The sequence below is a fragment of the Colias philodice genome, chromosome 29 (genome assembly GCF_061535455.1).
Source record: "Colias philodice isolate Cphi_HAF_F1 chromosome 29, ilColPhil1 Martin Lab GWU primary, whole genome shotgun sequence".
Taxonomy (NCBI): Eukaryota; Metazoa; Arthropoda; class Insecta; order Lepidoptera; family Pieridae; genus Colias; species Colias philodice.
This window is the reverse complement of record NC_143114.1, coordinates 4,874,490-5,088,672: the sequence shown is the minus strand read 5'-3', so window position 1 is coordinate 5,088,672 and position 214,183 is coordinate 4,874,490. Positions and strand designations below refer to the sequence as shown.

Here is a 214,183-nt window from a genome sequence, read left to right as displayed (position 1 = left end):
TATCATAGAAAAATACACATAAATATTGCCATTTAGCGTTCTAGATAATTATAACGCATTATCATTCAGAATCAGCCGATAAATTCCGTAAATGTGATGCAACATGCAGATTAAAACCCGCCACAGATTATATTATTACAATATAATATCTTATACATACTCTGCACCGCATAGCCACTTTTTTTTTGCGTGAAAGTAACTGGCCACTACATTTTCTTTTTATAAACGTTCTGAATCGTACGATCATACGATATGAAGTATGGACACGTTGGCAGCGACGAGGCATTTTTTTTATTCAGTGCATGTATGAGCGTCGTACGGGGAGGTTGTGTCGCTCGTCCGCGCTGCTCCCGCGGAAACTATATACGAAATTTTGAAAGTTAAGTTCGTATTGGTAAAACATATAAAGTGTTGTTTATGCTAATTGTGCTGTGGAATAAGTGATAGTTTCAGTGATTGTGATTGTGTAAGCTGAATTCTGGACAGGTAATTCTTTTTACCGGCTTTTAGCATAACTGGGATACTTACCTATGTAAGTCTCGCGATAGTTGGCGCTACACTGATTTTCGTATGTAATAAATACAAATTTTGTATTGTAGGTAAATTTTATAATTATTAATTAATAAATTTATTGTTTATTCAATGTAATGAATATATTACATTAACTTAAGTGCGTTGGTTCTTTGAGTGTTTAACTTTGGAATTATCAAATTTGAAATTCTTTTCGCGAATACAATAAAAATATGTACAATAAAATAATACTACAAATACAATATACAATACAATAAATTATATACATTTTTTATTTGTTTATAGGACATTAACCTCAGAAGTTACTGAACCATTTTTAATAATAATAGATTTCTAGTAAAAGCCAACTTGACTTACATATCACCTATAAATACATATTATATAGGTACCTATCAGGTACCTATATATGTATTTGAATTAGGTAAGTATAATAATATAATAATTAAAAAAACCTACATCAAAGTTCAGTGAAGCGAATTTAGTTATTGCCATTTATCTGACTTTACCTAAAAGAAGGTATATTTTAATAAATTCTGCAATCAGATAGAGACAAAAATATAAACTTTTATTTGGCCCCACAAGAAATAAATAAAATAAGACAACATTGGAATACTACAAAAACTAGCTGAAAGTCTAGCTTAAAAAAAAATCTGGCCAAGTGCGAGTCGGACTCGCGCACGAAGGTTCCGTACTATCTTCTATAATATAAAATCACGTTTGTTGTAGTATACATATTAGGTATACTAGGTATGGGGACCCCCCTTAATATTTTTAATTTTTATATACATAGGTATGTATTTGTTGTTATAGCGGGAAATTTTCACAAAACATGATGTAGGTATCATTTGTGAAAATTTCAGCTTTCTATCTATCACGGTTTATGAGATAAGTACAGCCTTTTATCCTTTGGGTACGGAACCCTAAAAACACAATTAAAATCGATTACTCATTTCCTTCTCATTTCAGACATGACAATCAAAAGAGACATTCACAAACTTTCACAATTTATATTATTATAACTAGCTGTGGCGCTGTGCCCCGCGGTTTTACCCGCAATTCTCCGCTCCTGTTGGTCTTAGCGTGATGATATATTATAGCCTATAGCTTTCCTCGATAAATATGTGCTATCTAACACCGAAAGAATTTTTCAAATCGGACCAGTAGTTCTTGAAATTAGCGCGTTCAAACAAACAAACAAACTCTTCAGCTCTATAATATGAGTACCTATAGATTAATTTTTTTGTTTAAATACGATTTGAGCCCCGCGGACAACAGTCAAAACCGCAGGCAAATACTTTCATCGCGTATTATGAAGCTTTGGGGTTGATTTTTGAAAAAAAAAAACGTACCTACCTTGGGTATACGTTACATAAATTGACCCGTCTTCAACTATAGGTATTAATTCAAAATCTTATCCAAATCGGTGCTCTACTTAAACCGTTTAAGCGTAAAAAGTTAAAACTATACTTAATACCCCGACTTTGCTCATGGTACATATACCATATACAGCCTATAGCACTCAGGGTCAGGGATCACGTACCAACATAATATTATCCAACGGTGAAAGAATTTCTGAAATCATTTCATTCGTTCTTGAGATCACAAGTACTTGCCGTTACAGACAGACATTCGTATTTGTAACAATAGAAGTAATTATTTAATATGTGTACATAATAATTAATAAGTCTGAAGTAATTATGTAAATTTAACATTTAGCTAAGTATCCCTAATTATAATATGTACTTTGTACCTACTCTATTTCGTACTATGAGTCTTCAAAGAAGGTACATTTAATGAAATAAATAATACAGAAATAGTTTTAAATGTTTTGGTTAATTTCAAAATAGTAATACTGTTGTTATCTATGTAAGTTGTTATTGCTGTCATGGAGGTGGTATAATCTGTACAGGTTAAACCCCCTAAATAAATAAAGATAATTTGGAAAATCCAAAAGTGCACGCCTCATAATTTTTTTTAATAAATATTTATTAATTATTATTTTTGTTTATTTAATAACAATTAAACCACATCGAATCAGACCCTGAAAAATGAAAGGGTTCTATTCCTGAGCATACTCAAGCGTAAGAGAAAAAAAAAGACTCGATTAGTAAAGTATTTCGGTCGCTATCGTGTTAACAAGAAAAAGGATCCGCACATACAGACACACGGACGTCCAAGACAGAACTTTTTTAAACTGTTTTTTAACTAGTTTAAATAACAAAAATGACATCAAAAATATCAAGAACGTTAAAAATAGTGTTTTTTCTTAATATGTGTGTGTATGTATTATCTTACAAGTGCAATGTATGATACATAAAGACATTTTAAGTTTGAAAAATCAAATGTTTTGCGCGAAGTGACAGTAGTACCCACCTCAACGCTTCGCTTATGAGGCGTGCAAAATAGATTTTATTTTTTTCATAATAAACTTACCTTATAATAAACAATATAAAACTCAAATGTGACTGACTGTGGTGACTGATATAGAGATCTATCAACGCACAGCCCAAACCACTGGACGTTTCGGGCTGAAATTTGGCATGCAGGTAGATGTTAGGACGTAGGCATCCGCTAAGAAAGGATTTCCCGAAATTCTTGCGGGAACGGGGAAAAACTGGGATGCACGTACAAAGTCGTGGGCGGAAGCTAGTAATAAATAATTGTTGTTAAATATTAATTTTAGAAATGCAAACGTATACCTATGTGAAGTTGTTCGTTTAATTTCTATTCTCATTTAAAACCGGACATTTAAAACAACTCGATAGTTTTTTAAGAATGTATCACCCATTTTCATTTTTATTATCAAAAAGTATGATTAATTTATCTTTATTAAAGTATTATAAAAAAGACCTCACGCTCCGCTTCCGTCGGGGTGTACTCGGAACAAAAACTAAAAAGCTTGAGTTATTCGAGTAAACGAAAAGTAAGTTTTTATTTAATACAATAAAAATACTTATGAAAAAAACAATCGTACATTAAATAACTAATTAGGTTGTGTCTAATGCAGATATTTAAAAGAAAAGAAAAAAAAATCAAATCTAAGCTTTTTATCCAAGATTCGAACCTGCATCCTCTTTAAACAACCACCGGTCCACACAAATAAGTAGGATAATTATAAAATTTGTCCGGCCATAATTTAATTATGTCAAAAACACGCACGCATTCATGTGTCGAGTGACAACCCTCCTGTGAATCTCTGTTTATTACTAGCTGGTTGCCCTGGCTTTGCTTGGCTTTACCCGGGAAAACAATACAATATAGCCTATCTATACTAATACATATTATAAAGCTGAAGAGTTTGTTTGTTTGAACGCGCTAATCCCAGGAACTTCGGGTCCGATTTGAAAAAATATTTCTGTGTTAGATTGCCCATTTATCGAGGAAGGTTATAGGATGGCTATAGGCTAATATATCATCACAGACCAACAGGAGCGGAACAATAAGTGTTTGTGTAAGATTAGAAATGGCACAAAATAAATTATATAACGTGAATCGCGATCCGGGGCCAAAAGTTGAAAGTAGTATAGATAATATAAAAACTTAGCGGTAATTAATTTTGATAAGCCAGTGTAAACAAATCCGTGAGTCTACTGACCTTATTCTTGCATGTTTTGACTGGATTTTTATATACTAGCCACTTGCCCCGGCTTTCCCGGGTTATTCATTAAAAGTAATATTAAATATAATTTGGAAAATCCAAAAGTGCACGCCTCATAATTTTTTTTTAATAAATATTTATTAATTATTATTTTTGTTTATTTAATAACAATTAAACCACATCGAATCAGACCCTGAAAAATGAAAGGGTTCTATTCCTGAGCATACTCAAGCGTAAGAGAAAAAAAAAGACTCGATTAGTAAAGTATTTCGGTCGCTATCGTGTTAACAAGAAAAAGGATCCGCACATACAGACACACGGACGTCCAAGACAGAACTTTTTTAAACTGTTTTTTAACTAGTTTAAATAACAAAAATGACATCAAAAATATCATGAACGTTAAAAATAGTGTTTTTTCTTAATATGTGTGTGTATGTATTATCTTACAAGTGCAATGTATGATACATAAAGACATTTTAAGTTTGAAAAATCAGATGTTTTGCGTGAAGTGACAGTAGTACCCACCTCAACGCTTCGCTTATGAGGCGTGCAAAAAAATTAGTTAGCGCGAGTCGAACTCGCGACACAAGGTTCCGTATTTCCGTACAAATAATCTGTTTTTTTTTCTTTAAATGACCCTTTTGCATCACAATATTGTTATATGTATCCACCCTTTTGCATCACAATATTGTTATATGTATTACCACAGACTAATAATAATATACTACGGTATTACTTATATTTAAAAATACTTCTTGTTGTGATATGTATTTTTATATGAACTTGAAAATAAGTTGCCACCATTTTGAAATATGATTAAATAACAAATCATAATTATAAAATCACGTTTATTAATCACAAATATTTGTTTTATTTCAATTCAGTTTTTTTCCTTATAATAAAAGAAAAATTATAAAAGGTTATGCGAAAATTTAAAATAAAATGTATTTATTTGCTCGTATATGGTCATGGGTGTTGTACTGTCTACAATATTTTTTCTCACATTTTTAAGTAATGGCGTGCAATTTTTTTTACAAATTAAAACATGCATTTTGATGCTCCCTCGCTTTTTAAGAATGTCTTTCATGTCCTTTATTTTTATGGTTGCCTGACGGAGATTGCTTTTAAGCAATAAGGCCGCCTATTGTACACTTTTTATGTTAAAATTTTTATGTATTCATTTATTTTAATTTCCTGATAAATGTACAATGAAGTGTCATAAATAAATAAATAACATTCAATCAAGTGCCTACTTGCAAATATCAACCACAAAAGTTTTTTTAAAATCAAATTAAGTCCAAAAATATTTCGAAAAACGCAATTTAATTAAAATGGCAACTACTTATAGCACAAGGCTGACGGTTACTTTCATTTACCAAGGATATGTTATATGCCATCATTCTTATAATGTTTCCCATTACAATTAAAAAAGTGTAGTTAAGAATTAAACGTACATTAAATTAATTTATAATCTATACTAATATTATAAAGAGGAAAGGTTTGTATGTATATTATATGGCTTTCACGCATAAACTACTGCACCGATTTTAATGAAATTTGGCACAGATAATCTTTAGAGTTTAGACCCTGAGAAAGAACATAGGCTACACAGATAGGCTACCTTTTATTGCGAAAAATGTACCACGAGCGAAGCCGGGGCGGACCGCTAGTATTGAATAATTTAAAATTTCTTCTAAGACCTGACTCCTGATTAAAGTGATAAACATTGAGTGCAAAGGAAGAAGAAAAAAAAGGAAAGATCAACCTTCAACTATCCCCATTAATAATAGACAGAATATTTTTTATCTACGACGTGCTGAGCATACGTGTCAGAAGTGAAATTTCATTGGCAAGATTCAAAGATACCAAAGTAATCGCCTTACCCCATGACGTGTCACGTGACGGTATTGCCATGACGTGACCTTGAAATTTTACTCTCAACAAGTTTTTAAAGTTTGACTTTAAAAACTGTCAGTAAATACCTAATTAATTAAAACATTGCATTACTCCGTCTAATAGACAAATTGTAAATGGATTGCCCAATCTTTTGTTTTGTTATTTCATTCATTGTTAATTAGGTAAGGGTTAAGTTAAACTCCGTTATATATAGGTCAGTAATGTACTTTGAGGTACTATCTACGCAGAATAGTAAGACGATTTTGATGCCTCCCTTTATATAGCAAACACTTGTCCTTTGCCTAAAGGGTCGCCTGGTAGAGATCACTCTGAAGTGATAAGGCCGCCCCGTTTCACATATTAAAGCTGTAACTATGAGATTTAGTATTTACTTTTAAATTTTATGAAAATAATATATTGTGTAATAAAGTGTTAAATAAAAAAAGACGTGTGGCACTCGGGGACTGCCGCGGTAAAGCTATTTAGGTATTGCATGTTATGCCTTCAAGCCACACCTCCGTGCCCGTCGGAGTGGGGAGCGTGAGGATTTTTCGTTACGGAATTTCTGGATTCGGTCTCCGCGCTCAAGGCCCGCTATAGAAGCTATGCAATAGCTTAAAAATAAATATAAAATAATGAAATAATAATTCATACCAAAGAGTAAAATGAACCCCTGTTACTGAGACTTTGCTGTTCGTCTGTCTGTCTGTTTCCCCGACCATCTGTCGTCAGGCTGTATCTCTATGAACTGTAATAGGCAGATTAAATTCCATTGATGTTACATACTACAGCCACAGATAATATAATACTATACTAGTACAGTTAATCATCAATTTTAATATAAGTCATTAACATCACATTATTTGGCTTGAGCTGCTGGCAGATCTATTCGTGATAAATTGAAGTACATCTATACATGATCTATACTAATATTATAAACAGGAAAACTTTCTATTTTTGTATATTTGTATTGAATAGGCTCAAAAACTACTGGACCGATTTTAAAAATTTCTTTTACCATTACTTAGAGGGATTCTTCCGGATCCGTATAGGCTATATTTTATCCCGGAAAACGTAAATATGTACCACGAGCGAAGCCGGGGCAGACCACTAGTATATATTCATATAATTACTCAGTATTGCAATATATGTCTAAGTATTAAAGTTATGATAATCACTTTTTAATTTATTACCTTCATATAAGGAATGTACTTTTAAGGGTCAATATTAGGTACATACATAGTTAATTAGTACCTATGTCTTAATCTATACTCAATATGAAGTAGTAGAGTTTGTTTGTTTGTTTTAACATGCTTATCTCAGGAACTATGCGTCCGATTTCAAAAGTTCTTTCAGTGTTAGATAGCCCAATTATTGAGGAAGGATATATGCTATATAGTTATCATCACGCTAAGACCAATAGGAGCGGAGCAATGGGTAAAACCGCGCGGCACTGGTAAATAATGGCTGTAAAATTAAACATAATTAAAAATTACTAAGTATTAATTATAGAAATGTGAAAAAGAAGGTGAAAATTTGTAAATTTGATGACTGAAATATTTGCTTAATACATATACTAATATTATAATTGCGAAAGTTTATTTGTTTTTTGTCTTTCTTTCACATCACAGCGGAGCGATTTTATAATATGATTTTTGTGCCTGGAGATATTATGGAGGCTAGAGAGTGACATAGGCATAGACATGGGCTACTTTTTACCGACGTGTAACATCTCAATCGGAAAGCTAGTAAAATAATATACATACATGTAATAATTATTACCGCATACTAACCACTTAACTACCATATTTATTGAACAATTGGTAACTAATAAACTACTGAAAACCGGTATGGTCATGAGATCGGATTGAACTGCCGACCCTAGGTCAAAGGCCATATATAGCCCGTTAGGCGTTACTAGTAGTTTTGTACCTACTTCTATACACAATTATTATTTACTGGCTGCTCTTGGCGGTTTCACCCGCGTGGCTCCGCTCCTGTTATAGCCTATATAAGCCTTCCTCGATGTAGAGGCTATCTAACACCGAAAGAATTTTTCAAATCAGAGCAGTAGTTCCTGATATTAGCTCGTTCAAACAAACAAACTCTTCAGCTTTATAATATTAATTAATAATAGTATAGATTATTATAACTAGTAAGTATAACTAGCTTTCCGCCCGCGGCTTCGCCCACGTTTTCGAATAAAAACCCGCATAGTTCCCGTTCCCGTGGGATTTCCGGGATATAACCTATCCTAATTGTTAATCCAAGTTACTCTCTATATGTGTGCTAAATTTAATTATAATCGGTTCAGTAGTATTTACGTGAAAGAGAACTCACACATCCTCACAAACTTTCGCATTTATAATATTAGTATGATTATTTAAAGTTTAAACCAACCTTCCTGTTTTTCATTCATCCTAATTCCTAATCTAAATTAAAATATTACGTACGGAGTTCTATTATTTCTGCTTACATTACTGAATCATTAGTTTTTCTCATTATTTCTTATAAAAAGACTTCGACGTTGAGTTTTTACTAAGAAAATGTGTTTTGTATCATTATCCTTAATGTAGGTACTTGTTTATAAATGTATATATATATTTTAAATTTTTAACCAACTGCGCGAAAGAAGGATCGCGTTCAAACTAACTCTTCCGTTTTATATTTTACTAGCTTTCCGCCTGCGGCTTCGCCCGCGTTTTCAAAGAAAAACCCGCATAGTTCCCGTTCCCGTGGGATTTCCGGGATAAAACCTAGCCTATGTTACTCGTGGATTAAATGTAGCTTTCGAATGGTGAAAGAATTTTTAAAATCGGTTCAGTAGTTTATGAGCCTATTCATTACAATCAAACAAACAAACAAACAAAGTTTTCCTCTTTATAATATTAGTGTAGAAGTACATAGTTAAAGATGTCTGATTAAAATTTAAATCCTCCTTTTCTCAAGTCGGTTAAAAATGTATTTGTATACCAGTACCATGAAGTGTTATAAATCACTACATTGTTTATAACAAAGTGGTTTTCTCTGTTTCAATCTTTTGATTTTGAAGAAAGTTTTAATGTTTTTTAATACATCGAGTGATTCAAGAGCAAAGTTTAAATTGTAGTTTTAGCGGGTAAAGCCGCGGGCGGAAAGCTAGTAAATAAATAAAATCAATAAATATATTAAAATCAATTTTGATTGACAATTTTCAGTTAATTTTAACGAAATGCCCGTATCATTCTTCCGAGTCGAAAGTCAAGGTCGATGGCCGTGATTTGCAATTTATTTACTTACCGTGATAATCTGTATTGATTAACGTTGATAATCTAGTAAAATTTATAAACTACTAGCGGTCCGCCCCGGCTTCGCACGTGGTACATATGAAAAATAGATGTTGGCCGATTCTCAGACTTACCCGATATGCACAGAAAATTTCATGAGAATCGGTCCAGCCGTTTCGGAGGAGTATGCAGACTAACATTGTGACACGAGAATTTTATAGGTATACTAGCGGCCCGCCCCGGCTTCGCCCGTGGTACATATGAAAAATAGATGTTGGCCGATTCTCAGACTTACCCGATATGCACAGAAAATTTCATGAGAATCGGTCCACCCGTTTCGGAGGAGTATGCAGACTAACATTGTGACACGAGAATTTTATATATAAGATAAGATAAAAACTTAATAAGGGAAATACTTTAGTTGTCAATTTACTAGTTCTGCCCCGCGGTATTACCCGCATTGCTCCGCTCCTATTGGTTTTAGCGTGATGATAGCCTTCCTCGATAAATGGGCTATCTATAATAAGTCGGAAAGAATTTTTCAAATCGGACGACCGCCTGAGCTCACAAAGTATACATACTGGTTCCAAAAACATTATAAGATAGATATCTGAACGCAGTCCGATAAATTATGTTCTAACTAGCTTTCCGCCCGCGGCTACGCCCGCGTTTTCAAAGAAAAACCCGTATAGTTCCCGTTCCCTTGGGATTTCCGGGATAACCTATCCTATGTGTTAATCCAAGTTACTCTCTATATGTGTTCTAAATTTCATTGTAATCGGTTCAGTAGTATTTGCGTGAAAGAGTAACAAACACACATCCTCACAAACTTTCGTATTTATAATATTAGTAGGATTCCGTTAAAAACTATAAATCTCTATAGGTACCTACGAAAAAACAATTTCTTCGTATTTTAACTCAAGAATCCCTCCGTGTACAATGTGATAAAAATTAAAAATATCCTGATTTAAATCCGTTAAAAATTCACAATTTTCCATGGGACATCAACAAGAAAGTAATCAACTAAACTAAATAATGACGCCAATCTTCACCGTTACGTGGAATATTATCAATTATGACGCGCGCGTCATATTGTAGGTATTTACGCAGTCGATAACTAACGCGTAAGTATTACGTCATTTTAGTCGTGATTCTCAAGTTACGCTTAATTTACTTAGTCGTAACTTGATGTAAATTGTAACTGTATTACGGTTATACAAAAATACTTGACTAACTTCGGACTCCGGTTTTGATTGTGTAGCAGGTAGCCGTAGCTCATGATACGAGTAAGCTATCTGTGGGTTTGTACTTAGTGTATGTCGTGCATGTGTCACGCCGTTTAATAAAGAGCCTAGGCGTATAATTTTAGAATAGGTTTTATCCCTGAAATCCCATAGGAACGGCGACTATGTGGGTTTTCTTTGAGAACGCGGGTGAAGCCGCGGGAGGAAATCTAGTTCCATTATATTTAAAACATGTAAAAATCAAATTTTTTAGCGGAGTCGGGGCGTACAGTTTGTATTATCTACACTAATATTATAAAGAGGAAAACTTTGTTTGTTTGTTTGATTGTAATGAATGTTTGTTTGATTGTAATGAATAGGCTCATAAACTACTGGACCGATTTTGATGAAATTTGGCACAGACAATCTTTAGACCCTGAGAAAGAACATAGGCTACCTTTTATTGCGAAATATGTACCACGGGCGAAGCCGGGGCGGACCGCTAGTTATAGATATACTTGTATGTGCATGAACTATTGTTTACACAAGCCTATATAATCTATATCACATTTCATTATTTACATACCACACAGCGGTTTTTTATTTCGTTTACGTCGTCAAAATATATCTACGCAAGCATACAATAATTGTAGGCTGGGAATGAACTATGCCAATTTTTTTTTTCACGATTTTGAGTCTGTTTGTGAGTTTGTTCATGGCATTATGAGAAACGGCTCTATCTATTGAGTGGTTGTCACTTATGTTTAAATTCATGTCTATTACAATCTCGTCTCTGTGATACGACCTAGGTGCAGTTGAAAAAGTTGCTGCATTATCTATGCTATTCAAATTTCTCTTTTGGTAATAATTTTAATTTAAAGCAAATATGTATATTGAATATTTATTTTATTTACCTGTTATTTAACAGAATTATAGGTATAGTTTTCTTAATAAACAAAACTTGAAAATATATTATTTGTAAAAAAGTATTTTTATATTAAGTAAGTATTTAATTAAAATTCACGTTATTTTTTGTGATTTGATCCAGTGTCTAGATTTGCGTGTTACGATTATGCAAAATGCAGTTTTTAAAACCTTTGGACTTGATGCTGTTTTGTTGACGATATAATATGACAAAAATAAACGTAAACATTAACCGTCTTATATTTTGCAAAATTAATTTTATTTAATTTAAGCTTCTAAGTTGTTTAATTCGTATTAACAAAAATAAATAAGCTATGGTTTCCCAAAAACAAAAACCACAGACAAAAACCAAAAATAATAAATTAGGCGAGACAGATTAGAAGATTAGAGATATAATAGTTATAACAGATTAGAGATATAATTGAAGTTCACACTTCACATAACCCACATTCTAAATGCCTATTTTTTATAAGCATTATTGAATAATCCACACTAACAAATAACATTAATTACAGATCAGCGATGGAGTTAAAATCGCCGAAAGCGAAGAAAAAGTCAAGCGTCTCCCGCTTTGTCTCTTGGAAGAAGTTGTTCAGCACGCCCATACTGATCCTGCTACTACTCGGCTCCACGAGCTGTGACACTGACAGTGACAGTTCTGACGTTGACAGCGGTGACATTGACAGCCGTCAAAGTGACATTGACATGAGCGCGGGTGTTCTAATTTCGAATTTCACGCACAAACACAGGCACGGAATAGACAACAGAGATCGAAAGACACTGAGCGATATAAAATATTTGAGGCGGCATTTGAACAAGGAGATACTAAACTTTGTGATGACGGATGTGCTAGTTGATGGGGAGGTGGAGAACAGGATACATTATAATGGTGTTACTGCGAAGGAGACGTTTGTTGGAAGTGATGGGTAAGTTTTGTATTTACTATTTATTATGAGAGGATATTTTTGAAGGAAAAATTTAATAAAGGTCCAGAGAAAATAGTATCAGTAGTAATAAAAAAAATGTTATACATACCATAATATGAACCTCTATACCAGTAACCAGTACCAGTAATATTACCAGTACCAGTAATATAATACCAGTAATTTCGTAGATTGTATGGTACAAACAAAAAACCTTCAATTTTTTTTTGTTAAATTTACGAAGCACAGTGAAATGCGGTTCGAGATTCGCATTTTTTGTATTATTTAAAATTAATTTTGATTAAATTGAATAAAAAGATAACACATCCAAAATTAATTCTTATTTTAACCTTTAACGTGAGATAAAGTGATATTTTATCGCTGTTGCAATAAAAAAACATGTCTCATATAATGAATAAAATATTAAAAAAACCAACATTTTCTGTATAATGATAATTTATTCGTGATGATATATAGCCTATAGCCTTCCTCGATGAATGGGCTTTTACACCGAAATAATTTTTCAAATCGGTCCAGTAGTTCCTGAGATACACATAGCAAACATACGTAAATAATGGTGAACATGTTTATTGGCAAGTTAGTGAGAAAATTAATGAATCAGACAATTTAGTTGTTTCTTAGAAGACTTGGTTTCGTTTACAACAGGAAAAATATATCTTAACCTATATCGAAAGTATTCTGATAATAAGGAAGATTTTTTTGTTTGTTTATTAAGAATTAACTCCAAAACTGATCAGCCGATTTACACAATTCTTTAGGTGTTAAATCTTCAAAGCTTTTCTTAAGTATTCAGTATTTTGTATTTTATAAGAATCTTTATAACTTAAATGTTGTTTCTATGCTACTAAATTCTACATAGGCATTTTTTAATCCCGGATCAACCAAATCGAAGTCGGGTCAAAAGTTTAGTACATTTTTTAATAAACAGTCATCTTTTCGTACGTCTATATTAGAATGTTCCCTCCAAGATCGCACAAGATATTTGTAACACCACTTATTAGTTAAGAACGGCTGAACTGATTTTGATGACTTTTGCCTCTTGGATTACAACAATAACTGTTCAAAAAATTTTTCAAAAATAAAAAATCTCACTAAAAAAATTCATTTTGAAAAAAAAAAATTATAAACGTAAAAAAGTAACAGAAAAAGACTGATTGTCCTACAGCTATCCCTGAACCAATTAACTGGAACATCTAAATTCGGCTCAGCTGTTTAGACACTCCCGAGCGCGCGGTGACAGACACACACCGGTACACTAATTAGCCGGTTATTTAATAGATTCTCTTTTGAACTGAGTTTTTTGTTATAAAATATAGTGTTATTACAAGAAAATAAACGCCTCTTGAGTGTTGCAACATAAGCTAAAAGTGTATTTCACAAAATAAATAAAAAAATATTATCGAAGAACGTGAATTTTATTTTTGTTGTGTGAAGTGTCTTTGAATGACCTATAAATAATTGAATCGAGTTCGAATTGAATAATATTTTTTGTTGGATTGTCCATGCTTACAACCAATAGGATTGGACCCCGGATTATCATTGAAAAATTGTAAAAAATATAAATATAAAGCAAAACTCGAGAACAGCTGAACCGATTTCGTAAATTTTTTATAATATTCCTTGAAGTACGAGGATGGTTCTTATGGAGAGTAAACGTCAACATGTAGGTACCACGGGCGAAGCCGGGGCCGACCACTAGTTTAAGATAAATATAGTTTTTTTTTCGGTTTAGACCGTATAGCATTTACATTACTGAACAATTAAAAATAAATCATGCTAGTTGGCATCGGTTTGCGGAACGATGTTATTTTTAACCGTATAACATGTACCAATTGTGATGGCGGTATAATCGTGTCAATAAATAAAGAAATCTATACTAATATTATAAAGCTGAAACGTTTGTTTGTTTGAACGCGCTAATCTCAGGAACTACTGGTCCGATTTGAAAAATTCTTTCGGTGTTAGATAGTTAGCCCATTTATCGAGGAAGGCTGTAGGCTATATATCATCACGCTAAGACCAACGGGAGCAGAGCAATGCGGGTAAAACCGCGAAGAGCAGCTAGTAATAAATATTTCAGGACATTTTCACACACGGCACGATCTGATCCCATAGGTACTAAGCTGAAACCAGATGGCTGATAAACATACATATATAATGTTAAATATAACTTAAATAGACTATTAACACCCAGACACAGAGCAAACATCGATGTTTGGGTGGGAATCGAACCCACGACCTCTGGCTTGGAAGGCAGGGTTACTACTTACTACCAACCAATACACTACAATAAATATTGCAATTCATCATCATCAGCCCATATACGTTCCCACTGCTGGGAGACGGGACCTGTGAGGTTACAGGCCACGATCCACCACGCTGGCCGAGTGCGGACAGATGTCACATGTCGTCGAACTTTTGATTCACTATGTTTTCCTTCACCGTTCTAGCAGTCGTGATTTTATAATATGCGCAGATAAATTAAAAAAAAAGCGTGTATGCCGAGCACACGTGTAAGAAGTGGAACTTCTTTGGTAAGTTTCAAAGATAGCAAAATCGTCGCCTTATTCCATAACGTGACGGTACTGGCATGACGCTTCCTTTTAATTTTACTCTCAACGCGCCTATTATACCCATACATATATGTATATTTAAACATAATCCGACATATCCTGTTAAATGAACTAAATATAAATATCTTTGATGTGAATTCACTTTATTACGTGATAAATGCACGGTGGCAGTTAATCTTGTGAAGATATAGGAATGTATAGACTGGGCCTAATTAAATTATTATTTTAGATTGATTAGGAACTAATGTTGTTATGTTTGATAAATGACTTTTAATTAGATGAGATTGGGTGGTCTTATTGATACATTTTGATTATTCGATTGTTATATTGAGAATTAGAATTCTTATAAAAGCACTTTTGAATCGTCATAACATTTTTAGCATTTAACACCGATAATAATCATTAATTGATTCTCAATAATTACGTTGTTGAAATAAATTAAGCCAAAAATTATACTTAATAATATAGCCACAGGGTGGTTATTTTATTAAACCATAACGTTATTTTTTATTACAAAGGGGTATAATTATAGAGTGTAATTGAGTTGTAGCGACACCTCGCTCTGAATCGCGCAAGCGAAATGTTTTCGCTACAGAGCTATATATACAACTTTCCGACATCATCCATCGGGGCCTTAACGGCCGGCCAGTCAAGTTGACTGGTCGAGGATCCTCCCTTTTTCGATGGAGGAATTCCACCTTCCTTCCTCCACAGAGTTACAAAAACAAAAATAAATGCAAGTATCTTACCTACATATAGTACGTTTGAACAATCTCCACATTACGTTCTATTTTTGAATTTTTGTCATAGTGTCTCGTCTATACATTAATAGCTCTACTACAAGCTCCACCCGCCACGCCGTCTGCGCAAATATCCCCGTTTCCGAACACATGTATTTTATAAACTTTTTGCTATGTTTATTGTTTATGACTAGTGTGTGCACGTGGTTGTGTGCTTTTTTAGTAAGACTATACAAAAATGTATATTAAAGTAAGAATTTGTATTTAATACATACATAATACATATAACTACATATTTAATTAATTTTGCGTTTTTTATTTGATCTTTATACAATTTAGTATTTACCATATATAAAAAGTTAAAGGTTTAGTAGATTTTATTTGTTAACTTAAAAGCATGTTTTAAAACTATATAAAGTAATATTTATAATATTGACCGTTTAACAACTTTTTAAATCGACATTTTTAATTGTGAATTAGACCTTTATTACCATTAAACCATAGACCATAACATTATTAAATTATGTATTTCTAAAAAAAAACTTCTCATATCCAGTCCTATACTTCTAGAGTAGCACGAAAAGACAGATAAAAAAGATTCACAAGTTCCGTTAGTTAGAATTTATCAAAAATTCAACAAAATTCGTGATGAAAATTTAAATACTTATACATGTACTGCAAACGACATTTGTACGATCCTTGAATTTTTTAAAGCAGTTGTTATTACAGTAATGCAAAAATCTTTTTAAATTGTGAAGAAAGTTTTAAAACATGTTTTAAACCCATAAAGCATTACAATAAAAGAGTATTTTTGTTTCTTTTTGTGGAATGTAAAGGCTAAATTGTGAGATTATTTTATATTTTTATTAAACCAACAAAGAGCCAAGAGGATTAGGTTTCTCTTAATTATATAACATGCCGAATCCTTCGTACTCATATTATAAATGCGAAAGTTTGTGAGGATGTGTGTGTGTTTGTTACTCTTTCACGCAAATACTACTGAACCGATTACAAGGAAATTTTGCACACATATAGAGGGTAACTTGGATTAACACATAGGATAGGTTTTATACCGGAAATCCCACGGGAACAGGAACTATGCGGGTTTTTCTTTGAAAACGCGGGCGAAGCCGCGGGCGGAAAGCTAGTTCATAATATTTTTTGGAGAAAACGTATTCTGCGTATTTAAATATAGGTAAGTATTTTTCTAACTCAATATTTTATTCGTGAATACTTTATACTTAAAAAAAATACGTTACGCGCCATTCTGAACAGTCTTGACAGCTGTCAAACTTTGACATATTCCGAGAAAGAAGAAGAATAGTTAGTTGTCTATGATTTTGCGGAGACATTAAAAAGACGATTATAGCCCATCCGTAAAATTAGCGTGCGTCTATTTTGAGTTACAGCTGTTGCGGTTCATCTTAATTCATAGATTAACTTATTATTATGGATTGTGTGAATATTTTTTATCTGTGTGCTATTTGTATATATTTTTTTACCTATATATATCTTATATATAAAATTCTCGTGTCACAAATCACAATGTTAGTCTGCATACCTACTCCTCCGAAACGGGTGGACCGATTCTCATGAAATTTTCTGTGCATATCGGGTAAGTCTGAGAATCGGCCAACATCTATTTTTCATATGTACCACGGGCGAAGCCGGGGCGGACCGTTAGTCTTATATATAAAATTCTCGTGTCACAATGTTAGTCTGCGTACTCCTCCGAAACGGGTGGACCGATTCTCATGAAATTTTCTGTGCATATCGGGTAAGTCGGAGAATCAGCCAACATATATTTTTCATATCCGGGGCGGACCGCTAGTTAAATTATATTATTTTTGAAGTGAAACTTCTTTATAGGGGTTGGAAAAAAATTTAGTGTAACATTTTTTCGTTACGCGTGACATTTTTCCGTTACGCGCCATCTTTTTCTTATCCCTACCACGCGTGAGCCGTGATTCGACGTATTTCTGTAAATTTTCACTTCTTACGTGTGTACACTGTACACTAGTACAGGCACACATTTTTTTGTTAGTTATTCACTGTCATTAATCATTATTGCCTATTGGTCATATTTTACAAGTATTCCAGGAAAGACTTGGATAAAAAAATTGTATAGAATCTATTTGTCGATCTTTCTATTTTTTACTAGCGGTCCGCCCCGGCTTCGCCCGTGGTACATAATATTTACGTTTTCTCTACATAAGAACCATCCTCGTACTTCAAGGAATATAATAAAAAAAGAATTATCGAAATCGGTTCAGCCGTTCTCGAGTTATGCGCTTACCAACACATTTTGCGATTCATTTTTATATATAAGAAGAAGATTAGTACATAATATTTCAAAACCAAGGAAACTATCAAAGCTATTTCTTACACAAAAATTGAATACAAACTCACCATTACTTGTTGAATGATTCATAGCATTGACCGTGAATTATGTAAGGTTATAAATATGCATTGATAATTGATATCTACATAATGTTATATAACGGTTACCGTTGCCAAAATAAATATATTGTGTAGTTATATTCTGTATTTATGTATTTATTCCTCTATTGTACCAAAGGTTGTCTGGAAGAAATCGCTCTAAGCGATAAGATCGTCAATTGTACCGTAGCTAACTACGCGTAGTTTAAGCTATATTTAAGTGCAATCCATACTAATATTATGAATGCGAAAGTAACTCTGTCTGTCTGTCTGTTACTCAATCACGCCTTAACTACTGAACCAATTTGCATGAAATTTGGTATAGAGATATTTTGATACCCGAGAAAGGACATAGGCTACTTTTTACCCCGGGACATAGGACAGGTTTTATTCCGGAAATCCCACGGGAACGGGAACTATGCGGGTTTTTCTTTGACTGCGCGGGCGATGCCGCGGGTGGAAAGCTAGTAAAGTATATATGTCTTTTCATTGTTGAATAGTTTATTTTATATTATTTTTATTGTTTTAAATTATCTTAAAAGTTTATCGTATAAACGTTCGTTAGTGATTCTAAATAGGGTCTAAATCGAAATAAATTAATCTTTTTGACTAAGCGGTTCGATTCCACATTCTTTATCCGAACCGCAAGGGACTGGAACATGCTTCCTGAATCTGTGTTCCCCGACGAGTACAATATGGGGGTTTTGAAGCGTAGAGTGAACAGGTACCTTCTAGGGAAGCGCATACCATCTTAGACCACATCTCAGCTTAACATCAGGCAAGATTGTGGTCAAGCTCGTCAAAAAAAAATCTTTGACTTTGTGAACTTCAACTTAAATGGTCCTATTACCGATTTAGATCATTTTTTACAAATACTTGTTTTTTAAAGTCGGTTATGGTAGACGGAACCCTAAAAATACGTAATGTTTGTTGTAAAGGTGAATTGAGGTGTGATTAACAGACTCGACCGGTTTCTTCGCAACTCGCAAGGTGCATTACGAGCGCTAGGGTTGGCAACTAGCAGAATTATAACTGGTTTATTTGTTTTTTCATGCGTTGATATAATTACACTTGAATTTGATATTTAGATAGCATTCAAATGTGAGAAATTTTTTCAAGAATAGAAAAAATTCGATCACGAAACAGCATACATATATCACCCGCATACATAATAATACCACAGTTGTAGTACTATTTGTATTATATCTACTATACAGACAGCATATTTTCAGTTCTTGAGATGATTATTTCAAATAAACAATCAAATAGACTCCTGAGCATTGTAATTTACTAGGTGTAGCCCGTGGTTTTACCCGCATTGCTCCGCTCCTATTGGTCTAAGCGTGATGATGAATGTCTTTAACCTTTGTAGATAAGTGGTCTATCTAACAGTGAAACAATTTTTCAAATCGGTTTCGTTGTTTCTAAAATTAGCACGTTCAAGCAAACAAACGAGCAAACTACAATAAAGTATAAATAAATAAAAATAAAAATATTTTCGAGTAGGATTTATGTGACAACCCTAGTTAAGTAGAGAATTGTTTCAATGAAAAGCCTGCACCGGCACACATCGCCATTACTGAGAGAGAAGTAATAGTGTGGATATGACCTTATTTTACTTTTTAATAGCCGCTAATTGCATACTTCGTTTTCTTTCATATGTAACCTTAACATTTACGCACGATCCTATGAAAGAAATGCACAAACTTCTTATTAAACAAGGAACATGTTACAATATGATAACAAAGGCAACTTAAAGACAATAACTTGTACTTGTAGTTGGATTTTTCTTTGTTGTTTTACGTTACGTTGATAAAGTACATTATTAACTCAAAATCAAACATTTATTCATTCAACTCTAGGCTTCTTTGAGAAGCATTTTTGAATCTTCAAATTCAGAAATAAGACTATATATAAAAAAATGAAACCCGTTTTCCTTGGTCACGGCTTCACGCGTGAACGGGTGGACCGATTTCGATAATTCTTTTTTTTTAATATTCCTTGAAGTACGAGGACGGTTCTTATGGAGAGAAAACGTAAACATGTACCACGGGCGAAGCAGGGGAGGACCGCTGGTTATTAATAAATGAACAAACTTTAATTAACGTTGTAGGTACTCATCAACGTTGTACGCCTTAATCCTTATACTTATCAGAATTAAAACATAAAATTAACTGTTAGATGTGGTCCATACATTTGTAAATAGAAAACGTGTCAAAGTCTATTCAATTTTAAAAATTAAAACCAATAGAAAATGTTCGAATTATTAAACGAATTAACTTTAAAAGTTAAAATAAATAAAGTTACAATTTGTCTAGGCGTATCCATACTATCCTTCTGTAACAATACGCTAAACACCAGTGACTAGCGCCAGAGAAAGGCCTAGACAGTCGTCAACTGACCTGACTCTTTCTCTTCTTTAAATGGTACACATGGCTAGTTAGAATTATACTAGTTGAACCCGCGGCTGCGCTTGCTTTAATTTTAAATTTTTAAGTTGTGCCCCGCTGTTTTACCCGCAGTGCCCCGCTCCTGTTGTTCTTAGCGTGATGATATATTGCCTATAGCATTCCTCGATAAATGGGCTAACACCGAAATAATTTTTTAATCCAACCAGTAGTTCCTGAGATTAGCGCGTTCAAACAAACAAACTCTTCAGCTTTATAAAATTAGTAGATGTATTTTTTTATCACACTCAAGTTTTGTATTTCCGTCCTATTTCACTGTTTTTGACGTTTATTGTCTAGTTGAAAGTATATTCGTTTCCAAAGAACAATCTATCTTTATGTTGAAATTCATTAAAATCGGTTCATCTATCATCTATAGTGGTGCTAACACTTTTATTGTATTAAATTACAAAACTAATTCTGATTGGTTTGTGTTTTCACATTTATGACACGGTCAATAAAATTACCGTCATAGAGCGGGGGCACACGATACGTTGCGGCGGCGGTGCGGCGCCGGAGCGGTGTCGCTGCGTCGTCTTACATAGAAATATCTGTGGCATGTCACACGATGCGCTCCGGCGCCGCACCGGACTTGTAACCACCAAGACGAGGCGGGGAGGGGTGAATGCGGTGCGACGTCGGAGCGACGTCGGAGCGGCACCGCTCAGTTGTTTTGCATCACAAGGAAGGACACGCTGTGCAACGCTGCTACGACGCCGCTGCGACAGAACAACGTTACGGCGCCGCACCACTCGTGTGCCCGCTGACACGGTGAAATCTTTGCGGTGCGGCGCCGCAACGCATCGTGTGCCCGCGCCCATATAGCTAGCCAAAAAATGTAGTTAGTTATCATTGAGGTATTATTACTATGTATAGAGAGGACACCACGGACAAAATCTGTGCGACAAGCGCGGCCGTGCGGGGCGCGCTTGGGGCGGCTAGTGAGTCATAGATATAAGCGATGTTTGCGACGCTTGGCTCTAACTCATGTTACAAATAGTGTAGTAGCGATGCCCTCTAGTACGTATAGTACATAGTAACTCAATGGTAGTTATGTATCATTTGGTAATACTTTAAAGTTTAAACCTGGTCACCATGTAGCAAAATTAACAATTATGGCATTGAAACTTTCACAAAAATATAATTTCTTTTAAATCACCTTTTTAACGTACATACTTCCTATATATCCAAAATCCATCATTTTGAATCATATCCGACTACAAAAAATAATTTTGTTCCAAGATTCGTAGATTTTCATATTTTTTGGTAACTCTCAATTTTGACGATATCTCTGAAGGTAAAATCTATCAAGCAGCTACCAAATATACCGAACTTGAAGTTCGATAAAAACCCTTTTTTTTTAATCTTTTTTTATTAAGGGATTTTTGTCCTAAAGGACGATGACAATCCCATAGTACCTTGTATACAAATATTTAACACTTAATAAACTATATTAACTATATTTTAAACTAGCGGTCCGCCCCGGCTTCGCCCGTGGTACATAATATTTACGTTTTCTCTACATAAGAACCATCCTCGTACTTCAAGGAATATAATAAAAAAAGAATTATCGAAATCGGTTCAGCCGTTCTCGAGTTATGCGCTTACCAACACATTTTGCGATTCATTTTTATATATAAGATTTAAAGTTGAATAGCATTCTAGCTGCATCAGAGTGTGGTGCAGCTAGAATGCTATGATATGCACCAACATTCATAAAGTTTATTTTAAAATTTGTCAACAAGTCTTTTCTTTTAACATCGTTCCGAACACATTCCATGAGGAAGTGTATCGTCATATTTATGACAGAATTCGAGTCGGGCGAGTCAACTTTTTTCAAGAGATAAGCAAAACTTCCGCATGGTATGTGTCCGGAACGAAGTCGAAAAGCGGTTACAGTTTCACGTCTATTAAACTTGTTGTTATAAAACCATGGTATGTGAAGAGGCTCACATTGTATACTCTTGTACCAAATGCCTTTTAGCCTTGACCTTTCATTAAAATACTCTTTAAACCGATTAACACTTAAATTTGAATTCTGTTAGAACTTCCGAATAATTTGGTAAGTAATCAATTTCTTCTCCATCTAAAATAGCCGTTTTTGCTAGCCTGTCAGCCTCTTCGTTACCACTCAGCCCGATATGGGAAGGAATCCATTGCAGTGCCAAAGTAACATTTGAGTTATTAAAGTTATTAATTTGTTCTATTATTTTATACTAGGTTTCCGCCCGCGGCTTCGCCCGCGCAGTCAAAGAAAAACCCGCATAGTTCCCGTTCCCGTGGGATTTCCGGGATTACATCATTTTCCCGGGATAAAAAGTAGCCTATGTCCTTTCTCGGGTATCAAAATATCTCCATACCAAATTTCATGAAAATTGGTTCAGTAATTTAGGCGTGATTGAGTAACAGACAGACAGACAGAGTTACTTTCGCATTTATAATATTAGTATGGATGCTATCGGGAAACCTACCTTACCAGACACACAACGTTTAAGATGATGAAGGGCACTTTGACTGTCTGTGAGAATAACTATTCTTTGGGCATTGATATCAGCAGCATAAATTAAAGCCGACACTGCAAGTAATTCCGCTGACATTATGGAAATGTATCTATTATTAATTTTATATTTATAGGAGTATTTTCTATTGGGGTCCCAAAAAGCAAAACCAAGGCCATTTATAGTTTTAGATCCATCAGAATAAATGAAATTGTGATCGATAAATTTATTGCGAAGTTCATTCAAAATATCTAGTTTTATCTGTTGATCAAGATATTGAGATTTTGGACCATTTATGCAATCTAAGTTAGTAAAAATGTTATTTTGTAAATTAATATTGGATACCCATGTGTCTAGAGTAAACGTATGGAGTAAATCAGCCCCCCTAGTCAAGTGGCTTTCTGTTAGCGTAGCGTTCAATAGAAAAGACTACGAATGTATGAGATTGACGTAGGCACTAGGCTGTAGATAAACGTATCTACAGCTTACGTCAATCTCATACATTCGTAGTCTATTCTATTGAACGCTACGCTAACAGAAAGCCACTTGACTAGGGGGGCAGATGTAGAGACCGGGTTTTCACGAGTATCCTTATAGCAGGTTGCAAGCAATGGTTTCTTTTTATGGCTCCAATAGCTTCTATCACATAGATTATACAGTTCACTAAATAGTGCATTATTAATATTGCTGTCTTGTATTGTGTGCATATTATTAATATCTGAAAGCATTTTTTGACAAAATGCTTTCAGATATAAATTTGTTTGTTTTGTTTAAAATATTTGTATAAAATAATTCACTAAAGCCTTGTATCCACTTGAGCATGCTCAGGCGAATGAGCGGCTCATTTGGCCGAGCCGCTCAAGTGGAGACGCCTGAGCACGCGCGGCCCGAACATGCTCAGGCGTCTCCACTTGAGCGGCTCGGCCAAATGAGCCGCTCATTCGCCTGAGCATGCTCAAGTGGATATAAGGCTTTATCTAAAACCTACCGAATCACAAATGTACAATTCAATTAAACACATGAAAATCGGTCAAGCCGTTTTGGCACAGATTTTTAACAAACACACGTCAATTAAATATTGATTAGGTGTATGAATGTACAAACATTTTATATATATATACAGTTTAATTATGACCGTTAGTTTTTAATTGGCCTACATCAAGTACTCAGAAGAGATTGAAAGTTTTAAAAATATTGGTTGAATAATTCTGTACTCATAATAACGCCAACACAGGCCTGCCTGTTTACAGCTAAACGCACCGACTTAAATTTAACACCTAGTTTTCAGGATGTGTCCTTGGAATTGTCCAATAAACTGGAGCTTCTAGGCCTAAAGCTCTCCTCTAACCTCAACTTCAAAACCTTCATTGAGTCCAAGGTGCAAGTTGCCGCCAAGAAGCTGGGAATTCTCTCCAAAGTGGCGGAATTCTTCACACCGGAACAGCTCCTAAACCTTTATAAAGCTCAAGTTCGGTCGGGTGTGGAGTATTGTTCTCACCTTTGGGCTGGTGCAGCAAAATACCAACTTAGCGTCTTGGACTCGATTGAAAAACGAGCGATAAAGCTTATCGGGAATGAGGCCCTCACCACCTCGAAATTACACAGCTTGGAACATCGTCGAAAAGTGGCTAGTTTGGCAGTCTTCTACAGGATCTATCATGGTGAATGTGCTGAAGAACTGCACAACCTGATACCTGCTTCTCCTTTTTACCACCGGTCGAGTCGACACGGTGCTGGTCTCCACCCCTATGTTATCGACATTCCACCTATACGCACTAAGCGTTACGCTTCTTCCTTTCTCGTGCGTACCAGTAGGGAATGGAACAATCTTCCGGCCTGCGTGTTTCCTGATAATTATAATCTGGACTTATTCAAAAGAAAAGTGAATAGGCATCTATTAGGTCAGCATGCTCCATCCTAGACCATGCTTATCGCTTTCCATCAGGCGAAGCGATGGACAAATGCTTGCCTAATCTTGAAAAAAAAAAATCAATTCTAATAATGTAATAATAATTATACACACAAACTTCACAAAATACAACGTATCGATAGCGTCATACATTTTAAGTTTACGCGTGTCATCACTAGATGTCGTTGACTCGTTGAACACTTTTTAGATCGCGCTATTGAAGTGTTTTTCTCGATACGTATATAGAATTTTGTGATTGTATGCGGCAAGTCAATGTTGAGACATTTATGAAATATGAGTATTTTTGCATGCACTGTTCTAGTTTCTACTTTCTTAGAGACTATGACAGTGTAACAATTAAGAAAGACGTGAGTACTACACATGGCTAGTTAGAATTATACTAGTTGATCCCGCAGCTGCACTTGCTTTAATTTTAAATTGAAATGTCCTTTTAATACACTTTTATTAGCTTCTGTATGTTTGTATGTAGCCGAACCATTTCCACTAGATTTTGACCAACAGACAGATTTAGTTAAAACTTTGAACACGTGTTTTTTTTTAGTTCTTTACTCAAATGTTTAATTTCCAATTTCACCATATTTGGTGTTTATATAAAACTAGCTTTTACCCGCGGCTTCGCTCGCGTGAAGAAGTATTAATATTAATTATTTTTTGCGGCTTTGGTACTTTTGTTTAGCGCATGTAAAAACTTAGGGCCTACAAAACTACAAAACTTTCATCACATATTTTATCCCCTTAGAGGTGGAATTTATCAAAATCCTTACATAAGGAATGCCTACGTCATAGTAGCTTTATGCATGCAAAGTCTAAGCCCGATCGGTATAAAATTGACATAGTTTCATACAAACTTTCATCCCTTATTTAATCCCCTTGGGGATAGAATTGATCCAAATCCTTTCTTAGGGGATACCTACCTGCATGCCAAATTTCAGCCCGATCCGTCCAGTGGTTTGGGCTGTGCGTTGATAGATCACTATATCAGTCACCATTGAGTTTTATATACATATTAAGAAGATTTAAGGTATGAATTTTCGAAAATCTTTTCTTACCGGACGCCTACATGCCCAATTTCATGCAAATACATCAAAGGAATAAAAAGTTTCCTACAAATTTCTATTGCCTATTTTACACCTTTAGGGGATGAATTTAAAAAAAAAATTCTTAACAGAACGTCTACGTTATATGATCTATCTACATGCCCAATTTCATGCAAATACATCCAAGGAATAAAAAGTTTCATACAAACTTCTATCCCCTATTTTACCCCTTTAGGGGATGAATTTTCTAAAATCCTTTCTTAGGGGACGCCTACGTTATGACATCTACCTGCATGCCAAATTTCAGCCCGATACGTCCAGTGGTTTGGGCTGTGCGTTGATAGATCACTATATCAGTCACCTTTGAGTTTTATATATATAGATAGATATAGTTAAAAGTATTTCTGTTCCAAAGCAAATTCCAATCTATCTCTATGCTAAAATTTATTAAATTCGGTAAAGACGTTGCAGAGCCACAGCATTTTCATTTTATATGGTAAGAAATATTAAACTTTAAGACATAGTAAAATTAATTTTGTTACGGTCTGTGGTTGCACGGTCAATTATTAAATTCACGCCATATAATATCTAGCAACTTACCAAGTAAACGGGAGTATAATTATTACTAGGTATTATTTGGCCATATTCTTAAAACAATAATTTGGAAAATCCAAAAGTGCACGCCTCATAATTTTTTTTTAATAAATATTTATTAATTATTATTTTTGATTATTTAATAACAATTAAACCGTTAAAAATAGTGTTTTTTCTTAATATGTGTGTGTATGTATTATCTTACAAGTGCAATGTATGATACATAAAGACATTTTAAGTTTGAAAAATCAGATGTTTTGCGCGAAGTGACAGTAGTACCCACCTCAACGCTTCGCTTATGAGGCGTGCAAAAAAATATTTTTTTTCTTAAATACTTTGATGACATAAAACGTATGGCTAAGGTTATGGCTCTCCCCCAATAATTAAACGCCAACTTTCAAGCTAAAATCTACTAGTGATAGACCCTACAGGTTACAAATCTTACCAAACAAATATACAACACTCGAACTTCAAAAATAACCCTCCGCCGCATTCATACAAAAATACTAATAAACATCTCTATAATATAAAAATGAATCCCAAAATGTGTTGGTAAGCGCATAACTCGAGAACGGCTGAACCGATTTCGATAATTCTTTTTTTATTATATTCCTTGAAGTACGAGGATGGTTATTACGTAGAGAAAACGTAAATATGTACCACGGGCGAAGCCGGGGCGGACCGCTAGTCTATAATATAAAAATGAATCGCAAAATGTGTTGGTAAGCGCATAACTCGAGAACGGCTGAACCGATTTCGACAATTCTTTTTTTATTATATTCCTTGAAGTATGAGGATGGTTCTTATGTAGAGAAAACGTAAACATGTACCACGGGCGAAGCCGGGGCGGACAGCTAGTCTTATATATAAAAATGAATCGCAAAATGTGTTGGTAAGCGCATAACTTGAGAACGGCTGAACCGATTTCTATAATTCTTTTTTTATTGTATTCCTTGAAGTACTAGGATGGTTCTTATGTAGAGAAAACGTAAATATGTACCACGGGCGAAGCCGCGGCGGACCGCTAGTCTTATATATAAAAATGAATCGCAAAATGTGTTGGTAAGCGCATAACTCGAGAACGGCTGAACCGATTTCGATAATTCTTTTTTTATTATATTCCTTGAAGTACGAGGATGGTTCTTATGTAGAGAAAACGTAAACATGTACCACGGGCGAAGCCGGGGCGGACCGCTAGTGTAATATAAAAATGAATCCCAAAATGTGTTGGTAAGCGCATAACTATAGAACGGCTTAACCGATTTCGATAATTCTTTTTTTATTATATTCCTTGAAGTACGAGGATGGTTCTTATGTAGAGAAAACGTAAACATGTACCTACCACGGGCGAAGCCGGGGCGGACCGCTAGTTCCTTATAAAAATCAATCCTCAGTCAATTTCCGGCGCGAAATTAAGAAATCGAAATTCCGAAAAAAAAAAATTTTAAAGAAGAACGTTCACGTTTGACAGTTTTGTTTTCGTTCACCTGCCTGCTCTTAATCTAGGCGCCATTGTCTATGCTCGTCAGCTCGTGCGAACAAAACGTTTGACATCTGAGCGAACGTTTAGAAACGCGAATAATAAATTATCTGTGACGTTGACAGCGGGAAGGGGAAATGACTGTTTGATATTATGATGTTTTTGTCGAGAAAATGCTTGAAGTGATATTGATGGTGCTTTTTTGTGTACGTCTTGAGTTTAAAAGTTTAAATATATTGATATTAATATAAAAATAAATGCGGTGACTGTCTGTGACGCTTTCCTGCCTAAACTACTCGACCAATTTTTATGGTCCCAACAAATGATCGTCGATGTTTGTCGCCATTACGGCGATTATGAAAAAACATCTACAATGACGGCCGATCATTGTAGACTACAGTCTACACTATCGTGATCGCCCAACGTTGCCCATTGTGGAGAGGGTCCATGACAAAAAATGAACCTTGTTGGAGATAGTTTTCAATGGCCATTGACAGAATCCGTAACTATTTGAATCGGGAAGAAGACAAAAGAAGCAGAGGAAGAAGAAATAGAGGATGCGGTGATACTCCGCGATAACGTGAAGTATTTGCAAGTGAAGCCGCGGGTGGAAAGCTAATTTCTAAATAAAATCTCCCGCCAATAAATTATGTTTATTGCTACTAGACGCAATAGTGATAAGGCCGCCAAATACACAAAACTGCTCTTTGCTTTTATTTTTGTATATTTTAGTATGTAAGTCTGTTTAGTTGTATTAAAGAGTAAATAAATAAATAAATAGTATCTACGGAATAGTATCTAGTTACTAGTATATTTTATGGATAGAAAGAAGGAAGAATATAAATTAAAGAATAATATGTATGTATGTATTGTATATGTATACTAGCGGTCCGCCCCGGCTTCGCCCGTGGTACATATTTACGTTTTCTCTACGTAAAAACCATCCTCGTACTTCAAGGAATATAATAAAAAAAGAATTATCGAAATCGGTTCAGCCGTTCTCGAGTTATGCGCTTACCAACACATTTTGCGATTCATTTTTATATATGTATATTTATTTGCGAATTTGTGTAAGTTAAATTACGTTGGATAATGGAATGTTAAACATTTTAATTGCGTGTAACATTGTTCTTTACACAACCTTATTCTATAGAAAACAATCAACAATTTTAGTTAACAACACACAATGTTAATAGCAGGTACGTACCGACATTTTACCGCTCCAAGAATTAACAACACATTTTATAGAACATATTTTACCGTACTTAAAACAACGCGATCAAGCCAAGTGCACTAAAATCGGAAATTACTTGCGCCCACGCAGCACAATTAATCATTGCTTTCGTAACTACCGTTATCGAACGTTCGATTTTGGCGCCATCTTAGTTTATGTTCGAATTTGAATATTTAAAGAACGCATCTGTCAAATTTGACAGTTACCGCGCTCTTAAATTAATGGAATTGACACGGAATGTATGGGATTATAGAGGTGATATAACCATAGAGATATCTCTTATATATAAAATTCTCGTGTCACAATGTTAGTCTGCATATACTCCTCCGAAACGGGTGGACCGATTCTCATGAAATTTTCTGTGCATATCGGGTAAGTCTGAGAATCGGCCAACATCTATTTTTCATATGTACCACGGGCGAAGCCGGGGCGGGCCGCTAGTAGATATAGAAAATTATCTGTATTTGGTTATTTGTCACGTAAAAACATGACTGATATATATTTTTCGGGACCACTACTATTAATGACTAGCTTTCCACCCGCGGCTTTGTCCGCGCAGTCAAAGAAAAACCCGCATAGTTCCTGTTCCCGTGGGATTTCCGGGATAAAACCTATCCTATGTCCCGGGGTAAAAAGTAGCCTATGTCCTTTCTCGGGTATCAAAATATCTCTATACAAAATTCACTAGTTAAGGCGTGATTGAGTAACAGACAGACAGACAGACAGAGTTACTTTCGCATTTATAATATTAGAATGGATTGAAAATCTGTCAGTGGCCTCCACGTATGTTGAACTATTTATCTTAGGCAGATACAGCGTATCACTTTGAAATGAAGTTGTAATTTATTTATTAACAAAAAGTAACTATAGAATTTTTCCATTCTATAATAACATAATAACAGACTATGGTTTCTATGCATTCATATGTAAATGTTAGTCCTATTAATTATTTTAAATTAATCTTTTTAATTCGAGTTATCTGATGCATATTATATCGGAAATAATTTTTAAAAGTAAGCTTGAATGACTGTTCTTTTTCATATTTTCTTGTTTGAGTTAACTGGAGTACCTACAGATTTTTTTTTGATTCCATCAAAATCAGTACTTTAAGAGATACAGAGTCAAAATGTTATACAAAGGTCTATAATTTATATCTATGTAACTTGTTGTTCCTGTTTAATGTTTATTTGAACCCGAGGCCGCCTCTCCCACTGTTCACTACCAGAAAATTACAGTGGCTAAGCACGAGTTTGGCCTAAGAAAAGGGTTCCGTATAAATTGGAATTGGAAAAGCGCGGAAATGTTATAAAGAAGCGGGTACTGTATCTTTTACTTGACACTGGCAAATAGTTAAAAATAAATAATTTATAGGAATGCCAGTGGTGTAATCAACTTGTTGACAGTAACATTCATAAATTAATCTAGTCACTTTTACTTTGATCTTTGAAAATGCAACAAAATACTGATTTCATGATAACATAATTAAATGAACATTTATTTGTCTATTTAAAATCTTAGATAGTAACCAACTCCCTGAGTTACATAGTATAAAATATATTTTAGGCATATCGTTTCTGATTCTGACCACAAGTCCACCATCGCATTTTTTATTTGCTTATAAGTTATAACCAATTTCATTCTCAAAAGACAAATCTAACCAAATTTCTTATTAACACACCCAATAATATTAAGTGCTAAAACATTTAGCCTTCAAAACTCGCCTCGCCTCAAATAACAGAACCTAAAAAAATTCGATAGCTAAAAATAGTTCGAAATGTATCTAGCGGAACCCTAAAAAGAGATACATTAGTAGAATTCTATTTGTATTATTTGTAGATAGATTATCGAAATTAAAAGCAGAGGCATGGTGTTAATTAAAAAATAAGGGATAGCCGCCATTAGCTGAGGTGTCAATGTATTCGGTATAATGAATCGTGTATCGATTCAAGAGTAATCGGTTCGCTAGGGCTGTGCTACATCGTTTTTATTTAAATTGACATACATAATATATATTTATTTAAGTTTTACACAGTTTTGTTTTATGTTGTAGCAAGTGTTTTCAATTATAATGTGAAAATAAAGCATTAAAAACAACAGACACTCCTTTAAAAGTTGTTAAATAATGCAAATTTTGTGTTTTATTAATTTTATTAAAGACGTAGGTAGATAGAAAAACATTACCTTCACTTGAAAATGCACATCTTGGAAATTAAGCAGACATTGAACTGACATAAAAGATCTCTACAATATGGCACATTTTCTTAAACACATAATAATAAAATGATGCTCACTTGGCCTAGGCCCGTGAACACCATTAACCCCGGCGACAATTGGAGCCGAGATCTTTAAACAAAAATAATTTATAAATTAATATTTTAAAAGTGGTGGCAGCCCTACGTCTAGACAATCTCACACTAACACAAGTATAGGAGTGCATCGGAGCGAGAGTGATGACGCGGCATTACTTTTGCAATCAGTTATAACTAGCTGTGCCCCGCGGTTTTACCCGCATTGATCCGCTCCTATTGGTCTTACCGTGATGATATAATATAGCTTATAGCCCTCCTCGGTAAATAGGCTATCTAACACTATAGAATTATTAGAAACTCATTGGCCAATAATAAAAAAGTTACATAATTTGACAGAATCGAATTTTGATCCATTCGATATAAAAAAAAACACATCAGGCCATAGACACGTGTCGTTAATAAAAGAAAAAAACGTACGCGTGACCGCGAATTGTTGTAAATTGATGATAATTTGCATGTTCTATTGTACTGCGTTACTATGGGATTGATCATTGGTTAGCTAGCTAACTGTACTTACATATTATAGTACTAGCTTACCGCCCGCGGCTTCGCCCGCTTTGTCTAAAACCAAATAAATTATATACTAAAACCTTCCTCTTGAATCACTCGTTCTATTAAAAAAAACCGCATCAAAATCGTTGCGTAGTTTTAAAGATTTAAGCATACATAGGGACATAGGGACAGAGAAAGCGACTTTGTTTTATACTATGTAGTGATTTAGGTTTGATTACTGTACTGTAATGATACTTAACTCCAATTGGAATTTGATAATATTATCGACATTCCAGGTTCAATATAAATAAGTAGGATCTGTATTATTATTTTTAAATGGATGAAAAAAAAATCAGATACCTAACAAGAAATGCAGAGTGCATAATGGCACTCAGGAATAAGTTTGTTAAAAAAAGGAAATCTGTTAAGTTTAAAGTTTATCGAATACCCTCAAGTTTTTATTTATAGGTAACTAGCTTTCCGCCCGCGGCTTCGCCCGCGTTTTCAGAGAAAAATCCGTTCCCGTAGGATTTCCGGGATAAAACCTATCCTATGTCCTTTCTCGGGTATCAAAATATATCTATACCAAATTTCATGCAAATTGGTTCAGTAGTTCAGGCGTGATTGAGTAACAGACAGACAGACAGACAGAGTTACTTTCGCATTTATAATATTAGTATGGATGCATATTTTGAGTTTATACATTACAAAAAAATTGTGTACAAAATATTATTATCTCTTTATAGTGTGCGAAATGTCGGGATAATAATCTATACTAAATATTATAAAGCTGAAGAGTTTGTTTGTTTGTTCTTTTGACCGTGCTAATCTCAGGAACTACTGGTCCGATTTGAAAAATTCTTTCGTTGTTAGATAGCCCATTTATCGAGGAAGGCTATGTATCATCATGCTAGGACCAACAGGAGCGGAGCCAAGCGGGTGAAACCGCGGGGCGCAGCTATAGTAATGAATAAATCGCGTTTAAAATTCGTACTTGTTAACAAAATTCAAATGACCGGTCAACAACACTCTATCCTCTATTCTATATAGTCTATGCCCTATGGTATTTAACTATTTTGGCGGGAATCCATTTTGGAAGTTTGACGTTTCGGCGGCAGCGGACACCGCAATGGCGGGCTAATCTTGTTGGCCAGCTTGCGAAACTTTCAATTGTAGATAAACATAGATATAAAATGTATTTTTGTTTATTTATATCTATTTATTACTAGCTGTCCCGGCAAAAGTTGTTCTGCCTTACTCTTATCACTTTGGGGTATGAAATATACAGGGTGTCCCACTGTTGGTATACTAAGCTCAAGGGAGGTTATAGTTTTGCATACGCTGAGTTCGTAAATTCCAGACGAATTTTTTTTTTCAAATAGATGAATTCTTAAAACTCTATGTGTACACCCATAACAAGAAACCCGCCCAACTTTGCCACCAGCACGTGAGCTATCGTTTTAGATTATATTTCATAGACAAAATGCTCACATTAGAGAAGCGGTATATGCCGGCTGCGCGAAGCTAGAGATTTTGACGTAGGTAATTTTGTTGTTTAAGTATTTTTTACGTGATCAGTGTATGCAAAACTACAAGTCCCATCGCGCTTAGTATACCAATAGTGGCACACCCTTTTTTTTTTTTTTTTTTTTATAGTGGGGAAATCTTCTTAGATACCCCCGGCTCCCGGGGATGGAGCCGTGGTTATGTCGGATTTCTACCGACTAAAACCCCACTCTGTTCCATCGCGCTGCTTTGGACGGAACTGCGGGAACGGTTACGACTCTACCGCGTGTCCCGCCCAGCAGATGCCCGTTTCCAGGCCCACCACTAGAACCCCCTTCGCTGGTGGCTGCTGGAACGAAGGCTTACGCCACCAACGCGCAGACAATGGATCTTTCCCCGCTCCATCATCCGCGTTCCCCCGAACCCCCGACCCCAACACCGTCCGGCCGGAGGGTGCACGCCGGAAGGTCCTCCGATGTGTGAAATACACGTCGGGAGACCCTCCGGCGCACTTTTATAGAGATTACCTCGCAGCCCCCACCTCACCAGAGGTGGCGGCCCTCGGTCCGGCCCCACGGACCGGATTACGAGTTGGCAGACGGCCGTATTACAGCGGCCGCCGCCCCACACCTCTGCAGGAGTCTCCGCGCGTCATCACAATGACGCGTCGGGATCCCGCCCTCCGCTGCACGGCGTGACTTGCTAAACCAGCTAGCCCGCCGCGCCACGACCTCTGGCCGCCATCCACCGCCGCATAAAAGCCGGCTCCTCTGTGGCCCACAAATAGGACCTCTGCCGTCGGGTCAGTCAAGGCTTTCCAACCCCAACTGCCGTTCAGCGCCACCTTTGCCTAGCGGACACGGGGTCCGCCAAGCCACGACCTCTGGCCGCCATCCCACGCCGCACACAGCGGCCGCTGGGCCACACCTAGCCCTGGCCGTCGGGCCGGTTGAATCTCCCCGACTCTAAACCAGCCGTTCAGCCCCTCGCTGGTCCAATTTCGCTTCACTCAGAGGGCCATAACTCTGAGCTACTGAGCCCCTCCGCCGCGACAAGGCCTGGACCGTTGGGGGGATAGTGGCACACCCTGTAGATATCCGATTCTAGATCTACGGGCACAAAAAATTTCATGAGAATCGCTCAAGAGAAGAGTATTGTATGAACATTGTGATTTGTGACAAGAGAATTTTATATTGTAAGTATAGAGATTTTTTGCTAAGTAATGCAAAATATTTCAGCCTATAACGTATAGTTTTAAATTATCTGTGCTATAAATAAGAAAAACTATAACTGACCAACACAAAAAGAAAAGACGTGTGGCACTCGGGGACTGCCGCAGTAAAGCTATTGCATGCTATGCCTTCAAGCCACACCTCCGTGCCCGTCGGAGTGGGGAGCGTGAGGTTTTTTCGTTACGGAATTTCTGGATTCGGTCCCCGCGCTTAAGGCCCGCGATAGAAGGCTATGCAATAGCTTAAAAGAATTCTAATGGAACCAGTAATTTCTGAGATTCGCATTGAAACAAGCATACAAAAAATCAGCTTTGTAATGTTATATTTGGTCTAAATTATATACGCTGATGAGAACAGATTTTTTTGTTTAACTAATTAAAAAGTTACTTTTTTCCTAAAATCTTTATTTTATAGCCTAGGAAACCCAAACGAAGTATGGACTAATTTCTAGTATTCTATAAATAAATTAAAAAAAAACCTCACAATTCGATGCTGACCCAAAACTTGACAGACAAAAGCTCGGATCATTCACCTGATAGAAAAACTAACAAAAAATAAAAATCGGGCATTGGTCGCCTAAAATGGCGCTTCTAAGACGAATTTGTTTTGAAGTAAAACTTCTTTAGGCGCGACTAGGGAGTAACTCAGATTTTTTTTCTGACGGAAGTAACGCTGTGTAGTTTCCGCCATTTAAAAATAATAATTCTGATTGGTTGTAAGTATATGTCATATACTACACGCTTCTTGACTTATACGCCAGCTAGTGGCAAATATCATAATCAATTAGGATTATTTATTTTCAAATTTTCAAACGGATCAATTGTGAATAGCAAAGTGAATGAAAAATTCAACAGTTTTAAAAACATTATTTTAAATTGCAAAATTTTTTGAAAATCTCTAAATATACTTGTTTATTTATTACTTTTAAAATAAGTAAACTAAAAAGAAATTTTCTGACAATTGCGACATTTTATAATATTCAATAACAAGGTTATATTGACATGTGCGTTTTACTTCAATCGCGCGTAAAGGTTACACGCACACACTTTTTTTTTTGTTTTTTTATTGATTTATTTTTGGTTAGGTGTTGATTTTTTTGTGTTAGTTTAGTTGAGAACCTAATTTCAAGCTTATTATCATTGTAGGATTCTTTATAAACTGCATTTGTAGTCGTATTGCATAGAAACAAATATTTAAAGTGATTAAGAAAATCTATATAAATTAAATATTAATTTACGTTACACCTATTTACGATCATATTTTTGTTTATTATATTGTATTTCATTTGAAATTGATTTTATTGCGAATTTGCGAGCCATTCTCAAGCCCTGCTTTTGATAGTAAATAATAAATATTTTTCGTTCAAAAATAGAACAAAGATTAATATACATTGACTTAACATTAACTGTTTACACATTATTTGGCAAGCGATTATAAACTACGACGATTTAATTTAATTAAAATTGATTTTTTGTTCGTATTGTCTATCTTGTAATACTTTAAGCATTCAGTAAATTCAGAAATTAAGATCGGTGGAGATTTTAAGACTTTATTGGATTAATATAATGTAATAGAAATAAACATCAACTTGACTGATTAGACGAATTTCCAAGTACATATTATTCATATTTTTTATCACAGATTAGATGTTCAGTTATTACTGCTTACTGTCGTTTAGAATTGTTAAGTCGGTAACCGTATTTAAACGTTCTATTCAACCCACTTCGGGAACCAATTCAAATGCCGAAATTAATAAAACACAATATTAAACGACGGCATTTTAGCGCTCCAACCGTAACTGTGTTAATTTTTTGCCGCCATGATTCACAGCTGTATCTCACTGTAACTAATATCAATTGGATACAGGTAAAAATATATTTATACGTGGTTTGTGCTAAAAATCATAGAAAAATATGTCATGCTGTCTTATGCTCGGGAACGGATGAACCGGTTTTGATGAATTTTGTGGTAAGGATAGATTGATGGCGAGAGATAAGGGATTTAATGAGAAGATTATAGACATTTGTTTTAAAATATATATCTTGATGTTCTTATTCCTACAATATTAACATACCTCTCTTTTAAAGGTGGTTAAAATGTGACGTCACGACTCTTTCAAAATACATGTAGGTGTTAAAACTTAAGAGTATTTGAGATGAAAAAACTTAAGACCATTGTACACATTTAAGTGATTTTTAAGTTGGAATAAGTGTACTCAGCATATACTAGTATTTTACCCCGGCCCTGCTTGCTTATTTGGTTATAAAAAAAAACATGCTTTAACTCATGAAATTATTATAATTGAAATAGATTATAATAATTCTGACCGCCTCCTCGGTACAGTGGTTGACGCGTGAGCGTAGAACCGAGGGGTCCTGGGTTCGATTCCCGGTGGAGACGAAAAAAAAAAATGTCTCGGTCTGGCAGGACACAGAAGGCTGATCACCTACTTGTCCCTAAAGAAAAATCGATCAGTGAAACAGATGTATGAATTCTGCATCTGCCCCCTACCCCACTACGGGGACACGGGACTTCACTTTATAATAATTCTTGTACATGAAATTATGTCACTGATCCTTGATAGGTGTACAAAGTTTGAATAAAGTATATTTGTCCGTTTAAAGTGGGTCAAAATCGAGTAAAGGAGTCGGTTACATACAAACATACAGGTGAAACTAATTCAAACTTAAACCTGTTTAAAATAATAATTCACCTATCCAAATCCTTTCGAATATACAATTAAATTAAACACATCAAAATCGGTCAAGCCGTTTCGGCACAGATTTTTAACAAACACACGTCAATTTAATATTGATTAGATGTATGAATGTACAAACATTTTTTATATACAGTTCAATTATGACCGTTAGTTTTTAATTGGCCTACATCAAGTACCTCAGAACTCCGAAGAGAGTGAAAGTATTAAAAACTAGCGGTCCGCCCCGGCTTCGCCCGTGGCACATGTTTACGTTATCTCTACATAAGAACCATCCTCGTACTTCAAGGAATATAATAAAAAAAGAATTATCGAAATCGGTTCAGCCGTTCTCAAGTTGTGCGCTTACCAACACATTTTGCGATTCATTTTTATATATAAGAAGACTAGCGGTCCGCCCCGGCTTCGCCCGTGGTACATAATATTTACGTTTTCTCTACATAAGAACCATCCTCGTACTTCAAGGAATATAATAAAAAAAGAATTATCGAAACCGGTTCAGCCGTTCTCGAGTTATGCGCTTACCAACACATTTTGCGATTCATTTTTATATACATATATATATATACGTTTAACGATGTCGACTTTAAAGTGTTGTCATTGTAATATTGTGATTGACGAAATGCTTGCATTTATACAAAATAAGCTGTCCATAATGAGTGAGGACGGTTTAGTGCGAATTTGTTTGTCCGCATTTACGCGAGATCAAGTCGATACGTCCTGGACTTTATTATCACAATCAATTCCAGTGGAACATAAACCAAAAACGACTCGAAAAGGACAAGGAAAAGAAAATCGAATTCTTAACGATATAATTAATCTACTCAAGACCGTTGAGCCTGATGTCATTCCTGTGTTCGTGGCCAGGGACTTGGAAAAATTACCGCCCGTGACATTTGATCATGTTGATGTGACGAAATTACTTAAAGATATAACGTTAATGCAGTCGGAAATAAAAAACATTAAGTCTTCTTATGTAACGCTGGAGAAATTTCAACATATGGAAAATGAGATAAAAAGAGATAGAATTTCATCGCCTCCTACGAATAATATCAACTCTAAAAGGGGTGCAGGCTGTTCATATGGCTCCCCAATTACCCCAACTACAATAACCAAGGAATATTCCATGCATAAAAGTAATGAAAAAACGTTTTCTACGAGCATGTTATATAAAGAGGGTACATTAAAATTGACGCCACGGAAAAATAACGGCTCGCGGCTGCGTCAAAACGAGAGGTATGAGCGGTCGCCGTCTTCTCACTCCCTCGCAATGACGTCACATGAGCGACATGAAGTTTCTATTAAACAACCAATGAGAAGTCCGAACAAATCTGACATGACAAATGTCAATAACATTGAACGAAATGAAGGCTGGATAACGGTACAAAGGCGTAAACAATACAAGAAGAAACAATTATCAGGAAGGATTGGCACAGCAGATATACTTAATACGTTTAAAGCAGCGGAAAGAAAAATACCTATATTTATAACGAATGTGCATAAGGATACTTTAGAGGCCGATATATGTGAATATATTTATAAAAATACTAAAGAAAGTGTTGAATTGGAAAAAATTGACATTAAAAAATCGAGTGAATATTGTGCTTACAAATTTTTTGTATGCAGTCTAAAGAAACATTTATTTTTAGACGAAAAGCTATGGCCTAAAGGTATAATATTCAGGGAGTTTATACACTTTAAATATAAACGTCCTGAGCTTCGCTCCAACGGCAAGTCACATATAAACAATGTGTAATAAGAATAATGCTATGTGTAAATTTGTAAGCTTCAACTGTAAAAGTATAAAACGCTCGATCGATGGAATTCGCAAACTATGCGAATCAGCTGACGTTATTGCGCTTCAGGAAACATGGTTGCTGCCACATGACATATCATTCCTTAATAATGTACATAGCGATTTTCAATATACCGGGACTTCGGCGGTGGACACATCGGCGAGTATACTACAAGGGCGACCCTATGGCGGGGTCGCTTTGCTGTGGAGGCGTGATATGTTCCCCGTTGTGAAAGTGGTTCAGTGTCACAATCCGCGAATATGTGCAGTGCGTTTAGAAGTGAATAGAAAGCATATATTAGTGATAAGTGTTTATATGCCTACAGACTGCGTTATAAACCTTACGGAGTTTACGGACTGTCTCGCATCGGTGAGTTGTATAATAGACAATGAAAATACTGAATATGTTTATTTGTTAGGGGACTATAATGCCCATCCAAATGAATTGTTTTATAAAGAATTGATTGATTTTTGCAATGAACAAAAATGGCATTGTATTGACATTGAATTATTAGGATTAAATTCTGGTTCCTTTACTTTTATTAGTGATAGCCATGGTAGTAAGAGATGGCTAGACCATTGCTTGGTGACACAAGCAACTAAGCTTACAATAAGACATTGTTATATACAGTATGATAGTTTCTGGTCTGATCACTTTCCTTTGATTCTTGAATGTGACTTGGGGTCTGTAAATGTGAAGATATCAAGGACATTTCTTCCTTTTAATAAAATTGTATGGGGGGAACGGAATACTGAACAAATAAAAATGTATAGCAAAAATTGTAATGATAAATTGAAATTGTTATCTTTTCCTGATGTATTAAATTTGTGTTGTAATAAGCATTGTAATGACATGGAACATAGAAAATTATTAGATAATATGTATAACAAAATTATATCAATATTATGTGACTCCGCTATTAGTAGTAGTGGTGACCATAGGCATACCTGTAGGAGAAAAAGAGTTGTGGGGTGGAACCGACATGTGGCTCCAGCATATAGGAAGGCTAGGTCTGCCTTACAAATCTGGTTAGACATGGGTCAACCACAATTTGGTAGAATATATGATGAAATGCGTGAAACCAAACGCATATTTAAATCACGTTTAAGATGGTGTCAAAATAATGAAGAAAAAATCAAAATGGATATTTTAGCAACACATAATACTAACAAAGATTTTCATAGTTTTTGGAAGGCAACAAATAAGTTAAGTGCAAAGCCAAGCCTTCCTGCTTCTATTGAAGGTTGTAGTGATCCGCATGAAATTGCCCATATCTTTAAATGTCATTTTTCTGTAAAACCTTTGCAAGTGGCTTCATGTGAAGAGGTGCCGGATGCTGAGACCTCCGATGATATTACTATTCGGTTCACTGATAAAGATATTCAAAATAGAATAAACTGCATAACTCGAGGGAAATCACCTGGTCATGATGGTCTCAGCATCGAGCATCTGCGCTATGCTGGACCCCACATGTCGCGTGTACTTGCTTTACTGTTCAATTTATGTATCAGTCATTCTTACCTGCCTTATGACATGATGAAGACAGTAGTTGTACCAATTGTAAAAAATAAAACCGGCGATCTCACAGACAAGGGTAATTACCGACCCATTTCACTGGCTACGGTGATTGCCAAGGTCTTTGATGGGATGCTTGAACCGCTTTTAAAAACCTCTATAAATCTACATGATAACCAGTTCGGTTTTCGAGCCGGACTAGGCACTGAAAATGCTGTCCTGTGCTTAAAACATGTCATCAGGTACTATACATCAAAGCAAACCCCAATCTATGCCTGCTTTCTGGACCTGTCCAAGGCATTTGACCGGGTGTCATATGAGGTCTTATGGAGGAAGCTTAGAGATTACCGCTTGTCTCCTGAATTGATCAGGATTCTACAGTTTTGGTATGGTAACCAGGCCAATACAGTTCGTTGGGCTGGTGTTCATTCGGACACATTTAAACTTGAATGTGGGGTAAGACAAGGAGGGTTGACTTCTCCGACACTCTTTAACTTGTACATTAATGCACTTATTGTTGAACTTAGCAACACTCATATTGGGTGTCATATTGATGACACTTGTGTCAATAATATTAGCTATGCAGATGACATGGTCTTATTGAGCGCGTCAGCATGTGGGCTCCGTAAGTTGATTACTATATGTGAAAGGTATGCCGATGGTCATGGCTTGCTCTATAACGCATGTAAAAGTGAGGTTATGGTTTTCGAGGCAGGCCGGAAATCACCCCGGTCAATGCCTCCAATCACCCTGAATGGGCTTGTTTTAAAAAGAGTCAATGAATATAAATATCTTGGCCATATACTGACATCCGACTTGAAGGATAATGCTGACATAGAGAGGGAGCGTAGAGCGTTGTCGGTCCGTGCGAACATGGTGGCCAGGAGGTTTGCTCGTTGTTCCACTGAAGTGAAATTAACACTATTCAGAGCATATTGCTCTAATTTCTACACGTGCAGCCTCTGGTATAACTATGGTCGTCGGGCATACAATGCTCTGCGTATTCAATATAACAACGCATTCAGAGCACTGATGGGGCTGCCTCGCCACTGTAGCGCATCAGGGATGTTTGCTGAAGCTCGGGTAGATTGCTTTTATAGTATAATACGGAAGAGATGTACATCTCTGGTGCGCCGGGTGCGGGGCAGTACCAACACTGCTCTAAAAATGATCGCAGACAGATATGATTGTGTGTACTTGCACCATTGCGAGCAAGTACACACAACCTATATCAATAAAAATAAAATGACATTATATAAATGGTAAATTGTAAAATGATAATATTTAAATAATTAATGTAATGTACTAACATAGTAATTAAGAAATTACTAACAAATGGACCTATGATGTCTTATCAATAAATAAATTATTATTATTATATAAGAAGAAGAAGATATTGGTTGAATAGTTCTGTACTCATTATAAAGCTAATTATTTTCAACTAGCTGTGCCACGCGGTTGTACTCGCGTGGATCCGCTCCTGTTGGTCTTAGCGTGAATCGTGATGATATATTATAGCCACAGACATGTATCAAGATAGACTAAGCGAGTGTATGTACTTTCCGTGTCCAAACTAAGATTATGAAACTTACTTGACGCTGGCCTACACTCAGTCCGCGCTTGCAGTTCGCCAAGGAAAGACGTGAAGCTGAATAAAGTAAAATGCCGAATTACGCCGTTATAAACTGTAGAAACTCCACAGCTGTGAGTGGCCGAGTTAGCAGAGATGTTTCCTTCCACCGGTAAGTAATTTTCTAATCAGAATATGCACTATTTATTTTAAAATCAAATAAAGAATATCTGTGGAAAACGATCGTGACAAACACGGATACCAAATCATACGAAATGATTCGGAATACATTGCGGCTTTTACTTGGCACGGTAAAGATCGAGTCGTATGATAACAAGCAATGAATAGCGTCTTCTCATTTTTCTGTTCTCATTTTTCTGTCCAATTTTGTGGTTAGTGATGTTCATTTGATGCAACAGTTCTCGATTCTAATCGATTTTATAATCGAACAGAAACATGATAATTTGAAGGAGCAATTTTTCAGAAAAAAAGGCATAGATTTTTTTTGTCAAAACTCCTTATTGCTTAGACTATGTTTGTTTTTTCAGTTTTCCAAGTAACCCGAACATAAAAGAAAAATGGATTGATGCAACGGGACATAAAGATTGATTGATTGACAGTTTCATTACTTTCTTTCGATGGCCAGCTCTCTAGTACGTAGTACACGGTAACTCATATGTAAGAAAAAGCTAAAACACATTAGTTTACTTGTTAGAATATTAAAAGGTTTATAAATTTATTTTATCATTCCTCTGTCTATGGTAATTATCATTTTTCTGTCTTGAATCGATTTAGTAATCGATTACGATTCATTTATTTAATTACCTCTTAGACATAGATCTAGTTTGATCTGATTTCTTTCGATTTACTTCGATGGGATAGGACGATACTAGAATCGCCGCGCGAGTGGCGTCCTAATCGATTTAGCGTCAAATGAAATTACCATCACTAAAAAGCGCTCGTGACGTCATAACGCGTCAAGGTCAGTACAAAAAATATGACACGCTTGGTTTTCATACAGATCGCGGTACTTGCGTAGTCTATCTATGTCTGTGATTATAGCCTACTAGCACAGTATTACCATTATTTCCTAGGAAATAATGGTAATACTGTGCTACTAGATTTCCGCCCGCGGCTTCGCCCGTGTTTTCAAAGAAAAACCCGCATAGTTCCCGTTCCCGTGGAATTTCCGGGATAAAACCTATCCTATGTGTTAATCCAAGTTACCCTCTATATGTGTGCTAAATTTCGGCGGGTTTTCCTTTGAAAACGCGGGCGAAGACGCGGGCGAAAAGCTAGTTAGATATATTTTTATTATGTTACTTTTAACTCGTTCTTAATACTCCGCGGGTTTCTAATATATAATTTAAATTATAGAAACAGTCTAGGACCTAGGTAATAATACATTGTCTAGGTACTGCATTAGTGCTTTTACCGCTGGGAACTCGAAATCTCAACGCAGACGGACCCCAAAGCGATTGTGGTAGCATTGCTTATTGAGGACTCTCTCTAACACTTAGACTTTTAACGGATTTAAAACGCGGTTTATTTATACTTGTTTAATTCGTGTAATACATATATATTTGTAAGATTTATAAGTATTTTAAACGAGGTTAATTACAGTTATTTTATGGGAGTTTTTTAAAAGCTTCTTGTTTTTATATATCATTCATTTTTTTATATTTTTAACGCTGTTTATTTATAGTCCTTCTTAAATAATATAGAATTAAGAACCATTCGCTAATCGCTATATTATGGTGATAAGACTGCAAATTGTTTTATCTTAATACTTAATTAGGTTATGTTTCATTGTAACGTTTTAGAGAAAAGAAGTATAAACTAATAAGGTATGGCAAGACTGTTTAATATATGACATACTAGAGGTCCGCCCCGGCTTCGCCCGTGGTACATATTTACGTTTTCTCTACGTAAGAAACATCCTCGTACTTCAAGGAATATAATAAAAAAGAATTAACGAAATCGGTTCAGCCATTCTCAAGTTATGCGCTTACCAACACATTTTGGGATTCATTTTATATTATAGTTTCTATATCCATACTAATATTATATGTATTATAAATGCGAAAGTAACTCTGTCTGTCTGTCTGTTACTCAATCACGCCTAAACTACTGAACCAATTTGCATGAAATTTGGTATGGAGATATTTTGATACCCGAGAAAGGACATAGGCTACCTTTTATTTCGCAATAATATGTACCACGGGCGAAGCCGGGGCGGACCTCTAGTATTTTAATAAAACAGATTTATTGGAGTAAATTATCTTTTTAAAAAATAGTGTAAGGTAAATCAACTATGAGTTACTCAAGTTTTTAACCCCATATTTTCTCGTTGTTATTTGTTGTTTCAATGTAACATATAGAAAATAAGAAATTAGATTTTCAACAAATTACCACGTTTTAATATAAAAAATGAATAACCTTGGCCTTGCCTAGCGACTGAATGTTAGATTCTTATTTCTTCACAATACTGTAATTACTTACTTCTTAACCAAGATTTTCATTTAATACTGATATTTCTTTATTAAATTAAAAAAAATATCTATTCATTTTAACGTTTAATTCAATTCTAATTAATGTAATTATTATACACATATACTTCACAAAATACAACGTATCGATAAGCGTCTGCGTCATACATTTTAAGTTTACGCGTGTCATCACTAGATGTCGTTGAGCACTTTTTAGATCGCGCTATCGAAGTGTTTTTCTCGATACGTATATAGAATTTTGTGTTTGTATGCGGCAAATCGGTTCAGTAGTTTTTGAGTATTTTTGAATACACTGTCCTAGTTCTTGTGACTATGATAGTGTAATATAATAAGTGTTAAGCTATTATATAATATATAGTTGAGTTGATTGTTAAATTATTATTAATTTATTAATTAATGTATTCTATATTCTATATTATTCTATTCTATTAACAACTAGCGAGTAGCGGTCCGCCCCGGCTTCGCCCGTGGTACATGTTTACGTTTTCTCTACATAAGAACCATCCTCGTACTTCAAGGAATATAATAAAAAAAGAATTATCGAAATCGGTTCAGCCGTTCTCGAGTTATGCGCTTACAAACACATTTTGCGATTCATTTTTATATATAAGATTAATAAAACATATACATGCATATTGTATACTAGTATAGCCTGTATAGGTAATTGTGATCTTATATAGTTGAGTTGATTGTTATATTATTAATTTATTCTATATTCTATTCTATTAATAATTAATAAAACATTCATGCATATTGTATACTTGTATAGCCTGTATAGGTAATTGTGATCTTTGTTGATTTCACGATTAATATGAATTATGTTGAAATATATTATATTATGTATTATGTATGTATGTAATTTATATAATAATTCTTAGCATTCTTGTGACTATAATAGTGTAATATAACAAGTGTAAAGCTATAATAATATAGTTGATTATTAATTATTAATTTTAACTAATAATCATTAATAAAACATTCATGCATATTGTATACTTGTATAGCCTGTATAGGTAATTGTTTTGTTGATTTCACGATTAATATGAATTATGTTGAAATATATTATATTATGTATGTATGTAATTTATATAATAATTCTTAGCATCATAATATCATGTAATTATTTTTATATTATCCGTTATTATTTAGATTTGAAATTATTATACATACGAATTATATAGCTGTTTCCAATTGTGTATAAAACATATTCGTATAGTTCTTGAATTAAAGAAATTGATATAATACATACTTACTGTACTCTTCATGTTTCGATTTGATTTTATTGATATATTTTAACTGTACTGATTTTAATGAGAATTACAATAATCAATAAGTCATTGTATGATATTATACTACAGTTTACAAGCTAATTAAAATAGTCATAAAAATATTTAGCGGCTTCTTCTGTGGTACATATTTACGTTTTCTACATAAGAACCATCCTCGTACTTCAAGGAATATAATAAAATAATTATCGAAATCAGTCCACCCGTTCACGCGTGAACGTGATGCCGTGACCAAGGAAAACGGGTTTCATTTTTAGGTATATTATATAGATTTCTCCTACAAAACTAAATTTCGTCTTTTCCATTCGTTTTAACGTAATCGATTGACAAACACACACACACAAAGTGTACCAAATCAAAAATAATTAATTTTTATTAATTGTTACATTAAATCTAATGTCACTATACCATTTGTGCACAGATAATAAAATAATGGCTACCCCATGACAGATTATATAACAAATAATGTTATTTAGACATCAAAGACTGGGGGAGAATCGAGAGATAGTTATTTTAACCGACTACAAAAATGAGGATGGCAATTATGTTTTATGTTGCCTTTTGCTTTGAATTATGGATAACTACTCTGTTATTTTGAATAATTATTAATTACGAATCTCGTCTCAGTTAAAATCTATTGTTTTGAAATTTAAATTTATTTTTAATTTTTAGTGATGTCGCCTAAATTTATCCAAAAAAAAGGTATTCAATTGTTTTAATTATATCAATAGATATGTAATAAAATACACTATTTGCTTTTAGGTATTCAATGCATTATCATAGATGACAAATAAATAAATGTACTTAAAAAAAAGGATTCGCAAAATAAACTTTGGGAAAGTGAGAAAGCAAATTTTTTTTCTACCAGAAATAGTTTCCCTCTCCCTTTAGAATAAAACCAACTAACCAAACAGGGTCCGACCACTTAATATTCACACCTAATTAAATCATACTTTATTTCTTATTTATCAAACACTGGGGTTGAGTCGTATAGCCAATAAATTCCTTAGGGATGGGTTAATGGCAGTGATGAAAATATGATGCACTCTCGCATAATAGGATTATCAATACTACGGAAACTATTACTACTAATACACACATCAACAAAGTCTAGGGATATTTTTGTATTGTAAAATATTTTGTATTGTAAAATATCTAAAAATCTATGAAGAATTGTGTGATAGTGTAAATGGAAGAATTATAGTTTTCGTTTTGAGTTCTTTAAAAAAAATAAAAACATTTCATGATTTTTTTTTTATTTTCATTAAAAATTTTAATTTTTTCTCATCAAGGTGGAATCTTCTATGATGTTTATTTCTTGTTACAAATCTTTAAATTTTGACAAAAATTGCATAAATAATCAGAGTATTTACATTAATTTACCAACGTAACATTAATTTGACTGACCGGCTGGCTTGGTTGGTAGTGGCCCTGCCTTAGAGGTCGTGGGTTCGATTCCCACCCGGGGCAAATATTTGTGTGATGAACATAGATGTTTGCTCTGTGTCTGGGTGTTAATTATCTATATATACCTAAGTATTTATTTAAAAATTACATATGTATGTTTATCAGCCATCTGGTTTCCATAACACAATCGAAAGCTTATTTATTTATTCATTTATAACTCTTTATTGCACAAACTAAAATATGACAAAAATAACATTAATACATAAGAAAGGCATAGTTTGTACAAGAGGCGGCCTTATTGCTAAGCAGCAATCTCTACCACATAGCTTAGTATGGGATCAGATTGTGCCGTGTGTGAAAATTGTCCTGAAATATTTATTTATTTATTTATAAACGATATCGGTTGTCCTTACTTAAAATTGAACACCAATGCCTCATCACGGTATAAGGTCCTGTGTTCTTTGGAATTATTTGTAAAGTTGTTGATCGCGACGTAAATATAGCGACAGGATTGGTTCTTTAATAACTCATCCCTTGCAACGCATCCTCGTACATCTCTGGTGGAATCCCTAAACTCATAAAAATATTGTATTGTCACCGATCCTTGATAAGTGTACAAAAATTGAATTAAATCTTTCCGTTTAAAGTCAAAAACGAGTCTAAAGGTTGATATTACAGGTATCTAGTAATAAGCACGTGTTAAAAGGCAATACCTGTAACTTAATTAATAAGAGAGATTGAATTAAGTATAAAAGTTTAAAACCAAGGTCAATTGTTACAAGTTTCAATATAATTTTAAAAATTAATGATCATACATGATTTGGGCGTTCCTTAGTGATTATAGGCCTTTCTTTTGTTGAATAAATGTATCCGTTGTTACCTTAAAAAGTAATAAATAACATCATATTTGAAGAAACAATTTATTTCTTTAAATTTAATGTTAAACAATATAAGTTAATCGTGAAGAATATTGCTGTTTTTCTTTCGGATATTATAAATTAATATTTCTTGGTCATGATATCTGTAATGTTAACGTGCCTTCAAATTTAATTAAAATAACCAATATTTAACAGTTATTATGATTTTGTATGATTTAATAACCTCAGTGGTTTTTTAAGTCACAACTTACACTTATGTTTGTAAACCTTATTGTTTCTGATAATAAATATTAAAAAAAATGCAATAAAGGATTTCCAGCCTCGGAAATGTATAAATGCATAAAACATTATAAAAACAGTTATTGACACTATAAAATAATGAATTATTAAGTATTAATTGATCCTACAAATATTCTTTATATGATTTAAGAGTAATTAATATGTTATTTACATTTTAATTGATCAAACAAAAAGTCTATTTGATTTAAATAACGATTAATACCTAGGTACGTTATAGATATTTATATCCTAGGGAAGTAGTTGCGTGTGTTCATCTATTTTAATTCGTAATAATAAATTAAAATAACTATTACAATATGTAATTTGAATTCATTTTCTTTTTTGTTACAGTAACGGCCTGAAACTTCGACAGCTGACAGATGGCCGCCATCTTATCCAAATAATTTACACACCAAATGGCGCCATTCAAGATTGCGAATACATAACAGAAGGGAAATCTACCAGAAACTTCTTAAAAACATTAAGAAAAGAATTAAAACTAGCGTTAGACGAAGAAGCATTCAGAATAACGGAAAAAAGAAAAAACATTACAGAGGACGAAAGATTTTACCGCCATTTTGGCAATATGACGTTTCGACTTTTAACAGATGGCGAAATTTTGCCGCCAGAAGTCGCGTCATGGTTGGATTATGACAGATTAAAAATGGAATGCTTCGAACGTCACGAGGAGTTGAAATACATGATGGAAAGTAAAAATAAAGTGACAGCCACGTCTCTAGCGAGGTAACTATGACCACTAACTTCACATTTATCTGTATATTGCACTGACCTCTCGCACTCTACATTATCTGTGACTAAAACAATCTATGTTATCGCTTCATACGATCTGTGTACGGCCACCAGCTTTTATGTCAATCTATGTACATACACAATTCTCTACGCATTAGATTTACCATAGCCTATAAACTACAAAAAAAAATCAAACTGTCATTCTACTTTTAGGGCAATATATTTCCTTGCTTCTAGCATCGAGATTAACAAGATTCCAATATCTACCTAATAGAAATATCACGAACCGTTTATAGAAGACGGAAATGTAAGTCGAACAACTTTTTAATTGACAATTTCCAACTATAGATAAAAATTCTGACTGCTTGAAGAATCTATGGAATGCATAACGCATGCTCATGGGAAAATATAATCATTATCATTAAATCATCCATCACAATTAACACAAACCATTCGAAAATTCATGTCAAATCATTGTGTCATTTAGCCGCCATTTTAATCATAGACAACAATGACAGGTCGCGACGCTCGTTCAGAGAGAATTTCATAATGCCCGGTACGAAATGGTGTGGAGCCGGCCAGTTAGCTAAAACATATAACGAACTGGGCCAAGACAGGAACGAGGACAGATGCTGTAGGGCCCACGATAATTGCCGGGTCAGTATTGGCCCGTTTAGAAGAAGATTCGGTCTATTCAACTATAGGCCTTATACGATTTCACACTGCAAATGTGATAGGAGGTTAGTTTTTTTTTGTTTATCTGTGGTTTCGTTTTGGTGGGTTTTGGTTTGTGGTAATGTTGACGCTTGTCTATGCGCTTGGGCTATGGCAAGGGGCTATATACACTTTTAAATTAAATATTGGGACTACACATGTTTGTGGCTTTGTTTTATAGCGTCATTTCGTTTGGGACATATTTGATATTGTCTGATGACTTGATTGCAGAAAGGGCTTTCATTTTCATTCATGGTTTGTATAGCATACCTATACGACAATTTAAACTAACGATTAATTCGGGAAAATTTATCTGGCATAATACCAGTCATTTTCAAGTGGGATTATTCAGACGAATGACTTAGATCAGAATGAGGGAATCCAGATTCTAAGAATAATAATTTTAGGGCATTGAGTTACTATGTACTACGTACTAGAGAGGACATCGCTACTACACTATTTGTAACACGAGTTAGAGTCAATCGTCTCAAACCAATTTTTTTCTTACATTAAGTGAAGTCCCGTGTCCCCGTAGTGGGGTAAGGGGCAGATGCATTATTCATACATCTGTTTCACTGATCGATTTTCTTTAGGGACAAGTAGGTGATCAGCCTTCTGTGTCCTGCCAGACCGAGACATTTTTTTTTTCTTCGTCTCCACCGGGAATCGAACCCAGGACCCCTCGGTTCTACGCTCACGCGTCAACCACTGTACCAAGGAGGCGGTCAATTCGGTCGGTTGGTCGGTTTTCTTACATTGATTGGTTTTAATTGATAAGTTTATTCATATTTTTTTAATAAGATAAACAATATTTGTTTGTTACATTGATTGGTTTTAATTTATCTATACTAATATTTTAAAGAGGAAAGGTTTGTAAATATGTATGTATGTATGGTTTTCACGCATAAACTACTGGACCGATTTCAAAAATTCTTTCACCATTAGAAAGCTGCATCTTCACTGAGCAACATAGGCTAAGTTTTATCCAGGAAATCCCACGGGAACGGGAACTATGCGTGTTTTTCTTTGAAAACGCGGGCGAAGCCGCAGGCGGAAAGCTAGTAAGTAATAAGAGGCGGAATATCTACAAAGTGTATGACTCACTAGCGCGCCGCCGCGCCGCGCTTGTCGCACAGATTTTGTTCGTGGTGTCCTCTCTATACGTAGTAATAATACCTCAATGTTTTAGGTTTATAAAATACTAGCAATGCCCTGCGGTTTCACCCGCATAGATAGCGATATCGTTACAGTGAAAAGTCTACTATAGGTCGGACTATAGGTTTAATTTTTAATCACATGAAAATCACCTTTACCCCGTCCCGAACTACGGCCTTTTTTTTTGTTTTAGTGGGGAAATCTTTCATAGATACCCACGGCCTCCGGGGGAGGGGCCGTGGGTTATGTCGGATTCCTACCGAAAAAACCCCACTGTGTTCCGTCAAGACGCATATTGGTAGAATTCCTCCGTGACCCCCGCACTACGGCCTGCTCGAACAGTATACCTACTATTTTCTGTAGATTGACACTTTTAAAAATTCGTTATATCTTTTGAATGGAATATCCAATTCTTTTCATTTAAAAAGTATTTTGCTGGTATTGAAACAGTCTATAATAAAACATCATTTAATGGGATAAGGATTAATATATGTGTATGGATAACATGGTTTGATTACTGTCGGCACTTCTATTTACTTTGAAAACGTAAAAAAGTTGTTGTAGTAACATAACTACTGAAGATGGACATAATATGGTATCGCGGACTTTCTTGTAGATATTGATCCATTCTATAATACCGTAGAACATTTTTTTGTTCTATCTTCAATAGATTCCGCAGCGCACGCGATGACAGAAGTTTTATTGAGGATTTTTTTACACCTTGGGTTACATTATTGCATTTTTGGTAAGGATCTCTAATTTTTTTGAAAATGCAATATAGCCTATGTTGCTCAGTAAAGATGCAGCTTTCTAATGGTGAAAGAATTTTTGAAATCGGTCCAGTAGTTTATGCGTGAAAACCATACATACATACATACATACATACATACATACATACTTACAAACTTTTCCTCTTTATAATATTAGTATAGATAAAGTGTTGTAGATATCAGCGTAATTTTACGTGCTTTAGATTTGATTCTCGCCACAAGTTTCTGAGCGCAAAATATACGGGCACGGGGCAAGCCTATCGTTGTAAATAGTAAATACCATCATCATGTGATTGACTATCTACTGATGACCATAGTATATAATGTACACATAAATCATAATGTATGTCAACGAAAAAGTCTACTTTTGGACACTATTTTGAGGAGAGGTTTTATAGGGGAAGCGAAAATATGAAATACCTAAAAGCAGAAATAATACTATTATACAGAAATTTTCTTTCTTATGTCATTTATCAAATAATATAGCTTAATTTTCAAAATTGTTTAAGTAGTCTTTGAAGTGAAACTTCTTTAAGCGCGAGTAACATTTCAAGGTCACGTCATGGCAATACTGTCACGTCACGGAGTAAGGTGACGATTTTGGTATCTTCGAATCTTGCCAAAGAAGTTTCACTTCTGACACGTGTGCTCGGCTCACGCGCTCTTTTTTAACTTGGCTTCCAGTCTTTGCACCAAAAAGTCACAAATATACCCTTATTAATTTTCAAGTATAATATTAGTACGATACAAATTCTCACGAAGATAATTTTATATGCCATAAATTTAACTGCTACACTATCATTACAGGATGCGTAGTAAAGTAATAAAAACTAAATATATTACTTACAGTATTATCTATTTACAACCTTATCAGGAAGGCTTATACATCTTTTGATGGAATGAATAAATCTCTATAGATATAAATTTCGATTTCTCGTGATGCAATTAGCTAAGTAGGTATTTTAAGTTAAGTAAGTAGACGGTTCGACTAGAATATAATTGTATTACCTGTGTTTGAGATGACCTGGGATAAATAAAATATAGTATACCCTGATAAAAAAAAAATGTGTGCGTGTACTAGAGTACACACGTAAGAAGTGAAACTTCTTTATGTCCTTATTTTTCAAAAAATAATTTACTATATACAATATTAAAGAAAACGTTAGTCACACGCTCGTCGCTACCTACTTAAATATTTACACCGGCCGCTGCTGCAACTCGCTCGTTTCGCTCGCTCGGCTCGTGCGGTAGTTCAAAAGTTAACCTAAGATGCTCGTCGCTTCGCTCCTCGCTACCTATTTACATATTTACACCGGCTGCTGCTGCAACTCGCTCGCTTCGCTCGCTCGGCTCGTGCGGTAGTTCAAAAGTTAACCTAAGATGCTCGTCGCTTCGCTCCTCGCTACCTATTTGAATATTTACGCCGGCCACTGCCGTTTTCAGCTTATAAAGGATTTCGACTTAGGCGGATTTTGATTGGACAGAGAGTTTGAGGTTTATTCTTATAAATTTTGAATTCATAAAATTATAATTGAACACCTGACACCAATCAAGCAAACACGTGTTTACGTGAGTCATAGATTTATTATCGTATACTCCTAAAATGTTTTCTAAGAAACAATAGTGTACTTACATTGTCGGCACGTTCTTAAAGTCGGTAACTTATTTTTGTTCGAACAATAGAGGTAATAAATTCCTAATGATCAAGTTGTAAAGGTTGTAAAATAAAAAATATTCTATATTAAAACGTATATATAATATGTGCGTCATTAATTTCTGACTGTTTCGAAATTTGGTGCAAAATAAAAAAATTTGGAAAATCCAAAAGTGCACGCCTCATAATTTTTTTTTAATAAATATTTATTAATTATTATTTTTGTTTATTTAATAACAATTAAACCACATCGAATCAGACCCTGAAAAATGAAAGGGTTCTATTCCTGAGCATACTCAAGCGTAAGAGAAAAAAAAAGACTCGATTAGTAAAGTATTTCGGTCGCTATCGTGTTAACAAGAAAAAGGATCCGCACATACAGACACACGGACGTCCAAGACAGAACTTTTTTAAACTGTTTTTTAACTAGTTTAAATAACAAAAATGACATCAAAAATATCATGAACGTTAAAAATAGTGTTTTTTCTTAATATGTGTGTGTATGTATTATCTTACAAGTGCAATGTATGATACATAAAGATATTTTAAGTTTGAAAAATCAGATGTTTTGCGCGAAGTGACAGTAGTACCCACCTCAACGCTTCGCTTATGAGGCGTGCAATAGTGTGTAAATAAAATTTGTAAAAAATCAATAAAATAAAACAATTGAGTAAAGATCTATAGGCATATTATGTATGTATTTATACAAGATATGTATATTATATATTTATACAGGGAACTTCTCAACGTGTTATCTATGAAATTATACTTTTACTCAATTGTTTAATTTTATTTACACGCTGTTTTATTTTGCACCAAATCTCGAAATTAATGACGCACATAGTACATAATATATACATATTAAGACAGAGGTTAAGCTTAAATAACTTGAAAAATAAATAACATGATCACGCCCACGTGTTGGTGTTTTAAAAAATTCAATCAAAAACTGAGGTTAACTTTAAATACAATTTTAGAAAAATAAATACCACAATCAACATTCAAGTATTAGAAAAAATTGATACCATAATTCCACCCACGTGTTAGTGTATTCAAAAATACAATCAAAAAGTGAGGTTAATCATAAATAACTTAGAAAAATAAATACCATTATTACACCTAAGTATTAGAAAAATAGATTATATAATTACTTATTTACTTTTTTTAGAAATTCACTGGAATTAGAATTAAAACAAACCCTTTGATTTTGCTGATCACTTTAATATAACATGTATATAGTCACGAGTACGGCGTAACGCAAAAATGTCACGCGCGCGGCGTAACGGCAAAAATGTCTCACAAAATTTTTGTCCACCCCCGATAAAGAAGTTTCACTTCAATAATTTCTGAAACTCCGTAAAAATTTACCTTTGTAATGGTATACAAGATCGTAATAAAATTCTATGAATTATAATTAAGCGCAAATCGATCTCTTGTCTCTCCATTGTACGTACATCTCACGTGCAAACATACACTCGAAAATTATGGCGTATGCAGAAAGAAAACTGGAAACTTATAAGCGCTTACCGGCGCTTGTCAGCGCTGGTAACCCGCGCAGAAAAATATATATGAACACGCGCCGATAAGCGCTGAACGGTGCCGACAAGCTTCAACCCGCGCTGGTCAGCGCTAGGCGCTGCCATATAACATTTGTCTTGGTCTGCTTCAACCTGCTTCCTTTGTGTAGAATGAACCAGCTGCAGCGCTGACAAGCGCCGGTAAGCGCTTATAAGTTTCCAGCTTTCTTTCTGAATACGGCCTTTTAACCCACCTTTTAACAGTTCAAACTACATTCAAACACACATTAGATCTAGTTTTCTCAGTGAAGAAAAAAAACAAATTCAGCGCAAAAATTCTGCAGATTAAATTTGACAGATAAAAAATTCGCGCCATTTATTTGACAGCGTTTCAAATTAAGAACATGCACAGATAACACATGATCGTTGGTGGTCTGATAGAGGTCGGTGCAATTAAAAATTATAATATGTAAATACGTCCTAATGAGACAATTTGAATATTAAATTGGAAGATTTGTAAATATACTATTAATAAAAAAATATAAATATGACGTTGATCTAACGTTAATTATAAATAACAATTTCTAATCTTTAATTTTGTTATTTGTTAATGTACCTATCTACCTATAGAGTATTCTGGAATAAATTAATGATTTATATCAAAAAAACCAATATAGGTCAATCAAGGCGATAGGCTGTTGGCAGTTAATAAAACTGCCATAATACCAAACGTCTAGTTTTTCAGTAAAAAAAAAAAATTATAAAACTTGACAAAGGGCGTATTTACAATCACACCAAACGTCTCGACATTACATCAATTCTATTTATAACAACTAAGTATGTAAAACACAAAAACAGAAAAAAGCGAGACGCAATGGAGATCCTCCGGGTGCCAGGAACGAAGTGGTGTGGCAAGGGGTTCTCAGCGACCCACTATTCTCAACTCGGGGGTTACACACGAACGGATAGGTGTTGTAGGATCCACGATTTGAGGTGTCCCTTCTGGATCGGGGGGATGGAGAAAAAGTTTGGATTGTACAATTGGAGGATAAATACACTGATGCATTGTCGGTGTGATGAAAGGTTGGTTGTGATTCAATCTAGCTTAGATAGATTGAATATAACTACAGTGTTATATAATATTATGTAGTTAAGAATTTAATAAATTGGATGTAGTTTGGTGTCAATATGTAGTTATTTTTAAATTATTATTATGGACATTATACAAAATGTCCAATTCTTTCATTATGACGCTGACATTTTCAATTTGCTATATGTTTGCATGTGTGTATGTGTGTGTTTTAAGGTTTAGGTGGTGGTGGGTATAATTTTGTATTAATTAAAAAGTAAGTATGAATTTAGTGTTAAATATGTATGTAACATGTAGAGTGTAGACGTTTAGTTCGTGTATATGATGTTTAGTTTTAGTATTTAATATTGTTATTAACCTAGTAAAATTAGTATGTGTACGTGGAGGTAAGTTTTTGAAATGCTCATTATTTTAAATGGATTTTAAATTATAATTTTACTAGTTTTCCGCCCGCGGCTTCGCCCGCGTTTTCAAAGGAAAACCCGCATAGTTCCCGTTCCCGTGGGATTTCCGGGATAAAACCTATCCTATGTGTTAATCCAAGTTACCCTCTATATGTGTGCTAAATTTCATTGTAATCGGTTCAGTAGTTTTTACGTGAAAGAGTAACAAACATCCATACATCCATACATCCTTACAAACTTTCGCCTTTATAGTATTAAGATAAGGACAAATATCATAATAAAAGTGTCAGTGGTTCATTTGAAAATATAGAATTAGTCTATCCATTTTCAGTTCTGTGTAGATTATTTTATACTATTACTAGCGGTCCGCCCCGGCTTCGCCCGTGGTACCTACATGTTTAAACTATCCTATCTCTCAAGTTGGATCGAACTGCACATGGTGTGCGAATTTTATTAAAATCGGTTAAGTGGTTTAGGAGTCCATTGAGGACAAACATTGTGACACGAGATTTATATAGGTATACATATGTATATATATTAAGATATATACTACATTCAGCCCGCAGCTTCGCCCTCGTTTTCAAAGAAAAGCCCCCATAGTTCCCGTTCCCGTGTAATTGCCGGGATAAAACCTATCCTATGTGTTAATCCAAGTTACCCTCAATATGTGTGCTTAATTTCATTGTAATCGGTTCAGTAGTATTTGCGTGAAAGAGTAACAAACACACACATACTTTCGCATTTATAATATTAGTAGGATGAAAACTACGTAATTAATTTTCTTTATAAAATAAATAAATAAATAAAAATATTAAGTTTTAAATATCATACAATAATAAAATATTGATATCTTTTCAAAGCTTTAATATTATGATAGGAAAAATCTGATTAGAGCTTCACACTCGTTTATATCTTTAGTTACTGTTGCAACTTAGTTTGGTTTTATTTAGATAATTTTTATATTACTTATTTATCCGACTTAAATAATAGAGTATGTTGTCTCTATGATTTTAATGATGGATGATCTGAAGAGTTTGTTGAATGTGCTAATCTCAGGAACTACTGGTCCGATTTGAAAACTTATTTCTGTATTAGAAGGCTCTAGGCTATAATATATCATCACGCTAAGACCAATAGGAGCGGAGCAATGTGGGTAAAACCGCAGGGCATAGCTTGTTAGAACATAAAGTTATAAATTTAGTAACGTAAACAATATATTTTACTATATAAAAATAAGTCGGGTTTTCCTTCCTGACGCTATAACTCCAGAACGCACGAACCGATTTCCACGGTTTTGCATTCGTTGGAAAGGTCTCGGGCTCCGTGAGGTTTATAGCAAAGAAAAGGTGTCTCTGGTGGCGAAACGGAGTTCGCCCGGTTCTTCATAATCGTTGTACCTATATTTGAAAACGTAATAAAACCTCTTTTATATAAAGAAAACAATCTTATGAAAACAGATTCATTTAAAATAAAATTAATGTATCATACACAGTTTCACCAAAATCGCTTCAACCCTTCCAAAGCTACATGTCACTAACGTAACTAAAGTTTATATCTACTCCATGTGTTTTTTGTTCTTTATTTTTGTCCCCAAATAATCAGTGTGGCATATTAATAGAGTCATTACGGTGTGGTGGAGGTAAAAAGTAGATAGATGGTTTATATGTGGTATAAAATGGAGAAAGAGGATACCCGTCGACGGGTTAGCACAGGAAAAGTGTGGAGTAGCTTTTTTATTTATTTATTTTTATAAGGGAAATATATTAAAGTGGGAAGATAGGTTTGATAATTAACATGTTAAGTAGATATTTGTTTAAGCAATTTAAAGTATATAAATAATAATACTTAAATAAATAAATATTTCGGGACTATTTTCACACACGGCACGATCTGATCCCATATAAGCTTTCGCTTGTGTTATGGAAACCAAATGGCTGATAAACATACATATAATATTATGATATGGGAACAAGTTTATATAACAAGTGTATGGGAACAACAAGAACAACATAAATAGTTATGTTTTCAGCGTAAGTATTTAAAAATAGCACTTAGGTTTTGCTTGTGCTCTTTATCGTATGAATTTCGTCGGCATCATAATTCTCTAACTATTAAAAAGATCTGTAGATCTCGATATGAAGACTAATTTTTAGAATAATTTGTTTTCTGAGTTTCCTCTTTAAATCAGTTTATTTTTTCCAAGATATCTCAATAATTTATTTTTACTAACCGGTGTACGTTCAGCGTTATCACGTTTCTTTCATGCAATATCACTACATAGTACAAAACAAAGTCTTTTTCTCTGTCCCTATGTCCCTTTGTATGCTTAAATCTTTAAACTACGTAACGGATTTTGATGCGGTTTTTTTTAATAGATAGAGTGATTCGAGAGGAAGGTTTTGATATATAATTTATTATATTTCAGACAAAGCGGGCGAAGCCGCGGGCGGAACGCTAGTTTTGTAATAAAACTATATTTTCAAAGTTTCCTCTTCACTTAACCATATATTTATTTCTCACAATCTTTCTCTACTCCACAGCTTCCCTGTTCCCAGTGACAATTATAAAAGTCCCGATTTTATCTCACATACCGCCTAATTGGTGGTCATATATTCACTCTGTACACGGGAATGCGGTCTTGATTGACAATTATATTAAATTTTTATTAGGCCTTAGCCACACTAGACGGAAATTCCGTCGCCGGACTTCCGCTACAGTCAATCCGTTCTATACGGTACCAGCCACACTGAATATTCAGTGGCAGATCATCAATCTGCTGATGATCGGCTGCTTGCGCTTATATGGTGTTGTCGTCACTGCGAGTTATCCGCTGAATGTGGCGCGATGCATACAAATACCTGTAATGCAACGTTGCCGATCTTACGCTGACGGAAGATCGGTGCGCGGACGACCGATCAGACGCGAGCGAGTGACGGTCCGCTCGGAACGCGGGATCATCCGCGACGGAACGACCGATCTTCCGCGTAGTGTGCCCGTTATTTGTATTTTATATGCAATAACATGTATTGGCGTTCCGCCGCGGAAGTTCGGCGACGGAGTTTCCGTCTAGTGTGGCTAAGGCCTTAGCCACACTAGACGGAAATTCCGTCGCCGGACTTCCGCTACAGTCAATCCGTTCTATACGGTACCAGCCACACTGAATATTCAGTGGCAGATCATCAATCTGCTGATGATCGGCTGCTTGCGCTTATATGGTGTTGTCGTCACTGCGAGTTATCCGCTGAATGTGGCGCGATGCATACAAATACCTGTAATGCAACGTTGCCGATCTTACGCTGACGGAAGATCGGTGCGCGGACGACCGATCAGACGCGAGCGAGTGACGGTCCGCTCGGAACGCGGGATCATCCGCGACGGAACGACCGATCTTCCGCGTAGTGTGCCCGTTATTTGTATTTTATATGCAATAACATGTATTGGCGTTCCGCCGCGGAAGTTCGGCGACGGAGTTTCCGTCTAGTGTGGCAAAGGCCTTACGGTTTCGTCAAAATTATAAAATTTCTGTATAGTTTTATTTCTGTTTGTCTACTTAAGAGATTCAGTTTTGGTGATAAGTTTTTAATTAAAATTTAGGTTATTTAGTAGTTGTTTCTTGTTTGATTAGACTAAAACTTTTATTTATTCAATAAGACTTTCTCTAGAAGCACTATCTCGTCATATTTTTTTTTTTTTAACATTTACCACCGATTCGGAAAGCTGTACCTATCTATGGAGAAGTACGCCATGTTACTATATAGAGGTTAATGAATTAAGCAGAAACAGACTTATAATACATTTTTTTATTTCTTATTGATATAAAGAATACTAAATAATAGTCTTTAAATTAAATTTTTAATTCAGATCATCGAAATAAAACTTAAAATTGTTCAAGTAGCTGGATAATCAAACCATCAAACAATTTTATTAACGAATCTATTCTTCGATACAGATTTGTTTGTATGTTTGTCACGGATACACTCAAAACCACAGGACCGATTTATAAAGTATCTTCAGCGTCATAAAACTGTAAATTCAGAAAAACATCTTGGTATTATTGATATATTTTAGTTTATAGGCTTGCAGCCCATCTAGAATACCTTATTTTATGAAAATAAAATAAAAAAAATATATAGGTAATTCTCCTGTAGTTATAATTAAAAAGTTCATTTCGGTCACCAATTAATTTTAAGTAAAAACTCTTTAATAAGCTATAATGGAGTCATTGTATTGAAATAAAATTAAAAAAAAACTAGGATATCATAGACACGAAATCCATAGATAAGTATCTACAAAAGAAACGCTCTAACTAGGTGTTTAAAGCTTTTGATTGTTAGAAAAAATTATCTGTAGGTTAATCTTTATTTGTATTAAATAAAAAAGAACCTTAATATAAGGGAAAAAGGTCTGTTTTTGATCATTCGATGATGTTTACCTGGATTAAAGGGACTGACACTGTCATAGCCTATACGGTTGTAAATTAAAGAAAAAAATACCTGAGATATAGATAGGAAATGCTGCTAAAACTGAACATTCTATAAGAAGTCTTTCGTATAATATTGACCTAAATATTAGTGTCCGACCGAAACTGGTTTCCAGGCCGAAACCGAAACCGAAACCGAATGTTCGGCCGTGGCTTCAGTTTCGGCCGAAACCGAAACCGAAACCAAAACTCACGTGGTCAAGTATGAAATTTCTAAAAATACTGAACTTTGGTGCATTTTACCTATTATTTTGCCTTAATTAGGGCATGAAATGAAAACACAGTATATTAAATTTGTTGTAATCATTTATTTAATATAAAAAAAAATATTTTTAAAATATTAATAATAACAATTTTAATTTTTATTATTTTTTCAAATTAAGTTCTTAGTAAAATCAGTCATCTAAATCAAATCAGTAATTGTTACTGTTACTTTAAATACTAAGTTTTGGTATTTTGAGATCTTTCTCTTTATTAAAGAGTCTTTAATACTTTGGATTGGTATTTGTACTTAGAAGAATAATCAGTCTCTTTTAGGTACCTCTTATATAAAAATAATAATTATTAATTACTATTACACCCAGTTCCAATCTCAACATAGATAATCAAAAATTGTTTCCACCAGCGTGGGTCAACCAACGCTTTGGCAGCGTCCGTCAAAGCGTCGCCGAAGTTAGGCGAGCGTGAACGTGTGTGAACTAAGTTCACTGAACTTGCGAAATAAGTTTCGGTTTCGGCAAAAGTTTCGGCCGATTTTGGCCGAAACCGAAACTGCGGCCGAAACTTGATTTTTGGCCGAAACTCGGCCGAAACCGAAACCGAAACCGAAAGTTCGGTCGGACACTACTAAATATACAGTCCAAATCCGAGCTCCCAGCGCCCAGGAAAGACTTAAAAATCGGGCATTTTTATTTATTTCAAGGACATAATATCGAATGTTTACTAAGAATAGATAGTATAATTCAAGAGAAAAGTTTATATGTTTGTTATGTTCCGCTAAAACACCGAAAATGTGCGAAACAATAGCTCATAATGCGTCATGGTCACAGCATAGCATAAGAATTCCCGTCAAGGGGGGACGCCCTTGCGCATGTCGGTACCAGGGTGAACCTTCCGTTCACCCACGCGTCCGTGAAGATGTAGAAGCCCTTCTGGCTCACATCGAGAAACACCACACAGAAAAAAGCATAAGGCTTAAGAACCACATCGGGAATTTTGTATTTTGGCTTAAACTGAATAGAATAGATAGAGCGTTATGATACCTATATTTTGTGTATTTTTACCATTTAATGTAACGCAATAAAGAATTTTAACTAATCCGTTTCATAGTTTTAAAGATGTAAGCTTCGCAGTAAACATACCAAGTTACATAGGGAGAGACGGACAGACGGGAAGCGACTTTGTTTTATTGAAGTGAAACTTCTTTAAGAGTAAAATTTTCGCGTCTTGGCAATATCGTCACGTCATGGCGTAAGGCATAAAAATATAGTTTAATTATTAAAATTAAAAACGATGATTTTTGTCCTACGTTATGCGTACGAAATGATATAAAATTGTTAATAAAAAAATCTATTTATAGCGTGTATTCAAATTGACATGACCAAAATCAAAATTCAAAATTATTTTCCCGCCATTATATTTTTTTTTTTTTTTTTTTTTTTTTTTTCTGTTATGGCAAGAAGCTAAAACTATTTGCCAGTGTCAAGTAAAAGGTAGGGAATCCATACACGGGAAAATAGGATAGTACGATATTTTTCAAGGTGATCAGAAGAGTTAGGCCAAAATTAATACAAGGTACATTATAATATTACATATTATTTACATAAACTAAATAGATTAAATAGAAACTAAAAAACATTACAATTTGACGTTATTCTTAAAATATATAATATTTTTTAGGATACATAAATAGATATGACATACGAGTAGGAAGAGGAACATTTGAAGAAATTAATGAATTATAAAAGGAAGAATGATCGTATATAGAGCAAGAGAAAAATATGTGGTCTATATTTCCCTCATCCTCTCCACACTCGCAAACTTCACTATTTAATACGCCTATTCTGGCCTTATTCTGGCTAAATGACTAGGAATACACATATGTCCTATTCTCATGCGACTTATTGTAGATATAATTAATTTATTTGCTTCAACACCAACAAACCAAGGTTTTATGGGGATTACCGGTTGAATTCTATAGTAATTCCTTCCCTTATGCTGTATCTGTCCACCGTAGACCGTATTCCACGCTTCAAAGAGAAATCGTTTCGGTAATGTTAAGAGATCATGAGAGTAGTTAATGTATAACATATCATAATACATATTACATAATAACATATTACATATCTCTACACTGCACTGCATCCTTGGCCAAGCTATCAGCCCTATCATTTCCGTGGATATATAAATTGAAATGATTGAAATATTTTTAAAACTAATGCCAACACTATTTACATATTGATTATTGTGCGCTGGTAATATAAGACGTTTAAATTGTATTGACTTTTTAATAAGTATGGCAGCACCACCATACCCATCAATTCTGTCATGAGTCATCACAAATACAAACATAACCTGGAATTCGAAAGAAGAGATTTGGTTTTAACCAAGTCTCATTTACTATATTACTTGCTCTGTGGTCTCATTTAGAGCAATTAAAAAAGGATTTGCTTATTTATTATGTGAATTAGATCTGACTATTTAGGTATCACGCTTCTGCAGTTCCACTGTATTATTTTGGAATCCATGACTACTAAATAAACTATCAATTACTTTATGTAAAGTGGCAACGTTGGACGGTTTCAGGGTGTTATTTTCCAATAGAGTGTTGATAAGTAAAGTAATTATATCCATTATCTGGGAAGTTTCAGATTCATTAGGGGCTACTTGATAACCGCAGCCATTTTCAGGCGTAGGAATCTGAGCTGCCCTAATAATATCATTATGAGCTTTTTTATCAAAACCCTTATTAGTCTTAGGAGGCAATTTTGGTTTTAAAAAATAAGTCTTTTTGTAGGATGAATTTGGACTATTTACATTCAATCTATTTGTGGTTGAATAAGCAGATGAAGACATTAATACATCCCCATAAGACTTTGATACATTTGGGTAAAGTTTACTTGCTTCCCCGTAAGATATATTTTTTTCAGACATACTTATTTTAATATCCTTTTGGCGTTTAAATTCTGGACAGATTTTATTAGTTGCGAAATGGAAGCCTGAACATAACAAACATGATGCACAATCTTCTTCGACTGTACAAGTGTCGCCAGAATGATCTTGACCACACTTATAACATCTGGGTTTGGAACGACATATAATTTTAGTATGACCATATCTACAGCATTGAAAACATTGGATGGTAGGGAAAATGTAAAGATTAACTGGCAGAGAGTTATAACAGGCATACACACGTTCAGGAAGAACTTGACCGTCAAATGTAAGAACAACAGATTGTGTTGGTCTCCAAGATATGGAACCATCAATAATAACCTTATAATTGATCCTTCTAACTTTTATAATTTTTCCACAGCCAGCCGGAGTTGAAATATTTTCTATTATTTCCTCTTGGGACCATTCAGAAGGTATTCCTTTAACAATACCAATGCGACTTATGTTAAATGTTGGTATTTTTGCACTTAGCTTATTTAATTCTAAATTTTTATTTTTAATAAAATCATTAGCATCCTTTGGTGTTGAAAATGCTACAATACAACGATTTCTCCCTATTTTTTTAACACTACCAGATACTATATTTTTAATATTGTTATTTTTTAAAAATCGACCAAAAGTAATGGGATGCAATGTTGTTCCATCGCCAGGTGTTGACTCTGTACGCTGAACATGAACAATATAAGGGAAGGAGTCAGTAGATAGGTATTCTGAACGTAAATTTGGTAAAGCCGATTGTTCATTCATATTATTATTATCATTCTTATAGGATTCATTAAAAGTAACATCAGAATTGGACTTTTTATTAGGCTCAGTGCTATCACTGTCCTGTTTCCTTAGCCTGCGTTTTTTAGGAGTGCTTTCCACCCAACAATTTTTTAATGCAAAATCGTTTTCACATTCTATACTTGGAACCGTAATGTAACTAGCTACTTCAGGACCAAGTTGGAAACTTGGTCCTGAAGCTATAGGGTCGGGAGGATCGTTCATCGATCAGCCCGCCAAAATTTAAGTGCAAAAATTTTTTTACATACTATAAATCAGAATAAAATAGACTTACCAATAAAAAACTACTAACTACACTAATTTACAAGTTTATATATAGGAAACAAAAGATATATACAAAGCCAAACTCAATTGAACATTAATTTAAATTTTTTTTCAAATTAAATTTCAAAAATTACACCCGGCTCGTTCGAAGATTCCCGCGCTTTTTTCCGCCATTATATTTGTCAAATACGTCACTACTTTTTACGACAGATCATTAAAAATTAAAAAAAAAATCGAACTTCAAATTTAGAATGTTACCATACACAATGCATGTAATTTTAGCCAACAATCAAACGAAGCATATCAGAATTTTATTACATACAGCGGGCGGTCCCTTGCGAATAAGAGAAGTTGAAATTCGTAGAAAGAGTACCGAATATAAACGCAGTTGTTTATTTTTTAACGTACTTAGAACATTACCGCATCAGTTAAAAAGAATAAGTCTGTTAGAGTGAAAAGTAATAAATCTTGAAGTTATTATTGGGTATTGTAATATTTAAAAGTTAGTGTACGGAAAATTAAAAATAAATAAATATAGATCAGCGACAGATATAACTATAGATTTGAAATCGACTTTAAATAATTGTTATTCTGTTTTTAATAAATATGTAATAATACGTTTATTTATTTATCTATACTAAAATTATATAGCTGAAGAGGCGGCCTTATTGCTGAACAGCAATCTCTACCAGGCAACCTGGTAGGAAAGGAAATGTATGAAGGTCGAGGGATAGCAATATAAATTATTACAATTACAATTACATAACAATACGTTGTATTGTAGTTTCATTGAGACAAGACAAGAAAATTAATTGGGTCTTTAAACAAATTGAATATTATCAAGAAATTATTAAAAATAAGTCTCTTTTATATTCATTTTAAATTTAAAATCTGTCTCTTATCGGAATATCATTAAAGGGCTGTTCACACGAGACATCTTGTCATTTCGGTGAATGTTCGAATTCGGCTGCGCGGCTCAATGCGCGGGTAATGGCGCGGAAGCCATAGACTAAACAGGTGTTGTCTTTAGGGTTTCCCCTTTTTTATCTGTGCAAAAATATGTTGTATGTAGGTACTCTTGGTAGGTACTTTAAATGTTAAGTATGTACATATTTGAATTTACTAGATAAACAATTTTATAAGAAAATTATCAAGAAGATTTCAACAGTTTTTTGGCAGCGGGATTTCCTTGGAAAGAAAAATAGCGAAAATTGTTAAACAAATAAAATATAGTTTTAAAAATAGTTAAATAAAATGAGCGTGTGTGCCAAGCACACGCTCAGATCGTGTCAGATGTGAAACTTATTAGGCAAGATTCAAAGATACCGTCGCCCACAGCCGTCGCCTTACTCCATGACGTGACGGTATTGCTATGACGCGACCTTGAAATTCCACTCTCAATGCGCCTAAAAAAGTTTCACTTCAATATCAACATAAAAAAACATTGCGACAAATAAAAGGGATCTAAGAAACTGTAGCGTGAATGTGTACAGAAATAACGATAGTTTATTTAGTTTCTGATCAGTGTATTGTATTTTATTTAAGTAAAACGATACATAAAAATACCATCTTACACTACAAACTGACATTGTTTCTCAACTGAAAATTTTCCGCGCCAACAGCGCCATGAAAGCTGTCAAACCCGCCATTTCACATAACGTCACAGAGTATATAATATTACGAATAACGTTCTGTTATCTGCACGCTTCGCGGGATTTATAATCTGTGAATAATGCGCTTAAATATCGGCTGACAATACATAAATTATGAACGTCAAAGGGCGCAGGTTCTTTGTGGTTTATCTATAACTATTTTCTTGTTTAGCGGGGCGGAAATTTCTTTTTGTGCGCTGGCAACACTGGGGCTATTTGTATCTGTCGTAATCTGCACTATTGTGATTTGGCGGGGTCCAGACTCCAGTAATGGATTTTGTAATGTACTAGCGGTCCGCCCCGGCTTCGCCCGTGGTACATATTTCCCAATAAAAAGTAGCCTATGTCCTTTCTCGGGCATCAAACTATCTCCATACCAAATTTCATGCAAATTGGTTCAGTAGCTTAGGCGTGATTGAGTAACAGACAGACAGACAGAGTTACTTTCGCATTTATAATATTAGTATGGATTATCGAATGACACATGTGTGTGTTTGTTTGAACGCGCTAATCTCAAGAACTATACTGGTCCGATTTGAAAAATTCTTTCGTTGTCGGATAGCCCATTTATCGAAGAAGGTTATTATCTATATATCATCACGCTCGACCAACAGAAGCGGAGCCTCGCGGGTGAAACCGCAGAGCACAGCTAGTCATTATATAAAATACCAATGTAATTTAAAGTCTGCATCTCTAATGTTTTTTGCACGGTTTTTATTAAACGTATAGACTTCGCTTAACACATAGATTGATCTTAAACTACTTTTCCAATACTCCTTTTTATGAAAATCTAACTTTCAAATGTAACAAATTAATTAGGTTTACTCTAACTGCATTTTCATCATCTCAATAGTCGCCATCTTCAAAGCAAGCTAAAAATCAACTCGAACTCATCAGTTTAAAAGAAAATGTGTGCGTGTACTAGTGTACACACGTAAGAAGTGAAACTTCTTTATGACCTTATTTTTCAAAAAATAATTTACTACATAACAACTTTAACTTTGCAACTTTACAGAAATACGTCGAATCACGCGTGGTAGGGATAAGAAAAAGATGGCGCGTAACGGAAAAATGTCGCGCGTAACGGAAAAATGTCACGCGTAACGAAAAAATGTTATACTTAATTTTTTTCCAACCCCGACAAAGAAGTTTCACTTCAAAAATTATACTGATAAATTCCGTTATAAACAACGATGTCAAAGAGACCAATATTACACAGACAGATACGTTAAAACTATAAAACCCTCGTATAAGTTAAGTATAACAAATATATACTTACTGTTTAACCTAAGCCCTACATTTTCCTTCGACCCACTAACCAACTAAAACGTAAATCTAAATCTCGTTTATATAATTAACGTTTTCACCAATTGCACAAAGCCATGAATAAACAGCTTACAGTCAGAGACGCAGTCAGAAAAACCCAGTTTACTTAAAAAGCACTCAAAATTTTCGCAAAGCACTTCGCCTAACAAAACATTAACTACAGACCAAAAAGGTTATACGGGCGAAATAAAATTCGCTGACCAGTGCCTCGACTAACGAGTAAAAAAAAATACAAAAAAAAAAACAAAACTTTGGCGCGCAATTCGGTAATTCTTTTTTGGGCGGGAATAATCCTTCTTTTGTTCTTAAGATTAAACCCGCATTGATTCGGTGTTTGCCACTTGTAAGTAACTAAGCCACTTATGTTGGGCTTTGTGATAGTGCGAGGACGGTTTGTCGAAAGTTTCTGTATTGTCGATAAAATTTTTATTGTGAAAATTAAATCAGATTAGTTATTACTTATTAGAATAAAATTAGATTAGTTATTGTGAAAATGTGATCGGTTTTGAAAATGTTGTTCGGTTGAAATTAAATATTAACAGTAATATTATAAATCTTCATAAAATGATAGTATGATATCGGTTTTAAAACGAATGAAAGTTAATTTAACGATAATTATATAAAATTAAAATTGATGAAATAACTATTAATAAACACACATGGAAAACAAGAATTTCTCATTTTTTAAAACCGTACAAAATTTTTAAAACTAATTACGTTCTTGACAGCAACACAGCATCATTCTCAAAGCGAAACTTATCAAATGACACACTATAACATTATCTATAAAATTGAACGGAAAATTTAATTATAATTTTATCACTTATTTTATCGATACCAGCACACCACTATTCTTGACCAGAAGTTTGACAAATGAAGCAAAAGCGTGGCCCTTAGAGAAAGAACAGATTTACTTGCGATGTAACGTTATTTGTATCGTTAATTTATTTTATATTTTTATTTATTCTTTCGTAACTACACGAATTTAGTGCTGAACTACTTCGTCCGTTAAACATGATGTAATTTCATAATTACTTAGGTATATAAAATACATACATAGTACATACATAGTATAAAACAAAGTCGCTTTCTCTGTCCCTATGTCCCTTTGTATGCTTAAATCTTTAAAACTACGCAACGGATTTTGATGCAATTTTTTAATAGATATAGTGATTTAACAGGAAGGTAAGTAGGTATATAATTTTTGAAGTAAAACTTCTTTAGGCGCGACTAGGGAGTAACTCAGATTTTTTTTCTGACGGAAGTAACGCTTAGTTAGCTTAGTAACGTCTGTGTAGTTTCCGCCATTTAAAAATAATAGTTCTGATTGGTTGTAAGTATATGTCATATACTACACGCTTCTTGACTTATACGCCAGCTAGTGGCAAATATCATAATCAATTAGGATTATTTATTTTCAAATTTTCAAACGGATCAATTGTGAATAGCAAAGTGAATGAAAAATTCAACAGTTTTAAAAACATTATTTTAAATTGCAAAATTTTTTGAAAATCTCTAAATATACTTGTTTATTTATTACTTTTAAAATAAGTAAATTAAAAATAAAAGTAAACATGTTGCGGATTATAATCAATCTATTTTAAATATTGCTGAAGACAAAGTAGTATCCATAGCAACAGATATGTATATAGGTTGTCATTCAGTTGAACAAGAAGCATATGTACGCCAACAATTTCATAAAATGTCAGTTATTGATACAGGAGGATCGCCTTATGAAATCATATTAGTTCTTAACAAATTTTACATTATTACAACCAATATTGATGTATCTGATGGCTTAGCCAACGGTTGTGTTGGAAAGTTAGTGTATATTGAACGTGATGACAGTGATAACATCATACGCTTATGGCTTGAGTTTCCTGGTAAGATAGGAGAGAAAATTAGGAAAAAAGCTGCCGATCATATTCAAACTCTAAACATTAGTAGAACAGCAGTCCCAATTTTATGAAGATCGTCATCTGTACCAATGAATAGAAATAAGACAATATTTGCAAAGAGAAATCACTTTCCATTAGTATCTGCTTGTGCGCTTACAATACATAAGTCTCAAGGTAGTACTTTTGATCAAATCGTTTATGAATACAATAAAAGTCACAGTCAGCAGCTGTTATATGTAGCATTATCACGAGTAACTGATATAAATGGATTGTTCATTGTCTCAAACACCGATGACAACAAATTTTATCATGGAAGAAAGCGTCCAGGGGGAATAGTTGATTTACAGTGTGAATTTGAAAGACTTTCAAATTCTCGCCTAATAACACAACAGGAAGAATTATATAACCTTGTAAATGAGAGTAACATTACACTATTTTCCTTCAACTGCCAAAGTTTACGTGCTCATGTTTCTGATCTGAATGATAAAGTATTAAAAAGGTCCACATTGCTGTTATTTTCCGAAACTTGGATGAAAAATGACGAACAAATTCTTATTGAAAATTTTTATTGCGTTACCCAATACAAACGACCCAACTCAACTGCTGGTGGAGTAGCTGTATATCATTCATCTACAGATACACTGAACAATGTAACACCAATTCAAAATATTTCACAAACGATATTATCACAAATTTCCGATGAGGTTTCACAAATTGGTGACATCGCCTTGGTTCGATGTGTTAATACGAATGACCAACCTGTGATTATCGTTGTTATTTATATTTCTACAAATACTAGCCTGACAAATATCATAAAATTTATTCATCAGCAATTACTTCACTTCACAATTGAAGGTTCTCGACTTTTAAATAGTTATCATGAATTACCGATGATTCTAACTGGAGATTTTAATGTTAATTTTCGCTCTCAGGAATCTCAGCCGTTAATTGATTTTTTAGAAGAAAAATTTGATTTATCTATGAATACTTCTCGACTTCATTCAACAACGCGTTTCGGTACAACGATAGATGCTGTATTTTCAAGAAAAGTAGCAAATTTAGAGAGTAAAATTTATGTTTCACATTATAGTTACCACAAACCTATAATTTCGTACGTAAGAAATTATTATGACATTCAATTACCTGTTTCGAATGAATAATATTAATATAACATTTAAATAATCTTTGTAAAGCACATGAATAATAAATATAATTAAATTATAATATAATATTTATTTATTTAAGTTAATATTTAATCATTTCAGTGATATATGTCGTCAACGCCAAAGAAGTTTTACTTCAATCGCGCGTAAAGGTTACACGCACACACTTTTTTTAGGTTTTAGACAAAGCGGGCGAAGCCGAGAGTGATAAGCTAGTGTCAAAATATTCAAATAGTATTTCATACAACTTGAAACCTAACTAGATACTAATTACTTATTAAATATAACGTAAATAAAAAAAGGTTCCTGCGCTCGACTTCGCTTTCATTATCTTCCTTCCTTTTACATTTTAACAACTAGTGGATTAGATTTTTAAATCAATTTAAATACCAATTTTCTTATAAAAAAGCATAATTTAACAACAAGGAACTTAAAAATCTATACGTCAAATTACAATGACCTTTTTTAAATAGAATTTGCCGCAAATTATCTAAGCGAAAAAACTATCTAGTTGTTTGTTTTCAAATCACTTTTTGTTGATTATAAACAAATCATTTCTATAATCTTATATATAAAAATGAATCGCAAATTGTGTTGGTAAGCGCATAACTCGAGAACGGCTGCACCGATTTCGATAATTCTTTTTTTATTATATTCCTTGAAGTACGAGGATGGTTCTTATGTAGAGAAAACGTAAACATGTACCACGGGCGAAGCCGGAGCGGACTGCTAGTTTATTATATTTAATGATAACCTTTGACGTCAGAGAAATACATCTTGTTTAGGATTATAGGTCATGTTTATTTACAAAACAACAAATCTCTATTTATGTTTATTTGAACGCGCTAACCTTTGGAACTACTGGTCCGATTTGAAAATTCTTTCGGTGTTAGATAGTCCAATTATCGAGGAAGGCACGTTTATATCATCACGCTAAGACCAAGAGGAGCGGAGCAATGCGGGTAAAACCGCGGAGCACAGCTAGTAAATTATATATCTACTATAACCTTCCCCAAGTATCACTTTATCTAATAAAAAAATCGTATAAAAATACATTGCGTAGTTTTAAAAATCTAAGCATACAGACACACAAAAAGCGGAAAGCGACTTTGCATTATACTATACTAGATTTGAGCCCCCGGCTTCGCCCGCGTTTTCAAAGGAAAATCCGCATAGTTCCCGTTCCCGTGGGATTTCCGGGATAAAACCTATCCTATGTGTTAATCCTAATCACCCTCTATATGTGTGCTAAATTTCATTGTAATCGGTTCAGTAGAATTTGCGTGAAAGAGTAACAAACACACACACACATACATCCTCACAAACTTTCGCATTTATAATATTAGTAGGATAGTGATGTATGAAAATCGTCTTATCGAAAACGATTTCCAAAAAGACTGCCAATATAGGTACTCTCCCTCCTTACACTACATAAGATCGCGCACAAACGCCGTAAAGCCGATCGTTAAGTGCGAAATAAGTGAAATAAGTTCTGTCAGCTCAAAGTAATCCCTCTAAGCGGGAACTATCGACAATTTGTTCTTTGAACGCTGCACGTACGAAAAATGGATGAAAATTTTGAAAATTGGAATGGTACGATTTTGTGTATTGAGTTTGGAGTAAGGAGGTTTTATGCGGTGGCCTTTTTGTATGCATTTTTTCGTAGGTCATATTTTTAGGAGGAAAATTTTCTAAATCGAAGAGACTTAAAGTTTTTAGTTTTTACAAACGGTAACGTTAGGTTAGGAATAGGTTATTTATATTTGTATATTACACATGTTTTTTTTTGTTATTTAAGCTTCGAATTACAATAGAAGACAGTTTAATTGTAATCCGAGTTACTTCATTCCTTGTTTTCCGCATTACCAATTGATGTGCTTACTTATATTAAAAATTCGAAAATTAAGGTATTCGTTTGTCTTTATTTCATGACAAAACAGAGCTATTTTTAGATGATATTCCGAAAAAAGGCTCTTCCTTTTTTGACTATTTTATTTTACACATCGCAGACCAATTGCCGCCAAAAAGATCGAAAAACAAACAGAAAAATAAATATTGCATTTCTCATCTTATCGATAAAATAAGTTATAAATCACGATGCACCGATTCGAGCACCCTCGACCGGCGCGTTGCATCTGACAGCCCGCCATTACGTCAAAACGTTTTCGCGCCATTTATCGCGCTTCGAATAAAAATGGTCATAGACAATTTGTAATTGCGGTAAGCGCATAGACTAGAAGTGCATTGTTTGTTTGCAAGGACTAGTATAATCCATACTAATATTATAAATGCGAAAGTAACTCTGTCTGTCTGTCTGTTACTCAATCACGCCTAAACTACTGAACCAATTTGCATGAAATTTGGTATGGAGATATTTTGATACCCGAGAAAGGACATAGGCTACTTTTTACCCCGGGACATAGGATAGGTTTTATCCCGGAAATCCCACGGGAACTATGCGGGTTTTTCTTTGAATGCGCGGGCGAAGCCGGGGGCAGAAAGCTAGTATGTATAATAAGTGCATTGTTTGCCTTTTATTGGATTAATTTAAAGCGCCTTCGCCCGCTTTGTCTAAAACGTAATAAATTATATACAAATACTTCCTCTTGAATCACTCTAACTATGAAAAAAATCGCATCAAACTCAGCTACTTAGTTTTAAAGATTTGTGCATAGGTACCTATGGACAGAGAAAGCGACGTTTTATACTATGTAGTGATAAAAAACCATTTTTTTTTTAATTTTATAACTATTAGTTGAAGAATTATTCTAATTCAATTATGTTTTTCATTTTTTGCAAACACTTCTAAAGCAAAGTACCAAGCGTCACCTGTTCAAACTATTTTCGCGCGATTTACGACAAAAATGTCATAAATGGCGCCAAATTATTACAGGTAACAAAATGCAGGAATGGAGAAGATTATGATAATATTATTTTCCGAACATACTGGATCCGCTTTAAATATTCTATAAGAAACTATTTTTTCTTCACCTATGCATAAAAAAATATAAAAAAAAATAATGGCTAAACCAACAATTGTAACGACCTATTTTTACCTATACCACAGTATAAGGAATCGCTAGCTTCTAATAATTATACTGTGACTGTATCAGACCTACCTTTTTTTTTTTTTTTTATAGTGGGGAAATCTTCCAAAGATACCCACGGCCCCCGGGGAAGGAGCCGTGGGTTATGTCGGATTCTTACCGACTAAAACCCCACTGTGTTCCGTCGAGCCGCTTTAATGATGGGGCCGCGGGTATTTGTTGGAATTCTTCCGCGACCCCCTCGGCAGACCTACCTTACCTATACACAAAAAAAACATAGAAATTGGTTAAGCCATTTCGAAGGAGTTTTATATACTGATATATACCTAATGTTCGAGAATTTCATATATAAACATAGTAAACAGATCTCAATTCAGTTAACGTCCATTTTGTTTAATCTGTATCAAGTTCTAAATTTAAACATCTACATTTTATTACACACTTAACTTTTTAAAGGAACAACATACAGGAATGTGACCACAGATAGAGAATTGCTGACAATATCTACGATAAAAGTGTCAATAAAACGGCCATACTTAAATTTGATAGCTCGTTTTAGTGTTGCTATATCAGCTGTAATAAAATGCATAATTTGAGAGTTAATAGGAGGAATGTTTTGATTTCCTAATATGTATGTTGATCTGCCGTGATTTGTTATATAACAATCTGTAACGATAGTAGTAATTTTGAGGTTATGAGATAGTCTTAGCGAGATGATATATGACCTATACCCTCCCCCAATAAATGGGCTATCTAACACCGAAATAATTTTTCAAATCGGCCCAGTAGTTCCCGAGATTAGCGTGTTCAAACAAACAAACTCTTCAGATTTGGATATAATAATATTAGTGTAGATGGTATTTGGTAAAGATTAATCGGTCATGGTAAAATCTTCACTAGGTGATAGAATTATTGTAGTTTAGATTTTGGCTTATATAAAACTGTAAGGGTGCTTTTCCTGTAAAAATGGGCGAAAATGTGTAGCAAGGAATGTGTTTGTAAAGAACCAATCAAATTGCTTCATTTAGTGTGTAGATTGAAGAGTTTCGCGTTTGAAGCGACACTATTGGTTATTTTCAAACACATTCCTTGCATCCTCGCACATTATTGGTGGAAAAGCACCCTACTGGCCTATTTAATTATATGATAGTTAAGATCATTAATAATTAATTAGTCGAGTAAATATAATACGTTGTTGACATGTTGTTTATTATAGATGCCTTTATCATTAGTCTACCTTATCAATAGTATTTTACACTTCGCAAGTTAATTGTATTAATTTACTGATTAAAATTAATTCTCAGTATTAGACATTTTAGAGTTTATAAATAATTAAAGATTTTTATACGCGATTTATTTATTATATTTTTATATCGACGTTTGGCAGATATTAAGGCTGCTTTTCCACTAATAATGTGCGAGAATGTGTAGCAAGGAATGTGTTTGAAAATAACCAATAGTATCACTTCAAACGTTAAACACTTCCATCTTCAAACTAAATGAAGCGATATGATTTACAAATACATTCTTCGCTAGATATCCTCGCACATTTTTTGCGGACAAGTACCCTAAAAGTAAAGCACGGTGTAGAATGTTCGAAAGGTTGGGATAAATAATATACTGAATAAATCTGTAAAAAAATCTGTAAAAAAGTTTTTAACATGTTTAAACCATCACTAAACATGTTTAAACCATAACGAAAACTTAACTCAATAAATTTATTTTTTCCAGATTCCGCGCCTGCTTAAAACTAGCAGACACTTCCGTATCCAACATGGTTGGTAAACTGTTTTTCAACGTCGTACAAACGAAATGCTTCATCCTAAAGCCCATCAAAGTTTGCACACAACGCTCCTGGTGGGGAAAATGTTTGCGCCGTGGCTACATGAAGCAAGCTTACTTACGGGACAACTTGCCATATTAAAAAAAAATTACGACATTGACAGTTAAGGCCAGTTGCATTATGGCACTGACAGATTGGACGGCGGCAAAATTGACATTGATTTAAAAATGTAATTCAATTTTTTTGTGAATTGTGATTTAGTTTTACATGTAAATTTAAGTTGTACTTATTTGATGTAAGGATTAAATGATGAATTATGTTGCGTGTATGATGAGTATTAACAATACTCAAATTAGAATTTTTAGTTATCTAGAAAAAAGTTCTATTGATAATAACAAAATAACAACGCATAATAGCTCTATCCCTTTCATCTTAGCATAATTCAAATTCAAGACGAGATATTCAATACAGATAAAGAATAAGATTTAAAAATAAAATTATAAACAGAGATACTATCCAGTGAAAAAATATTATAGTTTTGTCATTTCAATAGATGGCGCTGTCATATTATGTAAAAATAAATGATTAATATAGATAATAAAATTAGTAAGTAATTAGAATTATTATGTACTTTTCAATGATGTTCCTATAAATTTGTAGAGCATGATATATTTACTTACACTATGTTAACGGGTCAGCTTATTCTGAATATTATTATGATTTATGACAATCCATATAATATAATTTGTAAGAAACTTATGTACGGTCTATATGTATATTTATAAATTTTTTAAGTTGGACATTTTTATTAAAAATATTTCAATCAAATTTATAAAGAAAATTTTCTTATAAATCGTTAAATTTTATTTACCTACGTCATGTTTATTTCTCTGTTATATATTTTTTCATTGTATAAATAGAATATACCTTATTAGAAAGTACCATGATAATATCACAGTATTACAATATTATAGATATTGTAATACTGTGATAATATTTAATAATATTTTTTTATAACAAAACCAGAAATAGGACATATTGTATAGGTACTCTTCTTTGTGTTATTACCATTAAATTTTAAAATCAGTCATCATTATTTTTTATGGCAAGAAAAAAAATGCTTTCCATCAAATCGAGAAGCTTAGGGCGTATTCAGAAAGAAAGCTTGAAACTTATAAGCGCCGATAAGCGCTTATAAGCGCTTATAAGTTTCAAGCTTTCTTTCTGAATACGCCCTTACTTACATCTAATACCACAGACTAATAATAATATACTACGTATACAACTAATACACTGGAGATTTCAGTATGAACATTAACTTGTAACAAGAAAATATGACCTTGAATGACGCCTGTATGTTTTTTTATCCCTTTCACACCTAACTAACTACCTAGGTGTGAAAGGGATAAAAAACATACTTACAGGCGTCATTCAACGTCATATTTTCTTGTTACAAGTTAATGTTCATACTGAAATCTCCAGTGTATTAGATATAAGCTTCTTGCTCTCCATAAAAAAAAAATACATAATTAAATAAAAAGAAAGTTCCGAATGTCAATGTCTTCCATAGATACAAAAACTGGTAATAAATAATAATTGAAGAATATGCAAAAAAATATATTTTATTTCACACTGCCTCTGTGTAACATATTTGTATTTAAAATTTATAATTATATAATTAAAAATATGTATTTGTAAATAGTGTAGATTATTATAGTTTTAATAGAGTCTGTATTATTTATTTTTAATAATATAAATTATTGTAATATTGTGTGACAATGGTTTATTAAAATTATTATTATAAGTAAATGTTCTAGAGATAATAATTTAGAAATAACGTGTCTATTGAATTTTCAGTAGATGTTGATAACATTCTTGCGTAAATTTCTATGAGTTAACAAACTATTTAATTTTATCTTCTTTATTTCATTTTTGCTTAAGTTCATTGTACTATAATAACTTATTAATATGTGCATTTGAATTTATTCGGATCACCCTTATTTATATTTTGTAAAGAAAAACTATTCATTCAAATATTTCCACAGCTATTATTTTAAGGATAAAATATATTTTAACCATTTATATGTGAATAAATTATAATCAGAGAACCATAGAGAAAAAGATTTCAAATATTAACAGCAATTAGCAAATAATAATAAATGAATGTAAAATGGCTGTAAGTTAACTAATTAATTTATGAAGCAATTATTTATCAAAGATGTGCATTTTTAATCAATTTGAACAATTAAGAATAATCCAAATTTCGTACATAATAATATAATGTAATCTAATTTATGAATAAAGTTAACAAAAAATGTAGCCAAAGTGGTGCCAACATTGGCCTACATACTCTCTTTTAAGATTTCTAATTTTGAAATGGAATATATTCATATGATTCTCGAAATGCATCTCTTTTGTATACTCGGACTTAACACTAGATGGCGCTGAAATTAATTGTAAATAATTGTCAAATAATGTTCAAAATAAATAAAATTAAAAGCAATATAGTTTTAGCAATAATTTAATAAGTAGTATTTTAAATAATGACAATTTGTGAATTGTATTTTTATCTCTAGGTTACTAAAATGTTAGTAGACGCAGTTAATATAGTTGTTTAGTACCAATACTCATCAACAGATAGCGCTATTATATATAATATTTTCTTTTCAAAAGCATAATAATGAAATCCTTACCTTAGAAATCTGTAAACATACAAAAATAAATATGTAATTAAAAGTGTAAATCTAAGTCCTATAGCTGTCAACATTATTATTCAAGTAATAATTATTATTCCAGACGAAAATAACTTGTATTTTGATATTTTTATTTGTATATTATTATAAATTTTTACCTACATATCTCAAGTGAATAAAAATTCAAATTAGTCGACAGACCTATAAATGCCATACAATTTTAATATTCTAATGTAATGACATATTTAAAAACGAATAGAACAAAATTAGTTTGTTACATACATACTTATACGTGTAAAAAATCGAATAATATCCTGTAGGTCGTCTAATTAGGCTTGAAAAAATAAATACAGTCAACTTAAAACCTATCAAACTAGATGTACTTAACAAACCCTGTAGGTATATAATTTATCTGCCGTAAAATATGTATGTCAAGAAGGTTTAAAGAAACATTTTAGTATTATTTCATTTAAAAAACACATAATTGTATATGTATATTGAAAAGATAACCAGAAATTTATATCCCAGAATTTTCCATAAAATACTTTTAAGGTTTAAATTAGTTAATCTTGCGAAGTTCCTGTTGTGACAATATTTTTTAGATTATACTTGATTGTGTAGATGTCTGTACTTAGTATGCTAAGGGAATGGTAATAAAGATGATAAACGTTGGTTTTTGTTTTATTTTATACCTCTTTCATTTTTATAATCTTCTTATATATAAAAATGAATCGCAAAATGTGTTGGTAAGCGCATAACTCGAGAACGGCTGAACCGATTTCGATTATTCTTTTTTTATTATATTCCTTGAAGTACGAGGATGGTTCTTATGTAGAGAAAACGTAAACATGTACCACGGGCGAAGCCGGGGCGGACCGCTAGTAAGTAATAATAAATTTTCGTAGAGTAAGAAAATAATATCTTCCTTCCTCCATTTCCTTACAAATATTAATTGCTCCATGTATGCTTAAATATCCAGGTGACAAATACCATCAAATACTATCTGCGGACTGCCTATAATTCCAGTCCTAAACTAAATTTATACCATATTTCAGCAAAATCGGGTCAGTAGCATTTACGTGAAAGTAAAATTCTTGAAACCTATTAAGTGCTTATCAATAATTTTCAGTTTCATTTATGTATTTGTTACTTGTAACAGGCAAAACATTAATATATTAGATTACAAATATTAGATAAAAAATGAACTCTTTATTAAAGTTCAAAATATATTTCCATGACTTTACAAGTCTTGGAATAAGTTGATACTACAGTCCACTATAAATTCATTCTAGAGGACACAATATAAACGATTTATGGCTGATTTTCAATCCTTGGTTAAAACTTACTCGTCGACGTTCGGGTATTATACTACCTTTACAAATATGTATTAAATTTGCCCGTATTTTACAGTTTATAGATGACATTTTAATATTAAGTGTACTTTATTTTTATTGGACGGGTAAGTTTTAACTAAGGTTTGAAAAATCGGCCCTTATAGTAGTCCTTTGTTCACACTTTAAAAAATAGATATCCATATGAGCGTTTTCAAAAAAAAGTGTACCCCTCACTTTCGGCCTGTCCCCTGTGTTTCAAGTCGAATAACAAGTAAAATTTATATGATGGCTAATTATATAATGCTTGAAAAGTATTAAATACATCATAATTGGATAAATGCAAACAATTAATTCACGGAAACATTGCGTACTATTTTTTAAATAATCATTTTTAAAACTAAAGTGTCAGTTTTTGGCGTGTCCCCATCCAAGTTCTTCGATGTTAGAGAAGCGATTCTAAAAAGTTTTATACCAAGGTACCATAAGTTTTAGTGTCATCTAAAAGTACATTTATTTGCGAATCGTCGCATGTAGTTCATAATTAAGGCCTTATAATCGTTTAAAAGCAATTTGATTTCCAAAAATATCTTAAAAAGTGGTACCGACCGGACATGTCGGGTTTATCACGGCTAATAATGCCACTTACAAATTTTAGATTACTATTTGAATTTTATAAATGGCAAAATTATCGTTTACTTTCACCGTCCGCCAATTTAAAAAAGCTTATTTTCAAATACAGTTCGAGTAAAACAGAAGTGTTTTATGAGTGCAACGGCCGTTGCAATTTCTACTGTCTGGTTTGAGACATATTATTACTTGATACAGGGAAGTAAACATCGTTTAAATACTTTCAGTAGATGAGCAATATATTCATTAACCGTTATTTACATTTGATAATCAGTGTAGGCACATTTTTTCGTCAGAATATAATTTTGACTAAAAACTGAAAAGAAAACGTCACGTCAGTTTTGCAACATTTTGCTTCGTGACCTATAGGCTGACAAGAAAAGTCGCAAAACTGCAGCATAAAGCCAAGTCTAGATTGTCATTGTAATATTCTTCATAATTTTTATAATTTTTTCATATTTTTAGGTTTCACTGATCTCGGGACCAAAAAGGACATGTATAATTTGCAAAAAATGGTATTACAATGAATGCGTTGGTCAGCAGGTATACCCTGAATACATAATATGTGATACATGTATGGAAAGTTAAAAGGTGTAGGTAGTGTAACTCTGAGTTTTACCCTAAAATTGATACTGTGTCAAACTATGTGTTGGTGTATTTTTTTTATGAGACTTAAATAAAATTTTTGTAAACGTATTCTCGGTTTTATTTTAACCATGTTATTTGGATTCAATATAAACCTAGCCTTATGAAAAATGGTCTATCGGTTTTGCGACAGTCCCCCGTTTTGCGACAAGAAAAATTTTAGTTTTTACATTTTTTATTATACGAGACACAAATAATTTGATTTCAATATTTAAAATGGTTTTACTGTTCCGAAATAAAATAACCACTTTGCCGATTTTAATCGAAATGTATTAAGTATCGTAAAAGTAACGGCTACTTTGGCATCAGCTGTGGCAAAACAGAACTTAAAGCTCGTTTAATAGGAATTTTATTAATTTGTCGACTTCAATTTTCTATTTTTTAAATAATGTATGTTATAATCTTCGTAACACAATCAAAATATTTTGCGTCTTTCTTCGTAGTTAATAGTTACATGAGCATTAATGACTGTCGCAAAACTGACACTTTTTTTCACAGTCCCAATTTATTTTGATGATTTCTCGTAAAACAAATTAATCTGCAAGCAATTAAATACAATTTCACTTACTATGATGTATATTTAAAATTTCTAAATCAAAATTTCATTAAAAATGCAACATTTAAAATTTATCCATAAATTCAGGCATGGTACACTTTTTTTTGAAAACGCTCATATCCATCATCACATGAGCGTTTTCAAAAAAAAGTGTACCCCTCACTTTCGGCCTGTCCCCTGTGTTTCAAGTCGAATAACAAGTAAAATTTATATGATGGCTAATTATATAATGCTTGAAAAGTATTAAATACATCATAATTGGATAAATGCAAACAATTAATTCACGGAAACATTGCGTACTATTTTTTAAATAATCATTTTTAAAACTAAAGTGTCAGTTTTTGGCGTGTCCCCATCCAAGTTCTTCGATGTTAGAGAAGCGATTCTAAAAAGTTTTATACCAAGGTACCATAAGTTTTAGTGTCATCTAAAAGTACATTTATTTGCGAATCGTCGCATGTAGTTCATAATTAAGGCCTTATAATCGTTTAAAAGCAATTTGATTTCCAAAAATATCTTAAAAAGTGGTACCGACCGGACATGTCGGGTTTATCACGGCTAATAATGCCACTTACAAATTTTAGATTACTATTTGAATTTTATAAATGGCAAAATTATCGTTTACTTTCACCGTCCGCCAATTTAAAAAAGCTTATTTTCAAATACAGTTCGAGTAAAACAGAAGTGTTTTATGAGTGCAACGGCCGTTGCAATTTCTACTGTCTGGTTTGAGACATATTATTACTTGATACAGGGAAGTAAACATCGTTTAAATACTTTCAGTAGATGAGCAATATATTCATTAACCGTTATTTACATTTGATAATCAGTGTAGGCACATTTTTTCGTCAGAATATAATTTTGACTAAAAACTGAAAAGAAAACGTCACGTCAGTTTTGCAACATTTTGCTTCGTGACCTATAGGCTGACAAGAAAAGTCGCAAAACTGCAGCATAAAGCCAAGTCTAGATTGTCATTGTAATATTCTTCATAATTTTTATAATTTTTTCATATTTTTAGGTTTCACTGATCTCGGGACCAAAAAGGACATGTATAATTTGCAAAAAATGGTATTGCAATGAATGCGTTGGTCAGCAGGTATACCCTGAATACATAATATGTGATACATGTATGGAAAGTTAAAAGGTGTAGGTAGTGTAACTCTGAGTTTTACCCTAAAATTGATACTGTGTCAAACTATGTGTTGGTGTATTTTTTTTATGAGACTTAAATAAAATTTTTGTAAACGTATTCTCGGTTTTATTTTAACCATGTTAATTGGATTCAATATAAACCTAGCCTTATGAAAAATGGTCTATCGGTTTTGCGACAGTCCCCCGTTTTGCGACAAGAAAAATTTTAGTTTTTACATTTTTTATTATACGAGACACAAATAATTTGATTTCAATATTTAAAATGGTTTAACTGTTCCGAAATAAAATAACCACTTTGCCGATTTTAATCGAAATGTATTAAGTATCGTAAAAGTAACGGCTACTTTGGCATCAGCTGTGGCAAAACAGAACTTAAAGCTCGTTTAATAGGAATTTTATTAATTTGTCGACTTCAATTTTCTATTTTTTAAATAATGTATGTTATAATCTTCGTAACACAATCAAAATATTTTGCGTCTTTCTTCGTAGTTAATAGTTACATGAGCATTAATGACTGTCGCAAAACTGACACTTTTTTTCACAGTCCCAATTTATTTTGATGATTTCTCGTAAAACAAATTAATCTGCAAGCAATTAAATACAATTTCACTTACTATGATGTATATTTAAAATTTCTAAATCAAAATTTCATTAAAAATGCAACATTTAAAATTTATCGATAAATTCAGGCATGGTACACTTTTTTTTGAAAACGCTCACATACGTTGTTGAGTAGTGTATTGTATCTACTAGTCAACTATAGATGGCGCTTTTGTCAAAAATAACCATTCAACAATAGATAGTGCTTTTGTAAAAATAACTACTCAACAATAGATGGCGCTTTTTTAAAATAACTATTCAACGATAGATGACGTTTTCTCAAAAATAACTATTCAACAATAGATGGCGCTTTTTTCAAAATAACCATTCAACAATAGATAGTGCTTTTGTAAAAATAACTACTCAACAATAGATGGCGCTTTTTTAAAATAACTATTCAACAATAGGTATAACGCTTTTTTCAAAAATAACTATTCAACAATAGATGGCGCTTTTCTCAAAAATAATTACTCAACAATAGATGGCGCTTTTCTCAAAAATAACTACTCAACAATAGATGGCGCTTTTAAAAAAATCGAAATGGCAAGAGATTAATTTATTCGTTTCTTATTTTTTGATGTCGATTGCTTTAGCCTTCTAGCTCTTGAATAGCTTTTTAATATTTTGTGAAATATTTCACGTACACGTTTTGTTTCGCACACGTAATGCTATAAGCAGCGTGCAAAAGCATATTACCTACTGTAGTTTTATTTGTTTTTATAGTATTGTTTTTTTTTACCCTTTTTATGTAAGAATGAAAAGGCAAAATTGCGTCCTAATAAATAGGGTTTTGCATGACATTTTAATTTATGTAGTTATGCTTATGTAAAGAAAATGGACTCAAATTTGCTTTCACAAGTAAAAAAAAACAACTGAATCATCCAAAAATCATTTATTTATCTTTTCATGTTTAGTAGCTCTATGTCGCCGCAACGCGCCGGGCCTTGTAAAGGTGGCTCCACACTCGCACGCGTGTTCCGTCGCTTGCACGTGTGTAGACGCCATGTGTTCTAGCAAACTGTATTTATATGCGAATTTTTTGTCGCACGCTTTGCACTGAAAATAAATAAATAAATTCGTTTTATAATAGCAATGGTGTGTATGAGTGTAGTATTATTTATATCTTCGATCATTAATACCAACTAGATAGTATTTTTTTGTGTTTAATTTCTTTGATTTAGGAATTTAGAAATTAAAGACTTTTTAACGGATTTAAAATGCGATTTATTCATTGTGAGATCGCGGACCACGATCGCTATAAAGTGTTCAAGTCGGGATAATTAATAATTAATAAATCGCGTTTAAAATTGGTTAAAAAGTCTTTAATTTCTAAACAACTATGTATTTCGCAAGCAAATTGTATAAACGTCGTCGGCATTTTTCCAACGTTCGCAATTATATAGTACAAACAGCTTTTGGTCATTGAGGACATCGCTACTACACTATTTGCAACACGAGTTAGAGCCAATCGTCTCAAACCTTTTTTTTGTTAAATTGATTGGTTTTAATTGATAAGTTTATTCATATTTTTAATAAGACAAACAATATTTTTTGTTACATTGGTTTTAATTTATAAGTAACTAGATTTCCGCCCGCGGCTTCGCCCGCATTTTCAAAGGAAAACCCGCATAGTTCCCGTTCCCGTGGGATTTCCGGGATAAAACCTATCCTATGTGTTCATCCAAGTTACCGTCTATATGTGTGCTAAATTTTATTGTAATCGGTTCAGTAGTTTTTACGTGAAAGAGTAACAAACATCCATACATCTATACATCCATAGTCCATACATCCATACAAACTTTCGCCTTTATAATAGTATTAAGATTAAGATAAGAGGCAGAATATCTACGTGTCTCAACTCACTAGCCGCCACGCGCCGCCGCGCGCCGCGCACAGATTTTGTTCGTGGTGTCCTCTCTATACGTAGTAATAATACCTCAATGCTTTTGGTACGTATTTTGAATTCACTTGAATGTAATAGTGATAAGTTTGCTTTTATTAGACTAGAAATTTTTATATCACGTTTGAAGATACATTTAAAGCCGTTTTTGTATAGAATTGTGTATCTAGTTGTTATAAATGATCGAAGCTCTAAGCGAATACTCAAGTTTAATATGCAAAATCTATAATTTCAGTCAATGAGTAGTTTCTACAGTCTTTTATAGAAATAATTGCAATTGATACTTAGACGTTTTCAAGCAAAGGCCTTGATAATATAATAAAAATTAAAATTTTATGCTACATTAATTGTTGTGTTTGAAATATATAAACCAATTCATCTTTAAATCTATAAATTTTAAATCTTATGTACCTTATGAATCTGACTGATGAATTTTCCCTAAATGCAAGTAAGTTTGTGTAATCATATACTTTTTCAGCCAGTCAATTATTTATCAATCTAGGATGCCTGACTGACAAGTTAAAGATCTCAAAATTAAAGAGTTTCTTTAAGACGAACCACGGCCTTTCAGAGTCTTTGATTGTAGTTATAGATATATGGAGTAAATAGTTCAGACAGTCAGTTTATTAATTGTCTAGTAGAGATTTGTTGAACCATGTCGGTTTCATGGTTCACTGTAGGTAATATTATTTGTAATAGTATAAAATGTTTTATTTTTATAATTTATTTATTTATATTGTTGGCTAAGTTACTTAATCACTTTCCGTAACTGTATTCGGGTCTATATCGGCAGACGTGGGAACATTTTCCTCTCGTTTGTCCCACTTGGGCGGCAGTTCTATAAATTTGCCTTTCGGCCCTTGAAACTTTATATAGACGGAGCCAAAGAAGAATCCAAGGCATCTCTTGTGTTCCATTATTGTCGCTACCAAATCCTGCGGTATGTTTACGATAAGGAACGTATCTGCATCTTGAACATCAGCCCGGAGTAGCAACCAACGGTCTACTTGAGCCCAGTCATTATGGTAATGAAGTTGTAGGCCGACAGCCTTTATGTCTTCCCATACTCCAGGCAATAGAATACCACAACGCACTGTTTTTCCCACCTCTGCCAATTTTCGCACACAAATTTTGCCACCACAAGGCAGTTCCACCTTCTTTACGGCTGTTTTTAACCAATCTAGGGTATGTGTATCATCGCACCACATTTTGAGGACGCCCCCCGAAAACGTGGGTTTGCCCCTGAAGAGGACGCGTTTATCACCTTCTCTATAGTTCATTGCTTCTTGCTGTAGCAATGGCTGGAGCGAATTTAGAATGTGGTCAGATTGTTCCTGAGTAAGATGAACCATAGGTGCGTCTGCAGTTATAGCTACAATAAGGTCGTCCTTTACTGCCTCCGCATAGTTCGTGCTTTGAACGGTTTTTGACTCATTAGGGCAAGGCTTGTCATTCATCTCTTGAGTTGTAAGTGTATCATCGATACGTAAGCGTTTAGGTGTTGTAGGTTCACTTGTATCTGTCTGTAATGATGATTTTTCTGTCATATCAGAAGTAATTATCTCCGATTCGGATTGCAATGTACCACGCTGCATGGTATTGAGTTGTCGTTTTCTCTTTCTGTTTTGTCTCTTTCTATCTTTCGAGTCAGAGGCTTGATTCCCTAGCGGGTCGCACTCCTGTTTCCCGATTGCTTTACGACTCTCTTGTGATATGATGTTCCAACCAGACATAACATCAACTGACTGCGGGCAACACGACTCAGGTTCTACAGATTTCTCCATAGAATCGAGGGTCACCTCATCAGACAATGACGTAGAGACCAAATTCGTATGGCAGGAGCACGGTTGCATCTCTGTCACACCCACTACCGGATTCCTTTCAACCAGTTCCATCGGGCCCTCGTATTCTGAGGTCCCTTTGTTCGTGGTCGTTAGTTCACCGGCTGGTCGCGACTTCGACACAACCGCACTTTGCACTGTATTTTGTTGTTTTGATTGATTTAATACGCAACTAATATTCTTCAAATCAGCTGAGGCTTCTGTGTTACCCGGTGGAGTTGCGCACACCGAATTATCTTGTCTCTTAGGGCCATTATTTGCTTTAAGCATCTCAGTCATAATTCGGCCACACAAGCCAGTTGTATTCCCCAACGGTCGCGTCACTTTGCCCAAAGCACCCTGTATACGCTTCGCCAAAGCAATTCTAGCTTTTCGACTCTTGCGTTTCCGAGCAGGTCTAGCACTTATATTAATCAGTCCAGTAGTTTTGAACGAGGCCTGGGAAACCACCTCAACATTTGCGTTGTGAAGCAAGGTTTCGCCCCCCCCAGAATACGAGGGGCAGCCTGAGTTAGACTCAGGGAGGGATTCTCCACTATGCGTGGTACCCTCCTGGGGTAAATTCTCTTTTAACTTTGCTTCCATTTTATCTCCCTTCCTCACAAGTTTGCAGTACGCCTGTAGGATTAAACCCGTCAGTCGGTATCCTGAGTTGGGGCCAATTAGACCAAAATTGGAGGCAATTTTGGACTAATTGGCCCCAATCCAGGTACTAGATGATGCTGCGCACATACCATCACCTAGGAGTTTTTAGGATGATTCACGCTACACCGTGCCGGGGACGGGAAACAAATGAAACAATATCCATACACATTTCAACACTCTGCCCCGTCCGAGCCACAGTCAAGCATGATTCACTGCATACAAAAATTATACAATATTGTTGTTGGCTAAAACATATAATAAAATCGTAGGAAAGTCAAAACTGTACATTGAATATTGGTTTAAAAGAATACTTCGGTACTACAATAGATAACGCTGTTGTCTATTTGTCTGTATGTATGTCCGGCCTAATCTCAAAAAGCATGGATTTACTTCAAATTTGGTACAGAGATAGCTTGCGACCTGAGTAAGGGCTTTTATCGGAAAGCTAGTTATTGTATACTTTTAGTATGAAGTGATTCTGATCATGACCCAGATAAGGAATATCTTTGAAATATGTATGGAGATATATATTGTTTCATTTGTTTCCCGTTTCTGGCACAGTGTATCGTGAATCATGCTTTTAGCCCTCCGGCCCGTCACTCGTTTAGCACCACCCGGGGGACACGTGTAGGGAAGGCCTAAGGGTGCTTTTCTACCAATAATATGCGAGGAATGTGTTCGTAAATACCCAATAGTATCGCTTCAAACTTCTAACTAAAAGAAGCGATATGATTGGTTATTTAGAAACACCTTCCTCGCACATTATTGGCGGAAAAGCACCTTAATTAGGTGGTAAAACCTACGGACGCGAGTGATATCGTCAAACCCCATATTTATGTGCTCATGTGTTATTTGGTACCTTAGCTACATGATGGCAAAGTATCATCAAAATCTGTAAAGCAGTTTTCGTATGAAACAGTAACAAACATACTTACGAACTTTTGCGTTAATAATATTTACTTTCTAAAACACGTTTCTACTACATAGTTGGTAGTAGTTTTCTAAAACATATGATACCAATGGCATTGCAAATTGCAAAATTACTTCCTTCGTCTACACTAATATTATAAAGAGGAAAACTTTGTTTGTTTGTTTGATTGTAATGAATAGGCTCATAAACTACTGGACCGATTTTGATGAAATTTGGCACAGATAATCTTTAGACCCTGAGAAAGAACATAGGCTACCTTTTATTGCGAAATATGTACCACGGGCGAAGCCGGGGCGGACCGCTAGTATACAATTAATTAATAAGATTGATTAGATATGGGATATATTAGGTTCAATGATGTTGAAATTCTTATCAGTCATTTAATTTATTTTTATATGTCAATATTTTTACAAAAATAATTAAATTTTTCTATGAGACGATAATTTTTTAAATTACCTACATTATTTTTATTTTTATAGCTATGATTGAATTAAAATTTAAGTACATGTGGAAGAGACTAGTTTCCCACAACACAGGGGATCCTAGTTGTGTGGCAACTAGTGTATCTTTATAGAGTGCCAATTATTATAATATTATGCAATTTCTTCTTATTGTATTCAAAGCTTATTGTACACTGTGTTAAGAGACAAACGATTTTTATTTATGTAAAACTATGTATGTATGTATGTATGCACCTGTTTCACCCTAGAACTACTTCACAAATTTCGATAATACTTGGCAGTGATATAGCTCATATACCAAAATAACACATAAGCTATAGAAATACTTTATTATTTTTTATTTTTGTTAGTAAATAATAAATATTAGACTCTCACCTCAAACTGTTTGACTCCAAGATGCTTTTGTTTGTGTACCCTCAAATTAGAACTAGACGTGCATTTTTGCGGACATACGTCACAGCTGTACGGCCGTTCGCCGGTGTGCTTTCTGAAATTAAAATGAGCATTATTGGTCCATATTCTTTTCCTTAGGGCGTGTGCTGATATGGCGGAGCGCAGCGCAGCGTATTTTCATTGTCAAACTATTCCCGACATTGTCCTTGATTAAAATAAAATTCATAATCGAATAACAACAATTTTTTCCTGAGGAACATCGCAGCGTCACATGAAAACGGTATATTTTAATGAGGACATAGTTTCACAATGAAAAATGAGCTGCGCTGCCCTCAGCCACATCTGCATCGGTTCTTAGACTCTCAATTCCTTTCCAATGAATTTCCAATTAAATGAATGTGCAAATTTTAAGCATGTTTATTATATGTGAAACTTACAATAATGATTACTGTGTATTTAAGCTGTTTTTCATGTTAAATATTAAATGACTTAAAGAAAAAGTTATCACTTATGATTATCACACATAACAATAGCAATGATTACAGTGCAAATTTAAAGCAACTTAGGCTACTTATAATTGCTTCAGACTATAAACAATCCCTATGCTTAATTTCACAGAGATATTTTGCAAAAAAGTAAAAAGCATACATCCACACATCCATCTTAGAGCGGCCATACACGGGCTGCTCGAGCAGTTAACGGCTGACCGACGTACACGGACTGCTCGAGCGGTCGGTTCTTGACTGCTCGAGCTGTCCCTACCAACCGCGCAGTTGTCGGCTTGAAGAATATTAATATAGATTACCTTATATGTATAGTCAACGCAGTCTTCTGATTAGCTCTAAAGTCGCAATACGTACAGGCGTACTGTTTCACTCCCGTGTGTGTGTTCATGTGTTTATGTAAATAGTCCTTTCTTGTGAAAACGCGTCCACATGTCTGTAATATAAAAAATATTTTTTAAAGAACACTTGGGGCGATATTGAAGCCAAAAATACAGTTTTTAGAATTTTTGTCTGTCTGTATGTATGTTCGGGCTAAACTTAAAGAGTACATCATGGATTTACTTAAAATTTTGCATGAATATTTCTAACAGGTCGGGTGCCGAGACCAATAGGTACAGAGCAATGCGGGTAAAACCGTGGGGCACAAGCTAGCAAAATAATGGAATAATATTAGGCCTTTTGGTGTGCACAAGGCCCTTTGTTGTGGGCTACTCAAATCTCTGATACTCAACAATTTTATTTATTTATCAATTCTTTATTGCACTTAAGGAGAATAAAAAAGAAATACAGACACTTAAATATAGCTTAAACTAAGTACAAATGGCGGTCTTATCGCTTTAGAGCGATTTCTTCCAGACAAGCTTTGGTACAGTAGAGGAAAAAGTATAAAATACAATAAATGGGTAGTGTAGTAGGAGTAAGTAAATATTATGTTTGGATATGACTAAGGATCTTTAACCATAGTTTTGAAACTTTTTAAGGATTGAGCATTTTTAATAGAATCTGGCAGGGAATTCCATAGTTTAGTAGCGTGCACAGTGAAAGATTCATCATAAAAATGAGTGCAATGTGGAGGCATTATTATCCTCAACCTTTCAGTTGAACGAACCTTGCTACAATGGCCTCTAAACTCAAATCTTTCCTTGAGGTACGTTGGTGTTTTAGGATCAAATAATTTTAGTATACTACCAACACACAAATCAGAGTCGGTGACTGGTGCAGAAGCCTGAATGCATTTTTTTCACTTGGAGACTAAATAGGGGAATACAAGATACTTGAGTACCCTTGAGGACGGATGGGCTAAGAATGGGCAACCAAGCTGATTATCTATTACTAGCTTTCCACCCGCGGCTTCGCCCACGTTTTCAAAGAAAAACCCGCATAGTTCCCGTTCCCGTGGGATTTCCGGGATAAAACCTATGTGTTATTCTGATGTATAAGCTATATTGTGGTAAAGTTACATTCAAATCCAATCAGTAGTTTTTACGTGAAAGAGTAACAAACATCCATACATCCATACTTACAAACTTTTGCCTTTATAATAGTAGTAGGATCGTCAGCAATTACCACCGCCCATGAACATTTGTAGAAATGTGAAAGCCGTTACCGTTAGCCGGTAGTGTGTCACTACATAGTATAAAACAAAGTCGCTTTCTCTGTCCCTATGTCCCTTTGTATGCTTAAATCTTTAAAACTACGCAACGGATTTTTATGCGGTTTTTTTTAATAGATAGAGTGATTCAAGAGGTAGGTTTGTATATAATTTATTAGGTTTTCGACAAAGCGGGCGAAGCCGCGGGCGGTAAGCTAGTAAAAGATAAAGTATAAGCAAAAAAATGTTGATGAGTATAAGGGAATGGATCGGAAGGGTTAGTAATAGGATAGAGCCTCCAACATCCCCACTCATGGAACAATGTAGTATACAAAATACAAATAACAGAAAAAAACCTGAATTTATATTTTTGGTTTTATGGCATTCAAAATGCTTTATAAATATAAATTTATAAAGAATAGAAAAAATTTGTCCCGCCTCGTGATCGAATTTTTTCTATTCTTTATAAATTTATATAGAAAAAAACCTACAAATAATAATTTACCTCACATATGTAACATTTTTTCACATGCTCCTTTAAATGAACTTTCAATGTATCCCTATTATCAAAAAACTTGTCACAATGAACACATTTAAAAATATCCTGCGGTATCTCCTTAACAATATTCCTCCTATGGTCCCTTCTATGTTGTTCAAAAGCTCTTCTAGTTGGCAGGTATTTAGAACAAATAACACATTTATAACCATTTTTCAAACCTTTACAAAAATTAATTTCGTGGCCGAGCCGTAATTTTAAATTCTTGAACGTCTTTTCGCAACCAAAACACTTAAAAAAACCATTTTCTATACCGTGGTTTTCGGACTTATGCTTCCGCAAATCATCCTCATTGTATAATTCTAAGCAACATATGTTACAGTATGTTGGCGATCTTCTCTTTGTGCGTTTTGTAATTTTATCCTCCACGTATTCGTAAACTACAGCGTCAATAAGATCATCATTTTCTTCTATCGAATCCGTTAAATTTTCTATAAAATCCTTACTATCGTCAAATTCCTTCGCGAATTCCTTTACGCGTATGCCGATTTCAATTTTCGAATGTGAATGTTCTTCGTTGATTATTTCTCGAAGTCTTTGATCGGACTCCTGGCAGAATTTTTTAAAATCATAGAACATTACAACTTTATTAAAACACAACTGGCATAGTTTATTCGGATTTTCCGTTAGCGATAAATCAATTTCCAAACAATCTTTGATTTTCTCAGATATATTTATTTCACTTTCACTTAATTCACTGTGTAATGAGTTGAAAGAATTTTTACTCCAGCAAAATCGACACACATCGTCACGCATAAAGTAATCCCGGTTAAAAAGTTGCGAGTGAGGCGACATAGTACTTCGATTTAAACTTTACAGAAGTAAAGTACAAAAATCACATATTAATACAAATCAAATTTAGAGTTATTAATACTATAAGTGTGGTTTATCTTCGAATAATACTTAAAAACGGCAAACTTTCAAACACAGCTATAAAATACGGAACAAGCTGCAAGCCGCAAGGTGTTTGTTGAGTCTGACAGACGACAGTTCAGTTGACACGTGGTTGACACTTGACACTTGATATTGACCACAGAATAAGTAAATCATTCAGAAAATCCGTAAAAACAACATAAATAGGTGTCTTCCTAACCCCTCGTTTTCACCAAAGTATAATACATGTATTTTACAAATTTGATGCAATGTTTTCGTTTCTCATAGACATGTGTAAAACATGTTGTATACAAAATTTTATGCATGTAGGATAAAGTACTTTTATACATATGAGTTAATTCCACGTTAAACCATAGTATAAAGAGAGAAGTAGGCCAACTCCCGGCCGCGGCCGCGGCGTTTAGGAGCGCACGATACCTAAACTCGCGAGGCGCAGCCCGCAGGGTTGACAACCCTGTGAAATATGTATTAAATAATTGTGTAAACAAACACCGCACCGACCGCTCACAGCAATACCGCGGCCCTCACGAGGTAGGAACCGAGCAGCGTTGTGTGCGTGTGTACTTTCATGAACGCGTGGCCAAGCACCCCGCGTCTAAGCCCCGCGTACATATACGCGCGATATACCTTCGTTCGAAAATAACATACTTCTCTCGCGGTCCGTGTACCGCTGCCCTTATTTCCAGACAGTTTACGCCGTGAATTGAACTGACTGTAAATTCATATTATACCATAACTAGCTTCCGCATGCTTGGTGTTTTGATAAAAGGTAGCCTATGTTCTTTCTCAGGGTCTAAAGATTGTCTGTCCCAAATTTCATCAAAATTGGTTGAGCGGTTTAAGCGGGAAAGCGTAACAGACACAGACTGTAGAGTTACTTTCGTATTTATAATATTAGTAGGGATTTACCATAGCTGATAATATTAATTTGCCAGTCAGTCTGGAAATAAAGAGGTCATAATACTAGCTGTATTTTGAAATAATAGCACAAATATAAGTTTGTAAATTTTAATGTTGATAAACAACAGTCTTACTGAATAAAACAATTTTCTTAACCTAAAGTTTACTTACAGCTAAGTCAATAGGTATTTATTTTATGTAGGACCTATACACAGACATATGACCTAATATACTTAATATTCACGAGAAAATGAGCGTAAAGATTTGTTAATAATCTAGTATTGATTTTATTGTAATTAATAATTATAATTAAAATTAGTTTAAAAAATTTAAGGTATGTATAAACTTATTTTTTCAAAAACTTCTGATTTGAATTTTCAAAATTAAAAAAACTAGAAGAAAAATAACAATTAAAACCTAATTACTGTTTAGTTTAAATTTTCAGTGGTATGTATATTAAAAAAATAGTATATTAATATGAGATGAAATATGGATTTTTATCACAAACTTTCAAAATGCTAACATAACCCGTAACAATTTAACCCATTGAGCCCCGAATGGCCCAATCGGTCCACAACACAATAGATTTTCTATTGTGTCTGTGATCCCGGGGCTTATAAGCCCGAGGATTATTAAAGAAAATAACTAGATTTATGTGTATTTGAAGAAATAAAAATATAAACAAATTGAAAAGATGATCACTGTAAGAAAATATAGGAAAAATAAGTTTTCAAAGAACTTCTTACTTTACACAAAAATGTTTAATGTTTATTCTCATAATAATCTTGATGTTTTTATAGATTTTACAATTTATCTTGTCTTAAATCCTATAAACTTGCAATGACAAAATCAATGATTCCATAGGTACCAGTGCACAAACATAACAACATATTTACCATAAAGCACATGTCAGCTTAAAGATGCACATCGTCTTATTATAGATCATACAAAAAAAATAAAATTTCTTATTGACTACATTTCCTTATGCTATTCACTCCTCTTCCCTGTCCTGTTGTTTGTCCTTCTTCTTCTTCTTTTTCTTTTCTTTTCGAACGGAGTCGTCGGCAACTTCAGATGTGTCGGCCGCTTCTACGGTTGTATCGGCGTCCACTGTACTATCTAAATCCTTCTTCTTCTTCTTTTTCTTCTTCTCCGCTTTTGCGTTCATAGAATCATCTGGATTGTCAGCATTTGATGCGCTCGCTGTCCTCTTTCTGCTGCTTTCATCAGCTTGTGCTGAGCCATTTTCGTCTGCCTTCGGTTTGTAGTCTACGTAGCTGTTCAACCACTCTTTAGGCGTGTTTTCGTTTGGCTTGCCGAATTTGTCGAGTTTCCCTTGCTGTATGAGCACTTTCTTCTGTGACGCTTTTGGTCCTAAGCCCCATTTTCTCGGATACGTGTCTCGTTCCATGATCACACGTTTGAGTTTAGCTGCTACTCCATGATCGCAGGATGCCATTGTTGACGTCGTCATTAGTGCTATGGCAAGTGCAACCGCTTCTCCTTTAGTGGTCACAATGACTATCTCTTGGTCCATCTCTATACCGTCTTCATACCTCAAAACACCAGGTAATAACACCTTAGCACCATAACAGACTGCGTTCACGGCGCTGTCCTTGATGAAAATTCTTTTATGAGCTACCAGGAGGCCTTCGAGGGGACTGATAACACGACGCAGGTATGTTTCGTCTTTGTGATTTTCGTACGCCCACTGAGCGTCAAGTATATCGTGCATGGTGACCATGCCTTCCTTCTCGCCTTGAATGCCTGAACGGACTCGACGCAGTTCGATCATCTGACCGCCAACACCGAGCATCAGACCCAAGTGTACGCACATAGTACGGATGTAGGAACCAGCCTCACAGCTTACCCAGAAAACACCAATGTTGCGCTCCTGATCGAAGTCCAGTAATTTGCTGTCGTACACTGTACGTACACGGAGCTGACGTTTAACAGCGGATATTAGAGGAGGTCGCTGGAATAACGCACCACGCAGCTTCTCCAAACCTTGCGTGACATTCTTAATGCTTTCTACTGCGGAGTGCAGGTTGAAGACAGCAACATACTCTTTACCAGCATTCTGCTGCGATTTGACCAGTCGTGTCGCTCTGTCGATGCAAACAATGAGACAGCCTGTGACCTTCGGATCCAAGGTACCTGAATGACCTGTTTTTTCCACTTTCAATATTCTCTTAATCCATGATACGACTTCGTGGGAACTAGGGTTGCTAGGTTTGTCCACGTTGATGAAGCCTGTCTTCACGTATTCTGATATCGGACGTTTTAATGGTGAATGTCCAAAGGGAAGAGGAGTATAGTGATTTGAACGCACGTTGAGGCGATCGAAATTTTTCAATAACAAGGGCCAATAGGCTGTGTCTAGCTTCGATACGCTTTCAGATGGCTCGATTTTGAACTCGCTCATCTTCTGGAATGTGCCCAAAGATACAGCATCCTTATTTTTCTTCTTTTTCTTTTCAGAAAATACCTCGGTACCGGGTTGTAAAACTTCCGTCATGATGATAGTTTTTAATTAATCTGTTTTATTTTCTCACTTTTATGCTATTGCGTCTTAGTGTTTCCTAAGTTCACTAACTTGATGATGATTATTAGTTATTAGTTAAAAATAAAATGTTTTCAATCAACACGTGCAAAACACGCGAGGTTAGAGTTGGGCAGCTCGCGACTCGCGTGACAGTTGACATTTAACAAAACATCATGGGCGCCAGCTTCCAAGCATGCGCTTTGCGCATCATTTAAACATTGCTATATTAAAAAATTTTTGTAGGTTATGCAGTTAACATTTTTTTATCAAACTTACAAAATTTTATTTCCATCACAATATTTCATTACGATAAATTAATACATAATTTAAAAGTTCATGTAATGAATATTTCAGCAATTCAATGCATTTCATCAATAAAACATTCACTGTTCTGTCCTAAATTCTTTAAATTATATACCAAAATTAAATTAAAATAACAAGTTTTAGAGAAATAAATAGTTTTTGTATAAACACATTACATCTGTATAATGTCAACTTGTCAAGCTCATACTACATAGTTTATCTGTGGCTACAACTTACGGTCTATCATTTCAGTTTTCAGTTGTCAAAATTCAAATACGAAAACAATCTTGTTCAATCGGCGTCTTCGTCCATAATTTTTGTTTTATTTATTAATTTTTATATTAATATCAGTCACCAAAATGGCAGGAGTGCTATTCGAAGATATATTCAACGTTAAAGACATGGACCCTGAAGGGAAAAAGTTCGATCGAGTCAGCAGATTGCACTGTGAATCTGAATCGTTTAAAATGGACCTTATTTTGGATATAAATTCGTGGATATATCCCATGGAGCTGGGTGATAAGTTTCGCTTGGTGTTAGCTACGACGTTGAGGGAGAACGGATATCCGGATGGTGGTGAATGGAACCCTTTAGAAACGGAGGGAAACCGAGCTGATAGTTTCGAATATGTCATGTATGGAAAGGTTTATAGGTTAGTACACATGTTATTATTTAAAATATAAATATGTAAATATAATAAAACTGAATGTTGCAGAAATGTACCTCATTGAACTGACAAAAAGAATCGGAATATTATAGAGTTAATGTTTTAGAAATACATATACTTATTTGAAAAGTACTCTTTCCAAGATAATTTTATAAACTAATTATATAGCTACATTGGAGAATATTCAGTAAATAAACAGTATAAACCTTGGGATGATGCCTTCAACTCAAAACTATAGACTAGTGATAAATATAACTTCAGTTTTACAGAATTTTCGATACTATATTAAAAAATATTTGAAATTTCTATTGACAGCAATGTCCTTTCACCCCTTTTTGGTATGCTAATTCCACCTGTGTCTAAACCTGCATAGTTATGGAATAATCAATCATAAAAACAAAAGTAGTATGAGATGTTTTACAAACATAAAAAGTAGCCTATGTAACTTTCTAGCCTCTACTATCTCCAGAAACTAAAATCATACCAAACACTCCATTGTGGCATGAAAGAAAGACAAACAAACAGTCTCAAATGTATGGGCGAACTCCGTTTCGCCACCAGAGACACCTTTTCTTTGCTATAAACCTCACGGAAGCCGAGACCTTTCCAACGAATGCAAAACTGTGGAAATTGATTGGTGCATTCTGGAGTTATAGCGTCAGGAAGGAAAACCTGACTTATTTTTATATAGTAGATGAAAGATTCTCTTATTTATTTTCAGGATAGACGGCGATGAAGGTGGCATGGAACCATCAGCAAGGTTATCAGCGTTTGTGTCCTTTGGAGGCCTACTCATGAGGTTGCAAGGGGACGCTAATAACTTACATGGCTTCGAAGTCGACCAGCACATGTATTTACTTATGAAGAAACTAGCTTTTTAGGTTAGGTTTAAGTTAAATTAAGAATAATAAAGAAAAATATTCATGGAATGCCTATGTCATATTAAAAAAAAATAGTGTGAAGTCCCATGTCCCCAAGTGGGGTAAGGGGCAGATGCATTATACATCTGTTTCACTGATCAATTTTCTTCTGGGACAAGTAGGTGATCAGCCTTCTGTGTCCTGCCAGACCAAGACATTTTATTTCTTTGTCTCCATCGGAAATTGAACCCAGGACCCCTCGGTTCTTCCAATATAACAGAGGCGGTCGCCTATGTTATATTGGAAAGACGGAAAGATAGTATTTGTTATAATAAATTTGTTATTATTACAAATCCTTGATCTGCTTATCTGCTTCTATATTGTGCGAAAATTACTGAATTGATTTTGATGGTGTACTTTTGAATTGAGAGTTTAACAGAGGTGCAAATTAATAATTGAGAATGATGAACAATTTTCACTGATAAAACTGCTCATTTACTGCAAAAATGTTATAATTTTGCAACTGTATACAAATATACATAAATTGATGTAACTTCGTTATACTTTTTTGTCAGAATGAAAAACCAAGTGTAAAATGTCTAGAAAATATGCAGATTGTACAGGTTGTATATTCAATGCACACAGAAACATAATTAATACTAGATAAGAAAAGTTAGACTCTTTTCTTATCTAGTAGATAGTATTAGTTTATTTTGTAATAATAAAGGATTTTTTTTTAATAATGAGTTTTATTTTTATTAAATAAGTACTTAAAAATTCTACCAAAAAATATCTCGATGGTATTTGTAGTCTGGTATTTGCTTTGTTTTTGAATTGAAATATTTTTTTAAAATGACTTATTAACTTGGTTCATATAAAATTAACTAGGTTTAATCTGTAAGTCCAGTACATTAAAGTATTATACAGAATTAAAAAAAAAGAAACAAGTTTCATGATTTTACAAATTCATAGTGGTTTATTTCAGCGCCATCTATTCATTGTAATACGTACCTACATATAATCGAATTAGGTTTAAATGGTAACAAAAACGATCACTAGGTAGTGCAATATTACATTATAGTTGCTGAGAATAAATACTAGATGTCGCACAAAGTATCAGATAGTTTGAAGTTTTGTAAAAATTTATAATTTATTTTGTTATATTTTTCGCTTAAAAATCTTAAAACACATTTCTATTATGGAATAATAATTTAGCAACTGACCCTTACCATTGAAATGGATTCGATCTTGATTTCGTCTTCAATCCGATTTTTACTCGTCCATATTCTACTTTTATATCCAGAATGGTTGGTATTATCACAGACTAATCTTATTATACCACGTATACAAGTACACTTTGATTCAAAGTAAATAATCAAAGGGTAGGTACACTAACATAAGTAGATCGAAATATTCGTTTGATATCATTGAGATAATAGGTATAACAGTTACGTATGGAGGAGACACCACGAACAAAATCTGTGCGCCATTTTTTTGCTCTAACATGCTCTAACATACGTAGTATATTATTATTAGTCTGTGCTCTAACTAAGTTTTAAAAATTATTATCTAGTTAGGTACTTACCGATGAAAGTTATTCCTTTGCACTTTTCCGTATTATTTGTGCAATATCGTAACACACACGAAGGCATATTTGATGCGTTTCACATTAATACAAATAAAAAATGAGCGTGCAGTTACGCCATATGGCGTATGTTGAGCGGAACATAAGTGATGTAGGCGGTGTCGTCTCCATATGTATATCTCAATGTTTGAGATTAGGTAGGTAATTTCATTGAACCCCAGGACGATCCTGCGCTGCGCTGGTAGGTAATGGTAGGTAATGGTAGGTAGGTAATTTGGTCTTTAACCACTGAAAAATAAGTATTGTTATACGTAATTATAATCATTATTGATAACATAATATGACAATCTAATAAGATTTCAAAATTACAAAAACCTATCCTATAGGATCATTATAATCCCATTAAATAGGCGTACACATTTCACACCAATTAAATCAGAATAGTTAAATCATAATGAGTGGATCAATTAGCGAACAGCCGTTGCCTACACGCGCCAAAAAAAAAATAAAAATAAAGCTTGTCATTCACGCCCCGTTCATTATAGCGCCACGTGGCAAATCAAATGTGGAACACTCCGGAACGATTACGTGCTATTATTTTAGCTTAGTCGTTCAGAATTTGAATGTTGGATAGGTATATTATTTTAGTTTAATAATTCGTTCTGAATTTGTTTTAGTTAGACTTACCTATAACTTATAAGGGATTTACAGAAAATATAATTTGCTATTCGGATGATTTGAGAAGACAGATGTTTAAATATGGATTTTATCAAAATCAAAACTTTAATGTTTTTAAAAATAATGCATTACTTCTGACACAGAACAGTAAAGTATGATAAGATCAGAAGAAAATAAAATGTTGTGTGGTTTTATGAAACCACGGTAAAAGTGAAACTGTTCGAACGGTTCCGAACACTGCTTTGTGTAGCGCATGTCGCGTGACGGTCGGCTGCCGAGTAGACCGTATACCTACTCGGCAGCCGCGATACACGCGACATGCGCTAGGTAATAAAAGTTTCACTTTAATTAGAATTTAGAAGACTTAGAAATTGGATTTAAATATTTCCAAGGTTTCTTTGAATTTTTTTATGCATTCAAGGATTTTTTTACGTTTCTACGTGTTTTAAAATATAAAATAAGAGTGCATAGATACAAAAAGAATAGGTAGGTATCTAGCTACAGAAATTCCTTAAAGTTTGTAGCCCCATTTTCCAGGTAACAAAAGGGAGAGGGCGAGGAATTGGCAAAATTTGACACAAAATGGTGTCTCTAGCTGTTGCCTTGCGATTAATTAATGAACACATAAATAAATATTAATAGGATACCTAACAGCATGAGCAAGAGGTATTTCTAGATTAAAAAAAATTATAGATCGCAATGTTATTGATGAAAATTAAAACTACATCGTCTGTTTTTTATATAAGTAGGTAGGTAGGTAGGTACCTACATATTCATAGCCCAAAGTTTAACTTGTTCATTTTGAAGAAAAGCAAAGCACACACTATGATATTAATTATTAATAAATACCTATGTCTACTTAAATATAATTCCAATAATGTTTAAAATAAAAGGCGTTTATTTATTATTATTTATTTATTTTAATTTGCATGATTGCATCATATTTATTGTTTTAAATTGTTTGTACGTAGGTAGGTAGGTACCTATGTAACAATTGTTTCGATTTGTCCTAAAGTCCTTGTCTTAAAAGTTAAAGTCTGAATTTTACGGCGCAAAATATTCATCAACATAAACCTACAGAATACTGCAGTATTTTACCATAAATAATGCCAATAACAATATAAAATCGCAATACAAAAGTCGCGTTCATTTACATTACAAGAACATCAAAGCCATTGAGAATAATCGCATTTTAAATTACGATTCAAGTATCTATTGGCCGATGCGTGTCCAATCGCTGCGCGGTAACGCGGAGGCGGGAAAAGGCAAACGTCAGATGCAAATGACGTCTGTTTATTTTTTAATAACCGGTTTCCCGCCGGTTTATTCATGGCCAGTTTCATAGTTTTTTTTATTTGTTATGCGTTAAAAGCAAATGCAGTTGGATTTACGTTTAGGTTATGGATAATTTGCATTATATTTCAACGCTCTTGCGAATTGAATGGTAATAACTTGAAGTTATTGCTGGAGATATGAGATAAAGTTACTAATATTTATTTTCATTCAAGTGTTTTTGTTCAATGATATAAATAGGTATTCTGATGCAAAGTGCAAACCAAAGTTTATTTTCAACAGGTCCAAAATGTATTTATACCAAACTGCACTTAGATAAAACTCAAAAAAATGAATTCTTTTACCTGTCTAACTAGATAGGTACCTACCTATTATCTGTATGCTCTTGGTAGACGCTGGAAATGATAATATTTATCAATAAATGACATTGATACCTACCTTAAAAAATATGGCAAATCCAATGTTAATTTTACAATGTTCAACTTTACGATAATGCTAAAAAAGTAAAAACTATAAATGATTCTTGTAGACCAAAAAAGTAAAGTCATAGGAATCAGCCATTAACCGGCTAGGTACATTATACATATCAATTAATCGAAAATTGATCTTACCCATCAACCAATCGTTAACTATAATCACTCACATCAATGTATGTTTACGCTATCGCACACCTCAGCCCCTGGATTACCCCCCTCTTCCCTAATCCCTCTGGATCGCGAGGGGGCGGGACGACGTCAGTGTATCACGAGAACTAAATGACAGCGCACGGCCTTTAATTCAATTAGTGTTCTATAGACTCTTTATCGATTAGCAATAAAAAAAAAAATATGTCAACTGTCATCTTTACCGCGTGAATTAAAAAAAAAGTTTGATCGGAATAAAAAATTCGAATGTGTTTTTTTTAATTTGAATTATTAGAGTAAAAAGTGTTGGTTTTGTAAAATTTTTAATTATAATGGATTATTATTTTAATTACAGTGTTGTGCGAAACGAGTGTCGATAAAATGTATGGTGATGTATTTATTTGATCCCGTTTGCAGCTTATCGGATTCTTATAAGGTAATGTTACAGTAATCGGCTATCAAGGTTTATGCGTATGTGTAATGTGAGTAATAAAGTACCTATAGGTAGGTACCTATGTAATAAATAAGATTCATTTTTTATAAGCCTTCTCTATCTTGCAATATGAAAGAAAAGGGCACCTTTTTTCTATCTAAATTAATTTCCATATTTGAAAACTTATAGGAGATGGTTAAATATCATGATCTTAATTACTTATAAAATATTTTTAAGTGAAAACTTCTTTACCCACGGTTGAGCACTTTTGTACCTATCTTATGAGTTCGCAACACCGACATGCATAGGTATTTTGTGAAATTTTCATACTAAAAATTCTAACATACAAGATTTCATAATGGGCATTCACGATTTTTTTCCGATAGGTACCTTTACACATATTAGTAGGAAAAATTTACAAAAAATAATCAACTAAGTATTTCATATTGGTTAGTTTATTTTACCTGTTCTACGCAGAGGGTCAGAGTTTTCTGGGTGTACGGCCGCGGAGTGCCCCCTCTGTCGGGTAAAAAAGCGGCATGGCCGACCATTCTTTTCTCTTTAATTTCTAGTACCTAATTAGAAACGAAGTATCTTATAAGTAGAATAGATAATAACTAATAAGAACGGGTTACCTGGTGTAAAAAAATGATAAGTAGGTAGGTACCTACGTATAGTCTACGAAACTCAGAAATAATGTTAATACTGTAGCTTTCAATAATTCATGAAATAAATTACAAAAACGCTTATGTAACTTCGAAGCTTACCTATTCTATCATCTATGCACTAACCACTAGCTGAGCCCGCCCAGCTGCAGTCCAGCCAGTTACACTAAAAACCTCCTAAGTGCGCGCATCTAGGGTTCCGTATAAACATGATTTTTATAAGTATGTTTGTTGTAACATTAAATTTATACTTACTTACTTAACTAGCTCTGCGACCCAAACAGTCTTGGCTTCCGACACGAGTTTACGCCATTTAAAAATGCTTATTGAAATTTTTCAATGTTTATTTTGAGGGGCTGACTGCATAGAAACTATTTAGTAATCTGTTGTATGCTGTCTGTCCATGTACGTCTTTGTACGTGTCCGTGTACGTCTTTTAAACTACGCAACGGAGATGATTGACGGCAATAATTTTTGAGGCTGGAGAACGGAGACAGTTATTCTTACGAAACGCCTTTGTCTACGCGAGCGAAGCCGGGACCGGAAAATTAGTCTCTTTATTGAATTTTATTCGAACCCGGTACTTAGAACGATTTTGCATTAAACGATGATTGAACACCAACCTCTCCTTTTCAACCGACTTCTAAAAAGATGGAGGTTCTCAATACGACTGTATTTTTTTTTTGTATGATAGACTAGATGAACCGATTTGGATGATTATTTTTGAAGTGAAACTTCTTTATCGGGGTTGGACAAAAATTTAGTGTAACATTTTTGCGTTACGCCGTACGCGTGACATTTTTGCGTTACGCCGTACGCGTGACATTTTTGCGTTACGCCATACTCGTGACATTTTTAAGGTCATAAAGAAGTTTCACTTCTTACGTGTGTAGGTACTCTAGTACACGCATACATTTTTTTATTTGAATGTGTTGCCTTCTGGTTCGTGATTTGAAGGATTTTTGTTTTTTGTTAAAAACTATAGGTACTAATTATTGTATGTTCATTTATTGAACAACACCATCATTAGAGCGGGGACTGCTTCACTCGCTTTTGCCGGATGAAACTCAAATTATGGACATAAACTAAAATGTTGTAAACGCCTCAAATTGTAATTTAATTCAAATCAAATCATTTATTTGCAATCAAACATGGTTACAACACAACAGACAACTTACATAATATATAATAACAACCTATAATATTATGATTTATGTGGTAGATACATTTTTGTGTATTACAATTATTTACAATTGAAAATGTTCTTATAACAGTTATACTGTTGGTGTATCTAAAATAAGTAAATAGAACAGTCCTACGTCATTTATATGAAAAATGGTTAAAATATTAAACATTTTATACGAAGTTCTGTAGCATTCAAATGCTATGTAAAAGAAAAATTTAAAAGAATAGAAAAACATCGATCCCGCACTGAAATTGATTATTTCTGCAGTTCTTTAAAAATTCTCAAATATTATGTGTACCTACGTACATGCTTAGATTATTGTTATCTAAGTCCTACTAATATTATAAATGCGAAAGTTAATGAGGATGTGTGTGTGTGTGTGTGTTTCTTACTCTTTCACGCAAATACTACTGAACCGATTACAATGCAATTTAGCACACATATAGAGGGTAACTTGGATTAACACATAGGATAAGTTTTATCCCGGAAATCCCACGGGAACGGGAACTATGCGGGTTTTCCTTTGAAAACGCGGGCGAAGCCGCGGGCGGAAAGCTAGTATATTATAAATCAAAATATAGGTTCATATAACGTACGAAATATCTTAAATATACATATCTTTCACATAAAACCGCATAAAACATCACTACATAGTATAAAGCAAAGTCGCTTTCTCTGTCCCTATGTCCCTATAATATGTATGCTTAAATCTTTAAAACTACGCAACGGATTTTGATGCGGTTTTTTAGTAGATAAAGTGATTCAAGAGGAAGTTTTTAGTATATAATTTATTATGTTTTAGACAAACTTAACTTAAACCTTTTTTTTCTACCTATCATCGTAATTTCAGTAAGCTTGTTACCTTTTGCCCAGGTTGCCTGGAAGAGATCACTTCTTAGTGATAAGGCCGCCTAATAAACTATACTTTTCTTGTTTTGTTTTGTATAAATTAGCAATAAGTTAAATATAATTGTACTAAATGTATAGTTTTATTAAAGAGTAATAAATAAATAAATAAATAAATTAAATAAATTATTAAAGAAGCCAAGCCGCGGGCGGAAAGCTAGTTATTGTAAGTACCTACAATAATACCATATTTGTAAAGTTATTACTCCCAAACCCGTCGGGAGCGTACGTCAAAACAGTGTCGAATTACAGCTATAAAATATTAAAACAACCTTTGTGCCCTACGACATTCCTTTTGAATTATTGTTTTTGTTCTTTGTTTCTTTGTTTAATGACCGTTAATAATTGTGTCAGATTTAAAAATAGATTTTGAAAAGAATCGGTTATATATCTTTGTTAGGTTAGACGTTAGTCAGGACTCAGGTCATAACGAATCTATAGATACCTACAAATATTATAAAGCTGAAGAGTTTGTTTGTTTGAACGCGCTTCTCTCAGGAACTACAAGGTCCGATTTGAAAAATTATTTCGGTGTGATAGCCCATTTATCGAGGAAGGCTAGGCTATATGCCATCGAGCTAAAACCAACAGGAGCGGAGCAATGCGATGCGGGTAAAACCGCGGGGCAGAGCTAGTAAATTACATAACTGCCGAATATCAACAAAATCCTTTCAGTGGTTTTCGAATGATAGAGTAACAAACATACAAAATGTAGCGTTTCCAAAATTAGTAGAATTTTGATGGGCTTCCTTAAGGAGTTTTAGGTAGGTAAGTGTACAGCTTTTTGTCTGACTGACACTTTTTTGTGAATCTCCGCAATTCGAAGCGACGCGCTTCTGGATACAACTCTAATAAGTAAACACTGTGCTGTTAGCTGTTAGTAATAATCTTAAATGTGGTTAATAAATAAGAGCAAGTGTGCGGAGCACACATGTCAGAAGTGAAACTTCTTTAGCAAGATTCAAAGATATCAAAGTCGTAGATACTCCATGACGTGACTGTATTGCCATGACGCGACCTTTTATTAACTCACAACGCGCCTAAAGAAGTTTCATTTCAAAAATAAAAAACACGTTTAATATTCAGATTTCAGAATAATAAGATAAACTTATGAAATTATTGTAATGTCACTGATCCTTGATAATAGACTACAGGCCCATGTTGAAAAAATTATGGGTCATTTGACCCACCACCTGACCTATCTAGAATGATAAGAGCATAAAATAATAAGATATGACGGCACTATGACGTCACTTGTAAGCTGTCCACCTGAGTGCAGATGAGAATTCGAAGGTTCAGGTAGAGATTTTCTCCCCTTGTCTCCATGATTTTTGTACGGCGTTGCGGAATAATTGATTAAAAGTAGTATAGAAATAGTATGACACAGATGCCGTACAAAATCAAATGACCAAATTTACCCCGGCAACTGTCGAAAAATAAAAATAAATTCCGACTTTGTGGACCACCATTTTTGTACGGCATCTGTGTCATACTATTTCTATACTGCTTTTAAGCCATTATTCCGCAACGCCGTACAAAAATCATGGAGACAAGGGGAGAAAATCTCTACCTGAACTTTCGAATTCTCACCTGCACTCAGGTGGACAGCTTACGAGTGACGTCATAGTGCTGAATCTTATTATTTTATGCTCTTATATCATTCTAGATAGGTCAGGTGGTGGGTCAAATGACCCATAATTTTTTCAACATGGGCCTGTAGTCTATAAGTGTACGAAGTTTTTATTGAATCTATCAGTTTAAAGTGGGTAAGTCCAAAGGAGTCGGTTATACATGTATAGACATACTTACAGCTGGGTCCTTCTTAAGAACGCAATAACCATAATGTATAATTATGGTACCTACTTACCTATAATATGAATTTGTCAGTCAGTTCAATTCACGGCGTAAACTGTCTGGAAATAAGAGGTTAAAAAAAGGTTTCAATTTATTAAAACTATTAATTTGTGAAGTAATCAGCTTTCCGTTCCAGACTGATTTTGATAAGTCTCCATCAGGAAAATAGAGCTTTTTCCTTTTTTAGATAGAAATATTATCTAAAACAAAGCCGAAACTCAATACCGTTACTATCGTAACTTCAAACACACCCTTACCTTAAAAAAGCGTCAATTAAATTGACAAACAAGCAAAATGCAGCGCAAACAGAACCTTAGCACCCTTCAAGGGGTGAGATAGGGCACGTAATTCCCCGCGCTCTGATTGGTGGAGGCCCCCAGCTGCCACCCTGGTATCGACCAATGAAACGCCAGAACGGCCACCCCGGCCAATGATTGGTCGTGGAATTTTAAAAGAAGAATCATGGAACGTTGCTCTTTTTTGAGAATTGTTGGATGTCTATTTGGATTGAACTGGTTTTTTAATTTTTGATAATAATGTGTTGTTTGTTAACGTTGTTGGGAATGGAGGACTGAGGTCGAACGATTAGTCAACACTAATATTATAAAGAGGAAAACTTTGTTTGTTTGTTTGTTTGTTTGATTGTAATGAATAGGCTCATAAACTACTGGACCGATTTTAAAAATTCTTTCACCATTCGAAAGCTACATTATCCACGAGTAACATAGGCTAGGTTTTATCCCGGAAATCCACGGCCGGAATCCAATCCAAAATTTGAAAACGCGGGCGAAGCCGCAGGCGGAAAGCTAGTGCTATAATATAATGATTAGACATCGGATTATATGCACTAATAACAAAATGCCAAAATATTCATGCAAATATGCACTAAAAAAAGGCCGAAATATGCACTAAAAACGACTGATATGCCTAAAATATGCACAATACAAAATCAAAAAACGAGGAATAACACCTGGGCAGGTGCGAGTTGGAATCGCGCGAGGGTTCAGTATGATTGTGTATGTATGATTTTCGAAATACTTCCTTCATAATATGTGCTATTATAAAACGTTAATTCTAACAAAATTTCATGATTCTGCGTCACGAGAAGTACCCCTAAGTTTTGATTCCTTGAGACCCTTTTGAATGTCGAAAAAATACAGCAAAAATGTCTGTACATATATGTAATATTGTCTTGACAGACAGACAGATATACAGACAATGAAGTAATCCTATAAAGTATAAGGGTTTCTTTTTCCCTTTTTCGTTCGGAACCCAAAAAAAGGAAATGATTTAGGTATACCTACCTATAAAGCTGCTGTGCATTTAGCTGAGCTTTTAGGCTCAAATAGACATATTTTTCGCGGTCTTATAAAAACCGACAAGCAATTCCAATTATTCTTTTTGATACAAATTCGCCATATTATGTATCTATGCTAAATAAATATTTACGTTCATCCAAAAGTAAATTCAGCAAGATTGAATATTCTCCTAATCTCAAGATAAATACCTACATATTCAAATAAAACCGAGAGTGTTCCATTAGATTGGAATTACAGTAAAGCCGGTATGAGTGGTGTATGTTTGTTCAAAAATTATCGTTCCTCTGTAAACGCGTGCGCCGAATGATAACGAGGGGGAGTAATCGTTTGCGGAATATTTAGTATTTACTTATGCGAGAAATAAACGACTAAACCATACCAGGGGCCGTATTATGACCTCTTATTTCCAGACAGTTTACGCCGTGAATTGAACTGACTGGCAAATTCATATTATGATCGCAATAACCAGCCATAGTTAATAACCATTCAATTTGCCAGTCAGTTCAATTCACGGCGTAAACTGTCTGGAAATAAGAGGTCATAATACTGCCCCAGGCGAGAGAAAAAAGTGCTAGTCGGACTGCGCACTGAGGCTGTGACCGACGGTTCCGTATGAACCTGTTTTTGAAGCGAACCTTCTTTAAGCGCGTTGAAAGTAAAATTTCAAGGTCGCGTCATGACAATGCCGTCACGTCATTGAGTAGGCGACGATTTTGGTACCTTTGAATCTTGTCAAAAATTTTCACTTCTGACACGTGTAGGTACCTACTGGGCACACACGCTCTTTTTGCACGCCTCATAAGCGAAGCGTTGAGGTGGGTACTACTGTCACTTCGCGCAAAACATCTGATTTTTCAAACTTAAATGTCTTTATGTATCATACATTGCACTTGTAAGATAATACATACACACACATATTAAGAAAAAACACTATTTTTAACGTTCATGATATTTTTGATGTCATTTTTGTTATTTAAACTAGTTAAAAAACAGTTTAAAAAAGTTCTGCCTTGGACGTCCGTGTGTCTGTATGTGCGGATCCTTTTTCTTGTTAACACGATAGCGACCGAAATACTTTACTAATCGAGTCTTTTTTTTTCTCTTACGCTTGAGTATGCTCAGGAATAGAACCCTTTCATTTTTCAGGGTCTGATTCGATGTGGTTTAATTGTTATTAAATAAACAAAAATAATAATTAATAAATATTTATTAAAAAAAAATTATGAGGCGTGCACTTTTGGATTTTCCAAATTATTTATTATCTACTATAAGCTTGCCGCTTGCGGCCTCGCCCGCGTTTTCAAAGAAAAACCCGCATAGTTCCCGTTCCCGTGGGATTTCCGGGATAAAATCTAGCCTATGTTGCTCAGTTACGATACAGCTTTCTAATGGTGTAAGAATTTTTGAAATCGGTCCAGTAGTTTATGCGTGAAAACCATACATACATAATTACAAACCTTTCCTCTTTATAATCTTATACATAATATATAAAATTCTCGTGTCACAATGTTAGTCTGCATACCTCCGAAACGGGTGGACCGATTCTCATGAAATTTTCTGTGCATATCGGGTAAGTCTGAGAATCGGCCAACATCTATTTTTCATATGTACCACGGGCGAAGCCGGGGCGGACCGCTAGTATTAGTATTTAGTATAGATGTGTTGAATTTGTAGTATGTGATAAATTTGGCGAAGCCGCAAGCGGCAAGCTAGTATGTGTCTACCTCTTGTCTACCTACATAACTGTATATATTTGTACGAACGTTAAATTATTCATTTTGAATTTATTTTAACAAACGCCGAATAGAATTAATCGTTATGGTCTTTTTATTTATTTTAACTCATTGATAACACGGATCAAATGATTAGTAGCCCTATTAAATCATTCCCTATTAAGTCATTCCAAAATCCTATTTTAAAATGTTTAAAAAATTACCATAAACAACGTTCGTCAATCAAAGTATTTTAAAATCCTTAAAAATCTACCATAAACATTCAAACAACGCAGCTGGCATGTGATCAATTATCTCTCTGGGCGGAGCGAGCCTGGCCCCGCCTTCACCTGTATTGATACCATAGAGTACAGACTACAGAGTATAGATTATAGAGTTTTGTGTCTATGATTAGACTTAATATTTGCTAATCGATACAATGTTATATAGGCTAATCCTAAATTAGCGTTATTTAATTGTCTATAGAGCTTTGTGTCTATGATTAGACTTTATAATATAAGCTTATCGATATTTGTATGGGCTAATCATACATTAGATAATATTGGAGTTGATATGGGAATTGATTGAGATAAATAAAAATTCAATAGACTATATTTTTTTTCTATGATTATTTATTTATATTTGCTCTTTGAATTGTTGATATGGAAATGTGTCTATAGTAGGTATATTCAACTCATCTAATTCTGTGACAAAACAGAATATGAAAAAAAAAACAGGTTAAACTTTATAAATTTTATTTTCATTTTTAATAGGAACATTAATCAATCTTCTATTTATCAAATGGAGCAAGTGTAATCTTAACACATATGAATTAACTCAGCGTAAAATGAGCTTAATCAAACCGCGATGACTTGTCTAATTCTGTGACAATCACCATAATTCGGTGATAGTACTTCTCTAATTCTGTTATAACCGAATTAAGTGAGTATTTATTATTTTTTAACACAAAAGTAAAAAAAAATACAATTAATAAAAATATAAACATATTGAAAGTAATAATTATGTATTTATTTATCAATGAGAAATTATCAAAAGAGGGGAACCATAAAAAATTAATATTGGACATTATAATTGTTTGTGTGAACAGTGTACAGACTCATTTTTGACTGCAGAATATTTTGAATTGCGGATGTCAGCGTTGTTTCATTATATTTTCTATTTTTATTTTTGTCTTCCTCCATGCTGTCTAAAATAAAAAAAAATAACTCACTTAATTATGTGATAAAAAAAATAACGGACTTTTTTAAAATGCTTGAAAGCGATCCTACTTTTAAACCTGAGTAAAAATAAATATTTTCTGACTTAAACGACTAACGTATACGTACTAAAAACAATTATTTATACACGAATTGAAAATATTAAAAATTTGCTTGGTTAATTCGGTGACACTGTTTTGAGTTGCAATCTTGAAAATCGTTAACTTTTTGAACCCAGGAAATAAGGTATTATGCAAAAACAAATGAAAAATTACTAAAACCTTTATCGGTATCAACAAGAATATGTTTTTAACAATTAATTGTCAAAGTATCATGAACTTACACTCACCTTTTCTATTTAAAATTAATTAAATAATGACAGCACAGTTGCACGCTACCGGTGAAACGTCAAACATGGCGACCGCAGTGACAAATCTCGTGATTCTTACCATCTCACCCGCACGATTTTAACAAAAGTTTGTACACGAAAAGAAGCTTTATTACCATACCATAGGGTTAATTTTAATGTATTGGATTTTACTCCTATAACGCTATAAAAGAGTCCAAACGTTGTATCTCCGAATTAAGTGAGTCACATAATTAGGTGAGTTTACCCTACCTACCTACCTACGGTCTGTTATAAGACTTTTTATGGGCTTATCTCATTATTTTTTCACTAGCTGTGCCCCGCGGTTTCACCCGCGTGGCTCCGCTCCTTTTGGTCTGAGCGTGCGGTGATACCTATACCTATAGCCTTGCACGATAAATGGGCTATTTATCTAACACCAAAAGACACATCGGGCCAGTAGTGCCTGAGATTAGCGCGTTCAAACAAACAAAGAAACTCTTCAGCTCTATGATATTGTAAGTATCGATTTCAACAAAACACTACTACAAATTCCCGTCGGCACCCATCCGACTTCCAGCCGCGCTAACATACGCTTACCCTTTACGTCTGTTTGGCACAAACAATGCCGCTGCTGGTGTCGTTAATGATGCGATTCTCACGCCGCAGTAGGTCGCTTAATGAATGAAATGAATAGCGGGTGGTAGGTGGGTGGGAAAAATATTTATGAATTGATTTTAAAGTCATTTTAGGGAAAATAGTGAAATAAGCAGAGCGCTGAGACAAACGAACGAATTTTGTCTGGATGGGAATTTTGGTCTTTGTCGTCGTCGTCGTTGGTAATGTGACCGAACCATTACTAAAATGTCATGACTCATGAGCTTATGTCAATAATAATTAGCGATAGCAGTTTATATTCCTTAGCATTTATTCTATTCTCTGCCATTAGTCTCGACCTGCAGAAATATTTATTTATTTATTTATGACACTTTATTGTACAATACCAGTAATAAGAACATATATAATTTAACATGGAGAACATGAATAGGTATGGTGTGCACAATAGGCGGCCTTATTGCTTAAAGCAATCTCTTCCAGGCAACCATAAAAATAATAGACATGTACGATGCTGGTGATGCTGCATGAAATATGCCGAGAGCGTTGATATTTTTTTAGGTTTTTTTTCCGTATCAGAGCTTTTCCCTACCTAGGAACTAAAAAAACATTCCCATTCATATTGTACCTACCTCATCTAATCGTATCAAAATAGCATGTTTTTTTATAAATATTATATGTTTGTATGGGGTGTAAAAATGGGTATAAATATTTTAACGCAAATACACAAAAACACATCCATACTAATATTATAAATGCGAAAGTAACTCTGTCTGTCTGTCTGTTACTCAATCACGCCTTAACTACTGAACCAATTTGCATGAAATTTGGTATAGAGATATTTTAATACCAGAGAAAGGACATAGGCTACTTTTTACCCGGGAACATAGGATAGGTTTTATCCCGGAAATCCCACGGGAACGGGAACTATGCGGGTTTTTCTTTGACTGCGCGGACGAAGTCGCGGGTGGAAAGCTAGTATTATATAATTATAGGTAATTTCTTTCTTAAATGATCTTAAAAATTTACCTAACTTAAGTTTAAGTTTACGTAGGTACTTTCCTTCAACTGAGATTAATTAATGAAACTTTGAAAATATTATATACCTAGATATATATAATCATTATCATTTATCAGCAAAATTCTTAGCAAAACCACGATTTACAACTGCGAACTAACTTCCATTTACGCACGTACGATTTACATTGGCATTCGAATTAACAATTATGTGACGTCACAAAAATGTTCTCGTCAAAACAAATGACGGACTTTAGACAAATACTTCTTTAACCCCTCAGCTGTCGCGGCGCGCCGCGTCAAAAAGGTGCTGTCTGTCGGAGAAATTCGAGCGGTCGGCGCTGATTTGCCGATTTTTTTCGATATTAAAATTTGTGATATAAACTTTAACCTGTGACACTCTTGTAAATTTTGATGCTAACTAGATAACCAAACTTTATATTAGTTACCTTACTTACTCCCTGGCATGTTTATTTTATTTATTAGAACCATTTTTTCCCACACATTTTGAAAAAATACGACATTGTTAAGAAAAATACTCATAATAAAATAATATCAAGGTATTTTAGATTTTTATTTTTGTATTTTCACACTAGAATAGACAATCTTTTGAGTGAATATAACAAAAACATAGGTTTATTTTATAAAAATTCGAGAAAGTTGAGTATGAATATCATCGTTTACGCATGAAAATAAGTGGACGCGATCTCCACATATGTTCATACAAATACAGACATTACAGTCTGCTCCAAAATTAGAACATTTCAAAAATTTTTGCTACTTTTTTTTTATTTTTATTTTAATCAAAACTAGATAAAAACTAACAGTAATTTTTACTTTTTTAAAATATTTAGGTTTTTATTAATGTTTAAAAATCGTCTTATTCCTAAATGACTTCATTCTTATGGTGGACTTTGTTCTAACGTCTGTATGTATAACGTCTCCACATCAATTTTAATTTTAATTTATTTTTTCTTAAAATTAGCGATTAAGAAAATATTTTTTGTGGTAACAATAGCATTATGAAGAAATGCTTTTTTTTCTTTCATGCTCTTAATTATTATAATATAGTACCTATAAAATGAAATGTTGTCCAACTACAAATCGAAAGGCACTGTATCCATACAGAAAAATGTCTAAGCTGTACAAAAGTGAAATCTACATTTAATTATACCATAACTTAATTATAAACCGTTACATTTAACTTATAAATCAAAAATTTCGGAAATTCGAGTTTTAAATATTTTTTATAAAATACAGCTTATGTTAAGGATAAAAATCAATAAACTTAAAGATTCAAAATAAATAAACAATTATTATACATCTAAATGTTTTATTTACTTAAATAAATTTTACTTAACTGACAGAAAAAAAAATTCTTATGAAGCTTTGTGTCTGTACTATTTATATACTCATGTGGTTGTAATGTGTGGTGTTGACGCCAACATTGGCCAATAAATAGGAATATTTGCAACTTAGCATAAATAACGTTAACTTCTGTTCATTTTATCTTATACATCCTTAGATCATTAAATAATGGATGGAGTACGCTGGCAAATGTTCTAACTAAACTTTCTGCTGATTTTGGTGCGGGGAGGGTAACTCACACTGATGAAACACAATGAAACATAATCACACATTCACAAAAATAATTTGTGTCACGAAAGTCGTAAAAATTTACGACCTTTTAAGCGACGAGTTTTTAAATTCAACTCTATCACTAAGATAATAAAGATTAAATTTGTATTTCATTCCAAGATAGTCATGTGGAGTGGGGTTCAATATCGCGTTCTAAATTCAACTTTATCACTTAGGTTATAAAGATTAAATTTGTATTTCTTTACAAGATAGTCTCGTTAGGAATGCGGTTCATTAAGGCGTTTTAAATTCAACTTTATCTCCTAGTTCATAAAGATTAAATTTGTATATTTTCTTTCCATGATAGTCTCGTGGGGCCGCATCAATGATCGAGTAAACATGACTCGATTATTTTTCTTGATCATATCGCTAAACGATACATCGACGATTATTAGAAATTGCATTTTATTAGAAATGTACGTTAAAAAAATAAAAAAATATACACAAATGAAAGGTTATTCCATCTTTTTTAATATTCGACATGTTTGAATTGCTTCTGCAAGACTTGACAGTACAAAACGGCATTTTTAGCGGAGCACTCGCAGACGTCCGTTCGACGTTTTACGAATACGCAGAGTGCTTGTAATCGATTACGCAAGTAGTTTTTATGAAAGGATAAGATTTTTCGATGAAAATAATCTTATACCTCGGCAAAAGGGGAAACGCCTGCGAGTGTTATCCATTACTTAATGATCTAAGTATACATCGGAGTTCGGACACAACGACCGCCTCGAGACGACGATTTATTACCACGAGGTTCCACTTGAATGTGATCAGGAAAGTGATGAACGCTATCCAATCTAGTTGTACTTCAATACATGCAGTATTTCCAAGCATATTGTAATTAAGATATAAACTAATCGGTAAAATTGTATTAAAATCGGTTCAGTAGTTTAGGGAGTCCATAGTACACAAACAGCATGAAACTTAAAAAATATTTTGATTGGAATAAAGTAAGACGTGTTATGTGTAGAATTTCATGAAGAATCCTGGTATCAGGAATTAAAAGCTGTAAATTCCCAAACACTAATCGTGTTAGTATTATTATCTGTTCATTTGACAAAATATACAGAGTTATATTTCTTGATTTCAAATACTGTTACGTCCTATTGTTAAAGTAAGCCTTGGAGTGTCTTGTCTTCCATTGCCATAAGAATCGTTGTTTGGATCCATTTGAATTCTCTTTTATTGATACTCAAATGCTTACGAATCAGAAAAGGTTATTCTATCAAATACAAATTTTTATTTTCGAAAGAAAATTAAAATATCAAGACGGAAGTTTATTTTAGGGTTACCTAACAAATAAGTTATTATTGATTATGTAGTTTAAACAGCAATGTGATATCTTCAAATAGAAAAATTGCATTCTTCTTCTGGGTAATAGAAGCAGTTTTGACACCAAAAGGCAAAAATACAATAATTGTTATCGCTAGTCATTTACAAAATGAGAGGGTAGATTTATATTTGCAGGCGTACTGCAAATGATGTATTTAATTCGTTTTATTAAATAAGTAATGTTCCAAGGCTATTTAAAGTCATGAATGCAAATAAAAATAATCTTCAGACAGCGATCTACATCAGCTTTAACATTCGGCCTACAAATGTACTACATATAGTACATAAGAATAAAAAACCGGCCAAGTGAGAGTCGGACTCGCACACCGTGGGCTCCGAACAAACCAATTTTTAAAGTGAAACTTTTATTACATCGTCTCAAACTTTTTGGTCTGTGTAGCGCATGTCGCGTGACGGTCGGCTGCCGAGTAGGTATAAGGCAGTGTTCGGAACCGTTCGAACAGTTTCACTTTTACCGTGGTTTCATAAAACCACACAACATTTTTATTATGTTGTAACTCCGAAATTTTATGTTTTTCGAAATTATTCTTCAATCTGCGCTATAAGACCTTATTTTACCCCAATTTCAAAACTCTACGTACACGGAAAGTACCCTGTAGGTGTCGATTCCCTTGCGAATGTCGAAATTTGCAGCATAACCCATTGAGCCCCGAACGGCCCGATCGGTCCACGATACAATAGATTTTCTATTGTGTCTGTGATTCCGGGGCCTGAGTTAATAAACGGCTTTATCTTTTGATTGCGTTGGTTTATAAGTTTGATTTTTTCACAGCTTCAATCGACTCAAGTAATCAATATAAATTTCAGTTTAATGTCACATCACGCGTTCCTGTGAAAATGGGTCTTGACAGACAGATGGGCAGATGGGATGGACAGACGTGATCCTATTAGGGTTCTGGACCCTTAAAAACCAAACCATTTGGGATGCAGCCATTAATGCTGCAATTTTTAGCAAATTTTGACTTTTGCAATGGAATCAAAACCGACAGGGTACTTCCCAAGTACATAAAATCTTTAAATTTGGTAAAAAGCAATGTTTTATAAAACAGATATAAGAATAATCGCAAATAACATGATTTTTTTAATTACACTTTATATAAAAAAAAATAATAATTTCAACTTACAACTAATGAACGGCTACATGTATTAACTTGATATTCACATTAAAAACTCAGATTTATAATACACTAGCGGTCCGCCCCGGCTTCGCCCGTGGTACATATTTACGTTTTCTCTACATAAGAACCATCCTCGTACTTCAAGGAATATAATAAAAAAAGAATTATCGAAATCGGTTCAGCCTTTCTCGAGTTATGCGCTTACCAACACATTTTGCGATTCATTTTTATATACATACTAGAGGTCCAACCCGGCTTCGCCCGTGGTACATATTTCGCAATAAAAGGTAGCCTATGTCCTTTCTCGGGTATCAAAATATCTCCATACCAAATTTCATGCAAATTGGTATGGAGATATAAGATTTAAGACGCAATCAGAAGAAATAATATTCATATGCGGCATATTCTGAAAACCGCAACTACTAGCAAGGGAATCAAAACCTACGGGTCAAAAGTTAAGTGGACTTGGTTAAAAGCAAGGTTTTACAGCACAGATAAAGAAAAATTCACTAAAAACACTAGAAGTTAAAACATAATAAAAAGTAGGTTTGTTCGGAGTCCTTGAAGCGCGAATCGTATTGAGGTTCAAAACTATAAAAAAACATTCTTCCAGTTTTAAAGAAATAACCCCAAAATATGTGTAAAAACATCTTTGGACTATCTGGGTCATAAATCAAAAATGACAACTCCCGTGTTGTCGTTCATTTTGAAATTGTGAGACGACAGAAAAACAAAATAAAAACAGAATCAAACATAATATATGCTAACGCAATCAAAAGATACAACCGTTTATGCTGCAAATTTTCGTAATTTTCGACATTTGCAAGGTTATAAAAACTTACAATAGCAACGTCTTATAGCACAGATAAAGAATTCTAAAATATGAATTAAAAGATACCTACAGCATAATTAAAAAAATAAGTTTGTACGAAGCCCTCGGTGCGCGAGTCCGACTCGCACTTGGCCGGTTTTTTATTTTTTCAGAAACATATGGTTCCCCAATAAAAAATAATATGTTGCATTTGTATTAAGGTAAGAATATGTTGTACAATTAATGTGTTAAATTTCTTTTCCAGTTTGTCCTACACAAATTACATAGTAACATAGTCACTTTAAACTCAAACTCAAACTCAAACATTTATTCATTCAATTAGACTTCTTATAGAAGCACTTTTGAAACGTCATTACATATTTTAAAATTTACCACCGATTCGGAAAACAGTATCTACGGAGAAGAACCGGCAAGAAACTCCATAGTTGCTCTTTTAAATCATGTCAGTTTTACAATTTTACAAAATACATATAACATTATAATATATTATAATAACATGCCAAAGAACTGTCCTTTGTCCTATATATAGGTCATAGTGAAAACCATTGTTCCCGATGTAGGTTTTTTTTACTATTTTTCCAGCATATAATATACACTTTTAACCATAATATACTAAAATTATAGGAATTCCATAGAGGTTACGGACTATAATTTGTATAGTTGATTATATCGTATTAAACCTGAGGACAATAAATACCACAAAAACGATACCCATCAATATAAACAAAACATATGTATGAAGACGAACAATAAAATTTTTCAATTTCATACAATATGCGAACATCCTGTACGCGAATTTTACGGGGAAATTATTGTCGGTTCTGAATTGAAAACGAAATATCTTTAAAATGGAACACAGTATCAAATTTTGAATTATATTATAAAAATCTTCATAAAATTTCTTGTAAAATGATGTAAAAAACAAATAAAATATTAAAAATAAAATACGATTAACCAGGGGTCAAAAACTAAGCAACGTACAGTGAAATGGTAGATACATATTTGGAGCCATTATTTGTGGTATAATTATTGGTAATTTTCATTATTTCGGCACATAAACATTAGGATATATAGTGAATAATAATAAAAAGAACAATAAATACTTACCGTTTATCAACTTTCCGCAAAATTTTACATTTTTTAAAATTTTAAAATTTAAAAGTTACTCGACTAAAGTATGACATAATTACTGTTATATTTCGAATATTTATCGGTCAAATTATTAAGTGATGGACTTTAAATATTCAGTAATTCATAAGCTATCAACTAAATAGTCGTTTATGCAGATTTGAACTATATTTGCGTTACAATGAGCTAATTTCCAACCGGCGATGATTTGGCACAGATCTGTGCCACGACAGACAACGGGTACAAAATTTTTGGCTCAGATCTGTGTTCCGACAGACGAGGGTTTAAATTCATTTATTAACTTAAATTCAACTAAACATTTTCTATACTAGCTGCGCCCCGCGCTTTCACCCGCGTGGCTCCGCTCCTGATACCCTATGCAAGTGGCTTTCTGTTAGCGTAGCGTTCAATAGAATAGACTACATAGCCTTCCTCGATAAATGGGCTATCCAAGACCGAAATAATTTTTCATATCGGACCAGTAGTTCTTGAGATTAGCGCGCTCAAACAAAAAAGAAACATACAAACTCTTCTGCTTTATAATATTAGTATAGAAGTAGATAATTTTAGCTGTCCAGCTGTTCACGCGTAATCAGCTGGACAATTTTCGATAGATAATTATTATTTGGACGATTTATTTTATTAATAAAAAAAAGGTTCTTTAAAATTCACGGGTGACAGGGATAAATAAATGCGATTAAGATAGGACCACGCTAGTTGCAAATATAATTTATGTAATAAGTTAATAACAATTATTATCAGAAAAATTCTTAGCCAAATCACCATCTTATATATAAAATTCTCGTGTCACAATGTTAGTCTGCATACTCCTCCGAAACGGGTGGACCGATTCTCATGAAATTTTCTGTGCATATCGGGTAAGTCTGAGAATCGGCCAACATCTATTTTTCATATGTACCACGGGCGAAGCCGGGGCGGACTGCTAGTAATATAATAAAACCGTGCTTTTAACTTCCTAGGTATATTAAGAAGAGCTGGAACGTCAACACATTTACACATTGCACATGTTAGGCCGGGAGATACTGACACAAAATTTCGGGCCATTTGTAACAGGATGGCGGTTTAGAGGGGTCTTAGTACGCAATGACAAAAAGAAAAATGATGGTCAGAACGCTGGTACCGGCGGACTAGTCGCGTGGGCGTTAGTCACACTCGTCGGATAAATAGCGAAAGTCCAACGATTTGTAACACAAAAATTTTAGAATTTACCGCGGATAGCCCTTAAAAAAGATGTAGGCGGTAGTGTCATGCCATACAGTTACGATGTGACTTACAGTCCGCCATACCGACGTGAATGCGTTGATTTTAAAAAAACAATTCAACCATTTGTACCGGGCTCACTTTTGCACAGGTAACCATCGTCGTGCAGCCATTTACTAAAATCACCATGCCATACTTTTCGGACGATTCCAAATGGTCGCCATACCGCGGAAAAGTAGCGGAAAGCGCGGAAAGCGAAGATTTGTAAATCGTTTGACTTTCGCTATTTATCCGACGAGTTCGACTAACGCCCACGCGACTAGTCCGCCGGTACCAGCGTTCTGAGTTCTGACCATCATTTTTCTTTTAGTCATTGCGTAATAAGACCTCTGTAGAACCGCCATTCTGTTACAAATGACCCAAAATTTTGTGTCAGTATCTCCCGGCCTATGTATATATGTCATTTTTTGCAATTGTTTATAAATACAGGTGATGTAATTGGTGTAGTACGAATATCTAAAAATCTATGAAGAATTTTGTGATACAGTAAATGGAAGAATTATAGACTATTTTACAGTATTTAATAAAATCATTTAATTTTTTGTTCATTTTCATTAGAAATGTCAATTTTTCTCACCAAGGTGGAAATTTGGATGATAAGGATCTTGTTAGAGAAATATAAATTTTGACTAAAATCGGCATTTTTTTTTCAAAAATCAAATAACTAATTAATAATCAGAGTTATCACATTATTAAAAAAATAATAACATTAAGAAATTCCGACAACGAAACATCGAGTTCTTCGAGCGATGAAAGTTACATGTGAAGTAGAAGATTACGATTATGATTAAATAGATTCTTCTTCTTCTCTATAGATACTGCTTTCTGAATTGGTGGTAAATGTTAAAACTGTTAAACTGTTATGACGATTCAAAAGTGCTTCTAGAAGAAGTCTAATTGTATAAATGTTTGAGTTTGAGTTTAAAACCAATAGTGTGAAAATTATACAATAAACATGTAACACATATTTGTTAGCGCGTATTGGTAGGTATTACATGGTATTACGTACTTATTACAAATATAATATTTCTTAGATATCTTTACTCGACCAAAGTCAGGAATTTAATTATTATTTGATAATTGAATGATTATTAATACTTTTATCCAATTGATTATTATTAGAATAAATAATTAACTTCATCAATTGATTTACTTTTAAATTATAATTTTACAGGTAAATTATGAGAGCTTTCATAAGTAATTATATTTGCATATACATATCTACAACGCACCCATTTTACAATTCAAGTCTAAAATGAAACTAGAGTCGCATTTATTTTTGAACATACTGTAAGTGAAATTGCATAAGTGTGAGTACTGTGAACATGCCAGCTTTCCCTAATTGACCATGCACGTACGATTCACATTATCGAATTCACAATGACGTCACAGTTGACAGATCGTAAAACCCGGTTCCCGCCAAAACAAATGACGGGGCATAGACAAATGGCTGATTTTTATTGTCATATACGTAATACGGGCGGTGCTTACCGCGTCACGTTCGAATCGACCTTTTTTGTTAAAACTGATTTATTAGTGCATTTTAATGTGCATTGGCGGATATGCCGCCTACATAATCTGTACTAAAGGGCTGTTTTAAGTGCTATTGTGATTTTTACATGGGGTTTATATGTATGTTATGTGCTTGTAGGAAACATCATTTGTTAGGATTAGAATGTTTTTGTGATAGGTTCGATCGATGTTTGAAATTATATAATAAATCGCGTTCTACTGCACGTATCGCGCTGAAATACACTTTCGACGAATCCTAGTGATGCGGATTATTGATTACCTACAGAAACGACGCTTTAATTACAACGGACCGTTAGTAATAAAAATCTAAAGGCGTGATAATTAACTATATGAAAATAATCTATACTAATATTATTACACTGGAAAGTTTGTATGAACGCGCTAATCTCAGGAACTACAGGTCCGATTTGAAAAATTATTTCCGTGTTAGATAGCCCGTTTATCGAGAAAGGCTATAGGCTATAATTATATCATCACAACAAGAGCGGAGTCACGCGGGTGAAACCGCGGGGTACAGCTAGTGTGTTTTATACCAACAATCACGAACCAAAAGATCGATTAGAGATCTCGGCCCTTTCACGCATGACCATGGGAAATAGGGATTCATTTTCATAAGGGAAAATAACAACTATTTTTTTTTTTATGCTATAGGATAGCAAACGAGCAGACGTGTCGCCTGGTGTTAAGCGATACACGCCGCCCATAAGCATCCACTCCACTGGGAAGTGGATGTGTTGCTGTCCTCAAAGGGATTTGGAAGGAGTTAGGGAGAAGGGGCGAGGATGGGAGGGAATGAGGATAGGGAAGGATAGGATGGGTAGGGGATGGGAAGGGATGTGGGCCTCCGGACCCCTCACTCACCGTACGGAACGCGACAGTAAACTGTCACTATTTCCAATGTGGAAGAAAATATGTACAAGTTAAATAGGTCGTAACTAGTACAAGTTTAAGACGTGATGATAACCCCCTGATATATCACTAAAATCTTAATACCCTACAAATTAAACACCTTTCACATCTAAAACAACAGTTTATCCGTTACACCATAAACACAAAGACCCCTGCGCGTGACACGGAATAATGTTATTGTCTATGGCCGATTGACGAACTGTCAAAGTGACACTTGAGTTTTATAGCGGCGTGCGGGCTACATGGGTGTCTTTTTGTAATCTTCATCTTGATTGGATTGAAGAGTTTTAAATTACCTACAATTAATTTTATGCTATACTAGCTGCGCTTCGCGGTTTTCACGTAGCTCCGCTCTTGTTGGTTTTAACGTGATGATATACCGAAAGGGCTATCTAACACTGAAGGAATTTTTCAAATCGGACCAGTAGTTCCTGAGATTAGCGCGTTCAAATTCAAACAAACAAAAATACAGACAAACTATTCAGCTTTATAATATCTACTAGTATATCTTTTAGTACCTATAGATTTTAGAAAACAGTGCGCCATTAATGACTTGTGTTCCAACTTCCAACACACCCTTACGCAATAGGTAGGTATAGCGTATATGTAATTTTCATGAACATTTCAAAATATTATCACTTGCTACAACACTATCAATGTTGGTAAAATATTGGGAAATGTATTGCAATATTATTTAGAATTATTGCTAATAATATTGTTACCTTTGTTCGTTTTATAATACAATATTAATATGATAACCTTAGATGATAACAATTAAAAACAATAACGTAAAATTCGCTTTTTCTAAAATATACCTATTGTATCAAATGAAAATAGTGCTTATAAAGATTTTTATTTTAAGTCAGACCCTATTATAACCCATAGGGCATAGACAATAAAAATTCTGCTTTAACTATGATAAATAAATAGAAAAGTTTTGATGATATAGTAAATAAACTAGCTTTCCGCCCGCGGCTTCGCCCGCGTTTTCAATGAAAAGCCCGCACATTTCCTGTTCCCGTGGGATTTCCGGGATAAAACCTATCCTATATGTTAATCCAAGTTACCCTATAAACGTGTGCTTAATTTTATTGTAATCGGTTTAGTAGTATTTGCGTAAATGAGTAACAAACACACACACACATCCTCACAAACTTTCGCATTTATAATATTAGTAGGATAAAATATTAGTAGGATTGACCTAACTGTAAGCCTAACTAACCTACATAATAACCATTATTACAGAAAACCGACTTAAAAGGTAATACAATCAGTAATGAGGCCAGTTACAAACTGTCCCTCAGCTACGTAACGCTGATACCGCAAAACATTTGACATTGTAAAATATAATAATAACACGGAAATTAATTTTCATATCGAACCTCATTCGTCGGCCATTCTTTTTTCATTTGACAGGTCGGTTCGCGCGCTTTCTCGCATAGATAAGCGATGTTCCAATCGGGTTTTAAATTTTTTTTTCGCATAGATAATTAATATTAAATAATTATAGATTTTTAAGGGATGTTCTTTACGTTGTTTTTGAATCGTGTTTTGGTGTGTGTGTGTTGGATAGAAGAATGAAGATGAAGATCACTGGTAAATAATTTTTTATGTTTATGGTACCTACATGGATTTTAAGTTGTAAGTAAGCTTATGATGGTAATTTTAATTTACTAGTCTATAGGTATTTTATACTCGTTATTTATATTTATTATGATAAAATTTAAGAAATATCTGATTACCTAAGTTTTTTACACGGAAACTTACCTACCGTGAAAATTTCGAACTTTTCCTTTAAAACTGTTCCTGTAAATTTTCTTACCGAAGTAAGTAGGTAGCTTAAAAACGCAAGTTTTGGAAACGCTTAGTTATTATTGAAAACATAATACAATAATTATCTTTGCCTAATGCCATCTAATGCTAAAATAAAAAAATTTAAAGAATCATTAGGCGTAGAGTCACCCCCATCATATTTGAGACAAATCTAACGATATTTCTCGATTTAAAAGCCATCACACATATAAAAATATATAAGGTGTGCAAATAATAGCCATAATATTACAAACGCGAAAGTTTGTAAGAATGTATGGTTTTAGGTCTGCAAAGAAGTGATATAGAATGTGGGTCCCGTTTTAGACTACAGGCCCATGTTTAAAAAGTTATGGGTAATTTGTACCACCAGGTGACCTATCTATAACGATATAAGAGCATAAAATAATAAGATTCAGCACTATGCCGTCACTCGTAAGCTGTTCAACTGAGTGCAGATGAGAATTATTCGAAAGTACAGGTAGAGATTTTTTCCCCTTGTCTCCATGATTTTTGTACGGCGTTGCGGAATAATGGATTAAAAGCAGTATAGAAATAGTATGACACAGATGCCGTACATAATCAAATGCCAAATTTACCCCGGCAATTGTCGGAAAATATACATAAATTCCGACTTTGTGGACCACCATTTTTGTACGGTATCTGTGTCATACTATTTCAATACTGCTTTTAATCCATTATTCCTAGAAATATCATTATTCGATTAGCGAAACGATAGATTAGTATAGAAGTAGGTACATATACCTAGCTATCGTATACATTACCTACCGCATACTTCTTAAAATAAAGATAATAAAACCACGTGCGATAAATAATGGAAGACAAAGCAAAATAATCGAATTGTATTCGTTACGTATGACCTTGTATCATTGACACACATAAAATTGCTGAATCATATTCTTTGTGCTAACTATCAACTTTATTCACGATAGTATATAGAACCTTCAATCGTGGTCGTTACTTAATAAAACCTATATGTTTTAACTCCTTAATTAAATTAATAGATAGCATTCCGCCCGCGACTTCGCCCGCCTGGTCTAGAATCAAATAGGTACGATATACGTAACCTAACTCTTGAATCACTCCCGCTGCCCGCATCAAAATTCGTTGGGTACCTATAGTTTTAAAGATTTAAACATAGGTCCTACATAGGGATATTAGATATAGGGACAGAGATTGCGACTTTGTTTTATACTATGTAGGTAATGATTAAGTTAAGTTAAATTTAGAGGTGATATAAAAGTTTTTTTTTGTAGGTCTTATTTTTGAAATCGTTCTTAGGTAGGTACCCCATCTATTTATTAGATAAGAGTCGAATTGAGAACCCGTTTGAGGTCGTTTGCACTGAAAAGGGCAGATTTGTGATGCGAAGTTTTTACTGTTCATCTCAATACGCTTTAAAATTAAAATATACTAGCGGTCCGCCCCGGCTTCGCCCGTGGTACCTACATGTTTAAACTATCCTATCTCTCAAGTTGGATCGAACTGTACATGGGGTGCGAATTTTATTATAATCGGTTTAGGAGTCCATTGAGGACAAACGTTGTGACACGAGATTTATATATATTAAGATTTGCCTCAACTCCAACGTTAGTCTGATATTTCTCCCTGCCCAGATACCTGAGGAAAAATTCCTGTTGACAAATGACAGATCACATATTGACACGTTAAATATCGTCCGGTAGCCATGTTGGTTTTACGCAAACAACGATAAAATGGCAGCCATGTTCGATTCCAGGTAAATGATACATATTTGATTCAATTAACTGATAACTTACTACGCTACGCAATCCAATCCTATCTTATCCTACTGATATTATAAATGCGAAAGTTTGTGAGGATGGATGTGTGTGTATGTTTGTTGCTCTTTCACGCAAATACTACTGAACCGATTACAATGAAATTTAGCACACATATAGGGGGTAACTTGGATTAACACATAGGATAGGATTTATCCCGGAAATCCCACGGATACGGGAACTATGCGGGTTGTTATTTGAAAAAGCGGGCGAAGCCGCGGGCGGAGAACTAGTAGATTGTAAAATCAAATAACTCTTGATTAAAGGCAAAACATTTATAAAACCTTTTCTATATATTAATTACTAACTAGAAAACTATTAATTAAAAAAAAAAAAAAAAATTGTCGTACGCACTAGCAAACTACTTATTTACAGTTAGGCATTTACAATTTGATGTAAATTATGCGTCTGCTTTTTTTTTATACGTTTCAAACAGGGAAATATTCGCGATCGTATTATTGGGTATATTCTTATGGTAAGCTCTGTAGCGTACACGCCTTGATGAATTTTAGCTACGAAGCCTCGAAGGTGTAGATTCACCGATTTTTCGTTTGTACGTGACTTATTTCACGTTATCACTGACAGCCGTTCTTCGCACTTCATTCCCTATTTCAGAGCCATTAAATAAATATTATAATTGTTTCAATTAAATCATTAAACATAGATATATACTATGCTATTCATCTGTTGCATTGATCATATCTGTAGGTTCTAGCACAGACTAATAATAATATACTACGTGTTCTAGTAATAATATGCAGCTGAAGAGATTTTGCTTGTTTGAAAAACTACTAGACCGATTTCGCTCATTATTTCACTGTTGGATACATATCCAACCTACCCACATGGGAGGTTACCTACCCAGATGGGTGGTGGTGGGTAGATCCCTGAATTCAGGACCTGAATACGGAACACTAGTGAATTAATTCAAATAGTTGGTAGATTTTTTCACATTTCCTTCTAAAAATATTATTTATTTACCAAACCTGTCCCATCCAACTATTAGCAGTTACGGATAAACGCTTAAACAAGCAAACATTGAATCCATAAATAGATCATAGATCATTTTACGTAAAGCACCCGAAAAATGTAGCGATCGTCACGCACAAAAACGATCTATACGGATTTCGGATACGTGCGTGCGCGCATGACGGATTCAAAATGGCCGCTGTTTTTTCTATTTTTATTTGTTTATTGCAAGGAATGCATTGGTGCAGTCACGAAGTGGATATTAGGATGGATTTTTGGCTATTGATATATTTTTATTGTAATGTTTGTTGAGTTGAGATGAAAATACATTCATGATACATTGAAAAAGTTTAGTCAATGTGTTTCGGAAGGATTTCGTTATTTTTACAAAACTTCAAATACAAATTGTAAATTGGCGTGAATGCTTATTTTTTTGTAAAGTAATAAAAACAATAAAAATAGATTTTTTTTCAAATATTAATTAACTGCAGATACATGTTGCAGTCAGATAGTACAAATCGCCGTATTACATAACGGCTGGTTGTTCCAAAAAACATTTTATATTTACTATTGCAGAAGAAGAAGGGCCAGGTTGTTAGTCTTTTGAGCCGTTTGGTGTTCGTTTGAAACAGTTTCTGTTTCCGTGTAATTTATAAAGTGCGAAACAAACAGAACATATTTTCTGATTCCGAATTCTCGACCGCAATAGAAACAGCTCAGCTTTTGCTAGCAGTTACTCTAATGATGATACTATGTTCTAAGGATAAGGTTCGCAATTCAAATGTTTTTTCCCCTCAGAACGTTCCACTGGATGAACCGATTTTGTTAATCCTATTTATTCATAATTCCGTGTAGTTTGATTAAATTTGCTTAATTTCTGAAAATTTTAAAGCAGTTTAGTGCTTATAAAAAAATAATAGTATAAACAGACCTAACAATTAGGCTAATAGCACATCTAATGATGATAATCAAATTATTTAGCATGACTTTTTCAAAAGAAAGCTCTTGCCCGTTATTTTGTCGCAACGGAACATTTTAATGATGTGACTTCCATGTCTGAAGATAGGAGGTTAGAGTAGCATAGGCTAGTTTTAACCGAAGCATGTAATTTCTTTTGGAAATTCCTTTGACTATACATTCGAAGTCGCGCGGCACAGCCAGTATTACAATACTTTAACGGTAGCAAGTGTACGTGACTTGTACACACCAACAGCAGTGTATTTACGTTGTGAGCACGTATTAGTACATTGTTGCGCGATGACATGTCGTAAATAGCGTACAGTGTTGCGATTATTCGCGTAAAGATATGTGTATACTGGGAGGGTGATGTAAAGGTGTGGGTACATTGGGAGTAATAAAATTGTTTTAGTATGTTTAATGGTAACATTAAGCGATGAGAGAACAATGTCTAAGTATCTGTACTAGTAAATCTGTGGTATGGGTAAAGATGCGGGTAAGGGGACGATATACAGAAGTATACAGTGCAGATGTAAGTGCCTACTCTCGTACCCTCGCTCGTAGCACAGTATAACAAAACTAAATTCGTAGTCTATCTGCTAATCCATCTCTCCTATAATGTTAAGACTAGACCTTACTAGTTCATCCTAGAGTATATATCAACTTATTTCTACTAGGTTTTGGCTAGGAATTGGTTTATTTTATTGGACTTTGGATAAATTAGTTTGCATAAAGCTATACTATCACATACTATGGCGTAAAGAAAAATTTAGCCTAGACAAAACGAGTTTATCCTGAAAGAGAGTTTTGCCGGTAACATCTAAATAATTTAGGGCTGATTTTTCAATCCTTGGTTAAAACTTATTCGTCGAATAATGTATAAAACTGCGATTTTAACAACGTATTCTAATTGCCCGTATTTGACAGTTTACGTGACATTTTAATATTATCGTGTAATACTTTATTGTACGGATTAGTTTTATCCAAGCATTGAAAAATCGGCCCTTAGAGTAAATAATAATGACGCATGACCATTGAGGCACCTTTTCGCGACAAAGTAAAGGCAACTAAAATTTATCGTTCGTTAAATATAATAGTATTGTACTTACACATATTGTGAGACTTCAGTTCTACATAAATACAAATGCAACAATGTTGCGGTAATTTTGTATGTACATATTTGTAACACGGTAAATTTGTGTGAATGAGAAATAACAATCAGCGGAAATACATACCTACCTTCTGTAACTGAAAATCATTATATTTAACTAGCTTTCCGCCCGCGGCTTCGCCCGCGTTTTAAAAAAGACCATAGTTCCCGTTCTCGTGGGATTTCCCGGAATAAACCTATTCTATGTGTTAATCCAAGTTACCCTCTATATGTGTGCTAAATTTTATTGTAATCGGTTCAGTAGTATTTGCGTGAAAGAGTAACAAACATACATACTTTTGCATTTATAATATTAGTAGTTCCACTTCTGACACGTGTGCTTGACACACACGTATAAACATGGTTTTAATGAAAAAACTGAAAAAAAAAAACTAGTAAAAAAAGACTAAAATAAAAATAAAAACTTAACGTTTTTGCGTAAAAAATCTACTTTACATCTATGTAGATCATTCTTTATTATTAACCAATATACAAACTTTTCAACAGCTGTTAACAACACATAAATAAACAACAACATATCTATTTATCAAAGCATAGTCTAGCCACATACAGTCTAGACTGAAGCACCCTCTCTGTGACGTCACTAATGGTCAGGTCAGACTTGACTCAACATTTTCGGTCGTACTTTGATGTTAAACTTCTGTTTAATTATAATTGACGTCATTAGAGTTTGTCACGGACTTGATAAAATGGGAAAATACGTTTTCACGAAACAACACTATTAAAATATGTTTTTTTTTAATTTAAGGAATTACGATTTCCATATTAGTAAAAGTCTTACCTACTACTACTAACTTTTAAAAAGCACCACAAGCTCCAGAAAGTAGCTTTTTCTGTGTGTATTTTATTTCCGCTATTACTATTTAAATTTTTTATGCGTAACCACAGAATACGTATAATAGTAGCAAACGCTTTTTTTTTCAAGTGGGGAAATCTTTCCTAAGATACCCACGGCTCCCGGGGAAAGAGCCGTGGTTTATGTCTGATTCCTACCTATTACCTAAAACCCCACCGTGTACCAACGCGCCGCTTTAGACAGGATGCGGGAACACTATTGCAATCTTCCGCATGTCCCGCCCAGCAGTTGCCCGTTTCCAGGCCCTCCGCCAATTGCCTGTTTCCAGGCCCTCCACTAAATTGCCCACCCCGAGGCGGCGCAAGCTGGCACACGAGCTCACGCCATCCACTCGCCGACGATGGATTAAGTAGCTAAACGCTAACACAACCCTATAAAGATAAAAAAAAAATCAGTGAAAGAAATATAACAAATTACTCGGCTTCTCGTGTTCGTTTGGAAAAAGTAAATTGTGTCGTCATCCAATGAACGCGCTAGTCAGTCAGTCAAATAGCAGATTTAACCAGATGACGGCGACATTGCCATGACACGCTATTACAAACCTTAAGGGACATACAAGAAGCTTGGTACATAAAAAAGAGCGTGTGTGCCGAGCACACGTGTCAGAAGTTAAACTTCTTTGGCAAGATTCAAAAATCAAAAATCGTCTCCTTACTCAATGACGTGACGGTATTGCCGCGACGCGACCTTGAAACTTTACTCTCAAGTTGAGAGTCTCAACGCGCCTCAAAAAGTTTCACTTCAAAAATCACGAGATTATAAGACTATAAATAAAAACATTCCAAACACTTACAATCAATTTCACTAATAGCAACCCTAACTGCCAGATGTTTTACCCACCAGATTACGAGCCATATAATTTTTGTTGCGCACAATAATCTTATAATCCCTACTACTGGGGCGGATAGCGATAAATCTATATTTCCTGTAAATCACTTGTGTTTTTACACCTTTCAATGTGTCACAGACTAATATGGGGAATGACGAAATGTTTCTTTACTAAGTAATTAAAATTAGGTTTCTCGAGTGCTAAATTTTCGATTAAATTTATTAAAGTGAAACTTTTATTACATCGTCTCAAACTTTTTGGTCTGTGTAGCGCATGTCGCGTGTATCGCGGCTGCCGCGGAGTAGGTATACCTACTCCGTCTCGCGACATGCGCTACACAAAGCAGTGTTCGGAACCGTTTACCGTTCGAACAGTTTCACTTTTACCGTGGTTTCATAAAACCACACAACATTTTTTAAGTAGTATTTTAAACTAAATAAATACGATCCATTGATGCCTTACTAATTTTGTATACTTAATTGCGTTACAAAAAGAAACATAACATAAACCGTAGCTAACACAGGTAACACTAGCAAGCTACTAGATATTATTCTGTGACGCTAGTAAAACTTATAGCAAGAATCAGTAAAATGCGACATCGGTACATCCGTAGTTACCTATTTAGAATAAAAAAATCCAGTTCTAAAATCAGTGAAGTCTTGTAATTTCTATAAGGATTACTCAATTTAAAACGATTTCATACTACATTGATTCCCTTAACAGGTCTATTAAAAAAAAACGTAACAAAAACAACCTCAATTACAATTATAAACAACCTGTCATCCCGTAAAACTATACCACGAATATTTAAAACCAATATAGTAATAAAGCAATTTACATTACCCTTGCATGATTTATTATGCAAATTATTAAAAAAAAACCTATTGTCTATGCTCCGTTCCCGCGCTAAACAATGCCTTGTCATTCTTCCCGCCAATTTTGATCTGTCAACTGAAAAAAAAAGAAGACAACTGAATGCAGCCCTAAAGCTTGCTATTCGAGTATGTTCTTTAATTATTCTGAGTTAAGATTTATTTTTGAATGCATTTTGGTAAAATTTAAATGAGAAAGTATTATTTTAGCACTATAGCGCGATATGTATTGTTTAGTTTACTTTGAGGTGCGTGGGAACAGATTTTAAAATATTGTGATATTCACTAAAAATTAAAACCATTGGTAATAAACACTTGTTTTTACATAATTATTTATGATTGTAAATTGTAATGTATTTATTTATTTATTTATTTATTTATTTATAGATGCACCAACAGTAACTCAATTTGTAACATTATATAAGTAATCGTACATAAAGTCTTAATCTAAATTGGCTACTAATTACAGGTACATACAGCATTACTTGAGAATTGGATTGAATTAAGTATTTAATTTAAATAATTATACACAGGAAAAAAAAAATCATGTCAGATATAGAGCAATGTGAAAACAATATTGTCAAAAATAATTATAGGAATTCAATTACATTATTACAGGAATTCAATAACAGTGTCCATAGAGATAATTTTGATAATTTTATTCTTGAAGGACCAAAATGAGTCGTGAAAGATGTCAACATCATTATTTATATTAATCTTATTGAAAGCACGCATTAGTCTGTTCATGGGGCTATACTTCTTTAAGTTTGTACGAGACGAAGAGGCAGAAAAGGTATTAACTATCGCATAACGTGGGATTGAACGGGGAACAGTTAAATTAATATAAGTTAAAAGATTGGTGTTTAGATTGCCATTTACGATTTTATGCAAAGTATAAAGATCCAAAAGGTGACGACGATTTTCCAAAGAAATAAGTTTGAAATGCTCTAACCTATCATTGTATGGGGCCCTATAGTTGATGTGAGCATCCTTAAAAGCTAAAAATTTTGTGAATGCCTTTTGTACTTTTTCTATTCGTGCAATGTGTCGTTGATAGTGAGGGTTCCATATTGCACTAGCATATTCCAGCACACTGCGGACGAGAGAATTGAATAAAATAACCAAAGGCGCAGTTTTGTGAAAATCCTTAGTATTCCTTTTGATAAAACCCAACATACGCCATGCTTTTGAAATAATATCCTCAAAGTGATGTGAGAAAGTAAGTTTAGAGTCAAAGTATACACCCAAATCGCGAGCAACAGATACTTCCTTGATAAGTTCCATGTTAATGTAATAATCTGAATTCAATTTTTTAATTTTTCTAGAGAATTTAATATGTAAACACTTGTCAACATTAATTTCCATCCTATTATCAATACACCATTTATGAACAGCATTTATGTCTTGTTGAAGTAAAAATGCATCTGCTAAACTATTTACCGTCCTGTACAATTTTAAATCATCTGCAAAAATTGCACATTGACTATATTTTACACAGTCTGAAATATCATTAATAAAAATCAAGAAAAGGGCCGGGCCTAGATGCGAGCCCTGAGGGACACCAGAAGTTGCAACAAATTCATGGGACGTATAACCCCCCACGGTAACTCTTTGTATTCTATTGTGAAGATAAGAACGAAACCAATCCAAAAGACGCCCGTGGAATCCATAATTTTTTAATTTTTGTAAGAGAGTGAAATGATCCACCCTATCGAAAGCACTACTAAAGTCAGTGTATACAGCATCTACTTCACTGCCACTGTCGAGATTATTGCAGATGTAAAAAGCATAATGTAGCAAGTTTGAGACCGTTGAGCGGTTTTTACAAAAACCGTGTTGAAAATCGTTAATTAGATTATTGAAGTATGGCATAATAGTGGAAAGCACCAAGCGTTCAAATACTTTAGAAAACGTGTTCAATATAGATATAGGACGGTAATTTTTGGTGTCATTCTTATCTCCTTTTTTGTGAATAGGTATAACATTTGCAAGTTTCCATTGTTTAGGAAAGAGTGAAGAATCAAGAGATTTTTGAAATATAATTTTCAGAGGAAGTGACAGATTTGTGTATGTTCTAGTTATAAACAAGGGTGGTACACCATCAGGCCCGGCACCTTTACTAGAATCAAGAGATTGGAGTAATTTTGCAATATGGTCCTGACTCAAGGCGATATTGTGGATAAAGAATTGGGGATACTTATCCTCAGTATCAGAAATAAAATTCTTATCCCTCTTGGAATAAATCGACTCAAAATGAGAAGCGAAAAGTTTGCAAATACCCTGCCCCGTATCAGACGTTACATTGCCTAGTTTCATTTCGGATGGAATATTTGATGAACAACCTTTTCGGTTATTTATAAACGCCCAAAATTTCTTAGGGTTTTGTATAATAGATGACTCAATACTAGAAATGTATTCCTTGTAACGGATCTTAATTAGATCGCTTATCCTTTTGTTTAAGATACCTACCTCTAGCTTGTCCCTCGGATTGTGATATATTTTTAGCCTCTTGCGAATTTTTTCCTTCTCAGATATTAGTTTCTTAAGGTCAGTTGTATACCAAATTGGGTATTTATTACTTTTATTTTAATAATCCGTTTGGGTACATGAGCATCAATAGTTTTATAGATAATTTTATAAAATTTAGAAACCATGATATTGACATCATCACAAGGCAAAAGTTCCTGTTCCCATTCAATTTTAGACAGTTCAGAGTTAATAACACTGAAATCGGCTTTAAAAAAGTTGTGAATTTCAAGCGGTTTGTGTCTCAAATAATTACATGTAATGGAAGCTATTTTTATACAGATTGCGGGGTGGTAAGGATCTAGTTTTGATAAGGGAACAGTAACCTTTGAAACGTTAATGTTACAAAAACGTCCAAAAACTAAGTCTAACGTCCGTTGTTTAAAATTTTTAATACTGTTAAATTGAATAAGATCATTTTGAGACATAAAGTCAATCAGTGATGTCCCTAAAATATTGGAATAATTACAAGGACGTAATAAGTCATCTTCTAACTCCCAATCAATGAAACCTAAGTTAAAGTCGCCAATTACCAAAACTTCACTAGAATTAGATTGAATTACATTATTGATATTATCTAAAACACAGTTCAAAATATCGGGACACACTGGCGGTGCTATATAAACCGCGCATATTAAAATATCTTTTACCATACCATTAATCTTACACCTAAGTGATACCCAAAGATCTTCGTGGGGACTTTCAAAGTGTCGAAATCGAACAGAATGGATAGATTTGGATACAGCTATAATAACTCCACCTCCTTTGATTTTTGAAGATTCTGTAGATTCTCGATCTCTTCTATACAATATGTAATTTTCATTAAATACTTCTTTGTCATAGATAGAATTATCGAGCCATGTTTCAGTGCCAATTATTACTTCGTAGTGGTTTTGTAGTGACATAAGTCTTATGTGATCCAATTTCGTCTTCATACCCCGAAAATTTTGATAGTAAATATTGAATGTTAATACAGAAAAAAATAGGTCTAGTTTGATTTTTTTTTTTTATCTTTATTGAATTTTTGCAAGACACTCGAAATTCTTTATCTGAACAGATTGGGAAAACTCGTCCTTACGAGTGAAAATCCTTCCATTCCTTACCCACACGAAGCGAATACCTTTTTCTTTTGCAACATTTCTAGTTTTTGCATGCAGAGATTTATAAAATGGGGATAAATGTTCTGATATATATAACGGCGATAAAGCTCCCCCATAACCTAAATGACTGGAATTAATTCGGTTGTTCTGTGAAGATTTATTGAATTTGGATACTGCAGCAATAATTCCATCTCTGATATGAGTACTTCGCAATTTGTAAATAACTGATCTGGGTCTTTTGTTGGTGTCATCTAGTTTCCTCACACGTGTACAAGTTATAATGTCTGATTCTTGAATAGGATATGATATATCATATTATGCTTTATTATAAAGTAACTAATTATACCACTTCACCTACTTCTGTAAATTAGATATCTAAGGTTTTCAGTCAACTTGATAAAAATGTCTAAGTAATAAATAATTACTTAATGTTATTATTTAAAACTATTTTCACAGTAAAATGTTGAATTAGAAGATATAATATTATGATGATCTCGTCACACATCGATACATATTCGCAAGAACATAAAAATCAGTGCCAATAAAGCGCCAAAACTCACACCTTATCTGCATACGTCATTCACAATTCCACAACCCAAGATGGCCGAAAGTTCCCACAAACACGCAAATTGCTGAATGATTACGCATCATGAATGACTCTACAGGTGTCTACTACGCGAAAAAAAAAACAAAACACAGTAAAACCTGTTGTAGACACGTGCGTCCGCCTTGCGGCCAAAGACAATGGCCGGTGACACCCCGCCTACGAAAAAAAAAGTAAAGACCATAGACATTTTTTTTTTTGTTTTCATTGACTCGTTACTCGTTCCCACGTAAATTTTGTGTTTCGAATTTGTCATATTTTATTGTTTATTGAAATTTTTGTTAAAGCCTCGCGATCATATAATATTTATAATACCCACACCTATTTAATAAGTACAGCTATAAATTCAATTAATTTAAAAATTCAATAGACGTAATTAAATTTCTGCTTTAATTTAAAATTTCAAAGGGTGTTTCTATCTCATAAACTCATCCAAAAAAGTGCCCTATTAATTTAATTTATTGCGATTACTTCCTCTTCATCTCTAGATGCTCTTCATCCTTTCAATTAAAATTGTAAACTACCTAACTACAGATTTAAAAAAATACGAAACAAACAAATTATTCCCAAGTTATTATTCTTCAATAGAACCTCCGTACCTAGTCCCAACATTGGTTTAAAACTAAATCCTTTCACTTCTAACGACAAAATGTAATCCACTGATTCGATTATCCATTTACAAGCATTGTGTAATGGCTGAGGTAAACATCTGAAAGAGATTATCCTTGTAAAGATTATGAGTTAATAGGTTTGTTCAGAAAATACTAATATTTTTTCAATATGAGCACACGAGTTTTTATATGTGTGCTTTTACAGCGTGGGTTAATTGATGAAACGATTTAAAAAACAAATATCTATGTAATGTTATTTTGTAAAAATAACCAAAAATGTATAATGATATAATGTACATGATTATTTGGCATGTTTGTCTCTGAACTCCTAAACGACTACCTAGACCGATTTTGATGATATTTTTTGTGTCTTCAAAATATAGATAGTTAATGGTCTAGATTTACAATTCAAACGCAAAAGCTAGTCCTATCTTGATATGATTATTCGATCTCCTAGTCTTGTCTTATAGGTATATGAAGTTCGACAAAATCAGTCATTAAGTTTTCAAATTCTAATTTCAAAAACTCCCATATTTATCTACACTCAATTCGATTTAAATCCAACCATAAACAATTCCCTCCTACACTGATCACATCTATATACTCAATTCGAAATTAAATCACACCATAAACAATTTCATAAATCGCGCATCGACAGCAGACTAAACAGTGGGATTATGTTGCCAGCAACAAAAACACGCACACGTGGTACGGATCTGGGCCGCATGGTGGTCCTTGAGATATATTGTTTTAAAGGGGCACAAATGCAAGCAGGATTTGCGTGATTTTCAAGGAAGAGGGGTAGTGATATTTTTTTTATTCATTTATGGTATTAAAAGATTTTTTATAAGAACGAGCCGCCATGTAAAACTGAAGCTACGGCCGTTACGTACAAAGTACTCCGTACTCCGTTTTCGATTTTAATTGTATTTATCGATTATATGTATTTATTTATTTTTATAAGATCTAGACGCACACAATATTAATAAAAGGCTTCTTGTAAAGAGTGGCTCAGAAAATAACAGTAAAACCTTAGAGTTCATCTATAATGTTATTTTTCAAATTTATGTTAATACTAGAGGTCCGCCCCGGCTTCGCCCGTACATATTTCGCAATTAAAGGTAGCCTATGTCCTTTCTCGGGTATCAAAATATCTCCATACCAAATTTCATGCAAATTGGTTCAGTAGTTTAGGCGTGATTGAGTAACAGACAGACGGACAGAGTTACTTTCGCATTTATAATATTAGTATGGATGGCAATAATGTAAACACATAGGTACTGATTGGCGTACATTATTGCAGACTGTGTCCACCTCTAGAAGGTCACTTATTACCTGAGATGTCTCATAGAATAACCAAAAAAAGTGCTATAGCTACATATACAGGGTGTAATCGTTAAGTGTGCACAGGCGATTATTCCGTAACTATTACAGATATCAAAAAACTTTAAACTGATATCGAAAGTACTTAACCTAATGAGTAAAATGGCCATAATAAATTTTTAAAAATAATACGAGAAATATCTAAAAAATTAACTTTAAGCCCTCCCATACATTTAGTATGAGATATGAATATCCCATGTACATGGGTTGATCCAAAAGTAATGATAATCAATATTAAACAAGGTCATTACAGTTAAAATAATTATGTATTTCTCTAGATAGTCTTCTAACTAGATAATACTTCGATATTTTTTTTCCTTAACTTAGAAAAAAAAAAACTTTGACTTCATCTACAAAAACCCCTCAAAATCGGCCATCACTTCGCTGTCGTCTTAAAATTTCTTATATCGACGGTGTTTCTTGTGCCGAGGTAAGAGATAGAATTAACTAGGAGCTAGATCTTACAAACAGGGTGGGTGTTCAAGCATTTTCAATGCCGATTTTTGATTGGCAGCCATCGCAACTGACGCTTTGTGATCTGGTGCGTTGTTTTGGTGAACCAATATTCAAGACCGAAGTTTGCCATGTCTCTTTTTCTTACTAACCTACCCGCAATCTTTTAATTTGGTCTGTGTAGTAAGAGCCCTGTGTAGTAGTGGCTACCTTCTTAAAATATTCCACATTTCTTCAGCGTCCCAAAAAACTACGGCTTTAATCTATCCCACTAGTTTTCACTTTGAAAATCTTCACCGTCACTTTGGAAGCTCGCATCCAGGCCATTGATTGTTTCTTGGTTTCAGCATAAACATGGTGAACCCAGGTAACGCCCATGGTCACAAATCGTGACAAAAAATTATCCTGATCTCATTAAAAATTTAGAAATTCACCCTCTAAATGTCGAATCGTTGTTTCTTCTTTTCGTCGGGAAACATTCTGGCTCGCACTGTTCACATTAAAATTAATGTTAATACTTGGAAACGTGGCCTGTAGATATAATTTTTTTGTGATAACTTAGTGATTACATGAGCAAGCATAAAACATTTATTTTATATTTTTATGTGCACAGGAAATACCCAATTATCATTACTTTTGGATCAACCTATACATTTAATATGAAAGATTTTAGCTTTTTTTTTTTGTTTTTTTGGTTTTCTGCTTTAATTACTTCGCAAATTTGGAGGGAAGTTCATTTAGAAACTGTAAATAGACCTCCTCATTGTATTGCACAATAAGGACGTCACTTCGAAAATCTACTATGAATACAAAATGTATGGGAAATAAATTGTATGGGAGCGTTTAATGTAACATTTTTGGTTATTTCTCGTTATGTTTTTAAAAATTTATTATGGCCATTTTACTCATTAGGTTAAGTACTTTCGATATCAGTTTAAAGTTTTTTGATATCTGCAATAGTTACGGAATAATCGCTTGTGCACACTTAACGATTACACCCTGTATACCTCGGATGAAACTACGGGGCATAGCTAGCTTAAAAATTAAAATATTAACCAATACGTCCATACGACCAAACCAACGCATTCAACACAAAAACAAGTATATCATCTAAATCTCTTTCATAGACCCAACGTCTCCAATATCCAAGATGGCTGATATGCAAATGTTTATTGATTTGCGCTCTTTGTCCGCGAATTATCTGTGACCACGCATAATTATGCCTCATTTGGTTATGGCTAAATAATGCTTGTGACATATGAATGTTATTGTAGATACTAGATACTTCCTTTATGAAGTTATAGTTGTGTCGAGTTGTTGATCGTAAGGACACATTTGATCTAAAACTAGGTGCTTTTTAATAATACAAAGTTTAGGGTGGTTTTCCACCAAAGCTGTGCGAGGAAAATATGTCAAATTCAAATTCAAATTATATTTATTTGCAAGAATGTAGTTACAAATTATAGATGTTTTAATTACAATATTATGTGGCTAATACATTCTACCCATTGATTGGGTGTGTGTCGTGCGGGGATGTCTAGCTGTGCGAGCAAAATGTGTCGTTCGAGGATGCGTTGCGAAGCTATGCAATGTCTTTTAATTGTCATTAGTGCTCAAAATTATAGAACTAATAAACATACCTCGCGAGCATTTCTCGCACACATTCCTCGCACATATCTTTAGCTTTAGTTTTGTATGCTCGAAAACTATGGCTATGATGGCTACTAAAGCCATAAGGCCGCCATTTGTGCATGTCTCTCTTCTATATATGTATGTCTTTTTCTTGTTTGTAACGGTGTACAATAAAGCGTTTTCATTCATTCATTCATTCAAACCTAGCATTGCAGAGCCGTTTCCACCAGAGCTGTGCTGAGCGAGGCAAGCTTGACACCCTCGCCGCGCATCCAGCATATCTTTAGTGGAAAACTACCCTTAATGGATGGTTGTATGTTTGAACTTGCTAATCTTAGGAACTACGGGTCGGTTTTGAAAAATTCTTCAGAATCGAGACTATCGAGACTCATTATCATCACGAAAATATTGAATTTTTTTTGGGCGATTCAATTTAAAAACGGCTCGACCGGTTTAATTATATAGAAGATAATTTGCCCATTCGTAATTTCCTTTATTTCCGTTCAAGCCGAGACGGGGAAATTTTCGATGAGGTACCTATATTGTCAGAACAGTGCAATTTATAGTAATCTCTAAAATTTATAGCAAGATTTCGCCATTACCATATTAAATTTAACTTTACGTCTAGCTCCCAACCGACCCTTACATCTCAATTATTCTCAAATACAATCACAGTTATGTAACGCGATTATCAACACCAATACAATGGACTGTCAAAGCTGTCAAACAAAATACGGGCTGTTTGCAATCATTGTACCTGTGCCTTTTATTTTTTTTTCGGAAACGGACATAGGAAGATGCACAGATAAAACAAAATATTGGGAAGGTGCAAACAGCCAGTACGATTTTGAACCTGTACGAGTAAGGTGTAACTTTTTAATTGTTTGAATTGCGAATGAGTTTCCCGCGCTTTTAAGTTATTTTTTTCAAGTGATTGCCAGTTGTTATAATGAAATTTCCGTGTAGAAGAGACCATATTAAGCATTCGAAAGAATTACATATGGATTTTTGTAAGTTCTTCTTTTGTAAATTTTTATTTTATTTTGATTTTTAACGTGAATATGTGAATATTGAAATATGATTAATTGAATATAATACCAAATATAAAATAAGATTGAACTTTACACCTAAGACAATTTTTAAAATCATTAATAAAAAAAAAAACAGTCTTTTAGAGCATATTTTATTTTATTTTAATATTTTGTTGTATCAATGGCAAAAAGTGTTGACAAGTTGTACCTATAAAATAAAGTCGCTTTCCTCTGTCTGTGTGTCTGTAATCTGTATGCTTCTTTGATGCCGGTTTTTTTATAGAAAGAGTTCTTGAGGCCGGTTTCAAATTTCAATATATAATTTATTAAGCTTTAGATAACCCGTGGAAAGCTAGTCCTACTAATATTATAAATGCGAAAGTTTGTGAGGATGTGTGTGTGTTTGTTTTCACGCAAATACTACTGAACCGATTACAATGAAATTAAGCATAAATATAGAGGGTAACTTGGATTAACACATAGGATAGGTTTTATCCCGGATATCCCACGGGAACGGGATATAGCGGCTTTTCTTTGAAATTGTGGGCGAAGCCGCGGGTGGAATGGTAGTCTATTATAATTCTGAAATCAGAAGTATAGAAAAATGTTGCTATATCAAAATAGAAATACGTTGCAAATTTGGAAATAGAACAAATTCCATTGAGCTTACAATAGTTTATGGCAATTCCGATATAAATGGCGGCCATATGTTCTATTTATTGTCGCGCGGTTTTAGCGCTATTAGCCAATTTATGGGGTTTCTAGCGTGGATACAAAATTACCCTAAAAATAGTTTTGTTAAAATTAGTTGAAAAATTCTACACTAAAGGTTTTACCTACCTATTGTAGGTATGCAATTTTAATTTCAAAAATAGTTTTTAAGATTTACAATATGAAATATTTAATTACAAAAATAGATATTAAAATTCAACTCCTTAGGTATATCTCCAAATAAGTAAACTGTACTTCAAAGAACAAAATTTTAAAATTTTTAAAGGGAAATTTCTTAGGCGCGTTGAGAGCAAAATTTCAAGGTCGCGTCATGGCAATACCGTCACGTCATGGAGTAAGGCGTTCTTAGTTTGTGTATTTGGAAGGTGTTTTAGTGACACGAGTGGGAGTTAGCTTTCAATGGTTGTAGGTCTCCAAAACTAAAGTAGAAAATCGTGTTTTGAAGTTCTCAAATGAATTAGTATTACGTTATTAATAAGTAGGTATATCTGTAGTACCTACAACTGGTAAATAAATTTCTAAGAGATCGTTTTATCCTTAATATATAATATCTAAATATGTATTTTTACCAAAATATTAATTAACTTCAATAAATGTTCATTTGTTGCATATTTTATATGTGTATAAATAAGGATTTATTTTCGTTTCTGCTAGATTTTGAAACATATAGAAATGAAATGAAATGAAATGAAATGATTTATTTTGCAAGAAATGTGGTAGATTTACAGATGTTGCATAATTCATTGTTCAGCACAAATCGCCAATTGATTGGCATGCAAAAATTAACAAGAGAATGTCAATGTCTTACTACATAAATATCATTTTTATAATAATTATACATGTCAGCTATTATGTACCCTTTTTCACTTACAATTATATAATATTTATGTCAATTATTACACTTTTTACTATTAAATGTCAATTACTACAAATACAATTTAATTTATATAAATAAGCAATTACAATATTATAATATTATGTCATATTTTGATTTTTGAAAAAATTCTTTTAGGTCATAAAAACATTTTTCAATTAGCCAGGCTTTTAAACGCTTTTTAAAAATATTAAATGGCAATTCCCTCAAAGATTTGGGAATTTCATTGAATATATTTATACACATAACAGATGCATTTTTTTGGTGTAAGGCCGTACGGCATTTAGGCATCAGCAGCCTTGTAGGGTAGAATGGCAAAATTTCCTCAAAATCGGGGAAAATCTCCCTACTCCCAATAAAGCCAATTCGTATACGTTAAGCCGGTAACGTCATTTGTAAGAATTACCGTTGATTTGAATTATTCATCACCGTTGTTGTTTTCCCGCCATTTTGTCTATGTTTTTTTTTCTTCACAGATTATGAATATGTATATATCGTTAGGGTGATGTAAATTTTTCGCATGCATAATTTTTTATTCATATATTCGCGTTTGAAAAATGAAATATGCTGGAAAATTGTGAACATGTAAATTTCTAGGTGAAATTGTACTATGCGGTAGGTAGATACTATGTTTACATGTGTTTACGTATTAGGTTATCTCACTTTGTAGCCTAATTAAAAGTACTCTCCATGCTGCGAACTTTCATATACATATTTTCATAATTCTATTCAACAATATTATGGTCTAAGATCCGGGATTGTAAAAATATACCCCCTTGTGTTAATTATACGAAACAATTTTTTAAAGCTGATTTCAATGTAATGAATTTATAAAAACAACCTTCACAAAATAAGTCTGTACATTGTTAAGATATTGTGAAGTTTCTAAAATGTATAATTCAAAATAATCCCTCAGCCTGCCGCAAAGAAGCGCGGCCGCACTCCATCAACGCCGCCATCATGAAAGAGAAAAGCAAGAACGCGGCCCGATCTCGTCGGGAGAAAGAGAACGCCGAGTTCCTGGAACTGGCGAAGCTTCTCCCTCTACCGTCAGCGATCACTTCGCAATTGGACAAGGCGTCTGTTATACGGCTTACGACTAGCTACTTGAAGATGCGACAGGTTTTTCCAGACGGTAAGTATTTATAGTAATAGAGGTGGTAATGAAGCTTGTGATAAATCTGGTGATGAAGCTGCCGTACATGGACAGGTAGTATGGTTAAGCAGAAGCCATGGTAAAGGTAGAAACATCAATATCGTGGTAGGTCACCTACAATGTTTAAGAAGAAGGCAAAATGCTCGATAAAGCTGGTAATATAGCGACGCCATGAACAATGCACTAAAATCGTGGATAGAGAAAAAGAACGCAGAGTTGCTCGAGCTGGCGAAGCTTCTCCCTCTACCGTCAGCGATCACTTCGCAACTGGACAAGGCGTCTGTTATACGGCTTACGACCAGCTACTTGAAGATGCGACAGGTTTTTCCAGATGGTAAGTAGTAGATAGGTTATGAGGGTGATGATGATATGGCTAGTAAAGCTGGTAATAAGGTTGGTAATCCAGCTGGTGATGTGGTTTATGAAGAAGCTTGTAATCCAGTTGCAACATGGACAGGCAGGTCACTTACAATAAGGTGACACGATTAAGCAGAAGCGAAAGTAAAGGAGAAACATAAATGCTAAAATCAGTAAGGCTAAGGTAAGTGGTAAGTTTAGATATTATACGTGATGATAATGATGAAGGTGGTGGTGATGAAGTTCGAGTTATATCGACACCATAAACAGGTAAAGGGTAAGGTGGTGATGAAGTAGACCGCATCTTAGCTTTCCATCAGGCGAGATTGCGGTCAAGCGCTTCCCTATCTTAAGTAAAAAAAAAAAAAAGTTCGAGTTATTCGATACTTACAATATCAAAGCGTTGCTACGCATACGGCATACCGTATGCTTAGCAACGCATATGCATAAGTTAAGCGAAAGCAATCAATTTTTTGGGTGTATTCGTTCGTAGTTTCATCAATCAATTATTATATTTTTACAAAATGTAGGTGCTATTTTAAGTTTTAAATTTTTCAAAAAGCTTATATCGAGATACTCTATGTAAGATAGTTAAATATACCACTTATGAAAGACTAGCCGCTCGGCGCGGTTTCACCCCCGTGGCTCCTCTCCTATTGGTCATAGCGTGATGATATATAGCCTATAGCCTACCTCGATAAATGAGCTATTTAACACCGAAAGAATTTTTTAAATCGGACCAGTAGTTCCCGAGATTAGCGCGTTCAAACAAACAAACAAACACACAAACAAACAAACAAACTCTTCAGCTTTATAATATTAGTATAGATTCATCCGCCGTCGATATCTCCCTAGAAATATTTTACTAAATTATACATCATTTTAAACAATTTTAACTTTTCCATATCCCGTGAGCACCAGCTTCATGCCCAGTACAATATTCCCTCCTTTTCACCAGGTCTAGGAGACGCGTGGGGAGCAGCACCACCACCCCCACAACCAAGAGAACTGTCTATACGGGAACTTGGATCCCACCTCTTGCAGACCCTTGATGGGTTCATCTTCGTGGTGGCACCAGATGGCAAGATCATGTATATAAGTGAAACAGCGTCTGTTCATTTGGGTTTGAGTCAGGTAAGCGAATTTTAGAACATTTTTGCACGTCAAGTTTTAAGAATTTTTATTATAGTAATGTAGTATATTAGTGAGGGTAGACACAAATAATGTCACCGATCGTGTGTCAGTTTTGTTGCTGTGAGTAAAAGTGATTGTTTCAATCTAAATTAAGCCTCAAATACCATATAAGAACAGTTTGTACTTTTTTAACATGATTTTTTTTACTTGTATATTGTGTAAAACAATTTTTTAGTTATTGGCAAATTTAGGAAAGGAAATGTAGTTTTTATGAAAGGTTCCTTTCTTAATTTTAGTTGTTGTCGTTCGAGCTTTCAGAAAGTCAGTGTCTTTGCCTAATTATCATGAAAATAATGAAAAATTTAAATTTCAATGCCATTTTTATTACCTAAATAGTCAATAGCAAAGTTATCTACTTTACAAATGAACTACATATTTGAAAACGGCCGCGGCATTGTCAACTATTGACCGAATTATTGAATTTCCTACTTTTCACATAGACCTACCTTAGTATAATCTATACTAATATTATAAAGCTTGAAGAGTTTGTTTGTTTGAACGCGCTAATCTCAGTAACTACTTTTCCGATTTGAAAAATTATTTCGGTGTTAGATAGCCGAGGAAGGTTATAGGCTAATATGTACATCATCACGCTAAGACCAACAAGAGCGGTGCAATGCAGGTGAAACCGCGGGGCACAGCTAGTTACTACTATAGTACTACTACTATATTATATTATCTGTTACATACAAGCCCTTTAAAAGCAAATTCTTCTTTATTTCCAAATCAAATATCCTCAACAGGTGGAGTTAACAGGCAACTCCATATACGAGTACATTCACCAAGCGGACCATGAAGAGATGAACGCAGTCCTCACCTTACAGCATCCACACTCTTATTTAGGACATCAATGTCCTACCATTGGGTAAGTTATACTTAGGGCCGATTTTTCAATGCTTGGATAAATCTTATCCGTCCAATAAATTATTACACCATAATATTAAAATATCACGTAAACTGGCAAATACGGGCAATTAGAATACGTTTTTAATATGGTAGTTTTATACATTATTCGACGAATAAGTTTTATCCAAGCATTGAAAAATCGCCTTTATTTGACTTGTTTTGACAGACTTAATGTTATATTTTGATGTATTAGTTCCTATTTCGACACGTTTGATTTGACGTAATATTCTTATTTTGACACACTTTTTTGACATATTTGACTTAATGTTCTTATTTCGACATTTATTTAACTTTATCACAATTGAAAATAGAAGTAGAGTCAAAACTATATCTATTTGATAGTCGTTGATTTGATATATTTCAAAAAATTTGGATTGACAAAATATAATAGCATATATGTAATTGGATTATTCTCTATACTTCATGCCAGTATTTACTTTTTTAACTATTTGTCTTATTGGTATTTCTGTATTTGAATCATTCGATATTTTTATCATATTTGTCTCATATGTAGATACCCAGCAACGTGAAAGAGCGTTCAAACATTGCAGATCTATTTGATTGGTCTTATTTAACCTATTTGTCATATTCGACCTATTTGACATAATATTTGACTTATTTATCCTATTTGGAATATTTTGAACATTTGACGCATTTGACCCATTGATGCATTTCTGTCTTCTATTTCATTTATTTGACATATTTGTCTCATTTAACTTAGGGCCGATTTTTCAATGCTTGGATAAAACTTATTCGTCGAATAATGAATAAAACTACCATTTTAAAAACGTATTCTAATTGCCCGTATTTGACAGTTTACGTGACATTTTAATATTATCGTGTAATACTTTATTGGGCGGATAAGTTTTATCCAAGCATTGAAAAATCGGCCCTTATTGATCATATTTCTCTTATCAGATATCCCGTTGGTGGCACATGGAGTGCTAGTGTAGACATAGAATGTGAAAGAGCGTTCTTCATTCGTATGAAGTGTGTGTTGGCGAAACGGAACGCTGGTCTCACTACCTCGGGGTACAAGGTTCGTTGTATTTATTGTAATTTGTTTTTATAAGAGAAAGATAAATTATTAAGTTTTACAAATTTAGACGGCTAATAATTGCAACTTTGACTAGAAAATTATTTAATATGTGCACAATTTCACAATTGTATCGTATTTGAATAAAACATTGAATATTTTAACTTTGTTTACGTCTGCAGTTTTACATTCTGAAGTAAATTTAATAAAACAATTACAACTAGAGACGTCAAACAATTTTTACATCGAATTTGTTCGAGAACCTTTTGATATACAATATCAATTAAGTTTGAGATTTAAGCATTAAATAACTTTTACTTCTTTTTTAACAAAATACAGTCATAAATTAATTTGGATATCATTAAAACATAGGTACCTAAGTAATTGGATTGAAATTTAAAATAAATTAATAAATTAATGAGTCCAATATGACCGCACCCTAATGTGAACACCCTGTAGCGAGGCATATTGCACTTTGCGTGTGATAATTAGTGTACAGGGTGATGAGAGGGTATTATAATTGTATATTAGGGGTGGTGTTAGTTATTCTAATGAAATATGCAATTATTTTACTTATGACATCAGATATAGGTATTACTTTTCTTTTCTTTGTATTGGTTAAATAGAACCATAAGCAAGTGGATTTGATTTGGAGCTTCTCCATAATATTTGTTTAAATAATGTCAATGTCGTCATCTGTCATCTGGATCAATCTGCTATTTGATTGAATGACTAGCGCGTTCATTGAATGACGACAGAATTTATTTTTTCCAAACGTCCGCAAGAAGACTATGGCGACTTGACGGAGCCCGCTTAGCGGTGTTAAATTTCTGTGTAGTTAAAAAAAACACGAACTAAACCTAACCTAATCCATCCCCTTATCCAAACTAACGACTATGCTAAATGACTTTCAGTCAATACGTTGAACGTTACATTCAATAAGTCCATAAGTTTCCATAAGTCATTCAATTATTAAGGAAGGTGTTAGTCATTAAATAAAATTTTAAATTACTATTTCCACCTCAGGTGATCCACTGTTCCGGGTACTTACGAGCCCGTCGTTTCGGCGAAGGCTCGGCCCCACTTGGTCTGGTGGCGGTTGGACACTCACTCCCGCCCTCCGCCGTCACAGAACTGAAGCTGCACTCCAACATGTTCATGTTCCGCGCGAGTCTAGACATGCGACTCATATTCTTGGACGCCAGGTGAGCATACACACAACACATATTAACACATCACATAGTGATCACATCAATAGCACATAACATACATACTGCGCATAGCACATAACACAACGCATTGCACATAATACACTGCAAACAATACGCTGCAAACAACACACTGAACACAACACTGCACACAACACATTGCACACAGCACACAACATACTGCACACAACGAACTGCACACAACACACTGCACACAACTCACAACACACAACTTAGCAAACTTATTTAAAAAGCCCGCGATTTCGGGCGCGTGATACCCAGTTAAAACTTGCTCATGATGTGCTTATCTAAACTCAATCTCTCTACCATTAACAACCGTTGACTAGATTGACTTCCTTCTGATGAAAATTTAAAAAATTATGGTTCAATATTGATGCTGTGCTGAGTTGTAACTTGTATACCCTAAATAATGACAAACTCACATTTCTACAAATACATATATTGCGTAAAAACACATTACAAAAAACTATAATATAGAAACAGAACACTTTTATGCATTCGTTACGGTTTGCTTTTCTTAAATACAGAATACTACCTTCTATTTCACGTCAAATAGGAAAATACATATCACTTACTAAAGCCCTAGTAATAAATCGCAAATAATTCAAGCTCAGCCATTTGACATTGGATGTTTATTGCATTCCGAGAAGCATACAGCCAACATACAGCCAACAATACTATCGCGGACTGTTTCCATGGTAACACGATAAACTCGTGGGTTGTTGTGGCAAGTTATGTGTAAAGCTCTTTTCAGATAGCAAAGGATATTGTCGTTTCAACAAGTATATGTGATACTAGATGTTCGCGACGGATAGGAGTTGTTTTTGTTTATGAAAACTTTATCAGTCACTAGCTGCGCTTCGCGGTTTCACACGCATGGCTCCGCTCCTGTTGGTCTTAGCGTAATGATATATAGCCTATAGCCTTCCTCGATAAATGGGATATCTAAGTTAGCCCATTTATCGTGGAAGGCTATAGGCTATACATATAATATCTTCACGTTAAGACCAACAGGAGCGGAGCAACGCGGGTGAAACCACGGAGCGCAGCTAGTATCCGATAAAATTCTACTTTCTTCCAAAATAAAACATCTTCATACCATATTCTATGGGTATTGTTGTGTTTGTTTGTATGAATCAAGCATGATTCCGCGGTTTTATTCGCATACTACTTTGCATTTAAGCATCAATCAGATAAATTTTGCACTACCCCAATTTCATCCAGATTCTTTAAAAATGATAATACAAACATTTATAAGGTGATTTTGTTATTTTACTCTGTATTGTAAGTTTTTCACACGTCACGATATTCCCGTACCGTGTGTAAATGGAAACGCGCACACATTTATTGGTTCACGCCAATCAGCGGCGGGCCGAACAATCGTCGCTTCGTCGAAACATTACTATAACCGGTCGAGCCGTTCCCTATATTCACTTATAAAAGAAATACTCGCTAATATTGTTCGACACTTATACAATTACTAGCCTCGGCTTTGCCCGCGTTTTCAAAGAAAAACCCACATAGTTCCCGTTCCCATGGGATTTCCGGCATAAAACCTATCCTATGTGTTAATCCAAGTTAGCCTCTATATGTGTGCTTAATTTCATTGTAATCGGTTCAGTAGTATTTGCATGAAAGAGTAACAAATATACATACACATCCATCCCCACAAACTTTCGCATTTATAATAATTAGTAGGATAGGAATTAGGATAGGATGTTGTACCTATGTGGTAAATATAATATCCATATTTTTAAATGTTATGAATGTTTGTCTGTCTGTTACGTATTCACGGGTAAACCACAGCAACAATTTAGATAAACTTATATCTACTTTGAAAAAATCAACTTAGTTACAGATGTTGAAATTAATTAAAATAATATACTATAGTAGAGCCATTTTAATAGGCAACATTTGACAGTTCAACAAAATTCAACAACGTAACCTAGTAACGACGACATAGAATAACATGATATTTCGTTTTGTTAGAACTGCACATTTGCTTGACTTTTTTCAATTACGACTACATATTTATAATAACAATGACCGATACAAGTAATTTTAAGATTTCATTTTACTGATAAACCATTTTAAACATAATAAACAATTTCTGAATTGAAGAACTGACGTCACTACAATTTTGTGTCAATAAACATTTTTTCTTTTTAAATACCAGAGACGTTACTCTAAAAATCGAAATCTGACATCTAGAATCGAATGCATTGATTACTTGTGAATAAAAATTATCATAAATCAATAAATTCGATTGACAAATGTTTCAAATCCGTATCGATTAATTCACTTTAATCGATGTTTTTAAGCAGGTTACCTCTCTTCGAAGATAAAATTGATAGACGTCAAATGTTGCCTATTAAATTGGCTCGACAATAATAGGTAGATAGAGAAATGTCATGTAAGTAATTTCACTCCTTTTTACTATTTGACGATAAATTTAAACCCATAATAAGTTAAAGATATTTCAACAATTTTTTAAATAGTTTGGTAACACTTTTTACAATTTCAAAATAATTAGATTTTTCTTTCATAACCTTCAACAAATAATTATGCGCTAGCTTTCCTCTCGCGGCTTCGCCCGCTTTATCTAAAACCTAATAAATTATATACTAAATCCTTCCTCTTGAATCACTCTATCTTTTAAAAAAATCGCTTCAAAATCCGTTGCGTAGTTTCAAAGATTTAAGCATATAAAGGGACATAGGGACAGAGAAAGCGACTTTGTTTTATAAATAAATAAATAAATAAAATAAAATTGTTTTATTTCAGGAAATTTCCCTTCCCATATGCAAGTTACAAATTACAATCAAAATCAAAATAAAATACAAAAAATTAAAAACAATTAGAGCATCATTTATAGTTTTTTCCTGGCTTTATAGGTTTATCCCTAGCATAATATGATGAATGAACTTTGCACCAATACAGAAGTAAAGGATTGTCATAAAAGTTAGAGACAGCCACCAGAATACTATTACTGGAGCGTCTCATTCTCTCCCAAAAATTTGCGATTCGCGATCTCATTATGGCCATGAAATCCGGGACCCTCGTCTCCAAAAACATGCCAGATGCACTACAGAACCTGGGCAGTTTCATAAAGAGTCTGTATGCGTTATTATACTGCACTCTCAATGAAGAAATCACTTTATTTGTGAAGTTACACCACAATTGACACGTATACATGCACATGGAATATGTTTTAAATAACAATTTTTTAACGTCAGTAGTGCACCTGGCAAATCTTCGCGCCAGCATGTTGCTCCGGACTGCAAGGGCCCTGCGCTCTCTTTCAATATCTGAATCGTCTTTTAGATCCCCCGTCAAAATGTGACCCAAATATTTAAATTGTTCCACGATTTTAACAGGAGAACCATTCAAAAATAACCCAGGTATTCTCTCCGGTCCCTGTCCATATCTAAATACCATCAATTCGGTCTTTAAAGCGTTATACTTCAAGCCGTGAGAATTAGCATAATTCTCACAAATTGAGAGTAATTTTCTCAGACCCTTAATTGAAGGGCTCAGCAGAACCATGTCGTCGGCATAACTTAAATTGTTTACGCACACGTCGCCAAGATGACATCCAACCCTGGTTCCCCTGAGCTCGCCAATCAATCCATCTATATAAAGATTGAACAGGTCCGGAGAGGTTAGCCCTCCTTGACGTACTCCACATTCTAACCTATACCCGCTAGACATGGAGTCGCCCCATCTGACATAATTTGTTTGATTTCCGTACCAGAATCTCAACAGACGCGCTACACTGTAAGAAACTCCTGTTGCTTCCAGTTTATTCCAAAGAATACCATAATTTACCAGATCAAAAGCTTTACTAAGATCTAAAAAGCAAGCATACACCGATGTTTTGTGTTGCTTATAGTAATTTATGGTACTCTTTAGGCTAAAAATAGCTGCGTCCGTTGATAGTCCAGGACGAAAACCAAATTGTGCTTCATTAATATTTAATGATCTCTGTATTTCAGGATGAATAAGACGCTCCAGCACTTTACTTAATATAGTTCCTAAAGATATAGGCCTATAGTTAGACGAATCGCCTAGATTACCACTTTTATTTTTAGCAATAGGCACAACTATTGTTCTTATCAAATTTTTGGGCAAATAAGAATATTTTATGCACTTGTTGTATAGGTTGCACAAATGTTCGACCAACTTCTCACTTCCCCAAATTATATGCTCTATGCTGAGACCATCATAGCCGGGTGATTTTCCCCTTTGTATGCTTTTTATGGCTTTTTTAACATCTTTATGAGTAAATTTTATGCATGATTCCTTATCTATAGTTACTGGCTCGTTGTGATTGACGGTCTCAACACCGGGCACACTCTTTACAGGGAGAGGCTTAGTTTTGAATTTATTAGCAAATATCTCTGCAATCTGATCTGACATTTGCACACCATCTACAGAAACCGATCTACTCTCTCTACCATTAAGCTTTTTTGTAGTTTGCCAAAATTTTACGAAGTTTTTGTTTTTACTGCATGTAGCTAATATATTCATCTTAATACGATCTTCATTTTTTTGACACCACTGAATTTTATTTTTAAATATTATACGGCTCTTTCTCATATTATCATATAAAGGTCCATATATAGGTTTGCCCGATTCCACCCACTCCTTAAAGCAATATCTAGCTACCTGGTGGCTCTCTCTAACATGGAAATTCCAGCCTACTACATGTTTCCTATTTTTCGTTTTGTTTACTACGCTTCCACTAAAAATAGCAGCTTTTTGTAAAATATTCACAATATGATCGTATAATCTATTAATATATAAATGATGCTCATCAAGATGTTTACATTGGTGCATACTACTACATTTACAAATAAAAATATCACAGAAACTGTCCAATTTATCACAGCAATACTTTTGAAAACTCCTAATCTGTTCCTCCGTTCTTACACCCCACTTAATTCTATTAAAGCTATTCAGTCTATTCACATTACTGTCAGAGATGATTGTTGGTATAATCTCGTCAGATATTCGACATGTAATACTTAATGGATAGTGATCCGACCACCCAACGTCGTAGTGAATATTTACCTTCGCTATTGTTTGCCATGCGGCTTTTGTCGTCAAACAATGGTCCAACCATCTCTGACAGCCATGTGCTTCGCTAATATATGTAAAATGACTAGAATCTATGCCGAGTATATTAAAATCTGCACATTCCCACAACATATCCTTACAAAATTTAATTAACTCCTGGCCAAACTCGGCGGAAGGATGGGCATTAAAGTCTCCCATAATATAAACACATTGAGTGTCCGACTCGTCAATAATAGCACTTATTTCGGCCAAGCAATCAATGAACTCCGTCATGTTGTCCTTATTATCAACTGGCATATATACATTAATTAATAACATTAACTTACTCCCTATTAATATTCGAACAGCCGCAAGACGATTATTAGCACACTGAATAGGAGTTACAAAAGGGAATTTATTTTTATTCCACAATATGGCCAACCCACCATAGGGCCTGCCCCTCAATATTCCCGTGGACGTGTCCACGGACGACTTGGCCACGCCACTGTACTCACTATTTATGTCATTTATAAAATTCAAATCATGTGGCAAAAGCCATGTCTCCTGTAAAATGAGTATATCGGTATATTTAATTAAATCACGAATATAATTAATCGATCGTTTAACTGATTTACAGTTATAAGAAGTTATACAATAAGTAAATGATTTATCGTCCATTATTAATATTTTTAGAACTACTTGTATTGTTCCTTGGCACAAAATCGCGAAAACGTCTAAATTTAATTCCCTTAGGCCAAAAATCGGCACTTAGCTTTATACTATGTAGTGAAGTATAGATATTATGTCGATCTTTCTAGTCTAAAAATAGTTATCTATCCATACCATAGATACAATAATATTCGAGTACTAAGAAGTAAGAATAAAATAGTTATCCAATACCAAAACATTGCACCTGAGCGCGCCAGATGGTTGTAACTCTATACTTCGATTTTATCTCGCATCAGCAAAATTTCAAATAGATACATTGACCTAGTGATATTATGAGTAATCTATACTATCTATACTAATATTATAAAGGTGAAGTTTGTTTGTTTGTTTGACCGCGCTAATCTCGAGAACTACTGAAAAATTCTTTCGGATAGCCCTTTCGAGGAAGGCTATCCCTACTAATATTATAAATGCGAAAGTAGCTCTGTCTGTCTGTCTGTTACGCTTTCCTGCTTAAACCTCCGGATAGCCCTTTCGAGGAAGGCTATCCCTACTAATATTATAAATGCGAAAGTAACTCTGTCTGTCTGTCTGTTACGCTTTCCTGCTTAAACCACTCAACCGATTTTGATGAAATGTGGCACAGACAATCTTTAGACCCTGAGAAAGAACATAGGCTACCTTTTATTGCGAAAAAGGGGATGAAGATATTTACCACGCGCGGCACAGCTAGTAATAAATATACATAGTTAACCTTTTGAACGCCAATGACATCTATAGATGTCATGCGCAATCGTGCCCTGTGCGCCAGCGACACCTATACATGCCAAGAAACAGATCATAGATAAATACAAAATAAACATATTAAACCTTTACTTTTACGTGTTTTATTTATACAGTTTATGAACTGAATCCCCAGTTATTACATAATTGTACACAGTAAACAAAATTGCCAAGTAGTTATTCAAATATTTGATGACAAAAAATAACTTAATTTATGGCTAAAAAAGCATGTTCAAAACTCAAACTCAAACTCAAACATTCATTTATTCAATTAGACTACTATTTAGTAGCACTTTCGAATCGTCATTACATAGTATTTTAACATTTACCACCGATTCGGAAAGCAGTATCTATGGAGAAGAATCGGCAAGAAACTCCATAGTTGCTCTTTTAAATAATGTCAATAAATTTACATAATATGTAACTTATATCTACCTAACTACATAATATGCCAAAGAACTGTCCTGTGGTTTTTACGCGACAACCCTCCATGGGTCTTTATCGTCCATATATTCCTGAATACTGTAGTACGCTCTCTGAACTAGTACATTTTTTATGTAAGTTTTAAATTTAGTACTACTAAACTCTTTAATATTATGAGGAATTCTATTGTATAAGCGTATACCTTGACCCATAAATGAATTTTTAACTTTAGCTAATCGGAAAAATGGCATTTCAATTCTATTCTTGTTCCTTGTGCCATAATCATGTCTATCTCCTACTCTTGTGTGTAAGTCAGAGCTTTTGTGTACATGCAAAATATTATTAAATATATACTGTGATGGTACAGTAAGGATACCAGTATTCTTAAAATGATCTCTTAGTGAGTCCCGAGCACGTAAATTATATATAGAGCGAATGGCTCTTTTCTGTAAGATAAATATAGTTTCTATATCTGCAGCCCTGCCCCACAGTAGAATTCCATAGGACATAATGCTATGAAAGTAGCTGAAATAAACCAATCTGGCCGTATCTTCATCGGTGAGATGCCTTATTTTTCGGACTGCATATGCAGCAGAACTGAGCTTACCTGCAGCGGTGTTGACATGGGCTCCCCACTGTAGTTTCTCGTCCAATGTTAACCCTAGAAATACAGTAGACTCAGTAGGATGCAATACCTCCCCGTTCAAGGTAATATCTCTGTTCAACTTTTTTACATTAGGAAGTAAAAATTCAACACAAGTGGTTTTTTTGGCATTTAATAATAAATTATTGGCAGTAAACCATTCAGATATGTGTAAAAGAGCACTGTTCACTTCGTCAACATTTGGGTCATGCCTATCCACATTAAAAATTAATGAGGTATCATCTGCAAACAGAACTATTTCACACCTATCCTGCAAATAATAGGGAAGATCATTGATATATACCAAGAACAAGAAGGGACCTAAAATTGACCCCTGTGGAACACCAATGTTAATTGACGCACCGCTAGAACGTTCTCCATTAACAACTACAGTCTGTATCCTATCATGCAGGTATGACGCTATGAGGTTCTGGGCTTTTCCTTTAATTCCATAGTGATTAAGTTTACGTAACAAAGTACAATGTTCAACGCAGTCAAATGCCTTGGAGAGGTCACAAAATATCCCTAGAGCATTTTTTGAGTTTTCCCATGCCTTATATATATGTGTTAGAAGTGCAACTCCAGCATCTGTGGTTGAGCGCCCCTTTGTGAAACCAAACTGTTTGGTGTGCAGTAAATTATTATTTGCAAAATGACTACTCAATTGGTTTAATATTAACTTCTCGAATACCTTACTTAATGTTGGTAAAATAGAGATAGGTCTATAATTATTACAGTCTTCTTGATCGCCCTTCTTAAATAAAGGTATAACTTTACTAAGCTTTAGTAAATTAGGAAATGTACCATAGTCACAACACTTATTAAATATGGAAGCTAAATTTTTCGCAATATTTTCTATTATATTATTAACTAAATTTACGGACATTCCCCAAAGATCACAAGTATTTTTAAGATTAAGCGTCTTAAAGGCAGTAACAATATCATTAGCAGTTACGTGTCGTAATTCAAATAATGTACTGCACTCCGCAACATGGTCCCTCAAAAAGGTCTCTGCGAGTGCTGAAGACGAATTTAAACTATTAGTAATAGTAGCAGGGACACTACTGAAGAATTCTTCAAAAGCAAGCGCAACATCAGCACTTTTGTCAATAACCCTGTCATTATTTACAAGTTTTATGGTATTACTTGATTTGCTTTTACCCATTTCACCATTAATAATTGACCAAACTGTTTTAACTTTATTATCAGAGTCGCGTATTTTTTCTTTGATATACAAACGCTTTGCAGTGAAACAAACTTTTTTAAAAATTTTTGAGTAATTTCTAACATAACTAAGAAAAGTTCTCTCGCGCCAATGACATGTATACGTGCCTACTAGTGATGTAGTGTAATATTCAAGTAACTTCATTAAAATTTCAGCGAAATTACTCTAATTCGCTTAATTTTTGTAATAACTACAAAAAAAATATATAAGCTTAGTCACTGAGAAAAAAGGTAAATACTACATTCTTTTGTATAATACCATATTGTCTATATTGTGGATATTGTTGATTTGAATATTTTCCTTTTCGCCAATCATGCGCATCCCTAGCACAGTATCGATATGCAATCCCTTCTGCGCCATTGACATGAATAGATGTCGGACTGGTGACGTCGTAAGCGCGTGCCGTGTTGTTAAGTGCGGAAAGTTGTAAAAATATTTTATCGAGTATTGCCGAGAGTGTGAGTGCCTTTATTAGAATATTCTTATGATACAAATTGTCGCTATGTCATATCAAAATATGGTAATTGACCTAAATAGGTACAAATACTAATTATATGTAGGTACATATAATTAGTATTTGTAATAACTCAAGTATTAAACTAAATGATTGGAAAATAAATATGTAGTATAATGCAATTCCCTTTATTTAAAGGTAATAGTTGTTTTGATATTTACAAATAAACACTCCACAATAATACCTATAGTTCATATAAACTTAATAAATAAACTCGATAAGTTATAATAATATACAGCTACACATCCCTAATCAGAAGCGAGAGATTATAAAAAAAAGGATGGTTGCCCGCGCCATTGGCATGTATACATGCCAATGGGGCGTAACTGATAGAGAATAGTGCTGTAACTTGCTGCAATTTTATATGTATTTTTGTATCTCAAAAGGTTGATTTTTTTTGTTGATAGTTGCTATTTAATGTGGTCTTAAGTTTTTACAGTAGGAGATGAGGTTAAATAAATATTATTTTTGTGTTATAAGCTGTTTATTCAAATATTCAGACGTGAATTATTATGTTTATCGATAACATTTTGGAATCCCTACTATTTTCAAGGTTATCTCATTGAATTTGTGGCTTGGCGTGGAGGGCACGGCGATGCGTTTTTGCTCTGGCGGTCAAAAGGTTAAAACAAAACTAAAAAACCGGCCAAGTGCGTGTCAGACTCGCGCACGAATTCCGTACTATGGGGACGTTCCCTTAATATATATTTTTATTTTTTAGTACCCTTAATATTTTTTTCGTTATAACGGGAACGGAAATACATCATTTGTGAAAATTTCAGTTTTCTAGCTATCACGGTTTATGAGATACAGCCTCGAGACAGACAGACAGAGGAGGCTTAGCAATAGGGTCCCGTTTTACCCTTTGGGTACGGAACTCTAAAAACGCTTAAACTCAACGTTTGAATTAAATATTACCGTTAAAAGTAGGTCAAATATTCAAAATCGAGTCTAAAGGAGTCCATTTAATACAAAATATGTTATATATGAAAACACAAAAAAATAAGTGAATCTCATTTTTCCAGAAACAGATAAAATCCTCAAATGATATAACAATTACTGAGCAATTTGAAAATAATATATCAAATGGCGAAAATTGTTTCAATTAAAACTCGATCTTATTGCAATAGAATAAAATACATTTTAACTAAACAAGCTTGGTACGTGCCAAAGTGGTTTAGACGCAGATTGCTTCCGCGATGTCAGCATTGTGAAATGTGTGGAGTCGCTTTGTTTTTATTGTAATAAAATAATAATTTTATAACTGAAAACATTTCTTTTCATTTATTATTTGTTGTGAGTGTTTGTGAAATAATTATTAACAACGAACTATGAAGTAGAATATCACAAAATATCACGATGGTTTTAAATCGATTCCGGCATTGAAATTTGCAATAATAAACTTTAAGAACATAGATTGATCTAAATTTTCTATCGACCTTATTGTTAGCGTTGCAGTTTTTATGAAATACAAATCTTTTTGTAATGCAGATATAACTAAGTATTGTATTGCATATAATTTCTAATTTGTTACAATGATTTTAAATTTGAAAAAAATGTTACTTTTTCAAATTCACATTTGCATAGCACCAGATTAAAATATCAGAAAACCCTAGAACAAAAATAATTTAGCATTTAACAATACACTTCTTAATTTATAAAATAAATTAATAAATACGTGCGACTCCACACCATTTTGTTCGCCAACCACTCCACTAGGCGTCAACTGCCGGCATAATTGCTACGCCTTCAAGTTTGCAGAATCGATCTCTGTTAAATAACTACAGTTTATATATTATTTGTAACTAGTTAACTTTAGAAAAATAAGGTCTTTGTAGGTTAATTTTATGGTAGAAAAGAAATTTTTGATAAAATTAAAAATTCCTATGTCAGGTAGAAAGAGTAAAAACTAGGGATGTAACGATACATGATTTTGCCGATACGATACCGATACCGATATTTGTAATCAAATATCGGCGATACCGATACCGATATCGATGGCTTGGTAGAAAAATAAATAGTGAATTATGCAAAAAACGGTGTTTCTAGTACTTTCTGCCCAAGTCTATCCCGTACTAATTTAAAAAAAGAATAGTCCATTTAATAGGTTAATGAAAACGTACAATAGTGTTACCAATAAAAGAAATAGCTTACAACATAGTAATAACGTTGACATTGACATCTTTCACGATAATTTTTATAGTTTTAAAAATAAATTATTACATTTTTTTCTGTGACTGTGTTGTATTTTTGATGTATTTGACATATTTTATTTTATGTGTTTTAGCCATGTTTTAATTGAATTTTACATATTTTTTATTTCATGGATGTTTAAAATTTCAAAATTTTAATCATGTTATCATTGTAGTATTAATTCTATGTATTCTGATAAATTTTTAACTACTTATGTGATTAATTTTATGTTTTATACTTATTTTTTTTTAATGGATGGTGAAATTTGATTATGTAGGTATTTTTAGACTTTTAAAACAGAAAAATTTTAAGACCTTTTTTTATAATTGTTGTATACGCCTGCTTTATAGCCAATTCAGTTTATGAAATAATTATTAATGTATTTCTGTAAATTGTATTAATTTAGTCATTATTGGTGTAATAAATAAATAAAAGTTACCAACATTTAACAGAGACTCAGCTGTAAATCGTATTCTTTTAAATAACAATGCCAAATCAAAAAACAAGAAAACCATTTATTGACGTGATAACGTTTTTAAAATCGTTTTAGTCGGCTGACATGTTCAGAAACTTGTGTCACACCAAAACCTCACGAGCGCGATCGCAGGTATAACGAGAGAGAGACGGACCGATCTCCCGTCTCATCTCGAGCGCTGCCACCAATAAGACGTTATCACGTAAACATCTCGATCGTAAACCTACTTTACAAACAACCAATTTTTTTAGTATTATTATTTTTCAAAGTCAGTTAAACTTTAAGTTATACACATACAATCAGTTCCTAATAAAAGTTTACTATTGGTAGAGTTTTTTCAAAAAAAAAGTGCGCACGCATCCCGCATCGTTCATTGGGCGCGGTTTTTTGAATTGTTTGATATCGGTATCGGTTGTTTTATAATCGGCGATATATCGGTATCGGTATCGGTATCGTTACATCCCTAGTAAAAACCTACTAAGTACTTCTTTTTTTACTATATATAATAATGTATCTTTTTCTTTTTATTTAAAAAGTCGTCTAAAAAGTGGCTATAAGTCCTTCAGGCAGATCTTCAGACGCACAGTTTCAAACTACCTAATATTTCCCAATAGTTTTACGAGAAAATATGAGATAATTTTACATTAAAAAAAGGCAATTAAGTAGATACTTTATTTTCCCTCCATAATCACCATTAAGTTCTTACCCATCCAAAAACAAACCCCGCTCTCCGTTGCTTAACCCTTCAACAACCACTTAAGCTATAATATAATATCAGCTTCCTTTAAAAATTAACTACAAGCTTTCATAAACAATATGTTTAAATTTAGAACAATAGAACCCCCATTTAAAAATCGAACGCGATTTAAAAAGCGGAAGTCGAGCGCCCTCTATGCTTAATTGGCGGAAGTGATAGGTTTTTGTGTCAACAGATTTTTTGAAGGGTGTAATCTGACGCTTGGCAAATTATTTTTTCGCTTCATTGATATTGGAGAGGGTGAAAAAAGTATGGTGTTTGCTTTTTTTTAAACAAATATGCAATAAAAATGACAGTTGCACTTTTATGAGCATTATATGTATAGATATGCAAAAAAAAAAAAAAAACAATTAAACACAGTCTAACTTTAAACAGGGATCTGTCACTTTATTAGTTGTCTATGTGAAATACGACAAAACCAGATTAAAGAGAACCCGCGCTTAAAGTTAAACCCTGTCTAAAGTTTGTTACAGTGTTAGTTTTAATTTTTTAAGTTATTCTCAAAAAATCCTGGGATATTGTCTTCTTGCTTTTTAACACACTTTTATTAGCTTCACCTGTATGTTTGTATGTAACCGACTCGTTTAGACTTGATTTTGACCCACTTTAAACGGACAGATTTAATTCAAACGTACACTTATCAAAGATTGGTGACATTACAATAATTCAGCCTTGCCCAACCTTTTCCAAAGGCGGACCCCTATAGACCAACTTACCATAATCCGCGGACTCCTAAAAAAACTTATTCGCAGTACTCACATAGGTCAATCTATATTATTTTAAAAATTGATTGAACTCTTGCAGTGTTTTTGTGTGTAATAGCTTAGCCACTCATAACTGGACAGATTATTTCATCTTATAAAAGTGAAAAGTTCGGCCGTATCAGAATAGTCTGGTCACAGGCCTTCGTAATTTTCTTGATTTGTCTGCGGAACCCCTGGAATATGCTCGCAGACCCCCAGGGATCCACGGACCCCAGGTTGGGAAAGGCTGCAATAATTTGATCAGTTTGTACCTATTATTTAAATAGTGTTTCTGTAGCTTTTTTAAAATTTTATTGTTTCTTTCTTACAGAGTAGCGTCACTAACGGGTTATGAACCACAGGATCTGATAGAGAAGACGTTATATCACTACATACACGGCACAGACGTCCTGCATATGAGATATTCGCATTGTACACGTAAGTTTTTAATAAATACCCTTAAAATATAAATTTAATTTTATAAAGAATAGAAAAAAATTCGATCACGAGTCGGGACTCGAACCCGCATCCTTTCACGCCGAAAAAAGATCTCTATCATGATTTAAAAAACGCGAACTGACTGACTGATCTATACAGCCCAAACTTGTTAACCGATCAAGAAATAGCCACTGTGACGTAAGCATCCGATAAAAGAATTTTGACTCCTACCTGCCTATGGGGATAAAATAGGTTAAATATTTATTCTGGCCACAATTTTCCTTCTTTTCCCAAAAACTTCTTTAAAAAAATGTCGTTTTTTGCATCAACAGTGTTAACAAAAGACTGAAAGACGTTCTATTGTAGAAAGAACTACATATATTATAATATTCCAAAAAACTTGGAAAAATCCTAAAAATATCTCTTTAAAACAGTCAAAAATATTTATAAAAATTTCTTTTCCCTAACAGTGTTAACAAAAGGCCAAGTGACCTCCCGGTACTACCGGTTCCTCACGAAATCTGGAGGCTGGGTCTGGATGCAGAGCTATGCCACTATCGTACATAACTCCAGGTCTTCTCGACCACACTGTATCGTTTCTGTTAATTATGTTCTCAGGTAAGATTTTATATAAATAAATAATAAATAAATATTATAGGACATTATTACACAAATCGACCTAGTCCCACAGTAAGCTCATTAAGGCTTGTGTTGTGGGTACTAGGCGACGATAAATATAATATTTAATAAATACATATATAGATAATAACACCCAGACCCAAGAACAAATAATTGAGTTCATCACACAAATATTTGCCCTGACCGGGGATCGAACCCGGGACCGTCGGCTCAGTAGGCAGTTACTTTACAACTGCGCCAACCGCGTCGTATATTTTCTCGTTTCATTTTGTAATTTAATTTTTAAGGATTTTAAACGCGATTTATTCATTATAGTCTCGGTGGGTAAATAGGGGTTAATAGAAAAGTGTGAAGTGGGGCAGATGCATTATGCATACATTTGTTTTACTGATCGATTTTCTTTAGGGACAAGTAGTTGATCAGCCTTCTGTGTCCTACCAGACCGAGACATTTGTTTTCGTCTCCACCGGGAATCGAACCCGGGACACCTTGGTTCTATGCTCACGTGTCAACCACTGTACCAAGGAGGCGGTCATTAATATATACTTAATAATTATTTTCAAGTTAGGATATCTTTTCTCTTCAAATCAAATACTTTGATTGCTAAGAATCCGAAACCAAATTTCAAACCCCACCGTATAATGTTCATACTATAAAACTAATATTTATTTTCCAGTGACATAGAAGAAAAGAACCTCATCCTCAACATAGAGCAAGGCCCACCGAAAAACAACGAACCACACAGACAAACAGACAAACTGAACGAAGACTTCAGCCCAGACTCTAGTTACACTTACCCCGAATATAATTTGCCCATACTACCAACTTACGACACTACAGAAGAATACCAAAATGGCTACCAGGAAATATTCTATGAGAACTACACGGAACCCGAAGTTGCCAATTACGCATATCCACAAAATCAACGGCCATTTTCTGCAAGTTCCTCCTCTTGTTCGTCTATAGAAAGTTCTGAAGTTAACCAATTTAATTATACAATTTACTATGGGCAAAATCAAAATGGCCGACCGGATAATTTTGGTAATTTCGCGAAATTACCAAGTCCGACAGTACAAGAGGGTTATACTAGTGTTATTGTGGATAATACACAGCAATTCCATCATGGCAGTAATGTTAATGAGTTTGTTCATTGATACCTCGTGACTGATTTGTCTGAGAGTAGTTCGAGCAATAATTTTTTAAATTTGATTGTTATATATGTTACATATCTTGAAAAAAGTGTGAGAAGTGTCAGGAGTGAAACTTCTTTGGTAAGATATATACCAAAATCGTCGCCTCCATGATGTGACGGTATTGCCAAGTCGACCTAGAAATTTTACTCTAAAGAAGTTTCACTTCAAAAATGTATTTAATTTTTCCATCAGATTCGTCATTGTTATATTTCATTTTAAACTACATATTGATTATTATTAAGAACAAATTATATAATAATTATTAATATCTTGAAAAAAGAAATTTAACTATTCTAAACAATAAAAAAAAGAAGAAAAGCCATGTATAAAACACATCAACGTGAAATATTACATATAGTAGTGGCTAAAGAATAGACCCTTGAAGCACCCCAAGCTTCATTATAAATACTTTTATAGTTTTCATTTAATTATGAACGTAAACACTAATATAAAAAGGATTTTCTTCATACATTGACATCATAAGGCTGGTTCCAATTTATAAAAATATGAAATACGTAATAATTTAATAATGTACGGTACTCAATCGAATGCTTTCAAAAAGTCAGTTTTAAATTGTTAAAAATGCATCGATCTTGCCTTTAAATTAGATATTTGCTTGTCGAATATTATAACTAATAACAATATAATATAACGCCTATAAATTTATCATAAATTTTGTAAATAATTTGTATAGATTCTGTTTAGTTTGTAAATAATTATTATTAGACTTAGAAAAAAAATAATAAATTCAATTTGATTATTACTATAGTATTTTTAACGTCTTATATAGGTATTATGTTTATAAATAGGTTTTTTTTATATAAATTTTAGATGACGGATCGTTTTTTTTGTGAAAACTTGGAACAAAAATATTTTATTTTTAAACAAAAAACCATGGACGTATAAAAAAAGACGGACGCCGTATTACGAACAAACAACGTGAAGCCACCGATCGTGTAAGCTAGCGATCGTGTAAAGACAATAAACACGCACACACTCTCACCATAGTAAGCTAGTCGGCCGCCATTACGTCGTGAACTACCGACTGATTAACTGCGTCACTGTTTCACAAAAAATATTTCAAATGCCGTCTTGCGTGGTTAAATGGTGTCGCAACAGTACAATTTTAAATAACAAAACACAAGGGATTACATTCCACAGGGAAGCAAGTTATTTCATTTATGTTTTAATGACAAAATTATTACGGCAAAATTTATAGAAAAAAATACAGCCGCCATTGTCATCAGGACAGCTGTTGCCATGGCACACACACATGGATGTTTCGCCGCCATTACTAGGCTTCACTCAATGTTTAGGCGATATACCGTCCGTCTTTTTTTATACGTCCATGCAAAAAACATTTAAATTATATAATATCATGTACTAGACAATAATAGTCATATAATAATAATTATTAAAATGTAAATATTAATTAAGTACTCATTTATTTATATTTTCATCTATTTCAAGTTCTAATTCTAAGAAAAGTGTAATACGTTATACAATTTTTACAAATAATGTTTTTATTTGTTCTACGATTTGCGAACGTATTTTTAATATAAAATTATGTTTTTAGAAATGTGAGGCTATGTTATTTCAGTATTATAATGATCTGTTCAGTTTTATTTTTAATTTTAGCTTTATTCAAAAATTGCTTTAAAATTTGTATTTTTTTTATATCAAGCTTAATATTTTTTTATTTTATCGCAGCCATTTTTGTTCTGAATATACATATATTTGTAATATATTATTTTTAATACGAAAAGATCTTTAGTTTATATAAGGACTGAGATCGGCTAGTCGGTAACTGTATAATAATATGTAAGTTAAGAATCATTTTTATCCAAGCTTTTGATAATGTAATAATATTTAATAACGAAATATATTTATCTAGTAATCTATTTTCTTTTATTTTTTTAATACTTCCTACCATATTCCTACTTATCCTTTACTAGACTTTCTAAAAAGAGGGCAATAGCCAATATATACACATTTAGGAAAAATCGAAAAATTTTCAATGGAAAAGATGATCCGAAACATCTCAACCGCTAGAGCCAGTGAAAATTTTACCTGATTAAAATATATATAAGCACAGACTAATAAATAATAATAATATACTACGTATACAAATTTATAAGGTTTTTGGATTTGAAAAAAGTATAAGTAACTAAGAAATTATTAATTTTGTGGAAACTTCTTCCTGAACTCCTATTTATTTTTTTTGGCTCAAATTTTCTGGTAAAAATGCGTGAGCTTAGAAACGGGTTCAATTCCCGTTGGAGTCTAGCAAAAAAAAAAATCTCGTTCTTAGAGGATACTAAATAAAGTAGATCAGAAAAATAGGTTTAAAATTAAAGAGCCGAATATCCCACGACAAGATTACACTTTTATTCGAAAACGCAAAAAAAAATCTCAAAGTATACACATAACGCCATCTAGTGTTATATTAAAAAAACTTGTAATATGAAAAAAAGACAAGCACATTTGAGCACATTTCATTTTCTCGTGAACTGCATTTTACCCTAAGATTTTACCATACGTTGTACAATTTAGTTTTTAAATTTAAGTTTCCGCGAGCAAGCAAAGAGAAACCTAAAAAAATCATCATCACAGATCATCATATTACTTATATCTAGGAGTCCGAAAAAATAAATTCTCGACGTTACAAAATTGTGAGAATTTGTTCCGTTTGAAAACGGCGAAATCAAACAATTTGCCTAGGATATAATACCTATTGTTGTTGGACAAATTTATAAATTATATTCATATTATTATATTTAAATTTATTAACATGTCGCTAGATGGTGTGGTCTGAAAACTTTGAGAATGAAGATGAAATATCGGCTTTGCAACTGTTATATTTATTAAATTACAAATATGAAAAATGTACTGTATTTTTGTAATAGCTTTTATAAAATGTAACGGAATTATCGAGTTTAACGATTTGATAGATTATGCCAAATAGCAGCTTTTTTGAAAAATAGGTAGTCCTTATATTGGACACATAAAATAGATATATATTATGTATTATGTACATCAAAATATGTAATTATGCAGTGAAAGGTGTTTATTTTTAAACAGGTACCTAGGTATCTTGTAAGTATCAAGTAAGTCAAGTAGTATTTAGTTACCGAAACCGAGTAAATAAAAGGTAAGGTAAGTAAGTAAATTACAAGATTTATAAATAAAACGGCTCTACCATTTTTAATCGTTACTAGGTATTACGAAAGACTCAATTAAAAATCCTATTAAGTTTTACCGAGTCTGTACACATAACACAATGTGCAAATCGAGTTTCCTTCAAATAAAACAACAAAACAAAAAATAATCATTTATTTAACAAGTTTGCGTACATGTCACATAATCGTATAGGAGCTACCAACGTTGACAAGAGAGCATTTTAGTATAGTTGGATCTTTGATATACTGTTCCTCTTGCTATTTCGGTTAGAGTCCGGGCTGTCTGGCTGGTCGCAGTGGTTGCGTTTATTAGTGCGCATCTAATCTGCACAGGAAAATATCCTTAATTTAAAGTCATTTTTTAACGCGTAATTTTTAATCTTTTGCCTTTAGATAGATCCATGAGACATAATTTTTTTATTGCAAGACGTTTTTTTCGTTGTTAAATAGGTGCCAGACGCAATTTTTTATTTCAAAATCATTAAAATGTCATCGAAATAAGTGAAATTCCATCAACATGAGTCCCCGTGAAGGATATACTATGTATAATATTCATTTTACTATTTACAATTTTTTAGTAACAATATACCATGGTGCCTCCTTTTCCCAACGAACCTCAAATAGGACGTTAATGTAAACTTGATAAAAACCAAATATCATCAAATTCATATTAATACCCAAAAGTGTAATAAATATGAAACCATCTATTAAAAATATTAGTTTACTAATTATTCAATATAAGTATTAAAAAAGGATAATATAATATAAGTAATAAAGTTATTACATACCTTTTAAGCGGAATCATGTTGATGTAATTTCACTTATTTCGATGACATTTTAATGATTTTGAAATAAAAAATTGCGTATGGCACCTATTTAACAGCGAAAAAAACGTCTTGCAATAACAAATTTATGTCTGATGGATCTATCTAAAGGCAAAAGATTAAAAATTACGCGTTAATAAATGACTTTAAATTACGGATATTTTCCTGTGCGCAGTAATAAACGCAACCACTACCGCCAGCCAGACAGCGCGGACTCTAACCGAAATAGCAAGAGAAACAGTATATCAAAAACCCAACTATACTAAAATGACTTTTTTTAAAACGTTAATAGCTCCCGTACCATAACACATTTATAAAATAGCGCTGTTTATCGGTATAAATAAATTTCGGAGCGAATTATATAGGCTAGGGGTTATACTTAGGCAACCTAAATATAAGTTGGAGTACAATATACTACATATTACAACCTAAATATTAGTAAATGTTACATTAAATACTTTTGAAATTTTGCGTTTTACTCGTTTTATTAAAAAAAATATTATTGTCATTTTACTCGTTAGGTTAAGTGCTTTTGATATCAGTTTAAAGTTTTTTGATATCTGCAATAGTTACGGAATAATCGCCTGTGCACACTTAACGATTACACCCGGTATAGTATAGGGACATAATCTTCTTATATATAAAAATGAATCGCAAAATGTGTTGGTAAGCGCATAAGTCATAACTCGAGAACGGCTGAACCAATTTCGATAATTCTTTTTTTATTATATTCCTGGAAGTACGAGGATGGTTTTTATGTAGAGAAAACGTAAACAAGTACCACGTTCGAAGCCGGGGCGGACCGCTAGTATGATATAAAAATATCTAGAGATATTAATTATGTAACATTATTTTAAGCATGTAATTTTGAATATTTGAGGTGATATTCCCATATTAATTTTTATCTTGTCGTAGATTATTCTTACTGAAAAAGCCAGTAAATTAAAGGTAAGGTTATAATTACAAGATGTATATAGTATATAGGCAAAACGGCTATACCATTCACTTAATGATCTAAGATTAATCGTTACTTTTAATTATAATTATGATAATTTATCGTGTGCTTTTGATAGACTCAAAAAATAGAAAATCCTAGGTAGTTGTTATTAAGATAGTACATAAAGGGAGTTTTCAAATAAAACAACAACATAAAAAACAATCATTTATTCAACAACAATGTCTTACACACAATTCTTATAAAAAATAACTTTTATAACAGCGCCCTCTGTCGTCTCCGGGCAGAATCACTTCAATCCTTTTAGTTCTAATATTTCAAAGCTTCGCTTAGTTAAAACTAGATGTCGTTTTACCAAAATACCCTAAAATACAATTCTTATAAAAATAATTTTTATAACAGCGCCCTCTGTCATTTACGGGCAGAATCACTTCAATATTTTAAATTTAATTATTACAAAGCTACGCTTAGTTAAAACTAGATGTCGTTTTACCAAAATACCTTTTAATTTACAGTATTGCAAAGCTAATAATGCGCATGCAAATCTTCGCTAATTGTCGTATTTCCAAAATGTATTTCATTTGACTAAACAAATTTTACATAAAATTATGCATGAAGAAAATGCTTTTAGGGCCGATTTTTCAATGCTTGGATAAAACTTATTCGTCGAATAATGTATAAAACTACCTTTTTAAAAACGTATTCTAATTGCCCGTATTTGACAGTTTACGTGACATTTTAATATTATCGTGTAATACTTTATTGGACGGATAAGTTTTATCCAAGCATTGAAACATCGGCCCTTAACCACTCTATATATATAAATATGACAGTTGCCGAACAGTGACGAAGATTTCTATGCGCATTATTACTTTTGGAGAACTGTTGTCTTACCACAAAGAACTTTAGACAGGGTTTAACTTTAAGCGCGGGTTCTCTTTAATCTGGTTTTGTCGTATTTCACATAGACAACTATTAAACTGACAGAACCCTGGTTTAAAGTTAGACTGTGTTTAAATTATTGTTTTGTGGGAAGATCATAACAATCTCATACAAAACTTTAAAATTAACGAGGTAGGTATTATTTTAGTCACTAAATAGCTTCCCTTGGGGAAAATATCACAAATCAGTGTCAATCTTAATTTTAGTATATTCATATTTTAACGCTGAAGAGTTTGTTTGTTTGAACGCGCTAATCTCAGGAACTACTGGTCCGATTTGAAAAATTCTTTCGGTGTTAGATAGCCCATTTATCGAGGAAGGCTATAGGCTATATATCATCACGCTGAGACCAACAGGAGCGGTGCAATACGGGTCAAACCGCGCGGCACAGCTATAGATATAACTATTATAATCTCTTCAACACCATCATTGGCTGCGTTATTCCAAATGCTTCAATCAGATCCTGAAAAAAAATCAAATATATTGTTATTTTTTATTTATTTTCACTCAAAAAGGTAAGAAAAAAGAAATAGATAACAGCTACACACTACAGGTACATAATATACTAATCCTACTAATATTATAAATGCGAGAGTTTGGATGGATGTATGGATGTTTGTTACTCTTTCACGCATATACTACTGAACCAATTATAATGAAATTTGGTATGTAGGTAGCACAACACAAGCTCCTTTTTATGAAAACGCAGGCAAAGCCGCGGGCAGAAATCTTTACTTATATTATAAAGCTGAAGATTTTGTTTGTTTAAACGCCCTAATCTCAGGAACTACTGGTCCGATTTGAAAAATTATTTCGTTGTTAGATAGCCCATTTATCGAGGAAAATTATAAGCTATACATCATCATACTAAGATCAACAGGAGCGGAACCACGCGGGTGAAAACACAGCTAGTGTAGTATAAAAAGTTTCCAAAATTTGTTAGTTTGATCACTGTTACACACTCACCCGCCATCTTTCCATGTTCATAGAAACAATAAATTGGTTTTCGTCAGAAACGTCTTCGTTTTGCACCGTTTGAGGCACGGGCTCTACGAACGGTAGACCGTGTTCTGGGTCTGGAAAAATGATATTTTTACGTGAAAATTATGTTAATCCATACTAATATTATAAATGCGAAAGTAACTCTGTCTGTCTGTCTCAATCACGCCTAAACTACTGAACCAATTTTCATGAAATTTGGTATAGAGATATTTTGATACCCGAGAAAGGACATAGGCTACTTTTTACCCATATATATAGGATATTTATATAGGATAGGTTTTATCCCGGAAATCCCACGAGAACGGGAAATATGCGGGTTTTTCTTTGACTGCGCGGGCGAAGCCGCGGGTGGAAAGCTAGTTTCAATATATATAAATCTCGTGTCACAATGTTTGTCCTCAATGGACTCCTAAACCACTTAACCGATTATAATAAAATTCGCACACCATGTGCAGTTCGATCCAACTTGAGAGATAGGATAGTTTAAACATGTAGGTGCCACGGGCGAAGCGGGGCGGACCACTAGTAATATATTATATTATCTATGGTCTACTCACGTTCATAGACACTGATAAGCCCGTCTCGCACCAAAAACGACATATCTATACTAATATTATAAAGAAGAAAGGTTTGCATGTATGTATGTATGGTTTTCACGCATAAAGTACTGGACCGATTTTGATGAAATTTGGCACAGATAATCTTTAGACCCTGAGAAAGAACATAGGCTACCTTTTATTGCGAAATATGTACCACGGGCGAAGCCGGGGCGGGCCGCTAGTAGTATATAGTCTCTATGGTCTTTGTGAAACTTTGGGGTCCAACACTAAATGGTAGTAACATATAACCACAAGCAAATTGCATTTTTTTTTCAAATTTACGCCTATAGAGACTATCGCTCTACAAAAACTTCAAAAAATACATTTTTTGACCAACACTTTTTCACAAAAATACATTTTTTTTTATTGAGGAAATGTAAGAAAATAAGGGTGTAGTCTTATTTTCTCAGTTATTTCTATTAAAGTGTGTTGTTTTACTAATATTTCGTAACAAACCTTCAATTTTTTTAATTTTCTTGCCACCAGAATTTATTTTTTATTTTTTATTGTTTACTCACGTTCATAGACCCTGATAAGCCCGTCTCGCACCAAAAACGACATATAGTATATATTCTCTATGGTCTTTGTGAAGCTCGTGGGGTCCAACACTATATGGTAGTAACTCTTGGCTCCGTTTCTACACGCCTTGTTTATGAAACGGTGCACTCGGCTCACCATCTCTGAGCCTTCATCGGTTTTTTCTAATCTGTGAAAAAAAATATAGGATAAAATAAAAAAAAGACACAAAACACAGACAGACAGACGTACAACCAAGTGATCTGTGAATTATATTGGTTCCGTTTAGTTTGTTTTGAGGTTCGGAACCCTAAAAACATCCCTACTTATATTATAAATGCGAAAGTAACTCTGTCGGTCTGTTACGCTTTCCCGCTTAAACCTCTCAACCGATTTTGATGAAATTTGGCACAGACAGACACAGATCTTTAGACCCTGAGAAAGAACATAGGCTACCTTATATCAAAACACCACGCGGGCGAAGCCGCGGGCGGAAGCTAGTAAAAAATAAAGGTTCGGCTGTTCGCACGGTAACGTGAATAAGAATATGCTGACTTTAGAATAACGTAATTTGTATGTCATTGTTCTCTTATAATCATTATTGTAGAGCCATTTTAATAGGCAACATTTGACAGTTCAACAAAATTCAACAACGTAACGTAGTAACCACGACATAGAATAACATGATATTTCGTTTTGTTAGAACTGCACATTTGTTTAACTTTTTTCAATTACGATTACATATTTATAATAATAATGACCGATAGAAGTAATTTTAGGACTTGATTTTACTGATAAACCATTCTAAACATAATGAACAATTTCTGATTTAAAGAACTGACGTCGCTACAATTTTGTGTCAATAAACCTTTTTTCTTTTTAAATACCAGAGACGTTACTCTAAAAATCGAAATCTGACATCTAGAATCGAATGCATTGATTACTTGGGAATAAAAATTATCATAAATTATTGACATGTGTTTCAAGTTCGATTGACAAATGTTTCAAGTCCGTATCGATTAATTCACTTTAATCGATGTTTTTAAGCAGGTTACCACCCTATGAAGATAAAATTGATAGACGTCAAATGTTGCCTATTAAATTGGCTCTACTATAATATGCATTGTGCAAGACATTATTTGTAAAAAAAAAACTGGGGGAGGTTGAGGGACTTAGGTTGCACTGGGGGAGTGCCGGCAGAAGTGAAAACATAATTATTAACGTTGAGCATGTTTGATATCCATCCGTCTTACGCTTTTTCGATCAGGTCACGTGTCCTGACGCGAGTTTAAGATTTTAGATACCCAACGCCGCTAAAGAAGTTTTCACTTCAAAAACATATTATATTGTAAGTTAGTTAATCCCTCCCCTCACTATATTATGTATTGCCTCCAAATCAGCCGTCCATTCTCCCTTTTTTTCTTGCACACCAACTTTAATAAAATAAAATCCCCCCCCTTACCCCAACGATTAATATACCTACCCCAAAAACACCCATGATATCCCCCCTAACCCACCCGTAATATCCCCCCTAACCCTAATATTTACCAACCCCCCCCTTTTTTTCAATAATCTCAACCCCCCCTTATTACCACCCCCTTCCCCCCCAACTCACCGATCAACACACTCCGGAGCGCTCAGCTGAGCATTCTTCTGGGCCACGCGACGTTGCCGCTCTTTCGGTCTGTGCTCGGGCGGCGTTGGTGCAAACGTGCCGTGTAGTGATATAGAGGTGGACACTTCGCGGGGGAGGGGAAACGACCAGAATGTGGGGTTTTCCCGCTAGAATAGGGAATATTACTTTTTTTAAAGTGAAACTTGTTAAGGCGCGTTGAGAGTAAAATTTCAAGCTCATGGCAATACCGAGCGTGACAGCGAAAGAGCGTGTGCCGAGCGCATGTGTCAGAAGTGAAATTTCTTTGGCAAGATTCAGATCATGATGTGACCTTGAAATTTTACTTTCACGCGCCTACAAGTTTCACCTCAAAACATTTTTTATGAATATTACATTTAATATTATATGAATAAACATTGTTCTGCTTTTCTGTTATCACGCACTGTATGAAAACTAGATGTTGTTGTGATTTTTAGGTCTACCCAATAGGCACACAAAATTTCATAGGAATCCGTCAAGCTGTTTCGGAAGAGTTTAAACCTTATTTTTCATGATATCTATAACAATGAAACCCGTTTTCCTTGGTCACGGCATCACGCGTGAACGGGTAGACCGATATCGATAATTCTTTTTATAATATTCCTTGAAGTACAAGGTTCTTATGGAAAAAAACATAAACATTTACCACGGGCGAAGCCGGGGCGGACCGCTGGTTAAGTATAAAATTTTTAGAAAACTTACAATATGCTGCGCCAGTTCATGTTTGTCATATTTATTCTCTAGTCCTGTGACGGCTTCAGAGCAGCTTATAGCCAAATCACTGGCCGCTCGGAGCACACGAGAGTCGAGATAGCTCTCACCTGAAATGTGAGTCATTTCTGAGATATTTGACTTTAAAATTTTGAGGTTATTTTAGTTTTATTTATTTATTTATTTAATTATTTATTTCTTTAGGACAACTTACAAAACATACACCATTACATGATTACAGATATAAGAGATACAAATATATAGCCGAGTGTTGTTTTAATTACAAGTTGCCACGGCTTGTGGACGGACTATAAAAAAATATACGATTTATTACATAAAATGACTATTTTGATTATTAACAAAATAAATCTTAATTGAAAAAAATACATATTTAAGTTAAAAACTACAAACAACATTAAAAATAAAATTCATTAAAATATAAACATTTAAATCCGTAAAAATAAGTAGGGAATATAAACTATAACTCTTAGATACTTATAAGTCAAATCCCAAAAATTGTAGGATAGGGGGAGGGTAAATCGCGAATTAAGACCTCCAACTGCCCTTCCTCCTCTGTGGGATGGCCCTCGCTACGCTGCGCTTTGCACGAAAAAAAAAACTTAACCTAACCAACAGTGAGGAATTCTGCATTGAATTAGGACTTCGAAATGATAAATAGTTTACTAGCTTTCCGCCCGCGTCTTCGCCCGCTTTGTCTAAATCTTACGGAGCATTAATATCAACAAGCAAATGCATTCTAACCCCACTATGTCAAATTCTTTTAGTGTAAACAGACATAGAGCATTTTGTTGCATTCAAGATGACGAGTTTTCGTTTACACTAAAAGATCAAGAAATAATACTCTAGCTCTATGATCATTTGACCGCCTCCTTGGTACAGTGGTTGACGTGGAGTGTAGAACTGAGGGGTCCTGGGTTTGATTCCCGGTGGAGACGAAGAAAAAAAAATGTCTCGATGCAGGACACAGAAGGCTTATCACCTACTTGTCCCTAAAAAAAATCGATCAGTAAAACATATGTATAATGCATCTGCCCCTTACCCCACTTGGGGACATGGGACTTCACTTTTTTTTCTATGATTATTTGGTGAATCGAAATTTACGACTCTCAACTCGACGTCCAAAAAAAGTAACGTTTTACCGAATAAATAAATGTTTGAGTTTTAATGTTTAGTGATGATGATATACCTGGATGCCGCACCCTCTCCTCGACGCCACCTTGTTGCAGCAGCTTCTTCACCTCGTGAACAGCCTCCGTCGTCTTTTGCATTCTCTGATCATTGTTATCATTCTCTTGCTCTGAAAATTTGAGAAATAGATGTTTAAAACTAAGATTGTAGACTACAGGCCCATATTGAAACAATTATGGGTCATTTGAATCACCAGATGACCTATCTAGAACAATATAAGTCTCTCTCATCTAGTACTTTCGAATTCTCATCTGCACTCAGGTGGACAGCTTACAAGTGACGGCATAGTGCTGAATCTTATTATTTTATGCTCTTATATCGTTCTAGATAGGTCACCTAGTGGTTCAAATAAATAATAATAACACCGAAAGAAATTTTCAAATCGGACCAGTACTTCCTGAGATTAGCGCGTTCAAACAAACAAACTCTTCAGCTTTATAATATTAGTATAGATTAATTACTGCTGATATTAAAATTTTGGTAGAAGCTAATTGGATACAATTGAAAAAAATACAAAAGAACTTACCCAAACTTAAATCTTGAAGTATGACCCTATACCGCATCTTCCTATCATGACTCGTGGTAGATGAACTCATGGCGTCCTCTTGATTAGGTTTTCTCGTTTAAATGATTAGTTTAAAACACTTTTACTTATAACAAACGGACGAAAAGCGGTATCCGTATTTGTTATTCCAAATTTCAATATTTTTGGCAGGTTCTAATTTTGATTATTGACATAAATTTTTTTATTGATTTATTTTTTAGCCGGATACTGAAAAATTAGACGACTACAGAATAAGTTAATATTCTACATACTGCGTAGAATAACTATTTAATAATCTGTGAAATAATAACCAAATTAAAGATCTTGTTAATTTCATTAAGATTAATAGTGTGAGACCCATTTGTAAAAAAGTCTTCAAATAACGATTTTCGTGGGACTTACCTCCGCCGTACGAACTAATGATTTCCGAAGCTATAATGCAGTAAACAAAAATATATGACTGTGAATAATACAGACGATAAGATTAACTCAAACTGCTAATTCCACGCTAATTCCTACAAAAAAAAGGTTTCGTTAAAAATATTTTTTTAAGATTTTGCACTACAGTCACATTTTAATAGGACTGTGAATAGGACGCTAAAATGACATCCAATTTTTTGATATGGTATCTTGGTATCTACCTGTCTTGTCTTGTCTGAATTCTGATGGAAAATTGCGGAGCGCGGCTTGAGGACAATACGGTTGACTTATGTCGAATTTAAGTGTACATTAAAATAAATATAAAAATAAAATTTAAATGTTTTATCTAATATCATCTAAATATGACTCAATATTACACAACAACTTGTAAAGTGTGTTGAGGCTGGCAGTGTTTGTGAGGTTATATTTGTTTTCTAGGATTTATAAACGTGTTTGTAATTAAAAATGGATTCAGGACCAGCTCAAGAAGTAACTGAGCTATTACGGCAATGGGAGGAACAACATACGACTCCGACGTACGATCCAATACCAACATTAACAAGGTAATTTTTTTAAAGTTTGTTTCATACTTCGTTGGTACTTTTTACCTTTCAAATTGCCAGTATTATGTATAACCAATATTGCCAAAACTTCAAAAAGTTTACTTTTTTTGCAACTATTTCAATCTTCCATGTCCCCCCCAGGGCCTAATTTAGAAAGATTCTAATACAAGTAGGGGGTCTCACTAGAAACCAAACTAATTTACTATTTATAAATTTACAATATGTTATCAATAACCAGACTACTTAATATGATAAAAATTGCAACTTTAAAAAATTTACTTAAAAAAGTCTTAAAAAAGGTATTAATAACTCAGGCCCCGGAATCACAGACACAATAGAAAATCTATTGTGCCGTGGACCGATCGGGCCGTTTGGGGCTCAATGGGTTAAGACAATATGTTACCGCAGATAATTCTCTACATATTACTATAGTCAACGACTGATCACAGATGATAATAAAAAAAACATTACTATAGCTCTTTATCAAAAATCTATGAAAATTGAGAATTATTTCTAAGGCCGGTTGCAGAGCTTGACCGACCATCAGTGCGTACGTCAGTCGCGCTTGTCATATGTATGGAAATTCATAAAACCGTTCATAGCTAGACCGACCATACGCACGCGTATTGTCATGCGCATTAGTGTCATAGTCATACAATTGTTGATGCGTATCGTCAGGACCGACGGTACGCACTGACGGTCGGTCAAGCTCTGCAACCAGCCTTAATGTCCTTTTTTCTTGACACAATTCTATGACAGCTGGAAACATGGATAATCCTAAAAAATACATTACACTTTACTAGCCTTTGAGAATAAGTAAATTCCTGTTCATATAGTGTGATAGGACAGGTGTATTATACATCTGTTTAATTGGTTAAGCTTTAAAAAGCCATATAACTTGTTAACTACAATAAAATTCGTAGACTTACTGACAAATTCAAGCTTTGAACTAGTCTCTTAGGAACGATTGTTATAACTGTCTGTTCCCCATGAGCTCAATGATTGTACTAATGAATGAATGAAAAATTCTTTATTGCAAACAAAAATACAGGATTACAAAATAAGAGTGATACAAGTTAAAATATGTACAGAGGGTGGTCTTATCGCTGTAAGCCATTTCTGCCAGATAACCCGCAAATCATAAGGATTCCATATTTTATTGTGATGGTGCATTACATTTAGGTACATTTTGCTTTAAAATTGAATAAAATCCATAAATAATTATGTCATAAACAATAAAAATATAAATACTAATCTATGTTATGTTTTCACCAATGGAGAGTGTGGTTCTTGAGGCAAGTTTTAGTATGTAATTTCTTATGTTATAGACAAAACAGACAAACTTATGAAAGCTAGTTATCTTATAAAAAAAATCAAGTAAAATCACGATAAATTATATAGATCACTAGTTTTCTGCCTGCAGCTTCGCCCCCTTTGTCTAAAACCTAATAAATTATATACTAAAACCTTCCTCTTGATACACTCCATCTATAAAAAAAAACCGCATCAAAAACCGTTGCAAAATTTTAGAGATTTGTACTATGTACTACTAATATAATATTATAAATGTGAAAGTTTGTGAGGATATGTGTGTGCATGTGTGTGTGTTTGTTACTCTTTCACGCCAATTCTACTGAACCGATTACAATGAAATTTAGCACACATATAGAGGGTAACTTGGATTAACAAATAGGATGGGTTTTATCCCGGAAATCCCACGGGAACGGGAACTATGCGGGTTTCGCCCGCGTTGCGGAAATCTAGTGATATATAAGGTAAAGGAAATAATATAAGAGACCTATTCTAGTAACAATACAGTTATTCTTGAAATCATTTTATTCAATGATTATTGGGCTAAATAACTTGGCAAATATTCAATTTACCACAAAATGATATAAACACAATTGTATAGACTTCCTTGGTGGAATAACCTTCATGATATATTTATAAGACTTTTTAAATGTACTACAACTGATCTATAAATGTTTTTTAGATGTTTTGTTTCTAATTACATACTTACTCGACAAAATTCATTTGCTTTTCTTCCGTTGTAGACATTTTCTTTATTATTATGAACCTTTTCTACAAATTTCTTGTAGAATATGCTTGTAATGTAGCTTCACTCCCATAGTCAAGTAGGATTTCTGGTATAAAAATTACCCTTTATCCTTTCTCAGGTCTCAATATATCTGAAATTCAAATTTCATATGAAAATTGGTGTAGTAGTTTTTGATTGCATCAGGAATTAACAGACAGACATGACATAGGACATTGTTTTGTAATATTTAGTGACTTGTTAGTTATAATTATTTAGGCTATATACAATTTTTACCTATATTTTTTTTCCTAGAATAATAAATAAAATATCACTATAAATTTTTAAATTTAAAAACAATAATATTTCAAATTGCTATAGGCACCAATAAAATTGTGATTCAAGGTTATTCTATGCAACACAGTCTCATAAATATGAAAGAGTCACACTATTTATTCATATCTCGGAAAGATTGGTACCGTGGGTACAGTCATTATTACCCAACTACAAAAGAAGGAGGGTGGTGTTATTGCTATTATCAAATATTGTAATAATAGGACATAGGTTGCTAAAATTATCAGTCAGGTTTTTGCGTTTTGATATTAGAAATAATCCTTTGTAAAAAGATGATAATTTTTTTTCAATGCAACTAAGGGCTTCAAAAATAAAAGATTCTATAGATATACAATAAAAGAAAGTTTGTGAGGATGGTTGGATGTATGAGTGTTTGTTATTCTTTTACGATTAAACTACTGGATGGATTAGGTCATTAGGATGTTATCTATAACAGTAATATAGTATTACTAGCTTTCCACGCATGGCTTCGCACGCTTTGTCTAAAACTTAACTAATGAATTACTTAAATCTTCCTAAATAAATACTCTGTCTAATAAAAAAAAAAACTCTAGATCTAAGGTTACATACATATAGACAAACACGGGAAGCAACTTTGCTTTATACTATGTAGTAATGAATGATGACCGCCTCCTTGGTACAGTGGTTGACGCATGTGCGTAGAACCGAGGGGTCCTGGGTTTGATTCCCAGTGGAGACGACGAACAAGAAATGTCTCAGTCTGGCAGGAAACAGGCTGATCACCTACTTGTCCCTAAATAAAATCGATCAGTGAAACAGATGTATGAATAGTGCATCTGCATTCTGCCCCTTACCCCACTTGGGGACACGGGACTTCACTTATGTAGTAATGACTAATGATACATCAGAATAACACATGAAAACTATAGAAATACTTGATTTTGCCCGTTGGAACTGTGACGTACAGCTAGAATTCAATATTTTTATTTTTTAAATTCCAGGATAGCAGAAATAATAGAAGCGGAGACAGAGAATTTCATGAAGAAGGATCCGGACCCGTTCGACGAGAGACACCCGTCGCGGACGGACCCCGAGTGCGCGTTGGGACACGCGCTCAAAGTTATGTTTAAGAAGGACAATTTTATGACTAAGGTATGTGCTAATTTTATTGGATAAGGGCCGATTTTTCAATGCTTGGATAAAACTTATCCGTCCAATAAAGTATTACACGATAATATTAAAATGTCATGTAAACTGTCAAATACGGGCAATTATTAATGGTAGTTTTATACATTATTTGACGAATAAGTTTTATCCAAGCATTGAAAAATCGGCGCTAAATGTGATTTTTGGGAAAAATTCGGTTGTGTAACAAGTTTTGAGCTAAGATATTGAAAAATGTATTTTTGTATTTTAAAAATCAGTTGGACATTCATAAAATATCCAACTGGATTTATACTGTATGTTTTTAATTATCATTCTAAGGGCCGATTTTTCAATGCTTGGATAAAACTTATCCGTCCAATAAAGTATTATACGATAATATTAAAATTTCACGTAAACTGTCAAATACGAGCAATTAGAATACGTTTTTAAAATGGTAGTTTTATACATTATTCGACGAATAAGGTTTATCCAAGCACTGAAAAATCGGCCCTAAAAATTATGGTGATATTTAAAATAAGTTATCAAGTAGGTAATTCAGTCAATTTTTGTTTTAAGTTTTCTTCCTGGTTCACTATAAGTATTACCTATACTTATAAATTTTTTAAATATATTAAAATATACTAGCTGTGCGTCGCGGTTTTACCCTTATTGCTCCTGTTGGTCTTAGCGTGATGATATATAGCCTTCCTCGATAAATGGGCCATCTAACACCAAATAATGACAAAAAACAAAAAAACTCTTCAGTTTTATTATATTAGTGTATAGTGTATCTATACTTTTTTACTGATAATATAAAGCCAAAGTGTTTGTATGAATATGCTAACCTCAAGAACTACCTGACTGATTACCGAAATATTATATCACTATTGGATATGTATGTGATCGCTGAATGCTATAAGTATAGGCTATACAGGGTGTAATCGTTAAGTGTGCACAAGCGATTATTCCGTAAGTATTGCAGATATAAAAAAACTTTAAACTGATATCGAAAGTACTTAATATAATGAGTAAAATGGCCATAATAATTTTTTATTATGGCCATTTTAATCATTAGGCAATAATAATGTATCTCTAGAACACAATACAATATTAATGAAAAAATGTATCATCTTTCAGCTAGTCAACGACTACGTACGAGACACGTACTATTCCCGCCAGAACATTACAGGTCGAGATGTTCATAAATTGAATGTAGCGGCTTGCAGATTGACGCTCGGTCTGATGCCTGGCCTTGAAATGAGTGTAGTGTTTCAGGTAATATGCTGTAAATATTTTTACTTATTTAAGTATTTTTGTTTACAATGTGGAGGAAGGAAGGTGGAATTCCTCCATCGAAAAAGGGAGGATCCTCGACCAGTCTACTCGACTGGCCGGTCTTTTAGGCCCCGATGGATGATGTCGGAAAGTTGTATATATATGCTCTGTAGCGAAAACCTTTCGCTTGCGCGATTCAGAGCGAGGTGTCGCTACATACAATTAATTAATTTCCGGCTCCGCTTACACCTTGGCCACGGACACCAGCGGCGCGACGGGCGGCGCGGCAATTCGCGCGGCGCGGTAAGCACGCCACGGGCAGTTGCGTTCGCCGCCGCGACCAGTGTAGACGAGGAGACGAGATGGCTTTATCAAAGTTAGCTCGACGTTTAGACCGGGAGATACTGACACAAAATTTCGAGTCATTTGTAACAAGGATGGCGGTTCTACAGGGGTCTTAGTACGCAATGACAAAAAGAAAAATGATGGTGTGAACGCTGGTACCGGTGGCTTAGTCGCGTGGGCGTTTGTCGAACTCGTCGGAAAATTAGCGAAAGTCAAACGATTTGTAACACAAAAATTTTAGAATTTACCGATAGCCCATAAAAAAGTAGTAGGCGGTAGTGTCATGCCATACTTTTCCGGTGTGACTTACAGCCCGCCATACCGATGCGAATGTGTTGATTTAAATAAAACAATCATTCAACCATTTGTACCAGGCTAACTTTTGCACAGGTAACTATCGTCGTGCAGCCATTTACGAAAATCGCCATGCCATACTTTTCGGACGATTCCAAATGGTCGCCATACCGCCGAAAATCTGCAAAAAATTTTTATTTCGCCAAACTTTTTGTACCAGTATTGCATTTGGATTTTTGGAGAGTATTTGATAAAATGTGACCATTATTATATTTGCCATACTTCTAGTAGGGGGAAAAAGTGCTGTCATACTTGAAAACTTAATTTATTATTAATTTATATAAGTGAAGATTTCCAACACATAGATCTTTGAAATTTTGTATTTATATTTGTTGATCCTCAAACTTACAGGAAAAATAAGTGCCATACTGTTACAAATCGTTTGACTTTCGCTATTTTCCGACGAGTTCGACTAACGCCCACGCGACTAAGCCGCCGGTACCAGCGTTCACGCCATCGTTTTTCTTTTTGTCATTGCGTACTAAGACCCCTGTAGAACCGCCATCCTGTTACAAATGACTCGAAATTTTGTGTCAGTATCTCCCGGTCTAGTTGTTTGGAGAGTAGCAGCTTGCTCAAGATTTAATGTTTGGAAGATATAGTGGAGTACACGAATTAAATAGAAATCGTGTTACAGACGGAGAATTCCACCAAAAATATGAAAAATATAGGCATGATGAAAAATTATGTTGCGGGTGGCTAGACTTCCAAATAGCTGGTCTAGCTAGAATTTCTGCAATAAAAGCTTCCGTCTCCATTTTCGCGAAAAAAAAAACAAACTATTTTAAATTAAGTTCGCTCCGGGAGTAGTCGCCGCGTCTGCCGCTCGACTCCGTGGCCTGCGCCGTAATAACTCATACATTTGTTTCGATCGCTAGTCGTGCCGCGCGATTCGCTCGGGGAAATTCGCCGGTCGTCTCGCTGGTCGCCGCTGCGCGTGGCATGCCCAGTACATTTCCATACATTTGATTCATTCGCAAGACGCGCCGCCAGTCGCGCCGCGCGAATTTTCGCTATAGCGAATTGTCCGTGGCCAGCACGTTAAGTAGATAATACTTAGAAGTTTTCTTTAATTTTAACTGTTCTTAACCCCTTGACCACCGAGCGACCCGATCGGGCCACGACACAATAGATTTTCTATTGTGTCTGTGATTCCGGGGGCTGAGAGATAGAACATACCAAAAAATATCAAAATCGGTTCACCCACCCATTTTAAATTATTCTTTACATTTTACTGGAAGATATTGCTTCTTAGCGATAAGGCTGCTTGATATTACATTGTTTATGTATTATTTTTGTTTGATTTTGTTTTGTTATGTGTGTGCAATGAAATGTTTATTATTTTATATTTAGTGGTAATGATAATACTAAGAAAACTTTCTTTACACATCTTTATAATTTATATATTTAATTTATGTGTTTGTCACTCAACTGCTCCTAAACGACTGGAGGGTTTTCAAATTATTATTATTCCAGGATAACGAAGCGCTAATCCATCGTCTAGTGAACTGGGCGACGAATTCACCGGAGCCGCTACAATGCTACGCGACGGGTTTGCTCGCTGCGGCCATGGAGGTGCAGGAGATTGCTACTAATTTTAGGTATTTATGTGTTTGAATTAACTTAATTTTCAAGTGTAATTAAGCTATTGCATAGCTTCTATCGCGGGCCTTGAGCGCGGGGACCGAATCCAGAAATTCCGTAACGAAAAAACCTCACGCTCCCCACTCCGACGGGCACGGAGGTGTGTCTTGAAGGCATAGCATGCAATAGCTTTACCGCGGCAGTCCCCGAGTGACACACGTCTTTTTTATTTGTTTAGAATTAAGACGGTTTTCTTTTTGAAGAGGATCTGTATTTTCGTAATTGGTAGACATTATTTACTATCAGTAGTTAAAAAATCAAAAATTAACCATAAGTTACATGTTCTATTAATACAAATTACTACATGGTATAAAAAGTCGCTTTCCGTCGTCTGTGTGTCTGTATGCTTATTGTAGTGATTCTCGAGGAAGGTTTTCATTTAAAATTTGTTCAGTTTTAGACCAAGCGTAGTATAACTCGTTTAATATAACTTCATACTTGATAAATTACTTACTTCCAGAGATCTGAATGCAATGCTCGTACCGCTAATGTTGAAGAGGCTCCACGAGTTAAGAAACAAAACGCAAGACGAAAAGGTGAGGTTTTAATTTTTGTTTTTTTTTATTTATATGTGAATTAGATTTTTTTTTGTGATAAAATCATTGACATAGAATAAATAAACAACTCGACAAAACAATCACGCTCAAGAATGTCCGAAGCAAAACTCTGCCTTCTCGTCTATTAGGCAGAGTTTTCTAATGAGCGTATACAATAGACTTTGAACTTTACTGCAACGAAATAAAGTGTTAAATTGTATGAGTGTTATAATACGGTATAGTGTAAAAATATGGATATTGTATATTTTCAAGTGTCTTATCATTTACTTGTTACTACAAATTAACTTACGGCCTTACTAATAAAAAGTTAAACAATGGATAAATTTCTACCATTTTCTACCATAGCTATGTCCTGCTCTTGCTCAAATGAAACGTCAATCATAAAAACAAGACAGGTTATTGAAATAACTAATCCATTGCAATGCGAATGGGTAACATTTTATTAGTAAGACCGTATTAGAAATTGAATATTTCTTCTCCATCTAAATAACAATAATGCATAACTGTAAAAAGAATGTGTGCATGTACTAGTGTACACACGTAAGAATTGAAACTTCTTTATGACCTTATTTTCAAAAAAATAATCCATACTAATATTATAAATGCGAAAGTAACTCTGTCTGTCTGTCACTCAATCACGCCTAAACTACTGAATCAATTTGCATGAAATTTGGTATGGAGATATTTTGATACCCGAGAAAGGACATAGGCTACTTTTTATTGCGAAATATGTACCACGGGCGAAGCCGGGGCGGACCGCTAGTTTACTATATGCAACTTAACAGAAATACGTCGAATCACGCGTGGTAGGGATAAAAAAAGATGGCGCGTAACGGAAAAATGTCACGCATAACGAAAAAATGTTACACTAAATTTTTTTCCAACCCCGATAAAGAAGTTTCACTTCAAAAATATTGTATTTTAAAATAATATAAATAATTTTCAGCCAAACCACGTAACGCCGCCGAATCAAACAAGGCATTTTGCGCGTTTCGATAAAAGGAGGAATCACGATCATAAGAGTAACGGTCCTGTTAATGAAAAGACAGGTTAGTATTATATTTTTAATTAAAAAGTAATTATATAATACTAGCTGCTCGTCCTGACTTCGTTTGGATTGATCCGAGATAACAAAATGAAATATTATGCACCTTTCTGCTGATGGAAGAATGCAAATCGGTCATGTTTAGTTTCGCAGCCTGTTTCATACAAAGTAAAAAGGTTTCATTTTTATTTATAGCTGTGCCCCGCGGTTTTACCCGCATTGCTCCGCTCCTGTTGGTCTTAGCGTGATGATATATAGCCTATGGGCGTATTCAGAAAGAAAGCTTGAAACTTATAAGCGCTTATCGGTGCTTGTCATGTTCATATATTTTCCTGCGCGGGTTACCAGCACTGACAGGAAAATATATGAACATGACAAGCGCCGATAAGCGCTTATAAGTTTCAAGCTTTCTTTCTGAATACGCCCTATAGCATTCCTCGATAAATGGGCTATCTCTAACACCGAATGAATTTTTCAAATCGGACCATTAGTTTCGGAGATTAGCGCGTTCAAACAAACAAACTCTTCAGGTTTTATTAGTATAGATTTTTTTTTAATTTGTCAAATACATACTTAGGGAAAACGATAAAAAGTAATGAAAATGTTAAGAAAAAGGTTTATTTATTTTTTATAAATTTCAGATCACGCGAAGGACGAGGGGGGAGGGGGGGACATGGATATTGACGTCACACCACACACCCCCGTTAAAGATCCCGAAACGCCCGTCAAGAGTTATAATAGTGAGTTATCCTTATTCCCTAACAACACTAGACTAGACTCTTTGATCCTAAAATCAAATGATCAAATTTACCCCGGCAATTGTCGTAAAATAAAAATTGGTTGTCTGTAAAGTCGGTTTACTGACGATAGTTGAACGTGACAACGTCCGATTGTGCTTCTTTGTCGCTCGTTCCGCGCTCTCGCTCGCACTTCAAGCTTTACATGGAACGCCTCAGAGCGAGGTAACGCCGCATGAGTCATGTTTTTTCGTGCATGCAGCCAGCTTTATCGAATTATAAGACGTTGTAACGTCAATAGATTCTGAATTTGTGGACCACCATTTTTGTACGGCATCTGTGTCATACTATTTCAATACTGTTTTTAATCCATTATTCCGCAACGCCGTACAAAAATCATGGAGACAAGGGGAAACAATCTCTACCTGTACTTTAGAATTCTCATCTGCACTCAGTTGGACAGCTTACAAGTGACGTCATAGTGCTGCATCTTATTATTTTATGCTCTTATATCGTTCTAGATAGGTCACTTGGTGGTTCAAATGACCCATAACTTTTTCAACATGGGCCTCTTTTCTAATATTATTTAATTCAATATAATAATATTATTTCATTCATTCATTATTTTATCAAAGGAGAACGACCACGGGTGATATTGTTAATTCCTATTTGTATTTATAATGATCATATAAATAAATAAATCATTTATTTTAGGTAAAATTTTACAATTCAAAGTGACTATATTTATTACTATTTTTTGAAGTGAAACTTCTTTAGCCGCGTTGAGAGTAAAATTTCAAGGTCGCAAGATCATGGAAATACCATCACGTCATCGAGTAAGGCGACGATTTTTGTAACTTAGAATATTGCCAAAGAAGTTTCACTTCTGACACGTGTGCATTGCACACACGCGCTTTTTTTATTTGTCTGTTTCTGCGTGATGATATTATATAGCCTATAGCCTTCCTCGATAAATGGGCTATCTAACACCGAAAGAAACTTTCAAATCGGAACAGTAGTTCCTGAGATTAGCGCGATCAAACAAACTCTTCGGCTTTATAATATTAAGTAAATATGTAGTGGTATTACTGTTATAACAACATTTGCCCGGTCATCTTGTTATAGATAATATACACTTTCCTTATGTTATTGAAGTGAAAACTTCTTTAGCGGCGTTGAGCACTTTTTCTGTAATGGGTATAAAATCTTAAACTCGCGTCAGGACACGTGACCTGATCGAAAAAGCGTAAGATGGATATCATTCCAAAATATCAAACATGCTCAACGTTAATAATCAAGTTTTCACTTCTGCCGGCACTCCCGGAGTGCAACCCGTCTTTTTTTACCTCTCTTTGTTATTCTAGTAAATCGTCGTATCTAATAATAATTGAAAATCAGCAATCTCTTGTTAGTATAGATTCAATAAATAATGTTTTCTCAACAGATGTAGTATGGTCGCCGCCCGGCAGCGCTTGCAGGCCACAGATACATGAAACATCGTCAAATTCTAGTTGGGTCGAAATGGAGACATATGTTATTGGTGAGTTTTTATACCAGGTGAAAGGTAAGACGTCAGACGAATTTAGACAGGAGCTTCTACTCATGAAACTGAACAACTTTTGTTCTACAACTTTGCTGAATTCGTAAAAAAAATTGGACTTTGTAAGGAAACTTCGCTAATCAGCTGACCGTTTTCCATACAAAGTCCAATTTTTTTCTATGAATTCATCAAAGTTGTAGAACAAAAAATGATCAGTTTCATGAGAAGAAGCTCCTGTCAAAATGCGTCTGACGTCTTACCAGTCACCCTGTATACTAGCCGTGCCCCGCGGTTTTACCCGGATTGCTCTGCTCTTGTTGGTCTTAGCGTGATGATATATAGTCTATAGCCTTCCTCGATAAATAGGCTAACTTTACCGCGTTATTAAATTAAAACCCGAATAGTTCCCGTGGGATTTCCGGGATAAAACCTATGCTATGTCCTTTCCCAGGACTCCTCAACTATTTATATATGAAATTTCATTTTTCATCAAAATCGGTTCAGTCAGTTCAGGCGTGAAGAGGAGGCAAACAGATAGACAGACGCATAGAGTAACTTTCGAATTTATAATACAATATTTAATATAGTAGGGACTGGCGATTCGCCCGGCTTTGCTCGTGGTACATACATAGCCTATATTATAGTACTAAGGGATCATGTTCATATCCAATAGTGAAGGAACTTTTTTTTAAATTAGTTCATCATGAAAATACGCTGAATTATTATTCATTCTTGTGGATTTTGACGTGACAACGTCTTATAATTCGATAGAGCCGGCTGCACGCACGAAAAAACATGACTCATGCGGCGTTACCTCGCTCTGAGGCGTTCCATGTAAGGCTTGAAGTGCGAGCGAGAGCGCGGAACGAGCGACAAAGAAGCACAATCGGACGTTGTCACGTTCAATTATCGTCAGTAAACGGACTTTACAGACAACCAATTTTTTTTTAATTAGTTTATCTTGCTGAATTATTATAATTTTTTTTATGTATTTTCTCCTTTTTTTCAGGCAACATACAAATACATCCACCTACAGACGCAACGAAACAAATGCTTATATTAAGGTATTTAACACCGATGGGAGAATATCAAGAGGTGAGTCGAATACAAATAATTTAGTCTCTGAATATTATTGTATAAGTAGCTTTATTTTCGAGAAATATCCTAAAGTTAAATCATAAGTATATTTGTGAAGAATATCTAGTCATTAATTTTATTATAATAAACAACTGTCAGATTCAAGTTTAAAATTGTCTGAAACTAAACTCTGCCTACACTTATATTGGGCAGATATGTTAGGACGTAGGCATCCGCTAAGAAAGGATTTCCCGAAATTCTTGCGGGAACGGGGAAAAACGGGGATGCACGTACAAAGTCGTGGTCGGAAGCTAGTCTAATATATTGTTGTGTAATTAAAGATATTTATTTTAATGTTTTCCTTTCCAGTTTCTATCGCACGTGTTCGAGAAAGACGCACTAGGACTGATCTTAGGCTACCTAAACGTGAGGGAGTCGAAAGATTCAAGATTGGCGTTCGAAGCATTGAAATATTTAGCGGCTCTGCTGTGTCATAAGAAGTTCTCGATAGATTTCATTAATATGGGCGGTTTGCAGGTATGTTTTTGTGTTTATTTATATATATAAAAATGAAACCCGTTTCGCGTTGTCACGGCATCACGTGTGAACGGCTGAACCGATTTCGATAGTTCTTTTTTTATTATATTCCTTGAAGTACGAGGATGATTCTTATGTAGAGAAAACGTAAATATGTACCACGGGCGAAGCCGGGGCGGACCGCTAGTTTTAAATAATAATAATGATTGTTTTTGTGTTTATATAGTACTAGCTGTGCTCCGCGGTTTCACTCGCATTGCTCTCCTGTTGGTCTTAGCGAGATGATAGCCTTATAGCCTTCCTCGATAAATGGGCTATCTAACACCAAAATAATTTTTCAAATCGGATGAGTAGTTCCTGAGATTAGCGCGTTCAAAAAAACAATCAAACAGACTCTTCACCTTTATAATATTAAGTATAGATTTAGAAAAAAATTTGTAGAAAGAAAGGAAATTTAATTTAATAGGGATTTCTATGGAAGTTTCTTCTGGAAATTTCTATGAATCCTGCCTCATGACCCATTTTATTATTATATAAAAAAATATATGTACTTATATTTTTTCCACAAAATAAATTAACTCACATATATAATTTTACAGAAATTCCTCGAAGTACCAAGACCATCGGTGGCCGCTACAGGAGTTTCTATATGTCTCTACTATCTGGCATATTGTGAAGATGCTATGGAAAGAGTGTGTCTGTTGCCAAGGAGGACGCTGGCTGATTTAGTGCGGTAAGTGTAGAAAATATAGGTAAAAAGATAGGGTAAAAGATTGAAAAAATGATTAAAAATAAAGAGCCCGTGTGCAGAGCACACGTATCAGAAGGTAATCTTCTTTAGCAAGATTGAGAGATACCAAAATCTTTCAATTTTGCCAAAGAAGTTTCAATTACAGTGACGGAGTAGGGAGGAATAATTTCATGAGTGTGTGTGTGTGTTTGTGTTTTTGATCACGCCTAAGCGTACCGCCTTCACATATTATATAGAAAGATGATATTTATATATCTATACTAATATTATAAATCCGAAAGTAATCTGTCTGTTACTCAATCACGCCTAAACTACTGAACCAATTTTCATGAAATTTGGTATGGAGATATTTTGATACCCGAGAAAGGACATAGGCTACTTTTTATCCCGGGAAAATGACGCAATCCCGGAAATCCCACGGGAACGGGTACTATACGGGTTTTTCTTTGACTGCGCGGGCGAAGCCGCGGGCGGAAACCTAGTAGATAGATATATCACACATAACATCAGGCGGAATTGTGGTCAAACTTATTTATATATATATATATATATATATATATATTTTACGACGGTGAAGATATCTATTGTCGAGCCAATTTAATAGGCAACATTTGACGTCTATCAATTTTATCTTCGAAGAGAGGTAACCTGCTTAAAATCATCGATTAAAGTGAATTAATCGATACGGATTTGAAAAATTTGTCAATCGAATTTATTAATTTATGATGACTTTTATTCACAACTAATCAATGCATTTGATTCTAGATGTCAGATTTCGATTTTTAGAGTAACGTCTCTGGTATTTAAAAAGAACAAAGGTTTATAGACACAAAATTGTAGTGACATCAGTTCTTCAATTCAGAAATTGTTTATTATGTTTAGAATGGTTTATCAGTAAAATGAAATCCTAAAATTACTTGTATCGGTCATTATTATTATAAATATGTAGTCGTAATTGAAAAAAGTTGAGCAAATGTGCATTTCTAACAAAACGAAATATCATGTTATTCTATGTCGTCGTTACTAGGTTACGTTGTTGAATTTTGTTGAACTGTCAAATGTTGCCTATTAAAGTGGCTCTACTATAATTTCAGATACGCACTATGGCTGCTAGAGTGCTCTCACGACTCTGGCCGATGTCACGCGACCATGTTCTTTGGCCTGTCGTTCCAATTTAGAGTTATTTTGGAGGAGTTTGACAATCAGGTATGTTTGTTATTTATTTTAAATTGGAAGATATACGTATCTCTTATACATAAAAACTAGCTGTTCCCCGCGGTTTCACCCGCATTGCTTCGCTCCTGTTGATCTTAGCGTGATGATATATACTATATATGTAGCCTATAGCCTTCCTCGATAAATTTGCAAATCGGACCAGTAGTTCCCGAGATTAGCGCGTTCAAACAAACTAACTCTTCAGCTTTATAATATTATTATAGTATAGATAAATCCCTATTTCCCTTGGTCATGGCACCAACCCAACAAATTAACCGGTGTCGATAAATATTTTGATCGATTTTTTTATTCGTTCTTGTCAGGATCTTATGAAAGAAGATCTTAAGAAATTGCAAGGTTTTTCAATAAGTAAAAAATATTATTTTCTTTTCTTAAATTTTTGCCAAAAATATGTATTGTACGGGCAGCTAGTATAAAATATAGAAAGAAAAAACTAAATTCTTAATTTTTTTTCTGTGTGTGTGTTCGTCACCGAACTCTTGACGGATATGAATAAAAAAAATTGTCTCTTCTAGCGAATTTGATAAGTGTTTTATTTAAAATTAAAGTATTATACAATTAAAAGTACAAACACTTAATTGTTGCCACTGGATCAGTGATTTGATTTTCTGTCAAAAAACATATATTTTTGGTCCATTCCAGGACGGTCTCCGAAAACTGTACAACGTGATATCCACCCTACCGATCCTCGGGTCTGATGATGAGGAGCTCCGGGTGTCTGATGATGAGACGTGTGCAGCGAGACAGATTGTGAGGCACGTGTGTGTCGCTTTACGGAGGTAAAATATTGTTTTTTAGTCGGTTTTGGAAAGGGAAATCTTATGGTTGGAACTTTTTTGGGAGTAAAATAGTCTTAGATGCTTTGAGCAGTTTTTTTCTTGTACGGGATAATCTTAGGGACTTATTTTTGTTTGGGAGTAAAAACTTTGGTCTCTTTGAGCAGTTTTTTGTAGGGGATAATCTTATGGACAGATTATATTATGTAATGGCAACATTTTTCCCCGCGTCGAGCAGATTTTAGTAATGGGAAAATCTTGGGTAGATTTTTTCATTAGTAGTGTATTTGTCATTGCAAACTCCTCATAAATATCCCCTAAAGAAAAAACAATAACACGTGGTATTATAATAGCGCCAAAATTTTTATCGCCAAGAATAAATCTAATATGCTCGTATTTTTGCAGGTACTTCGAAGCGCACTTAAGGATAAGAGCGGCACAAGTTGCGAGACAGCAAGGCGACACTGTGCCCGAACCGCCGCCTTATAAGGTCAGTCAGATACGTGTTAATTTATTTATTTATTTATTAATAAATAAATAAGTAAATTATTTTTAATAGTCCGGGATACATCGCCCATTTTTGCAAGTGATTACTATCAAGCTAATTTTTCGTGAGTAGCTTTATTTTGATGAGACGCCCAATAATTACCTATACGAAATTCTCGATTGTGGTAGCTTACAGAGGTAACAAGGATAAAAATTTTTGATTTGACGGTTCTCAAATATTTATTACGCAATTTGTAGGACAATATGTCTGTTGAATTATATAAGTATTAAATAAGTGAAAATAAAAAAATCTGCTGGTTTGTAATCATTTATGATGACTTCGTTATCGATACACATTGGAAAGGGGGACTCTTTGATCAAACCATAGATATTGTAGGACAAATATTTTTTCGAATAATTTAGATAATTATCTTGAGATTTAACAAAAATAAACATTCAGTTACTAATTAATATTTGAGAACCATCAAATCAAAATATTTTATCCTTGTTTCCTCTGGTAGCTACCACTATCGAGAGTTTTGTACATGAAATTATTGGGCATCTCATCAAAATAAAGCTACTCACGAAAAATTAGCTTGATAGTAATCACTTGCAAAAATGGGCGATGTATCCCGGACTATAATTATTTATTTATTTAGAATTTCCAACAGAGGATACAGATTACATTTGTTACATCTAATTTAAGTACATGATCTTCTGCACCTTTAATTATAGGAAAATACAGCATTCATAATAATTTAATGCACATACATTAATTGAAAACAACATATACAATCTTGCACAAAAAGTCAAAGGGCGGCCGTACACGGACTGCTTCAAGCAGTTGAGACCGATGGCTTGAAGCCGCGACCGCGCGGTGAACTATAGACACTGCCGTACACGGACTGCTCGAGCAGTCGCGGTCCGTGTATTGCCGCCCTTATTATGTAGATAGATATAATCCGTTACGGTCTTGTTTTCAACATTGACATTGAAATCTATATCCTAAATAGATAAATGGAGTACCCATCTATAATATCAAACTCAAACTCAAACATTTATTTATTCAATTAGACTTCTTATAAAAACACTTTTGAATCGTCATTACATATTTTTAAAATTTACTACCGATTCGGAAAGCAGTATCTACGGAGAGAACCGGCAAGAAACTCCATAGTTACTCTTTTAAAATCATGTCAATATTACAATTTAATTTTACAACTTATGGATTTTAAGGAATTATCGATTATTATTATTTTTCGAGATTTAACAACTTTTTTTGGCGTGCATTAGGAGAGGCCTACGTCCAGCAGTGGACATCGAAAGGCTGATGATTGATTGATTGATTGATTGAACAACATTTTTACAACTTTTTTTCTACAAACTAGGCGTCAAAATCGTCCCCCGAAGAGATCCAAGAGCAGATCGAGCTCGTGCAGCATGCGGCTTGCGCTCGCTGGCCGCCCGCCGACGAGCTGCTCGCGCTCGGCGGAGTTACACTGCTGCTGCAGGTTGTGGGCTACGCGTATGATTGGAACTTTAACGGCCGGTGAGTTTGGGGATGCCATCCTCAACTGTGGGGATGCCACCCTCGACTGTGGGGATGCCACCCTCGACTGTGGGGATGCCATCCTCGACTGAGGGGATGCCATCTTCGACTATGGGGATGCCACCCTCGACTGTGGGGATGCCATTCTCGACTGAGGATGGACATTAGGGGGTTGTTGTGGGGATATCCTTGAGCGGGGATGCCATCCTCGAGTGGGGATGCCATCCTCTTGTTATTCTGTGTGCTTTTTTTGACAAAAAAAGTATTAAAATTATGTGATTTTTATATTGTTTTTCATAAAATCACGTTTCTTCCTCACACACAGAGCCGAAACGGTCCGCTCAGCGCTGGACGTGGTGGCTATCTGCTGCGTGGCGCCGCGCGTGCAGCTGCTGCTCACCGAGCGGCTCGACATGCGCGACACCGAGCTCACCACCGGCGTGCACATCGTGCTCGGTGAGCGCACACGCACTTGCACCGACACTTACACACTATGGCTAACACACAATATTTTAGTGTATGTATTTTATCATGCGTATGTATTACACATAACAAATATTTAAATATTTTATTTCATATTTATATTAGTATTTAATTATAACACAAACATTCATCACACAAAAACACAAAAAATACAGACATGCATTACACTCATACAAAATAATTATAATATTTATTATTCCATGACATAGTCGCGGTATTTGCGTAGTATGCGTGCCGCGACAAAAATATCACGAATCGAGCGGGTAGATCGATATACTTCGTCATCAAGTTTCTTTATAATTTAAAATTAAATCAGTTCGATCTTAGTTATTGAATGCGCATGTTGTCAGTGTTTTTTATTTCGTATATTTTAATGTTCAAAATGTTTCTTGTGTCTGTTAAATATTATATGGAATCCTCTCTCCTTCTATGTGGAGTAATAAACGATAAATAAACTGTGAGTTTGTGATTATTTGTGCATCAATAAAAGGTACTGTACCTACTGTTAACATCCATTATCACGCACCCCACAAATTGGTGACCCCGACGTGAAGTATATGTATTTCAAAAAAATTACTACACTAAAATATTGTGTCTACACACACGCCACGCCACGCCACAACACCCCACGTGACGACATGCCACGCCACACCACACAAAATATCGCAACGTCAACATGCAATAAAGTGACTATATTATCAGTTATTCAACAAAAACTAGCTTACACTTGCACTAACACTTACACTAGAGCCACGCCACCCCCCGCTATGCCACAACACGCCACAACACACCACAACACATAAAATATCGCAACACCGAAATACAATTAAGTGACAATAGTGTTCTTCTTCAACCATAACTAACATTTGTCACTTTTAGACTTTTAGAGATATAAAAATACTAGCTATTTACGCCGGATCCGCACGTGTTGATCCAGTAAATAAATGACAAATGTCACTAAATCGTAAAAAAACAAACAAACAAAAAACCCTTTGTAATAGTAGTAATTATAAACTCAAAATTTTGTTACACAAATTTTTACAGGTGCAGCGGACGGTGATATAGTTGTGGAACCGGAAGTGCAAAAGGCGGCATTAAACGTGCTGGTCAACTGTGTGTGCGCACCTTTACATCGGGTGAGTTGATGATTAGTGATTTTATTGTAATCAAACATCTTGAGTCAAAATCACGCTAAAAAAGTAAAAATAAAAGAAATAGCTCACAATCACACTCAAATAGATTAAAAAAAGATTTCACAATCTCGCTCAAATAGTAGATAAAAAATGCAACTAAAATCTCGCAAAAATTGTCCGAAGCAAAACTCTGCCTAATAGATTCAAAGGCAGAGTTTTGCTTTGGATTTATTTTTTGACTAATTAGCGCATGCAATAGACTGTGAACATTATTGCAACGAAATAAGGTGTTAATTTGAAATTTGAATGAATTTTTTATACAACACCGCTCGGACATTTTGACGATCTTTTAATAGGGGATTGTGCGTCTAGTTTTTTACTAGCTTTCCGCCCGCGATTTTAAATAAAAAACCCGCATAATTCCCGTTCCCTTGGGATTTCCGGGATAAAACCTATCATATGTGTTAATCCAAGTTACCCTCTATATGTGTGCCAAATTTCATTGTAATCGGTTCAGTAGTATTTGCGCGAAAGAGTAACAAACACACACACATCCTCACAAACTTTCGCATTTATAATATTAAGTAGGAAGGAAGGTTAGTAGGATTAGTAGGATTCAAGTTGCCTACTTTTGAAATATAATTCAAGTTTCAAATCACGAGGTAACTTAGCCCTAAGTTTTGCATTCCGGTATAAATATTTAAGTTGACAAGCTTCAACTTGCCCCAAGTTTGTAACTTGTCATAACTTAATATTTTCCGGGCACCATTTAAATAAATTCAAGTTTCAACCTTACAACTTAACCATAACTTATCTCTTTCAGTCCGGAGTATCGACGGCTCGGTTTTCGCTAACCGGGTCTACGAAGAAGAAAGCGGCGGTCAAATCGTATGAGGATGTGATACAAAAAATTTGGGAGAGCGTACGAACTAATAATGGAATAATGGTAAGGAGAATGTATTTTTTTTATTGTATATGTTTTTTGAAAATTTTTTATGAGCAACGACACATATCCACACATCCGTTTCGCATGTCGAGCCGTTCGGTGAGCAGCAGTTTTTATACATTTTAGCTATCGTTACTTTAGATCTTAGCCGAAAACAACCGCCTTCTTGGTACAGTAGTTAATGGGTGAGCGTAGAACCGAAGGATCCTGGGTTTGATTCTGGGTGCAGATGAGGAAACAAAGTCTGACAGGACACAGATAACTAATCACCTACATGTCCTTAGTCATGGCAATACCGTCACGTCATGAAGTAAAACGACGATTTTTGGTATCTTTGAATCTTGCCAAAGAAGTTTCACTTCTGACACGTGTGCTGAGCACGCACACTCTAATTTCGATATTGTTGCACGTAACTTTTGATTTAATATTTTTGTGGATGAATAGTTGTCACTATTTCCGGTCAGAACATGCTTAGCTGTCGAATACTATAAAATGCCCCTTTGTTTATACGACGTTTGACCCAACTACCCCCACTTTATTAATAGTCGTTGACTTGCTGTGATTTGTTATCAACCTACTCTACATCAATAAGGTAGCTGTGTAGAATCGCAGTACCCATGTGTATTTTCTAAAAATGTTTTAACGAAAAATACGTAATTTCCAGGTTTTACTATCGTTAGTGATGGTCAAATCGCTGATAACGGACGCGGACCGTATACGAGGGCTCGCTTGTAGAGCGCTTGCCGGTTTAGCTGGTTTAAAGTTTCACTTCTGACACGTGTGCTCTACACACACGCTCTTTTTATAGATATTTTAAGGAAAACTACGTAATTTCCAGGTGTTACTATCGCTAATGATGGTCAAATCGCCGATAACGGACGCGGACCGTATACGAGGGCTCGCTTGTAGAGCGCTTGCCGGTTTAGCTCGATGTCCGACCGTTCGGCAGATCATATCCAAGCTTCCGCTGTTCACAACTTCACAGATACAGGGTGAGTGCGTTTAAAAATAGCTGACTTGACGGTTTCTTGACATTTTTTCATTCGTTAGTAATCACTTAAACTGGATGTCGGACAAGGATGTCTATCGGAGTCTTCATAACTAGTTTAAACGCATTATATCAGAAAATCACTTGTTTTATAAATTTATATTTATAAATTTATATTTATAAAGCATTTGAATGCCATAAAACCAAAAAATATAAATTCAACAAATCACTTGTTCTTACGTGAAAGAAAGTCAAACGTACAAACACACTTTATATTTATTACACTCGTCACAAAGCGAAATGCCTGTATTGACATAAATTGATTAAATTGTTTGAAGTAAAAAGTTTTTGTTAAAAAAAATCTTATAATTATGACATTTTCAGTGTTAATGCGCGATCCGATACTACAAGAAAAGCGTCAAGAGCACGTGATGTTCCAAAAGTACGCGCTTGAGTTACTGGAGCGTGTCTCCGGCAAGAGTAAGCACAAGGGAGCAGAGTTCGAGACTTCGCTCGCTAATATACACCGGGTGAGTGAGTGAATGAATGAATTGAATGAATAAAATGTGTGCGGAGTGAATTAGTGAATGAATTAAGAAAATTTCATTAGTTGAATGAATGAAGAAATAAAGGGAATAAATGAAATGAATGAATAAAATGTATAAGGAGTGAGTGAATGATGGTAAATGTACGATGAATAAATTAATATTTTAGGTATGTGAGTGTACGAATTAAAGATCATTGGATTGAATGAATAGAAGAAGAAAATGTCCGAGTTGTGTGTAATTTTCAGTTTCTTGTATTCCTAATTAGAAAACTCTGCCTGAAACACAGGCAGAGTTTTGTCTCGGACAATATTTCAGTTTGATTTTAATCTAATTGTTTGAGATGTTCATAGTACGTCAATAATTTCGTACCTATCTATCTTATTTGTTTACCCTCTATATATTTTACCGACAGGCGAACGTGGTAGCGCAAACGCGCATAAACTACAACGAGCGGCAATTACTCCAACTGGTAGCGCGCCATCTTGCGGCTCGGGGCTTACACGAAAGTGCTGCAACGTTACAAAGGGAGGCAGCATTACCTCCCCCCGGCCCCCCGCCCGCCCCCACACACCCGCACCCCCCGCCCGTGTACGCGCCCGCTACACCCGCCAGAGTGAGTATATAAATAAAATAAAAAACACTTTATTTGCACACACAAAACAAAACAAAATCAAACAATAATAATATACACTGGAGCGGTACAAATAGGCGGCCTTATCGCTAAGAAGCGATATCTTCCAGGCAACCTTAGGGTATAGGAAAAGTTTGAAGACAATGAACAATTGGATAGTAGAAGGAGCATAGCGAAGCATTATAAATATACACATAGACAGACAGACAGACAGACAATAGGTGGTGGGAAGTGGAAAAGTGCCCGCGGGAAAATGATCATATGTACATACAGACTGACATATGATACTGGCTAAAAAGACACACACACAACACACAAACAACATCTTGCCGCCCATCTACACACCGCCAAATAGATTTTACACACACACACACACACACCCATACATTCTATCGATAGAGTCATTAGAAACGTCATACACACATACATACATACTAGGAATAGATAGTGAATAGATATGTTACCTCCCCCCGGCCCCGACCCGTTTTTTAATTATTTAATTTGTATAGGAAAAATGTTAATTCTCTATTTTGTTAATGTGTTGTATAAAAACATATGAAACATGAAAAACTGGCTTAGGGCCGATCTTTCAATGCTTGGATAAAACTTATCCGTCCAATAAAGTATTACACGAAAATATTAAAATGTCGCGTAAACTGTCAAATACGAGTAATTAGAATACGTTTTTAAAATGGTAGTTTTATACATTATTCGACGAATAAGTTTTATCTAAGCATTGAAAAATCGGCCCTTAGTTGATAAATCGAAAAAATAATTAAGTAACTATAATCAACTTATTAGTTAATGTATATTTACATTCATAAAAACTTATTACAGCCCCGTCTATCCGTGTCGCGTACGAGTAGCGCAAGTCTACTGAGAGATAGTATGGACTTGAACCATTCTACACACGAGGAGAATAGTCCGCTACCGCCTGTTATTAAATTAAGGTACGTACAATCAAACACCGGAAATTTTTAGGTTATAAGTGAAGTCCCATGTCCCCAAGTTGGGTAAGGGGCAAATGCATTATACATCTGTCACACTGATCGATTTTCTTTAGGGACAAGTAGGTGATCAGCCTTCTGTATCCTACCAGACCGAGACATTTTTTTTTCTTCGTATCCACCGGGAATCGAACCCGGGACCCATCGGTACTACGCTCGCGCCTCAATCACTGTACCAAGGAGGCGGAAAATTTTAGATTATAACTAATGTATTATTAAAACGTGCAATATGTAAATTAACACGACAAAACCCCCCCCAGAAAGGTCCAAACGACCCCCCACCCGCCGACCCCCACAACCGAAAAGCGGTCCCTACAGAAGCAGTTCAGCGCGGGAGCTGACCGTCCACCGTCACCCCCGAGGGTCACACTCCACTCCATCATCACGGAGTACCTCTACAACCAGCACGCGCTCTGCAAGAACCCGGTGGTCACTTGCCCCCAGTTCAACTTGTTCGAGTGAGTAGATACACACAGCCAGACCGACAGACAGACACATTAAACTTATTTTACTTGATCTATGAATTGTACTATATAATGTAATTGAAGTGAAAACTTCTTTAGCGGCGTTGAGCACTTTTTCTGTAATGGGTATAAAATCTTAAACTCGCGTCAGGACACGTGACCTGATCGAAAAAGCGTAAGACGGATACCATTCCAAAATATCAAACATGCTCAACGTTAATAATCAAGTTTTCACTTCTGCCGGCACTCCCCCAGTGCAACCCGTCTTTTTTTTAATAATTTTTTTTCCTCCAACTATACTGTGTGTATACAATTTGGATGGCATTTTACCACAACATGTGATTGTTCTACGTAAATGTGTGTATAATCAGTCAAAATTGTCAGCTGTGGTGTGCACCTATTTAAATAAATAAATAAACTGATACATTTATTTATTCAATTAGACTTCTTGTAAAAGCACTTTTGTATCGTCATAACATTTTTAACATTTACCACCGATTCGGAATTCGAGAATGACGCTGCACCCCATCATCATTAAATTTGTTCGACTGGGGGCCGATTTTTCAATGCTTGGATAAAACTTATCCGTCCAATAAAGATACACGATAATATTAAAATGTCCCGTAAACTGTCAAATACGGGCAATTAGAATACGTTTTTAAAATTGTAGTTTTATACATTATTCGACGAATAAGTTTTATCCAAGCATTTAAAAATCGGCCCTGGGACATTTAATTTATTCGAGAAGTAGATAGTTGATTAATTAATAGTAGGGTAACTTTGTTCAGAAGCAATCCTTCCAGAAGAACTCCCAGTCGAATAGCTCCCTCCAGAAGTAGATCAGCGTGGGAGCTGTACGTTCTAGAACTTTTTGCCCGAATCTCCACCCTTAAGGCCAAACAAAATTAACAGTTGTCATATATTAAACTTTGAAATGTAATTTATAAATTTTGAAGTTAACACACACAAAAGTTAACACACACAATCGATTATCCACCATTTTTGGGAAACCCTGTATAATAATATATTATTATCGTTATATGTCCGTATACTATATTCATTATTAAATATAAAAAAAACAAAATTGTATATTTGGAACAAAACTTTACTAATTGCCTCACCTCTATTCCGTGTTTAGACCACACGCGTGTCCATCCCCACGTACCGGAGGCTTACTATCACCAACTGAACCCCGAAACGTATGCGCTCGAGTAGTGCGCCGAGAGCTCGGCGGCGCGTCGTCACGGCGACAGCACGCCGCGCTCGCGCACGCGCACTTCGCCGCGGCGCGCACGCTGCGCCTGCAGGACGACGACGCGTACTTCACGCACACCATGTTCCACGTGAGTGTGCACCGCACTACACCACGCCACGCCACGCTACGCCACGCTACGCCACGCCACACCACACCACGCCACGCCATGCCAACACACTACGCCACGCCACACCACACCACGCCATGCCACCACACTGAAACACACTACTCACTACACCACACTGCAACACACTACACACTTCGCCACGCCACGCCGTGTTACGCCACGTCACGCCATGTTACGCCACGCCACGCCATGCTACGCTACGCCACGCCACGCCACGCCATGCTACGCCACGCCACGCCACAATAAATATCAAATTCAAATATGTTCTATACAAATATTAAATCCATACTATAGTCGAGCCAATTTAATAGGCAACATTTGACGTCTATCAATTTTATCTTCGAAGAGAGGTAACCTGCTTAAAAACATCGATTAAAGTGAATTAATCGATATGGATTTGAAACATGTGTCAATCGAATTTATTAATTTATGGTGATTTTTATTCACAAGTAATCAATGCATTCGATTCTAGATGTCAGATTTCGATTTTTAGAGTAACGTCTCTGGTATTTAAAAAGAAAAAAGGTTTATTGACACAAAATTGTAGCGACGTCAGTTCTTCAATTCAGAAATTGTTTATTATGTTTAGAATGGTTTATCAGTAAAATGAAATCTTAAAATTACTTGTATCGGTCATTATTATTATAAATATGTGGTCGTAATTGAAAAAAGTTAAGCAAATGTGCAGTTCTAACAAAACGAAATATCATGTTATTCTATGTTGTCGTTACTAGGTTACGTTGTTGAATTTTGTTGAACTGTCAAATGTTGCCTATTAAAATGGCTCTACTATAATATTATAAATGCGAAAGTAACTCTGTCTGTCTTGTTGTCTCAATCATGCTTAAACTACTGAACGAATTTTCATGAAATTTGGTATGGAGATGTTTTGATACCCGAGAAAGGACATTGGCTACTTTTTATCCCGGGAAAATGACGCAATCCCGGAAATCCCACGGGAACGGGAACTTTGCGGGTTTTTCTTTGACTGCGCGGGCGATGCAGCGGGTAGAAAGCTAGTATATAATATGTTTTATTATATATTATATTATGTATTATATAATTATATTATTTACAGCCAACACAACAACAATTGCTAGCGGCGACGTCATCAGGCGATATAAGGATATTCAACTTGTTCAGTGGCGTCGAAGAGAATTCGTATCAAGTGCACGAATCCTACATATATCATATGCAGGTGCGAATCTATACTAATATTATAAAGCTGAATAGTTTGTTTGATTGAACAAGCTAATCTAAGGAACTACTGGTCCGATTTGAAAAATTCTATCGGTGTTAGATAGCCCATTTGTCGAGGAAGGCTATATATCCAGCCACGCAGGTGAAACCGCGGGGCACAGCTGGTAATATAATAAAATCATTTATTTATCTCTTTCACAAGGGTTTTAAACGTTACAGATAATATTTTCAAGCATTATAAATATTATGTTATATTAATCTTTAATTTATCTAAAATACTAAAAATACAAATCTGAAGAGTTTGTTTGTTTGATCGATCTCATCTCAGGATTACCTGGACTTTCCAATAATTAAACAGACTTTTTAGTTTTATAAGTAATCTTTTTTATTATTTCTATAACGATCTAATAAAAATAGGAAAATAGCTTTAAAAAGATAGGACTGCCTGATGAACTTAGTTTTAAACAATTTATATGTTTTTTTAATGTGTTTCCTTCTTATCTCATTATAAAGAAAAAATAAATATAGTATAAGAAATTACATGAGAGGCCGGGTCAAATATTAGTTTGAATGTAATAAGAATGTACTGCGATTCTACAGCTAGGTACCTAATTGATGTAGGTAGTTGATAACAAGTCGCAGCAAGTCAACCACTATTAGCAAAGTGAGGGTAGTTGGGTCTAACGTCGTATAAACAACGTCCGAGTCGCTAGACACGATTCGTACGAATGCGCCACGAGTCAAAGGAAAGCGGCATTTTATAATATTCGACAGCTAAGCATGTACAGAAAGGAAATAGTGACAACTATTCATCCAAAAAATTATTAAATCACAAGTTACGTCTAAGAGCGAGCGCGCACGAGCAACTTTGTCTCCGCAACTATTTTGTCTCTCCCATCAATTTGTATGGGGAGTTGCGTCGCTACGTGCGCGCACTTTCATACTAGCCCATGGATGGAGAGACAAAATAGTTGCGGAGACAAAATAGTTGCGGAGACAAAGTTGCTCGTGCGCGCTAGCTCTTACAATATATTGCATTTTTCAGGCAAGCAGAGACGGGCTATTATTACTAGCTTCTTCGTCGACAACGTGGCGGACGCTCTCAGCGTTGTGGAATATGAAGGAGTTTGAACAATTGTATGTATTTATATGTTTTTTGTTGTTATTATATTTAACTAGATTACCGCCCGCGGCTTCGCCCGCTTTGTGTAAAACCTAATAAATTATAACCTGATAAATTCGTAACTTATAAAAGTTACGAAGAATTAATTATTTATTTTTTTTACAGATTCCAACTAGACAACGAAGAATATGTGGAATTTTCCAAAATGTCGGATGATCGGATAATCGGCACTAAGGGGGAAACGGCGACCATCTTTGACACTCGCACCGGAAGGGAGTTGCTCACTTTGAGTCCGTCTATAAGTAATCAGTATGCTAAGAACCGGGCGTGTTTTAATCCAACCGATGAATTGGTACTGTCAGGTGGGTTTTATTATTATTTACTAGCTGTCCGCCCGTGGTACATATTTCGCAATAATAGCCTATGTTCTTTCTCAGGGTCTAAAGATTGTCTGTGCCAAATTTCATCAAAATCGGTCCAGTAGTTTATGCGTGAAAACCATACATACATAATTACAAACCTTTCCTCTTTATAATATTAGTATAGATTAACATTAAAATAAAACACCAACATTATTATTATCATCATAATGATAATATGAACATAGATGTTAGCTCTGTGTCTGGGTGTTAATTATCTATATAAGTATTTATTTAAAATTATATATGTATGTTTATCAGCCTTCTGGTTTCCATATCACAAGCGAAAGCTTAGTATGGGATCGGATCGTGCCGTGTGTGAAAATTGTCCTGAAATATTTATTTATTTATTTTTAATAATAGAAGATTCTAATATTATTAACAATTTTTTTAATTTTTCAGACGGCGTCCTCTGGGATGTAAACACAGGCAAAGAAATACACAAGTTCGACAAATTGAACCAAACGCACAGCGGCGTGTTCCATCCGAATGGATTAGAGGTAATGTATTAGCACACCCCGGACACTCCATACAAAATTATCGACAGTCACACTGTAGAGAGTGCAAATGTGTGTGTTAACGCTTTATGGTTGGCACATTTGTGACTAGCGTAAAGAAATTCGCGTTTTTCTGATGAAATACATCCGTAAACAGCACAATATCTAACCATTTTCTACGAAAAACTATAATCACAAATCCAAAATAATAAAATTACTTTAGGTCAATTTGATTAATGTTGTCAATCTTCGTTGCGTATCGTCCCTGTAGAAAAATGTGGCCCATTTTAATCATGATCGTGCGGGGTGAGGTAAGTGTTTAATTTTGGCGGGAGGCGGAGAGAGTCCGTTCTGTAGCGTTTAGCTACTATTATGTATTCTGTGGTATTAGTATAAGGGCCGATTTTTCATTCCTTAGTTAAAACTTATTCAACGAATATCGTATTATTAAACAACCATTTTAAAAATGTGTTACTTGCCCACTTTTTGACAGTTTTTAGGTGACATCTGTATATTATTGTGTAATACTTTATTGGACGGATAAGATTTAACCAAGGATTGAAAAATCAGCCCTAAATATATTTATTTATGAATTTACACTAATAAAATGAAAAACTACTCGGATGTGAGTTTTCTCCGTTTTCCAGTTTTTTTTTTAAGTTATTGTAGAAAATATTCAAACATAAATGTCGGGTTAGGAAACCACTTATGGCTCAAAAATGGCTGAATTAATTTTAACGATTTTTGAATTTCTCTCCACGAGCAGATTGAAACTTAAATAATTTGAAAAGCACAGAAAAAAAAGAGGAGAAAGCAAGTAAAAAGTTTGTTATAAGAAATTTACTGATATAAAAAAGAGAATAATTTTTTTAATTATTTTAAATTTCTCAAAATAAATTTAAAAAATGACTTACTGATATAAAAAAGAGAATAATTTTTTTAATTATTTTAAATTTCTCAAAATAAATTTAAAAAATGACTTACTTATGATAATAATTTGTCACTTTTGCACTTTCCAGGTCATATCAAATACCGAAGTGTGGGATTTGAGAACGTTCCACTTATTGCGAACTGTACCAGCTTTGGACAAATCTGAAGTACGTATATATTTATTTATTTATATCATTAATTACTTAACTTTTTATCAAGTTAAGTCATATGACGTCACAACACAACACAAATGAAATGATTTATTTTGCAAGAAATTAACAATAGAATGTCAATGTACTACATAAATATCATTTTTTACAATTATATAAGCTTTCCGCCCGCGGCTTCGCCTGCGTTTTGAAAGAAAAGCCCGCATAGTTCCCGTTCCCGTGTAATATCCGGGATAAAACCTATATCCTATGTGTTAATCCATGTTACCCTTTATATGTGTGCTAAATTTCATTGTAATCGATTCAGTAGTATTTGCGTTAAAGAGTAACAAACACACACACACACACACATCCTCACAAACTTTCGCATTTATAATATTTTTAGTAGGACTGTGCCTCGCGGTTTTACCCGTTTGGTTCCGCTCCTGTTGGTTTTAGCGTGATGATATATAATTATATAATATAGCCTATAGCCTTTCTCGATAAATGGGCTATCTAACACCAAAAGAATTTTTCAAATCGGACCTATAGTTCCCGAGATTTGCGCGTTCAAACAAACAAACTCTTCAGCTTTATAATATTAAGTATAGATATATGTTTATAAAAATGAAATGAAATACATATTTACAGGTAATATTCAACCCGGCATGCACAGCGCTATACGCAGTGTGTTCAGACCAAGACTCGGAAGATAGGAGTCAATTCGACACCAGCTTTAAGACTTTGGACGCGTACGACTACTCTAGTATAGGTGAGTTTTGACTGACTGCGAAAAGGGGGATGTTCGAAAATTATTATATTTTTGTGTGAAAGAAAACGCAAGTAAAAATTTATATTGGATCACCCTATAGGAAAAATTATCGCGTAGGTAGGTATATAGTGTAACTAGCGGTCCGCCCCGGCTTCGCCCGTGGTATCTACATGCTTAAACTATCCTATCTCTCAAGTTGGATTGAACTGCACATGGTGTGCGAATTTTATTATAATCGGTTAAGGTTTAGGAGTCCATTGAGGACAAACATTGTGACACGAGATTTATATACATATACATATTAAGATAAAGCATCGTTTTTTCTTCATTTATTTATTTATGTTCGTGTGTACGTTTTTTCTTGTGTATTTTAATCGATATTTTCGTCGTTTTTTTATGGATACTTGTTTACAATCACTTGTTTTAATCAAAAATAATATGATATAATATATAAAACTAGCTTAACGCCCGCGGCTTCGCCCGCTTTGTCTAAAACCTAATAAATTATATACTAAAACCTTCCTCTTAAATCACTCTATCTTTTAAAAAAAAACCGCATCAAAATGGGTTGCGTCTTTAAAGATTTAAGCATACAATGGGACATAGGGACAGAAAAAGCGACTTTGTTTTATACTATGTAGTGATGTTCACCGCTAATTTCGCTAATTGTGCTGCTGCGCTGAATCGATTTGGAAAATTATTAAATTTGGTCCTTATTTCTTGATTTGCTTTAAATGGTAATTTTTCCCATTTTCTCCCACTAAACCATTAATTATTTTTCAGCGACCATAGACGTGAAACGCAACATATACTCGCTGAGTGTGTCCCGATACGGCACTCAAATATCCGTCGTAGAGAATTTGGGGGACTTCGAGCAAGTGCAAGAGTCGTGTGTCAAGATATACGATGTTGGCAGAAAGAGAGATCACGATGATGACGCGGTGAGTTGAGTGGGAGTGAGTTGGGGGGAGGAGAGAGAGAGGGTTGAGTTATAGTGAATAGAGAAGACTTTGAACAAGGTTGGTGCAAGAGTTCTGTGTGATGAAGAAATATACGACAAGGGTATTAATCTGTTCCTGCTGATTTCTTGATCATGACGACAAAGCGGTGAAGTAGAGTGAGTAGAGAGAGAGAGAGAGAGATTTTTAATTAGAATGAGAAGAGATAGAGTGAATAGAGAATGAGTGAGTTAAGTGACTGTGTTAGAGTGAGTAGAGACTAGAGACTGCTGAATGTTGGTTTAACAAAGTAATAAATAAATTAATTAAATAATGTATGTACAGGAGGAAGACGACGAGGAGGAGCTAGCCGGAGGATCGGAGAACGACGACGGATCGGACTCCGGATCCGACAATGATGACGATTGTGAGTACATTTATATTGATAAATGTTTTACTTTATTTATGTGAAACGCATTGACCTTATTTATTTATGTTTTTTTTATATTTATTTGATTTATTTCAGATAATTGCAATAATTATATAATTGTTAGTATCTTGTTATCTTAAAAACTATGACAGTATTAAAATTACACAATTATTTACAATACTATTTTAAATCATAATGTGCTTGAGACATGGATTTTACTCCAATATCTCAAGACATTGCTGTCCCATCTGTCCACGCTGACTAGCTAAAAATATAAATAGCTTATACCGGATGTCACTAATCATATTATGCCTCTAATCAAATTGCACTAACTCAATAAAGTGCGTCACACACGGTGAAGATACTATAATATTTTATCTTAAGATACTGTAATATTTTATATCACAGTATCTTAAGGTATCCGGTCCCGGACCCGAAATTTTGTGGGTCATTTGTAACAGGATGTCGGTTCTACAGGGGTCTTAGTACGCAATGACAAAAAGAAAAATGATGGTCAGAACGCTGATACCGGATACCTTAAGATACTATAACATAAAATGTTACAGTATCTTAAGATAAAATATTATAGTATCTTCACCGTGTGTGACGCGCTTAAGTGTCAGTGGCTAAGTGACACTTGCATTGACGTACAATAAACAACAAGATTCACAATCACGCTCAAAAGTTGTCTGAAGCAAAACTCTGCCAACGCATACATTAGGAAGAGTTGTGGCTGTGTTGGTCGGGCATCCGCCCCGGAATGGCGCGAAACGATGCGGGTTCGAGTCCCGCTGTGTGATGGAATTTTTCTATTCTTTATAAATTTATATTTATAAAGCATTTGAATGCCATTAAACCAAAAATATCAAATTCAGCTAGTAAGTTTCCAATAAAAAAGTAATTTACAAGCCCCCCCTCCCCCAGTAGCGTCAAGTCTGTTGCGCAATGCGGTGATGGGGCTCGCCGGCGGGGACAGCTCGGGGGACAGCTCGCGGGACGAGCCGCAGAGACCCAACAGGCGACGGCGGCGCAGGGTGAGTTGAAAAAAACACACACACACACACACACAAATAAATAAAAAAATACGCACATCACATACGCGCGCACACAACACGCTCACACATCAAACCCGCACAGACACACAGCTTAGAGACAAACACACATTTATGTATTTATTTCAAGAACATACTTACAGTCATGTTAAAGCGCCACTATGCTGTATAGTACAATATCATAATTTTACACAATTCAAGTCAAAATACACAAGTTAAAATGGAAAGACGCGCATAACACATAAATAAATAAACAAAAAACGCACACACACGCACATACTCACACATGCAAACACACACACAATAACCACACTTAAACACACGCACACTGCACAGGGGCTTCGCCCGCGTAGTCAAAGAAAAACCTGTATAGTCCCGTTGCCGAGGTATTTCCGGGATAAAACCTATAATCTTATTATATATAAACCTATAGGCTATATCCTATGTCTTTCTTCTTTATCTCTGTACCAAATTTGAAGTAAATCCATGCAGTAATTTTTGAATTTAGCCCGGACATACATACAGACAAACGTCAAAAATTCTAGAAACTATATTTCTTCTATTTCGATTTTAGATCACACCCCAAGTTTTTTTTTATATTCAATGTACAGATTTGACCTTCCTACGATTTTATTATATGTATAGATTAATAACGAATTCATAAATAAAGCATTTGAATGCTATATAACTCTCCTTTTTTGAAGTCGGTTTAAAACTAAATATTTATGTCGTTTTTTTTTTAATTTTACAGCAAGCGGATAACCACAGCAGCGATAGTGACGGGGACATTGACCTCGGCGATATTATTGAGTTCGAACTGGACTAGACCAATAAATGTGTTTATAATAATTCGTCTTTTATTTTATTTATACGATGTAGTGGCAATAAAGTTTTATAATGTTTGGTGTGTTTTATTTTATGGAAAACCCCTTTTTTATAGTGTACTAGCTGTGCTCTGCGGTTTTACCCGCATTGCTCCGCTCCTGTTGGTCGTAGCGTGATGATATAATATAGCCTATAGCTTGCCTCGACAAATGGGCTAACACCGAAAGAATTTTTAAAATCGGACTAGTAGTGCCTGAGATTAGCGCGTTCAAACTAACAAACTCTTCCGCTTTATAATACCTACTAAGAAAGGGAGTTTAATTTTTCAAATAAGTTTAGATAAAGTATTTTATTTTTAAACCATTTGTGGTACATATGCATTTTTGGCAAATACTTATAGAAATTGAATTTGATATTATAGTATTCAAATCTTCTTATAAAATAAAAATGAAACGCTAAAATGTGTGTTGATAAGCGCAAATCTCGAGTATGGTGAACACATTATTGAACTGTGAAAAAAAGCGATAGTACCTACGTAGTTACAGTGTATGAACTCGAAAGTATACCTTTCATATATATACTTTTTTTAATAAATAAAGTTGCTAACTTGCTAATTAAAATAGGACCCTAGATAAATTACAATTTACAATCTAGCCTACAACTTAAAAGACTAATAAGTTATTTTATGTTATCCTCAATTTATAAATAACTTATTCTAAGAGTAGTCCATTTTCACTTACTTAGTGTCTGACAGAATACTTAAAAGTAGGTCGAAGGCGACAACAGCTCATTATTGAACTGTGCTAATATCGTGAAAAATTTCCAGTGTATGAACTCGAAAGTATTACCTAGTATACCTTTCATATGAATCAGTTATTTCAGTCTGAAACGTGGTTAATGTATCAAAAGGATAGGCGGGCACCAACATTGAGATATACATATGGAGACGACACCGCCTACATCACTTATGTTCCGCTCAACATAGCGGTTTTTTTTAATGGTTTTAAAGTGAAACGCATCAAATATGCCTTCGTGTGTGTTACGATATTGCACAAATAATACAAATATTACGGAAAAGTGCAAAGGAATAACTTTCATCGGTAAGTACCTAACTAGATAATAATTTTTAAAACTTAGAGCAAAAAAATGGCGCACAGATTTTGTTCGTGGTGTCTCCTCCATACGTAGTAATATTATCTCAATGGGCACCAACATAATCTACTTTTAAAATAGTGTATGGTTTTAATCATTCTTCTCTTGCTCGCCCGCCTACACGAATCAAATTTTAGAGTGCCCATCTAGTTTTTATTTTGATCATAAAATATCTTTAATGTTTTTAGTGTCTGGGTATTGTCAGAAATCTAGAAAGTGATAATATGTCTTTTAAATTACTTTTAACCGGAGTGGGACAACTCATTCCCTAGAAAGATTTATAAGTTTCGCATTTGAGCCATTCCGAAATTTATAAATTCCGATAGATGGCGTTATATTAAAAATGTGACATGAATGACAATTATTAGAAAATTAAAGATTTCATTATATTATTACCCCGACCACAGACC

The 214,183-nt window shown here is 34.3% G+C and overlaps 9 protein-coding genes across 14 annotated transcripts; 5 read left to right on the top strand and 4 right to left on the bottom strand.

Annotated features, from left to right (window-relative positions):
• Positions 1-251: 251 nt before the first annotated feature.
• LOC149475962 (uncharacterized) lies at positions 252-77,612 on the top strand. Of its 3 annotated transcripts, XM_089713063.1 has the most exons (6): positions 252-486; positions 11,954-12,364; positions 49,202-49,594; positions 50,119-50,340; positions 56,269-56,493; positions 76,423-77,612. In XM_089713063.1, the coding sequence occupies exons 2-6, from the start codon at positions 11,961-11,963 to the stop codon at positions 76,613-76,615; spliced, it is 1,437 nt and encodes a 478-aa protein (XP_089569189.1). In that variant the 5' UTR covers positions 252-486; positions 11,954-11,960; the 3' UTR covers positions 76,616-77,612. The 3 variants fall into 3 exon arrangements, with proteins under 3 accessions (XP_089569189.1, XP_089569187.1, XP_089569188.1); XM_089713061.1 differs by lacking the exon at positions 50,119-50,340; XM_089713062.1 differs by lacking the exon at positions 56,269-56,493 and having other exon boundaries at positions 256-486.
• On the bottom strand, positions 33,063-178,493 carry Nse4 (SMC5-SMC6 complex kleisin component Non-SMC element 1). Of its 2 annotated transcripts, XM_089713082.1 has the most exons (8): positions 178,299-178,493; positions 177,771-177,881; positions 176,555-176,673; positions 175,814-175,980; positions 174,201-174,388; positions 173,048-173,157; positions 172,481-172,544; positions 33,063-33,116 (listed from the first exon to the last, which is right to left on the bottom strand). In XM_089713082.1, exons 1-7 carry the CDS (start codon positions 178,366-178,368, stop codon positions 172,488-172,490), a joined length of 822 nt encoding a protein of 273 aa, XP_089569208.1. In that variant the 5' UTR covers positions 178,369-178,493; the 3' UTR covers positions 33,063-33,116; positions 172,481-172,487. The 2 variants fall into 2 exon arrangements, with proteins under 2 accessions (XP_089569208.1, XP_089569207.1); XM_089713081.1 differs by lacking the exon at positions 33,063-33,116 and having other exon boundaries at positions 171,334-172,544.
• Positions 38,169-39,365, top strand: LOC149475964 (uncharacterized). Its single transcript, XM_089712516.1, has one exon. The coding sequence runs from the start codon at positions 38,187-38,189 to the stop codon at positions 39,363-39,365; it is 1,179 nt and encodes a 392-aa protein (XP_089568642.1). The 5' UTR covers positions 38,169-38,186.
• LOC149475963 (uncharacterized) lies at positions 64,085-65,545 on the bottom strand. The gene has a single exon (XM_089712469.1). The coding sequence runs from the start codon at positions 65,543-65,545 to the stop codon at positions 64,085-64,087; it is 1,461 nt and encodes a 486-aa protein (XP_089568595.1).
• On the bottom strand, positions 84,962-89,292 carry LOC149475961 (uncharacterized). The gene is made up of 2 exons (XM_089713186.1): positions 86,396-89,292; positions 84,962-85,140 (listed from the first exon to the last, which is right to left on the bottom strand). The coding sequence occupies exon 1, from the start codon at positions 88,408-88,410 to the stop codon at positions 86,737-86,739; it is 1,674 nt and encodes a 557-aa protein (XP_089569312.1). The 5' UTR covers positions 88,411-89,292; the 3' UTR covers positions 84,962-85,140; positions 86,396-86,736.
• On the bottom strand, positions 95,364-97,405 carry Nop60B (dyskerin pseudouridine synthase 1 Nop60B). The gene has a single exon (XM_089712558.1). The coding sequence runs from the start codon at positions 97,218-97,220 to the stop codon at positions 95,694-95,696; it is 1,527 nt and encodes a 508-aa protein (XP_089568684.1). The 5' UTR covers positions 97,221-97,405; the 3' UTR covers positions 95,364-95,693.
• Positions 97,801-99,699, top strand: Polr2H (DNA-directed RNA polymerases I, II, and III subunit Rpb8). Its single transcript, XM_089713160.1, has 2 exons — positions 97,801-98,202; positions 98,939-99,699. Exons 1-2 carry the CDS (start codon positions 97,910-97,912, stop codon positions 99,096-99,098), a joined length of 453 nt encoding a protein of 150 aa, XP_089569286.1. The 5' UTR covers positions 97,801-97,909; the 3' UTR covers positions 99,099-99,699.
• sim (bHLH transcription factor single-minded) lies at positions 103,385-166,250 on the top strand. 2 transcript variants are annotated; one of them, XM_089713035.1, is made up of 9 exons: positions 103,385-103,692; positions 145,467-145,685; positions 147,022-147,197; positions 148,001-148,122; positions 149,082-149,202; positions 150,226-150,404; positions 164,243-164,349; positions 164,820-164,967; positions 165,665-166,250. In XM_089713035.1, the coding sequence occupies exons 2-9, from the start codon at positions 145,511-145,513 to the stop codon at positions 166,140-166,142; spliced, it is 1,506 nt and encodes a 501-aa protein (XP_089569161.1). In that variant the 5' UTR covers positions 103,385-103,692; positions 145,467-145,510; the 3' UTR covers positions 166,143-166,250. The 2 variants fall into 2 exon arrangements, with proteins under 2 accessions (XP_089569161.1, XP_089569162.1); XM_089713036.1 differs by lacking the exons at positions 103,385-103,692; positions 145,467-145,685 and adding an exon at positions 145,741-146,040.
• A 465-nt stretch (positions 178,494-178,958) lies between the features above and the next one.
• mahj (LisH and WD40 domain-containing protein mahjong) lies at positions 178,959-212,698 on the top strand. 2 transcript variants are annotated; one of them, XM_089713014.1, is made up of 34 exons: positions 178,959-179,299; positions 182,651-182,801; positions 183,933-184,070; positions 186,246-186,370; positions 186,874-186,949; positions 187,917-188,019; positions 188,657-188,755; positions 190,197-190,292; positions 191,302-191,387; positions 191,739-191,906; positions 192,506-192,639; positions 193,752-193,863; positions 194,536-194,672; positions 195,075-195,159; positions 196,544-196,704; positions 197,030-197,160; positions 198,232-198,323; positions 199,144-199,266; positions 200,105-200,258; positions 200,639-200,784; positions 201,215-201,415; positions 202,271-202,383; positions 202,701-202,898; positions 204,043-204,247; positions 205,365-205,484; positions 206,532-206,623; positions 206,775-206,971; positions 207,431-207,528; positions 208,545-208,622; positions 209,256-209,376; positions 210,160-210,317; positions 210,660-210,741; positions 211,672-211,778; positions 212,548-212,698. In XM_089713014.1, the coding sequence occupies exons 1-34, from the start codon at positions 179,202-179,204 to the stop codon at positions 212,620-212,622; spliced, it is 4,260 nt and encodes a 1,419-aa protein (XP_089569140.1). In that variant the 5' UTR covers positions 178,959-179,201; the 3' UTR covers positions 212,623-212,698. The 2 variants fall into 2 exon arrangements, with proteins under 2 accessions (XP_089569140.1, XP_089569139.1); XM_089713013.1 differs by having other exon boundaries at positions 211,669-211,778.
• Positions 212,699-214,183: the final 1,485 nt, after the last annotated feature.

Excerpts from the sequence above, each read along its gene's own strand:
- LOC149475962 (XM_089713063.1), top strand. The coding sequence starts at position 11,961 with ATGGAGTTAAAATCGCCGAAAGCGAAGAAAAAGTCAAGCGTCTCCCGC. Across the intron at positions 12,365-49,201 it reads ACGTTTGTTGGAAGTGATGG|TAACGGCCTGAAACTTCGAC; the intron begins GTAAGTTTTGTA and ends TTTTTGTTACAG. Across the intron at positions 49,595-50,118 it reads ACAGCCACGTCTCTAGCGAG|GTCGCGACGCTCGTTCAGAG; the intron begins GTAACTATGACC and ends CAACAATGACAG.
- LOC149475963 (XM_089712469.1), bottom strand. The coding sequence starts at position 65,545 with ATGAACGATCCTCCCGACCCTATAGCTTCAGGACCAAGTTTCCAACTT.
- mahj (XM_089713013.1), top strand. The coding sequence starts at position 179,202 with ATGGATTCAGGACCAGCTCAAGAAGTAACTGAGCTATTACGGCAATGG. Across the intron at positions 204,248-205,364 it reads TCACGCACACCATGTTCCAC|CCAACACAACAACAATTGCT; the intron begins GTGAGTGTGCAC and ends TATTATTTACAG. Across the intron at positions 210,318-210,659 it reads GAGATCACGATGATGACGCG|GAGGAAGACGACGAGGAGGA; the intron begins GTGAGTTGAGTG and ends ATGTATGTACAG.
- Nop60B (XM_089712558.1), bottom strand. The coding sequence starts at position 97,220 with ATGACGGAAGTTTTACAACCCGGTACCGAGGTATTTTCTGAAAAGAAA.
- Polr2H (XM_089713160.1), top strand. The coding sequence starts at position 97,910 with ATGGCAGGAGTGCTATTCGAAGATATATTCAACGTTAAAGACATGGAC. Across the intron at positions 98,203-98,938 it reads ATGTATGGAAAGGTTTATAG|GATAGACGGCGATGAAGGTG; the intron begins GTTAGTACACAT and ends ATTTATTTTCAG.
- LOC149475961 (XM_089713186.1), bottom strand. The coding sequence starts at position 88,410 with ATGGAAGCAAAGTTAAAAGAGAATTTACCCCAGGAGGGTACCACGCAT.
- sim (XM_089713035.1), top strand. The coding sequence starts at position 145,511 with ATGAAAGAGAAAAGCAAGAACGCGGCCCGATCTCGTCGGGAGAAAGAG. Across the intron at positions 149,203-150,225 it reads TCACTACCTCGGGGTACAAG|GTGATCCACTGTTCCGGGTA; the intron begins GTTCGTTGTATT and ends TTTCCACCTCAG. Across the intron at positions 164,968-165,664 it reads TCTGTTAATTATGTTCTCAG|TGACATAGAAGAAAAGAACC; the intron begins GTAAGATTTTAT and ends TTTATTTTCCAG.
- Nse4 (XM_089713082.1), bottom strand. The coding sequence starts at position 178,368 with ATGAGTTCATCTACCACGAGTCATGATAGGAAGATGCGGTATAGGGTC. Across the intron at positions 176,674-177,770 it reads GGAGAGGGTGCGGCATCCAG|GTGAGAGCTATCTCGACTCT; the intron begins GTATATCATCAT and ends CTCACATTTCAG. Across the intron at positions 175,981-176,554 it reads ATGAACTGGCGCAGCATATT|CGGGAAAACCCCACATTCTG; the intron begins GTAAGTTTTCTA and ends TCCCTATTCTAG.
- LOC149475964 (XM_089712516.1), top strand. The coding sequence starts at position 38,187 with ATGTCGACTTTAAAGTGTTGTCATTGTAATATTGTGATTGACGAAATG.